The sequence below is a fragment of the Podarcis erhardii genome, assembly GCF_964252035.2.
Source record: "Podarcis erhardii genome assembly, chromosome: 1".
In the NCBI taxonomy this organism is placed as follows: domain Eukaryota; kingdom Metazoa; phylum Chordata; class Lepidosauria; order Squamata; family Lacertidae; genus Podarcis; species Podarcis erhardii.
Genome location: NC_138497.1, coordinates 7,722,210 through 7,999,354, shown reverse-complemented (window position 1 = coordinate 7,999,354; position 277,145 = coordinate 7,722,210). Strand labels below are relative to the sequence as shown.

At 44.8% G+C, this 277,145-nt stretch overlaps 6 protein-coding genes and 2 long non-coding RNA genes across 18 annotated transcripts; 3 read left to right on the top strand and 5 right to left on the bottom strand.

The window, feature by feature from the left end:
• Positions 1-26,676: 26,676 nt before the first annotated feature.
• Positions 26,677-53,876, bottom strand: DACT1 (dishevelled binding antagonist of beta catenin 1). The gene is made up of 4 exons (XM_081859978.1): positions 53,328-53,876; positions 39,101-39,233; positions 36,692-36,847; positions 26,677-35,462 (listed from the first exon to the last, which is right to left on the bottom strand). The coding sequence occupies exons 1-4, from the start codon at positions 53,688-53,690 to the stop codon at positions 33,631-33,633; spliced, it is 2,484 nt and encodes an 827-aa protein (XP_081716104.1). The 5' UTR covers positions 53,691-53,876; the 3' UTR covers positions 26,677-33,630.
• A 45,236-nt stretch (positions 53,877-99,112) lies between these two features.
• Positions 99,113-172,550, bottom strand: KIAA0586. Of its 4 annotated transcripts, none has more exons than XM_081858400.1 (33): positions 172,377-172,550; positions 169,948-170,303; positions 167,511-167,593; positions 166,697-166,766; positions 165,751-165,817; positions 164,191-164,356; positions 163,561-163,797; positions 161,224-161,389; positions 159,722-159,898; positions 158,349-158,469; positions 156,952-157,099; positions 154,619-154,660; positions 153,723-153,839; positions 152,590-152,813; positions 152,343-152,415; positions 152,004-152,159; positions 150,632-150,806; positions 148,214-148,393; positions 142,973-143,160; positions 142,082-142,165; positions 141,315-141,398; positions 137,086-137,270; positions 136,512-136,630; positions 134,516-134,706; positions 132,720-132,876; positions 131,039-131,270; positions 128,721-128,962; positions 126,011-126,087; positions 124,037-124,171; positions 123,706-123,877; positions 120,577-120,701; positions 118,816-118,903; positions 99,113-99,357 (listed from the first exon to the last, which is right to left on the bottom strand). In XM_081858400.1, exons 2-33 carry the CDS (start codon positions 170,273-170,275, stop codon positions 99,218-99,220), a joined length of 4,749 nt encoding a protein of 1,582 aa, XP_081714526.1. In that variant the 5' UTR covers positions 170,276-170,303; positions 172,377-172,550; the 3' UTR covers positions 99,113-99,217. The 4 variants fall into 4 exon arrangements, with proteins under 4 accessions (XP_081714526.1, XP_081714529.1, XP_081714528.1 ...); XM_081858403.1 differs by having other exon boundaries at positions 153,750-153,839; XM_081858402.1 differs by having other exon boundaries at positions 156,952-157,096.
• Positions 172,551-172,638: 88 nt separating this feature from the next.
• TIMM9 (translocase of inner mitochondrial membrane 9) lies at positions 172,639-177,354 on the top strand. Of its 3 annotated transcripts, none has more exons than XM_081867309.1 (4): positions 172,639-172,783; positions 174,280-174,343; positions 175,759-175,854; positions 176,794-177,354. In XM_081867309.1, the coding sequence occupies exons 2-4, from the start codon at positions 174,305-174,307 to the stop codon at positions 176,926-176,928; spliced, it is 270 nt and encodes an 89-aa protein (XP_081723435.1). In that variant the 5' UTR covers positions 172,639-172,783; positions 174,280-174,304; the 3' UTR covers positions 176,929-177,354. The 3 variants fall into 3 exon arrangements, with proteins under 3 accessions (XP_081723435.1, XP_081723434.1, XP_081723433.1); XM_081867308.1 differs by lacking the exon at positions 172,639-172,783 and adding an exon at positions 172,956-173,005; XM_081867307.1 differs by lacking the exon at positions 172,639-172,783 and adding an exon at positions 173,154-173,268.
• Positions 177,294-183,471, bottom strand: TOMM20L (translocase of outer mitochondrial membrane 20 like). The gene is made up of 5 exons (XM_081866966.1): positions 183,118-183,471; positions 181,382-181,425; positions 180,036-180,117; positions 178,533-178,675; positions 177,294-177,480 (listed from the first exon to the last, which is right to left on the bottom strand). The coding sequence occupies exons 1-5, from the start codon at positions 183,248-183,250 to the stop codon at positions 177,436-177,438; spliced, it is 447 nt and encodes a 148-aa protein (XP_081723092.1). The 5' UTR covers positions 183,251-183,471; the 3' UTR covers positions 177,294-177,435.
• Positions 183,472-187,120: 3,649 nt separating this feature from the next.
• ARID4A (AT-rich interaction domain 4A) lies at positions 187,121-247,666 on the bottom strand. 5 transcript variants are annotated; one of them, XM_081858797.1, is made up of 26 exons: positions 247,418-247,666; positions 246,228-246,305; positions 245,905-245,974; positions 244,018-244,128; positions 242,500-242,565; positions 241,321-241,411; positions 232,567-232,646; positions 232,372-232,466; positions 230,559-230,691; positions 227,616-227,695; positions 225,611-225,687; positions 222,806-222,972; positions 207,135-207,207; positions 203,122-203,216; positions 202,924-203,021; positions 201,277-201,505; positions 200,457-200,701; positions 198,466-198,663; positions 197,365-197,449; positions 197,009-197,210; positions 196,707-196,769; positions 194,830-195,960; positions 192,620-192,724; positions 190,735-190,947; positions 190,431-190,613; positions 187,121-189,011 (listed from the first exon to the last, which is right to left on the bottom strand). In XM_081858797.1, exons 3-26 carry the CDS (start codon positions 245,908-245,910, stop codon positions 188,908-188,910), a joined length of 3,930 nt encoding a protein of 1,309 aa, XP_081714923.1. In that variant the 5' UTR covers positions 245,911-245,974; positions 246,228-246,305; positions 247,418-247,666; the 3' UTR covers positions 187,121-188,907. The 5 variants fall into 5 exon arrangements, with proteins under 5 accessions (XP_081714923.1, XP_081714921.1, XP_081714925.1 ...); XM_081858795.1 differs by lacking the exon at positions 246,228-246,305; XM_081858799.1 differs by lacking the exon at positions 246,228-246,305 and having other exon boundaries at positions 190,467-190,613; positions 247,418-247,651.
• Positions 247,667-248,293: 627 nt separating this feature from the next.
• On the top strand, positions 248,294-255,911 carry LOC309344799. Of its 2 annotated transcripts, none has more exons than XR_014157881.1 (4): positions 248,294-248,567; positions 251,419-251,695; positions 254,300-254,382; positions 255,652-255,911. It is a non-coding gene; the product is annotated as an uncharacterized lncRNA (long non-coding RNA). The 2 variants fall into 2 exon arrangements; XR_014157882.1 differs by having other exon boundaries at positions 248,297-248,567; positions 251,416-251,695.
• On the top strand, positions 253,137-254,245 carry LOC309345381. Its single transcript, XR_014158215.1, has 2 exons — positions 253,137-253,461; positions 253,640-254,245. It is a non-coding gene; the product is annotated as an uncharacterized lncRNA (long non-coding RNA).
• Positions 255,912-260,227: 4,316 nt separating the features above from the next.
• Positions 260,228-272,060, bottom strand: PSMA3 (proteasome 20S subunit alpha 3). The gene is made up of 11 exons (XM_081866138.1): positions 271,896-272,060; positions 267,944-268,026; positions 265,400-265,523; positions 264,995-265,096; positions 264,780-264,853; positions 263,124-263,199; positions 262,700-262,765; positions 262,255-262,301; positions 261,448-261,515; positions 260,866-260,930; positions 260,228-260,402 (listed from the first exon to the last, which is right to left on the bottom strand). Exons 1-11 carry the CDS (start codon positions 271,914-271,916, stop codon positions 260,358-260,360), a joined length of 771 nt encoding a protein of 256 aa, XP_081722264.1. The 5' UTR covers positions 271,917-272,060; the 3' UTR covers positions 260,228-260,357.
• Positions 272,061-277,145: the final 5,085 nt, after the last annotated feature.

The following is a 277,145-nucleotide window of genomic DNA, read 5'->3' as shown; positions in this document are numbered from 1 at the left end:
AGAGGGTTCTGGAAGCATCTGGAAGCTTCTCTGTGTGAAAGAAGCAAGAAGAAGGCTCATGATGATTGGATTATTCCTTCAGAGAAGCTGAGGACAGCTGGCTCTTACCTCTTTTCTGTCAAGGTCATGCTGACTATAAAAGTCAGGCCAGAAGGAGGCTGGGTTTCACTTTCTCTTTCTGTCTTCCTTCTGGTGTGGTGTTCTGTACATAGTATGTTAAGGTTTAGCCTTATTGTAAGTTTAAGTTAAGTCTGGATGCTCATTTGCCTTCAGTAGCAGCAAAGCTCTGCTGAATAAAATAAAATATTAGGGACGCGGGTGGCGCTGTGGGTAAAAGCCTCAGCGCCTAGGACTTGCCGATCGTCAGGTCGGTGGTTCGAATCCCCGCGGCGGGGTGCGCTCCCGTTGCTTGGTCCCAGCACCTGCCAACCTAGCAGTTTGAAAGCACCCCCGGGTGCAAGTAGATAAATAGGGACTGCTTACTAGCGGGAAGGTAAACAGCATTTCCGTGTGTTGCGCTGGCTCGCCAGATGCAGCTTGTCACGCTGGCCACATGACCCGGATGTGTCTGCGGACAGCGCTAGCCCCCGGCCTCTTAAGCGAGATGGGCGTGCAAACCCAGAGTCGGACACAACTGGCCCGTATGGGCAGGGGTACCTTTACCTTTACTGCTAACTATACATTGGAGTCTACTCTGGATCAATACTGAGTAGAATTTCATGACACACAAATCTGGAGTGGAGTCCCTAAGACAGTTGGGACGGTGGCACCTTGTACGATACGATACAATAATCTTTATTGTCATTGTCCCATACAGAACAACGAAATTGAAAATCTAAATCAGACATTCAGAAACCAACAAGCCTGCTATCCCAGCTATCCCAGCATGGTTAGCCCCCTAAAAACTCTGATACCCCATAATTAAATACACTATACTCCCATAGAGACTACCTTACACTGCATTTAAAACCAAAATCGCATTTGAATAGAAAATGTTTCTCAGGCGACTGGTCCTGGTCTTTATAACCCTGTACAGTGGTACCTCAGGATGCGAACAGGATCCGTTCCAGAGCCCCGTTCGCATCCCGAACAGAATGTAAGACGCAACAGCGCGTCTGCGCATGCACGGGTCACGTTTCGCCGTGCATGCGTGTGCCATCATTTTGACCATCTGCGCATGTGCGAGCAACGAAACCCGGAAGTAATGCGCTCCATTATTTCCAGGTCGCCGCAGAGCGCAACCCAAAAGTGCTCAACCTGAAGTGTATTTACCCCGAGGTATGACTGTACCTTCTTCCAGAAGGCAAAAGTTGAAAGAGATCATTTCTGGGGTGAGCACTATCCTGCACGATCTCTGCAGCCTTCTTATGGCACCTGGAAGCATAGATTTGATCCAAGGTAGGGAGAGTGCACCCAATTATTCTCTCCGCAGTCTTTACAACCCTTCCAGCAACTCCTGCAGCCCAGCCAGTGCCAAACATTTTGCTCTGCTTTCCCTTGGGCAGCCCAGGGCCTCCAGACATACTGCCCAGCAGTGGCGTAGCGTGGGTTGTCAGCACCCGGGGCAAGGCAAGTAATCTGCACCCCCTAACCCGTGGATTTGCGCCCCCTAACCCTAACCCCCAGATGTTGCGCCTGGTGCGGCCGGCCCCCCCCTGCACCCCCCACGCTACGCCACTGCTGCCCAGGCTGACGCCCCAGAGAGTTCTCTTCAGTGCTGCTAATGCAGCAGTTTGACTTCATTCCTGGAGGCGCACTCCACTGTCCCTCAAGACAGACAGATGCCAGCAACTTTTCTGCCCTGCATTTACTCTAAGGGCCTCAGGTGGTCTGCAGTATGTCTGTGAAGAACGCTTACAATCTGAGTTATGCAGAATTCTATGGGATTCAGAATGTAATACAGCAAAATAAATAACTGGAGTAATTAAAATGCAATGAAAATCATTGCAGCACCTAGCACAGCACGTTACAGTTGCTGCAGCAGGGAGAAAAAAACCACAAAGTGGCCAGCCAAGACTCTCAGCAATTTTCACGTGGTCTGTGGGGGGGGGGAGGGGGAAAGCTTGGGAACCACGGATGTGCAGGATTTGCTCTTTCCTGCCCCCTGACCTTTGCTCCTCACAACAACCCTGTAAGGTAGGCCTGGGTTAAGAAATAGTGACAGGTCCAGGTAATCATCCTGTGCCACTTTTGCATGTTCTGCAGGCCCCATCTACAACCTCTCAGTCATTTGCCATGCATCAGGTGTACAAATGTGTTGTGCCAATTACAAAGACACAAAATGTTTATAGAACTTTTTTTTTGCCAAGTTAGAGACAAAGACCTTCTTTTTTTTTTATTAACATATAAAACACATACATGCACATACACAACACACTACCTTATTTTCATAACATAAAACATACCTACATTAGTCTATATAATACCTACCTATACTGTACATATCAACATACCTACACACCTTCCCCACACGGACACCCACCAAGTGACTTGACTTCCAGCCGTTCATGTTACGCTACTTTATTTTTCCAACTAACTTAAACGCATTTCATTATTTCTTTAATATCTTCTTCTATCTTGACTTTACTCTCCTTTCAGTCTAATCATTTTCTGGATTCACTCAATAACTGTCAGTAATTCTACTTTTCCCACATAAATTTTGAGGTATTCCTTAAAGATAGCCTTATTCACTTTTTGTACCATATCTCCTCTTATCCTCCCTGTTAGTTTGGCAAGAGCCAAAGAATTTCTGATCCAGGAGCAATTGTAGGTGTGAGCTTCCATGCAAAAAGGAGACACAAATAAACCCCTGCTAGACCCACTCTGACCATTTTTATTTACCGTAAATTATTCCTCAAGAGCAAATCCATCCTCTCTAACACACACACACACACACACACACACACACACACACACACACCTCAAGCCAGGATGCAGCCTGAAGCCAGATACAGATCTGGTGTATCCTCAACAAGCTGGCGCTCGCCTCTTCCAAAAACTGCAACAGAAAAGAGCTTCCTTGCCAAGAATTTGTTTTTCTGGATCACTCGGATAAAACCTCAAGAAGCTGGTATATCCATCTCTCGGAAGCTAAGCACTGGGAAGGACGCCCACGCAATCTTCCCCCATAATCTTCAACCTTCTGTCAGAAGCAGGGGGACTAGCAAAGGGGGTCAGGTTTTTTTTCCTGGCTTAATTGCAGCACATTAACTCCTAGCCTGCAAGAGATGCTTTCGCAAAAGAGGTGGGGGAGAAGCTTCTGCAGCTTTCCAGGAAACAAACCTGACATTCTCAGGTGCGAATGTTGTTACACTCCACCCCCTCTGTGAGGTCACATCTGCTGCCTGTTCTGGTGGGGGGAGAATAGCAAAGGAAAATAATCCTTTTTACTTCCTCCCTCCTCAGAGTTCAGTCTCTTTTTCACCATGTAGCTGAAGAGGAAGGATGCCTGTTCGTGCTCTCCGGAGTTTCCACATTTTAGGCTGCAAAAGGGTAATTTTGAACCCTGCTAACTAGACATTGAACTCTCGCAAACGAGAAAAAGCAAGGATAAATAATATCCTAACCCCACCCCCCGAATCCATCCCCAAAGGCTGGCTGTGCTGGTCCCAAGGGTTAACCGTGCGGCGAGGTCCGAGTCCAGTCCAAGGTCGAGGGTGCAGTATGGAGGCTGTCCGTCAAGGCTGAAGCTGGGTCCAAGGCAGGGAGTCGGGTGAGGTCAGGAACTCTGGCAGGAGAGCAGGACAGGGTGCAGGCAGGAACAGGATACCAACAACGTTGCTCCCACAACCTGGGACTGGGGCTGGCTGGCTTTTATCTGCCCTGAGGCATAGGGCGGCCCCGGTCCACAGGTGACTCACCTCCCCTGGCCTGGAGGCGAGCACTCCTCCTGCGAGAACTTAGTTCCCTCCGCCTCTCTGCCCTGAGCCTCTGCAGATCAGGAGAGGCTGGAAGGTTACCGGACCCAGCGGCAACCTCAGCTTCCCCTGACAGGGCTGAGAGTGGAGCACCTGCAGGCAATGGGTCCTCCATCACCTCAGGAGCCAAAGCAGACTCAGCTGATGCCTGCACCTGAGGATCCCGCACAGGTGAGGACCCTTCAGGCTCATGCCCCAACCCCAGCTCAGCTGGTTCTGGAGGCGGGGACTCCTGTGCAGGCTTGGATTCCTCAGGTTCAGCCTCCGAGTCCGAATCCCAGGCCATCACATTGGCAATAACTATCCGGGGTTTCAATCAGAAGTCTTTCTCAGGCATACCTGGAGATGCTCAGAACTGAACCTGGGGTTTGTTTGTTTTTGCATGCAAACACTCAGCTATGTAGGGTTGCCACCTTTGTTCTGGCAAACTACAGGGCGGGTGGTTGGGGGGCATTTTTAAAATAAATAAATAAATATGGTGCTGAAGTGACTTCAAAGCAAGCCGCCTGCCAGATGATAGTGAATACTGGTTGGTGGCCATTAATGACTGGTAACTACTGCAAACCCCAAGAATCCATACGTCTCTCCGTCTTAACCACATAGGGGCTGATACAAATATTTTTGGGAGTTTGCGTTGGTGTGGGGACTACAAAATGCACACTACTATCTGAAACATCAAAAAGAAAATCAGCAAAGCCTCATTGCCCGTAATTCCCTCATTGTAGGTATATGAATGACTTTAGCACATTAGCAATAAATGTGAAGGTATTCTTTCAACAAAAAGATTCTTTGTTCCGGGAAGCAATTCGCAACTGCCAATGTTTTGAAGGCTAAGTCAGCCTTCTAGTACCCATCTGTGTCTATCTGAGCAATGAGAATCCATTTGCACATTAGCATATGTACCAAACTTTCTTTCAGCATTTCTCAACAGACAGGAGCTCAGATTTATTTTATTTATTTTATTTTATTCAAGTTTTGGCAATTGGCCATTTTGGCAGTTTCATTGCATGTGGAGGCACATCTCCCCTCTGAATTTTATGTGTTCCTTCTTTTTCTTCTTCTTTGGAGATCCCTCGTAGCCGAGTAAGATTGTCTTCCATAAACACAGTTTTAACAATGAGTCCGTAAGTGACTGTGGAGGCCAATTCTGGACCCACACATCCTTCCACAGTGGGGACACTGGTTTCCTGGCGGGAATTGATCACGGTTGATCACGGTGTGGATTTGCCAAGCGTGCCATCCTCTCAGCACGTTTCTCCCTTGCGTCCTGAGTTCGAGTGTCTTCAAAGCCCATGACACCTTTGGTAAAGGCTGTTCTCCAACTGGAGCACTCGCAGGCCAGTGTTTCCCAATTGTCGGTGTTTATACTACATTTTTAAAGATTTGCCTTGAGACATTCTTTAAACCTCTTTTGTTGACCACCAGCATTATGCTTTCCATTTTTAAGTTTGGAATAGAGTAATTGCTTTGGAAGACGATCATCCGGCATCTGCACAACATGACCAGTCCAACGAAGTTGATGTTGAAGAATCATTGCTTCAACACCGGTGATCTTTGCTCCTTCCAGTACACTGATATTAGTTCGCCTGTCTTCCCAAGTGATGTGTAAAAATTTTCAGAGACACGGTTGATGAAATCTTTTGAGGAAAAAATCCTTCCAGTTGCACCTTAAAGACCAACTAAGTTAGTTCTTGGTATGAGCTTTCGTGTGCATGCACACTTCTTCAGATACCCGAAAGCTCATACCAAGAACTAACTTAGTTGGTCTTTAAGGTGCTACTGGAAGGAATTTTTTTATTTTGTTTTGACTATGGCAGACCAATCTACCTATCTGTAACTGGATCTTTTGAGGAGTTGGAGATGGCATTTATAGGTGGTCCATGTTTCACAAGCATATAATAAGGTTGGTAGTACAATAGCTTTGTAAACAAGCATTTTGGTTTCCCTGCAAATGTCCTGGTCCTCAAACACTCTGCACTTCGGGAAAAAGCCACACTCACCAGAGCTCTGGCGATGCTGGATTTTGGCATCAATGTTTGCCCTTGTGGAAAGATAACTGCCTAGGTAGGAGAAGTGATCGACATTTTCCAACTTTACACCATTGAGTTGGATTTGTGGCACTGCAGAGGGGTTATTTTGTACTTGTGTGGTGTAGTGGTTAAGAGCAGTAGTCTCGTAATCTGGGGAACCGGGTTCGCTTCCCCGCTCCTCCACATGCAGCTGCTGGGTGACCTTGGGCCAGTCACACTTCTTTGAAGTATCTCAGCCCCACTCACCTCACAGAGTGTTTGTTGTGGGGGAGGAAGGGAAAGGAGATTGTTAGCCGCTTTGGGACTCCTTAAAGGGAGTGAAAGGCGGGATATCAAATCCAAACTCTTCTTCTTCTTCTTGTTGGTGCAGCACTTTGTTGTTGTTTTTTTGGATGTTGAGTGATAGGCCAAGCTTTTTGTAAGCTTCTGCAAAGATATTTAGGATGGTTTGGAGGTCATCCTCTGAGCGTGCGCACACTACGTTGTCATCAGCATACTGAAGCTCTATGACGGAAGTTACGGTAACCTTACTATTTGTTTTCAGCCTGCTCAGATTGAAGAGCTTTCCATCTGTTTGATATATGATTTCTACTCCGGTGGGGAGTTCCCCTTTGACAAAGTGTAGGATCATGGCAATGACAATAAGGAATAGAGTTGGGGCAATAACACAACCCTGTTTAACACCCACCCACTCGCTGGATCTTGTCGTGGTGGGAGGGCTTGCATGTTCCTATGACCCTTGTGAGCAAAGCCATTGGGAATTGTATGTGTTACAGTCGGACTTGAAAGGAATATGAAACAAGATTTGGATTACCCCATAGGCTTCACCTTTAAGTATGGAGGACTGGCTAGAAGAAATATGGATCTTGTTGGGCTGGAGCTTCTCCGAGATCTGGTGTCCAACATTAAGGACTATCAAAAAGACCGGCAGAGAGGAAGTGAGAGAGAATTAAGAACCTCGGATGTTAGATCTCCAGGCTGATTGCATATTGAGACTGATAGACATTTGTTGGGGACGGAAACCGGGAAGGGGGTGTGGGTGGAATAGAAACTGGGAACCTAAAGGGTATATAATTATATTTGTTTTCTTTTTTGTTTTGTTATTTGTATGAAAATTGGGAAACTCGTGGAAGGGAATTGTGGTCAATCTTAGAAAATGTTTTAAGAATAAGTATTGATGTATAAGTTTGGATGAGAGCTAAGATTAGATAAAGTAAAATTGGTTTTTAAAGTGAATTTAAATTAGGTGAGGACTTGCTGAGTTAACAACTTGAATTGGAATACAGAGAGGGGAGGTGCGAGGAGGTCTGAGAAACAAGATAAAAGAAAAGTAAGCAATTGAAATTCTATGTGTTGTTTTTTTAATTGTTTTTAAGTTTTGCATTTTTGTATTTTTTGTTATTTCTTGTTTTTCTTTTGTTTTTGTATTTTGTATTATTTTGGAAATGCCAATAAATATTTATTTTTTAAAAAAGGGAATTGTATGTGTTTGCCATGCAAGCAGTAGAAGAATCTCAGCCTGGTTGCTGGGTGTAAACAAAGAAGTGGCCCTTAGGATTGCCTCCCGCTTTAAGATGTGGTCACAATGGATCTCTCCGTAAGTCACACTCTTGCTCTGAAATGCTGTAATAAAGAATAAAGGAAGGAGCCATGGACCACTGTTCCATCTAGCTCATCATTCCCTACACGGGTAGTGACTCTCCAGGGCTCCAGGCAGGGGATATTCCCAGACCTACCCGGAGATGCTGAGGATTGAACCTGAGACCTCGTGCACACGGAGCCAATGCTCTACCACTGAGCCATAGAGATGAATGCCAGAAGAACAGCTGCTTTGGCCTGCTTTCTGCTGCAGGCTGAAAGTGGCAGCACAGTGCCTTGGAGATTAATTGCCTTAGCTGCTAAACCATCTTCTTTCTTGTTAGACCAGCTGCTTAGGAAGTACTCTTGCACTTCCTTGTTGTTTCTTACTTGATGCCAAAAGGGAGAGGCAAATTCTAATGCAATGTGCTCGAATCATCACAAGAAAGATGTCGGCAAGGGCCCTCGCAGCAACCCTGAGCATATTTTCTCCTCTGTGATGTTGCTAATAGCACCCAGCAATTCACATTTTAAGCCAGTCTTCTATTTCCTAGCACTGATTCCCCCTCCTCTCCCTGGAAAAACTTGAGCTGTTGAGCTTTAATCAAGGAACATAATGTAAACTAATCTCCCATGTCTACAAGAAAAAGGAGCAATCTTGGGCAATTAAGCGCTCCAGCTGATCCCTTAGACAATGAGAATCTCTTTTGAGATTCTAACCAAGGGAGCCACACCCCTTTGCTCAAACTCTTTGCAGGCAAGCCGCCCAATGCCATTGTGCGAGAAAGCACCCATTCCTGGTTGACAGGCGATAGCTTTGAAATCTGGATTCAAATCACCTTGGTTCACTGAGAAGAAGAAGAAGAAAAAGAAGAAGAAGAAGAAGAAGAAGAAGAAGAAGAAGAAGAAGAGGAGGAGGAGGAGGAGGAGGAGGAGGAGGAGGAGTAGTTTGGATTAGATATCCCGCTTTATCACTACCCGAAGGAGTCTCAAAGCGGCTAACATTCTCCTTTCCCTTCCTCCCCCACAACAAACACTCTGTGAGGTGAGTGGGGCTGAGAGACTTCAGAGAAGTGTGACTGGCCCAAGGTCACCCAGCAGCTGCAGGTGGAGGAGCGGGGAAGCGACACCACTACACCACACTGGCTCTCACTGGCTCTTTAACTGGCTCTTTAACTTAGATCAATTTTATGCCACAATCTGCATGCCGTAGGAGCAGAAATGGGCATGAATATTCCTGCTTGAGAAAAAAGCTGCTTTCTAAGGTGCTTTGAGACCCGTGTGTGTTGAAAGCAGGCCCAAAACATTTTGCTGCCTGAGTTCAGAGGGCAAGATGCTACGATTCTATGTCTCTTCTCGCAACTGGACCTTACTTCAACCCTGGCAATGGGACAGTGTTCGCCAGGGCACCTGAGGGCAGCAAGCTTGTGTGCATGCCACAGGCTCAGTTCTCCAGCAAAGGGGAGTGGCCAAGGAGGAATGGCTGGGAGGGCAGGGGCACTGCTGCCCCTCAGTATCTGTTGCCTGAAGCAATTGCCTCACTCTGCCTTGTGGTATCCCTGGAAGAGTGTCTCTCTCCGAAACCCTAGAGATCTGCTTCCAGTCATTGTGGACAATGCCAAGTTAGACGGACCAAATGATCTAACTGAGGCCACATTCCCTCCCACCCACCAACCCCCCCGAATTCCTGCTGGAAAGGGATTGATGTTAAACCACTCTGTGTCAAGGGTGCCCCCCGCAGCCCAAAGGAAGTGCACATGACAGAGGGTTAACTCCATATTGCCGAAAATAACACAGTCGTTTCTACAGATCTGGAGACCTATGCATACTGATTCAGTGTTGAGGCAGCTATTCCCAGGTCTGCGCTCTATGGAGCAGTTGTAGTGACTGCGGACCACTCTCCCTTCACCTACCCCCGACAGGCTGTGTGCATGTAGCTGGAGACTATGCCTGTGTGGAAATTTCCTTTGCTCTTCCCTCTTCAGTCCCCTCCTGGTTCTGAGAGACAGTAGTTCAGGGGAGGGTGGGGAACTACCTAGCTCTTCACTTGCCTGACCTGCCTCTTCCTCCTCTTCCTCTAGCTACAAAGCTTCCCCTGCCTCTGATTCTCACCTCCTGGCTGGTCCAGATCCCCACAAACCACTGCCCTTCTCTCCCAAATCAGACTCCAGCCCCACTTTTCCCAGGGCACACTTGTCAGCATCCTGCCAGTCCCTGATGCTCTGGCAGTTGTAGCTCTGGGAGGGGAATAGAGACGTCTCCTAACAACTCTGGGTGCCCATAACAAACTACATCTCCCAGAATTCTTTGAGGGAAGCCACAACTGTTTAAAGTGGTATCACAGTGCTTTAAATGTATTGTGTGAATGTGCCCTCAGTATAAGACAGCTTCCTATGTTTCCTAAATTAGGCCAGAAAAAATGGAAAGGTGGAAGATTCTTAATATATCGGTCCTGTGTCAGAAACAAAGGCTGCCAATTTGGAGCAAACTGCAGGAAGAAATTTGCATAGGAAGAGACTCTCAGCAACATCCCTATGGCAAAGGCAGAGAGCTAGCTGCAGTTTGACTCCCTGTCCGCCCAGAATGACAACTTTTTGAAGTTTTGTAAATGACTGCATTGAAATCCAGCTAACTGGAGTGATTGTCTCAGTGCCTCAACTTGCCAGCCCTTTCCGACGGAGCTGTAATTATCTTATTAAGCGGCATTTGAGATGTAATGAACCAAAGGTGCTTATTTTCTCTCTATTACGGCAGGCTCTGCTATCGTTTAATCAGCCTGCCATTTAGGTTGTGTTCAGACGTCGCTCACAGGGGAGGTCTACAGTCCTGTGCCCCAAAATCTGTAGTTTTCCACAAAAATGAAATTGGGAAAAGAAGAGGAAGGTGGAATAAGGACGGATCCTCATATCCACTACTCTCTGGGCACTTGAGAGTAACATCTGTCCAAACTACATGTTATGTCTCAGTTTATGAATGGCATCCTCAAACACACCCTTATTGATAACAACCCCCCCCTTAAATATATTTATTGATTGTGTGTGCTTTTTGCTGCTGCTTCTTTTTAGACCTGATTGCATCAATATTCTTTAGCTGCAATGATACATTTTTATCAAACAATCATGCAATGTTAATCAAAGCACAGGAGCCCATAGGTGTGGTAAGCACGTATTGGACATTGCCCGTAATATCATTGATGACAACAACCCTTCCCTTTGCCCCATAATTTTTGGTAATTTTCAGGTGAGAGCTTTTCTGTTGTCCTGCAGAAGATGTAAATTTTTGCAGGTGAAAAAAGTGGCAGGGGAAAACACCGATCCTGTCAATTTTCCCCCCTGTAGAAACAGTTTGCTACTTCCCATTTTATTTTCTGCCTGCCTATATTTTCCTTAAACATTTAAAGACGGAGACCTTCCCCATCCGGGAATGTCTGACTCCGTTAAAGAACATGCTGTTTGAGTTGCCTGTGAGGTGCTGTTTGAGTTCTCTCCGTGGTGACAGATCTCTGTGATGGCAAATTCACACAAGCAAATCTTCATCTGATGATCATTTCCGAGTGCCAGGCCGCCCTACGAATGGATTAGAGAGATGTCATTACTTGGAGAGAGGGAAAGTAGATGCATACACAAACTATTATTCTTCTCCTCACATCAGCCTCCTCTTCACAGACCACAGGCTGTGGCAAAGCACCAAATGGGCTGGTTTGCTTTGAAGCCGTCCCAGAAAGCTTACAGACTCCCCTGGTGTCAGAAGTATCTCCTCTGTTGGCTACGTCAGGGTCTCCAGCGACTACAAAGTGCTGATGTTGCCAAGTTTGGGAGCGGGTGCTCCTTCATCTACCACATCAAAGACCGGTACACCCCACTCTCATTTACAGACACTTATATTATGTGTCTATTTACCTTGCATGTGGTCCCAAAGGCATGCAACTTTATGTTGGCAATTTAAATGAATAGTCCATTTCGGACAGTTTAAAAGAAGAAGCACTTTTGCTTTTTTAACTGTTCCATTCATAGAATTATAGTGCAATGCAAAAATCTTAACTCTGCTGCTGCTGCTGCTGCTTCGGTGATCTCTTGTAGCCGAGTAAGATTGTCTTCCATGAACGGAATCTTAACAGGGAGTCCGTAAGTGACTGTGGAGGCCAGTTCTGGATCCACACGTCCTTCCACAGTGGGGACATTGGTTCCCGGGCAGGAGTTGATCATGGTGTGGATTTGCCAAGCATGCCTCCCTCTTAGCACATTTCTCCCTTTCATCCTGAGTTCAAGCATCTTCAAAGTCCATGACACCTTTGGTCAAGGCTGTTCTCCCATTGCAGCTCTCGCAGGCCAGTGTTTCCCAGTTGTCGGTGTTTATACTCAAGCATCCAGGACTGGTGGCCATCCAACCTCTGCTTGAAAACCTCCAAGGAAGGAGAGCCCACAACCTCCTAAGGGAGACTGTTCCACTGTCAAACAGCTCTCATTGTCAGAAGGTTCTTCCTGGTGTTGTGTCAGAATCTCCTTTCTTGTAACTTGAAGCCATGGGTTCGAGTCCTACCCTCCACATTTTGATGTGTCACTGAACAGTGTAGCAAATATTAAGCTGATGAAAAGCATAAGGACATAAGAAGAGCCTGCCTGCTAGATCAGGCCAGTGACCCACCTAGTCCAGCATCCTCTTCTCTCAGTGGCCAGGTGGACATCTATGGAGAAACCTTCAAGCAGGATCTGAGCAGAAGAGCTCTCTCCCCTCCTGCCGTTTCCAGCAAATTGGTGTTCAGAAGCGTTACTGCATCTGACTGAGCATAGCCAACATGGCTAGTAGCCATTTATTTGTTTTTGGTTTTTTAAAGGATACCTAAAAAGAGATGGTGAAATGGGAAAAAATTCACCAAATGATATGACATAAATCCTGGGAAATCTTTGGCCCAGATGTCTGCATTTGATTGCTTAGGAAAGAGCAGCACAAGTCAAGGGGTCTCCTGTCCAGAATAACTGGGAGCCCCTCCAGACTGAGTAGTTGGTTTTTTTGCAGGTTTATTCTGCAACTTGCCATTGACGCAATAACAGTGCATTTAATGGTACATTTGTACTGTGCCATCCACACCTTGTTCCCCTTTCTTAGTTGTTCAGCGATGTTTCCCCAACCATCACCACCTTGGAATATTGGTGCTATAAGGTAAAAGGTAAAGGACTCCTGGATGGTTAAGTCCAATCAAAGGCAACTATGGGGTTGCTGTGCTCATCTCGCTTTTAGGCTGAGGGAGCCAGCGTTTGTCTACAGAGAGCTTTCCGGGTCATGTGGCCAGCAGGACTAAACAGTGATGAAAAGGCTGTTCAACTTCCCGGCACAGCTCCACCTATTTATCTACTTGCACTGGTGTACTTTCGAACTGCTAGGTTGGCAGGAGCAGGGACAGAACAATGGGAGCTTACTCCGTCACAGGGATTCGAACCACCGACCTTCTGATCAGCAAGCCCAAGAGGCTCAGTGGTTTAGACTACAGCGCCAGCCAAGTCCCTGCAAAAGATGCATTGCAGGAGGGGGAAGCCACCAAGATGACAGAGGCGACACTTGCTGGCTGAGGGAGTTTGTGAGAAGCCAACGGAGCTGACCTTCGCCGTGTCTGGCCCCAATCCCAGTGCCACCAATGTGGGCGCCTCTGGCCGCTCAACAGCAAAGCCGTCGTCTCGCAGGCCCCAGGGTCCACTGTCAGGCAGAGGAAAAGTGCTAGCTGTGGAACAAGGAGTGCAGGCCGTACAACTTCTGCAGGCACTGGAGGGATGTGGAGATTTTATACAGAAAATTCCCCTGGCCTCAAAGTCGGTCCTGTTCCAGTTCTCGTTATGAGTCTCCTCTTTATTGCATCTGTATTCATGTTGCATATCTCGGTCATAGACTTCACTGTATCCCACCTGCCAACTTGAAAACTACAATTTGGACCAAAAGTGTGGTAGCTTTCGGAGTTTACTTGGAGTAAAGTCATTTGAGCTGTTTCTCTAGATACAGCTTGATTTTTTCCTTAACTGTTGAATGATCCCTTAAACTTTCTCTAAGAAGGGTTTTTGATTCCTTTCTGTCAAAGTTTATTGCTATTTCCTATGTATACTTTATTTCATTAAAATTTGTCTACATAAAAAAAAGGTGCATTGCAGTGGGTTGGAATAGATGACCCTTAGGAACCCTCCCAGCTCTCAAATTCTGTGGTTCTTGGGTTTCAGCTGGAAGTTCCAGGACATGCACTGATTGGGAGTGAAGCGGGAGGCCCATCCCAAAACCTTTGCAAGAGCAAGCAGTCCTGGAAGTGGGATACGTAACCACCATCATGAGCTCATATTATTCTGAGTAAAGTACAAATAAAAGGGCCACAATTCTGACATAAGAAGAGATCAGTAAGCCCTGTGGTTCCCACAGAGTCTTACACACACTCATAAAATGATATTATTTTTTAAAAAAACAACAACAACACTATTTTCAATCAAATGGCAGGTCATTTCCTCATCAGAACAGCTGTGTTTATTCTCCCTGAGTGTGCTGCAGATGTGCTACAGCTTCCCAACCTTAAGAACGCTCTCCCTTCCCTCAGAAAGCAAAAATCAGGTTGCAAAAAGGCAGGGGTGGGTGGCTTCTGTGCCCCCACCTGACGTTGCAGCAGCCATCGGGAAGATGTTGCCTTTATTTAACACTCCAGACAAGCAAGTCACGGTTCAAAGATGGAGAATGTGGTTATTTTCAATTCCAGGGCTGAACGCAACCTGCTTTCAGAGCCCAGAGAATCCACCCGTCAAATTGTAGCTGCTCAGGAGGGACAGATGAGTATCGCAGTATTAGCGACGGCAGGGAGAATTGCATACCGTTACTATTCTTTCATCTGTTGTGGAGAGAGCAATAGCAACCGAATGAAAAGATATTAGATAAAGATTCCACATTGCAAATAAAGATGTCTCACTGGGCAAGGTTTGCTATGGTAAGAAAGGGTTTAGAGACTGCAGAAGTTTGCAGCAAATGGTCCGTCCCCCCCAGTGAGAACCCATAGGTTAAACCATGAGTGTAACCATAGGTTTAAGCCATAGGTTTAACCACATGTTAAACCAGAAGGCGTGACCAAGATGTTAATTGTTGTCTCAGGATTTAAACAAAAAAGGAAACACTGGTTTTTCTCCCTCTACCAAACCCCTTAAATGCTCAGGACCACAATACCTCAAGAACTGCCTAGACAATTGTTAAGCATGTAAGGACAAAAGACGTAATTATAATTTAACAGTTTTCATGTTATTCTATTTTATTAAAGCAACTAGAAAAAAATATGATGGGAAGATCTCACACAGGGGAAAGGAAGCAGTGGGGAGGAGGGGAGGGTTAGGTTGAATTTGGGAAATAAAATAATATATGGGACAGCAAAGGATATAATACATTCTTATAGAATAGTAATATATTGGGGTGTGTTGTTGTTTTGTTTTAATTATTTACTAGCGTTTTTATCTTGTATTTTATTCTGTGAACTGCCCAGAGATCTTGTGTTGAAGGGCACTGCATAAATTCTAATAATAAGAATAAGAATAAAGATCACCCAACAAATCCAATTTATCCCCATCTGCATTGTGCATTTAAAGCAGTATTAAACCACTTTAAACAGTCACTGCTTCCCCCAAAGAATTCTGGGTGCTGCGGTTTGTTATGGGTGCTGAGGATTGTTAGCAAACCCCTCTAGCAAACCCACCCACCCCAGCTACAATTTCCAGAGTGGTTTAATCATCAGTTCCTCTTCACAAGGAACTCTGGGACCCCTGTACAGTCATACCTCTTGTTACGTTTGCTTCAGGTTAAATCTTTTCAAGTTGCATCCCGCGGTGACTCGGAAGTACCGGAAAGGGTTTTGCCGCTCACGCATGCGCAGACACTCAACATGACATCAGGCGCATGTGCAGGAGCGGCGAATCGCGACCAGCGCACGCACAGACACGAATTGCGTTCTGCTCATGTTGCAAATGGGGCTCTGGAACGGATCCTGTTCGCAACCAGAGGTACCACTGTAGTAAAAAACATAGCCCAACACAGCAATCTCTTATTCAAAACAACCTTACTCATCGCTCTGTTGTTTTTAAAAAATATTTATTGCATTTGGTTAGAATGTCCCGCAACACAAGACAGAATCCTGCATAGAGAAATGGCAATATACCGTATTTTTTGCACCATAACACTCACTTTTTTCCTCCTAGAAAGTAAGGGGAAGTGTCTGTGTGTGTTATGGAGGAAATGCCTACGGGTGGCATGCCTACGGATTTTCCTCCTCTAAAAACTACGTGTGTGTTATGGTCGGGTGCGTGTTATAGAGCGAAAAATACGGTGTGTGTGTATATATATATATTTACACACACACACACACACACACACACATATACACACAGTGGTACCTCGGGTTAAGTACTTAATTCATTCCGGAGGTCCGTTCTTTTTTATTATTATTATTATTAATTTTTTAGAAAAGTTTTTCTTTTACAAATTTAAATAACACATACTTTCCAATATAATACATAAATTCTTTTAGACTTCCCCCAGCTCCCTCCACAATCCTCATGATTTTAAAATTTAATTCACATTTCCTTTATAATTGTATTGCTAGTTAGTGAATCTTTACAGCTCTTTCCCCTCTTACAACACCCTTTCTCCTCACAAAGCCTCTTTAAAACCGACTAGCGTTGTCTGTTCATCACATATATTTTCCAGATAAATCGTAAACTTTCTCCAGTCCTGTATGAACTTGTGATCCTTTTGGTATCTGATTTTTCCTGTCAGTTTGTCTAATTCAGCAAAGTCCATCAATTTCCGTCTCCATTCTTCCAATGTTGGTAAATCTTCTTGTTTCCATTTTTGAGCCATTAAAATTCTTGCCGCAGTCACTGCATATTGAAAAAGTTTATAATCACTTCTATTGATCTCACTTCCTGTAATTCCTGTTTTGTTTGTTGTCCGGAGGTCCGTTCTTAACCTGAAACTGTTCTTAACCTGAAGCACCACTTTAGCTAATGGGGCCTCCTGCTGCCGCCACACCGCCGGAGCCCGATTTCTGTTCTCATCCTGAAGCAAAGTTCTTAACCCGAGGTAATATTTCTGGGTTAGCGGAGTCTGTAACCTGAAGCGTCTGTAACCTGAAGCGTATGTAACCTGAGGTACCACTGTATGTATGTGTGTGTGTGTGTGTGTGTGTGTGTGTGTGTGTGTGTATAGCAATCTCATCCACATCTTTGACACCCAATCCTTATTGAAGACTTGGCCTAGGAAAGGTTAGCAGGTCTGCATAATGCACCCAAGATGCTATCTCTGGTTTCTCTAAAATCCACAGCAAATGCCGGAGATTAAAAGTGCAGGCACCACATCTTTGAACAGCGGTGAACTCCTGAGCTGCATTTGCCCACAAAGAGCTTCTCGCCTGTCAATCACTTTTCCTCCAAGTGCCAGAGGCAGAACGATACAGATCTTTGTTGGGTTTCCACGAAGAGGAGCTTTGATGCTCCGTCTTCCATGGGGGGGGGGGCAAAAACCTCCTTTTCTAGGAAACAAAGCAAAGGTCTAGCCAGTTGTCCAGGTATTAGGTTTACTGTACCAGATTTGGGGCAACTTTATCCCCGTGACCTTTAAGCAGTGCCTTCTGTTGTCTTCCATCTGTGCAGCCTCCAACATTGGCAATTAGAATCCATTTTGGGTTTTTTGTATTGTGAAAACGTAGCTCTTCATGGCTCAGTAAAGCACGGGGGGGGGGGGAATACTGCTTCCAGGAGTATCAGGGCTTGGCATATATCACTAAGCTAATTTTTAAAACGTTCATCTCAAAATATATATTTGCTTACAACCCTCCGGAAAACATGGTTGCAAACAGAGATGCCACAACTAGCCTGCATAGTTTTTGTTCAGTGCTTCAGACAGAGTTCCCATAATAATAATAATAACAACAACAATAAATTTTATTTATACCCCACCATCCCCAGCCAGAGCCAGGTTGCTAACACCAGTAAAATTACAGTAAAAACATAATAGGGGGGAAATACAGGTTAAAATGCAATTTAAAATGCAGCCTCATTTTAAAAGTAGCCCATAGATCAAAACCATAAGGGGAGGGAAACATAAGGGTCAGACTGAGTCCAAACCAAAGGCCAGGCAGAACAGCTCTATCTTGCTGGCTCTGCGGAAAGATGTCAAGTCTCGCAGGGGGCTAATCTCTTGTGACAGAGCATTCCACCAATTTGGGGCCAGTACTGAAAAGGCCCTGGCCCTAGTTGAGACCAATCTAACCACCCTGCAACCTGGGACCTTCAAAATGTCATTTGTGGACCTTAAGGTCCTCCGCAGGGCGTCCTTTAGGTACGTGGGTCCTAGGCCGCTAGCAAAGTTGTTATATCACATGCTGAATGTGGAATAGAGAGGAATTATTACTTCTCGTGATCTGAGTACTGTGCTTTGGAGAAGGGCTATAGCATGGATTTGTTGTCATCCATCAGTCTCGGGAGACAATGCAAGAGTGCATCTTTAGGAAGCTACCGAAATTATTGAGCTTTTTTTTTACAAACATGCCAAAACACCGCAATTTTTCGATTGCCTAAGATTCAGGACAAAGCGCCGCCTTTCGAATGCTTCTCTCGCAGACGTCAATTACGCCTTTGAAATCCCAGTAAAATCTGGGAAAATCCAGACATGTGGCAGCCCAAAAAAGTTACAGTGCTTGCTGTGGCTGTGGCTGTAAAGACTGATATAGGAGAGACATGTTTTGTTGCAGCCTGGACAGATGGAGGAGGCCAGTTGCGCTACTGCAAGGTGTTTCTTATCTCTGCACTCCTGCCAGAAGACATCCCTTCTCTGGTCACTTCTTTTGAAATGTTTAAGGCTTTTTGTTAACTTTGCTGTGTTGAATGTGCATAGGTGCCAACACCCTGGGGCCCTGGGTGCCCGAGCACCCACAAAATACTCCATGAAGGGGCTGGGCACCCACACATTTCTGTGCCAGGGCCATGCACGCTGCATGACACCCATGGCCCCGGGCACCCACAGTTGCGTGTCCAAGCTGGCACTCCTGTAGTTGATCTTCTTTGCAATGTTTTATTTTGAAATCTTTAAGATATAATATTTTTGTTTCCTGTGAATTACGTTGCTTTGAATGTATATTTTATATTTGACTTTCTTTGGTAATGTTTCATTCGGGATGATTTAATTTTATGATAAAGAATAGTTAGTAATAAAGAAAAGTTAAAAGCAAAAAGAAATTAAAAACATGTGTCAAAAGAACATTGTTGGCGATGTACTCTTAACTGCCTACTAAAGCCTGGCAAAATAAAAGTTTTCAGCAGGCGTTTAGAAGTTGGCTGCTGAATCTCCAGTGGCAGGGTGTTCCACAGGACTGGGTTGATGAAATTAAGGCTCACTTTCTCATCCGTTTCAACTGAGCCTCACCAACCCTGTGGAACGATCCAAGACACTTTATCATTACAGTGGTACCTCAGGTTACAAACACCTGGGGTTACAAACACTTTGGGTTACAGACTCCGCTAACCCAGAAGTTAACCCTTGGGTTAAGAACTTTGCCCCAGGATGAGAACAGAAATCATGTGCCAGCAGTGCGGCAGCAGTTGGAGGCCCCATTAGCTAAAGTGGTACCTCAGGTTAAGAACGGTTTTGGGTTAAGAACAGACCTCCGGAACGAATTAAGTTCGTAACCAGAGGTACCACTGTATAATCATTGTTTCTCCACTTTTCTCTGTATGCTAATTGCATTACTAACCTGCACTGGATATTAGTGATTTACCTGCACACGGCATGTGGAAAATAAATAAAAAGTTGTTTTGTGTTTTAAACCTCATTAGCCACTCGGAGGATTAATCACTTGCAGAGCAGAATTTTTAAAAAAACCCACAAGAAAATTAAAATCACCAACAGCAAAAACCCAACAACAACAAAAATGCAAAGGACCCTGCCAATTAAATTTCTCTTGCAAAAATTTAATTGCCGGGAGGATAATTTAATGGGCACAGGATATTAGGATGAAAGTCAGATAAGGATGAGAGACAGGGATGGGGCAAAGGTGATGCTTCTCATTTCAAAGGGGGAAGGAAGGCCGCGGCGAAATTTGAGAGCTCTAAGCACTCACAGAGCAGACTGTTATAGATGAGACAGAAGAAGAGTCAGACAACTTTAATCTAAAATCTCTGGGGGGGAAACGACTAGGACTCACTCTCAGACACGAATTAGTGTTATAGGACTATCTGTCAAGTGGTGGGGGAGAGACAGCTAGGGAAAGTCAGGAGTCAGGGAGTGCAGCTTTAACACTCATTTTCGAGATCTAATTAATCTAATTAGTCTCTCATTCCTGAATTCCTGGGGCTGAATAGGTGCTTCAACAGATGTGCGCGCAACTCAAGGGCAAAAAAAATCCAGTGCTTTCCATCACCGCAAGGAAAGCTCTCCTAGGTGTACATATGAACATCGGAAGCAGACTCGGACAAGGCATGCGCACACCAAACATTTAAAGCACTACGATGCCACTTTAAATAATTCTATCTTCCCCCAAAGAAATCTGCTATTTGCAGCCTAGTTCTAGATGTCTCTACAGGTCTCCTGTTGCAAACCCCTTTGCCAAATTTATCCTGGCTTTTGTCCTCCTTTCTTTTTTAAACTCTACGGTTTCTTTCTCCCCTTCCTAGCCCATAGCTGTCAACCGTCCCTTATTTGGTGGGAAACTCCCTTATCCCAGCGCCGTGTCCCGCTGCTGTCCCTTATTGATGATGTCCCTTAAATTTCCCGGGTTTCAAAGGAAGGAGCTCCTCTCCCTCCCTCCCTCCCTGCCGGCCAGGGAGGAGGGAGGCTCCAACTGTGTTGCTTGGCTGCGTTGCTCACCCAATAAGGAGTCTAAGAACGATTGGGGGGTGGAGCTTGCATGCCTTGTGCTGATCAAATTGGCCACATTGCCTGGGGACTCGCCTTTGCTCAGCGCTTCCCAGCGGAGAGGTGACGGTGGTTTTCCTTGCTGCATCCCCTTTGCCGGGTTGCTGCGCTGTGGGAACCACCGCTTGAGGCTTCGTTTGGCTGCTGGCTGGGCTTTCTGCCTTTGGCTCGGAGGGGCTCAGAAGTTGAACATACCTGTGCTTGGAAAATCCCTTATTTTGGCTGCTGATCCCTTATTTTCGAGGCTGCTGGTCCCTTATTTTCAAATCTGTAAGTTGACAGCTATGTCCTAGCCCACTAATCCAGAGGATGAAATTCATTATTGGGGAAAGGGGATTTAATATTTTTTTTCTTTCCCTTATTGCTCTGATCTCCCACCCCTTCAGAAACCCCCAAAACGTAAAGTTATTTGTTGATGTATGCGCCAAAAAATGGAAACAACAAAAGAAGAGTGGCGGATGAAGTTGATGAACTTTGCAGAACCGGCAACGCTGACAGGAAAAATCCGAAACCAGCATGATCAAGTATTCCAAAAGGACTGGAGTAAATTTATACAATACCTGAAAGATTATTGTAAGCAATTAACATCACTAGCAGGGTTGTCCGAAGACTTGTAATCAGAAATTTTCTACCATTCTATGTTTATTTAAATTTTGAGTCATTTCATAATGAATGCAATTAGAATGGGGAAACGTACAAAATGCAATGATATAAAGGTTTGTTTTGATAGCCATGAGGCAGGAGGGAAGGAAGTCGATGACTCTGAAGAGCCAGTGCGGTAAAGTGGATAATAATGATGTGAACGTATATAATTAAATGGAAAATAAATGTTAAAAATGTACACACACACCAAAAAAAAAAAAAAATATTCTGGGAGTTGTTATTGCTGCTGGGGGTTGTTAGAAGACTGCCATTCTTCTCACAGAACTACAATTCACAGAGTTTGCAAGCTGTAGCTCTGTGAGGTGAATGGGGTTCCTAAATAATAATAATAATAATAATAATAATAATAATAATAATAATAATAATAATAATTAATTTATTTATTTATATCCCACCCTCCCCAGCCGAACCTGATTACCGAAGGAGGGGGTCAGACTGTGCCCTGGCCAAAGGCCTGGTGGAACAGCTCTGTCTTGCAGGCCCTGCGGAAAGATGTCAAGTCCCACAGGGCCCTGGTCTCTTGTGACAGAGCGTTCCACGAGATTGGGGCCACAGCCGAAAAGGCCCTGGCTCTGGTTGAGGCCAGCCTAACCTCCCTGTGGCCCGGGACCTCCAAGATGTTTTTGTTTGAAGACCTTAAGGTCCTCCATAAGACATACCAGGAGAGGCGGTCCTGTAGGTACGAGGGTCCTAGGCCGTATAGGGCTTTAAAGGTTAAAACCAGCACCTTATACCTGATCCTGTACTCCACCAGGAGCCAGTGGTCCTTGTATTCTCTTCCACATCACTTTGTACCAGAGATCCTTTTAGATTTGGATTCCAGGGATTACACCTGTGGCCCTCCAGATTTTTCCTGAACTTCAGCTCCCTTCATCCCCAACTGATTTAAGGGGGAGTTCCCGTGCATTCAGTTCTTTCCTTCTCACGTGCAATCATTATATATGCATCAAGGTAGTACTACACAGATTGTGTGTTTACAAAGCCTTGTACGCTGTTGGAGGGCACCATGGATAAATAATCCCCTATATTTTCAGTGTTCAGGATGCAAGTGCCGATCATTACAGATATCAGCAGCCCTGGAAGCACCAGCAGATTTGCAGAAGTGCAGAAATCTTTAGGGAAGAGCTCTACAAAGGGGACGCTCCTTAAAACATCCAGATGAAGATAATCGATCACACATTGCTGATTGACTTGGTCAGGGTTTGGGGAGGGCATATCCTGAGCAGAAGCAAACTACACTGCAACATGGCCTGGAAACGATGCCTTATGAGGAACGGCTAAGGGAGCTGGGCATGTTTAGCCTGGAGAAGAGGAGGTTAAGGGGTGATATGATAGCCATGTTCAAATATATAAAGGGATGTCACATAGAGGAGGGAGAAAGGTTGTTTTCTGCTGCTCCAGAGAAGCGGACACGGAGCAATGGTTCCAAACTACAAGAAAGAAGATTCCACCTAAACATTAGAAAGAACTTCCTGACAGTAAGAGCTGTTCGACAGTGGAATTTGCTGCCAAGGAGTGTGGTGGAGTCTCCTTCTTTGGAGGTCTTTAAGCAGAGGCTTGACAACCATATGTCAGGAGTGCTCTGATGGTGTTTCCTGCTTGGCAGGGGGTTGGACTCGATGGCCCTTGTGGTCTCTTCCAACTCTATGATTCTATCATTCTATGATTGAGTTGCAGCTCCCACTGATAAAACAAGGCAGCTTCAGTGTCACTTGCAAAAAAAACCCTTAGCAATGTGTGAATTTATGATCCTGTAAATATTATGTGAATTATGTACGTAGAAAGCTTCTGACCTGTCTGAATTTGCTTGTTCTCCAAACCCTGCTTCCCGCCACTTTCTAAATTTGTAATCCTGTTCAATTGCAAGCCTTTTGGCAAGGACTAGCACCTTTTCCGGTCCTCATACAGTGCCCAGAAAACTTTAGGCACCTGATTAATAATAATTTCCACGATACTCCCAAATTTCAGTATTTCTATGAAAATCCAGCCTCACCAAATATCTGCTGAAGCCGATTTTGGGCCACAATTCTGAAGACAATTCTTTTTGTCTTTCTTTAAAAGAACGTTCCACCTTGAAAAGCCTCAGAAACTCATTACTAAGTGGAAGATAAGATCAACAAATTTCACCAACTACCCTTAAAGGACCTAGCGGGGATGTTGCTACTGCTGTCGGCCAATCATTCACTTTTTAAATATATGATGGGGAGATTTGGTTCCTCTTGTCTCCTTATCGAAAAGGCCATTCCTTAAGCTGTTCGGCTTAAGTTGTCTTTAAAGGAGGGCTCAGCCACTTGACAAGGGGGATAAGATGCAATCGCACTGCAATTAGTAGGAATCATTGGAAAATTCCTGATTTATAATTCTTCTTTCCAGTTACAAGGGCAGTAGTTCTTTGTGGCAACGCCTGACACTCCTCTTTGCAGGAGATAAAACTGGGGAATTCCTTGTCCATTGCCGACAGATTTGGTGGTGCAATTAGAAATATCTGGAGGGGTGTGCGAACTAGATTACAGAACAAAAGGAAGTCTCCTTCACAGAACAAAATAAATAAAAAAAATCCTTCCAGTAGCACCTTAAAGACCAACTGAGTTAGTTCCAGGTATGAGCTTTCGTGTGCATGCACACTTCTTCAGATACCTTTTTCGGTGGTAGTTGGTGGTCAGTCTTCTGTTGGGAGGGTGGTTGTTGTTCTGCAGTGGGTTGTGAAGTTGTTGCTTGTTCTGCTTTGTCTTGTTGTTGTGTGTGTTGAAAATACTCCTTCAGGCGTAAACGGCGGAAAAATGCTTCCAAGTCCCCACAGAACTGAATCATGTGTGGGGATTTGGCAGGGCAGAATGACAGTCCACGTGAAAGGACTGAAAGGTATCTGAAAGGTATCTTCAGAAAGGTATCTGAAGAAGTGTGCATGCACACGAAAGCTCATACCTGGAACTAACTCAGTTGGTCTTTAAGGTGCTACTGGAAGGATTTTTTTTATTTTGTTTTGACCATGGCAGACCAACACGGCTACCTATCTGTAACTGATCCTTCACAGAACACATAGTTAAACTGGGGGATTTGCTCCCAGAAGATTTAAACCAGCTTGGATGGCTTTGAGAGACAAATTCATGGAGGATCAGGCTTATCAGCTACAAGCCATGACGGCCAGGTTCTCCCTTCACTGTCAGAGGCAGTATGTTTCCAACCAGAGACGGAGGTTATGTGCTTCTTATTACAGGGCAGAGACCTGGAGCTCACCAAGACAGTAGCTAAGTTCCTCTATTTGATTTTTTTGTCCTGTATGCTACAGGATCCTGCCCTTGCTGAAAGCCACAGCGATGAGGCAGATTGCTTGCCTCTTCTGCCCTTTGGCGGGTCACTGTGCGGTTGGGGCGGTGGCGAGATCGCACTGGCCTATCTATTCTGAATGTATTCTGAATGTTCTTATGTGATGCCAATAAAGGTTACTTGAACTTGAACCTGAGTATGTTTCCAATAACCTGTTTCTGGGAACCATAGGTGGGAACTGTTCATTTAATTTGAAACTGCCCATGGTTTCCCTGTTATGGTTTTCCCAGTAGTGATGTATGGAAGTGAGAGCTGGACCATAAAGAAGGCTGATCGCTGAAGAATGGATGCTTTTGAATTCTGGTGCTGGAGGAGACTCTTGAGAGTCCCATGGACTGCAAGAAGATCCAACCTATCCTTTCTGAATGAAATCAGCCCTGAGTGCTCACTGGAAGGACAGATCCTGAAGCTGAGGCTCCAAGACTTTGGCCACCTCATGAGAAGAGAAGACTCCCTGGAAAAGACCCTGATGTTGGGAAAGATGGAGGGCACAAGGAGAAGGGGACGACAGAGGAAGAGATGGTTGGACAGTGTTCTCAAAGCTACCAGCATGAGTCTGACCAAACTGTGGGAGGAAGTGGAAGACAGGAGTGCTCTGGCCCATGGGGTCACAAAGAGTCGGACACAACTAAACAACAACAACAATGGTTTCCCTGCTCCACAACAACCCTGTGAGGTAGGTAGGCAGTGGCCGTATCACCCAATGAACTTCATAGCTACAAAACCCGGTGGCTATGTTCTAGCTCCACTATCTGAGGCAGGAAGAGTCCGAATGCCCATTGCAGGAGGGCAGAGGGCTCTTGCGCTCAGGTGAGGCTTGCGAGCTTCCCATTAGGGCATCTGGTTGGCCAGTATGAGAACAGGATGCTGGACTAGGTAGGCCACTGGCCTGATCCAGGTGCCAGGCTCTTTTTACATTCTAACAAATCTTGGCCACAACATGCTTGAGACGACCCTAAGGAGTTGGGTAGTTTACTTAAGAGGAAGGAAAGGAAGGAAGGAAGCCTAAGAGTTTTAATCTTCTTCCTCGGAGGTTTATAAGCAGAGGTTAGATGGCCATCTGCCATGGATGCTTGAGCTGAGAATTCTGCATTGCAGGGGGCTGGAGTAGGTCAGTATTTCCCAAACTGGGGTCTCCAACTGTTTTTGGACTACAGTTCCCTTCATCCCTGACCACTGGTCCTGCTAGCTAGGGATGATGGGAGTTGTGGTTCAAAAATTTAATTTGTGGGTTTCACTTCATGCGTTCAAACGTTTCATTCCCCATTTGTGGGGTTTAAATAACAAATTCCTGAAAGTTATTGGGAAACAGGGTAGACTGGATTTTGAATGACACGTGTTCTCTTTATGTCTTGTCGTCAATGTCCTGTGTTTTATTGTATGTTTTATTTTAAAAAACAGCTTTAAAAATGGAATGGAAATGGACTCACTCATCCCTAGTCCATCCCTAGTATTTACTAATCTTAAAACCAAAAGGAAGGGTCCATAGCATAACATTCCACCAAGGCAGGTCTGGAGAACCTGTAGTCCTCTAGAGGTTGTTGGGACTTCAGCTCCCATCAGTTTCTAACAGCATGGCAGCCAGGAAACAGGTGCCAGCAGGTCAGCAATAACTCACATGGAGTATGTTAAGTTTTTATTAGAAGAAACAGGATCTGCTATGGGGAACCTGGTCCAAAGAGCACAGCAACTCTTCTCAGTAGATCTTGCCTCTATGAGGCAGTTGTGGAGACTGAAGGTCTTCGCTTTCCCACAGTTGCCCGAGTCTCCTTTTGTCCTGGCTCCTTCCCAAGCAATCTGAGACTACACTGACATGCATGGCTCTGCTCCTCCCTCTTCATACCTCTTCTGGTTCTGGAAGACCAGGTGGGAGGGGAGCTTGTCACAGCAGGAGCGGGAGACCCCCTGGCTTCTTTGCAGCCTGACTCATTTCTCCTGACCCCTTTCCTCTCCTGCCTCTGATTCTGGACTGCTCTCTGCCACAGCCTCTTCCTGCTCACTAAACCCTGTTGCCTCTTCAGCTTCCACCACCTCCTGCTCCAGTCTTCTCCCTCTTATCACTCATTGTTGTCCCACACCAGTCCCCAGGCTTTGAATCGCGATCCCTTGGGGGTTCCCTAGCTGGGGCCTCCCATCGATCCTCTGCATCCAACCAGTCCATCTGTCTATAGCAAAGGACAACAGGAGTTGTAGTTCAGCACTTTTTGAAAGTGGAGTTGTAGATCAAAAGCATCACGTGCAACACAGGCTTAAAAGACAACTGTTTATTACAGCATATTGATGCATTATATTAATTTACAAAGCGATATGATTTTTATATAGCTGTAAAACACAGCTGCTTATTGGACAATGACTTAAGTATCAACATCACAGACGCTCATGCTCACAACATGCATATTTGTGTGTGTTTTAAGAAAGTGAATATTGTACAATATACTAATTTTTTTTAAAAAAAAAAAAAACACAACCAAACCTTTCTTGGTTTTCCCCAGAGTTCACAGGGTGGGAAATCAAGAATACTGAATACTGGGTATAGTTCTGGCTGCCGCATCTCAAAAAGGATACTGCGGAACTGGAAGAAGGTTCAGAAATGTTCAAGGAGATGCAGCGAAAAGTTGCACTGTGTGTGTGTGTGTGTGAGAGAGAGAGAGAGAGAGAGAGAGAGAGAGAGAGAAAGAAAGAGAGAGGGGGGAGAGAGAGAGAGAGAGAGAGAGAGAGAGAAAATGAATAAGGAAAAATAAGGCCAGGAAGGAGGTGGGCACGTTAAGAGGATTATAAAATCACAGATAGCATGAAGTAGAAATAAAGTTTTTCTCCCTTTACCGAACCCAAAGTCATCCAATAAAGCCAATTTATCCCCATCTGTACTATGCATTTAAAGCACTATCATACCACTTTAAACAGTCATGGCTTGTTGAAAGTTGCTAGAGGCCCCGTTCCCCTCACAGAGCTACAATTTCTAGAGCAATTCAACATCCAATCCCTCTTCCAAGGGAACTTCCCAGTGCATCTGCAGGATCACACCTAACTGTCCTGACAGCATCATGAGCACAAACCATGATGACTAAAAGCACCATAAAAAAAGGTCTGGCTAGTGGGAGCATCTGGGAACTGTAGTTCTCCAAAGAGCACAGGGGCCCTATAGCAATTCTCGGCCATCCTTAACCAACTACAGTTCCCAAGATGCTTAGGTGACTATCTAAAGAGGTATGAGACTGCTTTATAAGTTGACAGCGCCTAATCAGAGTCCAGGATAGAAGACTTCTTCACGCAGCACAGAATAAATAATGGAATTTGCAATCAAACGACAGCCAACTTGTGGCCACTTTAAAAGGGGATTAGACAAATTCACGGAGGGCAAGGCTATTTATGGTTACCTACTCAGGGTGCCAGAATACTACCTCAAGAACCAGAGACACCACATCACCGAATGTCACGTCTCAGGGGAAGAAACGCAAGAGCTTTGAGCTCATGTCCTTCTCGTTGGCTTTCCAAAAGAGGCCTCTGGTTTGTCACTGTGAGAAAGAGGATGCTTGGCTAGAAGATGGCGCGTTGGTCTGAACATGCACACAACTCTTTACGCGTCCTTAAGACGTGAAGTAGACAGGCCCTGCACAGCATAATCTGAGCCGCAAACGTGGCATGGAAAGAAACGGCAAAACCCTAACTGCACCACATTTTATGCTACGGGATAGTTCCATACAAAGCCCAGGAACATATGAACCAGAGAAGCGCAAGGCTGGGTGAAGCACCATGCGACAGAACACAAAGCTCATAATCCCTACTCAAACCGAAGTTCGGACTGGACTGTAAACACCAGGTCTTTTCGTTGGGACACAGACTGAACTCGTTCCTCCTCAGCGTCCATTCAGTGTTCCTCAGAGATAGCAAATCTGTGTTTCACAGCCGCCTAATGCCCTTATCTGAAGCACCATCACATAATATTGCCAAGGTTGTTCATTTCCACATGACACAAGAGCAAAGGCTGCTATTTCAACAGCAGGGGATTTTTGTTTATTCCCTAAAGTTAGCCAGACCCGGTGAGCAGAAAGGGTGGAAGGTGTTCAGCGAATGTGGCCCTTCAAGTTTTTCTGTCTGGCCCCTGGAACTCAGCCCCACTAACCTCAGCCTGCCCACTTCACAGAATCACAGACTTGTTGAGTTGGGAGGGACCCAAGGGTCATCTAGTCCAACCCCCTGCAATGCAGGAATCTCAGCTAAATCGTCCGCTTCCTCCTCCTTACTCTGCCCTTGCAAAACTCAGCAGGGAGGACAAAGATAGAATTAGCGGTCTCAGCCTATCACACATTATAGATCTGCCGTCTGCTGGGCTCCCCACTTTCTGCCCTACCTGCTGTCCCTGCCCCCCCCCCCACAGCACCAAGCTCCCTGCTGCCTCTCCTGGCAAGTGGCAGCAGCCCCACAGGAGGGAAGCCAGGTGGGCACCACAGTGAAAACCAACCTCTTGACTGAATGTAAGCTACCTTACAAAAGGTAAGAACCAACTCTCTGTTGCTCCACCCACTTCCCCTCTGGCTCCACCCACCACTTCCGCAAAGACTTCCGCAAGGCTGTCTAGGAGAGCTTACTTCTCACAGCACATCAGGGGTAAAAACGGCCTATGGAAGCGGTCTTTGGGGGCTATCAACTTTCACAGCCTTCCAAGACTTGGTTCAGGCCAAGGAGAAGGGACTGTCGCTTGGTGGTACAAGTCCATGCTTTGTGCACAGTAAGATCCCTGCTTCAATCCCTGTCATCTCCAGGTAGGGCTGGGAACATACTTGTGTTCCCCACAGAGCTACTGAGAAGTCCTTGTGGACCAGAGGAAACCCACATGGTCTCCTCCAACTATGATTCCCAACGTCTCCATGCTAGTTTTGGCTGGCAGTTCAGCAAGACCATTGGCCTTGGCGGAAGAGAGCTTCGCAAAAGGGCACAGGGAGCTGCCTTAAAACAAGACACAACATAGGCTCATCTAGCTCTATATTGTCTACTCGGACTGGCAGTGGCTCTCCAGGGTTTCAGAAATGGCTCTCTCCTCACCTTACCTGGCGATGCCAAGGGCTGGACCTGGGACCTTCAGCATGGAAGGCAGATGTTCTGCCAATTTCTCTTGAGTTGTTACAACTAAGCAATGCACATGGATCACGCTGAACAACTGCATCTAAAAGGCTTCTTCCCAACCTATTGGCTGAAACTACAAACGTTTAGGGGAAGAGGAGACCAGGGTGGTTGTTTTGTGCAAAAGGCCTGCAAGTACATCTTATTTATCTGCATGCCTGTCTCCTGCCACTACTTATCTCTGCTTGGGGTTCTAGTAAAAAACAAGGTAGATGTCAGTAGCCTGATCCCTGCCCACCTGTTCTCTAAAGCATCTCCTCCAATCTGGCAATTCTTATTTTTATGTCATTTTTTATTTAACCCCCCCCCAAAAAAAACCCTACTTATCCTTAACAATTAACCCACTTGGAGATTTTGACATTCCAAATTATCTGTTTACGTGGTTTTGGAATACAAATAAAATCTTCACGTATTAAAATCTTGCACGTTGATACTGAACATTGCAGAATCTAAGTTGCACGTATATTATTTTGTTTTTTAAGTATCCCCATAGTGTTGAAGTCCAAAACATGTGAAAATCGGTTTGCAATTGGAAACACTAGATTTCAGAATCCAGACCCTTTACTGAATTTCAAGATCTGCGCAATATTTTGTTTCAGTGCCTCATTTGGTGTTTGGAACACAACTTCCAGGTCTTGGTTCTCAGCTGTGAACACTAGAGTTTGTTCTTAAAACAAGGCAAATAATAATCAGCATTTAGAGGGCATGCTCTTGAGATTCCAGGTCATCCAGCAGATTCTGCTAGAGGAAACATTGGGCGCTGTGTCCAACCACAGCCAATGAGGTTTTCTGAACCAGGGATGGAAAACTGGGGTGGACCACCTATTTAATATCTGTAGCTCGCAGGGATTTTAAAACAAAAATACAAGGCTATGTGCACCTCGGTCTCTGCTATTAAGTAAGAAGACTTAACATGGGCAGTACTGATGCTGCAACTGGGAAGGGATGAGAAGAGACCAAGAGCTCAGAGGTAGAACATGTGCAGAAGGATCTCCGATTCAGCCCCCAGCATCTCAAGGACATCATTTAGCCATGTTCAGAAAGAGGTCCACCTTTGGACTCTGAAGAACTCCTGTTAGCCAGACACTGGGTTAGCTGGACCAGTCCCCCTAAGGCAAATTCATATTTCCACAGCTCATCAGCAGAACACCTGAAGGCCACAGGTTCAATCCCCGGGATCTCCAGGTAGATGGATGGCAGGTGGTGGCATGACCAACCTAGACAATGCTGGACCAGATTAACAAATGATCTGGGATAAGGCAGCCTCCTACGAGATCCTAAAAATGAATTCTAGTTTTATTTTAAAAGATTAAAAACCACATCCAGACAACTCTAGGGATTCTGTTTGGAAAAAAGGGAGGAAAAGGGAGGAAAAGGAAGACCGCAGGAGAGGGAAGTCACGTTGCCCCTGCTCAAAAAAAGCCACCAGTCTTTTTTACATTGTGTGTGTGTTGCATGCATGTCAATGGTGTGTTTCTGTCTCTGTAAGAAGAGGTAGAGGAGCAACTTTTCTGTATGAAACAAGGATGTTTAGAAGCCAAAGTAAGGTTCAGCATAGGGTCCAGATGTCCTTCAACCCATCCCCGACTAGGAGAGAAATCAACGCTCGCTGCAGACGTTTTTCCCACTCCACTATGCACTTGAAGCCATCACAGCTGAAAAAGTGGTGGTACTGTTCCTTTGTTAAAAACTAGCACAGTGGGTTTTGCCACTTAAAAGGCACTAGTATCCAACAAAAAAGTTGGGAGGTTCAAGTAACATCATTTAAGCAGTCCGTAAAGATTTAAATATGTGCATTTAAGGAACTCAAAACAACAGCATTCTGGGAAAATATTTACAAGAAGCACCTTGTTTCGTGTAAGTAGCAAGAGGAGCGCATAGACGCTGGGCACGTCTGCATGAGACCGTCGTTTTGGCATATTAGCACACATCCGGGAAGGAGGGAAGCAGCACCAGAAACCAGGGTGGGTAAAGTTTCTGCATAGAGAAAGGCTTTGCTCATTTTTCTGCTCTAGCAGGCTTGCAAATAGCCACTTGCCCAGTCGCCTAGGGCGAGTCACCATCACCATCAGGCGACCAAGCAAGAAAGCTTTTGTAAAGTGGACGAGAGCTTGCTCTGACCACAGTACTCCCTCCTGCAAGGCTTGTAACATGCATAAGTGACCGAAACAGGCGTGTGTGGTCTGGCGGGAGAGTAAATGTTTTGTGAGCTAGGCACCTGCCCTCTTTGCAAAGCTGTTATTTACTTTGTTTGTTTATTATATCTGTTTGCTGCCCTTCATCTGAAGGTCTCAGGGCAGTCTGTCTCAGGAAGGGCCTTGAGATGTACCGGAAGGGGCAGCACTGTAACAAGGCTGATTGCCATAGCCCAAGTTCCATGTTATGTTAAATGCATAATTTGCCATGGCCATTGTTACTGTTATTACTATTATTTAAATAAACAGCTCCTGCAGAGGAGGTACTAATCAGGATCAGGACCACAATGGAAAGATTAAAAACAAAACAAAAAACCTTTTCCCCCAGCGCCATGATCCCACTCAAATTAACTCTCTGAATCCCCCCCCCTTTTTTCCCCCCATGCCAAACAATAGCTTCTTAGAGGGAGTGGGAAGGGGAATTTTCAGCAACGCAGAAGAAGAGGGTTAACTGCTCGTCTCCCTGTCCATCACAGTCCCAATCCTGATTCTCCCCTGTCCCAATGGCTGGCTATTTAGCGTTAAAATAATAATAATCACACAGCACCACGCTTTGCATTTCACAGGATATATATTGCTTGCTCCTTCGGAATCTCAATAAAAAGCTACTAACTTCCCTTCAATGTTTTTCAAAGACTGGAGAGGCAGCCTTGGAAGCTTGAAGCACCTACCTGCAAGCGGATTTGGCAAGCAGCATCCTGGTTTGGTGTTCCGGGCAGGCAACAGGCATGCAAGCCCACAAGAACATCTACTGGCCGCAGCTTAGCATTTCAAAAAGAAGCCAAGAAGAGCTGCTCTCGCTTGCAAGTATTTCTGGGCTACTCTTAGTGCAAGTGGACAACCTTTGAGCGTAAGATGACCAAGGAGAGGTCAGCTTGACTGATGGGCACGTGGTCACAGGGGGGAGAGTCTACTGCAAGCCTCATGGGGCACCAGCTTTCCCACTTGGCTTGCAAAACCCTGCTGCTCAGGACCCTCGTGAGACAAAGGGGCTGCTCAAGTATTCTTGTCCTTGTAGGGAATGCTCTTTGCCTGCCAGAAACACCGATGTGCACAGGTTTTAATACTGCCGAAACATTTTGAATTTGCATCGTTCTCATTTGCTCCATGTTGCGCTTGCCTTATTGTCTTTGTATGCATCTGTTTGTTCTTGGGAGCACTTTTGGCTGGCAGGCGGCATGTATACAGAAACAATAACGTAACGCAACATGGCTGCCTCTCTGGAGGGTGGCGGGCTGAGCGCTTTGCTGCTCTCAGCAAAGGGTCCTGTGCCTTCCAGCAGTGAAGCCATGAGGTGACCGGATGAATTCTCTGCTGGGGCGCCTCGCCTCTTGCAAGGGAATCCCCCCCCCCCCCGAAAAGTGCCTTTTCTCTTGAAGCTGGCTTGTGTTGCTTCTGTGCCCTGAATAAGTGTGCCCAAGACACATCGAAAACTCCCAAATGCAGACATACCCTTACACCACGCCTCCCCTATCTGGTGACCTCCAAATGTTTTGGACTACAACTCCCATGAGCCTTGACCACTGCGGTCCCTATGCTCCCCAACCTCTGCAATTCCCATGATTCCCAACCACTGCAGTTTCCCCTGAACCCCGACCTCTGCAACTCCCGTGGACCTCCAAACTGCAGCAATATAAAACTGCTAGCACATTTGCAAAGCTAAGCAGGGTCCAGTATGGTTTGAAATTGGATGGGGGACCACATGCTGAGATTTCTGCATTGCAGTGGAGTTGGACTTGATGACCCTCAGGGGTCCCTTCCAACTCCACAAATGTCAAAGACATTTGGAGGTCACCAACTTCGGGAAGGCTGCCTTAACACACACACTCTTCCCCAGTAGGCATGTCAGTCACCACTGCCGCCATCTCCAGCTACTAGTTATGCGTTTCAGACAGTAGTCATCAGTTTGAGAGAGCCAGACCGAAAGCGGAGGATCTTCTTCTTGAGGTTGTGTGAGGCTTTAATCTTGACGAAGGCTTTGGCTGCATTTTCATGGAGCTCGGAAGCGGCAGCGACCGCCTGGATGGGGAGGGTCTGCACAAACTGGGACCAGATGAGCCCCCCGCTCTCATCCGAGTCGCTGGTCGTTGTGCTCTCGCCCACAAACTCCACCTCGCTCAGGCTGGACTCGCTGTCCCCAAAGCAGTTTGTGGTGTAGTTGCTCCTCTCGTCCTCGCTGGTGTCCACCACCGTCGAGTGGAAGAGCGACTCGCACTCCGCCGAATACTCCGAGTCGCTCGCGACGTAGGCGTAGGGGCTGGCGTACGGGTGGGGAGCCTGAGGGTAGGCCCCAAGGCCTTCCCTCCGGTTCCTCCTCGCCCTCCTCAGGGCTTCTTCATAGGAAACCTCGGCCGACAGCTTCCAGCGGCGATAGTCGGCCCTCTTGTGCTTCGGTTTCGCCACCACCGGCTCCCGGCTGTGGGGCCTAACCGCCGACTTGAGGACGCCAGGAGGCCGACTCAGGAGGGCGGCCTCCGGCAGCAAGTGGCCGCTTTTCTTCCCTCTCGCGGCGGCCTTCTTCGGCTTCTTATTTGTATCCAGGTCATCGGGGAAACGGCACTTCTTGCCGGAGGGTTTGGCCTTCTCCCTGCCGGCCTGCGGCCCGTTTTCCAGCACGGTGACGAGGTGGGATCTGTGCTTCACCAAGGAGCTTTTGAGTATCCTGACGCTCCGGCTGCCCTTGTGAAGCCTGACCGTCTGCGGCTGAGCCGGGATGTATTTGGCGTTCACCAGCAGGCCTTCCTCCAGGCCCTGAGAGGACGACCCGTCGCTCTTGAAATCCAGCGGAGGCCTGGTTTCCTGAGGCGGCAAAACACCGTGGACCGCTTGTGCCCCACTGTTTTTGAACAGGATCTTTCGAGGCAGCTGAAGGGTTTTGCTTTCCTTCGGGGGCGTTGTGTGTTGGGGAGGGCTCTCCGCAAAAATCTGGCCACTTTCCTTGGGGACGTTGCCCTTGCTTGCGACCGGACACCGCGGTGGCTCTGGCGGTTTGACGTTCCTCGCCGCCTGCTGGCTTTGAAGTTCGTGGTTAGCATTTTGTGGGAAGACCACGGGCACAGGAACCTTTTTGCTCTCCAGATGCTCGGTTTCTCTCGAATGCTGCTTCAGAGGGGAGAAGGCGCTGCTGTCAAGCGGTGTGCTGGCTCTGCTGGAATGGGGGAAGACCTGGTTTGGGTTCTTGAGAGCAGCGGCCGAACTGCCGCTTGCAACCCCAGGCACTTGCCGGACACACAGGCTCCCGTGCCTCAAAATCCCTTTGGCGGGGTCTGCATTCAGATTCGTCCTCAGTTTGTTAGTCCGCACCAAAGGGGTCTTTTTTTGCACAAGGCTCAAGATGTAGCCGTCTATTTTCTTGCTGGCTGGGGGACAGGACTCGGGAGGAGAGCTATGCGGGAGACAGGAGGCGCCCGCTTTCGCAGAGTCGTGTTCGGGTCCCACGCAAAGGTCCGCAACGTTGTGCTCTGCCTCTTCCTTCGGGGGGTTGTCTGTCACCGGCAAAAGGAACATGGGGCTCTGCACCGCGACAGCATGTAAAGGGCTGGGGTAGCGGTAAACGTCGTTCCCGTTTTTCGACACCAGGTCACACTGGTATTTTGGATGCACGTCTGCAACCACCTCAAGGGAATTAGAGTGCGGTGTGGACAACACTCGGCAGGCCATCCCCACCGATGGGTCTTCATGCTGGTTCCCTTTGTTATATTCCAGCCAGCCGATGAGATCTGAAAGGAAGAAATGGGGGAAAGTGAGGAAATACTCTACCGTCAAAGGAAACAACAATATCCGTGGATGGTAAATAGGCTGAGAAATTTTAACCTTCCAAAAACCAAAGTTCAAAATCCATATCCAGAAATGCTCAAGGGCACAGTTTCCTGTAGAATTCAGATTTCCCATAATGCTACAGAAACATGGATTTCTCCCGCAAAACAACAACCACCTTAACAAATACTAGATTTTAAATATTGCTCTTCTGGTCATGGCAGGGCTCCCCTGTCTGCAATTTCTTTAAATGTTTCTGGAGATAGGAATGTTCCCACCAAAACTCAAACCTTAAAAGATGGAAACTGAGTCAACTTTCAGAAAGGTTTCGCTTCATCCTTTCACTTTGAACAACAAGAGATCCTTGGCCTCAGCCCAGTAGACCTGAAGGAGCGTCTCCACCCCCCATCGTTCAGCTCGGACACTGAGGTCCAGATCCAAGGGCCTTCTGGCAGTTCCCTCCCTGTGAGAAGTAAGGTTACAGGGAACCAGGCAGAGGGCCTTCTTGGTAGTGGTGCCCGCCCTGTGGAACGCCCTCCCACCAGATGTCAAAGAGAACAACAACTACTAGACTTTTAGAAGAGATCTGAAGGCAGCCCTGTTTAGGGAAGTTTTAAATGTTTGATGTTTTATTCGTTCCGGAGGTCCGTTCTTAACCTGAAACCGTTCTTAACCTGAGGTACCACTTTAGCTAATGGGGCCTCCCGCTGCACTATTTCTGTTCTCATCCTGAGGTAAAGTTCTTAACCTGAGGTACTACTTCCAGGTTAGCGGAGTCTGTAACCCGAAGTGTTTGCAACCCAAGGTGTTTGTAATCCAAGGTACCACTGTATTCTGTTGGGAGCCGCCCAGTGTGGCTGGGGAGGCCTGGCCAGATGGGCGGGCTATAAGTAGTTGTTGTTGTTGTTATTATTATTATTATTATTATTATTATTATTAAGCACACCTGTATAGCTCTTATTTGGAGAAACAAGTCTTCTGTATCAGTAGGCTTGATCCCCAAAGTCCAGGTGTGACCCTGGTTGACCCAGCAGCCCCCATGGATGGAACCAAAAGTTGTGTCCCACAAGCAACCTCCAGTCCCACATGGCTCACTTCCTGCATTCACTTGAATAGGTGAATGGGGAAAGGTTCACAGGGCTCAAGCCATCCCTGAAGCCACTCCAGGGAATCCCCACCTCCTTTCCCATACCTGCAGACATGGGCCGTCCATCAGAGCCACTCAGGGATGTGTCCAAAGGGCTGCAGAAGCAGCTGCTGGAGTGGCAGCTGGACAAACACTCGCTGAAAACAGAGTTGGAAGAGTTGGAGAGTGATCCTGAGGCCCCGTCGCTCAGCTCGTAGAAGCCTGTTTTTTTAAAAAAAACAACGGGGAAAAACCCATTAATCACGTGACACCTAGTCGATAGAAAAAGCCAAGGCTGGAAAGTAAACACATAATACATGTTACATAATACACCTTACAGCCATGTGAATGAATGAATGGATCTTTATTTGCATCAGCCATCAGCCATAGCGATAAAACAACAATACGATATACAAAGAATAGAAATAAAAAGTCAATTATATAAAATACATTTTAAGGTTTTGAATCAATAGTCAAAGAGTGGGTCTTATTCTGATTGCCCCAGCTAAAAACCCTGCAACCTTTGCTGTCGCCTGCTCATCTTGAGCTACCAAGAGAAAGGACACTGTGGCAGTGGTTGGGCAACCCGGAACAGACAATAAAAGAGGGGTGATAATCTCATCCCTCAAGTCTTTATAAAGAGTGCAAGCCAGAAGGGAGTGCGCCACCAATTCAGTACTGCCATCTCCACAGGGACATAAACGTTTCTCGTGTGGAGTTACAGCCATGTGTTCTTCAAAGAATGCTTGATTCCTCCTGCCCTCTGCATTTCTCTTCCAGTTCCAGACTCTAGGTTCCTCCCCCCCCCCATAAAGTTTCTGAGCATCCTGATACCTTCCCTTTTGATTCTCAGTAAGGTGGGACGCGGGTGGCGCTGTGGTCTGAACCACTGAGCCTAGGGCTTGCCGATGAGAAAGTCAGCAGTTTGAATCCCCGCAACGGGGTGAGCTCCCATTGCTCCTGCCAACCTAGCAGTTCGAAAGCACGTCAAAGTGCAAGTAGATAAATAGGTACTGCTCTGGCGGGAAGATAAACGGCATTTCAGTGCGCTGCTCTGGTTTGCCAGAAGTGGCTTAGTCATGCTGGCCACATGACCCAGAAGCTGTACACCAGCTCCCTCGGCCAATAAAGCGAGATGAGCGCCGCAACCCCCGAGTCGGTCACGACTGGACCTAATGGTCAGGGGTCCCTTTACGTTTACCTTAAGGCTGCTTTGGGTATGCAGACTTCACAACTGAAGCCAGAGTTTGCTATTTGTTTCTGGAAGTGAGAATATACCACTGTACTTCAGCTTGGCAGCTGCAGCTATAAACCGAGGCTGAAATGAACACTGGCAAATATTTGAAACGGGCCAAAAAATTGCCGCATTTCCTCACAATGCAACGCTGTGAGAAGCCATGCCCACTTTATGTCTCCTTCGCAGTGTTGCTATCAGCGGCCTTCTCTGCACAAAGCCCTCTGCATGCACACGTGGAAAAGGAATTGACGCTTAGTGTGTAGCACGATTCAGCTTTGGAACTCCCTGCTTATTGAAATCAGACAGCCGCTTTCACTGTTCTCTTTTTGGTGTCTGCTTAAAACATTTTTTGCTGGAACTAGTCTATCGAGACCTGCAGGCCCTGACGTGTCTGCATCTTTTTGGCTGTTGATTTCAATCATGTGTAAATGTTTTCACTCATCTGGTTTTATTGATATTCTTGATATTTCTCGCAAACTGCTTAGATGCTTCCCTACAATCAAGCTGAGTACGAATTTTGTTAAATAAAACAATCATAATCATGACTACTAATAATAACATTCGAGAGCTGCAAAATCTACCGTTGGTATTTAACTCCCATTAAATTAGCAAAAATGCATAAAACTGTGTCAAATGTATGTAGGAAATGTAAGGAAAAAGAAGGCACCTTTTATCATATGTGGTGGACATGTAAGGTAGTAAAAGAATTTTTGGAAATGATTTATAATAAGTTGAAAAAAATATTTTAAATAACCTTTTCTAAAAAAAACCCCAAAGCTTTTCTTTTAGGAATCCTAGGTGCCAAAATCCCGAGAGCAGAAAAAATACTAGTTATGTTTGCGACCACGGCTGCGCAGATGTTATTGGCCCAGAGATGGAAAGAAGATAAAGTCCCTACCAGAGGAGATTGGCAGATTAAATTGACGGATTATGCCGAATTGGCAAAAATGACCAGAAGAATCAGAACAGTGAGCTTGGGTAGCTCAGTTGGTTAAAGAGCGGTGCTGATAACGCCAAGGTTGCAGGTTTGATTCTCCATATGGGACAGCTGCATATTCCTGCATTGCAGGGGGTTGGACTAGATGACCCTTAGGGTCCCGTCCAACTCTGCAATTCTCTGATTCCCATAAGAACAACCTTGCTGGGAAACATGCAAGCAAGACCTGACCACGAGAACACTCTCCTCTCCTGTGTTTTCAGAAACAATTCTTTCAATAATAGCCCTGGTTCATTCCTACCTGAGCTGGGGCGGCTGTCCGTCTCGAGCTGCTCGTCGGCCGTTTTCTCAACATCCAGCCTCAGGTCGCTAATCTGCTTGTCCAGTTCTTGCAACTGGTTTAACAAACCCGCGTCCCTCCGTCGCAGGCAATTCTAAAAAGCAAAGAAAAGACAAAGAGACTCCTGAGCAATGATGGGAGAGGAAGAGAAAAATGAGCTGAAATAGCAGAGATCCACAAACTTTGCTTCAAGGACCCAAGTATCAGGCTTTTGGGAACCGGGTTCTTCCCCCGTGGCAGTAAACAAAAGATCAACTGAAAGGAACTTCTTAACGAGTTAGAATCTTTAATAATCAAAGTGTGAGAACAAAGAACACGTCTCCTAGAAATGGCGGTGCTCACAATTAAGGTTTACACCCCCTCCATCCCTATTAATCTACGTCACTCTTACGCCTTGTAATCTGAGCTTGTACCCTCTGTGCTTTCTGTTCTGGCACTTTCCGAGCTCTCCGTGTCCTTGGAGAAGGGGGTTGGATGCTGTCCAGAGATTGTGAATCTTTTAACTCTCTCTCTTCCAGTGTTTCTTCTGCTAGCTGTTCCCCATCCAGTATTTCCCAGCTTCTGCCATCTGAATTATGCCCCTCTGCAAACCACTGTTCCAAATCTGTGCTGTCCTCCTGTTCCTGGGAAGATTCAGGCCTGGTCTCCTCAATCTTTCCCTTCTGCACTCATCACACACCTGGGATTTATTTGTTTACAGGTGCGGTGTGGCCATTGTTCAAGGCCTGTGGTACAGTCCTACCCATGATGCTGCCCTCTAAAATCCTGCACGCCTTACTGACCAGGAAGGGGAGTGTTTCCTCTTCCTCCCACCCATGTCGTCGTATCCCATCCAATGCCATTTTTAAAAGAAACACCTTCTTTCCCCCTTGATCCTGGAAGCTTTATTATAATTATTATTATGTTAAAGAATGTTATAACCCCACCTGTCAAAAGTGGCCCATGGAGGATGTGCCAGTTTTGGACCCAGTCAAACCCAGTTTCCTAACTGGATTCTCGTTGTACTCCCCACCCCCCACCCCCACCCCCGGGCACGTCAACAGAATCGGAGCCCTGTGTGTTTGATCCAATACAGTCTTCAGGAAAGTAAAGGACCCAGGGTGTGAACATGTCAGGCTACGAATGTGTTTTATAATGCAGGCATTGAGATATAACCTCTGTTGCAATCTATATATGCTTATAAGCATGCAAGCAAGAGAGCTGGATCAACGTTAAAAGGGGGGTAAAGGCACACAGTAATTCCCTTCACTATCCTCAGTTACACAAATGCATTACTTTCTCAAAATAACAACAGAGCTTAAGCAAATTTGCAAAGGTGTTCTTGATGCAAAATGCTATAAAGAATATATTTAGAATACGATCATTAACCTCCGGGTCAGAGCAATCAGTTTTCCTGCTGAATCTCATAATTATATCTCTCCATCATCTTGCCTGTCTACATTGCTTTGTACGCATCATTGTTTCGCTGCATTTCCTGTGAAGGAAAAAAAATGTTACAGGGAACGGTGGAAAATTCATTAAATTATCAGGTCTGATCTGATGACAAAAAAATGTCAACGCCTTTGCTTGCGGGATGTTGTCATTCAGGTTCCACACAACGAAAATCAGCTAGCAGTCTCAGGCTAATTCTATGACACTGTGAATATATCCAACATGTGGCTTAGTGGTTAGAATGTTGAACTAGGACCTAGGAGGCTGCGGGTTCGAATCCCCACTCAGTCACATGAAGCTCACTGGACAACACTGGGCCAGTTACTATCTCTCAGCCTAACCTAATAATTTAATAATAATAAGTTTATTATTTATATCCCACCCATCTGGATGGGTTGCCCTAGCCACTCCGGGCGGCTTCCAACACATATAAAAACACAACTAAACATCAAATATTAAAAGCTTTCTGATACAGGGTTGCTTTCAGATGTCTTCTAAAAGGTGTGTAGCTCTTTATTTCCTTGACATCTGATGGGAGGGCATTCCACAGGGCAGGTGCCACTACCGAGAAGGCCCTCTGCCTGGTTCTCTGTAACCTCACTTCTTACAGTGAGGGAACCACCAGAAGGCCCTTGGCGCTGGATCTCAGTGTCCGGGCTGAACGATGGGGGTGGAGATGCTCCTTCAGGTATACTGGGCTGAGGCCATTTAGGGCTTTAAAAGTCAGCACCAACACTTTGAATTGTGCTCGGAAACGTACTGGGAGCCAGTGAAGACCCTTAGCACTGGTGTTACATGGTCGCAGCGGCTGTTCCCAGTCACCAGCCTAGCTGCTGCATTCTGGATTACGACTTTTTGATTCCTGAAATTCATTCTGATTGTACAAATAAAATATCAGACAGAATTCTGAAGGCTATGTTGTTAGTGTGTGAAAACAGGTAAGGTCAAAGGATCCCCAGGTATGCGCCTCCAGATGCTGCAGAAACATAGCTGTCTACTTTTCCCTTTTTCTAAGGGAAAGTCCCTTATTCCGAATAGGATTCCTCGCAAGAAATGGGAAAAGTTGACAGCTATGTAGAAATCAGGTGCCATCATGGCGTCTTCACTTGGTAGCAAGTGGACGATAGCAAAGTGCAAAATGCGCCCAGCAGCTGGTGAATTTCGAACAATGATGTACGACACAAGATTATTATCCCTCCCTCCCTGTTTCTGATCTTCAGGCTGTGTATGCTGTTGCATTTGTGTCCAAAACGCACACCCCATGCTCAAGAAGGGGGCATCCGCATGCTTGGAAGAGCCGCAAAGGTTTCTAGAAGATAGAAAATCATCTTAAGAAAATTATTGCTGGCTGGCTGTTTGGGGACAGAGATGGAACAAGTGCGGGAGGAGGGAAAATGCAACGGGTGGAATCCTGAACAGCAGCATTCCATGCTGCAATATTTGGTTGCAGCTGCTATTTATATTATGCCAAATGATGCCTTCCAGCGTCAAATGCACAAAAGAGCTAAATTAAGACGGAAAGGGAACTTCGCGATACAAAGCATCTTGCAAAACGAAGACTTGAATATATTAGATTTCCCAGACTTGAGTTTCTTTTGTAGGCTATTGGCAAGGCAGGTCTATCGCCTCTCTAATGATGCCAGAATTTCCTTTCTAGTAGTGCCAGTGTCCACTCCAGCAGGCACAAGACCAGGATTACGTGACGGGCAGAGAACTTTGGCAAATCCCACACAGCATCGCTGACGCTTCGTCTAACTGGGACTAGGAAGGCGACCAAACTCTTGCTTACTCAAGTACCGCAAGTCCCAAGATTTGGTGCTTTCTCCGGGACTCCCCAGCTAATAGGATTACATGGTCATGTTCTCAAATCCGATCATGGTGGCCCTTTCTAAGTAAACAGACAACTGTCTGGGAATCTGAGGAACTGAAGCAGACAGCAGTGACAAGAGATGAAGTTCTAGGCCGAACAGACCAAATAAAAGCTGACGAAACGCTGGGTCCAGATAGCCTCTACTCAAAGAGTCCTCAAAGAACTCAGATGTGAAATTACTGCTCTTCTAACAAAATATGCAACTTGTCCCTCAGATCAGGCTCCACACCTGAGGACTGGAATGTAGCCAATGTAACACTAATTTTTTTAAAAAGGGATCCAGAGGGAAACGGCAGGCTTGCTAGCTTAATGTCCATCCTGGGAAAACTGATGGGATGGGGAGTATTGGCAAAGATAAAAAAAGCCAAGCATATGGAAGAACAAGCCTTGCTGAAGCAGAGCCAGCATGGCTTCTGCAAGGAGAAGTCCTGTCTCACAAAGCTATTAAGAGATCATTGAGAGTGTCAACAACCAAGTGAAGATTCCTGGATGGTGCCTGGCGTCTCCACCATCTGGAGTTGCGTGCCTGGGGATCACTGGGTCTTGACTGTTTTCACACACTAATACCCCTTCCTGTAGAATTCTATCAGTTATATTTTATCTGCACACTCAGAAGGAATGTGAGGAACCAAAATTGTGGTGGTGTTTTTTGGTGCAGCCTAAGCAAAAGCAGTGAACAATGTCATAGTTATTTTCTGTAGCTTGTCTTCACTTACCCCACCCCACTGCCCTGCTCACAGTCGTGAAGAATATTCTTATGTTGCGAATGCTTTAAGTTATCATCAAAGCTCTTAACCTAGCTCAGGGTTGTCATCTGAACTAGCCAGATGTTTAATTGATAATCAATCACAGCCAGTCCATCATTTGAAAAATAAGACTTTAGAGCAGTCTCGTCCAAAAACAGCAACTAGACATCCCATTGTAACCTTGGTTTAACGAGCCATTTGGCGCCTAGCTTGTATACCTGAGTTTCTACCACTGGCTCATCATGTGCTAGTCCTGGCCTTCAACAGAAACTACTGGAGAGAAAAAGGTTGAGGCTGTCAAGTATAGTGTGGTTAAAAGTGTCAGACAACTACAGTGGTACCTCGGGTTACATACGCTTCAGGTTACAGACTCCGCTAACTCAGAAATAGTGCTTCAGGTTAAGAACTTTGCTTCAGGATGAGAACAGAAATCATGCTCCGGCGGCGCGGCAGCAGCAGGAGGCCCCATTAGCTAAAGTGGTGCTTCAGGTTGAGAACAGTTTCAGTTTAAGTACGGACCTCCGGAACGAATTAAGTACTTAACCTGAGGTACCACTGTATCTGACTTTGAGAAGGCAACCCTGTTTAGGGAAGTTTTTAATGTTTGATGTTTTATCGTGTTTTCAACATTCTGTTGGGAGCTGCCCAGAGTGGCTGGGGAAACCCAGCCAGATGCGCGGGGTATAAATTATTATTATTATTATTATTATTATTATTATTATTATTATACTAAGACCTGGGTGACCATGAGCCTGCCACACCCTCTCAGTCTAAAGCACCTCACAGGGTTGTTGTGAGAATAAAATAGGAAGTATGGGGAACCAAGCGCACCACCCTTAAACTCCTTGGATATAAAGGCAAATAATAAATACATAAAGGCTCACTGGTCATGCTTGCTGGAGCTTGTAAGAGTCCAACAACATCTTGAGAGCCAGGAGTTGAGATAATGCACCTTGATTCACTACATGACAGAGGGTAGATGATCCTTTGGGTCCCTTCAAACTCTACGATTCTGTGAGGTGCATTAGCACAAAGCACATCCATGCGTTATTCCCCCCCTTCCCCTACATGCACACACCACGCTGAGCTGCTGCTCACGAGATTCATTTCCCGTGACTTCCAGATGGCTGGTCTGACTGTGAGCCATCCATCAGGCTCCTATCGATGTGACAGGGCTCTTCAGAGTCCTCTGGCATCTATCTGCCTGCTGTCATTTAAGCAGCACAGTCAACATATGAAGAGCTTTGCAGGATTCCTTAAGCAAAAGACACAGGTCTCTGCCTGCAAAGAGCTTACAATGCAACATTTGTCTGAGAAGACTACCCGGGGGGGGGGGGGTGCCAAAGATTGACGTCCTCTTTGTACAGTTTTCACCGCATGCTGAAGACACGACTCTTTACTCTGGCCTTTTGACAGTTGTTTTGCAGGACCCACCTCTTTTGTTCTAAATTCGCCAGGGACATTTTGCTCCTGGCTAGTGGCCACTTGCGACCAAGTGAACATTTCTGGGTGCCAGGATGGTGCCTGATGTCTCCACCATCTGGGGATCATTGGATCTGGACTGTTTTCACACACTAATAGCCCATCCTGTAGAACTGTATCTATTATCTTTTATCTGCATAATCGGAATGAATGTCAGGAACCAAAATGCCTTCTTTTTTCTGTGCAGGAACAGTGAACAATGTTCTAGTTAATTGCTCTTGCTTGTCTTCACTCACCCCCCCCCACCCCACTGCCCTGCTCACAGTTGTGAAGAATATTCTTACATTATGAATGGTCCGTGTCAACATTAAGAAAAAGAGGCAGAAATTGGCCAAATATATTTCATAGAATCATAGAATCATAGAGTTGGAAGAGACCACAAGGGCCATCGAGTCCAACCCCCTGCCAAGCAGGAAACACCATCAGAGCACTCCTGACATATGGTTGTCAAGCCTCTGCTTAAAGACCTCCAAAGAAGGAGACTCCACCACACTCCTTGGCAGCAAATTCCACTGTCAAACAGCTCTTACTGTCAGGAAGTTCTTCCTAATGTTTAGGTGGAATCTTCTTTCTTGTAGTTTGGAGCCATTGCTCCGTGTCCGCTTCTCTGGAGCAGCAGAAAACAACCTTTCTCCCTCCTCTATGTGACATCCTTTTATATATTTGAACATGGCTATCCTATCACCCCTTAACCTCCTCTTCTCCAGGCTAAACATGCCCAGCTCCCTTAGCCGTTCCTCATAAGGCATCGTTTCCAGGCCTTTGACCATTTTGGTTGCCCTCCTCTGGACACGTTCCAGTTTGTCAGTGTGCTTCTTGAACTGTGGTGCCCAGAACTGGACACAGTACTCCAGGTGAGGTCTGACCAGAGCAGAATACAGTGGCACTATTACTTCCCTTGATCTAGATGCTATACTCCTATTGATGCAGCCCAGAATTGCATTGGCTTTTTTAGCTGCCGCGTCACACTGTTGGCTCATGTCAAGTTTGTGGTCAACCAAGACTCCTAGATCCTTTTCACATGTACTGCTCTCAAGCCAGGTGTGGACTGTCCCTGGGTCAAGTGACTTTCCTTCTTAAAGTTCTCAAAGTTCTTAGCCTAGAGCTCAAGGTTGTCGTCTGAACTAGCCAGATGTCTAACCAAGTATCAAACACAGCCATTCCGTCATTTGAAAAATAAGACTTTAGAGGTGTCTTGCCCCCAAATGGCAAGTAGAAATTCTGTTTTGGCGACTGTAACCTTGGTTTAAGCAGCCATTTGGCGCCTCGCATATATACCTGAGTTTCTAACACTGGTTCTGTTCCAATATATATATATATATATATATTGTAAACTATGATACAGTCAAACCTTGGTTCCCAAACAACTCCATTACCGCACGTTTTGGCTCCTGAATGCTGAAAACCCAGAAGTAAATGCTCCGATTTTTGAACATTTTTTGGAACCCGAATGTCTGACGCAGATTCCGATTTATGGCACCCATGAGAGCTTCCTTGCCACTTCTGGGCAGGCAGAAGGGCAGCTCCTTTCTGTACAGAAAGCAGCTGACTGGAGCAGGTGCAAAACCAGAGGCCAAGCTGATCAGAGCAGCCTGGCAGGTAGGGCAAGGAGAAAAAGTAGGAGTGAATCACAGAATCAAAAGACGAAGCTAAACACCATCAGTTGAAGCTGTCTATCTACTGCCAGGCCAGATTCAAGGTGGGCAAGGCTCAAAGGTGTTTCTTATTTTAAAAGTCCAAGGAGATTCCAACTAAACACCAGGAAAAACTTTGGGACAGTAAGAGCTGTTTGACAGTGGAACAGTCTCCCTCGGGCGGTTGTGGACTCTCTCTCCTTCCTTGGAGGTTTGTAAGCAGAGGCTGGATGGCCATCTGTCACGGATGCTTAACTGAGATTCCTGCATTGCAGGGGGTTGGACTAGATGATCCTTGGAGGCCCTTCTAACTGTACAATTCTACGGTTTTATTAAACAACTTGGGAATGGGCTACTGGAGAGACTGACCTCCTGGTGGCATCAACAGTTTCCACTGTTCACTTTGTGTCCACCAGAAGCAGGGCCTTCTGTGTGGTGGCCCCTTTCATTCATTCATTAACATTAGTAATGAATCAACAATCCACTCATTTAGATGCACACTGAAGACATCTATCTATCATCTACCTACCTACCTACCTACCTACCTATCTATCTATCATCTATCTATCTATCATCTATATCATCTACCTATCTATCTATCTATCTATCTACCTATCTATCTATCATCTATCATCAACTATCTATCTATCTAACCATCCATCCAAGCCTTTTCAGAATGAAATTTCAATCCTGTAGTGTTGAATTGATCCTGTAGTATCAAATTGAATATTTTCAAGCAAGCGCCTTCACTGTCCTCTTTTTGGCACCTCCTAAAAATATTCCTGTTCAGACAAGCATACCCAGATGCTCGGAAAATTGAGGCAACTTTATTCTGTTTCAGTATTTCTAGCTAAAAGGCTGCTCCAACAACGGAGGAAGTCAAAGAGAGAGGAGGTGCGCTGCGTGACTTGCCCTTTTGTTACCTGGACAGCTAACGTCACACCCACCTCCAGTCCCATGCAAAAGGAAGGATGCTCCAGCTCAGGAGGAAACAGGAAGTTTCGACTGGCTGGACCAAACAAAATTTTGGGGTCGCACACTTACAAAGCTAGTGAGTTCCATGGTTTCGCCATGCGCTGTGTGAAAAAGTCTTCCTGCCATGAATCTTCCAAGAATCTGCTTCAAAGGACATCCATGAGTTTTAATATTACAAGAGAGAGGTGGGAAGTTTTCACTCTCTTTCTGAATTATTTTAGAAACGTTCATTGTGTCACTTCTTATTCACCTTCCCTCTAAGAGAAAAAGTCTCAAGTGCTGCAATCTTCCTTCCTAGGGGAGCTGCTCTACCCCTTGATAATGTTGTCTGCCCTTTTCCCCCAATTCTACGCCATTTGCATGACATTGCAGTATTTGCACTTATTGTAGAGTTGTTGTTGTTGTTATTTTATTTATACCCCGCCCATCTGACTGGGTTTCCCCAGCCACTCTGGGCGGCTTCCAACGCAATATTAAAATATTAAAATACAGTAATGCCTCAAATATTAAAATACAGTAATGCCTCAAAAAAACGAAGATCATGGCCACTGGGCCCATCACCTCCTGGCAAATAGAAGGGGAAGAAATGGAGGCAGTGAGAGATTTTACTTTCTTGGGCTCCATGATCATTCCAGATGGTGACAGCAGTCACGAAATTAAAAAACGCCTGCTCCTTGGGAGAAAGGCAATGGCAAACCTAGACAGCGTCTTAAAAAGCAGAGACATCACCTTGCCAACAAAGGTCCGTATAGTTAAAGCCATGGTTTTCCCAGTAGTGATGTATGGAAGTGAGAGCTAGACCATCAAGAAGGCTGATCGCCGAAGAATTGATGCTTTTGAATTATGATGCTGGAGGAGACTCTTGAGAGTCCCATGGACTGCAAGAAGATCAAACGTATCCATTCTTAAGGAAATCAGCCCTGAGTGCTCACTGGAAGGACAGATCCTGAAGCTGAGGCTCCAAGACTTTGGCCACCTCATGAGAAGAGAAGACTCCCTGGAAAAGACCCTGATGTTGGGAAAGATGGAGGGCACAAGGAGAAGGGGACGACAGAGGATGAGATGGTTGGAGAGTGTTCTCGAAGCTACCAGCATGAGTTTGACCAAACTGCGGGAGGCAGTGGAAGACAGGAGTGCCTGGCGTGCTCTGGTCCATGGGGTCACGAAGAGTCGGACACGACTAAACGACTAAACAACAACAACAATGCCTCAAGCATTAAAAGCTTCCCTAAACAGGGCTGCCTTCAGATGTCGTCTAAAATGTCTGGTAGTTGTTTGTTCTCTTTGACATCTGGTGGGAGGGCGTTCCACAGGGCGGGTGCCACTACCGAGAAGGCCCTCTGCCTGCCATGGGGTCACGAAGAGTCGGACACGACTAAACGACTATACAACAACAATTGCTTATGGGCTTCTTACAGTGGTCAATCGGATGCTCGAGTTGGAAGCCCGGACGTTGGAGCTGAGCACAGCAGCCCTCTCCCATCCTGTGGTTTCCAAAACACTATCTGCAACATACTGTCAACAAACACTTCTTTCCCCAGTTACTTGGTTGAAACTATGGGCAAGTCTGTGGTCCGAATTACTGCCCCCCCCCCCGAATTACTGCCCCCTCTTTCCTGGCTGAACTATCCAATGGCAGTGGTTGCAATGACAGCTGCTAAAAATGTCCATGAGTTTTCTGTATTCCTTCATCGCCCATTTCCCAGCTCACACCTGCAAAACAGATGTTCATCACACACCTGTACCTTGTTGTCTTTATGGTAATAAAGCCCTGTTCAGGGAAGTTTTTAATGTGTGACATCTTAGTGTATTTTTGGTCTCTGTGGAAGCCGCCCAGAGTGGCTGGGGAAACCCAGCCAGATGGGCGGGGTACAAATAATAAATTATTATTATTATTATTATGGACACAGGGTTTGAAACTAGCAGGGCGCCAGGCGCATTTTGCACCTAAAAATTCTCCATTTGCGAGCACCTCCAAAAGTCTGGGCACCATTTTTTGCGCTTGGCTGACACTCAAGGATTACTGAAATGTATGTGCTTTGAAGTACAGTGGTACCTCGGGTTACAAACTTAATTCATTCCGGAGGTCCGTTCTTAACCTGAAACTGTTCTTAACCTGAAGCACCACTTTAGCTAATGCCCCCCCCCCGCTGCCACAGCGCCACCACCGCACAATTTCTGTTCTCATCCTGAAGCAAAGTTCTTAACCCGAGGTACTATTTCTGGGTTAGCGGAGTCTGTAACCTGAAGCGTATGTAACCCGAGGTACCACTGTATACGTTAAGGATAGACAATACGTTAAGGAATTTAACAATAAAGAGTAGAATGTTTTGAAAACTGAAGTATGGTACCAATATTTTTATTGTAAACACCAAATTAAACATGTATTAACCATTTCTGCTAAAAATGTGATATGAACAATGTGTCACTTATGTGAATTGCGTATTAGTCCATACTTATCAGAATACTAAATAAAAAGTGTTGCCAACCCACCCCCTTCAGTAGCAACTAGACATTCTGTTTTGGCACCCACAACCCAGGTCCCACAAGCTATTTGGCTCCTAGCTTTTCTATCCCAGTTTCTAACGCTGTATGGCACAGAATGTCCACAAACTTTCCAACTGATCCGGGAACAGAGCTGCTGGAACATGTGCAGTCCAACTCCTGTGAGGGAAGCGAAAGCTGTCCCTTTGGCTGGGACTGAAAACTTCGCACAGGATTTGTAGAACGGAATGAGCATTGTGGCATTCAGGTTCTAGATCCTGAAAGAGCTGCTGTATGAAAGATGGGGAATCTTGCCTGCTACTTCTACTGTCGGTGCAACAGTGACCTGGCAAGCTGGGAAAGGGGGACACCAGGACTGATAAAATGAGGAGTAGAAGCTATTTGAACTGACCATTCTGCTTCCTGGCTGCAGGCTTCTTGTTTGTTCTAGCAAGTGACCGCTACTTGTGGGTCCTTCACCGTCACCCATCACCCAGCCCCTTTTCGGTCCAGTATACCTGAAGGAGCATCTCCACCCCCATCATTCTGCCCAGACACTGAGGTCCAGCGCCGAGGGCCTTCTGGCGGTTCCCTCACTGCGAGAAGCCAAGTTACAGGGAACCAGGCAGAGGGCCTTCTCAGTAGTGGCACCCACCCTGTGGAATGCCCTCTCACCAGATATCAAAGAGAAGAACAACTACCAGACTTTTAGAAGACATCTGAAGGCAGCCCTCTTTAGGGAAGCTTTTAATGTTTAACAGACTACTGTATTTTAATACTTTGTTGGAAGCTGCCCAGAGTGGCTGGGGAAATAATAATAAATAATAATAATAATATAATAATAATAATCATTATCATTATCATTATCAGTATTATTATTATTATTACTTCGTGACCCCCTGTAATGTTTCCCACTGCGGCACTCCTAGTCCACTCCAATGCTCCTTGCACTCTTGCATGCGCAACACACTGCCTTTTAATATCATGTTCAAAATCAAACATACCAATCAAGCACATTGTTGGGCCATAAGCAACATTTCCATCCATTTTTACTGAGGTGGGGTGATTCTTGGCTTCACTGACTTTGACTGCAGAAGCTGAGTTGCTTTCGTCCCCCACCCCCAAGCCCTGGCGCACAGACCTCGCCTTCCTTGGCAGAGAAAGTCGTGGCACAGAAGACATGAACAGCCTCCCTTAACAAGCTGCCAAGGGCAAGAGACTCGGGTCTGACAATCCTTTCTTTTTTCATTGTGGCAAAAGTAACAGCTCCCCTGAAACTTCCCTTGCACAAACCTCCGCTGGAACGGAGCACCCAGAAAGGCCTTGGGTGCCAGCAGTCGCAAGCCAGCTGGAACCTCTTGCCTTGCAAGCTGCGCACGGGAAAGGAAGGAAGGAAAAGCCTCCTTCGCTGCAGTGGGCAAAGATCCCTTGCTCCTGCGCCATCCCCACTAGAATGCAGCAGCAGGATCCAGTCTAGGGGAGCACCAGCCAATTCCCATGCCTTTTCTGCCAGTGTATTTCTTAGCGGCGCTGCAGAAGGTGTTCCCGCTGGCTTTGCAGAGTGGAAAGCATGCAAGAGCAGCGCCGTTCCCACTCATTTCAGTGAGGCTTGTGCAGGAGAATTTCCCTGGCACCCATTGTTCTCTGCAGGCTCTCCTCCTCCCAGGACAGGCAGGGCTGTAAGCTCAGAGGCAGAGTGCCCGCCTTGCACGCAGAAAAGTCCCAGGTTCAATCCCCGGCCTCTCCACGAACACCCTTCATCTGAAACCCTGGAGAGCTGCTGCCAGCCAGTGCAAGCTGTACTGAGCTACATGGGCCAATGGTCTGCCTCAATTTAAGGCAAGCTTCCTTTGAGCCATGCTTAATCCAGGTACCTCGAACCGTGTTCTTGGACGCCTAAGAGTTGACTACAGAAATAGACTACGGTGATCAGGAGATGCTCTAATCATTTCGCCCAGTTCTTCCTAATTCCCCTTTTACGATTCAACAAAAGCAATCTCCGAAAGGCCCCAGCAAGGACAGAAACTCAATAAGAGAAATGCTTCCTCCCTGGCCCTCATGTCCGCTCTTGCCAACACGGACACACAGTCCCTTAACAGCATCTGCAGGAGGCAAATTAATTCCAAGCAGCAGGCAATCTAATACTGGAGTCCGTGCCCAAGGAATACAGCGAGCTGGCGATACACTTCTTCGCCAAGTGCCCTCCCCAAATCTCCCACGAAAAGACGAAAGGAAAAACCACTGAATTTAGGAAGGAAAAAAAGGAAAAGCCATTCCCTAAGGTCACTTTCAGTGCAGTGCGGTGGCAAACACACCCACCCACAGCTCCCTCCCCTCCACCTCATTTGGAAGCTGCAGTAATTAATCACTACATACTAGCAGCGATGGCTGCTATTGTTAGACCCCAAAGAGGATGAGCAAAGGGGAGGCCGGAGAACAAGAGCAGGAGGCTGGCTGTCCTGCCTAGGATAGAGCAGATTTTAAAAATTATTATTATTCCGATTTCTGCACTAGGATACTACCCGCAGATTGCCTCAGCCAGAACCATTCGATTCTTTGAGACAGACTGGTGTCTATTCTTCTGCATCCTGCAGCTCTGATGTTTTGGAGCACTGGGAGACGCCAAATCACACAGTGCCCCTGCGTCTCCCACAAACTCATACAAGAAAGGGGGTGTCCCCACATTTTGTATGGCCACGGGTGAGTGCCCAGATCCACTCTCTGCTCCCTCATTTGGAGCGGAGCCTCAAATCCCCTGCAATGGGGCTGCCTGCCACTGACTTGTAACCGACTGAGACAGACAGCTCGGTTTTATTCTGCATGCACACTCGATCTCACACCCCCCTCACCGATGAGTTGACGCTTGCCCTTTCTTTCTTTCTTTCCTTCTTCCCCCCACCCATCTACAGTCACCCCATAAGCTTTTGGGGGGTGGTCACTTCTGTATGGAAGTGACCGGTCATTCCGCTCCCAATGGAGCAGCTCTAAAAAAATATCTCTCCAAGTGTATTTCCAGCAGGGAAGCTGTCTCAGGCGCCCCAGACAAACCTCTTTTTATCCCCTGCAAACCGCCTCTCTCTGAGGCGCTCCTGATCTGCAACCCAACGAATCCGGCGCTCAGGACTCTTAATAAAGAGCAGCCGTAACCCGAGGGAAGGCTCAGACAAGGGGGGGGGGTCTCCCAAAGGAGACGAAAACAGACACCCGATTGCCAAGTCCCACGTGCGCCCGGATGGAGACGAGGAGCTTTCTGCACGCGCTCAGAAGTCCCCTCGCCGCGCGCCCCGTGCGCTGCAAACAGTGGCGTAGCGTGGGGGGTGCAGGGGGGGGGCGGCCGCACCGGGCGCAACATCTGGGGGTTAGGCTTAGGGGGCGCAAATCCACGGGTTAGGGGGCGCAAATTACTTGCCTTGCCCCGGGTGCTGACAACCCACGCTACGCCACTGGCTGCAAAGAGGTGCGGGGGCTGGAGGACGGCTGTGCCCGCACCGACTCCTTCCGCCGCAAGGGGGGTCTCCGCGACCCTCCGCCCCACCCGCCAGGCTGCGCGGCGCCCCGGGGCTCACCAGCTGCCTCCGCAGGAGCAGGATGTTCTCCTCTAGGAACTTCTCTTCCAGGCTGCGCGGGGCGGCGGCGGCGGCGACCCCCGGCGCGGCTGCCTCTCCCGCCGCCGTCTCCCCGGAGCCGCTGCCCCCCGGCCGGGCATCGGCGGCCAGCAGCCGCTTGACGCGCAGTTCGTGGCGCTGGCGCAGCAGCTCCAGCTCGGCCAGCCCGGCCAGGGTGGCCTCCAGGCGCTCGCGGGTGCGCAGCCGCTCCGCCTCGCTCGCCTCGCTCTTGGCGCCGTCGCGCGGCCCCCGGGCCTCGGGCTCCCGCCCCGACGACGCCGGGGGGCCCTGCAGCTGCCCGGGCTCGGCGATCGCCTGCTTCATCCCCGAGCCGGCACGCCCCCGATCAGAGCATGGAGATCCGGGCGCGGAAGATGCGCTCCGCAGACCCCCGAGGCGCTCAGCGCGCGGAGCCCCGTGGCACCGGGATCTGGCAGCCCGCCGGCAAGCGCATCCCGGAGCCACCGCCGCCTCTCCCCGCAGCGCCCGGGCTGCCTCCTTCCTCGGCGGCGTCTCGGCTCGCTCTCCTCCCCAGCCCCCTTTTCCCTTCCCGGCTCCTCCCCTCGCCCTCTCCCGGCTGCTCGGGCGCGGCGCCTCCCCGGCTCCCTCCTGCTCTCCCTCCCACCCTCCGATTCTCCCGCCCCCCCCCCGGCGGCGGAGGAAGCCCCCCCGGAGGTCACGCGCGCCAAGCGGCCGCGGCCCAGAGCCAGCCGGCCAGACGCCGCCGCCGCGGGGAGGGGCGCGCGGACGGAGGGGCGGGGAAAGAGAGTCGGCAGAGCAGCTTGGACGTCGGTTAGAATCATGGAATCGCAAAGTTGCAAGGAAGGGACCACGAGGGTCATCTAGTCCGACCCGCTGCGAGGCAGGGAATCTTTTGCCCAGTGTAGGACTCGAACCCACGACCTTGAAATGGAGAGTCTCTTGTTGCACCAACTTCTTCTCTCACTTGCTCATGTGAGCCTCGTTTTAAACCCTAGGCCACAATTAGCTGACATGCCATGGCAAGGAAACATATATAATATGACATGATATACCATATAACATATAGTAGAATTGGAAGGGACCACGAGGGTCATCTAGTCCAACCCCCTGCAATAAAGGAATCTTTCGCCAGCAATCTTTCCCTGCCCAAGTGTGGCAGCGCTCAAGTCTGTATAGCATCATGAGACTCCTAATCTCAGGGTTGTGGGTTTGAATCCCACATCGGGCAAAAGATTCCCACTTCACAGTGGGCTGGACTAGATGAGCAAACCCCCTGCAATAGGGCGGTATATAAATTCAATAAATAATCATCATCATCCTCATGGTCCCTTCCAACTCCACGATTCCCTGAAATCAAGGCACTGAAGGGGGAACGCTGGAAGCCAAATTACGATAACGGAGGTTCCCACTAAATATTTGGAAGACCTTTCTGACAGTAAGAGGAGTTCAACAGCAGAATAGACTTGGAAGGTGGTGGCCCCTCCTTCAGTGGAGGATTTTAAACAGAAGTTGGTGGGTGCATGGATTGGGCAGACCATCAATTCATCTACCTCAAACAAACCATTGTATGCAATCCTTCCTCAGCTTCTGGTCCACGATTCCTCTGAGGCTGTCTACAAATTGCTTATCAACTGGTCCCAAGCATTTAAAATAGATCCATTGTTTTGATCAGGCCAAGGGTCTATTTGTTCCAGCATCTTGTCTCACAGTGGCCACATAGATGCTTGTGCGAAACCTACACACTCTGCCTACAGGGATGCGGGTGGCGCTGTGGTCTAAACCACTGAGCCTCTTGGGCTTGCCAATCAGCTTCTGCCAACCGCATGCCAGTGCGTGCATTCTGGTTTCCGTCACGGTGTCCTGTTGCCACCTTTGACTGGACTTAACCGTCCAGGGGTCCTTTACCTTTTACACTCTCAGCCCACCTGCAATTCCCAACAACTGATATTCAGAGCCATCCTGCTTTCGAGATCCCCTCCCCACAAACTGAATTTCAAAAATCAAAATCTGAAAATGTCCAGAATCCAAAAGAGCTCTCACATTCTGCCAATATTGATAGGAATAAACATAATAAGAAGCTGTCTTGAATTTATCTGTTTGGTTTGGAACACAAAAAAACTTTAATAAAAACCTTTTTTTTTTTTTTAAGGAAGCTGTCCTTTTGAAATTATTTACAGTGGTTCCTCGGGTTACAGACGCTTCAGGTTACAGACTCTGCTAACCCAGAAATATTATCTCGGGTTAAGAGCTTCATGATGAGAACAGAAACCGTGTGGCAGCAGCGGGAGGCCTCATTAGCTAAAGTGGTACCTCAGGTTAAGAACAGTTTGAGGTTAAGAACGGACCTCCAGAACAAATTAAGTTCTTAACCCGAGATACCACTGTATTACATTTGTATACCACCCTTCATCCGTAGATCTCAGGGCGGTTCATAACATAAAAATACATAATAAAAACACAAAATACATCATAAAAACAAGAACAACAACAAAAATCACATGCCAATAGCCCCCCCCAAAAAAAACACATTTAAAAGGGGTATAATATGTTAATCAGCCAAATTAATCAGTTAATATAGCTGGTTTATGTCAATCAGTTAATTTATCAGTTCTACCATCCAATATGAATGACCCCTGGGCTCCCAGACCAGGACCTGGGAGACCAGGGTTCGAATCCCCACTCTGCCATGAAACTCGCTGGGTGACCTTGGGGGCCAGTCACTGCTTCTCAGCCTAACCTACCTTACAGGACTGTTGTGGGGATTAAATGAGGCGGGGAGTACCATATACTTGAGCCTTGAGCTCCTGGCAGGGGTAGAGGGGAAAAGGTGGGATATAAATGCAGAAAATAATAAATGAATGAATGAGTCGTACAGTCTACTGGCTCCAGTTGTGATATTGCTGCGTCCTCCCTTCCCTGCAATTTCCCCCAGAAACGCACCTAATGGGCTGACGCTTCGAAAAGATAACTCGTGAGCACATGGAATGTTCATAAACATTCCCTTGCGCCTCAGCTGCGCAGCCAATGGCTGGGAACGTCTGGTTTCAAGAAAGTGCAGCCAGAAGTTTCAAAAAGTGCCATCCATGTTTGTTTTGTGGCCCTGCTTTTTCTCTCTTCAATTTTTATCTGGTTTGGGGAGTCAATTACCCAAATCATTTGCGTCCTTTGCTTTAATGTGATCCGTATCCCTGTAACCAGAGGAAAGTTCCTAGCAGACTATTATTATCCCAAATCCGGCTTTGACTTTGCTAATAGGTATATAGGTTAATAGATTGGTTTTTTAATAATGGATTTGCCCTTTAGGCTGAGTTTCTCAAGTTACTGTTCTTTGGTGTCTGCTTTAAACCCGCAGTGCTTTCTTAAAGGATGGGTTCAGATTGCCTAAAATGTGTGTTGCCGCCCCCACCCCCGCCTGCAATCCTTTCTAGTAATGCGAACCATCTTTCCTGTTAGCCCAGCTGTGCAGAGACGGGGAGGTTGCAGGGGAAAGGAATTTCAAGAGCAGAGAACTCCTCATTTGCCCAACCCCATTCCTTTCTGATGGTCAGCATTTTATGGATGATTCTGCATAATCACCAGCTCCGAGACTCTCTTTAAATCTGCATAACAGATGAGTTTTGTATCCAGATTGCACCTGCCAGCCCCCCCCCCCCCCAAGTTCTGTGCATTCAAGCTCCCGCGCTGCAGAATACCACATTGCATCCCATTTGGTAGAAGACAGAAAGGGCAACCAGAGCATTGGAGTGTATGTTGATGGGCTCCTCTGCAAGCAGGACCCTCAATGGCACACAGCTTGCTAGTGGTGCTGTGGTCTAAACCACCGAGCCTCTTGGGCTTGTGGACTGGAAGGTCAGCGGTTTGAATCCCCGCGACAGAGTGAGCTCCCATTGCTCTGTTCTAGCTCCTGCCAACCTAACAGTTTGAAAGCATGCCAGTGCAAGTAGATAAACAGGTACCACTGTGGTAGGAAGGTAAGCAGCGTTTCCATGCACTCTGGTTTCTGTCACGATGTCCCGTTGCACCAGAAGTGGTTTAGTCATGCTGGCCACATGACCTGAAACTGTTCTTAATCTGAAGACCACTTTAGCTAATGGGGCCTCCTGCTGCCGCCGCGCCACCAAAACACGATTTCTGTTCTCATCCTGAAGCAAAGTTCCTAACCTAAAGCACTATTTCTGGGTTAGTGGAGTCTGTAACCTGAAGCATATGTAACCTGAAGCGTATGTAACCCGAGGTACCACTGTAGTCGCCTTTTGTGGGAATGTTCAGGGAGGCAGGAGAGGATATATCGTTTATTAATATCCTTCCTAACTTGTGCTAGCAAGTTCTATAACTTAGCAGAGTTTTGCATTCCCCTTTTAGACACACAGCAGATAGCTAGTTGCAGGCTTGTTTAAGCCTCTCAATATTGGATTCCTGGTAAGTTCCCTTATATCCCTCTTAAAATAATAAACACACCACAATCTTGTGTAAAGTATATAAAAGAGGTTTACTCACATCATCAGTTCACAGTTGGATCCCTGAAGGCAGACTTAGTTACAAAGTATATACATGTGGATCTGTCCCATATGGGGATAATCCCAGTGTCCTCTGTTGGCTGAGAGCCAACAGAGTAGTTCTAGCTAAAAGGCTGCTCCAACAACGGAGGAAGTCAAAGAGAGAGGAGGTGCGCTGCGTGACTTGCCCTTTTGTTACCTGGACAGCTAACGTCACACCCACCTCCAGTCCCATGCAAAAGGAAGGATGCTCCAGCTCAGGAGGAAACAGGAAGTTTCGACTGGCTGGACCAAACAAAATTTTGGGGTCGCACACTTACAAAGCTAGTGAGTTCCATGGTTTCGCCATGCGCTGTGTGAAAAAAGTCTTCCTGCCATGAATCTTCCAAGAATCTGCTTCAATGGACATCCATGAGTTTTAATGTTGAGAGAGAGAGGTGGGACGTTTTCACTCTCTTTCTGAATTATTTTAGAAACGTTCATTGTGTCACTTCTTATTCACCTTCCCTCTAAGAGAAAATGTCTCAAGTGCTGCAATCTTCCTTCCTAGGGGAGCTGCTCTACCCCTTGATAATGTTGTCTGCCCTTTTCTGAGCCTTTCCCCCCAATTCTACACCATTTGCATGACATTGCAGTATTTGCACTTATCGTAGAGTAATTTATTATTATTATTATTATTATTATTATTATTATTATTATTATTATTATTTTATTTATACCCCGACCATCTGGCTGGGTTTCCCCAACCACTCTGGACGACTTCGAACACAATATTAAAATACAGTAATGCCTCAAGCATTAAAAGCTTCCCTAAAGAGGGCTGCCTTCAGATGTCATCTAAAAGTCTGGTAGTTGTTTGTTCTCTTTGACATCTGGTGGGAGGGCGTTCCACAGGGCGGGTGCCACTACCGAGAAGGCCCTCTGCCTGGTTCCCTGTAACTTGGCTTCTCATAGTGAGGGAACCGCCAGAAGGCCCTCAGCACTGGACCTCAGTGTCTGGGCAGAACGATGGGGGTGGAGACGCTCCTTCAGACCCTTAGAGCCATTTAGTCCAACCCCCTGCAATGCAGGAACACCCCTCTCCTAGGCACCTCTCCTATCCTCCCCACTGAAGTTTCTCTTCACCTACATCAGAGAGCCAGTGTGGTGTAGTGGTTAAGAGTGGTGGACTCGTAATCTGGGGAACCGGGTTCGTGTCTCCGCTCCTCCACCTGCAGCTGCTGGGTGACCTTGGGCCAGTCACACTTCTCTGAAGTCTCTCAGCCCCACTCACCTCACAGAGTGTTTGTTGTGGGGGAGGAAGGGAAAGGAGAATGTTAGCCGCTTTGAGACTCCTTCGGGTAGTGATAAAACGGGATATCAAATCCAAACTCTTCTTCTTCTTCTTCTTCTTCAAGGAAGACCGTGACAATGAAAGAGGAATGAAGACAAAGGCATTAGAGGAAAAGTCATCTCACTGCACACACACAGAGAGAGAGCCAGTTTGACTCTTTCCCAAAGAGAACAGGCTCTATTGGAATCTCATGACCAAGCAGCTGATTGAGGAAATCGGATCTTCAGCATTTTGCTTGTTGCTGTTTTATGAGGACCAGATGTGGAACAAGGGGGGGGGGGAATGCTCTACAGGAAAAGAAAAAAAAGAAAAACACCCGCTCTCCCCCAGTCGTCACTCAGCACTCTGGAATGCATTTCATTTTGCTTCAAAGCTCAGGAATGGCCTTCCAGACATTGCTAAACCAATTAATCCCTATCTATTGTCATGAAACATCACATACTGCCCACCTCAAGAAGGGTTTTTTCCACTGTGCATCCACTTTTGTGGCAGAGGGATGCAAAGGGATGGCTGAGACAGGCCTGCTGGACACAATTGCATGTGTGAATCAGCATCAAGCAGATCAAACCAGACAGAGAGAGAGAGAGAAAATCTCCATATTTAAATGCTTTTCGACTTGCACCTTCCGAAGTGACTGAATCATCGAGATCTGTCATTCAGTGTGAGCAACACCTTCCAGGATCCAGCATTTGGGGGGTGGTCTTGCACTATTGTTCTGAGATTTCCCCCAAACCAAAAGCTGCCATCTTACTAAAATTATATAAATGAAGTGAACTTGTGTGCAGAACTGTGTAAGTGAGTCTCCTCCTTTGTTTGTTTTGCTCAAGCCCAGGAAAGCACCAGCAATTACAATCAGCAAACTTGTTTTTTCTACTTATGAAGTCTAAACTGGCCTCTCTCTTTTTTGAGAAAAATGTCTTGCTTCTCCCTCAACATCCTGCTTTTGCTCCTGGTCTCTGATGAGGACTGAACTCTCTGCAATGCTGAGATTCTAAATGTTATTGCCATGCATTACACATGCCTTCATTTAGTGTCTTTTACCTGCGCATGAGCCTTCGCTGCATTTCTATGAGGCTTTCCATAGCTCCATCCATGTTCAAGGCAGCTTGCAACATGAAAAACTTTACATCATTGCAAACACAGCAGCAGTAGTCATTGGGTTGAATCAAAAAGTATGCAACCCAACTGAAACAATTTCTACACAAATCATATTAAGATACAATAGGTAAAGGTAAAGGGACCCCTGACCATTAGGTCCAGTCGCAGATGACTCTGTGGCTGCGGCACTCATCTCGCTTTATTGGCCGAGGGAGCCGGCGTACAGCTTCCGGGTCATGTGGCCAGTGTGACTAAGCCACTTCTGGCGAACCAGAGCAGCGCACAGAAACACCGTTTACCTTCCCACCGGAGTGGTACCTATTTATCTACTTGCACTAGCGTGCTTTTGGACTGCTAGGTTGGCAGGAGCAGGGACCGAGCAATGGAAGCTCACCCCGTTGTGGGGATTTGAACTGCCGACCTTCTATTGGAAAACACAAGATCTACCCACCCTGGAAGAATGGCAGATGAAGGTGATGGAATACATGGAACTGGCTGAGATGACTGGCAGAATCCGGGACCAAGGAGAAGAGTCGGTGGAAGAAGATTGGAAAAAATTTAGTTTATCTTCAAAAATATTGCAAAATTAAGGATTGCTAGAAAGATGTTGGGAAAAGAAAATTATGTGGTTTTAGCAGAAATGACATAAAGGATTAAGTAAAAATGAATTGGTGAAAGAGATAATGTAAAATTATAGTATATTAAGACAAATTATTAAGATAAAAATAAGGTTGGAAGGATTTGCTGAAATAACAAATTGAATTAGAATACAAAAATGGGAGGTGTGAGGAGGTCAAGGAAATAAGTGAATTTAAGCAAGTGATGTATAGGTTTGACTTGTTCTTTATCCTTTTTTCTTTTTTCTGTTTTTTGATGGTGTATTGTTTTTTCTTTTCTCTTTATTTTGATTGTTATTTAATCTTTAAAACTTTAATAAAAATTTATTTTTTTAAAAAATGAACTGCCGACCTTCTGATTGGCAAGTCCTAGGTTCTGTGGTTTAACCCACAGCGCCACCGATGTCCCACAATACAATATAAAGATACAATAGATATATACAATACAATATAAGATACAATATAAAGATACAAATAATTAATAGCAACAATAGCAACAACCCCCCACCGCCACTCCAACAAAAAACTTTGAGCAATCCCCCAGCCCAAAAGTCTGCCCAAGAGGCTCAGCTTTTGCAGCTGGAGTCAGTCCGAGCTCCGCCCTCCCAGGGCAGCTGGGAAAAGTCCTGCAAGGCAGGGGGCAGGTCTTCCATAGCTGAGATTGCCCAAGATGGTGAAATAATGGGCACACACCCCTTTTACTACTGAAAGCCACATTTGGCCACCTGGTTTGTGAATGCGCTTTGTGATGATGATTTCGATGTGGGCTCATAGCTTCAGTATTGCCATAGTATTGACAAAGGTGTATTGCCAGAGCTTGGTGACTTTTTATTTCTCGTTTCATAGAACTGGAGAGTTGGAAGGGACACTGAGGATCATCTAGTCCAACCCCCTGAAATGCAGGAATATGCAGTTGTCCCATACAAGGATCGAACCTGCAACCTTGGCGTTATCAGCACCATGCAGCTAGAAAGTCCAGAAAATGCCTTCATCATAGCAGTATTCATACAGTAGGCATGGCTTTTTGTTAGCCTTTCTTGAATTACTGGCCCTGCGTGCCCTTTGTGCATTTTTTCTTTGCTTTGCTTTCCTTTTTCGTGGGGGAATAAACCCACTATGAAACTCACCGGTCGACCTCAGGCTAGTCACTCCCTCTCTGCTGAACCTAGGGGTGTTGTGGGGAAAGGAATATATATATATATATATATATATATATATATATATATATATACACGCCCTAATAGAAATGCAATAAGTAAATAAACCCCAGAGGAAAAATCCAGGAAGGGAATTCTTATGCATAGGGAGAAAATGCAGAAATGGTGCTGGCTATTTGTCATCCTTTCCACTTACTAACCTTAAAGGGGGGGGGAATCCTGTGAAGTGTTAATTGCTGTATCCTTTTGTATTGGTGTAATCAAAGGGGTGGGGGGATTATGAAGACTGCAAACAGTAATTAGCATGCAGATTTTCGAGACAGAAGCACATCTGTTTGTGCTCGGGTTACTTCTGTGTTTACTTAGGCTGATTCGTCTGTGGCTAAACTGCAGATTCACTTAGCCCTGCAATTAGCAGCATAAATATGAATTTGGGATGACACTAATTATTGGATGGAATGGCTTTTTCTTTTCTTTTTTCTCTTCCCCCTCCTTAAAAGGCTGTGACACTCCGGTGCCCCCCAGAGGGGCCGTGAGCTCTGTGGGTGGCTTCATTGAGGAACTTCTCCCAATAAGAAAGAAAGAAAGAAAGAAAGAAAGAAAGAAAGAAAGAAAGAAAGAAAGAAAATGAAATGAAATCCCCGTTTTAATTAAAAGGCAGAGACAGGCTTTTCTAAGAAAGGGGGGGGGCTGCCACCTAGCAAGCTGTCATCTCTAATGCATACATTACTGTAAAATGCATGGAAATTAATTGGGCTCATTTCAAGGCGAAGCCACAGAGGTAGCTGGGTTCTGATAATTGCTTTTGTTTTACGAACGCCTTTCAGAAGAGGGAAGAGGGATATGTTAAACAGGCAGCATAGCAGAAGCCTGAGGCGAACACTTTCAGGAGAGATGAGCTGGGGCCTACAATACAATTCTGCGGGTGGCCTCCAAGCCTCCCTTTCCTCACGCCAGTTGTGTGGAGTTTGGATGCGCAGTCCAAGAAAAAGAGTTCTGAAAGTAGCGCTGGAGAAAGGCACTTCAGCTGCGGCAGGCAGGGGAGGAGTGGGCAGTTCCAGTTCCATCACCAACCCCGCTTGCCAAATGTGGCCCCCAAACTGCATTTTGTGGCTGCCTGATCTCATCCTTCTTTCTGCAGGAACAGTCTGACCGGCCAAATGAATTGCATGCAGGTAGTTGTCTCATTCCTCAGATAGAAAAGCAATACACTCCATGTAGTAGGTCTCTGTTCTGCCCATCAAAAGTACTTAGCGGAGCTAATTTCAGGGTACAAAGAACTGACTGTGGAGTAATTGTGCTAATGTCCCAAAAGATGTTTATTGCTTCCCATAACCATTCCATGTGATAGAAGGTTCTAGTCTTCCTACATTTCCCCATGTCCTTTCAAACTTAAATTCTGTTTTCACTTTTAATTTCTTTGAAATCACGTTATCTCCACTTGCTGGATTTATCCTGGATTTAACTTCATGGGAACCTAAAAAGCTGCCTTAAACTGAGCAGGCCATGTTTCTCACTATTGTCTAGTCCAATGGTTCCCAAACTTTTTCAGGCTACTGCCCCCTCGGTTCCATAAACTCATCCCCAGTGACCCCTACCCTAGCCTGTAAAAAGCATTTTTCAGAAGAGTGGTTTGCACAGCCCACTAAGATAGATAATAGCACAATCAAATTCAAAGCAGTAACAATGAATTGCACATTTATTCAAAATCCAATTAAAAAGGGTTACTTCAAAATGGATGAACTTGAATCAGTGACATCAGCTTCTGACAACTATGGCTTCACCCTTTGCATACTTACCCATGAGTAAGTCTCACGGAACTCAGTGGGGACTTACTTCTGAGTAGACACACACAGGATTGCACTGAACAACAATTTCATTACCATTACCACTTAGCGGCTCCAAAGGGAGATTTCCCCCTAGTGCTTCTCTGGGAAGACGGTATGGCTGCTGTACGTCCAAGATTTCCCAGACATATCCTGGATTTGTCTGACGGAAATGGCGTCCGGGTGCAATATCAGTAAAATGGTGAAATGCCCTGGGAAACCCGGGCCGATGTCAGAAGTGTTGATATTTTGGCCAGTTTCCTTAAAAATCCATTTATCTCTTCTTTAGATTTGCTCAACAATTTTTTTGTCCGGATTTCCATTTTTTGGCAGCCCTAGAGAGGAAGGGGTATCTTCTACCAAAATCAAGGCTTAAACGTGGTCCCAGCTGTGGGGCTGGATGGTTTTCCTTCCCCTCCGAACCCAGCCTGCTATTAAAAAAAAAAAGGCAAACCAATTATAAGGTTGCTAATCAGGAGGTCATTAACAGAAGTGCAATCAGGCCTTAAGGCAGCCTCTAACTCTTGCCTGCACTTGAGGTAAGGTTACTGGGATATATTCATGCCAAAATATTAAAGCCCATCTTTAGGCTTGGTAGCACTCCTGGGTCTATAAACTGCAGTGCCGAAACTCTCCCCAATTAAATGCTTCTCATCCAGGGAAATATGAATATGCATCCAAATCAGGGTACCATGGACAGGGACTGCGGAACCTATTAGTGGTTTAATTGCTCATTTGTACACCCTGAGCAGGCTCTCAGTCCTGTGCCGTCCCCTCTAGGAATTAAGACCTGAGTGAGCACAAATGATTCTTATTTATCTATCAATTGCATTTATAGCCCACTTCCCCAAACCAGGAGATCAAGGTGGTACATGGGGTTCCGCTCCCACCTCATTTAATCCCCCACAACAACCCTGTGAGGTAGGTTAGGCTGAGAGGCAATGACTGGCCCAAGGTCACCCAGTGAACTTCATGGCCAAGTGGGGATTTGAACCCTAGTCTCCCAGGTCCTAGTTTGACACTCCAACCATGACCCCACACTGGCTTCCACCCTAACATTTTGAATATTTATTAGTTTCTAAGTATTGCCTGTTGTCTTTGTCCATGGAGTTTTCTTGGCAGGGATACTGGAGTGGCTTGCCGGTTTCTGCTCCAGGTGGATCACTTTTGGTCAAAACTCTTCACTATGACCTGTCCATCTTGGGTGACCCTGCACGGCATAGCTCATAACTTCTCTGAATTATTCAAGCCCCTTCGCCACGGCAAGGCAGTGATCCATGAAGGGGAGACATTGCTGGAGGAGACTCTTGAGAGTCCCATGGACTGCAAGAAGATCCAACCTCTCCATTCTTAAGGAAATCAGCCCTGAGTGCTCACTGGAAGGACAGATCCTGAAGATGAGGCTCCAGTACTTTGGCCACCTCATGAGAAGAGAAGACTCCCTGGAAAAGACCCTGATGTTGGGAAAGATGGAGGGCACAAGGAGAAGGGGACGACAGAGGACGAGGTGGTTGGACAGTGTTCTCGAAGCCACAAACATGAGTTTGACCAAACTGCGGGAGGCAGTGGAAGACAGGAGTGCCTGGCATGCTCTGGTCCAGGGGGGTCACGAAGAGTCGGACACGACTAAACAACAACAAAAAAGTATTGTCTTTACCCTGATGTAAATTTATAGAAATTTCATCAGTACATTAGTTGACTAAGGGGGCAATAATGTGGCAAAATCCACTAGGAGGAGAAGCTTAGGGTGCAGAGGAACTTCAGCTCAGCCAGATGATTCCCTGCTCAGCTAGATTCAGCCACCGCTAACTTCCCAATCCCAACCTTGGCTGAGCTGAACATACGCCACCAGAATTTGCTCATCCTGACTCTGTGTCATGGACTGGTTGGACGCAGAGGAATGGTGAGAGGAACCAGCTGGGGAACAGGGCTGTCTTAAGCATATGCGGCACCAGGGTGCAAAGATCAGCCTGGTGACAACCCCCCCCCCCAGGTTTCACAGTCCCAGGTGCACAGGAGGGCGGAGCCAGACAGCTGCCTCAGCGTCTCACTGGCTCGGTCACCCCCAAACTCGAGGCGCAGAGCCGCCCACAGCAGAAGAGCCCACCACGGCGCTCCTACCGATGAACAGGCTCTTCCCTGGACTCAACTCTCGGGCTCTGGATTCTCAGCCTGGCGCCCCTGAGAGCCCAGTGCCTGGGTGCCCCACACTCCTAGTGCCTATGGGTAAGATGGCCCTGCTAGGGAACTCCCGAGGGAGAAGGCTCAGAGCCCGGGGATTGGTGAGTGGTCAGAAGGAGAAGATTGGGAAGAGGAGGTGTCAGAAGCTGAATAGGTAACAGGACTTAGTGAGCAGGGAGAGTCTGTGGCAGAGAGCAGTCCAGAATCAGAGGCAGAAAGTGATAGCCTGGGATTCGGACTCAGAGGCTGTACCTGAGGAATCCCAGCCTGCAAAGGAGTCCCACCCTCCAGAACCAGATGAGCCGGGGCTGGGGCCTGAGCCTGAAGGGTCCTCACCTGTGCTGGATCCTCAGGTGCAGGCATCAGCTGAGTCTGCTCTGGCCCCTGAGGTGATGGAGGGCCCACTGCCTGCAGGTGCTCCACTCTCAGCCCTGTCAGAGGAAGCTGAGGTTGCCTCTGGGTCCGGTAACCCTCCAGCCTCTCCTGAGTTGCAGAGGCTCAGGGCAGAGAGGCAGAGGGAACTAAGTTCCCGCAGGAGGAGTGCTCACCTCCAGGCCAGGAGAGGCGAGTCACCTGTGGACCGGGGCCGCCCTATGCCTCAGGGCAGATAAAAACCAGCCAGCCTCAGTCCCAAATTGTGGGAGCAACATTGTTGGTAGCCTTTTCCTGCCTGCACCCTGTCCTGCTCTGTGTGGTGTAGTGGTTAAGAGCAGTAGTCTTGTAATCTGGGGAACCGGGTTCGCGTCTCCGCTCCTCCACATGCAGCTGCTGGGTGACCTTGGGCTAGTCACACTTCTTTGAAGTCTCTCAGCCCCACTCACCTCACAGAGTGTTTGTTGTGGGGGAGGAAGGGAAAGGAGAATGTTAGCTGCTTTGAGACTCTTGAAGGGGAGTGAAAGGCGGGATATCAAATCCAAACTCTTCTTCTTCTCTTCTTCTGCTCTTCTGCCAGAGTTCCTGACCCCACCCGACTCCCTGCCTTGGACCCAGCTTCAGCTTTGACGGACAGCCTCCATACTGCACCCTCGACCTCGGACTGGACTCGGACCTCACCGCACGGTTAACCCTCGGGACCAGCACAGAAACTGAAGCAGGAGAGGAAGGAGGCCAAGAGGCCGAGATGGGTCAGGCTGGTGAAGAGTCACAGGTGTCTCCCCCTCCTGCTGTGACAAGCTCCCCTCCTGATGGTCTCCTAGAACCAGAAGGGGTATGAAAAGGGCAAAGGAGAGCTTGGCTTCATGTAGGCATAGTCTCCAACTGCTTGGGTAAATTCCTGGGGAGATGGAGCCTTTTGGTTTCAGCAACTAATCCATGGGGCAAGAACTACCGGGGATGAGCTACTGTGTTCCTTAGCCCAGACACTCAGTCAAGTCTGTGCAGAGAGTGTTCTTGCTAATGAAGAGTTATGGATGCTTGAGCTGAGATTCCTGCATTGCAGGGGGGTTGGACTAGATGACCCTCGGGCCCCTTCCAACTCTACGATTCTATGCTCCTATGGTGTGATTTGCTGCTGGCTTGCTCCTGTCACTCAGTCAGGTCTAAGCTGGCTGAGCTGAAGGGGTTAAGCAGAGGCCAGTGTAAGCCCCCCGAAAAAGGGGTATTTCAAGGCTGTCGCAGGAGCAGAGGCAGGAGACATAGGTTGGATCCTAAACCTGTTCAGTCACATGACTTGGCAATGTGACAGAGAGCACTATTTTAAAAGCTAGTTTTTCCTCTGTTAGGCTTAAGCCAGGCCTCAGGAACAGCACCCTGATGCTAAACGAGGTTTGGGTCTGGTGTAACTTTACGGCAGCCTGACTTATATCTCCTGGCTTTATGGCAGCTTCTTGCATACTGGATTCTTCACAGTCCATCTTAGTTCAGTATGGGCTTCACAGGCTAGTAGTGACTCTTTGCAGGGGTCAGCAAACTTTTTCAGCAGGGGGCCGGTCCACTGTCCCTCAGACCTTGTGGAGGACCGGTCTATATTTTTTGTGGGGGGGGGGAATGAACGAATTCCTATGCCCCACAAATAATCCAGAGATGCATTTTAAATAAAAGGACACATTCTATTCCTGTAAAAACACCAGGCAAGCCCCACAAATAACCCAGAGATGCATTTGAAATAAAAGGAAACATTCTACTTATGTAAAAACACGCTGATTCCCGGACCATCCACGGGCTGAATTTAGAAGGCGATTGAACCGGATCTGGCCCCTGGGCCTTAGTTTGCTTACCCATGCTCTAGGGTTTCAGGTATGGGGCATTCCCTCCTGTATGTAATGCAGATCCTCCGCTGTGAAGCTCAGCCCTACTTTATTATACAGAAAGCCCCACTGAATACACCGAGACATGCCTCTGGGTAAGCGTGTATAAGATTGTGCTGTGAAACTCTTATGATGAACCAGCTACAATTTCCTTAATTAGATTGCATCCCTGATTATGTCATGATTTCAGGTGCCCATTTCCCTCCTGATTGCACCCAAGGCGATTGCACCTCACCCACAATTGCTACTATACCTGTGGTTTCAAGGTGACATCGACTAGCAGATCAGAGAGTGCTGATGATGTGAAACTTGCTAGATGCCACAGCAATCAGGCAACCTCACCTTTCTGGAGGCGGGTGCTTTTGTGAGTATCACTTTCTTATCAGCACAGCTCATAGCAGCCCTTTGGACGCTAGACTCCAGGGAGTTTGCAACTCCCAGCACAAACTTCGCTTGTGCACCTGATCAGATTGAGTTGCGGCAGTGTCTTAAACACACCGCAGCAAAAACGCTGCGCCATCCAGATGAGAATTATATTGCAGCGTGAAGAAGGAAACTGCACACAAGAGCGTCATCTAAACACAGCTGTGAGGGACGGAACACGCTGTCCTTAACGCCAATTCATACATCCTCCCATCGTTGCAAAACTCATCCATCCCTTTGTCCCTTGTGGTTCAGGGTGGTGCATCAGGGCTTTATTAAATCATCACTACAGGCCTGTGAGGCAGGCTGTTTTATTTGTTGGTTGCATACATTTATCTTCTTCTTTGGCGATCCCTTGCAGCCGAGTAAGATTGTCTTCCATAAACACGGTTTTAACAATGAGTCCGTAAGTGACTGTGGAGGCCAGTTCTAGATCCACACATCCTTCCACAGTGGGGGGACATGGGTTCCCGGGCAGGAGTTGATCATGGTGTGGATTTGCCAAGCATGCCTTCCTCTTAGCACGCTTCTCCCTTGCGTCCTGAGTTTGAGTGTCTTCAAAACTCATGACACCTTTGGCAAAGGCTGTTCTCCAATCGGAGCGCTCACAGGCCACTGTTTCCCAATCGTTGGTGCTTATTCTACATTTTTTTCCATTTATATCCCACGTTGGATCCTGTGGATGGTCTGAAAGTACATTTGCTAATAAAGCTGAGCAGGATTGGGTTGGATCAGTGCTTGGATGCGAGACTGTTTCAGAATCATGGGTATGATACCTTGGGTTCCATGATGCCAGAAAGGAGGACTGTTTTTCTTTATGTGCTCACAACATCCCTTTGAGGTAGGCTATTTATTCGTTGATTACACTGGCATTCCACATTTCTTCCAGATGTCTTCTAAATGTCAGGTAGTTGTTTATCTCTTTGACATCTGATGGGAAAGTGTTTCACAGGGCGGGCACTACTACCGAGAAGTCCCTCTGCCTGGTTTCCTGTAGCTTTGCTTCTCGCAGTGGGGGAACTGCCAGAAGGCCCTCGGCACTGGACCTCAGGGTCCGGGCAGAATGCTGTGGGTGGAGACACTTCTTCAGGTATTCTGGGCCAAGGCTGTTTAGGGATTTAAAGGTCAGCACCAACACTTTGAATTGTGCTCGGAAACATACTGGGATCCAATGCAGATCTCTCAGAACTGGTGTTATGTGGTCCTGGCAGCCACTTCCAGTCACCAGTCTAGCTGCCGCATTCTGGATTAATTGCAGTTTCTGGGTCGCCTTCTAAGGTAGCCCCACGTAGAGCGCGTTGCAGTAGTCCAAGCGGGAGATAACTAGAGCATGCACCACTCTGGCAAGACAGCCTGTGGGCAGGTAGGGTCTCAGCTTGCGTACCAGATGGAGCTGATAAACAGCTGCCCTGGACACAGAATTGACCTGTGCCTCCATGGACAGCTGTGAGTCCAAAATGACTCCCAGGCTGCACACCTGGTCTTTCAGGGGCACAGTTACCCCATTCAGGACCAGGGAGTCCTCCACACCAGCCCGCCCACTGTCCCCCCAAAACAGTACTTCTGTCTTGTCAGGATTCAACCTCAGTCCATTAGCTGCCATCCATCCTCCAACCGCCTCGCAGCAATTCCAGGAAGTGACCAGATGCAGAGCCTCATCGCTTCAGCAAGATTACTGCAGTGTGTGCCTTGAGAAAGATGGGAAAGCCCAGCACCACCCAAGCAATGGTGGTCATTTGGATCCTGGTTCTTCTAATGCCGGGCTCTATACGCACCAAACCTTGAAGGCATATTCAAAGTACATTCTTTCCCTCGAAGGATTCTGGGCACTTTAGTTTACCCCTTGCAGATTTGCAATTCCCAGCAACTCTTAACAAACTACAGCGCCCAGAATTCTTTGCGGTTGGGGAACGTGCTTTGAATGAGCTGTCAAGGCATAGCCTCTGACCATGGCCAAACTGTACTAACCATCCATCATAATGAGTGGTTTGAAAGAGAATTGCCTTGGAAACATTTCTGTGCCACTGTGGACAGCTCAAGGAGCCCTGCAAAAGAAAAAAAGCTTAAAAATAAAATAAAAATTAATAACAGCATCTTCAACACAAACATTTCCAGTAACATTTTTTTTTTTTTTTTGGCCAACTAAGGCTTCAGTCTTTGCATACTTACCCATGAGTTAGTCTCACTGAATTCAATGGGGACTTAATTCTGAGTAGACATGCACAGGATTCCACTGCAGAGAAATCTACTACTACTTTATAGAATCATAGAATTGTAGAGTTGGAAAGACCCTGAGGTCATCAAGTCCAACCCTCCTGCAATGCAGGGTTCAAACCGGCAACCTTGGAGTTATCTGCACCACGCTCTCACCAACTGAGCTGATTTCTCCCCCCACCCTTCCACAGGAGCCCAAGAGGGTATCAATCATGAGAAGCTGCTTTATTATTATTTTTAATCCATTTGTTTAGAAGATTTATAAAGAGCTTGGTCAAGTGGTATGCAAATAAAAGTGTACCTAAACACAGAGCTAAAACCCACAAACCAATTAAAAAGCAAATCTTCAGAAATTATCATCCTTAAAGTGCAGATAAAATCTTTTTTTTTTTTTTTAAAGCAACTATAGGTAACTATGGTTGGGCTGGCACCAACTGAAAAACTAAAACAGGCAAGTTTGGGGCAGTTGTCTAGAACAATATAGGCAGGGAGTTCTAAAGCACCCCCAGAGTTTGTGTGGTTTTCCTTTTTTCAGGTTAAGTCTGAACATGTTTCTCATATCCTGAATCTACCATGACACACTCCTGAACCCCTCCTCTCTTTTCCTATAAGTGTCGCCAGATCCCATACATCTTTACTTGAGAGCCACTCCTGTTGGACAGAATGGTACTCACCCCTTCTGCCTGGACCAAGTTGGTACCCAACTGCCGCCCCAGTGTGAAATATCATCTTGACATTGTCCAGGCTTGCCGAAACAATGGGACCCCGAGACAAGAAAACCAACAAAGCCAAGCGCCTCAAGACTGCTGGGAAATTTATGGCTCCCTGGGGTGCCCTGTGGAGAACGTATTATGAAGACGGCCTGTTCTTTCGCACGGGAGCCGAGTCAATGGAATCATGTGCTACGGAATCATTAGTGTCAGCACCCTTGGGAGTGATGTGTATTAATGGCCCCGGCGGTTCAGTGTGCATGTGTGTGTGTGTGTGTGTGTGTACACCACTGAGCGACAGGGAGCCCAGAAATGTTCCTTTCCCTGTTTGACACCCATGAATAATGGAAGACGTTGCTTAGCATCTGGTACACATGACTAACCTTTCATCCCAAAGCACCCACCGAGCAGAGGCTGAAAGCAGCGACGCCGCCGGGTGTCACATTCTTCAACCTCCGCCATCATTAAGCCACTTGAAAGCCTGGGATGATACGCCGGCTAATTGAAGCCCTTGCCCGACATGGTTTTATTAGCTGGGCGCAGCGAGCATTAAATGGAATTTAAATCTCAGGGCGCCCTGGTGCACTTGTTGGTCTGCGGCGAAAAGGATCGTCAATAATTAGACGTGTATTTAAGATGCCCGGAGGGGAGAGGGGAGGGGGCCGCAATGGCACCGTGGCAAAAGACAATGGGGAGGGGGGCAGTGATAACATGTATACATCCAGGAAGGTGATGGGAGGCTCTCAGCATTAATTCATTACACAGAACCCACCCAGAGCCAGGCAGTCTGAGATCACAGAATCATAGAATCTTAAGAGTTGGAAGGGAGCCATTAGCATCAGAATCCAAGGTGTAAAGAAGACAGATTTCATGCTGGGTTCCTTCGGAAAGCAACCGATAATAAAACAGGCAATATCATCATGCCGCTATTCAAATCTATGGTATGACCACATTTGGGTACTGTGTTCAGCTCTGGCCATCCCAGCTCAAAAAGGAGATTTGCGAAAGGGGCAGGAGAAAGAGCAAACCAGGTGATCAAGGTAATGGAGAGACTCCTCTTCGAAGGAAAAGGGACACCATTTGCAGCTTTGCAATTAAAAAGAAAAAAAGGCAGGTAAGTGGGGGCTCAGCCTGGATAGCTCAGTTGGTTACAGCATGGTGCTGATAATGCAAAGGTTGCGAATTCAGTCCCTGATTATTCCTGCATTGCAGAGGGTCAGACTAGATCACACTCTGTGCTACTATGATTTCACAATTTTCTAAGGTGGCTTTTTCTTCCATACATCAACCAGTAGTGATGTATGGAAGTGAGAACTGGACCATCAAGAGGCTGATCGCTGAATAATTGATTCTTTTGAATTATGGTGCTGGAGGAGACTCTTGAGAGTCCCATGGACTGCAAGAAGATCAAACCTATCCATTCTTAAGGAAATCAGCCCTGAGTGCTCACTGGAAGGACAAATCGTGAAGCTGAGGCTCCAAGACTTTGGCCACCTCATGAGAAGAGAAGACTCCCTAGAAAAGACCCTGATGTTGGGAAAGATGGAGGGCACAAGGAGAAGGGGACGACAGAGGATGAGATGGTTGGATGGTGTTCTTGAAGCTACCAACATGACTTTGACCAAACTGCGGGAGGCAGTGGAAGACAGGAGTGCCTGGCGTGCTCTGGTCCAGGGGGTCACGAAGAGTCGGACACGACTAAACAACAACAACAACAAGGAAATGCAGGGGCAAGGGAAGTAAGTGCTGCATTTGAGCAAATGTCATGAAGTCTGAGGAAGGACAGTGGTTAAAAGACTGAGAAATGAATCAGGAAGGACCTAGTGGGAATCTCACGTCTGCCGTGATTTCATTAGGCAGTCTTTAGCAAGGCACTCTCAGACTCAGCTACCTGAGATATGGGGGTGATAAATGCTCGCCCACCTTCTGAAGGTGTTGCAAGGATGGTTGTAAGCGTACGGACACTGGATCAGACCATTGGTCCATCTAGCTCACTACTGCTGGCACTGACTGGCAGCAGCTCTCCAGGCGAGGGTCTTCCTCGGTGCAACCTGGATTTGAACCCTGGGCCTTTTGCATTCCGAATACCTGCCCTGCTATTGCATTCCCCAAAGGAAGTGCTTTGAACACCTGAACTACGGTCAGTAGTTGGACTTCATTTCCAGGTTCACCGGATCTCATTTAGGAGTGGAGACATTGTTCATTCACAATACCCTGAGTCGAAGCAGACAGGTGGATTGACTGATGAGAAAGAGGGATGCGGAGGATTCCAAAAGCAGGCACCAATGTTCCCAAAGGAAATCTCCCTCTTTAAAAACCGACAGTGGAATCCTATGCATGCCATGCAGGCAGATCTTCTGCATATTTCAGAATTCCAGAGATCTTGTCCCGGGGCTATTCCTTCTACTTAACTCAAACAGTTGCTTTTGAGGGGGCTATTCTGTCTATTGTAAGATTTGCCTATAGTGATTTATTTTGAATGATGGATCTATCATCATACCACTTCCGTCATTTGATATTGTCAATTTCAAAGCTGTTCACTAATGCTGCATTTTATTGCAAAAAAAGAAAGAGAAAAAAAGACTAGTTTTAGATGTGCCTATAGAAATGCTCCTTAATTGGAAATGTAAAGAAATTGAAGGTACATTCTTCCACCTTTGGTGGACGTGCCCAAGGATTAAGGCTTTCTGGGAGATGATTTATAACGAAATGAAAAAGGTATTTACATATACTTTCTTGAAAAAACCAGAGGCCTTTCTCCTGGGCATGGTCGGCCAATTGGTGCCAAAGAAGGATAGAACTTTTTTTATGTATGCAACAACAGCAGCAAGAATACTCATCGCGAAGTATTGGAAGACACAAGATTTACCCACCCGGGAAGAATGGCAGATGAAGGTGATGGAGTACATGGAACTGGCGGAAATGACTGGCAGAATCCGAGACCAGGGAGAAGAGTCGGTAGAAGAAGATTGGAAGAAATTTAAAGTCTATTTACAGAAACATTGTAAAATTAAGGAATGTTAGAGGGAGGTTGGAATGAAGCGAAGTGGTTTTAGCAATAATGTTATTAAGAGATATGTAAAAACGGATTGTTAGCATGTAAAAAATGTAAAGTTATAATACATTATGATAAAGCGTTAAGATAAATGCAAAAAGGGTAAGGACTTGCTGAAACAACTATTGAACTAGAATACAAAAGAGGGAGGTGTGAGGAGGTCAGGGAAATAAGTAAATGAAAGATAAGACACGGAAAGAATGAAATGTTTTTAATTGTTGTTTTATTTTATTTTTTTGTATTTTGTATTTTTTTGCTTTTTTTCTTCCTTTTTTCATTTTTGTAATTTTCTTGAAACTTTAATAAAATATCATTTAAAAAGAAAAGAAAAGAAAGAAATGCTCCTTAATTGCTCCTTGGGTGGTTTTCAAACGGCAGGCTTGGCTTTAACAATGAATCACAGCCTTGAGACAAAACTGTTACTGCTGAGAGAAATCACTTCTCTCCCCTTGGAGAGAAGGAGAGACTCGGGCGAGGCTACGCTTGGCAATGTCAAATATTGACAAGAACAGAGAATATCCCTTGACAAGGCTGGCCGTGTTGAAACCCAGCGCTGAACCCTGGGGGCTGGGGAATTGTTATCCAGTTGCACCGGGAGGGCACCAGCTTCGAGAAGGCTGCTGCAGAGCCTGTGTAAGATGCTGAGAGTGGAGCCTTGAAGCAGGGTCTCCAGCAGCCTTTCTTCGGTGCCTTTCCAGAGCACCTGCTTTTCATGGAGAAAGTTCCAGGTTCAATCCCAGGTGTCTCCAGAAAAGGCAGCGAGAGGCCCTGAAGCCTTTCAGAGCAGCTGCCAGTCAGTGCTGGCAAGTACAGTGGTACCTCAGGTTACAGACGCTTCAGGTTACAGACTCTGCTTACCCAGAAATAGTACCTTGGGTTAAGAACTATGCTTCAGGATAAGAACAAAAATTATGCAGCAGCGGCGCAGCAGCAGCGGGAGGCCCCATTAGCTAAAGTGGTACCTCAGGTTAAGAACAGTTTCAGGTTAAGAACGGACCTCCAGAACGAATTAAGTTCTTAACCCGAGGTACCACTGTACTGGGCAAAATGGACCAATGTTCTGACTCATTTTAGGGAGTGAAACCTAATTTTTGCCAGTTTCTTCAGTCTATTAAAAATATGAATTTGGGTGTGAGCAATTCAAATCTGCTATTATTATTTTTAAAGTGTCCCCCCCCCCTCCCACCAGACGCAATGAACTAACTTTAGTCTGTCCCCTTAGGCAGAACTCAGCCTCCAGTTTCATTCCCTACCTTCCCTTGGAATAGGAGAAAAAACTGCAGGCCTGTATACTGGTTGACATGTGTCTGTCTCAGGAGACAATGGAAGAGTGTGCCTTCGGGGTGAGGTCAAACAATTTAAGAGTTACAGCACCTGCTGTGACTGCAAAGACTGATATGGGAGAGACATGTTTTGCAGCAGCCGGGGCAGATGAAGGCATCCGGCTGGGCTGCTGCAGATGCACCAAGGCATTTCTTCCCTCGGCGCTCCTCCCAGCGGTCATTCCTCCTGTGGTCACTGCTGTGGATACATGATACTGGCAGGTATATAACCCTGTTACACAAACCATGGTGTTAACAACGCCCTGGAAGAACCCGAACGCTAGGAAGGTTCAGTGGCCAACATTGTCCATTACAAGTTGTTTGAGCCTGTTCCAAGAAACGGTATTATATTCCACAGCTGGAAGATTGTCCTGGAGAAAGTGAGCGAGAGGAGAAGACAGACGATTGCTTAAGATCCAGACATCTGGTGAGCTTGGCTCCATGGCATGCATGTGTGTGTTTTTAAAAACGAGAGGGAAACCAAGTTGGTTGAGAGATCAAAAAAATGTTCATAGAAGAGCCATTGTCAATTCGTTCCGCGGCCCCACCAGCCTATGAAGCAGGCAAAAAGCAAAAAAAAAGCCTTAAAACCTTTTTGGGTCAGGATCTAAGGAAGATGAAAAAGAGGGAAGACTGAGCTCTTGAAAGCCTGGGCTGTTCTAAAGGGTCCTATTCATAATGCCTTGTCGCTGGAGAAGGTGCGCAAAGATTTTTATTGCTTTGTAAAAAAAAAAAAAAAGAAGAAGCAGCAATAATCACATGCCAATATATAAAGTTATCCAGACCAACACAGGAAATGATCAAGGTAGGATTCTTCTAGCTGCTGGCCCACCAGACACACATTGTTCTCTTCCCTTGAGTTCAGCTCTCAAGCTGATGGTTAAAACTAAACAACCACAGTCACACGCATGCTCAAAACAAGTCGTTGCCGCAAGGATGTTCATGCTGTGAAAGGAGACAGGCTTATATTATGAGCAACAGCGCGAAGGCCACAGACCGACCATGCTTTTAAAGCGCTGAGATGCCACTTCAAATAGGCATGGCTTCCCACAATGAATTCTGGGAGCTGTAGTTTGTTAAGAGAGCTGAGGAGACTCCCTATTCTCCACACAGAGCTATAATTCCCAGTGTTCCCCAAGAGGAGGGATTTGGTTGTTAAGCCGCTCTGGAAATCGTAGCTCTGTGAGGGGCATGGGAAAGATGGCAGAGCCTCCAAGAGTCCCAAATTGACAGAAGCCATCCCGGTTCCTGATTTGACCCCATCTTGCTTTTTGTTTGGATGTCTCTATTTTCATCGGACAAATGTTGGAGGGTATGGGGCGGTCTCTTAACAACTCTCAGTGCCCTTTGCAAACTAAAGCTCCCAGAACTCTTTGGAGGAAGCCATGACTGTTTAAAGACTTACGTTTTGGGGTAGGGCGAGCAACTGGAGGAAGGACCAGGAAGCCTTGGGCAGGAAACCAAGGAAAAAACTCAATATGGAGGCCAAATGGCCGAAATATTGGGAAATTCTGGAACAAGATGGAGACAGAATAAAATTGCAGAGCTTTGAAAAATTGAAAAATAAAGTGCAAGATTGGCTCCATTATTACCAAATAATGGAGGCATACAATTTGGACAAAAAAGTTGGCTTCCAGGTGGAAAAATCAAACTTGGAAACAGAATTGTTAGATCCAAAAATCAAGAATTTGTCAAGAATGTATAACTTGCTGTTGAAATGGAACACTCAGGATGAAATGGTGAAATCAGCTATGATTAAATGGGCACAAGATGTTGGACATAACATAATGATGGCTGACTGGGAACAGTTATGGACCACAGGTATGAAATTTACGGCATGTAATGCCCTAAGAGAAAACTTAATGAAAATGATTTACAGGTGATACATGACACCAGTCAAGCTTGCAAAAATTTACCATTCGCCCGACAATAAATGTTGGAAATGTAATGAGATTGAAGGTACATTCTTTCACCTTTGGTGGACATGCCCAAGGATTAAGACATTCTGGGAGATGATCTATAATGAAATGAAAAAGGTATTTAAATATACCTTTCTGAATAAACCAGAGGCCTTTCTCCTGGGCATGGTCGGCCAATTGGTGCCAAAGAAGAATAGAACTTTTTTCATGTATGCAACAACAGCAGCAAGAATACTCATCGCGAAGTATTGGAAGACACAAGATTTACCCACCTGGGAAGAATGGCAGATGAAGTTGATGCACTATATGGAACTGGCGGAAATGACTGGCAGAATCCGAGACCAGGGAGAAGAGTCGGTGGAAGAAGACTGGAAAAAGTTTAAAGATTATTTACGGAAATACTGTAAAATTAATGAATGTTAGAAAAATGTTGGAATGAAGTTATATGGCTTTAGTAGAAACGTTATAAGGAATTAAGTATAAATAGATTAATAGAGTATTAAAGGAAAAAATAAGGTTAGAATGTGTTAAGATAATTATAGGATAGAAAACAGAGGAAGATGGAAAGGAATTGAAACAATTAACAGAAGTGGAAAAAGGGAGGTGTGAGGAGGTCGTTGAAATAAGTGAATGAAAGATAAGATATTGAAATTGTTTGATGTGTTTTAAATTGTTTTTGTTTTGTTTTGTTAGTTTAATGTGTTTGTGTTAGGTAGTGTTTTTGTATTGTATTGTATTGTTCTTTTTTCTGTTCTTTTTTTTCTTTTTGTTGTTTGTAGTGTTTAAATTGTTGGAAAACTAATAATTTTTTTTTAATTTTTTTTTTAAAAAGGAAACCAAGGAAGCCAACTGTTAAGTTGTGGGTGAACATATCAGACGACACAGCGATTCTTCAAAACAACTCTTGTTTATTCACAGGCCAGAACAGAACTGAGCTGAAGGGCTCAGCCAGCCTGCTTATATAGAGATCCACTACAATGCTACAGTAGCAACTTTCTGTAACTACCCAATTACTGAATGTCACTTTCAATCCCCTATTTGCATATGTGGACCTGAGTGAAAACTATCTACAGTATCCCCCTGCTGGCCCAGGGTGAGAATTTCAGTACAGTGGTGCCCCGCAAGACGAACGCCTCGCAAGACGGAAAACCCGCTAGACGAAAGGGTTTTCCGTTTGGGAGGCGCTTCACTAAACGAATTTCTCTATGGGAATGCTTCGCAAGACGAAAAAATCTTGCGAGTTCCCGCGGGTTTTTTCCACTCCCCCCCCTTTCCTAAGCCGCTAAGCCGCTTATCAGCTGTTCCGCTGATAAGCCGCTAGACCGCTAATAGCGCTAATCCGCTAAGCTGTCAATGGGCTTGCTTCGCAAGACGAAAAAACCGCTAGACGAAGACAATCGCGGAACAGATTCTTTTCGTCTTGCGAGGCACCACTGTACATAACACCAACCTCCAGCTTGAGGAAGGCAGAATTGCTGCACTCCCTACTCGCAAATGCTTTGTGCCAATGAAACATGGCAGTGTGGCAGCGATGGCCATAGGTGAGCTTTTATGTGTTGGGATACTGCCGGGGAGATGGGGGCATCAGACAGGCCCCCAGCTGGCTCTAGTCACCGTCCGGCAGCCGGGTGATCACCAGTCTCCCTTGGAACAGCATCAAACTGTCCAAATTTGCCAGATCCACCTCCATTTTCAGGTTCCTGATGAGAAAATGACTCTTATTTGGCTGGGGCAACCCAGTCAGATGGGCGGGGTACAGTTGTTGTTGGGTTTTTTAAAAAGAATATGCCCCAGAGTCCCAGGAACTGCTGTAGTTTTTAAAAGGATGTTGGGAATTGTAGCTCTGATAAGATGAAAACTACAGTTCCCCAGTTTCTTTGCAGCGAAGCCATGTACTTTAAATGTATGGCGCATATACACGCTTTGGGATCAACCTGGCTGCGAGCTTGCATTCCATTAAGCGCCCCTGATTTTATTATTTAAATGTGAGTTTATTATCCCAGTTTACTAGCGCAGTCTGCTTCCGAAGCACTGCAGAGCAAATAAACACATACAGTGTAGAGACAGCAAGCTGAGAACAGCCTGCAGCAATGTGTGGTGAAGAAGGCAGGGGAGTCTCACTCAGTCAGGCTAGGAATGCTGTGAATACACAAGCGTTGCTATTTTCATCTGAGAAGCTTTGGGGGTTGTGAAGCCGCACACCAAGCAAGACACACCCTGTACCCCTCAAAAATAATGCACACCCTAATTTCTTCAGCAGGAAGGCCAGACTCTACGCTCAGCTGACAGTCTGCCTCCACACATTAATTTGTTTATTATTTGTTGAATTTCTATCCCCCTAGGAACTGATAGCTTTCTCCTCCATTAACCTTTTTTAAAGCTGTGCAAGCTCTGACTGCAAACTCCAAGGTTCACTATGTGCTCTCTGAATAAATCCTGCCCTTTTGCCAGTCCTGAATCTCCTCAGCTTCACTGAATGGTCCTGGGTTCCAGTTTGTGGAGGGAGAATTTTTCTAACCACTTTCTCCACACTATGGGTAATTTTACATCTCCATCATGCGTCTAAAGGGAATCGCTCACCTCCCCCCCCCCCATTGTTGTTGTTTAATCGTGTCCGACTCTTTGTGACCCCATGGATCAGAGCACGCCAGACACTCCTGTCTTCCACTGCCTCCCACAGTTTAGTCAAACTCATGTTCGTAGCTTTGAGAACACTGTCCCACCATCTCGTCCTCTGTCGTCCCCTTCTCCTTGTGCCCTCAGTCTTTCCCAACATCAGGGTCTTTTCCAGGGAGTCTTCTCTTCTCATGAGGTGGCCAAAGTATTGGAGCCTCAGCTTCAGGATCTGTCCTTCCAGTGAGCACTCAGGGCTGATTTCCTTCAGAATGGAGAGGTTGGATCTTCTTGCAGTCCATGGGACTCTCAATAGTCTCCTCCAGCACCAGAATTCAAAAGCATCCATTCTTCGGAGACCAGCCTTCTTTATGGTCCAGCTCTCACTTCCATACATCACTACTGGTTCCCGCCTACTAAAAACCCCCAAATGCAACCTTTCCTCCTAAGAGAGTTGCTCCACCCCCGTGCCATTTTTAGAACCCTTTTCAGCACCACAATCGCCTTTTTGAGGGGCAGCAACCAGAATGAGACACAGTTGTAGAATCATAGAATTGCAGAGTTGGAAGGGACCCCCAGGGGTCATCCAGCCCAACCCACTACCATGCAGGAATCTCAACCAAAGCACTTGTGACAGATGGCCAACAATGTATTCCAAGTGTGGCAGCGCCATAGACTTGTATAAAGCCATTATGGCATTTGCAGTCTAAAACATGGAAGTCACCCACCCATCCACACAAAGGGGTGGAATCTACACACATATAAAAAACGCTGTAAAATTGCTTTTAAAAAAAGTTTTGGAAAATACATTGAATTTTGCATAGCTCACAGTCGCCATCTAGTGTCACATTTGCATATTCACCTTAAAATGTTTTATTTGCAGCTGTGTATCTGAGTCCAGTGGAAAACAGAAGTGCCTGGCGTGCTCTGGTCCATGGGGTCATGAAGAGTCAGACACGACTAAACGACTAAACAACAACAATCTGAGTCCAGGGTCAACTTCTTCTATGAGCACCTGTAAGACTGTAAACCTCATCTTCAGAAAGATTGCAACCTGTATGGAATGAATTGAGCATCACCTTAAACACACAGCATCTCTGACCCATCAGAATTGGGCTTGGGTATATTTGCCCTCACTCGGTGGCAGAGTAGTGTAGTGGTTAGAGTGCCGGATGAGGACCTGGGAGACCAGGGTTCAAATCCCTGCTCAGCCATGAAGCTGACTGGGCAACTTTGGGCCAGTCACTGCCTCTCAGCACAACCTACCTCACAGGGTTGTTGTGGAGGTTAAATGTGGAGGGATGAGCCTTGTACTCCACCTTAAGCTCCATGGAGGAAAAGGTGAGATATAAATGCAACATATAATATAAATCTATGGCATGCAGAAGGTCCAAGGTTCAGTCCCAGGGCATCTCCAGGCAGGACTAGGAGAAACGCCCGTCTGAAACCCTGGAGAGCTGCTGCCTGCCAGTGTAGGCAGTACTAAACTAGATGGGTCAATAGTCCGGCTTGGTATAAGACAGCTGCCAGCATTCCTGCTCCTGCTCCCAGACACACTGGCTCAGGATCTGCACCCCCTCAGATGACTCAGATACAAAAGAGGCTCTGCCTGTCTGCTCTTTAATAAAGGAACTGGGTTTGGGTAGAAGGCGCTCAGATCTCGAAGCCATCCGCACATTAGGAAATAATTACAATGTGCGGCTCACTGTTGGAGTTGGCTTTACAAGTTCCAGTGTAGGCCGTTGGCTCTAATAGGAGGCAGGAGCAAAGAAAGGCTTTAACCAATTTATTTTTTCAGATGTGGAATTTAAAAGCAGATCTTGCGGCTGCATTTTTGGCCTCTCTACAATCTTTGCGAAGGAAAGTCAAATCCAGTTTGAGGCTACCTCTGTGCTGTACATTTAAAGCATGTGTCAAGAATCGTGGGAACTGTAGTTCACCCCACAGGGGTACCATTTTGAGCGCCCTCAACAAATTATGGTTCCTGGGATACTTTTGGGGAAAGTCGTGTGCTTTAAATGAATGGTGGGAATGTGACCTTAACACAGGCTCAACCCAGCCCAGAAAAGGCAGGGACCCCCATTTACAGATCATAGAATTACAGAGCTGAAAGGGACCACAAGGGTCATCTAGTCCAACCCCCTGCAATGCAGGAGGTCTTTTGCCCAACGTGGAACTCGAACTCACAACCCTGAAATTAAGAGTCGTAAGCTCTACTGACTGAGCTATCTCTCTACACAGGCTCATTCAAAGGCATGTAGGATGAAGGAGCCAGGACAGAGGACCGGGTTCTGCTATGTATAGTCAGCGTAAAATGTGAAGAGGGCTAGAGCATGGAGACTGTGGTGCATAAAGTGAATAATCGTAGCAATTTTCGATTTCTAAAGCAATTTGAAAAGCTACGCAGAAGACTGTCCCGAAAACCAGTCCTCTGCTTGCTCCCTTTTAAAGAAAAAAACCCAACTGCTTCCTCGCCCAACTCCTGAAACCGCTTCCCTAAGTGTCAAAGAGGAAACAAATCTGAAGGAGGACAACTAAGGGCTAAATTGTTGCTGAGTTAGGAATAATATGAAACGGGCTTGACTTGCGTTGAGGAGGGCAGCAGAACTCTTTTTATTAGGCTCTGCTGGCTCGTTCCAGGGGCTCATTCCTTTCTAACACATGGCCGGGGTTAAGATCTTCCATCTCACATCTCCTCTCGAAGGCCAAAGCATGATTCATTTTAAACCAGACGGTTCTGTTTCCCCCTCTGTGCACCCATCTCCTGGCAGCCAGCGGGAGAGTTGAAACATGCACCATCCAGAACACAACATAATAGCCAGGAAGGTCGCCTTCTATTTGCAAATGAACAGGGGCTGGAAAACAGGCAAGATTTGGCTTGTGGCAGCCCTGCATGGATCCCTGGGGTTCATTCTCAGCAAATGCTTCCAACCCGAAAACGCAGGGCAGGAGCATGTGAAGTTACGATATAGGGGAGGGTTGACGAAGCATAGGAAGAATGGAGTATTCACAGCCAGCTCCCATCTAATACAATATATTCTGTAATTCCTGTTGCGATATGACAGACACTTCTTCACACTATAAGGGAACTATGGAACTCCCTGCCACACTGATGGCCACCAACTTGGATGGCTTTGAAAGAAGACCGGACAAATTCATGGAGGAGAGAGGCGTTGCTGACTGCTAGTCCTGATGGCTATGCTCCACCTCAAAATTTGGAAGCAGCAAATGCTTAGAATCATAGAATCATAGAGTTGGAAGAGACCACAAGGGCCATCGAGTCCAACCCCCTGCCAAGCAGGAAACACCATCAGAGCACTCCTGACATATGGTTGTCAAGCCTCTGCTTAAAGACCTCCAAAGAAGGAGACTCCACCACATTCCTTGGCAGCAAATTCCACTGTCGAACAGCTCTTACTGTCAGGAAGTTCTTCCTAATGTTTAGGTGGAATTTTCTTTCTTGTAGTTTGGAACCATTGCTCCGTGTCCGCTTCTCTGGAGCAGCAGAAAACAACCTTTCTCCCTCCTCTATGTGACATCCTTTTATATATTTGAACATGGCTATCATATCACCCCTTAACCTCCTCTTCTCCAGGCTAAACATGCCCAGCTCCCTTAGCCGTTCCTCATAAGGCATCATTTCCAGGCCTTTGACCATTTTGGTTGCCCTCCTCTGGACACGTTCCAGTTTGTCAGTGTCCTTCTTGAACTGTGGTGCCCAGAACTGGACACAGTACTCCAGGTGAGGTCTGACCAAAGCAGAATACAGTGGCACTATTACTTCCCTTGATCTAGATGCAATACTCCTATTGATGCAGCCCAGAATTGCATTGGCTTTTTTAGCTGCCGCGTCACACTGTTGGCTCATGTCAAGTTTGTGGTCAACCAAGACTCCTAGATCCTTTTCCCATGTACTGCTCTCAAGCCAGGTGTCACCCATCTTGTATTTGTGCCTCTCATTTTTTTTGCCCAAGTGCAATACTTTACATTTCTCCCTATTAAAATTCATCTTGTTTGTTTTGGCCCAGTTCTCTAATCTGTCAAGGTCGTTTTGAAGTGTGATCCTGTCCTCTGGGGTGTTAGCCACCCCTCCCAGTTTGGTGTCATCTGCAAATTTGATCAGGATGCCCTTGAGTCCATCATCCAAGTCGTTGATAAAGATGTTGAATAAGACCGGGCCCAAGACAGAACCCTGTGGCACCTTCTGTGTACCATTTTCTGGAAACCAAAGGAAGAGGAGAATGGGATGCTGCTTGTGGTTTCCTACAGACATCTTCTTCTGTTCTTATTTGTTGTTGTTGTTTAGTCGTTTAGTCGTGTCCGGCACTTCATGACCCCCTGGACCAGAGCACGCCAGGCACTTCTGTCTTCCACTGCCTCCCGCAGTTTGGTCAAACTCATGTTTGTAGCTTCGAGAACACTGTCCAGCCATCTCGTCCTCTGTCGTCCCCTTCTCCTTGTGCCCTCAGTCTTTCCCAACATCAGGGTCTTTTCCAGGGAGTCTTCTCTTCTGATGAGGTGGCCAAAGTCTTGGAGCCTCAGCTTCAGGATCTGTCCTTCCAGTGAGCACTCAGGGCTGGTTTCCTTCAGAATGGAGAGGTTTGATCTTCTTGCAGTCCATGGGACTCTCCAGAGTCTCCTCCAGCACCAGAATTCCAAAGCATCAATTCTTCGGCGATCAGCCTTCTTTATGGTCCAGCTCTCACTTCCATACATCACTAGTGGGAAAACCACAGCTTTAACTATACAGATCTTTCTTGACCTTTGTTGGTACCTCGGGTTACAGACGCTTCAGGTTACAGACGCTTCAGGTTACAGACTCCGCTAACCCAGAAATAGTACCTCAGGTTAAGAACTTTACCTCAGGATGAGAACAGAAACCGTGCGGCAGCAGCAGGAGACCTCATTAGCTAAAGGGGTACCTCAGGTTAAGAACAGTTTCAGGTTAAGAACAGACCTCCGGAACGAATTAAGTTCTTAACCAGAGGTACCACTGTACTTGTACTTTTTGGACACAACTGAAGACATTTTTGTTTCGAAGAGCTTTTCCATTGGAGGGGGATAAGTCTCTACCCGCGGTGTTTATTTTTTGTGTCACACCCACCCACTGGTGTGAATGAAACTTAGTGCAACTGTTGGTGTATCAGTCCACAAGCCACTTCCATAACACAAGAGGTTCGTGCAGTGTGAAAGGAACGTGAGAAAGCAGGACAGAAACACTACCATTATAATGAGGAAAAGTGATGCAATATTCTGGACTTCTAAATGCACCCTCCGCTGAGATGTAAGCAATGCGCTTCCTCCCTTCCTTGGCATGGGATGTCGCCACTCCTGGGCTTCTTCCCATAGCTCTGAGCTGGCGCATGCAACCTCTGCCTGTGTTGCTTGGGCTGAGTGGGAAAGGAAGCAATTGCACAACAATTGCACACAGAGGACAATTGCGTCCCAAGTACAAAATCAGGGATGACCTGAGATAAGTTGGGAGACATATTTAGAGAAGGCAGGAGGTCAGATAGAGGAGATAAATAATGAGACAATGACAATCCTTTTTTCTTTTGGTAGCACTGTACCAAACTGGTAGGAAAATGGTTTCTTGCAAACAATTTTTACTTGTGAGCAAAAATCCACTGCTGCACCATGGGGACATAGGAAGTTGCTTTCTACAGTCGTCCCTTCGTTCTCGAATTTAATCCATTCTGGGGGGTCTGTTCGACTCCCGAAATGGTTAAAAAACCAAGGCGCAGCTTCCGATTGGCTGCAGGAGCTTCCTGCAGCCAATCGAAAGCTGTGGAAGCTGCATCGGATGTTCAGCTTCCCAAAAACATTCGCAAACCAGAACGCTCACTTCCGGGTTTGCAATGTTGAGGAGCCTATTTGTTTGACAACTAAGGCGTTGATCAACTACCAAGATCTGACTGTACTGGGATACATTCAACTATTTTTTTTGCATCTGTTCTGGAGGACTGTGGACAGATTTAGGGAATGTGTGCTTGGAAGAGGGGAGGAGAATGTTTCATTGCACAAGGCAGACCCCTGAGTCCGACCATTGGTCCATCAAGCTCAATATTGTCTACTCTGACTGGTAGCAGCTCTCCAGGGGTCCAGGCAGTAGTTTCTCCCAGTCCTATTGAAATATACTCAGAGTCGCAAAGTGATTTCATGCTCTTTATTCAGCTCATAGTGGTGAGGAGGAATGAATGAATGTGCCCTCAAAGTATCTGCTTTTTATACATTATTTACACAATGGGCTGCACATGATTGGCTAATTCCGGAATTCTACTGTAAGCCAATCAGGTTGTGGATTCACTTCTATCTGGAGCATGATTGGGTGGTTCCTGCCAACCAATCATACTGCTGCATTGTTCTAGGACCAATCAGACTGCTGCATTCTGAATCCTATTGTTCTAGGACCAATCAGACTGCTGCAATTTGGATCCTATTGTTCTAGGACCAATCAGACTGCTGCAGTTTGGATCCTATTCAACTCAGTACATAACACCCCTCCCCTTTAAGTTCCAGTCCTGCCCGGGAGGTCGCATTCATAGTCCTTGAGGTACGCCGGCGGCCCACGTGTGCGTTGTGGCCTGTGGTGTTCCCTGGTCCGGGGTTCAGGTTCTGGCTCGTGTTCCAAGGATGCTGGCTGTGCTGGGGCTGTTTGGTCTGGCACAACCGGCTCGCTCAGTCGTGGTTCTGGTTCCGGTGTCCTTTCAGCCTCGCGGGTCCTCTCTGTATTTACTGATTCTGCCTCTCCTGCTGGCCCCTCCTGCTCTATGGGCCTCACTGCCCCTCTGTTCCCTTGGGACTCCTCTGACCTTTCCTCCTCCTGGTTTTCTCCCGGGAATCATCGCCGTATCTGGTTGCAGTGGCGGCGCCAGCATTGCCCCCCATCCGTTAGCACCTCGTACGACACGGGGCCAGTGACCCTGGTGACTGTGGCGGGTACCCATGCTGGGCCTGCCCCAAAATTCTTTGCATACACTGGGTCCTGGGCCTCGAAGGTCCGGGGGTTCCTGCCTTCCCCCACCACTACCTCATCCTGAGCTCTATCGGGATGAAGGCGATCCAATCTGATTGCAAGGCGCCGACCCATTAGTAGTTCAGCGGGGCTCCGGCCAGTCGTTGAGCTGGGGGTGCTGTGCTGTGCTAGGAGGAATGTGGCAAGGCAGTACTCCCAATCCCCTTGCGTCATGCGGCGAAGGGTGTCCTTGGTGGTCCGCACCATGCGTTCTGCTTGGCCATTGGTGGCAGGGTGGAATGGCGCCGAACGGATGTGGCGGATGGCGTTCTGCGCTGTGAAGGTTTGGAATTCTCCTGACGTAAATGCAGTCCCGTTGTCTGAGACGAGAGTGTCAGGGAGTCCGTGGGTTGCAAACAGCCTGCGTAGGACCCGGATGGCTGCGGATGTAGAAGTGGACGGTACCAGTGTGACTTCCAGCCATTTGGTGTAGGAGTCCACCACTATGAAGAATGTTTTCCCCTGAAAGGGGCCAGCGAAGTCCACATGCAGGCATGACCATGGTGCTCGGGCGGACTCCCAGGACTGGACTGGGGCTCTTGGGGGATCTGGGCGGGATTCTTGGCAGGCCTGGCAGTGTTTGACCCAGGCCTCGATCTCTCCGTCGATCCCTGGCCACCACACATAACTCCTGGCAAGGGCCTTCATTCTTACTACCCCTGGGTGTGTCTCGTGTAGGGCTGTGAGGACCCTTTTGCGGAGGGGCTGGGGAACAACGACCCTGCTTCCCCATAACAGGCACCCCTTGTGGGCCGACAGTTCATGTTTGCGGGTTGTGTAGGGGCGAATTCTGGCCTGGGGCTGCTGCTGGGCCATCCCCTCCACACCCAGTCCAGGACCCGGGAGATGACCCTATCTTTCTTGGAATGGTGTGCAACTTCTTGTGCCTGAATGGGGTGGTCGGGAAGCAGCTCCAGGCTCATAACCTCTTGTGCAGGTGCTGGGTCGGGGCCTGTTTCCGGTAGCGGTAGCCTGCTGAGGGCGTCCGCATGGCCCATCGCCTTCCCCGGACGGTGAATCAGTGCATACTGGTAGCTGGCAAGGAAAATTGACCACCTGAGGACGTGAGGAGACAGCACTTGGGGGGTCTGCTTTTCGGGGGCAAACAAGCCAAGCAACGGCTTGTGGTCAGTCACCACGGTGAAGGGCCGCCCGTACAAGAAATCATGGAATTTTTTTACTCCCTTCACGATTGCCAGACCCTCCTTGTCTATTTGCGAGTAATTCCGCTCGGTTGCGTTGAGTGTCTGGGAAAAGTATGCCACCGGTACCTCTCTTCCATCCGGGAGTTGGTGTCCCAGGACAGCACCAATGCCAACTGCCTTTTTATCAACACAGCTTCCTCTGACTCCATTCCGATCCAGGATGTTGTCCAAATGTGTTATCTGAAGTTGAATGGCGCAGCAACTCCCAATCATTAATTATCCAAATCTTCCTTTTGAGCTTTATTCAACCAGTACCTTCCAAGTTAATTGTTAGTCAAAACTGTTTACAATATTGCAATGTAGATAAACTGTATCCCACAAATATCAGTCATTTGGCGATCGATCAGCCTTTGGAGACCACATTCTCCCCCCCTCCAGGCCTGAAATATACTCGGAGTCGAGTGTGGATTTCATGCTCTTTATTCAGCTCATAGTAGTGAGGAATGCCAGTTCCCCCAAAATGTCTGCTTTATATACATTATTTACACAATGGGCCCCACGTGATTGGCTAATTCCGGGATTCTCCTATAGGCCAATCAGGTTGTGGATTCACTTCCGCTTGGAGCTGGATTGGGTGGTTCCTGTGGACCAATCAGACTGCTGCATTCTGGTTTCTATTGTTCTAGGACCAATCAGGCTGCTGCATTTCGGATCCTATTGTTCTAGGACCAATCAGGCTGCTGCATTTTGGATCCTATTCAACTCAGCACATAACAGGGCCCTTTTTCGAACACCCTCCCTTGTGGGTTGTTCTCTCATCCTCCTCTCCTGCCCTCTGGGCAGTCCACAGGGGCCTGGGACTTGTCTGTCCATTCCCAACAGCAAGGGCTGGCGGACTAGCTGGCTGGGCTCCCTCGCCCACTTGCTGGCTGGGCATATGCCGACGACACGTCCTGCCCAGCGCAAACCAAGCTAGAGAACATCTTCTCAGCCTCTCCTGCCCCCCCCCCCCGTCATGGCCACCTGCCTTCCATAAGCAGCAAAAGGCCCTTGCAAGGTTCGCAGCCAGACGCCTCATTTGCCACTTCTTGCTTCCTGGACTGGGGTGGCCACCAATGGCCAGAGACACACCCCACCCATAGTGTTGAAGTCAGGGAGGGGGCAGCAAGGAATATTTTTGCCCCCTCCAGCAAAATCTGTCGATCTGGCGCCGACTCTTAACATTGCTTTCCAAAACAAAACGAAAAGAAAGCTTCTTTTAAATGGAATGCCTTTCCTTTCAACACTGTTGTCGGATCCCTCTAGGAAAGGATCTCTGCCTTGTTTTGTTCCCTAGGAACAATTTTTAAATTAAATTCTGCGGCTGTGCAGAGCCTTTCAAGTACTTTGTGTTCAATTATACTTGTTAGCACCGTGCCGTGGGAAAACCCGGTTCACTTTAAAATGGAGAGTCAACAGACTTGGAGGGAAGTGATATTCTCCCGGGGTCTCTTGACTGATAAGCAGCGGGCAGATATAAAACTACGTGAGGAGAAGCGCCGAGAGCTTAATCTCGCTCGCCGATTCCAAGAGGACACCCAGAGTCGACTTTGCAAAGGCACGAATTCCAGCACTCAGCAGGGGAAATCGTCTTTCACACAACCGTTTCGGCCTTGATTTGCAGTGGGGGGGGGGAGCCTTCTTCCTTCAAGAATGTTCTCTCCCCATACAAATGTTTCAAGTCTCAAATCTGAAGGAATCCCGCCTCCATAAGAGCAAAAGAAGAGACTGCTGGAACAGGCCAGTGGTGGCGCTGTGGTCTAAACCACTAAGCCTCTTGGGCTTGCCGATCAGAAGGTCAGCGGTTTGAATCCCTGCGATGGGTTGACCTCCTGTTGCTCAGTCCCAGCTCCTGCCAATCTAGCAGTTTGAAAGCATACCAGTGCAAGTAGATAAATAGGTACCGCTGCGGCGGGAAGGTAAACGGCATTTCCATGCGCTCTGATTTCCATCACCGTGTTCCTTTGCGCCAGAAGTGGTTTAGTCCCGCTGGCCACATGACCTGGAAAGTTGTCTGTGGACAAACGCTGGCTCCCTCGGCCTGAAAGCGAGATGAGCGCTGCAACCCCAGAGTCGCCTTTGACTGGACTTAACCGTCCATGGGTCCTTTGCCTTTACCTTTTACCTTTTCAGTGTGGCCAACCAGCTGCCTTTACTGGGAAACCCGTAAACAGGATCCGACCACAAGAGCCCTCTCCCCTCCTGTGGTATCCAGCAACTGGGATTCAGAAGCATGATTACTGGCTCCGACCATATGTGCGTACAGTTGCATACACTTCATTGACTCTGCTGCAAATCTTCTCAGGATCTGACAGCGGATCCACCCATCCCTGTTCTTACACTGCACTGGAACTAAAACATCCTCAGTAACATCTAACTGTTTAAGAAAATATGCCTGGGATTGCTCCGGAGTGTCATCACTCAACACAGAAGAAGAAAAGCTTTGCAGGGTGGGAAGGCACAGGCACAAGAAGACCACATATCTCATAATACAGTGAAGTCGAATATTTCAAGATTCATGCTGTCCCTCTATCCAAATGCTCATTCTATGAAAATTAACCTATCCAAACATGAGATTTGAGTACCAAACCCCTTGTAAACAATAAGCAGCCTATGCAAGCCTTACTTCTTTTGCAGCTATTTTGACAGAAGCCATGATTGCTGGGAGGGGAAGGAGGGGGGGGAATTGGAGAAATAAGACAGCATCTTTTCCTTCTTTGTTTGCCCTTTGCAATGTTTCTGAGGATTTTCCTGGGTTTTCACAGTCCCGCCCCCCCCCCCGGTCATTTTGTGCTCAAAATTAGAAATTTCCAGGGTTCGAAATTAGCAGGGCGCCAGTCGCATTTTGCACCTAAAGATTCTCCATTTGTGAGCACCTCCAAAAGTCTGGGCGCCATTTTTTTGCACCTGGCTGACACTCAAGGATGACTGAAAAGTATGTGCTTTGAAGCCTCGAAGTATATGTTAAGGATAGACAATACGTTAAGGAATTTAACAACAAAGAGTAGAATGTTTTGAAGACTGAAGTATGGTACCAATATTTTTATTGGAAACACCAAATTAAACATGTATGCACAATTTCTGCTAAAAATGTGATATTAACAGCGTGTCACTTATGTGAATTGCGTATTAGTTCATGCTTATCAAAATAATAAATAAAAAGTGTTGATGTCCCATCCCCCTGCTGCCCGTGGCAACTAGACATTCTGTTTTGGAGCCTACAACCCAAGTCTCAGAAGCCATTTGGCTCCCACCTTTCCTATCCCAGTTTCTAACACTGGAAATTTCCCCATAGGACTCAATGGAAATCGTCAGCTTGTTATGCAAACCACCTAACAAACCATTTATTGAGGATGCATTGTGTTCGGATAGCAGGATCTGCACACACTTCTTCATATAGTGCAGAACTAAACTGTGGAACCACAGGAGAGAGCTTTAAATTCATGCTGGTAGCAGCTGTTGAGAATTCCGTTCCATCTTAAGGAACAGACATGGGATTCTTGCGTCTCACGTGTCTGTTTACATTCCAGCACAGCTTGCTGGGAACTTCTGTTTGTGTATAGCTTTTGTTTTCCCCCGTTCTCTTTGAGACGACATGAGAGAGAGACGACATGTTTCTTTGTCCCGATTTATGATTAATAAATCTGTAGTTGTAGTATGCTTCCACAAGCCTCACGCCTATTCTGTGTGCGCAGTTCGATCTGCTGACAGTGTGCCCTGACTTTGAAGCCTGGGTCGCTGATTGACGTCGGAGCAGAAGTGATGGTCTTTGCACCGGGCTGCTGGAAGGGAATGGCCCAGCCGGGGCTAGCCAGCTGGCCTCCCAGCCCTCTGCATGCCGACAACAGCAATGGCTACCAACCCTAATGGGCTGGGCTCTACTTCTTACAGTTGGTGGAAGCCTTAGGGGAGAAGAGTTCTCTTGTGCTCAAATTCTGCTTCTGGGTTTCCTAGTGCTTGACCACTGTGAGAACAGGATATTGGACACGTTGGGCCATTGTTCCGATCCAGAAGGACTCTTCTAACATCCTTATGGTGAAAACAAAACAAATTCCTTCCAGTAGCACCTTAAAGACCAACTAAGTCAGTTCTTGGTATGAGCTTTCGTGTGCATGCACACTTCTTCAGATACACTGAAACAGAAGTTTCTAGACCCTTCTATATAGTGAGAAGGTGGGGAGGGGTATTACTCAGAAGGGTGGTGGGAATGGGTGATTGGCAGATAGCTGTGATGAGCCTGTTGACGACTCTTAACGACTGCAATAGGTCTTACAGGAAAAAGCAAGGGGTGAAAAGGTGAAAAATGGCTTTGTCATGTATAATGAGATAAGAATCCAAGGTCTTTGTTCAGACCAGGTTTCTCCATGGTTTTAAGTTTGGTGATAAGTTGTAATTCAGCAGCTTCTCTTTCCAGTCTATTTCTGAAATTCCTTTGTAGTAAAACAGCTACTTTGAGATCTTGTATAGAATGTCCTGGGAGATTGAAGTGTTCTCCTACTGGTTTCTCTGTCTTGTGATTCCTGATGTCCGATTTATGTCCGTTTATTCTTTGGCGTAAGGTCTGGCCTGTTTGTCCAATATAGAGAGCTGAAGGACACTGTTGGCATTTGATGGCATACACAATGTTAGACGATGAGCAATTAAATAGTCCCGAGATGGTATGTGTGATGTTGTTGGGGCCAGTAATGGTGTTGTCCGGGTGTATGTGGCAGCAAAGTTGGCATCTGGGTTTATTGCAGGCTCTGGTGCCAGTGTCCGTGTTAGGTCTGGTTGTAGTATTATTGTGGGTTAGGAGTGGTTTGGTTTCTACCATCATCTTTGGTGTTTCCTCAAACTGTCTCAGGTGCCGCATTCTCAGGCTAAGCCATTTCCAGTTATATATTTGGATTTTTCCCCCTTGGCAAATCAGGAGCAGATGATTCTACTTTCCCAAGGAGACAGGAGTTGGGCTTAATCAACTTGGCATCCTGTTAAACATGGAGTTTCTTTATTTATTTTAAAAAACTCAGATAATACTGAGCTTGTGGAGCTGTTTCATAATTGAGCAGCTTTCTCTCTCCCCGTGGTCGGATGTCCCCTCATCTTAAACGAGCCGTTTCTCCTGTGAGCACATTTTTAGTGAACAGATATTATTATCCACAGTAGGGAAGGGAACCATGCCTCGCGATTTTCTGGCCGCATTTTAAAGTCGAAAAACAGCAGCGCACATCAAAGGAAGCGACGGCTTCGTAGCCTTCAACCAGGCCAAGATTTCATGAGTGCAGAGTTCCTGATCTGGACTTTTTCTTCCTCTCCCAAGCTGAAATGGTTCTCCACCCCTCCTTTTTATTGTTGTTATAGCTGAGCCAAGTTGGGGAAGCAGAAGAGAAAGTGGCTGGGAGGCGATGAGGTGTTCATGTAGCCGTTTTACGCTGAACACCTCCTGAGTTAGCCAAGAAGAAGAAAATAAAGATAGCGCACCACACTGTTTAGGAATGCGGGTGGCGCTGTGGGTGAAAACCACAGAGCCTAGGGCTTGCCAATCAGAAGGTCAGTGGTTCGAATCCCTGCGACAGGGTGAGCTCCCGTTGCTCAGTGCCTGCTCCTGCCAACCTAGCAGTTCAAAAGCATGCCAAAGTGCAAGTAGATAAATAGGTACCACTCCGGCGGGAAGTTAACAGTGTTTCCGTGCGCTGCTCTGATTTGCCAGAAGCAGCTTAGTCATGCTGGCCACATGACCCGGAAGCTGTCTGCCGGCTCCCTTGGCCTGTAAAGCGAGATGAGCGCTGCAACCCCTGAGTCGGCCATGACTGGACCTAATGGTCAGGGGTCCCTTTACCTTTATATTTGACCCAGCGAAATTAGGTCCCTTCCTGCCCTGTATATGTCGCCAGAATCAAGTCCAAACCTATGCAGCCAAGCTTTCCCTTTTGAGAATGCATTGCTGGCCATCATTCCATGTTGCTCAGATGTGGGACGGGGGTGGGGTGGGGTGGTCAGGGATGGTGGCTGGGGGAGCAAGTGTCAAGCTGGAAGTGCAGCGGTGTGGTGGTCTACAATTCCCATCATCCCTGACCACCGGTTCTGCTAGCTGGGGATGATGGGAGTTGTGGTCCAAAAACAGCTGGAGACCCAAAGGTTCCCCACTCTCGAAGAACCTTCTTCTCCCCTACTGGAACATTAACAACATGTCTTGTGAAATGAAAAAAAATATGAATAGTTTAAAAAGATAAAAAGCAAACTAAGTAAGAAACATAAACACCCCCACCCCCATTAAATTACAGCCTTAATTTTTTAATTTAAAAAAAAAATCCCTTTTGGCTCTTTGATTCCTGCTAACACACACACACACATGAATTGAGCTAAAGGTTTTTCAAGAACATGGTTTTCTCATTATCCAACCGAAATCCCTTCCCTTTCAGGAATGCTGTGGGGACTTCATATTTTTATTTATTTACTTTTGTGTGTGTGAGATGATGATGGATGCTCTCTACCACGTTCGTTTCATGGGAGTTGCTTTTATTCCTTGCCCCCTTTTGTCTTTTTTTGCAGCAGGCGGAGCAGAGCAGCGAAAACATTGTACATCAACAATAACAAAAAGGATACACCATAGCAGGGAGAGTTGTTCCCTTCAAGGCCAACTATGCAAATTTAGCATCTGGAGAGCAGATGTCGATGATTGTTGTATATTTTCTGTAGTATCCGTCTACCAGCCAGTTTCCATTTGGGCAAGTATTTACCTTGCGGTAAATGGAATGTAGCGGATGCACTGGCCACTGCCAACCTGGTGCCCAAACATCTGGAGGGCACAAAGTTGGTGAAGCCTGCAGTACACAACTGGCCCCACAGCTGTTCTGTGTCTTACAGATCTAGAAACCAGTTTTGGTCATAGGCGATAGATTGCCAGGTCAGCAGTCTCCTAGACCCAAACCACAACAATGGGGCTGATGCTCTCCTATGCCTGCGGCCCACACTTCCCTGAGATCAGTGCTTTTTTTCTTTAAAAAATGTTTGGGGATACTCTCATTTTGACTCAAGAAAATCACCATTTTATAGTTCAAATTGGGAAAAATACAGTAAATGGACAAAAGTACAAAGATTCACAAAAATTTAAGGGGTGTACGTGCCCCTGTTCCCCCCAGAAAAAAGCACTGTCTAAGATTATGGTGCTGTGGGTTAAACCACAGAGCCTAGGACTTGCCGATCAGAAGGTCGGTGGTTCAAATCCCCACGACGGGGTGAGCTCCCGTTGCTCGGTCCCTGCTCCTGCCAACCTAGCAGTTCAAAAGCATGTAAAAGTGCAAGTAGATAAATAGGTACCGCTCCAGCGGGAAGGCAAACGGCGTTTCTGTGTGCTGCTCTGGTTCGCCAGAAGCAGCTTAGTCCTGCTGGCCACATGACCCGGAAGCTGTACGCCGGCTCCCTCGGCCAATAAAGCGAGGTGAGAACCGCAACTCCAGAGTCGGTCACGACTGGACCTAATGGTCAGGGGTCCCTTTACCTTTTAAGATTATGTGAAATAGTGAAATCATGTGGTTGGATCACATGGGCTGTCTTCACACCATTGCCCTCAACTGGCCCCATGTGATGTTGCTAACCCAGTGGTTTCCAACCTACATTCTGGGCAATTCTGGAAGTTCTGTAGGAAGATTAATGATGGGGAAATAGCTTGTCCAAGACGACTATTCCCCCCCACCCCTGCAATACACCATTACAGGAATGTAATATATATTATAGATATATGATAAAGTAAGATTCTCTCCAGTTTATTCTCTCTCTTTACGTATTTGGGTGTCCTTTTTTAAAGACAAAGACTCTTTTGTTCTCCGTGTTGGAGTCAACCAGAAAAGTGAAACCCAGATATTGGAAAACTGGTAGAGGGCCATCCCTGAATGGCTAACAAAATGATTTGATTTCACTGTCATTCATTCGTATCCTGCTTCCTTCCCAAAATGGCTTCTGCCTTCCATAAAATGAGCAGCTCACTTTTAAAAGGAGCTAGTTGAGCTTTGTTCAACTGAATGAAATCATTCCAAGCCCTGATGGTAATTTAACAAACCATAGGCATGTTAGAACTAAGGGCGTCACAAAACCAATTATTGTAATATTAAGGGAAAGTCCCTTTTTATAATAATTTCATGGTAGCACCAGTTCCTTATTCATTTTTAGTTATGGAATGTTGTCTTTTGGTCTGTGTTATTGTTCAGCACTTTGTCGACATCCAGTTGCTTCAGAAAGAGAATTATTCCAATTCTTAAGGAGCAGCCTGCTCCATAACTCACTCGCTGACTCCTCTCTCCATCGTTTCTCGTTTCTTACTCCTGCCTTAATTGTCTCCCCCGCCTCTTGCCAGCAGCGTTTATGTTGTCCTTTTGTAATTACTGTGCTGAGAGAGCAGGGTTTTTGACATTGAGGGTTGATTTACTATGTTTGTGTTAAGAGTGTAATATCACCCAAGCCCTAAGGTTATTCTAAGTGTACATACATAACATTGGAAACTGCTACCAGAGAGCTGTGCATTTTTAGATATATTACTTTTTCATGTTTGATTTATTTGATGGTGTTTAAATATGTACAAAGTTGCTGTCACTGCGACTAGGTATTTAGTTTGATGTGTTAAGGATATTAAACCAATAAAATATGATAATTGTATGTGTGTGTATTTTACATGTTTGTTTATATATTCACACACACGTAAAATACACAAATAAATTTTAAATCCAGAAATTACAGCAGCTTTGTTTCAAAAGTTTCTCATTTTTAAATTCACTTATTTAATAAATTTCTTGCCCATGCTTCAGCATTGCCAATCCCAAAGTGGGAATGATTTTAGCAGCTTTCTGATCACGGTGCTGTCAGGGAAAGATGTTAATATATCACCTCGTTTTTTTCTGTTCTCTGTACTCTGCTCTTTGAAAATTCTAGACATGCTTGCTTGGGAAATTCTGGGCATCCTTCTGACGTTTCACAGCTTACTATCCTCGGGGCAATGACAAACCTAGACAGCATCTTAAAAAGCAGAGACATCACCTTGCCAACAAAGGTCTGTATAGTTAAAGCTATGGTTTTCCCAGTAGTGATGTATGGAAGTGAGAACTGGATCATAAAGAAGGCTGATCGCTGAAGAATGGATGCTTTTGAACTATGGTGCTGGAGGAGACTCTTGAGAGTCCCATGGACTGCAAGAAGATCAAACCTATCCATTCTGAAGGAAATCAGCCCTGAGTGCTCACTGGAAGGACAGATCGTGAAGCTGAGGCTCCAAGACTTTGGCCACTTCATGAGAAGAGAAGACTCCCTGGAAAAGACCCTGATGTTGGGAAAGATGGAGGGCACAAGGAGAAGGGGACAACAGAGGACGAGATGGTTGGACAGTGTTCTCGAAGCTACCAACATGAGTTTGACCAAACTGCGGGAGGTAGTAGAAGACAGGAGTGCCTGGCGTGTTCTGGTCCAAGGGGTCATGAAGAGTCGGACACGACTAAACGATTAAACAATACGGACAGACTCCAGTCTTCAAATCCTCCAGTGCTGCTCCAGCACGAGTCGGCAGGTGCTCCCCACAGCTTCAATACACCTGCTGCTGTGTGTACTACTCCCTTTGGAAGATTAATGAGCAAAGACATTTTTTTTAAAAAAAAACCTGCATTGTTTTTGGAGGCAATAAGAAAGAACTCATGGGATTTACACATCCTGCCCCTTCCAGGTTAGGGAGACCCAACGTGGACTCCTTGTGCAAAGGCTTCCAAACTGTGGAACTGGTGCTTACCTACCGCCTTGGCAGAACAAAGAAACCTTTCTGGTGCCAACTGCAGGGAAGGGTCATAACTCAGTGGCAGATGACATGATTTGCATGCTGAAGGTCCCAGGTTCAAATTCAGGTTTCTCCAGATATGGCTGGAGAAGGCCTATGTGTCAAATCCTGAATAACTGCTACCAATCAGTGTAGGTTATACTGAGCTAGAGGAACGAATGGCCTGCTTTGGTCCTACATTCTCCCAAATGGTCTAATCCCCCTTGCCCTTCCAAACAGCCCCATATAGTGAATTTTTAAAGGTTTTATTGGTTTGTTTGTTTTTTAATTTTATTGTCTTCTATCGCTGGAAGCCACCCGGAGCAGCCAGGGCAACCTAGTCAGATGGGTGGCATATAAATATTAAAATTATTATTATTATAAACGTGCAACAACAAGTCAAAAAAAGGAAAGGAAAGAAAACACAGGGCTTGTAAGATAGCCAGCATGGCTGAAATTCATTTTTTAAAAATAAAATATTTAATTTGTTAAAAAATAGTGTACATATTCACATGTAAGAAACACACACGTATAAAAAGTTTCTAGTGATGAAAGGCAAGCCAATTAATTCGATGTCAAAACATGTGGTTGATGCCATTTCTGCACCATATATTGTTTCCGCACAAACAGCTGTCAACGCTCCCCTTTCCCAGCTCATGCCTCTGCGTCACAAATACACATGCACACTTCAAAACGTATCTGCCCCTGACGAATCTGCACTGCCGTGGACAGAACTGAAGCTTTGGTCGTCTATACTGGCAGATGGTACAATCGTAGACATCTTTGCTGGCGCAGGCAGGAAACTCAAATCAGGTGCCGTTTCTCCCCCTGAAACAGAGAGAAGATTTAGTCGTTTCCAAGCTGAGCCATGCGAACAAATGCAAGATGTGCTAAAGCTGCCGTCTGATTTCATCATCTTCGTATGTAAAAACGCCATGAGGCCCTGCACATGCTGTTTGGATCATGCAGCACCGGCACATGGGAAGACATCGCCAGAAGATTTTATGCAGGCAGCTGCATTGTTGACTCAGATTTTCCTGGGTGTGTTCTCTGACATCTGTTAGCCACCCACACTGCTAGTAACCCGGACAAACACTAAACAGGAGAGGGGCTAGTTTCTTTCCAAATCCAAAAACAGGAGAAGAAATGTTAAGTTATTCAAACCGGACTGTATGAGGATTACAAGCATCCACGACTATAATCACTAAAGACCACTCGATCCCCTTAACTCTGCCCATCTCTCTAGTGGGGCCACTTCAAATTGCAGTTTGCAAGTTTGTTTGGGAGGGTAAGTGAAAACCATTGTTTGCCTAGTCGGATGTACTCAGAGAACTTGCGATTTCCATGAACATAGAAGAGGCAGAGAATGCACAAGTGAGTCTTGGGCACACATGTGTGAGCTGGCCCAGGATATGGCAGCTTCTCATGTTTCTATGATATGATTTCTGCTCTCTGCACACCAGTGTGGCAACAATCAATTGACACCAATGTGCTCTGGAACTCTCTGCCTGTTGATGTGAAAAGAGCACAGCGATGATGTCTGGTTACAATCCGGTTACATCTGTTTTAAAAATTGTTTTAAAAATTTCATTGTGCATCTTTTAAGATGTTATAAAGAGCTTCTAAGCATTTTTTATTGTACATTTTAAAATCATGAATGTGTTTGCTGCCCTGGGCCCCTTTGGGAGGAAGGACAGGATATGAATTTAGTAAACATTTTAGAGAATCATATATAGTCTTTGGACTTCTTTTCCGACTGCTAATTTGCACAAAGCATAGACTCTCGTCATTTTACTGGATCGATGTGCACAGCAGCTTGAATGTCCACCACATCTGACTTTCATAAGGCAGCCCCCTCAGCCACAAGCTCAACTAACCTCACCTGAAACTGAAATCCACAGCAGGCAGCTATTGTTAAATGAAGAAACCAGGAGTGGCTGTGCATCTTGCCCACCCAAGGTGCAACAAACCAAAAGGAAGTATCAGTTGAGAGCGCCGGGGCCCTGAGTCATTAGAAGTACGAAACCCAAGTCTCTAGCGCAGTTTGCATTACTACTGAGGCATGCTACATTAATAATCTTGCTTCTTTCACTGACACGCATAGCAACTAACATTTTCCCCTCAACCCTAGAGGGATAATATTTACCAACTCTTCCCCTGCTTAATTATCTACTGTGGCTATGCAACGGCAGCTCAGATTCATATAGTCTGTTCTGTATTGCGCTTCGGAGACTACTAATTAGCAGATCAGCCCTGGCATTGAAGCCACAGACAAGCAACGGGTATGAGTTTCTAAAGCAGGGGTAGGCAACCTACGGCCCGGGGGCTGGATGCGGCCCAATCGCCTTCTAAATCCAGCCTGCGGAAGGTCCAGGAATCAGCTTGTTTTTACATGAGTAGAATGTGTGTTTTTATTTAAAATGCATCTCTGGATTATTTGTGGGGCACATGAATTTGTTCATATTTTTTTTCCAAAATATAGTCCAGCCCACCACATGGTCTGAGGGACAGTGGACTGGCCCACGGCTGAAAAAGGTTGCTGACCCGTTCTAAAGTGACCAGCAAGAGGCCACTTGGCTCTTCCTGACAGTGAGGTCAACTATCGAAGCTGCTCTTGCTCAAGATGCTAAGAAGCCTGACATTTCAGGTGCTCAGCACAGCCATGGATAAGAATATGGGCTTCTGCGGTCTCTTGGAAAACAGCAGAGGCATGGAGGCAGAGCGTGCCTGTCTCTCCATGGCAATGATATAACATCCTATAAATATAGCAAACGAGAGTCACATGCCATGAAAGGCCGGACTCAATTAAAAGCTTCTTACACTTCCTCTGAAAGATGCTGGGGTGCACACCCTGGCAGGCCACGCAACTCCCAGGAGAAAAGGAACAGACACTCAAACGTTATTAAAAAGAAAAGTCAATGGGCTCTTCTTGGACCAACCATGTGGAAAGTCACAGATCTCAAGGAAAACAGCAATTCACAAGGAGAGTATTTAGAGATCTTGCTGCAAAGCTCCTTTCCAGCTGGCCTGCTTCCTCCTTTCTCAGTTGCGTCTTTCCAGAATGAGAGGGTCTCCAACCCTTTAGAGCCTTTCTTTGCAGAGAAGTGGTTTGGTGTCCTGCTTCTTTCGAGCTGTGCTGTTCCTTTTATTTTAAGGTTGAATGAGAACTGCGGGCTGCCGTTGCAAAGGAAAGGAAAATCCGGGCCTCGTGATGCACAAGCAGCTGCCTGACTTGCGAAAACTGTTTTCAAAAGCAATGCTTCCAGAAGCACTAATGCGCTACATGTATGCCTAACAGCATTTTCCCAGCGGACCTAAAAGCTGTGGATCTAATGGCTGTTCACAAAAGATAAAGACTGAAGACTGCTGAAAATGCTCACTTGGCTGCAAGTGAAAACAACATAGAATGAAAGGGATCTAACAACAGTCTTAAAATGCTACAAACCACCATGTATTAAACCAGGGGTCAGCAAACTTTTTCAGCAGGGGGCCGGTCCACTGTCCCTCAGACCTTGTGGGGGGGGCAGACTATATTGGGGGGGGGACGAATTCCTATGCCCCACAAATAACCCAGAGATGCATCTTAAAATAAAAGCACACATTCCACTCATGTAAAAACACGCTGATTCCTGGACCGTCCGCGGGCCAGATTGAGAAGGCGATTGGGCCGGATCCGGCCCCCGGGCCTTAGTTTGCCTACCTATGTATTAAACTTATTAATTTCACCATGTTTCACACAAGCATTTTTTGGGTTATATTCTGGAGAACCTTGGGCTTCTTCTGAAGTTTATAAGAAGAGAGACCTCAGGGCCATAGTGCATTTCAGCTCAATATCCTTTCATTGTGTGACAGCAGTGGAAGGGGACTGAAACAAAAGAGCCCATGCCACATTGCCATTATATCAGGAAATGCAGAATCTTATGCTCTCAGCTCACACAGATCAACAGAGAGAGCGGCTCAACAGGCCTGGCTAGCATGAAGCAAATTTGCCCCAGAATCTTCTGTGGTGAGTAGACAGGAATGTCTTCGTGGCAGACAGAAAAGTGGAATTTGAAAGGGTCCCCTGTCACAGATTGGCCGAATGCAGAGGAATGGTGGGCGGCACCAGCTGAGGAACCCCCAGGGGAAGAAGGCTCAGAGCTCATTGCTGGTGGGATGACACTGAGTGGGCAGAGGGAGAGGAGGGAGAAGCCTGGGAGGAGGTGTTGGAAGCTGAAAAGAGGTAACAGGGTTTAGTGAGTAGGAAGAGACTGTGGCAGAGAAAAGTCAAGAGACTGGAGGCTGGAGAGGAGGGGGCCACGAGACAGAGATGAGGCAGGTGGCTGAAGAAGCCAGGGGGGTCTCCCTCTCTTGCTGTGACCAGCTACTCCTCCATCGGGGTTATTAGTCACAGAAAGCCTTATCTTCCAGGTTTCTTCCCCGTTTCTTCCCTGTTTAGGGAAGTTTTTAGTATTTAATGCTGTATTGTTTTTAACACTTGATTGGGAGCCGCCCAGAGTGGCTGGGGAAACTCAGCCAGGTGGGCGGGGTATAAATAACAAATGATTATTATTATTATTCTGAAGGCTGCTACAGTAGTTTTCTGGGCAGAATAAGCAAGGTAAAGTAGGAAGCAAATAGGAGTGCTTCCTCTGAGGGATGGAGAATCAGCACACGGGTTAGAAACGTGTGGGGTCCAAGAAATATAGATCTGAACCAACGCCATGACTGGTAATTCCACATTTGCAATAGGAGTTTGTATTCATGAGAGGCAGCTTGGCTTCCAGTTTAAATTACTGCTGCATGATCCTGTAATTGCTTCAAACATCCCGGTTCAACACACACACACAGCAAATGCACGGGGAATATAGGCAACTCCAAGGTTCAAACTGCCTACTTCTGACTTCTCTAAGAGAAACTGCCACCATATTTGCAGTCAGGGAATGAATGATCCCCCAAGGTCACCGTTAATCTTTATAACAACAACTTTCCCCTGTAGTCACAGTGCCAAAGCGCAGCCGAAATGTGAAGGTTCGTCAAGAGATGCACTCAAGGGACATTCAGGCTCTCTAGGAATCTCCATGGAAGTTGAGATGCCACAGTCGCAAGGCAGCCAGCCACACATGCCCGTGTGCCCACAACTGCAGAACCAGGAAAGGCAGCTTGGCAAAAATAATAATACCCTGGGCATGGGGAAAGGAACAGCTCCCCAAGGAAGTTAGTAAACCTGCTGGAGCAATTGGCACTTCTGTTTTACATTTTCTTAAGATTAAAAAACAAAACAAAATTCAACCAGCATTATTAGCAACATGGCATCAGTGCACACGGCTTTGCTAAACAGAAGAGGATGGCTCCCTGACCTCAGCAGCTTGCAGTCTCAGAAGAGGCACTGGGAAGGCAACAGGGGAGGTGGAGGAAGAACATTTGATTGTCCCATGGTTTGCTTACTGCAGGGCATTTGAATGAGGGGCCTGTGCCAAAGCAAACAGTATTTTTTGAGGAGGAGCTTGAAGTAAGAGAAGGGGCACCTTGCAAGTGTTGGGTAAGGTGGCGCTGTGGTCTAAACCACCGAGCCTCTTGGGCTTGCCAATCGGAAGGTCGGCAGTTTGAATCCCCGTGATGCGGTGAGCTCCCGTTGTTCTGTCCCAGCTCCTGCCAAACTAGCAGTCTGAAAGCATGCCAGTGCAAGTAGATAAATAGGTACCGCTGCAGCAGGAAGGTAAATAGCAGTCACAGTGTCCCGTTGTTTCAGAAGCAGTTTAGTCCTGCTGGCCACATGACCTGGAAAGCTGTCTGTGGACAAATGCTGGCTCCCTCGGCCTGAAAGCGAGATGAGCACCACATCCCATAGTCCTCTTTGACTGGACTTAACCGTCCAAGGGCCCTTTACCTTTACCTTTTTACCTTAAGGCAGTTTGAATCATAAGGGGCAGCAAGGGAGAAAAAATCTCTGGGTGGTGGTTGAACTGGAGCAGCCAAAGATGTTAACGGGACAAATAAAGGGGAGGGGCCAAGCAACAGAGGTTAAGGTCCAGGCTGGGTGCGGCGTGTGGCCCTCAGAAGGCTGCCCATTTGGGAATTTGACCCTTGGACTGACAAAAGTCCCCCCCACCCCGGCATAGTTGAACACTCTAACCAATGCAGCACACAGCTTCTTGAAATTAACTCACGTATTCCTGCCAGACCAAACCATGTTTTGCCGCAGGAGATACCTTTTCATTACTCATTTTTGCTTGAAGACTATGGCCTGGGCTAACGTAAAACGGAGAAACTGGTTGACCTTCAGGTCTCATCCAGCCCTTTATATCTAATGCTTAATGGAAATTATCCCTGCGTCCAACACTGCCTCTCCCTTGAAGGTCACTGGACCAGTGACTCCAGTTCTCCCAGAGTGGGTACAAGATGGTTCTCTAAAACCACGGCAGAATTTACATGCAGGACCGAGACACGTTCATGATAATGTGAAGAGTTTAATGGTGTGAAAAGGTCCGCACCTCAGCTGCTTTTGCAGCAGTCTGTGGAGAGGCAGTCTACTGGGCTGAGTGCCAGCACTTCCAAAATTACTCGCAAGCATCTGGGACAGTGCTGGAGAGAGGGAGCCGTCAATAAGCAAAAGGTTTCCCATTCTCCTTCACGGATCATGCCACACTGTGCTGCAGCGGAGGAGGAGGAGATTTCCTGCAAACAGAAATGGGCTGAGAGGGATGGGCCTTTGTACAGATTGAATAGTTCCAAAGGAACAGGAGGCAGAAGGTAGGAATATAGACCTGATTCTTACAGTACACAGAAGAAGCAAAAAGCTGGCTGCTGTCATTTCCCCTACCCCAATTTTTTGGGGGAAACCCAGAACCTAGAGCTTTGCAGAATCCAGAGTTTTTAAAACCTAGAGTGAACCCACGGAGCCATTAAAATCGTAAGGGAGCTGTTTCCAGAAGAACAGTGAAGGGATAGAGACTTCGACCATCATCATGGGGTGGTTGGGCTCACCTGCGCTGCCCCATCTCCAGCCCAAGGAGCCTTCCGAATGGCATTCCTGCCACTGGCATCGTGGATATGGGTCTCTTAATGAACTGAATAGAGTGAAAGATTATGAGTCATGGGACAGAGACAGACAGTGTGTGCATGAACTCGGTTGGGTTTGGTTTATTTTCTGGTTGCTATTTTGTTAATGTTGTTGCTACTGTTTTACAGATGATAAAACACTGATCTGTTAACCATATAATATGGCTTTTGTTGTAACAGTTCCGTTCAGCTTATTTTTTAGTTGTTTTGTTGATGGTGTTTTTTGGATTGTTTTCCTGGTGATTTGTTCATTGCCCCTATATGATTTGTGCTGTATCTGTGCTGTAACTTATTGTTATTTGTTTCTTTGTAAGCCTCTTTGGGATTCATTTGAATTAAAAGCGGCACAGAAATATAACAAATCAAATCAGTCAAAATTAACCTGTTTTCCTGCTGCAGTGCTTTTCAAGATTTCTGCCTTTGGCGTGCCTTTCCATATTGACAAGCTGGCTGAAGGATCTCTGCTTGATAACCACGGGACATCTGTTCTGGACAGACTTGTTGGGTTTTAGTCTCACTCTGTGACCCGTGAGAAAGCTCCAAAGCAGAAGATCAGGAGTGGTGGACAAATTTGCCTTCTGGTGCCAGGTTCACTGAGGAAGTCTTGAGAGCTACCATGGGTCTCTGAGTCCCTTTCAAATACAGGCCATAACCAACTGATGTGCATCATGCCGATCCTGAAAGTACTTTAAAAATGTCAAAAACAACCCTCAAAGAGCCCAGGCACGAAAACAGCACCTAGCAATCCCACAAGCCTTTGCAAGTGCAATCCCAGGAGCCCTTGCACAGACCGCTGTGGCTCTGTGGAGAGTTGGTGTTTGAGCAAGGTGGTTTGGAGGGAGCGATTGTGGTGGAGTTTGGCAGCTGGTAAATGCTGCTGTTTTTTTCAAGGCTTTCCAGAGGTTGGGGGGGGGGGGTTTGAAGGCTTTTCACTGACGTGGGCATTGCCTCGGAACGTAACCCCTGCCTAAGTGGGGAGTTGACTGTACAATCTGGAAGCCGCTGCCAACGTCGTTTCACTGCTAAGCACAAGTTAATGGAGACAACAAAAATGACTTCAATGTCTTCTTTCAGGACACTTTCCAAAGATGCTTCCTTTCTGTTTGCTTTTTAAAATAACAATAGTGATGTGTTTGCATTGTTTCCCTATCCAGTTTTTCTTGTTGTTGTTTGGGGGGGGGGAGAGAAACACTGACCCCCCCAAGTTCCGGGAAAATCCATTTTCAGTAATTGTTTATTCTGCACTTCTCACACCCCTCCCCGGCTTTAGATATGAAGCTTTAATCTTTTGTTACAAATATTTGTAGCTTATATTCAACTTAACGTTTTATACAAAAATGCTATATAAGGGAAGGCTATGAAGAGGGGAAGAAACCGAAACATAAGCAGATGATTACACTGGGATAAACTGTTTTTATTTTAGTGAAAGGAGATAGCACTGTTGCTATCACTTATTGCCTGGGCTTGGGTCAAAACTATGCAAACAAGGAAAAGTGTTTTCGCTTTAATCTCATCTCTTTCATCTGCAGCCCAACCCAGGCTGACTAGGAAAGTGGCCCAGATTTTTAACAGAAACTTCTGGGACTGGAAGAAGTGCAGCCAAGTTAAGCATTAAGTCTGCTTCCTTCTCGCTCACACACCCTAATATCTGCACTGAGCTAATACGCAGATTAAGAGCATCCCTCGAATTACTGTTTTGTTCTGTTTTATAAATGTATCTACCACCCTAAAGCCAGGGCCTCTGAGGGTGGCTTACAAAATATTAATACCGAACCAGCAAGTTAAACACAAAATAAAAAAATGCAATACTACAGAGTGTACAGGGAAACACACATTAGAAAACAAGAAAGAAAAACAGAACAAAAACCAGCTAGCTGGTACTCTTGCAGTCCTGCATTTGATGGGATTTGACCCAGTATTGGAAAGATATCAAAGGCTATGGCAGGTGAACCTTCTTGGGAAGAAACAAAACAAATTCCTTCCAGTAGCACCTTAAAGACCAACTAAGTCAGTTCTTGGTATGAGCTTTCGTGTGTGCATGCACACTTCTTCAGATACACGCTGAAGAAGTGTGCATGCACACACGAAAGCTCATACCAAGAACTGACTTAGTTGGTCTTTAAGGTGCTACTGGAAGGAATTTGTTTTGTTTTGACTATGGCAGACCAACACGGCTACCTATCTGTAACTTCCTGGGAAGCACATTCCACATTTGCTGAAATGTCCTAAGTCATTTAGGAGTGTTTTCTTTTAAAAGGTTTTCTTTTTAAAGGGTTTTTTTCCCAAGCAATCTGAGACTGTGCCTGCTTGACACTAACCTCTCCTCCGCCCTCTTCATGCCTCTTCTGATTCAGGGAGACAGGGGGAAGGGAGCTTGTCACAGTAGGAGGGGGAGACACCCATGACTCTTCACCAGCCACTTCTGCCTCTTAGTCTCCCTCCTCTCCTGCTTCTGCTTTTGATTCTGGACTTGTCTCTGCCACAGACTGCCCCCGCTCACTAAGCCCTGTTACCTCTTCAGATTCCGTCACCTCCCCTCCCTCCCAATCTTCTCTCTCTGACCACTTGTTGTCCCACCGCCAATCCCTGGGTTCTGAGCCTTCTTTCCTTGCTGGTTTGCCAGCTGGTTCCTCCCATTATTCCTCTGTGTCCAACCAGTCCATGACATTAATTGCACTGAGAAACAGACCGTCAGCCAATGTAGATGCCCAAGGAGAGGACAGCTGAATGTAAACCCAAAATACACAATGTAGGCAATGGCTCTGGGCAGTCAGGCAGAGGGAGTGAGTGCTGTGCTTCTCATCGGCAAACACATTCCCTAGTAGAAGCCGAAGAACAGCAGTGCACATTCCTGCTGTTCCACAGAGGCTTTTAGGTCCAGTTGTCTCATAAACCGTAAAGCATGTTGATGGCCCAGCACAATTCTGTTTCCTCTCTCCAGAGCTCTGGCAAGGCCAACAGATCAGGTGTCTTTATTACCATTTGAGCTACTAGAAAAATATGTCCGTAGCTAGAAAAGCATCCTAGCATCAAGGCAGTAAACACGTGAATTTCAAGGCTCCTGCTGGGGCCAAGTGCACCAGATGGCAGAGGTACACAACATAACCATAACCTGAGTAATTATTGTTATTTACTAAACTTATTTGTCGCTTTTTCTTACAGAAACTCAAGACGACTTACAACACAAGCCTTTTAACATTCCAGTTCGGTTCCAGCTGATTTTTTAAAAAAAAATTAAAGTGTTTCTAGACATGTGAGGATAAGCTTAAAAGGATGTGCACGATGGCTGGGAAAAACCACATTCAGGAGGGAAACAACTGGGGCTGCTTGGCTGTCCTGCTTGCGAGTATCAGCAGACGGATTTACTTGCAAGCTTTGTGTTATACTGGAGCAGAGGAAGCCCGCAAGAGAGAAGCTATTTTAGACAATCAGATCTGTTTCTGAAAGTGACAGCGATAAGAATCCTACACGCAACGGGTGCCAGGAGCAAACAAAATTAATGCAGCGTTGAGGAAACCGCCCCCCCCCCCCATTTTCACATCAGATGGCGTGCTGGCAACTGTAGCGCTGTGGCCTCACGCTGCTCTTCCAGCATTCCTCAAAGCTGTGCAAGAAAATGTGTGTGTGAGAGACAGAGATCGCATCGCCATGTGCGCACACACACACACTCAAGAGCAATGTCAGAGCCTTTGCCTTCTCAATCTGTCTCTATAGTGAGCACACACACATGCAATTATATTACACACACGCGCACACACATATACATAAGGCACATCTCCTCTATGTTAAAAAGTACAGTAGGAGTAGTGGTAACTAACCACTGTTCACTAGAAAGCACATCGACTTCGTAATAATATCTGAATAATTGCCAGTGGCAATACCTACTTTTCCACATGTAGATGATGCCCCGGGGGAAAAGAGGATTGTCATATCACAGACCAGGGATCAGAGAGCCACACTAAGGCCAGCTGTGATTTCCAGGGCTTTAATAGGCCCAGCCCAGCCATTCAGAGAAGGCCTATGAACCTTGAGGACCAGATAGCCCTTTTACAATCTGGGAGCAGGGGCTGCCAGGGGTCCCAACTGTGCTGCATGTTAGAAGAAGAAAAATCCTCATGCAGAAAATGCATGAAGCAGCATAAAGTCAGGGTCTGCAAACAGCCCTTGAAGTTTCCTGAATACAAAAGCAACCTTGTGTCCATTGGCAATCCTAAAAGATAAATAAATCACAGTTTGAACAAGCAAATCCTCCTTGTATTGTTGAACGCCAACTATTATCTTGAACAACGCCACTGGAAGCTGTTCTAAGCAACATTAAAGGAGGTGCCTCTGGTTAATGTGTTTGTGTGTGTTTTAGAAATTGCAGTTCTCTCAGATGCTTGCAAATTAAAAAGCAAAAACACAACCCTAGAAAGTTTTAGAAAGAAGAGATGGAACTGGGGGCTCCCAATGCTGAATTGTGGGGTTCAGCAGTACGGTATTCTGTTCAGTGTACACACACACCCACACACCACCAATGGGAATAAGAGCCGGTTCAAGTTCTAAGTTGCCATTATTTGGCTAATAGCTTCAAGCTGCCAGGGCACAGCTGCATGGGTCCAGCCAGACAGGCTCTCACAGCAATGCTTTGATAGCGTGGGGGCCCTTAAGTGTCAGGATATAGAAAAGGCAGCAGTTGTTGGCTGTGAAAACAGTCTGATGCAAACCAGATGGGGGCTCGCTTGACGGGCAACACAAAAGGAAAACAATCGGTTCATTCAACAAAAGTCAAGCTACTGCCCAAGAGAGTTAGCAGAACACAACAACAGTCAACCAGAGTGGAAGCAAACAAGAAACGGTTGTGTGGCTCTGGTTAAGAGGGGAAATTGCTCCTCTTTTGTTTAGGCTGAGGAGTTTTTATTTCTAATTCTTACATTCATTAATTTCAGTCCAGATTAGCCCCCCGATTCCCCTTTCCTCCAAAGTGCTTCAAGTGTGTGTGTGTGTGTGTGTGTGTGTGTGTGTGTGTGTGTGTTGCTCATTCTGTTTCTGCCTTAAGGCACCTTAAGAAAACTGTAAAGCATATATTTATTTTACTTGGAATTTCCTCTTGGAAATTTCTAAATAAGGCGGACCTTCTTTTCCTCAAACACCTCCCAGAAGGTGTGGCCATCACTGCTTTGACAGTAAAAGAATGAGTTATCCACATAGCGACAACATTGGTGAACCCATTTTTATCTAACTGGGCTTTGTTGTGCTGGAAGTATTCCCTCTTTCAAGAAATGCTCTTCACACCAACTTGCCTACTGAGGAACTCCTGCAGGTGTGTGCCATGGCAACCCAGTGTGGTCCAGAGGATTCTGGGACATATTTTTAGAAGGTGCACACACAGCACATAGTCAGGTCTGCTGGACCTCACTGTGGCCCCTGCATCATCTGAGAGTGCGAACTACAGCAGACACCCTTGTGTCTCCTGATCGGCAGTACGGAGGCAAGGGAAGATTTCAGGGAGTCATCTTCATCATTACTGACCATCCAACTGAGAACCATGCATAAGATATCACTCCCTATGCCAGATACACAATGCAAACGTTTCAGGCAGAACACCTTTAATGGTCCCTTCCCTTTGACTGATTAACATCCTGTACCCTTTAAAATGCATTTGTGGGAGAGGGGTTATTGCTTTATTTTTGTTCTTGTTTTTATTATGCATTTTGTGTTTTTATCTTGTATTTTCATGCTGTGAACCACCCTGAGTTCTATGGATGAAGGGCAGTATACTTTTTTTGATTGTCCCATATTTGCCTGTCCCATCTCTCTGGTTCTTACCTTTTCAAATTATCATCACAGGATTAGCATGTCACACTAAACTGTGGTCTAGTGCAAGGGTGGGGAACCTTTGGTCCTCCGGATGTGGCTGATATAATTCTCTTCAATCCCAGCAAGCATGGCTAACCGCCAGGGATTATGGGAATCCAGCAACATTTGAGCAGCACCCTGCACCTGGCTTAGTGCAACATGCACGAGCCGCAGAAAGCCCAACACTGTGCGCTTCTCTGTTCCCTTTTCTCCTCCTGCGCAGCCGGGAGGAGGAGGAGCTCAGAAGCTTTTGCTCTTATGACAAGCAGAGAACTAGAGAGTCAACACCTGAACCAGAGAGCCAGTGGTGGTTTAGTGGTTAAGAGCCTTGGACTAGGACCTGGGACAGCAGGGTTCGAATCCCCACTCAGCCATGAAGCTCGCTAGGTGACCTTGAAGACAGCCATCATCTCTTAGGTCTAACTACCCTCACAGGGTTGTTGTTGTGAGGATGAAATGGGGAGGAGGAGGAGAGCCACATCAACCACCTTGAGATCCTTGCGAGATAAAGGTGGTATATAAATGTGAAAAACAAATAAATTCAAAAGCCAGGCAGCCACGTACATGTGTGGGACACAACAGTGGGAATAAGAAGCATGTTTTCTAAGTAGCATATCACTGTGCTCAAGCAACGGGGAATAGTATTAAATATTCCCTATTTATAATTTTTTCATAAAAATAATAATTCACGACTGCAATCTGCTAAAAGAAACCTTCATTAAGGCCTGCCAACTATGCACAGCAATCACTTGAAGAACTACAATTATGCTCTTAAGAGAGGGAGAGGGAAAGGGTGAACACGCAGCACCCTGAAACACTGGCAATTAGGGAGCTACCCAAATAGGCCTGGCTTTTACTTAAAATCTTAAACGGCTTTTCTGAGTTAAGTGCTGTGTTTCATTGAACTAATGTAAACCTATTTGATGTCAGATTATGTACAGAACAACACATGCGCGCAGCCTGGCAACGCTGGAGTGTCACACAAGCAACTAGCCAACATGGTTGGAATTAAATATATAGTACCGGAACATCCCTCTGCTGCAATCCTAGACATGAGAACCAGGAGATAAGTTACAGTAAGTTCAGGGGTCGGAGGAAGTTCACTGCACCCAGTTCTCATTGAAATCAGTGGGATCCCCTAAGCTATCATTGCCATTAGCTTTGAACCTGCTTGGGTTGTGCACCAGAGTGGTAGCCATGACTCCCCGTGACGTTTTCCTCCCTCTGGAACCCTGGGACTGAGTCCAATGGAGGTAGTGCTAAGGTGGGGAACCTCAAACCTGGCCCCCAAGTCTCCACCACCACCTCAGCCACATTCATCACCGACCCTTTAGGGTGGATTGTTTTGCGGCAGACGCCAACAGCCTCTCCTCCCCCCCCCCCCGCCATGTCCCTCTGCCTCCACATAATTTTTATCACGAATCCCCGTCGCACCGTCTCAACAATTACTCCTAGAAACGAAACAACTGAAATTCCGTGCATACAGACGCACGCAGCACCAGCTATAACCTGCTCAACCTTTTCAGCCTCTAATTTAGCCCCCAGCTTTCTGCATCATATAGGGCAGGGGCAGTTAAGGACAGCTTTATATTTTCTGCTTGGCGCAACTCGGAAGTGACAGGCACCATGCTGCTGCGGCCCTAATTTGCAGGAAGCGTAGGGAAGGGTAACTAAGCGGCTCCTGGGCTAATACAGTCATTAGCATCCCAGCGTGCCCCTTCCTTTAAGTGTCCATTCATTCTGCTTTTCGGTTCCCTGTTTATGCAAAGGGACGTATGCTGGATGGGGTGAAAGCAGGTCAGCCTTGCCAGCGCAGCTTCACCCTCATCTGCTTTTATTCAGGGCCACTCAAGGCGGGTGCCAGCGGGATCCTTGCCCATCTCGCTGTTTCGCTTTTCTCAATGAAGGCCGTGGCAATTACTAGTTTCATGAAGTGCACAATGCAGGGCGCTCAGAGCTGTTCCAGCTATATCCTAGAGTAAGTGTCCGGGTCCTGCGAGGGACTGTGAGAAAGAATTGTTTCTGGCAAGAAGCCTTTCGGAGGGGAAAGGAGGAGAGAATAACAATTGTTTTTAAAAGCGTATTTGGCACAGATGACAAAGCAAAGGCTCTACAGGATGAAGTTTCACCAGTAGCATAGGAGTCCAAGGTAGCACCAAGAAGAAAACAATATTAATGTTGATTTCTATCGCAACAGCTGGTAGCACCTCTCCTTCTCTTTCCCACTTTCCCCCTTTATATTGAAAGGCCTCACCAGGCTCCACATTACCTGTCATTTACTTTACGTTACTTCTTTAGAAAAAAATATCGATATAATGCTATATCACAAAAAAATACCAGAGTGGTTTACAATAATATTTTTATGTACCAATGCCGCATAGCAATTTAAAACCAGAGATCAGCAATTCATTATTACTGAAAAGCGTGCTTTAAATTGTCTATGTAAAGCCTGGTGGAATACAAAACTTTTCAGCAAGCCTTTAGAGGTTCAAACAGAAGGTGCCTGCTGAATCTCTGTTCGTAGAGGATCCTACAAGACTGGGCCGATGACACTATTTCGTTCTCCTTCGTGCTGAGGTCAGCTGCTCCTTGTCAACTGGGGGATGTTGTCACCACCAACACTCCTGCAGATGATCTCAGTGACTGAGATGGGACCAGAGTTTAGACAGTCGCCAAGGTATTGCTGGACCTAAGTTGTTCAGAGCTTTGTAAATTGGCAAGGACCTTCATCCTGGTTGGCAGCAAATAGGCAGCCCGTGCAGATGTTCTAACAAGGGGGTCATATATTGTTGGCCACGTGTCACCATCAGCAGTCTGGCTGCTGCATTCTGCTCCAGCTGGAGCTTCCAAGCCAGGCCCAAGGGCACCCCCACATAGGGTGCATTACAGTAATCCAGACTCAAGGTTACAGAAACATTTCTGGCCTTTACAGAAGAGACAGAGATATGAAATCCTGCAGTAAGACCTACTGTCATACAGTGGTGCCTCGCAAGACGAAATTAATCCGTTCCGTGAGGCTCTTCGTATAGCGGTTTTTTCATCTTGCGAAGCAAGCCCATTGACAGCTTAGTGGATTAGCGCTATTAGCGGTTTAGCGGCTTTTAGCGGATTAGCTGATAAGCGGCTTAGCGGCTTAGGAAAAGGGGGGAAAGGGGGAAAAAACCGCAGGAACTCGCAAGACATTTTGTCTTGTGAAGCAAGCCCATAGGGAAATTCATTTTGCGAAGCGCCTCCAAAACGGAAAACCCTTTCGTCTAGCGGGTTTTCCGTCTTGCGAGGCGTTCGTCCTGTGGGGCACCACTGTAATTGTTTCAGCCCAACGCTTTGACTCAAATTCCTAAAGGTTTTTACTCAAGCAAGCAACAAACCAGAACTGGAAGACCAGGCATTATAACCTTACCAAACCTTTTAACTCAGGTAGCAAAATGTGCTTTGTCAGCCACTCATTTTTCTGAACAGCGGACCAGCAACTTAGTACTGTAACCAACTCTACTCTGTTGTGACCTGGCCCTAAAGCCTCATTGGTGTCAGAAGGTCTTATGGCTCCGAAATCTACTAGAAGTAGTCTGGCATGAACCCCTCCAGTGATATCTCAAAGGGGGGGGGGAAGTACCTGTAATTACTAAACTATGAACCCAGGATTGTTCAGACCTTTCAGATGGAAGTCTGTCCCTGAAAGCTGTCCCAGGATCTGATTCTGGCCAGCTCTATAATGCCACTTCCTAAAGCCACTTCTGGAACACCAGCAAAAAGACCCCAGAAACCAAGCCAAACCAAACAACCCCCATAGCCTTATCATTTTCTTGTCCTGATTTGAGCTCCACAGTTGGCTCCAACATCATCCCTTCCAGCTGAAGCATCTGGTAGGGATTTGCTATACCACAGTAAGTACTGTAATTCATTAGAGTAATTTCTGGCTAATGAAGAGACGACAGCAAACTATCTTGCAAAGCCAAGTAATGAATCTATTAACCGAGGAAATGAATTCTGTGACACATAATAGCTTCCAAATCTAAGGAAGGAAGATGTTTTGAGCACAGAACACGAACCCCCCTGGAAGCTTTCACAATTGCTCTCCAGACCACCCATTTCCCCATGGAAGCTGCAGCACTTGCTAGATTGGTTGCGTAAGGGATGATAAGCATTTTGGTTTCTCCTGCGTATCGCGCACGCACACAAAAGATCCAGATTACTCATTTTCAATGCCATGTATTCACTATTATGCATTTCTTGCTTGGTAGGAACTGGACTGGTTCCAATACTTAATTGGCTCCATGACCACAAAGTTTTCAGCGAGTGAGATTTCTGCACGACCCGATAGATGATAGATAGATAGATGATAGATAGATAGATAGATAGATAGATAGATGATAGATAGATACATAGATACATAGATAGATAGATAGATAGATGATAGATAGATAGATGATAGATAGATAGATAGATAGATAGATAGATAGATAGATAGATATAGAGACAGATAGATGTGATGGGGAAGTGTTTATAAGTCAAATCCCCTTCTGTGACCCAGAAGAGTGCACATCCCACTGCATAAGGAACACAAATCCTGAGCATTGCGTGGAAAAGACAATGATCACTCAAACTCACCCTTTGGTCTATGGGTCAGAAAATACTGGTACTTGTGCCTAGTCTTTACCCTCCAGTTTTGGGGACTACCAACACTTAGGACTGGGATCACAGGTGATTGCATAGTAAGTCATATTAAGCAGCTCACTGTTCAGCTCGTTGGGAAGAGGAAGACTAGTATCATATATATTAAATGGATTACGCTCTATTAGATCTTATCTTTAAGCAACAAGAACAAACAACAAACTTTGCCCTGTACACCCCTAAAAATGGTACATCCCTGAAAAAAGCTCAACAACTGTGACCTGAACCCTATAAAATCGGGGCTTTCCTCCTCCCTTAAAAAAGCGCAACAACTTTTGACATGAACCCCTAAAATTGGGGCTTTTCTTCCCAAAACGGCGGTAGATCACTGCCAGTTTTTAATTCTGTAAGTAGATCGCAGTCTCTTGGGAGTTGCCCACCCCTGTTCTATGTGAAACCCACCCTGCCATTCTTCCTTTAAAAAAGAACAAAAGCTGCCACCTTGTGGTCAGGAGCTCATATTTAACAGATTGACTCATTCATACATGATGCAGCGGTAACATGTTCTGTAATGCACATGCAGATACATGTTAGCCACATTCACCACATATGTAAGTACACACTTCTAAAAAAGATCGTATATTTACAGACCCATAGATTTATTGACATTAGGATGGCTTACTTTACTCTTTTCGGCTCCTGCTGAAAACATCTTTTGTTTACATACATAGATAATTTTATTTATATGCTGCCTTTCCAAACCATGCTCAAGGTTACTTTGAAAAACTGGTAAAAACACACAACTACAACATAACAAAAGTAGTCATAATCAATAAATGAAATATTAAAAAATACACAACTAAACTGAACCACTTCCACAGAAATCACAAGATCGAAAATAAAACCAATATCAAGAACAGCAACAATGCCCCCCAAACAAGACCCCATGCCAAGAACCTATAAACCTATCCAGACCTACAGATCATTGACATATGTTTTAAGCTGGTCTTTATCTTATTGTTCATTTTTTTTCTTTAGGTTTTAGACCGTTACTTTAAATTGATAATACTGCTTTGTTTTTAAACAATTAAGCAGTATATAAATTTTATGAAAAACAACAATAATAGATTTCAACTTGTTTTTTTTATTATACAAATAAAAGTATTTCACAGAATCATAGTATTTATATCCTTTTTCTCTAGATCAAATGCCACTACATGAGGCTGCTTCTCACATCTATGCTAAGGTTCCCGAGGAAGTATATAAAAGTTTACCTTGAAACCTGCAATATGCTTTTAGCAAAGCACATTTCTGAAATTCAGCCTCAGCTTCTATAACATGCTATTTCCAATAAGCTGCCAAGCTCAACTAAATTTCAACATACAAATAGATATGAAAGATGGTACAGTATTATTATAAGATAGAATTATAGCTTATTAATTCCAGATCTGAACAAATTGCTATTATTTTACTTCATTGAAGATTCTTCATTGAGGTTGAATCCTGACAACAGAAGTACTGTTTTGTTGGGACAGGGGACGGGCTGGTGTGGAGGACTCCGTGGTCCTGAATGGGGTAACTGTGCCCCTGAAGGACCAGGTACACAGCCTGGGAATCATTTTGGACTCACAACTGTCCATGGAGGTGCAGGTCAATTCTGTGTCCAGGGCAGTTGTTTAACAACTCCATCTGGTACGCAGGCTGAGACCCTATCTGCCCGCAGACTGCCTCGGCAGAGTGGTGCATGCTCTGGTTATCTCTTGCTTGGACTACTGCAATGCGCTCTATGTGGGGCTACCTTTGAAGGTGACCCGGAAACTGCAATTCATCCAGAATGTGGCAGCTAGACTGGTGACTGGGAGCAGCCGCTGAGACTACATAACACCGGTCTTGAAAGACCTACACTGGCTCTCAATACGTTTCCGAGAACAATTCAAAGTGTTGGTGCTGACCTTTAAAGCCTTAAACGGCCTCAGTCCAGTATATCTGAAAGAGCGTCTCCACCCCCAGCGTTCTGCCCGGACACTGAGGTCCAGCGCCGAGGGCCTTCTGGCGGTTCCCTCCCTGCGAGAAGCCAAGTTACAGGAAACCAGGCAGAGGGCCTTCTCGGTAGTGGCACCCGCCCTGTGAAACACCCTCCCACCAGATGTCAAAGAGAAAAATAACTACCAGACTTTTAGAAGACATCTGAAGGCAGCCCTGTTTAGGGAAGCTTTTAATGTTTGATGGATGACTGTATTTCAATATTTTGTTGGAAGCAGCCCAGAGTGGCTGGGGAAGCCCAGCCAGATGGGCAGGGTAATAATAATAATAATAATAATAATAATAATAATAATAATTCTTCTTCTTCTTCTTCTTCTTCTTCTGGCCCTGTTGCTTAGACAGCCTGACCGCCCTGCTCAGAGAGGGTGAACCGGGCACTTGCTGCTCCCCCCCCCAAATTACCTTCATCCTTTTGCCCATTTGCTACCTTGAGCACCTGCACTTCGCCATATATGCAATGCCATGCTGCCGAGTGGCACTGCAGTGCAATGGGGATGGCGGAAATGAACAGAAGGATATCGCGCCAGTTGGTTTAAAGCAGGCATCCTCCTACTTGGCCCTCCAGATGTTTTGAGACTACAACTCCCATCATCCCTAGCTAACAGGACCAGTGGTCAGGGATGATGGGAATTGTAGTCCCAAAACATCTGGAGGGCTGGATTTGGGGGTGCCTGGTTTAAAGTAACTCTCTGCTATCATAAAAAATGTGGACCAGCACATCAGGTCTAAGACAACATAAAAGAAATAATTTACCTGGCTCTTGTGCGACTTCGGATTTCGGTTTCACACAGATGATTCTAGATTTCATGGGTGCTGTCTGCTGTGGCTCCTGGCGCTCTTTCTGTATGTCAGTTATTAAATGTCATGTTAGACCATCAACTAGATGTTGGAATGTTAAGAACAAACAAAAAAAGGCTTAATAGGAACAAAAGAAGCTGCCTTATACCAAGTCTGGCCACTGTTCCCCCTAGCTCCCATCAGATGTCAAAGAGATAAACAACTACCTAACATTTAGAAGACATCTGAAGGCAGCCCTATTCAGGGAAGTTTTTAATGTGTGACATTTTAATGTATTTTTCAGCTTTGTTGGAAGCCGCCCAGAATGGCTGGGGAAACCCAGCCAGACGGGCAGGGTACAAATAATAAATTATTATTATTATTACTAGCTCAGTATTGTCTACACGGACTGGCAGCAACCTTCCAGGGTTTCAGCAAGGGAATCTTTCTCAGCCCTTCTTGTAGATGCCGCTGGAAACTGAACCAGAGACTTTCTGATTGCAGATGCTCTACCACTGAGCTACAGCTGCCCCCCCTTTTAAAAGCTCATTTAAGAAAAAAAGGTGCATTAACTATGCATTTATCTTTTCTTAGAAAATTGTGGATTGTAATGCATGTCCAACTTTTCAACTAAGACTACAACTAAGAAGTAAAATTGAGCTGATTAAATGTGATTGTCCATGGTTGTCAGATGTGATAGCTGGCACAGAGGAAGGCACTGATGCTGTGGACTTAATTCAACAAGAAGGCAGGCACTGTTCCATACCCTCCAACATTTCTCCGATGAAAATAGGGACCTCCTAAGGAAAAGTGGGAGGGACGCAGGTGGCACTGTGGGTTAAACCACAGAGACTAGGATTTGCTGATCAGAAGGTCGGTGGTTTGAATCCCTGCGACGGGGTGAGCTCCCGTTGCTCGGTCCCTGCTCCTGCCAACCTAGCAGTTCGAAAGCACATCAAAGTGCAAGTAGATAAATAGGTACCACTCGGGCGGGAAGGTAAATGGTGTTTCCATGCGCTGCTCTGGTTCGCCAGAAGCAGCTTAGTCATGCTGGCCACAAGACCTGGAAGCTGTAGTACGCCGGCTCCCTCGGCCAGCTGCACAGCCCTCCGTCTCGCTGTTCTAGCTTTGGGATGGCTGCACAAAGCCTCTGCAGGGCGGTGGGGTGAAGGCACCCCGCCGCCCTGCGGAGGCTTGAAGGGATGTCCCCGAAGCCTCAAGCCTTTGGAGTGCAGCTGCGCTCCAAAGGCTTCAGGGATCTTTGAGGTTGGCGGTGGGGGAAAACAGCGCTTCCCCCACCGCCAGCCCCACAAGCTCCTGCTCTTGAACGCACCTTGTTCTCCCCCTCCTATGGTCCGGTGCGTCCTATAGAGCGAAAAATATGGTAAATAGGAAAACTAATAAAGAACAAGTGAAGGTAGCCCCACCTTACGTTGGGTGACATTAACACAATCAAAACAGTCTAGGTCTTTTGTTTGCAAAAATGCACACACAAACCCACAACTTATTTAGGTACAGTAAGCCTGCAACTTACATGGGGGTTCTGTTCTGGGGATTGTGCATAAAGACAAATTAATGTATAGTCAAAACTATACAAGGTTCAAGGGTGGGTGGGATTGCCCCAATTTTTCCCTCCAACCCCACAACCTTTCTGCCCCTTTTAACTTTTTTTGTCCATGCCATTTAGATGCGTGCAAGTTGCAGGTTTACTGTGCTGGTCTACTACAGATGCATTACCTGGGATGTGCCATCCAAGCCCGGTGCCAAATTGCTATCTCCCTGCACTGTTGGAGAAACTGGTCGGTCCAGTTCAGCCATGGTCATTGGCCCACAAGTAGCAGCAGCGCTTCCAATAACTTCTCCTGAGAGATTTAAACCAGATTTAAAGCACATACCAAAGCTAAAATCAAAAACAAAATAATACACAGTATACTTACTCCAAAAACAACCCTAATGAATCAAAGAGAAAGGGACCGACATCCTCCCAAGCACCTGGGATTCTCTTGGCTGCGAAGGTGCTATTTAGACTCATTTGTAGGCTACCCTCAAAAGAAAAAAAGCAATTCTCTTGCCTACTCATCATACTCTGAGCACAACTCTCATGTCAAAAAGTAGGGGGCTCTTTGTACTTCTCTGCGTGCGTACTGGTGATTTTTTTTCTGGAACAACTGCAGCGTGGACTCTGCCAAGAGCCTGAGAAAGCTTTGAAACTGAGAAATCCTCAGCTTGTTCTCATTGGCACCACAAAAAGGTTTTAGCCATAAATCTCTTTAATATCACCCTTTTGAAATTTTTGCACATTGGAAAAAAGAAAACCACAGTGAATGTTTGTTGAAGAGGGTTGGCACAGACAAAATGAGGCCAATCTATTAACTGGAGATGGGAGTTTGCTATAACTGTGGTTAACGCTGGTACCAACCAGGTCCCCTGCTTGACTAAAGATTTTGAACTAGTGGCTTTAATCCAGTTAGCTTAAGAGTCCTGCTTAAGTAAGGAATCCATCTAGCTCAAAACTCTGGTTGATGCTGGTGCTGATATATTGCTGAATCACAGCTTAGGGGGAATTTGTGTCGGAGACAGGGGAACGCAGCATTCAATCACATGGTTAAGAGACTAGCCCTGTTGCATCAGCACTGGCCCAGACTGACTTTGTGGAATAATTTATTTTTAAGCAGAGCAGACATTAATGCACAACTTCAGAGCTCCCAAGAATCCAAGCGCATGCCTTTATGAGCTTTCCAAGCAGATAGGTACATTATAAAGGTTTGCAGCACAGAGAGAAAGTCATTTCATTATGTGAATGAACAAAATAACCCAGCACACTCTAATTAAAAACAGAGTAATTTGCTGCAAGATCCACAACACATTTGCAGACTCTCTGAAAGGAACAGTATAACCTGTTGCAACGTCAACAGCACTGAGCCGACTGCACTTCAACTCAGAGCTGAATTTTTTATAGCTAAGCCATTAGCTACAGAAAACACTGATTTATACTGGAAATGTTGATAGCGCCACAATTATCACTTGGCAGCTCAAGCAGACATGACCAGCTCATAAACTCTTGGAACCACTCACTGAATTTATGACATACAAAGCGAAGGCAGCTCACAAGACTGAAGACATGCTATAGGCCATGATCCCTGGAATGCTCTACTGTATCAGTTGCCACATGTTTATTCCCCCCCACACACAATATCCAAACCAAACCCCCACTTTTAAGCAGAAAGATTAGCATAATATGTATTTCTTCAATACATACACAAGGTCAGACTCTGGAAATATGTAATATTTTATAAGAAGGTGATGTAATGGGCTATTTGATTGTTAAACTTCTAAATTATAACACATGAACAAGACTGAAATAAAAAACAGCACTTAACCATAACTGTTGATGGATTGATGCATAGTCTCATGCTGCACTTTATACATATAATTTTTTAAAAAGGAATTAGCCTCAAAAGTGGCAGCCATTCAAAAAATAATTACCAAGAATTTTAGTTTTTCCTGGAAAAGACTCTTGTCTATTGAATGCGCCATTCTAACTGAGCTGTGTTTTTTTCCGCTTTTGCAAAATAAAAACGCTACTCATGGAGAAGTTAGAGGTTTTCCTACCAGGTTGTTTTCTGGAAGTGGTTAACAAAGAGATCAACATAGGAAGGTGCTTTATATATAGCCAGACAATCAGCTATCCTGGAAAAACGTGAAAAGTGGGGTGCCACAGGGTTCTGTCCTGGGCCCATTGTTGTTCAACGTCTTTATAAATGATATGGACAAAGGAATTAAGGGGATGCTCATCAAATTTGCAGATGACACCAAACTCGGAGGGGTAGTTAATACCACAGAAGAAAGAATTGGGATTCAAAACAGATTGAAGAACTGGGCACAAACTAACAAAATGCATTTCAATAGGGACAAATGTAAGGTTCTGCACTTAGGAAGAATCAGATGCATAAATACAGTGGTACCTCAGGTTAAGTACTTAATTCGTTCCAGAGGTCCGTTCTTAACCTGAAACTGTTCTTAACCTGAAGCACCACTTTAGCTAATGGGGCCTCCTGCTGCTGCTGTGCCGCTGGAGCACGATTTCTGTTCTCATCCTGAAGCAAAGCTCTTAACCTGAAGCACGGAGTCTGTAACCTGAAGCATCTGTAACATGAAGCCTATGTAAGCCAAGGTACCACTGTATAAGATGGGAGACACCAGTACATGCGAAAAGGATCTAGGGGTCTTGGTGGACCACAAGCTGAACATGAGTCAACAGTTTGATGCAGCAGCAAAAAATGCTAGCGCTATTCTAGGCTGCATCAACAGAAGTACAGCGGTACCTCAGGTTAAGTACTTAATTCGTTCCGGAGGTCCGTACTTAACCTGAAACTGTTCTTAACCTGAAGTACCACTTTAGCTAATGGGGCCTCCCGCTGCCGGAGCACGATTTCTGTTCTCATCCTGAAGCAAAGTTCTTAACCTGAAGCACTATTTCTGGGTTAGCGGAGTCTGTAACCTGAAGCGTATGTAACCCGAGGTACCACTGTATAGTGTCCAGATCAAGGGAAGTAATAGCACCACTCTATTCTGCCTTAGTCAGGCCACACTTGGAATACAGTGCCCAGTTTGCGGCACAACAATTTAAGAAAGATGTTGACAAGCTGGAACATGTGCTGAGGAGGGAAACCAAGATGATCCAAGGGTCTGGAAACCAAGCCTTATGAGGAGTGGTTGAAGGAGCTGGGCATATTTAGCTTGGAAAAGAAGGGACTGAGAGGAGATATGCATTACACTGCTAACCAGTAGCGGGGGACATTTTCAAGCAAATTCTGTACTCTATTTAGGAAACCCCCAGAAAAAAATATATTTTAAAACTTGCACCTGCAACCCTGTCATATTGTCCCAGAGATGTTGCGCGCTGAGGTGGCTTTTTAGAAACCCGGCTGCTAGGCTGGTTCATGTAAACGCCACGTCCCATCAAGATGCTTTCTGCAGCTTCCGTGAGCTTCGGCCGCTGCCCCTCGCTCAGTTCCCCAGCACTGTCACTTGTGTTCTGGAGTAAAAGGGAGAGAAACAGAGGGGAGAGAAGGGAGGGGCAATATTCAATCCTTCTTGCAATCATCCAGACTACTATGAGGCAGATTTCCTCCCCACACAGAGTGGAGCATGGGATCACAGGTGTGATCTGTTCTATTTTGAGAAATGAACATACCTCACTCCGACAGATCTCTTCCTGGGAAGCAAGTGGTGCTTGGTTTACTCTTGAGAAAAGGGAGAGGACTGGGTCCTTGTGGTATCCTCTGTGAGGTCTGTGTAACACTTGTCCTTCGCTTGGAGGATCAAAATCCTGAAAGATGAACAATATAAATGCATAAAACACAGTCAAACCTCGGCTCCCAAACACCGAAAACCCGTAAGTAAATGCTGCGGTTTTCGAATGTTTTTGGGAACCCAAACGTCCAATGCGACTTCCACTTGAGTGCAGGAAGCTCTTGCAACCGATTGGAAGCTGCGCCTTGGTTGTCAAACGTTTCGGAAGCCGAATGGGCTTCCGGAATGGATGACGTTTGACAACCAAGGTTTGACTGTAAAAGCATTCGTTACTGAGGTCAGTCACTCTTCTGAGGCCTTGGGAGACTCTTTAAGTGACACAGCAGCTTAGTGCATAGGGGCACCAACACACTCTGTGCTGCTGCAATTATCATCCTCATCATCATTATTAGTGTTCCACATATGGTCCAAGTTGATGTACAAAATATCCTGAAGGAGCGTCTCCACCCCCATTGTTCAGCCCGGACACTGAGGTCCAGCACTGAGGGCCTACTGGCAGTTCCCTAATTTTGAAAAGTGAAGCTACAAGGAACCAGGTAGAGGGCCTTCTCGGTAGTGGTGCCACCCTGTGGAACGCCCTCCCATCAGATGTTAAGGAGATGAGTAACTATATAACATTTAGGAAACATCTGAATGCAGCCCTGTATAGGGAAGCTTGTTAAGGTTTAATGTTTTACTACGTTTTTATATATGCTGGAAGCTGCCCAGATTGGCTGGAGCAACTCAGTAAGATGGGAGGGGAACAAACAAACCATTATTTTTTTCACTGTTTTGTAATAGCTTTTATAAAAGCTTTTACAAAACAGTTATAATAATAATAGTAATAATAATAATAGTAATAGTAATAATAATAATAATAATAATAATAATAATAATAATAATAACAGGTGAGTTTTTTAAAAAATAGTTACTAGCTGTTAGCCAGGATCGTTATGTTCTACCTCCACAGATGAAGGCAGTATTCTTCTAAGCACCAGTTTTGGCAGAGCAGAAACGGGGAGAGTCGTGTTGCACTCATGCATTGTTTGTGGGCTTCCCATAAGCATCTGGTTGGCCAGTGTGAACAGGAATAATAATAATAATAATAATAATAATAATAATAATAATAATAATAATAATAATTATAATTATAATTATAATTATACCCTACCCTTTATACCCTGGCCTTAGCCTGATCCAGCAGCCAGGCTCTTCTTATATGATATGGGTACTAAAGCAATGACCACAAAAAAAGAAGTTCTTCTGTGGTGCCCCCTTGTCTGCAAAACTCCCCGCTCCAAGATGTTGATCGCCTCTATCTTTGTTTCGTGTTTCACCAGCAATTCACCTTTCTAAGCAAGTTTTTGACCCTGTTGATTCATTGTGTTGCTCTTTGTGCCATTGTTTTTAATTGTGGAAGTTTGTGTTTCAATGATCACTGTTTGCTCCTCTATTTCTAATCCACTTTGAGTGGCGGCTGTGTGAATGCAGTGACTCTGCCTCCCCAGCCCCTGTCTTGCTGCTGCTGAAATACTTAGAAGAGAGAATTATGTTTGAACCTGAGTTCATGGTTGGTCTCCCATCAACCCACGAGCAGCAAGCCAGAACAAGACACTGGGAGGAGCAGGGCAGCTGCGTTTTTTATTATTATTATTATTTGATGGGAGTACCAACAAACTCACTCATCTATTCACTCTTAGCTTTGGTTTGGGCTTAGACATATGTGCAAAACTCAGCCACTGCCTCTGACCAAACCGGCCCATTTGTCTATCTGGACCAGTTAGAGGTGGCTACCAGTGCGGCACCCAGTTTTCCACCGCTGCCACCCTAAAGACCCCATAAATTTTGGCAGTGTCTAGTTAAATGATTTCATTACCATCTCATGGGCATCATGAAGAGTGCTGGTCATACTGTCACTTAGATTTGGAAGAGACAGTCCTCCTTCTGCAAAAGCTGGAAGGGAAAACATAACAAACATGCACTTACGCACGGTAGGCGAACACACAAATCCATTCCACTTGCAAAATAACGAAATAGGAGGTTAAAAACAAGGACTGAAACAAGTTTTGGCATAGAGGGTTCTAAGCTTTCAGGTGGTAGTGGGGGAGGTTCTCCCTACCCTTTCCCCCTCCTGCATTTATTTTCAGGCCACTGTGCAGTTCTTCCACCCCACAACTTCTCTGCTTTCCTTCAGGTGAGGTCACACCGTAAATGCAATGACACCTCAGCATTACACAGCCAATCAGATCTGGTGGCATGTAGGGCTGGGCAACATCAGTTTTCAACATCGTGGTGTATCACCAGCCAAACATCGCGGTTTGGCAATATATTGCAATTTTGAAAAAACAAGATGCATTGGTCTCTGCCTGCAAGACACCGGGTGAAACTGCCCCAGCTCTCACCTCGAGAGGTGAGACAGCTTCACGCAGGCTCATGGGCTGGGACAATGCACCTTGTTTGTGCCACTCAGCTGGAGGAAGGGAATGAAAGCTTATATCAAGAACAAACTTAGTTGGTGTCTAAGGTGCTGCTGGACAATTTTATTATATATTCCTCCCAGCTGAGACAGCCCGAGTGCTCTTGCCACTCGCGTACAAGCGGGAAGAGCATCAGGGATCCTTTAACTGCTCACTATGGGGAATGGCAGGGACCTGGGTGGCGCTGTGGGTTAAACCACAGACTCTAGGACTTGCCAATCAGACTGTCGGCGGTTCGAATCCCCGCGACGGGGTGAGCTCCCATTGCTCGGTCCCTGCTCCTGCCAACCTATCAGTTCAAAAGCACGTCAAAGTGCAAGTAGATAAATAGGTACCACTCCGGCGGGAAGGTAAACGGCATTTCCGTGCGCTGCTCTGGTTCACCAGAAGTGGCTTTGTCATGCTGGCCACATGACCCGGAAGCTGTACGCTGGCTCCCTCGGCCAATAAAGCGAGTTGAGCGCCGCAACCCCAGAGTCGGCCACGACTGGACCTAATGGTCAGGGGTCCCTTTACCTTTACCTATGGGGAATGGCAATCACGCTCCCTTCACCTGGGCAGTTTCACGGAGCCCCCACACTGCCACCGGCTCACGGGAGCCAGCGCTGGGCTGGGGGCTCCTTTAACTGCTTGACTGAGGCAAGAGCAGCTGCACACTCCTCAGTCGAGCAGTTTAAAGAGGGAGGAACATGCTGCTATCGGCTTTCTCTCTGTGTGTCGTATGAGGGCAGAGTGGGATGGTGGTTCTACACTAGCAATATATCGCTGAGTGGAACCGCTACCGCTCTTGACTCCCTCCAGCAGACGCTGCTAGGAGAGGGACCCAGGAGCACTGACGGTTTCACCAGCAATATACCACTGAGTGAAGCTAACATCGCGGTCAGCTCCTCATACCGGTCCTGGGCGATAAATTGATATATTGCCCAGGCCTAGTGGCATGAGAGTGTCACTGAAGGCAAACTGTTTTGCTCCAGCTCTGAAATAGTCATTGGAGTGGTATAAGAGAAGAAATAATGCGTCCCCATTGCAAAAAGAAAATGCTTTGTTTTGCCAAGCTGCAAGAGTTTAATTAATTTAAAGCAGGGGAACGTTTAAAAAAGATAGGCTTCCTCTCCCTTGTAGTATCCTTACCTCTCTCGCCCTGACCTAGCCACTGTGATCCATGCGACGGTCACCTCCAGACTGTATTATTGTAACTCGCTCTTCGTGGGGCTGCCTTTGAGACTGACCCAGAAACTCCAGCGGGTGCAGAATGCCGCGGCGAGACTCCTTGCGGGGTCCTCGCTGCAGGATCACATTCATCCGGTGCTATACCAGCTGCACTGGAGGACCTTAAGGTCTGCAAATAATAACACCCTGAAGATCCCAGGCCCCAGGGAGATTAGATTGGCCTCGACCAGAGCCAGGGCCTTTTCGTCCGTGGCCCCGGCCTGGTGGAATGCTCTCTCACAAGAGACTACGGCCCTGCAGGATTTGACATCTTTCCGCAGGGTCTGCAAGACAGAGCTGTTCCACCAGGCCTTTGGCCAGGGCACAGCCTGACTCCCTCTTTCGACAATCTGGCCCAATTGGCTCTGGCCCAATTGGTTGCCATGAATCTGATTTGAATTAATTTTATAATGAAATGATTTTAGAATGTTGTATTATTTTACTGTATTTTACTGTTGATAGCTGCACTGAGCCCGGCTTTGGCTGGGAGGGCGGGATATAAATTAATTAAATAAATAAATAAATAAAAATAATAATAATTGTATGTAGTGACCAAATCCAGAATTCTACCACCTCCACCACCGCTTGATGGGACCTCCAGAAAAAAAAGAGTTGCTGATTATAGGAACAAAGGAAACTGCTGGCTTCCAAATCAGACCAATGATGCGCCTAACTCAGTATTGTTTGAACTCACTGGCAGAGGATGGAACTTGGGACATTTCTGCATGCAAATCAGATTCCCTACCACTGAGCTATGGGCCCTTCCACATGTTCCATAAATCTTGCAAGGTCACCCTCGGAGCTCTCACACTAGTAAGAGGGGATGTGTTCGGTCTTGGAACAATTAGAAAATCAAAATCAAAATACTAAAGAAAGACAAGGAGCTGGAAATAGCCTCACCTTTTGCAGCCAGCAGCTGTCCGTAACTGTACAGAATTTCTCCTTCTGAGATTGGCCTTCCCGTAGTCTCAGTTTCTGTGGCGGTCAGACTGCTCTCCTCTGTGGAAAGGCCAGAACTGGGGGTGTGCACAGAAGGGGATGGAGCCCTGGGCTCCTGCAGGGGCGGTTCGTGGGGCTCAGCTGGCTCAGGAGCTGGCAAGACCAAAGTGTCCGGCTCTTCGTGTCTGGCCACAGACATTATGCTAAAAATGACAACAATAATAATAATAATAATAATAATAATAATAATAATAATAATAATAATAGAGCACCGTCAAAAACTGATGCCACACATTACTAACATTGCTTAAACCTTCACCAGTTTGTCAAAAATGTCTTTTCTGTCTTTAATTTTACTTGTCCACAAAATGGGTTTTTTTTATGATCACACTTGTTTGGGCGACAGTAGAGGGTAATCTGTTAGGATATTGATGTTCCGTTCCACCTAAACAGATGTGTGGAGCTGTTGTATGTCACATGTCTGTTTACATTCCAGCACAGCTTGCTGGGAACTTCTGTTTGTGTATAGCTTTTGCCTTATGCCTCTTGCTCTTAGACATGAAGGAGAGCTGACATGTTTTCTTTGTCTTGATCTATGCTGAATAAACTGCTTGTAAATATGCTTTACATGTGCCTCTGTCCGCCCTTCCGTCGCGAAGAGTTAATTACTCTGCTGATTAGAGCGTGCTCCAGCTTCTGAAGAGTTCTGAAGCTGCGGGTCGCTGTTTGATGCTGTTCCGAGGACCAGAGACTGCCTGGCTACCGGCCGGTGGGCCGGAGCCAGCTAGGGGCCTACAAATTGCCCCCATTTCCTTGGATGCATCTCAACATAATCAACAAAAATGAAAAACGGTTTGCTATAAAATAATGCACAACCCACAGACACTCTGGCTGGATCAGGACAATTCATCTCAGCTCTCTCCCTTCTGCTTCCTTGCCAACCGTACCTGTTCCCTCTAAATAACAACTACTCATCACACCCACTACAGGTAATTGTGCCAAGAGGAAAACTCCTTCCTTGGCAAAAAACCTAGCTAACTAGCCTCACAGTGCATTGCTTTATGGGTGAATCACTGTTAAAATGACCCGGAAACTGCAATTAATCCAGAATGTGGCAGCTAGACTGGTAACTGGGAGTGGCCACCGGGGGGCACATAACACCGTTTCTGAGAGATCTGCATTGGCTCCCAGTACATTTCCGAGCACAATTCAAAGTGTTGGTGCTGACCTTTAAAGCCTTTAAAGCGGCCTTGGTCCTGTATACCTGAAGGAGCGTCTCCACCCACATGGTTCAGCCTGGACACTGAGATCCAGCGCCAAGGGCCTTCTGGCGGTTCCCTCACTGTGAGAAGTGAGGTTACAGGAAACCAGGTTACAGAGGGCCTTCTCGGTAGTGGCGCCCGTCCTGTGGAAGGCCCTGCCTTCAGATGTGAAGGAAATAAGCAGCTATCCTATCTTTAAAAGACACCTGAAGGCAGCCCTGTTTAGGGAAGTTTTTAATGTTTAATGCTGTATTGTGTTTTTAATATTCGATTGGGAGCCGCCAGAGTGGCGGGGGAAACTCCGCCAGATGGGTGGGGTATAAATAAATATATTATTATTATTATTATTATTATTATTATTATTATTATTATTATTATTACATACCAATATTTCACTGAATGTTTCTTGATAGACTCTCTTTTTTACTGATACGTATCATTTTTATATAAGAATTTAATATTAATAATAGTAACATTTGTTCATCAACTTTCCGCAAAAAGGCGACTCAAAATAGGACTTCTAGAGCCATAAAATGCACAAGGCTGACAAACATTTATAAGCAAATACAATGGTAAAAAGGATGGAATCTAAACTGCCCAGGTGTGCACCACAAAAAGGCCTCTGAATGCGAGTTGCTGGGTATCACTAGCAGATCAGGTCCTGTTTGCGAGTTCCCAGCTGGGATATGGCTGGACACTGGACACAGGATGCTGGTCGAGATGGGCCATTGGTCTGATCCAGCAAACTCTTATGTTGTTAATCAACCCAAAGCCAGGGGAAACAAGAGTGTCTGAAAGTTGGCAGTGATGGCTCCAGGAGTGTTAAAATGTTGTAATTATAGATTTTTCTTTTTTAGCAATCTTATTGTGTTTTATGTAAACCACTACAGGATTTTGCATATTAAGTTGAATATAAATATTAGTAATAAATCAGTACTTCTCTTTATTGCTGCAGCTAAGAAGATTGCAAGAGGAAGATTAGAAGGTGATTGTTTTGTCGAGTGTTACACGACTCACAGAGCTGCGGGGCGATAGCTCCCTTCTTCTTCACTCTGCAGGCTGGGCTTCTCTTCTTCCAGAGGAAGCTCTGCATCTCCCCAGGGGTTCGGAGGCGTCTGCCTTTCCACCACTCCTCTGCCTGGGACATGCTCGGATACAGGAGGGCTCGGCGTGGCTACTCTGGGCGGTGAAGCCACAGGGGTGACCACAGGGGTAGCCACTGGGCTGATGGCGGCTCCAGCCTTGGATCCTACAAAAAGAAGAGATAAAGAAACGCCAAGCCAAGCTATGTTGCAGTAGCAAAGGAATGTATGACTCTTCCCTGAAAACATTCCGCTTGCTGCATGGAGCAAATATATACTTGACAGTCCAGACTGGTCAAGAACAAACTATAATAATAATAATTTATCATTTATACCCAGCCCATCTGGCTTGGTTTCCCAGCCACTTTGGGCGGCTTCCAATTGAATATTAAAAACAACACAGCATCAGACATTAAAAACTTCCCTAAACAGGGCCGCCTTCAGTTGTATTTTAAAAGTAAAATAGTTGTTTATTTCCTTGACGTCTGGTGGGAGGGCATTCTACAGGGCAGGCGCTACAACCAAGAAGGCCTTCTGCCTGGTTCCCTGTAACCTCACTTCTCGCAGCAAGGGAACCGCCAGAAGGCCCTCGGTGCTGGACCTCAGTGTCCAGGCTAAACCATGGGGTTGGAGAGGCTCCTTCAGGTATAGAGGACTGAGGCCATTTAGGGCTTTAAAGGTCAGCACCAACACTTTGAATTGTGCTTGGAAACGTACTGGGAGCCAATGAAGATCTTTCAGGACTGGTGTTATATGGTCTCGGCAGCCGCTCCCAGTCACCAGTCTAGCTGCCGCATTCTGGATTAACTGCAGTTTCCGAGTCACCTTTCAAAGGTAGCCCCACGTAGAGCGCATAGCAGTAGTCCAAACTAATTGCTTTCTGTTTCTATTCCCGATTGCTTTGAAGTTCTGAAAGTTCCCAGAGTATAGTTCCAAAGTATGCCAAATCTGATTTCTGTTTTTGATGGAATTACAAACTTGGTGGATCAGGGAAATGGTGTGGACATGATGTATCTCGATTTCAGTAAGGCTTTTGACAATGTCCCCCATGATATTCTCAAGAGCAGGCTGGTAAAATGCGGGCTGAACATTTTCTGACTCCAAGATTCAATGATTCTACAATTCTATTAGAGTGGTACCTCGCAAGACGAAATTAATTCGTTCTGCGAGTTTTTTCGTCTTGCGAATTTTTCGTCTTGCGAAGCACGGATGCACCCTGGTATTAACGGTTTTAAGAAAAAGGAAACAAACTTGCAAGACGTTTCCGTCTTGCGAAGCAAGCCCATAGGGAAATTCGTCTTGCGAAGCAACTCAAAAAACAAAAAACTCTTTCGTCTTACGAGGCATTCGTCTTGCGAGGTACCACTGTATTCTATGATTGATCCCTTCCCCAAACCTAGATACACAGAAGAATTACTAGAATAATTTTGATAGTTCACAGCAGAAGAGGCTTGGGTTGTTGTTTTGGAGGGTGGGGTGATGACAACACAACTCCCAATATGCCAATCAATCAAGAAAGCTCTTTCTGGAAAATTAACATACACCATGCTTGAAAACAAAGCTGATGAGTGTAATTAATTTAGCAACTTTTCTACTCTGATAACCTGTTTTGATACCTGCTGCTGTTAGCTGCCTCAGATCAGTATTTCCATCAATTTCAGTTACAGACAGAGAGGACTCTGGGGTTTTTACTGGAGACGGTTCTTTTGGAGGAGGAGGGGATGGAGGAGGCGTGGCTTCAGGTGTGGCGAGTGGAGTAGACAGTATTGTTTCCTGGAAAAATCACACAAAGGCAATTGAAAGAAAGTAGTAAAGCTGTTAGAAAATATTCCCTCCACCTTATTTTAAATAATCAAATCTGACTGGGAGAGAAAGAGGCAAGAATTCAAAGCTTACAGGATGTAGGATTTCTGCGACAATGAGAGCATAGTTCAAGGGGAAGTGAGATGGAATATTGATTGGACTTAGTCTAGCTTGCAAATGTTTCTGAATCTCAAGAAAACCCACAAGCAATAAAGAAAGGACACGTGCTTATTCTTATGGTTAATAAAAGCTTACCCTTTAGAATCAAAACATAAATGGAGCATAAATGGTATTGGGCTCCATTTACAATTTGCAGCAGCTACATGCAGAATGTGTATGGGTTAGCCTCAAGAAATGCCAAGTATTTTCAGTCTGGGCTGATTTGGGGTGAATGCTATTTATTTTTTTCAGGAGAAGGAGCAGTTTCAGGACAAACTGCAAGAAGTCTGAAATTCTGGGTTTTTAATTTTTTTAAAAAATAATTTTTATTAATTTTACAACATAAACAAAAAACAAACAGACATAACACGACTTCCCCATACCTCCCCTTCACTGCATTCTTGTTTTAAAATTTTTTAGCAATCCTTCATCCATTTTTATATTTAATTCTCTTTAAAATTTTCTTAAGCTTAAATTTTAACAGCTGTAATTCTTTATATCAGATCCCTTGACATCTTAACATTCCTAAATTTTACAACAATTTTTAAGATAGATTTTGAATTTTTTCCAGTCTTCTTCCACTGTCTCTCTCCTCTGGTCACGAATTCTGCCGGTCATCTCTGCCAGTCCCATAAATTCAGTCACCTTGGTCTGCCATTCTTCCAGAGTAGGTAGTTCTTTAGTCTTCCAATACTTTGCCAAAAGAATTCTTGCTGCTGTTGTTGCGTACATAAAAAATGTTCTATCTTTCTTTGGAACCATTTGGCCTACCATGCCCAAGAGAAAAGCCTCCGGTTTCTTTACAAATGTCCACTTAAGGATTTTCTTGAAATTCTGGGTTTTTAAACAACAGTGGACCGAGGGCCCTATATTTAGCAATTTAGTTGTCCACCAGTTGCCTATAGACCCACCTTGCAGCAAGTCCACTTGCCCAGACAACAATTTCTTCTGGTCAAACAAATGGCCAAACTTGTTGCTGAAGTCACTGTCTGACACAGGGAGTGTGCACCTTGGCCCTGGAGCACACACCAGTAATGAAAAGAACGACTCTGGGAATGTGCAGCGTATATTTCTGCCTCGCTTAGTTCCCAGCCAAAAGAAAATTGTAGTGTCCAGGTCAGGAGATGTAACTTCCAGGCTCGTTTCAGTGCTGGCAACAGATTCAGAAGTTGCACACCATCTTTGCCAAATAGGGGCAGGAAGACCAGAAAGCCTCTTATTTCAAACTTTTTGTCATTGTTGCTTACATGCTGCAAGAAGCAAAATGCCAAGGGTGGTATTCAGCTAAGTTTTACTCAAGAGTAGACCCACTGAAATGAACTTGACTTGGGTCCATTAATTTTAATCGGTCCACTCTGAATAAAACTTAGTTGAATACTATCCAATTACTACAAAATAAATAAATTCCCAATTCTTAATCACAAATCCCAAACAAAAAGAAACAAGTCACCTTTTCTGGCAAGGGTGTTGTGGTTTGAGGAACAACAGCAGCAGAGGCTGCCTGCTGGCTTTCGCTGTCACCCAGCATGACGGCAACTGTCTCGGCAAGAGCTTCATTCACAAAATGTCTAATAATGTCCGAATCCACTGGGAGACCGGCATCGACAAACAGCTGAAACCCCCCGGTACCTGCTGCTTCAACTAAAGATAAACCAGAACACAGGCAAGAACCAAATATTAAGGCTTGCATACTATTTTTTTTACAAAGTAATAATCATAAATAAGAAAGAATAAAAATGGGCACCCCACCAGCAAGACCATTCCATTGTAGCTATCCAACCTCCCAAAATTTCAACACATCTTGTGATGGCTTGACCCCTTTCCGTTTTAACAGTACAAATTCTACAAACACCTTCCATAGCTCCTCAGAATCGTTTCTCCTGCATATTCCCCATCTTACCTTAAAGGAACATGTTAATTTATCATTAATAGCTATATCCCACACCTCTTTATACCATTCTTCCATTTTATATTCTGCTTGAAAAATGGATCCAGAGGATCAGGGGGAGGAGTAGACAGAAATCAAGACCCTCTGCATAAATTTTAAGAGGATTTTTCTGTTTGTGCTAGAGCGATATTTGGATCCAAGGTGACATGCTTGTGTGGCAAAAGCAGTCCTTGATTTTCAGATTTCTGGCATGCAGAAAAACTTCCTTTAAAAAGTATGCTACTTCAGCATAAGGCAAAATCATCTATGATATGGATAGAGAGAAGGAAGTTATTCTTCCTCTTCTAGAATATTTGAACGTGGTGGTCACCCACTGAAACTGATTGGAAGTGCGTTCTTTTCTAAAATCAGGAAGTACTTCTTTACACAATGCCTAACTCATTCACAGAGTTCACTACCAAGAGATGTGCTGGTGCCTGATGGCTTAAGTCAGCCTATCCACAACCTGGTGCACTCCAGATACAGTGGTGCCTCACAAAACGAAAAGAATCCGTTCTGCGAGTCTCTTCGTCTAGCGGTTTTTTCGTCTTGCGAAGCAAGCCCTTTAGCGGCTTAGCGCTATTAGCGGCTTAGTGGCTTTTAGCGGCTTAGCGGCTTAGAAAAAGGGGGGGAAAGGGGGAAAAAGTCGGAAAAACTCGCAAGAAAAACTTGCGAAGCAAGCCCATAGGGAAATTCGTCTTGCGAAGCACCTCCAAAATGGAAAACCCTTTCATCTAGTGGGTTTTTCGTCTTGCGAGGCATTCGTCTTGCGGGGCACCGCTGTACTTTGAACTTAAAGGTGGCTTTAGGAGGGGGCTCAGACAAACTCACAAAGAAGAGGTCTCTCTAACAATGGCTCTCACCCATTTTAGCTAAATGGAGACTCCAGGTTCAGGAGCAATATGCTTTAGAATACCAGTTGTTGGGTGATAACGTCAGTGCCAATCTAGCTTCTGACTATCTCAACACCACATGGGAGGACACAGTCCCAAAGATATGCTGGTCTACCTAGCCCAAAGATGGCCTTTGGAGGTCACCAGCAGCATTCTGAATCTGACCAAGAAACTAACTATATGTCAGCCAGTGGAGTTCTCTTAGCACTGGAGCAATATGAACCAACACCATGCTGCTGTGTTCTTGAAGGAGAACTCCAAGCACAGAACACACGTTTAGTGGACCCTACAATTCCCGCTGGTATTCTTACATTATTATACATAATAAAAATACTTTGCTGCATTGAGTTTATCTGAGGGGTAGGGTAGGGTAATTACTTGAAACCTAAAAAAGGGCAGGGAGTGTTAAGGTTGAGAACTGTATGGGTTATTTTTTTTGACCTGGCTTGAGAAAGTGTCTTTAAACACCTTTCTCGGTTGAGCTAAACCAAAGCAAGGCTCTAATCTCAAATCAGGCTATTAAGAACATTCGTTTTCCTTGGATCATTTCACTTTCTGTAAATTCTTCCCTTCATCGGGGGTTGGGGAAGCGACAAAGAGAGAAAAATATTGCAGCTTTTGCTTACCGATGTCTGAGGATATATCTTGGTTGTCCTCGCTCTCTGATGAGCTTATGTTGGGCACTGCTTCTTTCTGGGGTGGAAACATCCCACTGATGATTCGTGCCATTACTTCCTGCTCCACCCTGGTGGAATAATGATTTCTATATTTAATTCACCTGCATTTATGCTGTTTATGCCAAATACAGAAGAGCAGAGTTAGAAGCCTTGGCCTCCAGGCTCCCAGCATCCAAATGAGGCAGCCACCTCCCTTTGCCTAATGGTAGGGCTGGCCCTGCTGCAGCCGATGTGAGTTGCAGGTCAACAACATCTGAATGGATTGTGGCAGACACCAGCTTAATCCCTTACGTTGTGTGGCTAACAAAAACCAAGGCCAAGTACGTGTTAACGGGGTTTACCCATTCCTCCCTCCCTCCATCACGGCCTTCACAGCCCAAATGCAAGACCGTGAATTTCTAAGAGCAAGGATCTGTTTTGCACAGGTTACTCTGTAAAATGCCACATACATGGATGGTCCTAGAGAGCTAATGACATTTCATCAGCGCATCGCCATTGTACAGCGCCTGCTCTGGGAACTCACCAGCCAACCAACTTGTTTTCCAGGGTCTCCCGTTTTTCTATGATCTCATCCAGAATGTCTGCTGTGGGCTGAGGAACAGCAGGCGGAAAAGGAGGACCACTGTATTTTGGAGAAGAGGTTTCTCCTTGTCTGTCGAAATGTAGGACCGGCTCGGAGAATTCCGGAACATCATCGTCTCCTTCGTCCTAATGACAACAAAGGCTAATTTAACACTGTGCAGCCAAGCAGTATTTCAGTACACCTCCATTAGCAATAAATTTCATTGAGTTCAGGGTCCAGCACGCTTCACATTCAGAAATGTTGGCATCAACGCTGTGCTGCACAAGAAGTTGTGCAAATTTCAAAAAATGGCATACGGACTTATTCTGTGTAGCAAGGCACAACCACAACATTGTAGGCAGCTGAGTGGGTCTGGGGACTCTCTAAGTAGCACTGATGGCAATTTTTTAGAACCGGATCCCCCCCCCCCCGTAAGCTCCATTACATTTCTTAATCCAATTTCCTATTCCCATCAGCCATAAGGTCTTTGCTAATGTCGGTAGCTAAGTGCTTTGCCAATCCCATCAGCTACGTTGACACGGGTCCCTCATGAGCAGGGAAGACCATACTTTGAAAACAGTTATAGCAAAAACAACTTGGAACAGCATGAACCTGATTCAAGAGGGTATTACAAAAGTAGAATATCCATTTACTTATTTATAGTCCAAGATCCATAAAGGTTCTTTAGGCATGGCTAGAAGAATTTTTGACTTCAACCTTTGACCAGAATCGTAGAATCATAGAGTTGGAAGAGACCACAAGGGCCATCGAGTCCAACTCCCTGCCAAGCAGGAAACACCATCAGAGCACTCGTGACATATGGTTGTCAAGCCTCTGCTTAAAGACCTCCAAAGAAGGAGACTCCACCACACTCCTTGGCAGCAAATTCCACTGTCGAACAGCTCTTACTGTCAGGAAGTTCTTCCTAATGTTTAGGTGGAATCTTCTTTCTTGTAGTTTGGATCCATTGAGAAGCCCCTTGAAAGCTAAGATCACCTTTAAAACTCTTTGAAAATACTCATTTCAAAAAAAGGGGTTACCACCTGGCTTTTAATACTCCTGTTCACCAAACCCAACCACCACCACAAGCAAAATCAAGGAACAAAGTCCTCCTGGGCACAGAAAACCAGGCATGTGGTTCTCTGAATCACTGGCAAATATTTCTATCCAAATTTTCTGTTCTAACTATGCTTCATTTACTTTTATTCTTTTTCCCCGTCCTTTATCTTGATGCAGAGCCTGCCCTATCCCTCAAGCTCACAACAGGTAATGCTTTTATACTACCTCTGCATTCACAAGTCCTGCAAGGTAGGGCTTATTAGCATTCCCATTTTGCAGATGAAAAATTGGGCAACTTGCTCCAGGTCACAAATTACTCCATGTCAGAAGCAGAACTCAAATGCCGGTCTCCCACTAGCTTTGACCAAGTTCTGCCATCTCAAGTGTTGCTTCTAGAGAAAGCATCTGTTCATATGCTGTGTTGGTGCACACTTTACAACTCACCTGAATTTCTGCAACAAATTGTATTATGAACATTAAAATTTATGTTGCATGCGAATGTTAAAGTTCAAAAAAAGTGTGTGTGTGTGTGTGTGTGTGTGTGTGTTCACAGACATGAGTACTGGCAAACATTTTCTCCCCACTGGAACAACGGTATTCATAGTTATCTTTCATTTTGACAGCATATTCCCCCCAGTATCTAATTACTGGACAGCATTTCTCCCCAAAGGTTTTGTTTGTGTTTCTATTTCAATGAAACCGTCACTGAAGAATTGAAAAATATAACACAGAAGGCTACTACCCTTAGTTTATATATTTTTCATAAAGAAAAAGTGAGTATTCTGCCAAACACTTTGTGGGCATTTCTTCTGATGTCTCAAGTATTTATATGCTTCCAGATTAAAGTTAATCCTTCCACATCTTCAGGCTCATCGTTTAGGCAGACCCAAGCCAAACATGTGCTAGAGTTGGAATGTTTATGTGGTCGAACACTAGGCCAAGACTGCCAAGGATGCAGGATGAAAGCAACGCCTGAGAAAATGGGGAAAAGGATCAGGGGCAGGAGAAAAACCCTCTTGCTCACATCTAAAATTGGGGGAAAAAGGATGATCCTGGCATCTTTTATTGCTGCTTCATAAGCACAAGCTGGAAATAAATGACCAGGAGGTTTCACTTTACTTATTAAAAAAGAAAGGAAGCATCTCAAAAGAGAAGCATTCTGGCTTCTGATACAGCTACAGCTTAGGTAAAAGAGTAGGAAATATTACGACTCCTTCCCAATTAAGAAAATAAATGGGGGGAAAAGCAAACTGCAAGAATTCAACACTGCAGTTATACAGTGGTGCCCCGCAAGACGAATGGCTCGCAAGATGGAAAACCCGCTAGACGAAAGGGTTTTCCGTTTTGGAGGCGCTTCGCAAAACAAATTTCCCTATGGGCTTGCTTCGCAAGACGAAAATGTCTTGCGAGTTCCTGCGGGTTTTTCCCCCTCCCCCCCTTTTCTAAGCCGCTAAGCCGCTTATCAGCTGATCCGTTAAGCCGATAAGCCGCTAAAAGCCGCTAATAGCGCTAATCCGCTAATCCAACAATGGGCTTGCTTCGCAAGACGAAAAAACCGCTAGACGAAGAGACTCACGGAACAGATTAATTTCGTCTTGCGAGGCACCACTGTACAAAGCTAATCTCCAATTGTGCATTGCTGAAACTGTTGTCACGACAATGATGATACAAAGTGAAACTGGACGGCCAATTGGATGATACACAATGAGTTTGGATGGCGATCCGTCATGGATGCTGTAGCTGAGATTCCTGAATTGCAGGGGGTTGGACTAGATGATCCTTGTGGTCCCTTCCAACTCTATGATTCTATGAAATACAATTAAGATAGCCTTTTGCATTTATGAATACCAGGATTACAGAAACAGTTTCATTAATAGGTGGCCCAGAATCTCCCTAGCCAATGTACTTCTCTAAATCTTAACTCAGGGAACATATTTTGGGGAAAGGAACATGGAAATTCAATGGTACACAGAAGTTAGGACATTCACTGGATTGTGATTAGTGATGCTTACATCACCTTGCCGACAAAGGTCCGTATAGTTCAAGATATGGTTTTCCCAGTAGTGATGTATGGAAGTGAGAGCTGGACCATAAAGAAGGCTAATTGCTGAAGAATTGATGCTTTTGAATTATGGTGCTGGAGGAGACTCCTGAGAGTCCCATGGACTGCAAGAAGATCAAACCTCTCCATTCTGAAGGAAATCAGCCCTGAGTGCTCACTGGAAGGACAGATCGTGAAGCTGAGGCTCCAAGACTTTGGCCACTTCATGAGAAGAGAAGACTCCCTGGAAAAGACCCTGATGTTGGGAAAGATGGATGGCACAAGGAGAAGGGGACGGCAGAGGACGAGATGGTTGGACAGTGTTCTCAAAGCTACCAGCATGAGTTTGACCAAACTGCGGGAGGCAGTGGAAGACTGCCTGGCGTGCTCTGGTCCATGGGGTCACGAAGAGTCGGACATGACTAAACAACAACAACAAGGGGCTGTGAAAAAGCAGCCAAGAGAGAAGGAAAAACGAGGGACTTGATTGTGCTCAGCATTGGTCGCCTTCTTTACTCTATCTTTTCACCCTTGATAGCAAACAGAAAGTGGAGGAGCCTATGCCATGCTTGGGGGCTTCCTCTTCCATTCCAGCCCCTCAGAAAGATCTCCAGATGCACGAATTGCTGAATTTCCAACTACTCTGTGGTTTTCTGCGATGCTTTTAAGCTCCATGTGGTGCAAAATTAAGTATGGTGGTTGCAAGCTGCCTGGTACAAGCAGATCCTGTGGATTTGGTCGCACAATACCTTTTGTCAAAGTCTCCTTGGCCTCTAATTTCCTTGTTCCCATCTCAGCCTTAGCATCAGTTTACACGGAGCGGCAGGCTTTTACAATAAGAGGGAAGCTATACAAAGAAGATTTAAGGTGAAACTTCAAAGAAGCAGTGAAGATATCAATAGGAGAATTGCCACCGGCTGCTATAAATGAGGGCTGATTGTTTCTTTAGAAGTAATTTTCACGTTAGTGAATTAAACATTCATCAAATCAGTTTACTAAGAAGAATGTCCAGCGGGTAACAATGGTGACCCTTAAAAAATAAATATCACATTTTATCCCCTGCAAAGTGAGAAGCTATTGGAAAACCCACCTGACTGACACCAGTAACATCGATGAAGTCAGCACCAGGAAGTTTCAGTTCTTCGTCCTGGGACAGACTGCTTTCTGCAGTAGCCTAAAAAAATACAGATTAAATGAACCTTGAGATTTAGTAGAGGAAAAGAATGCAAAAAGCCACAACAACCTTCTTGCGACACTGAAAGAGAGCAGGAAAGTAGAGTGGGGAGGCTTATAACTTGGGACCAATTTCCACCCACCAATATAAATATGAATGGGTGCAAGAGACCCCAACCACTAAGAATCAAGCCTTTCTTGGTCATGCAGGAAAGAATGTTGGGAACAAGACATGGCAATCAAGTTTGCATCCTGCCCTTCCTCTACAGAGTTCTCCCATCCCAACAGCCAATGGGACTTAACATTGACTTTAGAGACTTCCAATCAAGCCTTCATCAAAGTGTGTTCTGAGGGACTGGCAGTGAGAGGAGTGTCGGTGTACAAAAGAGAACCAAATGACAAAGTGCCCTGCAAAGGTGCCCACAAAATATAAACCAAGTTCTTCAAGTTTAGCCAGTTACAACATTTACTGTGCTATCCTTATTCCTGATTTCTCAGCTTCCAAGCAAAGCAGCCGTGTGAGGAACTGTCTCAGAGCAGTGCTTGCTTCGCAAGAAATTTGACACATGTGAAGCGGCCATTCGATGCTAAATGTTCTCAACAACAGCCATTCCAGACCTGTTTCCTGTGATAATAAACTGGTATATTTATGTATCAGAAAGTAGCAAGGGTGAATTCAAATACCTGTATCACCTCCTTTGGAAAGGAAATCTGGTTGACGCTGGTGCTGTCGCTTGAAATACTGTCAATGTCAACATTAGGCAGCACCTGGAAAGTAAAAGCCCACAGATTCAATCTAGTTTCCCATCTTCTGAAGTATCAAGAGGACATGAACCAAGCTTCCGATGCAGTCTTTGTCCTCTATATGCCATTAAATGCTCAGCCTGTGGCATTCACCTGATTTATTATTTACTCAGTTTCTGGACTGCCCTTCATCAGATTCTGGGGAAACCCAGCCAGATGGACAGGGTATTATTATTATTATTATTATTATTATTATTATTATTATTATTATCATCATCATCATCATCATCACTAATTTAACCTAATTTTTTAAAGAAAAGGATGGAGCCAAACTACTGGGTGTGTGGAAGTAGTACATATTCCAATATTCTTATTTACCGTAAGTTGCTGACCCCCTAGCACAAGGCTGGGGAACCTGAATTCCCCACGTTGTTGTGGGACTTCCAACTCTCATCAGTCCCAACCAACCACCATGGTGAATGGTTGGGAAAGATGGGAACTGTGTAGCCTATGCCTGCTGTACCAGTTTCAGTTTGCAGTCATGAGGACTAGAGCCTTCGATTTGCAAACTGGATTGTCAGGAAACCAACAAGCTCCCAGCAGTTACTTTAAAAGGTGCAGCTGAAGTTCTGCTTGGACCCCTGAACCTCCTAAGTCGCTGACTTTTAAGCTCTGATTTAAACAAAAGCAAAAACCCACAATCCATACAAACACACATTTTTCTGACCACGAAACAAAACAGATCTCAAAGCTGAAGTAACCAAACACAGAAGATGGAGGAGGATCAGGGTTAAATTCACAGAGGCAGCTCTTGCCCTTCTGGTTCCATACCTGGACAGTCAGTTTGGGAGGGTCTTTTTTCTCCGATTTCATCTCTATTATGCCAATGTTGGGCTTCTTTGCCTTTGGCTGTGGTTTCAGGGGAGCAGGAGGAACAGAGGATGTCACAGTAAGAGGGTGAAATTCGCCTATGCTTATTCCTGTAGGCTGAGAAGAGATGCTGTTGATTTGTTTTTGACCTAATGTAAGTGCAAAACAAAAGGAAGCAGGAGAGAATCACCTTTAACAAATCCTGAGCCAGAACGCAAATTATAAACAAAAGAGAAAACTGAACATTTGTGATAATCTATAAATCCAGCCAGCCAGACATAGACATCCAAATACACACCCTTCTAGTAACTGCAATGCTGTATTTCATACCAGACCAACAGGAAACTGCCTACCCAACCTGTTACTTTCCTCATTTCTGTCATAAAGATCATACACACACACATGTATGTCGCCTTGGAAAAAATGTGTGAAGTTTTACGGGCCGCCTGCTCATTTACTACAAAGCCGAGCTCAATATCCTTGTATTTATTTGCAAAGCCCTGAACCACGATCTGAATCCTTACGTTCCAGCTTGATCTCTGATATCATCTGTAGGAGCACTGCGGTCATCCCGAGTTGGTGGGGCTCATTTAACAATGACACAAAAACGAGATAGTAGCGTTGTCAGCCCTGTCCTGTGAAATGCCTTGCCAACAGGGATTCGGCAGGCACTTTCTGTCTTAACCTTTCAACATTTGCTGAAAACATTTCTGTGCTGCCAGACATTTCCTGTAACAGTTAGATGATGATCTGTAATCTTAAATATTCATGTGGTTTTTTATTGTGCACTGTATATATGTAATTGCTATAAACTGCTTTGATTTTTCAAAAATGAAGTTTCAGAATACAGTGGACCCTTGGGTTACATTACCTTCAGGTAACGTAACTTTCGGGTTGCGAGTGCGGCAAACCCGGAAGTGTATACTTCCAGGTTTTGCCATGTGTACATGTGCAGAAGTGCTCCATTGCGCTGCGCATGCAGAAGTGGTGCCTCTAGATGTGGACTTTTCGGGGTACGTACAGACCGCTGGAACAAATTAAGTTCATATCCGGAGGGTCCACTGGACAACCATTTTTTATAAATAAAAATATAGGCTCAGGATGTGGGGGGAAGCATACAAAAGGAATCAAAGACTCCCTCTCTCAGGCTACTGCATATACAGTCATACCTCTTGTTATGTTCAGTTCAGGTTACGTCTTTTCAGGTTGCGTCCCGCGGCAACCCGGAAGTACCGGAAAGGGTTGCTTCCAGGTATCGCCGCTCGCGCATACGCTCAAAATGACGTCACATGCATGCGCAGAAACGGCAAATCGCGACCCGCACAGTCGCAGGTTGCGTTCTGCTCATGTTGTGAACGGGGCTCCGGAACAGATCCTGTTCACAACCAGAGGTACCACTGCAGAATCATAGAATTGTAGAGCTGGAAGGGATCTAACTCTCTGCAATGAAGGAATATGCAGCTCTCCCATACGGGGATCAAACCTGCAACCTTTGCATTGTCAGCACCACACTCTAAGCAACTGAGCTATCCAAGCATGCCTATACACTAGGAAAAAGGATGAACCAGCTACAGTTTGACTTAATAACCTAAGAAGAGCCCTGCCGGATCAGACTAAAGGCTCATTTCCCCGAGCAACTTTGTAGGAAGCCAAAAATCAGGACCTGAGTGTAACAGCACTCTCTCACCCATGTTGCCCTGCAACTGTCTCTGAACCCTGGAGGTACTATATAACATCCTGGTACTGTGCCTTAAGCGTGATTTACCAAACCAAGCATGTTCAGGACTGTGTCTACTATTCTTTCACAAACAGTTTAACAGGCTTCAAATCTGCGGCAGTTTTCCTAGAACTGATTTCTCCTAAAAACACGAGACTGAATAGCAAACTTCCCCACTGTTTTGTGAGAATTTCGTTTACTACAGTGACATCTAGGGATGGTAAAAATAACTACAGTGAAAATAATAAAAGAGAGCGGTTGCTGAACAGCTTGGTAGGTTTCTGGATGAAACATCTGCTCTGGATCCATTCCAGTCCGGCTTCCGTGCTGGTCATGGGACCGAGACGGCTCTGGTCGCCCTAACAGATGATCTCCGTAGGCAGCTGGATCGAGGCGGGTCGGGGCTGCTGATTCTTCTAGATCTGTCAGCAGCCTTCGACATGGTCGATCACGAACTCCTGGACCACCGCCTTGCCGACGTGGGAATCCAGGGCACAGTCCTTCAATGGCTGCGCTCGTTTCTCTCTGGTCGGGGACAGAGGGTGGCGCTCGGGGGGGAATTGTCATCGCGCCACTCCTTGGTGTGTGGAGTGCCTCAGGGTGCGATTCTCTCCCCGATGCTTTTTAACATCTTTATGCGCCCCCTCGCCCAGCTTGTCCGGAGTTTTGGGCTGGGTTGCCATCAGTATGCCGATGACACCCAACTCTATCTGTTGATGGATGGCCATCCTGACTCGGCCCCCGATACACTGGCGAGATGCCTGGAAGCTGTGGCTGGATGGTTACGTGGGAGCCGGTTGAAGTTAAATCCTTCGAAGACAGAGGTCCTCTGGCTGGGGCGGGATGATATGGGATTGAGGGGGCAACTCCCATCTCTTGCGGGGGTGCAATTAGTGCCAGCACCGTCCGTTAAGAGTTTGGGTGTAATCTTCGATACCTCCCTCTCTATGGAGGCGCAGATTACAGCTATAACAAAGGCGGCATTTTTTCATCTCCGCCAAGCTAAGCAGTTGGCCCCTTATCTCTCTCGCCCTGACCTAGCCACTGTGATCCATGCGACGGTCACCTCCAGACTGGATTATTGTAACTCGCTCTACGTGGGGCTGCCCTTAAGACTGACCCAGAAACTCCAGCGGGTGCAGAATGCCGCGGCGAGACTCCTTATGGGGTCTTCGCTGCGAGATCACATTCAACCGGTACTATACCAGCTGCACTGGCTCCCGGTGGAGTACAGGATCAGGTTTAAGGTGCTGGTTTTAACCTTTAAAGCCCTATATGGCCTAGGACCCTCGTACCTACGGGACCGCCTCTCCTGGTATGCCCCACAGAGAAACCTACGGTCTGCAAATAATAACATCCTCAAGGTCCCAGGCCTCAGAGAGGTTAGGCTGGCCTCAACTAGAGCCAGGGCCTTCTCGGCTGCGGCTCCAATCTGGTGGAACGCTCTGTCACAAGAGACTAGGGCCCTGCGGGACCTGACATCCTTCCGCAGGGCCTGCAAGACAGAGTTGTTCCACCAGGCCTTTGGTCAGGGCGCAGCCTGACTCCCTCCTCTGGCAACCTGCTTAGAATCTTGCTTAATTAGTTGCCATTAATTTGATTTTAATTGATTTTTATAATGTAATATTTTTAGAATGTGTGAATATCTGATGGTTTGATTGTTGATTGTTGTTAGCCGCCCTGAGCCCGGCTTCGGCTGGGGAGGGCGGGATATAAATAAAATTTATTATTATTATTATTATTATTATTATTATTATTATTATTATTATTACATAGGGGGCGGGGACTCCATATCTGTATGTACACACATCCCAGTGAAACAGCCTCAAATGAAGGTAACAAGTTCATATACAGTGGTGCCTCGCAAGACGAAATTAATCCGTTCTGCGAGTCTCTTCGTCTTGTGGTTTTTTCGTCTTGCGAAGCACGGCTATTAGCGGCTTAGCGGATTAGTGCTATTAGCGGTTTAGCGGCTATTAGCAGCTTAGAAAAAAAGGGGGGAGTGGGAAAACTCGCAAGAACTCGCCCGACGTTTCGTCTTGCAAAGCAAGCCCATAGGGAAATTTGTCTTGCGAAGCACCTCAAAAGACAGAAAACTCTTTCGTCTAGTGAGTTTTTCATCTTGCGGGGCACCACTGTATACCCTGATGAAATCTGAATTGGAAGCAACTGCCCAGGGAAGAGATCTTAAGATTAAGATGGAAAGTTTGGAGATAACATCTGTTTTTACAGCATTACGCCCCCGCCTCCCAAAGGTGGTGAGGAGGAAAAATCCATGATAGAAATTATGAGGAAAAGGAGTTGAAAATAGTAATAGTACTGCAATAGCCTCAGACAAACCTATGATGCAGTTACATTTGGAATATGGTCTCTGCATCTCAAAAAGAGAGAGAGAAGACACTGGAGTTGAAAAAGGTGCAGAAAGGGTTTAACCAAAATTATCAGAGTGATGGAGCAAGACTCCTAACTAGGAATGGCTGCAACAGTCTTCACCAAAGCTGGTGCTTTGGGCTACAACTCCCATCAGCCCCAGTCCCCATGGCCATGCTTGCGGAAGCTGGTGAGAGCTGTAGTCTGAAACATCTGGAAGGCATCGGCTTGGGGGAGGCTAAGACACAAGATCTGGAGTAAAAAGAACCCACTGATGTATCATAACCAAGTAATCATACGCAGAACACACACGCAAATGACTGGCCTCTTTAATTTACGAAAAGGGTGAGGAAGGCAGCACACTAGGCACAGCATAAGGGGGGGAAATGTTTTCTGTCTCCTATTAATGCTAGAATGTGGGGTGCTCTGGTGAAGCCCAAAAGCAGGAGATTCAGGAAAGACTGAAGTAAGTACCTCTGTGCAACACACATCAATCACACACACACACACCTGTATAGAATTCATAGGTGGCGGAACTCAAAAGGGATTAGACAAGTTCATGGCAGAGAAAGCCATCAATGGCTTTTGATATGGTATCAGGACCAGTATCAGCTGCTGGAGAAACAGCAAGGGAGGGCTACTCCCTTCTGTCCTGCTTATGGGCTTCCAAGGGGCATCTGACTGGCTGCCATGGGAAACGAGATGCTCCACTCAACAGGCTTTGGTTTGATAAATAGGCTTTCATCTGATAAATTCAGAAGAGCAGCGGCCCTGCTGTACTTTAACCTAGCCTAACCAATAATTTACTAAGAAAGGGTTCCGATTCCTTGGACTTCATTTTTCTAACAGATCCTCTGCACCTCTCATTTGCAGTATTGTTTTCCTCATTAGGATAATCAGACACAAACATGAATACATTCTGGGGCTAAGAATATAATTAGGGACATGAAGCCTCCCCAAAATCATGATCTGCCTTGCTCCTGCATCCAGAAAAATCCCATGTGAACCTCTACACGAACAAACGAGGAAGAACAATTTGCAGTGTAGGAGCAGACTTTTTTCCCCGAGTGAAAGTGGATCACGTAAGTTGAGCCTCTCTTTTTTCTTTTCCATACCTAATGGAATCGCCATTGGGATGAGATGCCCTTCAAGAGCGCCTGAGAGTTCAGAGGTCTCTCTGGTGGGGCTGAAGAGATACTGGAGCTCCTGATGAGAAGCAGATCCTGGAGGTGGCTTCCTAGGACTGCTGCGCATGTAGGGACCAGTCTGCGTCCTTGCCGATTTCACTTTCGTACCTGGAAAGAACGTCAGATAAATCGTGAGTCTCCGGCAGCTCAGTGCAAGAGCATCTGATGCCAGCTTCAGTCCTTGACATCTTCAGGGAGGAAGAGAAAAATCTCCTGCCGGAAATCCCGGACAGCCACTGCCATTCAGTGTAGAAATGGTCTGACTCGATATAAGACGGGTTATTTATTTACAGCATTTATGCTTCACCCTTGAATCAAACAAGTCTCTTGGAGCAGCTTATGAAAATTAACTCTAAACCTGTCTCCTAGGCCAGTGTTTCCCAACCTTTTTTGGGCAAAGGCACACTTGTTTCATGAAAAAAATCTCGAGGCACACCACCATTACAGCCCCGTGACGTCAGCGCGCAGCGTCACGCCGGGAGGGACGCACGAAAGTGTAAGTTTCAATTTTTCCCCCTCCCCCTTGCCTTCCTTCTGTGCCAACCGCCAAAAAGCCAAGAAAAAAGCCAAGACTTTAGGGCAGCAGGTCGACACGGAAGAAGCTCCTACCTAAGGACAGGTGCGACGGCCGTGTCCTCTTCTGCCACACTTGGCAGCCCTGCCTCACGGTCGTGACTCCCACCCTGATTTCTCCCCGCAGGTCGAGCGGCACAGGCAGCCCAATGTGTCCAGCCCAGACACAAGCCCCGCTTCCCCACTCTAGATCCTGAATGCGACCAAGTGCTCTGGACTCCCGAGCAGGGTGGGAAAGAGGACTCGCATCTGGTAGCCTCCGGGCTCCTCGCCTGCTCGAGGGATGGCATTGCAGGCAAGCTGCCGGCCGTCGCCATCGCTGCCCCCTCATGCGAGTGGACCTGCCCGGAGTGGTGGGCCGGGGGAGGCTCGCTCTCTGTGGGGATGTGGCCCGCACGCGCGGCCCCGCTTCCTCCTGCCCAGGGCTGAGCTCCTTACCCGCGATCTCGGTCTCGCGCACGCGGATCCCACTTATTCCGAAGCTCGCGCCACTAGCCAGGGCTCTCACACCGTGCCAGGGCGAGGCGGCGCGGCCCACTGACGTCATCGCAGCTCGCCGCTGCCCTCGACTTCCCTGTTCCCTCCCCTCCCTCGGGTCTCCGTGGTTACCGAGGACTGCAAGCTGCTCAGGCGAGCGTGGGGCATTAAGTGGGAGAAGGAAAATTAAAATTAAAACTCGCCCGAAGGCCGCCTCTCCGGATATCTTTCGAATTTTTTAATTTTTCCCGTGGCACACCAGGCCGGTTGGGAAACACTGTCCTAGGCTATGAGAAGAGCATGAATCTTTAGAGCTGTGTTTCCCAAAGTGGGTGAAACTGTCCCCTGGGGGCGCTGGAACGATCCAAGGGGGCAGCAGGGGGATGCAATTGGGAGAGCACTGAATAAAAATAAGGGGGTGGCGGAAGAATAAAGAAGATGTTTCATCTGTTGTGTAATGACGCTTAATGCCAGGTTGGGCGCTGTTGCAGGATGGTGGTGAGGGGTTTTTTTCTGGACTTGGGTGAATCCTCTTTGGCTTCACCCAGGCCTGAGAAGTGGATTGCAGCTTGCCTGCCTATTTGGCCAATGACAGGCAGGCTGCAGCGCCAGCCCCGCCACTGGGGCAGATTGGACTGAGCTGGCAGGATGTAGGTGGAAATAGAGATACATGAAAGCACCCAAATTTGTCAATGCATCTTTCTCTTTGTTTGCTTAAAGAAGGTAGATTTCCAGGGAGGTGGCAAATATTTTTTTCTGAAAAGGAGGTGCTAGGCCAAATAAGTTTCGGAACCTCTGCTTCAGAGCAAGCTTCAGAGGTCTAAAGCATGGAACCTAAAAATGTAATTACTCTCGTTGTCACACTGTGATTTTCTTTGCATCTGAGCTTAAAGCATGGAGGGCAGTCAGCTTCCCATTCATCCAGCTGGGAGGGGGGAGCATGCACAGGGCACAAGCACCATTGGCCCCTGGGCTCAGACCCTACCTGTTAGGAACTGGTTCAGTGCCATGACCTGCCTAAGTGGAGCTGCCCTTTCATGGAGCCAAAGGAAGCTTGCTCTTCTCAAATTCTGGGAGAATGGAAGGCTCAACAGAGTCTCTCAGTCCCATAAACATCCACAAAATGGATAGCAGGGCCCACGCTAATGAGCCCCACCAACCTGCCACTTACCCTAAGCAATGCCAATGAAACTGCCATAAAGACTTCTTAAAAGATCAAGGAGAAAGAAAGTTTAAACAGGAAATGAAGGCAGACCATTTGAAACATTGGTTTTTAGGAGAAGGCGTTTTACCTACCCTTAACACTCTCTATCAGTTTAGGTCTTGGAGGCTTTGATTTGGGAGAAGGCGAGTTGAACCTCAGGTACGGGGATTTCTTAAGTGTGCTCCTGTGACCCTGGTAAATCGGCCGGCCGTATATCTGAGAGAGATAATCTTCATTTCGTGCCCCCATCCATCTTTTCGGAGGCCCCTGCAAAAAACCAGAAAATGATTCTGAAACTTTTTAATAAAAAAGGCAACATGCTGGTGGGGGGGGGGGGGGAGAGAGAGAGAGAGAGAGAGAGAGAGAGAGAGAGAGAGAGAGAGAGAGAGATGGATCTGGATGGCAGAGATTTGGGCTGAAATACCTGATGGGATGGCCTTGGTCAACTTACTCTCTCAACCTAACCACCTCTCAGTGCTGTTGCTAGAATAAAACGGGATGAACTGTTCCAAGCATTTTGGGGAAAAAGGTGGGGTGCAAATGTAGGATACAATTACTGCTATTGATTTGTGCAGCACCGTTGGCAGACATGGTGCTTGAGCAAAAGGGCACCAGCAAATGATACAAGCGATGCCGCATTTGTTTTATACCTAGATCTTCAACAAAGCTCTCAGGGTATCTTACACCACCAGAGGCTTTGTACTTGGCATTGCTTGGGAATTCAAAAAAACAAAAAACTAAAAACCACCAGTGCATTTCTGAAATCGGTGATTAAAATCAGTGCAGTTTCAAAAGGTTCAGCCTGCCACCTTGATCCAAAAAGGAACCATCATGCAAATTGGGTTACAACAACTTAAGAGGTATCCAAATGCATAACCAAAAAAGAAAAGCTCGGCTATATGAGAATCCAGACCTGAAGAATGTGTTCCTCAACCCAAGGTCCCTGAAATCGGTTGCCCTGAAGTACAGCAGGGAAAATACAGTGGTGACTCACAAGACGAAATTAATCCGTTCCGTGAGGCTCTTCGTCTAGCGGTTTTTTCGTCTTGCGAAGCAAGCCCAGTGACAGCTTAGCGGATTAGCGCTATTAGCGGTTTAGCGGCTCTTAGCGGCTTATCAGCTTAGCGGATCAGCTGATAAGCAGCTTAGCTGCTTAGAAAAAGGGGGGGGAGGGGAAAAAACCCGCAGGAACTCGCAAGACATTTTCGTCTTGTGAAGCAAGCCCATAGGGAAATTCATTTTGTGAAGCGCCTCCAAAACGGAAAACCCTTTCGTCTAGCGGGTTTTCCGTCTTGCGAGGTGTTCGTCTTGCGCGGCACCACTGTGTGCTATTTATTTATTTTTTAGAGAGAGAGGAGAGCATAATTTCTAGCATTTATACTATGGTTGGTCCAAACCTTAGTCCATGGAGGTTGCTGGGCAGAGCTAAGAATCCCTGACTGTTCCCAAGCTCTGCAGTCTCACCTTATCTGCTAGCACTGGAGTGGGCTTTGCTGCAGGCAAATGCCTTTTAGTTGGGATTCCCGTGGGGTACTGAGATTTTACATGTGTTTCTCTGCTGGCTTTCATTGTCTTGACAGCCCGTTGTGCCTCGAGGACATCATTCCTTGCCATTTCATCCTAAAGGCAAAATGTGAAAGCAGCTGGTAAGGTTAGAGCACAGCAAGGGTGCAGCTTTCGACCAAAATCACTGATGGGACTTTTTCAACTACATGCACTTTCTCTTTTGTATAAGTTTCCCTTTAATAAAGCTTTTAAAAAATGAAGACTTAAGTATCAATAGGTGGGTCTTAAAATCCATACCTGGATTTCCATGCTGATTGTCTTAATCCATTCATCTACAGACTTTCTGATTCGTATCTCCTCTAGGACATCTCTAGATGAGAGAAGGAAGTGATCTAATTTAGGATGGTTTTTTGTTTTTTTTTTACTTGCATCTAGTGAACAAAACTAAAAACTTTGAAACCACCAAGCTTTCCTAATACAGTATTTGCTGCCGGCATTTAGGTACATCAACACAGGATTAAAAACAACTGCCACAGAGCTCTACCTGTCTGCTGTCAACTCATCAATGAAGGCGTGCAGAGCATTCCCATCCTTGGCACGAATAATGGCTTCCAGGTTTTCTTCAAGGAGCTTCTTGTTCTTGCGCACTGCTCTCAGGATCTTTTCAGCATCCCTCAGTATGGATTTGGAAGCCATGGTTGACTGAAGAATGGCTGACTTCGAAAGCTCCTGAAGTTCTGGAAGGCTTGGGCCAACAGGGTATTTTTGCTAAAATCCAAACAAAATGGGACCAGAGGTTCAAATATTCAGGACTGTCCTCAGTGCTGATCAGCCAGATACCCTGATAAGGTCAGCAGTGCTTAATGGAAGCAACTGCCCTCCGTTTGACACCAGTATTGTCAGCTCCAGTTAAAACCAAAACAAAGCCTTGGGTATTATTTTGGGGAGTCCGGAGGGACATCGCTATGCCTGACAACAAATCCTAATTATTGGATTCTTTTCCTCCATCTTTTTGTGCCTGCCAAACAGCCATGTCATGCTTATAATATTTTATTCTCTTTATAAGTATGCTGTTTTAAATGTGCATTTTATATTTTGCTTCACTTAGTAATGTTTTCTTTTGAAATGTTTAAGATTTTGTTTTTGTTAACTTTGTTTGTGTTAAACATGTATTCTGTAATTAACCTCCTTTGTAATGTTTTATTTTCAAATCTTTGGCATGGTATTTTGGTTTCTTGTTAATTGTGTTAATTTGACTGTGTACTTTATATTTGACTTTTTTCGGAAATGTTTGATTCTGCATTGTTTTATTGACATATAATATGCTGTGAACCGCTTTGATATTTTTCTTAAAAATATAAAGCAGTGTAGAAATAATAATAATAACAATAATATTTTGCTTTTTCATTTATTGCCGATTTGAACATCCTGGAAAGTGGCCACAAACACAGAAATTTTAGCTAGGCTAAATCTGGTTACTAAAATAATCATAAGCATGAAATATAATAACCACCCACTATAAAGACAACATGACAGAAATTTAGAAGCAGCACAAAAAGCCCTCAGCCCAGGGTGACAAAGTTTGGGGAGATGAGGTCTTTGCCTGGTGCCAGGGACACAGCCCTTGTGGGTATCAGGAAAGCATTCCGCAGACAGGGCACCCCAATCACCACCCACCGCAGTTGCGGGAGCCTGTAGAAGCACCTCAGATGATGACGGCCACAGCGAACAGGCAGACTGATATGGAGGCAGGCGATCCTTCTGTCGGGCGATGTCTCTGAAGTGCGAGGTTGCCTACAAATTAAAAGGAGAAAGTGCGGCCCTTTGACTCCCAAGGCAAGCTACATAAGTAAATAAGACTACTCAACCATGCAATACGTGTCTGCAACAGGCAAACGCTAGAGGCCATTTGCGGTAAGGGAAACCCACCCACACCATCCCCAGCTTCCAAGCCCTTTTGGAGAATCTTAGTTCTCATGGTATAGGGAACTGGTACACAAGTTTCTTCAATAGAGGTGGTGGGAGCGTCATAGCACTGCATTGCTGCCAGGCCCTATACAAACTACAGAACAGGGACATTTAAATGCCTGTTGTTTTACTGAAGGTGCACCCAGGCTGTTGCAGTCTGGCGACCGGCTAGCTTGACGCTAGTGCATGAAGCCACAGACCAGGAGTGCTGATGGCTTCGAAAAGGGAATGAACTACATGGCAAAAAATGCCTGGCAGATGCAAGCATCAGGTCTGCCTTTCTAGTTGTACATGGGTCCAGCCCTGCTTTAAAAACCCCATTTTTAAGGTTATGGCAGAATCAAGGCAGGCAGCTGGGCGCTATGGTTTTTAGTGATTTCATTGCTCACATGTCCTGCAGTGGAATGTTTAAAGGAGTCTTTCGCCAACCCTCCAGAAATTATGGACTACAACCTCCATCAGCCCCAGTGTCATATGCAGACCAAAACCTCTGGGGCCAGCAGGTTGCCGTAAACTGGATTAGAGGTGTTTGGTTTCAGGGTATTTTATTGCTCAAAGGCACTGTCTCCATAATTTAAAAACAAACAAACAAATTGACACAGAACCTTCATAATACTATTCATGTCCGACTTCCACTCCTTTGCATCCTGTAAGGCAAGCGGGGAGAAAGAATCTGTTACACTTAAGATCATAGAATCATAGAATCCTAGAGTTGGAAGAGACCACAAGGGCCATCGAGTCCAACCCCCTGCCAAGCAGGAAACACCATCAGAGCACTCCTGACATATGGTTGTCAAGCCTCTGCTTAAAGACCTCCAAAGAAGGAGACTCCACCACACTCCTTGGCAGCAAATTCCACTGTCGAACAGCTCTTACTGTCAGGAAGTTCTTCCTAATGTTTAGGTGGAATCTTCTTTCTTGTAGTTTGGAACCACTGCTCCGTGTCCGCTTCTCTGGAGCAGCAGAAAACAACCTTTCTCCCTCCTCTATGTGACATCCTTTTATATATTTGAACATGGCTATCATATCACCCCTTAACCTCCTCTTCTCCAGGCTAAACATGCCCAGCTCCCTTAGCCGTTCCTCATAAGGCATCGTTTCCAGGCCTTTGACCATTTTGGTTGCCCTCCTCTGGACACGTTCCAGTTTGTCAGTGTCCTTCTTGAACTGTGGTGCCCAGAACTGGACACAGTACTCCAGGTGAGGTCTGACCAGAGCAGAATACAGTGGCACTATTACTTCCCTTGATCTAGATGCTATATTCCTATTGATGCAGCCCAGAATTGCATTGGCTTTTTTAGCTGCCGCGTCACACTGTTGGCTCATGTCAAGTTTGTGGTCAACCAAGACTCCTAGATCCTTTTCACATGTACTGCTCTCAAGCCAGGTGTCACCCATCTTGTATTTGTGCCTCTCATTTTTTTTGCCCAAGTGCAATACTTTACATTTCTCCCAGTTAAGATAAAGTTCCCTACACAGATATAAAGTACAGTATACCAGAATCACAAGGCATCTTAAAGGCTAACAGATTTATTATGACATGAGCATGTACGGACTCAAGCCCACTTTGTCAGATGCTTGACGTGAAGATGTGCTAAGCTGTTTTTGCTGCAAGAGACGAGCGCAGCAACTTGTCTGGAAGGATAGTATGCTAGAACTCTCAGTTAAAATCTCACCAAGACTATCTGTATGGAGTTCTAATATACACTTGTGTCTTCCTACTGTAGGCCAAAACATCACCACCACCTCTGTGACCCTCAAGTAACGCCCTTATTCATCATGCTAGAAGGCCTAATTTTATCATGCGTTGGGACAGAGAAAATGTTCTCCTCTTGATTCCGTCCTTTAGATTACCCTCCATGCCTACCAAAGTTCAACTCGACAGGAAAGCTGAACAGTTACAAAAGCATACTGTACTGCAATAAAATGTGGATCCAACTTTTAATAATTAACAATGCCTCCGCAACCCAGGAAAGAAGCAAAAGGAGCTTGGGGCAGGAGTGCAATCAGGCTATTCCACATTGCTCCCTCACAACAGTGCTGTATGGCTCCAAGGAACTACATAGGCTAGCAGAGTGCTGACACCAGGTGCCCCTGGCCCAAATTCAACGCTACACTGTATGTGCAGTGAAACATCCACTTTCCTCCAGAAGGCAAGCCCTCTCCCCTAAACCCCAAGTAACAAAGGCTGCTTTTAAGCCAACATGCATCAGGAATTGTAAGGTGCTCACTGAATTACAGCCATTGCATGCCATTTGCGTGATTTATTCTGCTTACAGCTGAGGAGAGTCTGAAAACTGGATTTCCTGGCTGCTACATTTTCATTTGCAGAAACCACCTCTGCAAGTTCAAATTTCAGGCTCCTGCTTGCAAGTATTTCAACTTCTCCCACTATTAAGTTGTTAAGTTGTTGTTAAGCAGCTGGAGGAGAGGACAGAGGGTGAAGAAAGAGCTGTGAGTGGAGAAGGGCCCTCTTCCCATCCTTTGGACCCCCTGGGAAACTCAGCAAACCTGCTGCACCTGGAACTGGGTGGAGAGAGGGCAGCTGAATGGGACACAGGTGTGGGCAGCTGGAGGAAGGACCATGCATCTTGGGACTGCCCAGAACAAGAAAGTCTAGAATGAGAGACTAGGGCAATATCCGCTGTTTGCAGGATCTCTTCTCATTGTGGGACTTTTGTGGGTGAGCTGAGAGTTTGTTTGGACCCGGGGTTAGAACCCGGAGGCTGAGAGGGAGGTAGTGTCAGAAGGAAAGTGAATTGATTTATATATATTAGTAACTTTGTATTAATGTAACATTTTCACATGTGACTGTGTATTTTTTGTAGTATTTAAGATGGCTGATGTTGCTTCAGTTTTTTGTACACCGCATAGAGATATTTTAAAATATATTAAGCAGCACAGAAATTAACTAGTCAATCAATCAATTTTGATTTACCTGCAAGATGTCATGCATGTCCCGTTTCAGTTGCCCAAGATCGTGAAGCACAGCATCTGCTTTCTTAACTGTTCTCTCAACCGGATTGTGATCTTGCGTGCTTTTAGATGCAGGAAAGGGCTCAGCCTGCTGAATGTTCGATCTGCTACTAAGAAATATTTCAAAGTTCTCATTACTCCTGCATTTCTTCTTATGGGACTGCCTAGACCACAGGCAAGTGCTGAATCAAGGATGAATGAACCAGCAGTTGGCCTTCACCACCTACTATTGAGAACAGGGGGAAATCCCCGCCAAATTGTGGGCATTTATGAATCAAGTTACACAACTCTGGAGAGGGACACATATTCCTACAAGAACAAAAAGGTCTAGAAAGGCAGGGAAACAGATGCTTAAGCAAAGCCAAGTTATTGGCCACCAAAGCTGCCATATGTTGGCAGAGCTGGTGTGGGTAAAAACTATTTTTTTTTTTACCCAATTTGCTACTTAGCCCATTTATACCATGAGATTTCAGGGTGGTTCACAAGATAAAAGTTCACAAGATAAAAGTTTTGCCCAATTTGAGAATTTCACACTTCTCCATCACTTAAAATAAACACGACAATAAAATATCCATTATCCAAGAGGCATAAATAAAGCAAAACACCTGACCATTGGATGGGAACTGAGAACAAATGTTTACCCCAGGTTTTGCCTGTATGCACTGGTTAACGGATGCAGACACAGCATCACACCTTGTAACGGGAAACTCAGGTGGTGAGTGGATTGTGGCCAAGATTTGCAGAAGTAGGTTTTTTTAAAAAAACAACCCTAAGGGGGCAGGGCAGCCCTCTCAACAGTCGAATGAGGACTGAGACTGCTCAGAAGCCATGGACTGTTGACTGTCACCTGGAAAAGGAAAATAGAAGGAGGTGCAAGGGGATGGAATGAGGACAAAAATGCCCTGCTAGGATCAAATGGTGGTGGAAATCATACAAGTGCTCCTTTTAGGAGGGAATATACACAGCCACTTTTTCCTGCAGGTTCCACTTGTCTGATTCTAATTCAGTAGTTCAGGCTAGGTACAAAAGAGGTGGACAAAGTTCAAGGGTCAGTTTGCCCTGTTTAGCACAGTTAAGCTTAAACACAGTATGCAAGTGTACTTTTCAACCTCATGCCTATGCAAACAAAGCTTTTAAAGAAAACAGTCTCTTCCATGAAACACACGTCTCAAGCATGTACAGAGTTCAGCTAGGAATTATGGGAGCAGTGTTATATAAATCACAAAAAATGGAAACCTCTTAATTTTCTATTATTTCCGTTATTTGAACTGAGATTAGGATGTCGCTGCAGGTCAAATTTAGTTTCTAGGATTTCAAATATCTACAAGCTGTTTGCTTTTTAACAAGGGAGGTGCTTACTGCTCTCTTCCAAAACACCACGGCATCACATTGTCACTTCTGGGGTCGTTCCAAGAAGATGCACTCTGGCTTAATGGGGTTTCTTGAGAATTCAAGATGTGCTCTAGAAGTCTCCCTCCACCTAGATGAGAAAAAAGAGCATGCCATATTATAGCAGAATAGGGCAGAGTATAGTGTGTGTGTGCACGTTCAAATGTGTATGTGTGTGCCCTCACAGAGACACATATATGGGATAGTTACATTCCTGGTTTCCTTCCCAGAATGAATAGCATTTATGTATTTATAAATTATATCTATGCATATGTGTGAGCAGACATCATATGCTACCCACTGATTTTTAAAGATAGGCGTGTAGCAAATTGGCTGTAATAATGTTACTTATCTGAGCATTAGTAAAATACTGAAGCAACATGATGAATACTAGAGAATTGTAAAATTCACATATGGGATTGTAAATAATAATAATAATAATAATAACAATAATAATAATTGTTATTATTTATACCCCGCCCTTCCCTGTTCAGAAAACTGGGCTCAGGGTGGCTAACAACAAATGTAAAACACTTAATTGATGCAACAAAAAACAGCATAAAATACAGTATAAAACATGAATAACAATAAATTTAAAATTTAAAATCAATTTAGGGTGGAAATCCATCCAATAAACATTAGATGATCACCAGGGCTAGCTGGCTAAATTAGTGCTATTTGGGCCAGCGAGGAGACCAGGGGAAAATTAGCTGTGGGATCCCAGAGCGGGTAATCTTCATAAAAAGGGGAGAGGGAGGGAAGGAAGGGGAATAAAAGGTCATGATAAGTTCAAATTAAAGGCCAGGTGGAATAGCTCTGTCTTACAGGCCCTGCGGAAGGAAGTTAAATCCTGAAGGGCTCTGGTCTCATGGGACAGAGCGTTCCACCAGGTCGGAGCCATCACTGAGAAGGCCCTGGCCCTGGTGGAGGATAATCTGACTTCCTTAGGGCCCAGGACCTCTAAACTATGATTATTCATGGACCTTAAGGTCCTCTGCAGTGCAGACCAGGAGAGGCGGTCCTGTAAATACGAGGGCCCTAAGCCACAAAGGGCTTTAAAGGTCAAAACCAACACCTTAAACCTGACCCAATACTCTTTTTGAGCTGTAATGGACAAGCTGGAAGGCTTATTTAGAATAAAAGCCTAATACACATTCAAAGAGTGTGAAATGCTTGAAAACTGTGACTTCTCGAGTGGTGCTGATAAAAAACAACAATACATCTAATGCCAGCCAGAGCACTGTTGATGTAGGCAAGAATAGTCATGGTTGTGGGAAAACAGCAAGTGGGCAGATCCACATCAATAATGAGAAAGAGAAGCTTTGAAGCTTCCTGGAGCTCACCCAAAGTTCTTCCACAAGTTGACTGTTGCACATTTTCTTTTTCTCCAACCGGTTGTTCTCTCTTTGCCAGTTTCTGTGAGATTTTAGTATCTTTGGATACCGGCACAGGAGCGTATCTGCGTGGTGCTGGTGTCTTCTGCGAACTAATACCGCGGCTTTCATGTTTCCGGGAACATGCTGGAATGTGGGAAGACAGGTTTGCCCAATTAGAAAAAAGCATATTAAAGAGAATGAGCAGTGAAAAGCAAATCACCCGAATTATGCCAGCGGTTAAAATGACCTCCTCAAGATAGAACAGCCTCAACTTGTCAGATAAAGAGAACACACATTTTGCAAAACAGAGCTGGATATCTGGAAGGAAGCAAGTGGCAGATTATAGTCATGCCCATCTGTTTCATAAGCACTTTTTAAAATTTTTTATTAAATTTGCTTAGTAACATAACATTATTATATTCTATAAAACAAGGAATACAAAACAGCATTCATTCATACTACAATGCATAACTACATAACATTAAAATATATGGTTTCTGAAAAAAAGGCTTACATAACAAAATCAATTCAAAATACCATCCGGTTTACTTTTTTTAAAAAAAAATTCCCCCTCCAACCCTCCCCCCCCCCCGGTTGTTTTATAAGTACTTAAAACACATGTCATGAGCTACAATACTTGCTTGGTGACCGCTCCAGAGTTATGGACTTGTGGAGATCTGCCCAAAACTGAACATGTTTCAGAAGCGATCTGACAATTTAAGAAACCTTTCAGTAGTCAGTAGAAACCAACAGAGGGAAGTGGGGATGAAAGAAAGAGGAGATTGCTGAAGTTATGCCCTTTTGTCTCTCCTGTCTTCCAGCTGGGACATTTAACCTATTCACAGGCAGAATATTCACAATTCACTATTCTGTTCGTACTAGAACCCAGCTACTATTCAGTAGCTAAAGTTACACAAACTTCTCCATTACTTTTTTCACTACTATGCATTTCAACACAGGGACTCGGATCCAGAAGTCACAGCAACCCTTGGTTACGCAGGCATAAGTATTGAGATGTCTCAACTGAAAACCGTCATTTATAATTGCTGGCAAACCACAAACTGCGATCTGAAGTGGGTTTGGTGTTAGGATCGTGGCCATTGCTCTGCCACCATAGGCTACTACACCATGACGTGAATTTAGGAATCTGAGAAGACTGAAGATGAGAGGAGACAATCATGGTTTAGCCATTCCATGGCTGGAAGCTCACATCATAGTTTGAGTTCTGAACTATGATTAATTTTAACCATGATTTGGTGTGGTCTTAACTGAGCTGAACAGGCCTCTAAAGGCAAGAATTAGTTTTGCCATTATTGCTTTGGGGCATTAAGCAATCCTAATCTCATGCCTGGTCTACTTTTTATGGAGTCTTAAATTGAAGATGACAAGAGCTAGAAAACACACAATTTTAACTGAATTTTAACTGCTTTGCAGTTCTATGCGAATCAGAGCAACCCAATGCCTCTCACCTTGTGGAGGTATGGCGTTGGAAGGGAAAAAACCATGCTGATGAGCAGAGATAGGGTCAGTAAGAGGCTTCCCTGCATTCATGGCATGTGTTGCCGTTCTTTTGGAAGCTGCTGTGTTGACATCTTGAAAGCCACCCGAGTTCAGTGCAGAGCTAATCAAACGGGACTAGGAGAAAGAGGTTTCAGTTCAAACACAGGAATAGCTTGGCAAGAACTTCCGTGCACAAAAAGACTGTATCAGTTGCAGAGAAAATATCATAAATACTTGCCTGTAGCTCAGGGGCTTTGCCCACCTCTATGGGCTGCCCACATGGCCTCCAGCTTAGCCCTAGACTCCAAAGACCTCCCTCCCTTTAATCAAGGGTCTTCTTGGAAACAGTTCCCCATTTGCGGAATGTCTTCCCTGATGAGGTGCCTCTGTTTACCACGCTGACATTCAAGCGGAATTTTTAAACATGCGTGTTCATCCAGCTATTTGATGGGGTAAAGGTACCGTTCCTGGCAATCTTGAGAATATTAGTTGCGAGGAAATTCGACCATTTCCAAGTGTTTTAGTTATTTATTTATAATGTGCTGTTAGCCTGTTATTCTGCTTGGCACCCCAGACTCCTTTGGGTGGAAGGTCAAGAAGCTTATTTATTAAAGGTTGCAGTCAATGTACAGTGGTACCTCGGGTTACATACGCTTCAAGTTACAGACTCCACTAACCCAGAAATAGTACCTCAGGTTAAGAACTTTGCTTCAGGATGAGAACAGAAATCGTGTTCTGGCGGCACGGCGGCACCAGGTGGCCCCATTAGCTAAAGTGGTGTTTCAGGTTAAGAACAGTTTCAGGTTAAGAATGGACCTCCGGAACGAATTAAGTACTTAACCCAAGGTACCACTGCACTGCTAAGCCTAAGGTTCTGTCAGTGCAAGGATTTCTCTTTGCGTAAAGGTTCGCAGAAGCGGCTTAGTCAGGCTGGCCACATGACCCGGAAGCTGTCTGCGGACAAACACCGGCTCCCTCGGCCTATAGAGCGAGATGAGCGCGCAACCCCAGAGTCGGTCACGACTGGACCTAATGGTCAGGGGTCCCTTTACCTTTCTCCCCCTCTGCTTCCTCACCCCATATCTGTTCTGGGGGTACCCTCCCCCAACCCTATGGAGCATATACAGGAACAGTATATCTCCTCCTAAGGGTGCCATTCTGTGTGTTTTTGTGGGTTGGATCTTGAGAAAAGCGTGCAGAGGTGGGCTTGCAAAAGCTGCTTCCCCCCTTCCCCACCAGAGCCTGCTGAATCGGGTGGGACCAGCTAAGTTGGCCTCCACCAGCCCTCTTTCCTTGGGATCCAACCATGGGTTGTTAATATGCATAGGTTATAACGACAGCAGCATAAGGTGAGCAACATAAAGGCACAGTAAACCAAAATAAGTTCCCTTAATGCAGTTACATTTAAAAATTTTAGCCACGGGTGATGTACAGAATATTCTCATGAAATGAAACAGCAGGGTTCTACATTTTGACCTCACCATGGTGATCCATGCGATGGTCACTTGACTTGACTACTGTAACCAGCTCTACATGGGGCTGCCCTTGAAACTGACCCCAAAACTCCAGCGGGTGCAGAATGCTACGGCGGGGAAGCTCATTCATCCAGTGCTATACCAGCTGCACTGGCTCCCGGTGGAGTACAGGATCAGGTTTAAGGTTTTAACCTTTAAAGCCCTATATGGCCTAGGACCCTCGTACCTATGGGACCTCCTCTTCTGGTATTCCCCACGGAGGACCTTAAGGTCTGCAAATAGTAACACCCTGAAGATCCCAGGCCCCAGGGAGATTAGACTGGCCTCGACCAGAGCCAGGGCCTTTTGGGTCGTGGCTGGCCCTGGCCTGGTGGAATGCTCTCTCACAAGAGACTAGGGCCCTGCGGGACGTGACATCTTTTTGCAGGGCCTGCAAGATGGAGCTGTTCTGCCAGGCCTTTGGTCGGGGTTCAATCTGATTATTTTCTTTCTGTATAAGAACAAGCATTAAAGAGGCCTCCTAGCCCGCTCACAGGTCCTTTATATTATAAGACCAGTGTTAACAGCTGGCTCTGGAGAATATTAACCACTCTCAATTTTACCCATGGATCATCATCTGTCCAGATTTTGCTCTGAACTAATTTCAAGATGTATTTTAACTAATTGATTGCCTGATTTTATGTTCTTATGCTCTTTGTATACTGTCTTAGTTTCATGATGTTAGCCATCCTAGGCCCGGCTCCGGCTGGGGTACAAATAATAAAATAATAATAATAATAATAATAATAATAATAATAACAACAACAACAACAATAACAATAATGCCAGTACCTGAATATTCATTTGCTGCTGCTGCAAATTTTCCAGATGCTGAATTCGCTGTTCCATGAACTGATTCATCTGCTTTTCAAGTTCGCCGACTCTCTGATGGCAAGCGGGCCCCTCAAGCTGTTGAGCCTTCAAGATGGCTTGCTGGTCTGCAACACGCTGCAGCTGTTTGTCGGTCTCCTGCAACTTGGTAAGCATTTCGGACACAGAGCTCACTTTTGCTTCCAAGTCGCTCTGGACCTGGAGGGAAAGACGCAAGCCAAAAGTTGTGAAGGCCAGAACTTCTCCCCCTCAAGCCTAGATGGTTGTCCTTGGGTTGCAAGAAAAGCTGCCCTTTAACATGGCTGAGCCTGGTCCAAGGAACTGGAGGGCTACCCACCAATTTCTAAGCGATCTGTTTGTTAAAAAGGGAATTCAGGCTTTCAGAAAACAGGATCTAAATTCCATTTCCAGCACACACACATGCATGCACCTTTCAACACCCCCCCAAGAAAAAATCTTGGAGGGTTTAGTTTTCACAGGGAGCTTACGAAGGTTTGTTTACATTTTTTAAAATATTTGCAAGTTGTTTAATGGAGGGGAAAGGCAGGGAATATTTTTTTTAACAAATAAATAATGATGCCAGTTACTTACTTTGAAAAGTGGGGCTGTAGAAGCTATAGCTGCTGCTGTGGCAGCTGCGATGGTTGTAGCCGACTCTATCTCGCTTTGTGTTGACTTGGTACTGTCCTTTTTGTCAGAGCATACATCATCCAGCAGTTGGACCTTCACTTCTTTAAATACAGGAACAGTCTGAATTCTAAATATACAAAACAGGCATGGAAAAGTGTTTTTATTATTTTCTTTTGTAAGAGCCATTCCGCCCCCCCAAAAGTATTTTCAGTGAACTAATGTCACTTCAAACCTGGTACATGAAGTAAGATGTTTTACACCAGGACATAGTACTTGTTGGGATTCCTGCATTCCAGTGGTTGGACTAGATGATCCTCTTCGAACTCTACAATCGGTCTACTTCTTGAAGCCTCAAAGTACACCCCCTGCCTTTTTTTAAATTTTGAGTCTGTAGATCGCCTGCTCTTTTTGGCTGTGTTTTATTTTGCGTTTGGGCTTCTGTTTGGGGGATAGTTCCTAATATCACAAATTTGACTTCAGTAAAATGGGTATTTTGTAGTGCTCATGCAGTAACCCGCTGCCTTGCAGGACAACTTTGGGAGAAGAAAAAGAGCTTGGGAGTAAACCACGCACAAATACAGAATGGAGCCCATAAGGCAGTTAGGTGACGCCTTGTACACCGCCTTCTGGCAACTCCTGCAACCAAGCTGGCACCAAACATCTTGCTTTCCTTTCCTTTGGACCACATCAGCAAGGCTGAGAAGGGGGGTCTGTCATCAGGGCAGCTCAGGACCTCCAGACACACTGCCCAGGCTTGCACCCTGGAGAGGCCACTTCATTTTTTTTTAATACAGTGGTACCTCTAGTTGCAGACACGATCCATTCCGGGGTGCCGTTTGCACCCCAAAAAGTCCGCAACTAGAGTGGTGCTTCTGCGCAAGCACGGAGCGAAATAGACTGCTTCTGCACATGTGTGAAGCGCACAGAACGCCGGAAGTATACACTTCTGGGTTTCCCGTGTTCGCAAGCCAAAAAGACGCAACATGTACCTAACGCAACACGAGGTATGACTGTATTTCCAAATGTGCCCCTGGGCTGCTGCAACTGGCAGGAGCTCTCCAGGGTTCTAGGCAGAAAGGCACCTGCATACAAAGCTCAGTGGTGCAGCACATAAGAGGATCCCTACATAAGAAGAGCCAGTGTGGTGTAGTGGTTAAGAGCTGTAGTCTCATAATCTGGGGAACCGGGTTCGTGTCTCCGCTCCTTCACATGCAGCTGCTGGGTGACCTTGGGCTAGTCACACTTCTCTGAAGTCTCCCAGCCCCACTCACCTCACAGAGTGTTTGTTGTGGGGGAGGAAGGGAAAGGAGAATGTTAGCCGCTTTGAGACTCCTTAAAGGGAGTGAAAGGCGGGATATCAAATCCAAATCCAAGAAGCTTGCAATGCTGCCAGTTTTCTCCAGCGATTCCACCCACTGTGTCCCCAACATATTAGTAGACAGCAGTAACACTTTTGAGCCATTAAAGAGGGAAGGAATTCGTAGATGGAATCAAGTATACAGTAAACATTTGCTTCCTTACCTCTGCTTGAACACAGCTCTTACAGCCTCCTTCTGCCCAGTATCATACTGGGAAATAAACATGTCAGCTAATGTGGAACAAAAAAAGAAGAAGAAACTGTACTCATTGGAATCTAAGATGCTCACAAAGCACAACCTTACGAAAAGAAAACAAAGGCCTGTTCAGATACCACTTATCATCAGAATCTCTACACAGAGGGAGATCAGATCTTGGGCTCACACGTCACCTCATCCCAACCTCACACAGAACATAACATTTTGCTATACGCTGCCGTAGGCAATTTTGGGAGGAAGGGCAGGATTTGAAATTTCTATCATCATCTTAATACGAGAACTTATGGAGATCAGGCTTTATTTTGAATCTGGAATTTCTCTAATTCTGTAACCGAAACCCTGCTTTCAAGGGGATTCCGGACAACTACTGTTGGGCACACATTGCAGCAAAATTAGAACACTAAGATTTTAACTGGTTACAGCTCAAGTCATACCTAAAAGTTATGGACAAAAATATCACATGAAGCCACTGAATTTTTGCTGCATTGATCAATTATGAAACTTAATTTACATTGTGCCTGAGCGACTGTGGTGTCCATTATGCTGTCCCTCTACCCCCCAAATGACATCTGCCCTCCCTCTCTGCCAGCTTCTATAGTAGGGAAAGATGGAAAGAACCCAGACGTTGCCTCAAAAGAACCCGGAAGTGTTGACTTCTTCCTTTCCCGCATTCACGTCCCCAACACTGTTACCGCTGTATGCCTTTTGTGTACTTGACTACTTCGATAAATGCTCGTTTTCATCTTCAGTATTTAAAAAATACCCAGAAATATGGGGGAAATTGTCCCCAAAATACAAATAAAAGCAGGAACAAAAGTTGCACTCCTATGCACATTTACCTAGTAATAAACACCATTGCTAGTTTCAGAGTGCAAAGGAGTGAGTTGCATTACCTTTTTGTCTGCTGCCATCCTCTTTTACTTGCGAAGGAATGTGTACTCCAGTGTCGTGTGAATAAGCCTGCTGGGGGGCGGGGAGGGAGGGACGGGAAGGTAAGAGATATATATAAAATAATCTTTCATGTATTTTATATTTCTCAACGAAAATCACACTTATTTAATTCCAGAGGGTAGCATTGTGAATTTATTGCAGCAAATAAGGTATTGTGACATCTTAACAACTCAGAAATTTATTATGCCATATGCTTAAATCACAATAAATTTGTTCATTTTTAAGGTCCTAAGGACTCTGGTTTTATTGCTATTTAACTGTCCCTTATGTGCCAAATATATAGAATATATAGCTGATATGCTGAATGGGTATATTTAATCGACAATATTTGACCCGCAAAGCCTCCAGTACAACTGCCAGGCTGCGAACATCTTAACAGCTCAGTTGTTGCTGTTTTTAAATGCTTCTAAACATGGTTTGCAGAGAAGTTTAAGAAAATGAAACACTAAGGTTGTAAAAGGAGAGGGAAACAATGAAGTTAAAAAAAAAAGGCAGAACAATTTTGTCTCAGCTACCACAAATTACAAGTCCTTAAAAGCACCCAGAAACATTTTCAAAATATTTCGTTTGACAGCAGTAACTTCAGAATTACAATACTGTGAAGCTGATAAAACTCATCTTGGGGGGTGGTTGCAATACAGACACAAAAGAGAAATACAAATGGACAGTCTTCTGATATTTGGTAAGCAAGGTGTATGGGAACAAGCATATGAAATATCCTCTATAGACCGAAGAACAGAATACCACTGTGCTTACCTCTGAAGATAACTCTGAGGGCTTGCTATCTTTTTTAGTTGACAGTAGTTCTGAATGTCTACCGCTATACCTGCTTGCAATACCTAGAAGAAATATCAATTCACTGGGTTATATATCGATTAACTGCTATCTTGCTTATAGCGCTCATACTTGCAAGCAATGATCAATCAATCAAACCTTTATTATGGTCATAGAGCAGCATAAGTAGGGTGGGGTACAATCATTTAAAATCTGTAAAACATTTTGGAAAGCTAAAATTATTAAAAGAAAAGGTATATATAAAAGACGGTAAGAATCTAAAAGAAGCTAAAAGAAGGGTTAGGAGCATTAAATGGATGTGGAAGCGCTTAAAAGGTTAGTATATAAAAGGCTATGACTATCAATTTACAAAGCACTCTAATATGGGCGTTCGTTAAATCTAGTTTGTGGCGCAGGTCATCAACCAACGAATTTTGAACGCTACTGTGCAGAACCTGGCAACACTGTATGTTGTAGCAGGGTTGGTATCTGAAAGCAGCAGGGAGGTATAGAATTGTCTTGTGTGCACTGGGTACTTGTGGAGTAGTGGGGAGATGAGGCTAATACAGTGGTACCTCGCAAGACGAAAAATGCGCAAGACGAAAGAGTTTTCCGTTTTTTGAGTCGTTCCGCAAGACGAATTTCCCTATGGGCTTGCTTCGCAAGACGAAATGTCTTGCGAGTTCTTGCGAGTTTGTTTCATTTTTCTTAAAGCCGCTAAGCCGTTAATAGCCGTGCTTCGCAAGACGAAAAAACCGCAAGACGAAGAGACTCGCGGAACAGATTAATTTCGTCTTGCGAGGCACCACTGTACGGATGTCTCTATAATATAAGCACTGGAGAGGCACATGCTCTATTGTTTCTATCTGTCCAGAATCACAGGGGCATTGTCTCTCCGAGGAAGCAATCTTCCTATAAGCAGAGTACTAAAGAAAACTACAGAGCCTGTACATGCCATCAACACATACCATTGTAATGTAGGTTAATGTAGGTTATCTGTTAAGATAAACAGGAAACATTGTCCTGTCTTCACTGAAATCCTCCAGAATCACTCAACCAATCTACACCCACTTGGAGCAACTGAAAAGCCACAGCACGCCTGGCAATACAACTGCAGTTTAACTTAACAATGTTTGCCCACGGACCTAGAAACTCATGGAGGCTATGCTCTGCCTCACAGTATTGCTCCTGAATATGAGTTGCTGGAAACCACGGGGGAGTGCTGTTCTTATGTTCAAGTGTTCTAAGGACATAGCTACATTGGCTCCCAGTACGTTTCCGAGCACAATTCTAAGTGCTGGTGTTGACCTTTAAAGCCCTAAACGGCCTCGGCCCAGTATACCTGAAGGAGCGTCTCCACCCCCATCGTTCTGCCTGGACGCTGAGGTCCAGCGCCGAGGTCCTTCTGGCGGTTCCCTCATTGCGAGAAGCAAAGCTACAGGGAACCAGGCAGAGGGCCATCTCGGTAGTGGCGCCTGCCCTGTGGAACGCCCTCCCATCAGATGTCAAAGCGATAAATAACTACCTGACATTCAGAAGACATCTTAAGGCAGCCCTGTTCAGGGAAGTTTTTAATCTGTGATATTTTAGTGTATTTTTGGTTTCTATGGAAGCCGCCCAGAGTGGCTGGGGAAACCCAGCCAGATGGGCAGGGTACAAATATATTATTATTATTATTATTATTATTATTATTATTATTATTATAGCTGCCTCATACTAGGAAGTCTCTCTTACCTCAGATAAACCACAGTACAGTGGTACCTTGGGTTAAGAACTTAATTCGTTCTGGAGGTGTGTTCTTAACCTGAAACTGTTCTTAACCTGAGGTACCACTTTAGCTAATGGGGCCTCCAGCTGCCACTGCGCCACCAAAGCACAATTTCTGTTCTCATCCTGAAGCAAAGTTCTTAACCCAAGGTACTATTTCTGGGTTAGCAAAGTCTGTAACCTGAAGCGTCTGTAACCTGAAGCGTATGTAACCCGAGGTACCACTGTAAAGGTGGTTAGAATGGCTGTGAATCTGTCACCAAAAGGACTGAATGCAGAGATAATGCAAAGCCAAAGTAAGAGAAGACAAAACCAGATGTGATCAAATAGATATAGATAGATTTGTTTGTTCATATGTAAGCCCACGGTTAGGGACACCTTGTTCTGATTTCACGTAAGCCACTCTGGAAGCCTTTTTGGCTCTAGAGAGGGTTACAAATGCTCTGAATAAATAAATGTGATGGGGAGTTGAGGACCTCCATTCATAATTTACTGGACATTTTCCTCGTCAGCTAAGTGAACTTATTTGACAGAGTCTGTACTAGTTATGGCCTACAGAGAGACAACAGCCTCAGACAAACCACAACCGATAACAAATGAAGTTTTTGATTAACTTCAAAGAAATAAAAACTGCACAGGGCTACAGACATACCCTCCATTACATCTCCAGAAGTTGCTGCTGTTGGCTTATGAGATGCAGGTTTGTTGGCCAACAATGCTGGTGGAATATCAGCTGCACCATCAACCGTCAACACAGCACATTCTGGACGACGGGGTGGAGGCACTTCCCGAAGCTTCTTCACAGAAATGCGTATTCTTTTCTTGGTGCAAGCAGCAGGCTTGCTGTCAGCGGACACAGCTGTCCGAGGGTCAATGGGCTTCTTTTTCATGGGGAAGCTGGTGGAGCGGATGAGAATGTCACCAGCAGTGAGGCTATCAGAATAACTTTTGCTCACACCAGACGTCTCTTCCACTTCCATTAAGAGCTCACGGCACAGGCGTCAGTTTCTATGAAACAAAACACAAGATGACCCACAATTTCACACATAGCAAATGGAGGAAAGGGGAACACAGGTGCAAGGATTAGGATATCAATCACTTATTGCTGTGACTATGACAAAATTGAAGGTAAAGGTAAAGGAGCCCTGGAAGGTTAAGTCCAATCAAAAGGGACTACGGGCCCGGCGCTCATCTCGCTTCAGGCCAAGAGAGCCAGGATTTGTCCAGCATGACTAAACTGCTTCTGGCGCAACGGAACACCATGATATTTATGTACATTTTATGACAAAACGTACAAGATGCTCAAAAGACAACCCCCTTCACCCATATAAACAAAGGGGTACTGCATGTCATCCTCGTATGACAAGGGATGTTTTGTTTACAGAAGAAAAACATGCACAGTAGGCAACTGTTAAGTCTATCTGAAATGACATTCTACAGAGAAGAAACTAAACTGTGATCCAACCAACTTGTATGGAGGGATCGCAAGGCTGTTGTTCACAGAGACACAATTCCCCCTCTGCCATATCCCTATACGGCAAAGGTTGCAGAGTTAACAGAGATCCTGAAATGGGATGTGGATAAAGGTGCAAGAGTCTTATGCTCCTCTACTTCTACATGGGTTATGACAATTTCAGATGGCTTCACAGAAGGCAATAATTACCTCCAAGTTCCTTGGGGAAGGAAGACATGGTATTCGTCTATAAAGGCACTCAATCCCTTGAACCACAAGGAAAATGTCATCTCCCCAAGATGAACACAAGGGGTCCAAAGCATGCAAACACTTTAGAATTAAAGAACTGTTCTAGGCTTCACCGGACCTAGGGCTGTCAAATGCAAAATTCTGTTTGCCTGCCCACACTGCCGTAAATCCAGTGCTGCCTGTATCCAGAGGTATGCCATCTGAAAGTTCCCTTATTTTGTTTGTTTCACTGTCAAATGTACACTTGAAGGAGCATCTCCACCCCCATCGTCCAGCTCAGACACTGAGGTCCAGCTTCGAGGGCCTTCTGGCAGTTCCTTTACTGCAAGAAGTGAAGCTACCCAGAACCAGGTCCCATTCTGTGGAACACTCTCCCATCAGATGTCAAGGAAATAAGTAACTATCTGATTTTTAGAAGATATCTGAAGGCAGCCCTGTTTAGGGAAGTTTATAATGTTTGATGCTTTATTATGCTTTGATATTTGTCCAAAGCTGCCCAAGGTGGCTGGGTACAAATAATAATATGATGATGATGATGATGATGATGATGATGTTGATTCAGGGCTTTTTCCCCCCAGCCAGAACTTGCTGGAACTCAGTTCCGGACAGCCTGTCAGGTGCGTGCTGATGCCTTTCTAAGAGAAAAAGGAGGTGTTCATGAAGAGTTCTGGCACCTCTTTTTCTAGAAAAAATAGATTATAGATTTGCACACTGCCCCTTCATCCGAAGATCACAGGGCAGTCAGTAGTGATGTATGGATGTGAGAGCTGGACCATAAAGAAGGCTGATCGCCGAAGAGTTGATGCTTTTGAATTATGGAGGAGACTCTAGAGAGTCCCATGGACTGCAAGAAGATCAAACGCATCCATTCTTAAGGAAATCAGCCCTGAGGGCTCACTGGAAGGACAGATCCTGAAGCTGAGGCTCCAATACTTTGGCCACTTCATGAGAAGAGAAGACTCCCTGGAAAAGACCCTGATGTTGGGAAAGATGGAGGGCACAAGGAGAAGGGGACGACAGAGGACGAGATGGTGGGACAGTGTTCTCGAAGATACCAGCATGAGTTTGACCAAACTGCGGGAGGCAGTGGAAGACAGGAGTGCCGGGCGTGCTCTGGTCCATGGGGTCACGAAGAGTCGGACACGACTAAAGGACTAGAAAACAACAACAAATAAAAGCACATAGAACACAAAACAATAACCTCCCCCCCCCCGGTGCCCCATTTATATTACATGTATATAAAAGCGGGTGCAGGGAAAGAGGTGGCGAAGGGGGGTCCCCCCCCTCAAAGCTCTGCCTCTCTGGAGCTCACCTTCCATCCTTCCCCCCCCCCGAAGACCCCCCTCCCTTTCCCTTCCTCCCCCCTCACAGCCACCCACCGGGAAGCACCGCCTGTTGCCATGGTAACAGCAGCCCCGCCAACCGGGGCTCCCGCCGCTCCCAAACGGACACATTGAGCCCAGCCCCTTCCTGCGCCTTCCAAACAAATCAGAGAGCCGGACGCTAAGCGCGCGTGCGCCGCTTATTTTAAAAGGAGAAGGGAAAGCACGCATGCGCACAACCCACGCCCATCATCCGCACGCGGCCGCCTCCCTCTCGCGCCTCTTTCCCCGCCCGACCGCGCTTGGTCTGTGCCACTGGAAGGAGAGTCCGGGTAGAAACTAACCCCACTGCGCAAGCGGCCCCACCCTCCTAAGCTCTCTCTCTCTCTCGTTATCGCGCCTAACCTGCCGAAGCCCTCAGGCCCCGCCCGCTCTCTCGAGTTTGTCAGGCTCGCGTCGCTGGGGTAGGACCAGAAACGACTCGGGTGTGCGCAGAGGGCGGGGGAGGGAGGCTGTTTCTAAAGGGGAGGGCGCGGGGGACCCTTTAGGGCGACGCACCCCGCGCGGCAGATGGAAGGTAAAGCTATCCTAGAGTCCGCCGGCGCTGATTCGTCTCCGGCACGAGGTTAATGTAAGATGGGGCGAAGGAGCATTGGGGAGCCCGGGGAGGGGAGACGGTGCTTGCGGTAAGCGCAGGCTGCGGGGGGAGATGAGTTTGTGGGGAAAGGAAGGGCGTGGGAGACCCTAGGGCCCTAGGCGCTGAACAGGGTTGCCATCTTCTTCAATCAGGACTGCGCCTGTGCCTTTAATAGCGGGTTCCCCATGGTAAATCTGCCAGGTGGAGCCTCTCTTAACAGGGAGAGGAAATCCCGCTGTAGAGTTCTGGTTGCATGGATTCCCAAAGCAACCCGGGGCAGGGTTCTTCTCAGGGGCGTAGGTGGACCCAGGGGTAGGTGGCAACCCTGGGGTGAAAGGGAGAGGGAGAAAGAAGCCAGGAGGGGGCGCCTCTGGGTTCCCTGCTTACGAGTTCCCTGCTGATTTCCCTCTAAGGAGGAGGAAAGGTTGGAAGCATGACCTTGGCTGGCTCAAAACTAACACTACATGCCCTTCACTTTGGGGTGGGACCTAAGCAGCCGTGGGGCTTGCATCTGGGAAGCCTGAACTCAAATCCCACCTTGGGCACGCTGCATATCTCTGTATTTCAAAGCCTCTGCCTTAAAAATAAAGTCAAACATGAGATCACTGATTCAGACAATTATGGGTGGAAAATGTGTACCTGCTGCCATATTGTAGCTGTGGTTAGGAAGTGTGTGGTGCTGCACATGTGTATTACATTTTTTACATGTAAAGGCAACCCCCCCCCAACTTGTGAAAGAACCCGTACAGGGCTGCCGGAAGATAAACTTGATAAACATGATAAGCATTCCCACTTATTTGTATCAATATTTATTTGATATCTCACCTATTTTCATCATGGAACCCAAGGCAGTATGCATGTGGATCCCAGGTAGTTACTCATCCAAGCCCCAACCTGCTTTGCTTCAAGAAGGTGGTGGCCACACATGCCTTGAGGCCACACCCTGAGACCTGACTGACAATTGCTGCCCCACAATTGCACATACTTTTCTTTCTGTGCATAGCCATATATTGCAGCAGAGTTCTCCCACATTGTATTTCTTAGTTCACTGGGGGTGTTTATATTCAATATTTGTATACTGCCTTCCATATATAATAACCAAGTTGTGCACGAGAATACAAGAAGATTACAAAATTTGGAATAAAACAGCAGTTGCTAGGTGGGTAGTTAAAATAATACAAATGGTATTAGTAGCCAGCAAAGGCTTCCAAGAACATATATTCCCCCCCAAAAAATGAACAAGATTTCGGCTGCTATGTATTACATTTCAGGCATAAACGTTTCAGAATGATTGTTGATGTATACGTCTTGTGTTCACTTTAGGTGGCAGTTATCGGAGCGCTAAAATATGGCTGGACAAATATCAGAATCTGATCAGATCAAGCAGGTAAATGCTGTAGCTCCAAATGATGCTTTTAAAATGTCGGTGTACCTAACACTTTGGCAATTTGCATGGTTCTAATAGCTGTATGTAATAATGTATTTATCAGCACAGAGCTGATGCTCATTATATGCTATGTTAAGTTCCTTTCCCTCGGATGCATGTGGCCGCTGCCTACCCCTTGTGGGCTAATTCTTCAAATAAAGCAGGAGTGGGGAGCCTTTTGGGCTCCACAGGCCAGATCTTTATCAGGATCGGCCTGTCAGACCAAATTTGACAGGTGGTTATGACTACCCAAATGTCAGTCACATGATATCATTATGCCAGCAAATTATTGACAGGTAGACAGCCCTTGTACACCTGTCAGAATCCCTTGCACCTACTGCTGCTGTGGGGAAAGTGGGAATAAAGTTCTGGTGCTTTGCCAAGTAGCAGAAGGTGCTTGGGAACCCTGCTGGCTTCCTTTTCTACCTTATAAAGTGGGGACAAGACCAGACACTTTCTCTCTACCCTTAACCCCTGTTGGGAGACGAGAGAGGTAGCTCCACCCTGTGGAGGAAGGGAAAGAAAGGCTTTTCCAAGTCTTGCTCCTTCCTCCATTAATAATAATAATAATAAAAATAAATTTTATTATATCCCGCCCTCCCCAGCCGAAGTTCCCCAATACAGTGGTACCTCGGGTTAAGTACTTAATTAGTTCCGGAGGTCTGTTCTTAACCTGAAACTGTTCTTAACCTGAAGCACCACTTTAGCTAATGGGGCCTCCTGCTGCTGCCGCGCCGCCGGAGCACGATTTCTGTTCTCATCCTGAAGCAAAGTTCTTAACCTGAGGTACTATTTCTGGGTTAGCGGAGTCTGGTAACCTGAATCGTATGTAACCCGAGATACCACTGTATCAGAGACTTGAAGCGGGAGGGGGTAGATGGGGAAAAGGCTTTGCGAGCCTCCCCCTCTTCCCACTTTTAAGTTTCCAGCATTGGGGACTTGAAGGAGAAGATGAGAGACTTGTGAAGGCTTTTCTAAATCTCCCCCTTCCTTGTTTGTGTCCAGTTTGTGTTATGAGCTGTGTTAATGCCTCTGCAAAAGCCTTTTTGAAGTATCTCTCATGCATGAGCTGCTACAAAAGGTGCTTTTGCAGAGGGCTTGAATCACCATTCAGCTGATGAGTAGGGATTAAATCCTCCTGCCTTGGCTGTGCAAACCTGTTCCTTGCCAGAAATACTATCGAGCAGCCAATGCAGGATTAAACCTGGTTCTCACGCTCATCTGCTGATGTCACCCGTGATGTCAGCTAAAGGGCAAATGTATATGGTGTAAAGAAAATGGCATCCCAGGCCACAATTGGCCCACAGAAAGAGCTTCCCCACCCGTAAAATAAAGGATCTGCCTAGTTCTGAAGATCTCTCTTGATTTATTAACAGTTCAAGGAATTTCTTGGGACATATAACAAATTGACAGAAACCTGCTTCCTGGATTGTGTGAAAGATTTCACCAGCCGAGAAGTCAAGCCAGAAGAGGTATGCAGCTATTCTATGCCCTTTGGGCTTGTACCTGGTAGAACTTCAGTGTAAATTTGCACGTTAATCAAGAAAGCTAGCTAAACCAAACATTTCAAAAGAGATGCAGCTCTTCTGTTCGTGTGGCTCTCAGGTTAGATATTAATTGGATTGAATAACATTAAAAGGGCCCTGCTGGATCAGTCCAAGAGTCCATGATAGTCACTCATACAGCTCCCTTATTTGTTATGTGCTAGAGTGAATGACATTGTCATCAAACACTGGAAGGCAAAGAAAGCATTGAATGACAGAGACAGATAAACGTTATCTATTTCCCTAATGTGGGTTGTCTGCTTCAAAACCGAGTTAATGTTGTGTTAAAATTCCAGCTCAGTGGTAAACTAAAAAGGGGAGCTTTGCCAAAGTGGTAAATACAGTGGTGCCTCGCAAGACGAAAAGAATCCGTTCCGCGAGTCTCTTCGTCTAGCGGTTTTTTCGTCTTGCGAAGCAAGCCCATTGACGGCTTAGCGGATTAGCGCTATTAGCGGCTAAGCGGCTTAGAAAAAGGGGGGGGAGGAAAAAAACCCCACAGGAACTCGCAAGACATTTTCGTCTTGCGAAGCAAGCCCATAGGAAATTCATTTTGCGAAGCACCTCCAAAACGGAAAACCCTTTCATCTAGCGGGTTTTCCGTCTTGCGAGGCATTTGTCTTGCGGGGCACCACTGTATATGTGTTCAGTTTTCCCATTTTCCATTTCCCCAGAGAAGCAGTGTATTTAACCCTCAAAGTTTATTATACGTTTTCATTATATTATTAGTATGTTTTTAAATTGCCATAACTTCATAGAGGGTAATGTTCAAATGTGAAAACGCAAATGATTTCCATGTTCAAATTACTGATTTTTTTAAAAAATGTGAGTGACTACAGGGTTCTTCCCATCTCTCTCTCCTTGATATAGATGACTTGCTCAGAGCACTGCTTACAGAAGTATTTAAAAATGACCCAGAGGATATCTATGAGGTTTCAGGAGTACCACATTCAGCAGAATGAAGCGCTGGCTGCCAAAGCAGGACTTCTTGGCCAGCCTCGCTAAAAGGCAGGGGCTGCCTTTGTGAAGGAGTGCCAACGTTGATTGCATTGCACACGAAGGTGCATTGGTCCCCACCGCTGCTGCGGCAACATCCACCAGCTCGGAACAGAAGAGCTCAGGAAACAACTGAACTGTGGAAACCACCAGGAGCTGCAGAGCTGATGGAGTCTGTTCCGAGATTGTCTTCTATTGTGCATTGAAATAATGTTGATAACCACCTTTTTTCTGGAGGCTTACAGATTTGCTTCTGACCGTCACTAGGTTAAAGATGGGGAGGGAACGACCACATTTTAGTTTTTGTTGTTTCTTATACAATGACTTAATTTTTAATACACAAGCGTGTCGCCCAAAAATTATATCCCAAAGTATCTAAAGCAAGGTTTATTTTTTATTTAATCAAAGTAAAATAAATTGAAATTACTGTTTTCACTGAGAGTCTTTGGAAATGAAGTCTCATAGGCTGTCATAAGGTCCTGCCTTAAGAGTTGCCCCTTGTGCGACGCCACATTCTCATTCAACAGTAGGATCCTGGTCACTCAGGGCTGTCTCAAGCCGCTAGCAGAGGGGGAAAAACATGTCAATGGCATGGGTACTTATGTGCTTAAACTTTTGAGTTCCGAAACTTTAAAAAAGTTCTCATTTCCCTCCCATGGACAGATTTATGTCCTTCAGTTATTATCTTTCTTCTCACCTTTGCAACCCCAAGGTGCTGGTACCCTTTGTCTTTTAGCTTATGGGTGATGGTGGACCACTCACAGTAGACTAATGGAAGCAATCTACTTGGATTTAAGCAAGAAGTTCAACATGGACAACATTCTAATTTATTTAAAGTCGTGGCAGTGTGGGCCCAGTGAATGACTTGGGAACACTGGAAGCTGCAACACGGCTGAAGCTAAGCAAGTGTGCACCTGCTTAACACCTCAAAAGAGTAGGATTTTAATATTAAAAAACAAGTAAATTGCAGCGCAAAGTATGGGGCAAAGTTCAGTTCTGAATCGCACAATACAGTGGTACCTCGGTTTACGAACTTAATCCATTCTGGAAGTCTGTTCTTAAACCGAATCCGTTCTTAAACCAAGGCGCGCTTTCCCTAATGAGGCCTCCTGCCACCGGTGTCCTTCCACCGTTCGGATTCCATTCTTAGACTGAGATAAAAGTTCACAAACCGGGCCGCTACTTTCGGTTTTGTGGAGTTCATATACCAAATAGTTCATAAACAGGGCTGTTCTTAAACCGAGGTACCACTGTACTAGTTTTAGCGCACAATGCACTAAAACAGCATTTTTAAACACTTTTGCCACAAGTGCAGAGAATGGTAAGTCGCATTGCATTTCTCCACAAGCTGAGCCAAGGCCTTGCTACTGGGTATGAGTCCCTTCCTGCCAAATTCTTTTTTTTTAAATAAAAAATAATAAAGCTGAGCCTTTAATTAGCTGCCTGCCTGTGGTAATAATTAAACACGTCGCAGCATGGCAACGTACAGAAATCTCAAGGTTCTGTACAAACCACGAATGGCAAATTCTCTTATGTCTGAACACCATTCTGGTTAGACAGTGCCTCCTGTACAACATTCACCTGCGTTTCAAAAGTTAACAAAGTCTACCTACTTGCACTGCGTATGGAATGTTGTGCAGAAGCATCTCAAATATATGGGGGGGTAGAGTGTGCTTCAAGACGTGCATTAGCTGGTTTGGATGTGTGCACACGGCAATGGCATTGGCTAGGTGTTCGATGCTCTTGTTGTGTTCTCCTGTAATTGATTCAGACTCCTAAAACTCAGGTATTTGTGATCCTTGGAACTACAGTAAGCATTTGCGCTCCATGTACCATCAACCTCTTAGTGCTCCCACAAGCTCAGCTACTAATTGTAGCTGCCTGAACCTCTCAAATACTCTGAGGCACAAGATGCTGCTGCCTACCCTCCTCTTCTCCCTTCATCCACCCCATCTACTTTGGGACAAAAACATATTCCCTCATAGGGTTGCCATGTTTCAAAAAGTGAAGATCCGGACACAAAAGTTGTTGAGCTTTGAGATTTTCGTTCGGATGCTGTTTGTGGGGGCCAAATCCCGGCTATGTCCGGGAAATTCCGGAGGTATGGCTGCCCTATTCCTACATATTGTAGCAGGTGAAAGGATCAGTGGAAGGAAAAAGCCCTCTTTTTGCTCAGGGTTTTTAAAAATTGCACCAATTTCAGTAAAGGCTTTGGTATCAGTAACACTGGATGCAACAAGTGGCAGAGGTCATCGGAAATCAAGATCGTCCCAAACTATGTATTATATGCAATTGGAGTCTGCCCTTCACCAAGCAGTCCCAGGATGGATTACATAAATGCAACAAATAAAGGCATTGTCTTTTCCGTAATTCGAAGCTACTTCTGAAGGAAAAGGTCAATTCTCTTGGTTGTGATTTCATGTACATTTAAATTCTTTATTCTGTACTGTCAAGCCTTGAGGGGAAACCAGTGACATCGTAGCAGATCTATTTTGCTCAGTATTCAGGAACAGAAACTTTCAATTCAGCTTTGTATGGGTAATATATTCCACAAGATGCCTTTCACAAACAGCAACAGCAGACAGCTATGAATTTGCCTGAAGTGCGTTAAAATGATCATCAGGCTCATCTGTGTTAATGGTCTAAACCATTGAGCCTCTTGGGCTTGCTGATTAGAAGGTCGGCAGTTCAAATCCCTGCGACGGGGTGAGCTCCCGTTGCTCTGTCCCAGCTTTTGCCAACCTAGCAGTTTGAAAGCACACCAGTGCAAGTAGATAAATAGGTACCGCTGTGGCGGGAACAGTGTTTCCGTGTACTCTGGCACCTGTCACGGTGTTCCATTGTGCCAGAAGCAGTTTTAGTCAAGCTGGCCACATGACCTGGAAAGCTTTCTGCGGACAAGCGCCGGCTCCCTCGGCCTGAAGCAAGATGCACAGCACCCCACAGTCGCCTTTGACTGGACCTAACCATCCAGGAGTCCTTTACCTTTACCTTTTTTTTTACTACTGCCCACCTAAGTGGCAATAGAAATGGATAATTTTCAAGCAATTTATAGTCTCACTGTGTGTCTACACATATATGCATATTCCACAAAAGCCAGTTCCTCTTGTCCTTACCTCTTGCCAGCCACTCCTGTCCCAACTGTATCTCTTCCAGAAAGAACTCTTGTAGCTTTGCAGTATCTTTCATCTCACGTAACTAAGGGTGTCACAAACATATTTTCAGCTTAACAAAATGGAGCATTGGCTAATCAGTTTGAAGGCTAATGAGAACGAAGGCTGTAATGTAAAACAAAACAAAAATGTATTTTTCTAAGATTAAGCGTTGAGTGCTGGGAATCATTTCTGCAGAAGCCCCTATTTTTCTAAGTACGTAAACCCACTGAGTGTAACAAGGCTTCAGTCTTGGAAGACACCGTGTGCACTGGCATGTAAACAGCCTATGTAGTTGCAGAACTATTTCCAGATTATTCAACCAATATTTCAACATTCAGCAAAATTAATATCATCGTCTGAAACTCTGTCATATGAAACTGAAATATCTACAGGACCAGCCACCATTACAGAAGCACTGCTGCTAGAAGCGCTTGCCATGTATTTGTGACGTGGCCTTCGGAGATGCATACAATTCCCACCCCTGCCTTAGAGAATGGGTCAGAATTGGAATTTTTAAAAGCTGTGTAAGACTTTCATTCTTAGCTGAAGGATCACAACTAATCTGCATGTTCATTACTTGAATGTCATTGTCAACTAAAGCTACAGTGCAAGCCTATGCAAGTCTAATCAGAAGTAAAACCCTCCCTTAATTCAGGGAGACTTATTCCTAGGTGTGCAGCCTTAATGTATTTCATAGACCTAAGGGGAATAGATTCCAACCGCCTGCAGTGCAGAAATTTTTGCCCAACCTGGGACTTGAACCCATAACCTTGAGATCACAAGTCTCATGCTTTACTGGCTGAACTATCTTTACCCAGGACGTTCTATTACATTTCTATTCCAACACTGCTCCCCAAAATCTGGATGTTTCTGAAAAACTGCTATAGAAATTACGAAAATTGACAAAATGATTCAGACTTCAAATTATCTGCAGTCAAATATACAGTGTCTAAAAATCCTCTACCCCAATTTTCCATACCCTATCCTATTATCGAACCACAAAGGCTATCACTTTATTAAAAAAATTAAATGCAAAAAGATTCCCAAGGATCTGCTAAGATTCTGCAAAATAAATCCTGTAGCTACTGGGTGCTTTTGTCATATTGAAAATAAAAATGACAGTATACTTTTTATAAAATGGGTTCCCATCCTGTGGGGGGTGGAATTATTTTGATCATACTGTACTAGAGTCCAATTTTCACAACCAATTTTTTTCCCCAAAAATTAAAGTTTTTGAGAGACAAGTGTCTGAGGGTGCCATGGTGCCTACAGGTGCCATGTTGGGGAAACCAAACATAATTTTTCACCTCTGCATCATGCTTTTTTGCCTTTTCACATTCTTTTCTTCTTTCTGTAAGAGTAACATGGAATAGTCAGTATCCACAATTAACAGCCCAGAGCTGTGACATGTTTAAACTCAACTAGCATCATTGCGGTTGCCTGCCTGCCAGCCACTGCAAACGTTAAAGCTGATGGGTGCAATTCTGCAGTGCTGATAACCTTCTATGACAATTACGTGTGCCTTCACTGTAGCATACTGACCAACAAAGCAAAGCAAACACTCCCCTTACTTTACAACCACTGAAAGGCGAACATGCTGATTAGATTAATAGAATGCACCCTTGCATACAGAATATCCTGGGATCTCCAGGTATATCGTGAAAAGACTCTTGCCTGAAACCCTAGAACAGTGGTTCTCAAAGTGCGTGGCAGGAAAGACACAAGAATTACCCACCCGGGAAGAATGGCAGATAAAGGTGATGGACTATATGGAACTGGCGGAAATAACTGGCAGAATCCGAGACCAGGGAGAAGAGTCGGTGGAGGAAGATTGGAGGAAATTTAAAGACTATTTACAGAAACATTGTAAAATTAATATCTGTTAGAAGGATGTTGGAATAATATTATATGATTTTAGCAGGAATGATATAAAGGATTTGGGAATAACTGACTGTTAATTGGTGAAAGGAGGAAAAGTAAAGTTACATTATATTAAGACAATTTACAGGACAAAAATTTTAAAAGAGGGAAAGGATTTGCTGAAATGGATAATTGACCTAGAATACAAAAAAGGGAGGTGTGAGGAGGTCAAGGAAATAAGCTAATGAAAGATTAGTAATGAGGCGATCTGATGTATTTTTTTTCTGCGTTTTTGTTTTTGTTTAAGGGGTCTTATTTCTCTGTTTTTCCCCCCTGTAATTTTTAAAACTTTAATAAATATTATTATTTTTTTAAAAAAAGTGCGTGGCAGGAAAGGGTGGCCAGTGTGGCAGGAAGATTCAAGGACACTCGAAGAAACCTTTAAACATTTCAGTGTATAGTATAGCATCAAAATATACTATATTTTTATTTGCAGAATATAGATAGATACCTTTTCAAAATAAAAGCAAGAGCATCAAGTCATACTCTTATTAAAAAACCCAGTGTGGTGTAAGGGTGGTCCAGTGGAAAAAGTTTGAAACCCACTGCCCTAGAGAGCCAGTCAAGTGACTTGGTATCAGGCAGTTTCGTATGCAATAATAGTGTGTGCCCACCACCCATATTAAACAGGGAGGGATGGGGAAAGGAGTACGCCTTCCACCTCAAATTCCTTGGAGGAAAAGATGTGCTAGGAAATGGAGCTGTAGGACTACCTCACAGGGAGGGGTTGTTTTTTTTCAAATTGTTGATTAAGACCAGGCATAGGCAACCTCAGCCCTCCAGATATTTTTTTGGCCTACAACTCCCATGATCCCTAGCTATCAGGACCAGTGACCAGGAATGATGGGAATTGTAGTTCCAAAAACACCTGGAGGGCAGAGGTTGCCTATACCTGATTAAGACGGGCCAGGAAGGGTATCTGCGTAAGGCCCAACGCCTTCGCAAGCCCAATTCTCTCCCGAGGCCTCTGGACTACAACTCCCACCCTCCTCCTCCGCTGGCAACGCCGGCTGGGGCTGATGGGAGTTGTAGTCGGGGAGCCTCCTCGCCGGGGATGGGCCTAGTCGCGGCTCCTCCTCTTTCCCCTCAGGCGAAGGCGAGGCCTCCCCCGCCACTCACTCACTCTCCCTCAGCCTCCGCTTGAAGTCGGGCGCGCTGCGGCGCCGGTGGTCGAAGTAGAGGCAGTAGCCCAGCACGGCCAGGCCGCAGGCGCCCGCCACCAGCCACGGCAGCGCCCGCCACGCCCAGCGCTCCATGGCCGCCCGGGCGCCCGTTGCCGACCGCAGGGGAGAGAGGCGGGAAGGAGGGAGGCCAGGCGGCGGCGGCGGCGCGTCTCTCTCTTCTTCTCTCACACAGTTAGGTCTCCTCAGTGGCTTCAAGGCGCTGCGAACCGCTTCGAGGTTTCTCCTTGAATATAGAAAGCGGTTGGTATAGAAAGGAAAGATGAATAATGGTAATAGCCTTGGGTGATTGATTGATTGATTGGCATTTATGTCCCACCTTCCCTCCAGTCCTGCCCCATTTTACCTTCACAACAACCCTGTGAGGTAGGTCAGGTGGAGAAACTGACGAGCCCAAGGTGGCTGAGGGGGGATTTTTAAACTGCACAGGCTTCTCGTTGTGGAAAATACACTCTTGTTTTCCCTTTCAGGAGTTTATTAATTATGGCATTTATAACCTACCTCCCCCCCCCCCATCTGGGGTCAAGGTACTTCACTTAATTTCCCACAACAACCCTGTGAGGCATGGCAGGATTTAGGGCTGATGAGGCCCTAAGCTACTGAAGGTAATGGGGGGCCTTTATATGTTTGGCTGTTCTTTGTCAACAACAAACTGTCCCTGTTTTTTGTGTTGAATATATGCTATATGGTCATTTATGGACCTAATACAGTGATGGCCAAACTCGGCCCTCCAGCTGTTTGGGGACTACAACTCCCATCATTCCTAGCTAACAGGACCAGTGGTCAGGGATGATGGGAATTGTAGTCCCAAAACAGCTGGAGGGCCAAGTTTGGCCGTCACTGACCTAATAGGTATGTATCTCAAGCCATTTGCACTTGTTGCCATGCGAACAGTCCATGCAGAATGTAGGCACCCTATATATAAAAATGAGCAAACCAGTGATATTTGAGGGAGCAGGCTAGCAGGTGGGGCCCATGACTTACATCATAGGAATCTACACAACTCAAAACACTGTTGCTGTATGTAGGTTTTATTTTACAGTCATACCTCATGTTATGTTTGCTTCATGTTACGTTTTTTCAGGTTGCGTTCCGTGGCGACCCGGAAGTACCAGAAAGGGCTACTTCCGGGTTTCGCCGCTCGCGCATGCGCAGAAGCACTAAAGCATGCTTTGTGCATGCACACAAGTGTCAAATCGCACTGTGCACCTGCACAGATACAAAGCTTCAGGTTGCGGGATTTTCATGTTGTGAACGGGCCTCCGGAACCAATACCGTTTGCAGCCAGAGGTACCACTGTATTTGTTTTTTACTTTATATTTTGGAAATGTACATCCAGTTTATTTTCCCTTTAATTTTTTGGGGGGCCCCCAAGAGAGTAGGGCCCTGAGCTATGGCTTGTTTAGCTTATATGTAAATCCGGCATGAGGTAGGTTAGGCTGTGACTGGCCCCTGTTGCCAGTGAGCTTTGTGGGGTAGCATTTGAACCCTGGACTCTTCCCAGGTCCCAGTTCGGCACTCTAGAACTGCTGCACAACACCACTGGCTCTCAACATGTGGGGCACAACTTTCCCCCTTTTGCACCCCACAAACTATTCGTCTTCTGGAGCCACCACTGATTTGACAAACTTTTGGAAGCGGTACCTGGATTTCTGGCTTGGGGGACAGAGAGGGAGGAGAGGGAAGTGTCAGAACAGGAAGGGAAGCAAGCGTATCAAATAGATTAAACATTTCAATTTGCTTTGTGCTTCTGGAAGATGGGGGCTTCTGATGGGCTGGTAGGCCCCTGCACCCTTGCCAAAGTAAATGGCAAGGGGCAGAGGCGGTATACCACTGACTACCAGGGGTTGGGTGGAGAGAAGGCAGCACCCACAACACAGGGCTCTCTGGAGACAATCCAGCGCACGGATGCTTGGACGGACAAATTCTCCAGGTGCACGAGCCTTTTAGTCCCAATATAGAATTTTAAGTGCTTTATGAGTGACAAGATGGTATTTAGGCACTGCTGCAGAACCAAACCACCACCTTGCAGAGATGGGGTTGCCAAGAGGGACACTTTTGCTCCATGATGTTCAAAGTGGCTTCGTCTTCATCCCTTACGAACCCGGCGAAGTCAAAAGAGCAAGCATTTCACTCTCTTTTGCCTTCATGTTCGCCCTCTCTGGGCTTCCTGGAAGCTTCCAGCTGGAATTAAACACTTGGAGCCACTCTCCACATTGTGTTTGATGGATGCAGGCTGCTCTCTGGTCTGTGCTTCCCTCTCCAATTGCTTATCAGTGACTAAACTGAAGTGGGGATCCTGACCAGATGGGTGCTGTAACCTGCTGGTTCCTGGATCTGGTTATTTGTTGCACAGTCTGTTCCGAGTTGCATTGCACACTCCCCCTAAAGTATCCAAAGTACCCAGTTCTGGATCCCACCTTGTCAAAGGAGTCTCAGGTGGCCTCTGTGACACACATGCCTCTTGCCAGCTCTTGCTGCTACACCAGCTGCAGCTGTTCCTGGACAGGGAAAGCTTGACCAGTTATTCAAGCCCAGGTCGCTTCTCAATTTGACAGCTGTCATGTGTTCTACCTGAATGTGAAAGCAGGGTGCTAACAGGCCGGCAGCCCAGGTATGTTCAACACTAATTCTGAATCATCTGCCATGTCACAGAGACCAATTTAAGGTACAGTGGTACCTCAGGTTACATACGCTTCAGGTTACAGACTCCGATAACCCAGAAATAGTGCTTCAGGTTAAGAACTTTGCTTCAGATTGAGAACAGAAATCGTGCTCCAGCGGTGTGGCAGCAGGAGGAGGCCCCATTAGCTAAAGTGGTGCTTCAGGTTAAGAACATTTTCAGGTTAAGTACGGACCTCCGGAACGAATTAAGTACTTAACCAGAGGTACCAGTGTACTGACTTTAATGCAACTTGGGACCCAGCTATGAGCTGTGCATAGTAGTTTTTGTCTGTGCTGAATATTCTGAATTTTAAACCATGTTTTAGTGCGGGTATACTGAGTTTTACTCTTTTATATTTTACTTGGCTTGCTATAACCCACCTGAGATGAAGGGCAGGATAAAAATCTTTTAAACAAGGTTTCTGCCCAACACCTTCTCACTCCAACTTAAGACTTTTAACTGCAGACTTGGAGGCCTTAATATTATATCCAGTGTTTTTCCCCTTCTCCATTTTATTTAACACTGATCCTGAAGAGTAGTTTTAAATGATTTTGTAGCTTACTATGGTTTTGGGCTATTCAGCTAGTTTTTCTTAAAAAGCCAGTTTCAGAAGCACAGAAATACAGCATTTTAAAAATATATCTATATAGCTACCCTGCTTTATCTAGTCCCACAACCGGAGCTTTGTTCAACGTCTAATTGTTTTGAGAAGCAAATTTTTGTAGAGTAGTACCATCCTATTAAAGCTGTTTACCCAGCTTTGGATAAACTACACACATTAGTAGCGATTCCCAGAGAGGATAAACTTTTTCAGCCTTTTTAGTTGGACTACAACTGTTCAGTTTTACCCAACTTCATTTTCATAATATTTTCACAACAGCTAAGGTCAATCTCTTGTTGAGTGTGCTAATGAAGTGCTATAAGCCAGTGTTCGTCAGGACTTTAAAGCATTTTGCAATTTAAATGCATCTAGCTTGCTCAAGGTATCCGATAAAGGATAAATATTTGAGAACGTGTCTATGTTTCTTGGCCACTGAAGAACAGGGTATTAATTTTACAACAAAGTAAAATGGTTTTAGGCTCAGATTAATAGTTGCTGACAGCAATATTAAGCATGATTACATCTGACCAAGTTTTTATCATAATGATAACTTATTTTATTATTAAAATATATGATCCAAGTTTGCTTTGAAGAATCTTTACAGCACATTATGAAGCCATTATCTATTGTTTGGACATGATGGCAGTTTTACAAAATCAGTTAAAAATAAAATAAAGCCTATGTTTAAAAACATAACCTTTATTAATGCTCTTCATCGAGCTTCATTTGTATCATACATTGAAATAGCTCTGCTTAAGAAAAAGACAGAAAAAGTGCATTTTTACAAGAGTACTTTTTCCTTTAGATCTCTGTGAAAATGGAAGGAACTGGAATCATAAGTTGAGAAACTGATAAAATGGAACTGCAAGAGACACCAGGCTTTAGCTACATGACCATTTCACTGGAGTCTCTCACTCAAGACCTTCAGGTTTTGTGAACCTTTAATATCCTGACAGTCTAGAGAATCTGAGTTATAACTCTACAGTATATTAACATGGAAAAGGCAGAAAACCCCTTTTCAATGTACAAAGGTGAATTTAAAAAATTGATTAAAAAATCACTTTATACACAATGTATATGCAAACTGTCTTAAATACATGATTTTGGGAAAGTTATTTACAAACTGTTTTCAGTCTGTGGGATAATCCACAGCCGAAGCAGTCATTTTAACTCTTCTCAATTATGCTTATCAACTTTGGCAGATAGAAAACTGATTTCAACAGTACAGCAAATAAGAAAGTGTGACAAAAGCATTGTAAGGGTAACCAAAGATTTGTTCCTCAAAAGCAACAGAAGTACTAGGATTGCCAAAGTTTTCAAGACAGGATAGAGTTTAATCCAGATGCCAGATTATAGTTTTACACTGTGGAAGATTGAACAGACAAAACCACTTCACATACAGGTATGGTACATGAAGCCACCTGTATATGATTTTAAGTGACAGGTATATTTTATTGAAAGAGTGAACCTAACTTAGACTTTTTCTCCCCAATTTTATTAATATTTTTTTAAAAATACATAAAAATACAACATCCAATGTCTGAATAAATATATTTAACAAGTTGCAAGATACCTTATTTTACACAAAAAAATTCAGCTTTAGAAATCTTGTTAAATAACTTCATTGTTATATATTTTATTTTTTGCCTTTTTGTAACAAAATAAAAACTCTGAAATTACATAGAAAAAAAGACAAAATACTTTTGTCAAGGGATAAGATAGTCCACTGAAAACCTATTCACGATTCCACTGTAAACATTAAACATTAAAATATTTGCATAATCGTGTGCTCAAAAATCCTATAAAAAGTGGAAGACTCATTACAACGGTAGTTTCCAGTCAACTACGCTTCCTTTCACAATTTATTTTGTCCAATTTACACCATTAAAATTGGGAACATTGCTGAATACACACTTTGGCAGGTCTGTACAGCAAGTGCTTCTCCAAAAAGAAAAGAAGGGGGGGGGGGGAGAGAGGGACTCTCACTCAGGATTAAGATACAGCTTGGTGAAAAAAGTGCAGCAATAATTCCATTTTCTGATTAACCTATTTTGATGACTGTTTGGTGCACTTGCTCCTTTAAAAAAAAAAAAAAAAAGAATTTCCTAATAGCACTCAAATGCTTCATTGGCTATTTAAGTTTCCAAATTTGATTAAGTGCCCTTTTCTGTTTTAACCAAAACAAAAAACAAAAAATAAGCACAAAGACAGGTGTCCAAGTGCACCCACAAACCTTCAGTTGCCAATTAGCTTAATTAATATCCACAATAAAGTAAAAAATAAAAATAAAAATCCACAATGACAAGATGGAGGGAGGGGTATGAGGAGAAGAGACAGACACAGTCCAGCAGTGGAAGAGTATACAGAATATACTTGGCAATGTCAAACCAGTTGAGTGCTTTCTATGGTATTTCGGGATTTCTGTCCATGACAGCGACTTGCTGCACAAGGCAGAGGAGACCAGTATCACCTGCATTCAACAGCAAGCACGTTCTGTGGAGGAGAGGAGGACGAAGGGCTCATTCCAGTGTCCGAAGAGGCAGAGGACATGGAAGCTCCTGTGTGAGACACTGTTAAAAAAAAAAATACAAAAAGCATTAACGCACCCTTTTACCAATATATGTAGGTGATCACTGCGCCTTTGGTGAACTATTAAGATCATAGAACCGTCAAGTTGGAAGAGATCCCCAGGGTCATCCAGCCCAACCCGCTGCACTGCAGGAATCTCAGCTAAAGCATCCATGACAGGTGGCCATCCAACCTCTGCTTAAAAACCTCCAAGGAAGGGGAGTTCAACACCTTCCAAGGGAGACCATTCCACTGTCAAACAGCTTGGACTGTCAGAGAGTTCTTCCTGATGTTTAGTCGGAATCTCCTTTTGTGTAACCTGAAGCCATTAGTTCAAGTCCTACTTTCCAGAGCAGGAGAAAACAAGCTATCCCCCCGCCAAAGTCACTCATTTGAATACTGCCAGGTACTGCCAACTCTTGAACCAGCTTTTCCCACTGTTAATTGGAATCTGGGCCTGTTAATGCCTAACGGAGATGTGGGGACCTGCTTGGCCTTCCAGCTGTGTACTCCAAACTCCCATCAGCCCCAACCAGTATCGCCAACGGACAGCAGCGGATGTTGTTTTCCAGCAACATCTGGAAGACTGCAGGACCCTCTGCTCTAAAGCAAGCCCTCAAACTATGACAAACTATGTTGTGCCAAATGGGGCACACATGCAGAGCAGGGGCTGGAAAGAACCTTGTGGGCAAAAAAGTAAAAAAATATCCAAAACTGAAGAAGAAAGATGGAAGAAAAAGTTGAGAGGGTACAAATATGCTGTGCTACAAGAGGTGGTGGGTGCCACCTGCACATTTTGGCTTTTTAGCCCCAACTTTCCCAGAGCAGCCACCAATATCACCCAAAAAGCAGCTCCCGTGAGGTGCTGCCAGTCTCTTTGTGCTCAGATTTTAAGAGCACATCCAGTTCAGCCCCTTCACACATTTCAGTTTCATGCCTCCTTGTTGCAGATGGTACAGTGGTGCCCCGCAAGACGAACGCCTCGCAAGACGGAAAACCCGCTAGACAAAAGGGTTTTCCGTTTTGGAGGCGCTTCGCCAAACGAATTTCCCTATGGGCTTGCTTCGCAAGGTGAAAATGTCTTGCGAGTTCCTGCGGTCCCCCCCCCTTTTTCTAAGCAGCTAAGCCGCTTATCAGCTGATCCGCTAAGCTGATAAGCCGCTAAAACGCCAATAGCGCTAATCCGCTAAGGTGTCAATGGGCTTGTTTCGCAAGACGATAAAACCACTATACGAAGAGACTCACGGAACGGATTAATTTCGTCTTGCGAGGCACCACTGTATGCCCTTTGTAAAAAACTGACAATGGCCTTGGTCACAATTCCACAATTAAAATGTTATATAAACACTCCAAACATGGAGAGCACGCATGGCAATGCCTGGAAAGAGAAACTGCACAGGCCTTCTGACACCACCACTCACCCAAAAGCTTGTATGTCTGACAAAGACTGAACTTGCCTTCTCGGTCTTTCTTTTTTAATCGTTTTCTTCTCCTGTCTATGGTTGCTACTTCAGACTTCAGAGACATGTAGTATTTTCTGATTTCCTGCAGTTTTTCTTGTAGGAAAGAGATTCTCTCTGCACTGCTCATGTTGTCCAATTCATCTTTGGGGGGAAAATAATTGAAAAGGCTTTGACGATCCAGAAGGAACATCCATGTACTGCTGTAACCCTATTTCCCACCCAAATTATCTACTGTACAAAAGGGGGGGGGAGGAGCACTTACTGAGTTGGACACTCCACTTATACACCCTTGGAGAAATGTTTTGATGGTTCTTGTCCCTCTGCTTGTCCTTATCCCCATCTTTGATATTTGGGGATAATACTCTAGCAGGCGACCTAGTGAGCTTCTGCGGCTTGGAGAGACCAATGTGTTTTACTGGAGTACATTTGCTTGAGCTATCCAGTGCAGGAAGATCTTCGCTATCACTACTTTGTCCTGCAACAACATGACACAGTATTTTGGATTGTCCCATTACTACACAGTACTCTTTTAGACAACAGTATGCATTCAATATAAAAAAGTATGCATTCAATAGCATCTATATACCACATTTTAATAGTTCAAAAGTGCTTCAATACATTATTTCAATAATTTTACAATGGCTCTGCAGAAAGGGGGTGGGGAGGCGAACACAAGAGAGGTCTACCTATGACACACAAGCAACACAGCCAGATAGGCAGGGTATAAATAATAAAACTATTATTATTTATTATTATTATTAAGTAGGGCAAACATGGTTGTGCCCAAGTCTTTTACAGGCTTTTCACAGGTATCTGGTTGCCCACTGTGAGAACATGATGTTGGACTAAGTGGGCTTTTGGCTTGATCCAGCAGAGCTCTTGTGATGTTCTTAGAATGCAGCAATGTGGGACGCCCTTCTCTGCACGTCTAAGCAACCTCAGTTTTCCCCTCCCTGCCCGGCTTTTTTTGCAGACACTCAACATATGCATGACTGCAAAAGGCAAGCTGTCTTTAAGGACATAAAGTTACTACACAATTCAGTTGAGCAGAGAACATTTCCATCTGATTATTAAAACTCATACGGCACACAAATGCTACCATTTTAACCATATTTCCAAGTTGGAATTCTTACGTTTCCTTCTCTAGAGGGAAAATAGCCCTCCACAGGATGTCTTACAAAGTGATGACATGTTTAAGATTAAAATTCTGAAGCCTATGTTAGCAAAACAACAGGCCTTTGTATTTCTAGCTCTCATTCTACTGGAAGGTAATCAAGTGAAAAAGGTATTTCATAGAATCAGCGTGTTGGCAGGGACCACGGGGGTCATCTAGTCCAACCCCCGCAATGCAGGAATCTCAACTAAAGCATCCCTAACAGGTGGCCATCCAACCACTGCTTTAAAACCTCCACGGAAGGAGAGTCCACCACCTCTTGAGGGAGACCGTTCCACTGCAGAAAAGCTTTTACCACCCGAAAGTTCTTCTTAATGTTTAGTTAGAATCTCCTTCCTTGTAATTTGAATCCATTGGTTCAGGTCCTGCCCTCTGGAGCAGCAGAAAACAAGCATGCTCCATCTTCCATGTGACAACCCTTCAGGTATTTAAAGTTCACCTTTACAATTAGATGAGCTGCTTTGAATTTTATTAAGTCTTTTGCCAGCATGTCTAGCCATACTGTGGAAGAGCAGCCACATCAAGACTCTCTACTTAGTACACTGGAAACCAATGCAGGGAATGCATTCTGTGCTGACAACATTTCCACTACTGCTAGGGAAAGGTTTCCACTCCACTTTCTGAGTGGAGATCTTTACCCTGGGCGTGCATATATATTAGAACCGTTTTAACTAATTTGAATATGTGGGACTGTATTTAATATTTTTTACACTTCACTTGTTTTCTGGCTGTAAATTTCATTTGTTTTGTAACTATGTATTTTATCATTCTAACCCATCCTGGTAAGGGACAGTAAGAAATCTAATAAACAAAGGTTGCAACTTATCATGTTCTGGGTTCAAAAGTAGTTCCTTCTTGGGAAAATCGGCAGCCCAGCCCTCCCCAAATCATCTCCCTAACCACAGCATAAACGAGAAGGCTGGACTAAGGAAACAGAGCAAAATCCCTTCCAGAGAAAGATTATGAAACGTACCTGTCCCATTCTTCTCATTTTTGGCTACAGTGCTTGCTCGTTTTGGAGTACGCTTTTGCTTTTTGGCCAGTGAGCTGCTGCTGTTGTCACCAGGCCTTTTTTGACCTGAAAATAAAATGAAAGGTGCATTTTCATTTTATAGTCTTTAATGGTACAACTGAACTGCCACCAAGCTCTTTAAAGTCACAGGACTGGAAGGATCGACCATCCCCACACCACCCATAATGACAAGCCAGACCATCAGGGATGACAAAACACAGTGTGCCGCAAACAGAAACAAAACACGCCCAGTATATTCTTGGGAAGGAATGGAAGTGAGAATGGTATGGAGAGAAAACAACCAGGAAGAGACCAGAAACAATAAGCAGCCAATGAGAATATTAACGCTACTGCTAATTTATATCCTGCCCTTCCTCTCAAAGAAGCCCAGGGTGCCAAACATATCACTGGTAAAATACAATTAAAACATACAATTGCAGTAAAAGAAGCAGAATTCTAGTTCTTTCTTTGTGGCCTTCCTGCCTGAGGAGGTTTAATGTCTCTTCACTACACTAGTAACCTCCAAGGATGCTTTTCTGTAAAAAACGGTAGATTTCTATAGATCTTTTTGGGCACTCCAGGTCCAACCACCTTTAAATAAATAACAACAACAACAAATAGCAATAAATTATTCTGACTTGCAACTCATCAGGCTAAACGAGAGGGAGCAGCAACTGTCATTTTGGCAATCGTGGTGCTACAGAAGTCATGATTTGGCTAGCTCCTCTCCCTGATACATTTCACCCCTCAAATACAGAATTCTGGCCCTCTGATGTGCATGCCTTAGCAGCCTTTTTAATAACCTCCAGCTGCATGCTTCACAGACTGTGGCTGCACTACTCCCACAAGGGAGTGAGGCTGCAGTTCTAAAGAAGCACGTCCACACAACTCTGGAAATGTACTTGCGTCATATGCGAATTCAGGGGCAAACAAGCTTGGCAACGAAGCCTCAGCTTCATCTATGTGAACCAGCTTAGCATAATCTGCTTATTTTTCACAAACATAACAGATTGAGACCCACACATTTTGGCCAGCCTTTGTGGCTGCCCAGGAAGCCACTCCTCCCCCCACCCAGAAGGTCTTGTCCCTGACCTTGAACCCGGGGCTCCAAAATTTGGTGCAAGGACACCCCCCTGCTTCCCCTCTCTGGCTTCTGGGGACTGGCACAGGGACAGAGATGAGTGCTGCCACAATAGCACTATGGAGATGACACAGGCCTGGTGCAACTGGGGTGATGATCCCCGTGGGCTAGGGATAGATTTTATTTATTATTATTATTTTTTGCAATGCACCTCTAAGGAACTGCATGAAAAGGACAGGCCCTTGCTCCCTTCTCCGGCTTGGAATTGGGGAGTCATCTCCTCAAGTTGCGTTGAACTTCCAGTTGCTCTGAGCATCACTGAAAAGCAGGCTGGGCAAAGGGGAACACTTGCCATGGCTAGCAGAATTGGGGGCTCCAGATGATGGATATCGACGTGCTGCTAGTTTACAAGCAGCAGCCAATTTCAATACTTCTGCTCCCAAACCCCTATTTTATTGTTAGCTGCCTCGATGGGATAAAAATAAACGACTAAACAACAAAAACGGAATGGCAGGATAAATTACTAAATTATATCGAATTGGCTAGATTAATAAGAGGTAATTAGGGGACTCCCCAGACAAGAATTCCAAAAAGAATGTAAAGAATACTTGTAAATGTAAAGAATACTTTACAAAACAGTGCCCTAAAATACACACCTGCACTTGTTTCCAAAGTCATAATTTGAAAAAATCATAATAATAATTCATAAAGGAAACAGTTTATAAGAAGTAAATAAGGAGGCCATGTACAGGATAAAGGAAGATTTTTATTTTGTCATTTGTTTTATTTTATTTTATGTTTATTTTATGTTATGTTCATGTCTAATGTTGGTGGATTTGTTTATTTGAGTTGTGGATTTGTGTTGTAAATAAAATTAGAATAATGAATGAATGACTAAGCAAAATGTGACTCCTTGCTTCTAATCCTTCAGTGTTTTTGCAAGTCATGCTTTCCCTCTCTTCGTAGAGAGGGAATTTTACTTTAACAAAATTTATATTCTGCTTGATTGTAAGCAAACCTCCATGTGGATTACAAAAACCACTTTATGGAAGCATCAAAATGAAGTTTCCAGTTAGAAGCTGGCACTTACCCCTCTCCCCAATCTCCCTTTCTGGGATGGCGATGCTACAATTGCTTGAAGTAGTAGTGAAAGCCTCAAACCCATTGGCAGACTCGCTCTCACAGAGACCTTCCTGAGACTCTTCAGCCACGCTGTCCACTTCAATGGTGATGTCACTTTCACTCTTGATGCTCCGTGATTCATCCTGACTTAAGGTGAGAGGAGAGGCCACAGAGAAGTTCGGCTGGACCACGGGAGGTAAGGCAGGCGGGTTTGAAGTGGGGTGGCCAGAGTCGGGTTTCTCTGTTATGAACTTTTCAGGCCCGATCTTGTCCTTTTCGTCCACGTCGTCCAAGTCCACTTCGTGGCAGAGGAGTGTTTCGGGCCCGATCTGAGGCATGGAATCGTCCTCGTCTTTCAGCGTGGGGTTGCGGTTTTCCTCGGAACAATTGAAGTGTTCACCTCCCCGACCCTGAAGACGCTGATCGGATTCTGCCACCAGTGATGGCATTTCTTCGTTCTCGTTTCTGAGCGAGTCATCTGCACCAAAGTCCTTACATTCTTCTGTCCCAGAACATTCATTTGTCCTCCCCTCGGACACAATATTTGGCACTTCCATCTCGCCCACCAGCCGGACCCGTTTGTCGGGGGATGGCTGTTCCGTAGTCTTCCTTTTCGAAAGCTTCTTATCTTTTGCACAAGGATCTGTTTCATTCTCAGAAGGGGTGCTCAATCCTTTACTGTCCAATAACGACGTGTCTAATCTTTCAGAATCCGAGAGATGTTCGCTTGCTGCCTCTTCCTGGTTTAGTGGCGTGCTCTTTACATTCTCCAGGGAGGAGTCTCTTGTTCTGTTCCGCCGTCCTTTCGCTCTAGGTGATTTTTCCATCTCTCTCTTGATATCTTCTACTTGGTCACTTTTGTTTCCAAAAATCTGAACCACTTGTTCGTTTTCTTCAACTTCGAGTTTCAAAGGTTCCAAAGGGTAGATCTGATTCCTGTCATTCTCTTTCAGCACAAGTGAGATCTTTGGGACTTCTTCATCAGGTTTTTCAACTGTTCGTTTCTCATCTTTTTCTGGGTCAGAATTGGCTGGAGAAAACTCTTCATTCGCATTCTTTTCAGAAGCTTCATCCGCATCACTGTCAGATGAAATCGAGTCTACAAAAAAATACATGCACAGAACAAGTAGTCAAGGCACAACTTCATATGAAAGTTAGTATCAGCACTTAAGTCATTCAAAGCCCATTGATTTCAATCATTCTCTTCTTGAGTATGACTAAGGCCAATTCCCAGAGTAGTTTAGCAATCCCTCTTTCACAGGGAACTCTGGAAAATGTAGCTCTGTGAAGGGAATATGTCTCCACTCAGAACTCTTAACGAACTATGGCTCCCAGAATGGCTGCTTAAATTGGTATCATAGTGCTTTAAACATATTGTGTGAATGTCACCTTAGTTGGATACCCCCCATACGGTAAAGAGAAATATTATTTTAATAAAGCTACAAAGAAAGTAGGTTAGAACAAAGGTATAGTTTGAAAGTGTCTATAAATAAAGTACAGCTCCTCTCTCATTGCTAATGATGACTGGGGAGATGGGAGCATTCAGAAGGTTAAACTTCTGTAAAGTTTAAGTATTTCATACCTAATGACGCAACTGCATTTCACCCTCCGCTCTCTGTCTCAAGAGTACAATAGATCTCATTAGAAGCATGAAGAATCTGTTTATGAGATTCACATTGTTTTACACCATGAAAGGCTGTAATCAAGAGCCAATGGAACCAATAGATATTGCTCCTCTCCCCAACTGCAGGTGGAGTCTTGTCTCAGTCCTCTTGCTGTACATCCCCCCTCCCCAGATTTCAAAATAAATCTTCCCACAACATATGAAAAAAAAAACCTACTCACCATTTGACCCTCTGTCAGAATCCAACATTCCTGAGCTACGTCTTGTTTGCCTGCGAGACATTCCTAAAAATTAAAGGAAGAGGGTGTATCAGTGATTGGAAGCAATAACACTACAAAGAAAATGTTTTATTTATTCTCCAAGAGTGTGTGTGTGCCCATTACTTAGCACATTATGCTTTACACCTCATGCCTTTTAAATCAGAAGAAAAGATTTGCCATCCTAAAGAGCATCATTAGCTGCTTGTTCAAGAGCCTTTGTAAAAAACCATGCACCAAAAATCCCAGTCCTGAACTGGAAATACCTTCAGTCCCATTAGGCAAGGGTGAGCAATCCGGCAGGCTGCCGCGCGAGTTTCGGGCTCCTGGTTTACTTTCGCTATTAGGAGTTTTGGGCAGACCACACGACAGGTTTGAAAGAAGAGTCGATTTCAGAGGAGGGCGCCCCCGTTTCACCTTTTGCTTCTCCTCTTCTCTCTTTTCATCTTTTTCACTCTCTTCTTTACTCTGAACACAGATACATACAAATGGTCATTTTACTACTGTGCAACATATCTTAGAGGATTTACAGAAAGAAAGGGTAATCAGAAAGGGGAAAATCCCATTTTTAAAAATAAAAAGGTTGTTTGAAAAAATAAGGTTTATGAATAATGCTACATACTTTTGCTTTTTTCTTTTGCTTCTTCTTTGAGCCTCCCTTCTCCACAGGCCAAATAATCCTATCAGCTTTCACCCATTCATCGTATCTACGGAAAACATACCATGCAGAATTATTACTCCTGTTAAAAATGGCTTTAGAGCAAAGGCTAATTGTAAAAAGAACCTCACGCGAAAAAGCATCCCCACCCCTAGATTTCAAGCCTACAAAGGAAGTCTTGCACCATATCCCCCCAAATGTTTTTAATTTTAAAAGGTTAGTAGGTGAACTATAAACAGCACATCCCAACATTTCCAGTAAGTCAGTAGTCATTTCAGATATTGAATCCTTCTAGGTGTAAAATACATTTCTTTTTTTCCAAAATGAAGAAACTGTCCAATGACTTATTTGTTGTTGTTTTTTAAATGTATCTCAACTTATTTCTTGCTTTACAGTTTTTCCCTTTCTCTGTGCCTCATACCTCCCCAAATCCGCTCCAGAGGGTTGGAGAACACTCCAGAACAGTGGGTGTGTGGCAGAAAGAGAGGGGGAGTTCCACTGTGCAAGCAGAAACCCTTGCACTGATAAAAGAATAATAGAATTGTACAGTATAGATAACCCCAAGGGTTATCTAGTCCAACCCCCTGCAATGCAGGAAATTCTGCCACAGCTATTCCTAGGTGGGCTCAAACCACCAACCTTCTGGTTAACAACCAGACACACTGACCCACTGTGTCACCTGCTCCTGGATATTGAAAAGGGAAACCATCAAAGGTTTGCCATATCTTCATTTAACATTGCTGAGTAAACAAGAGGCTGTCAATCAAATCTTACCATGTGGGGGCACTCCTGACAGTATCATTTTCCTAAGCGAACCTTTTGGTGGCACATTGACTCATCCCAAGTTGACTTAAAAATGGCTGCATGAAGCAGCTCCTAATACAGCCCGGGCAAAACACTTGACAATGCTCACGCCTGATCAAAGCACACCAGGATAAAAGAGGAGGAGGGACAGGACTGAAGGCACCTGTCTGCAGGGCCTCAGGTAGCCCACCTGAACGTTTATTTGCCACTACAATATGACTGCAAAGCAAGATTACAAGGTTGACTTTCTTCTCTCCTCACCTTACATTCCAGCCATAATAATGCACCAAATACAAAACCTCTCCGTCATCATTCTCTGTACTTTTAATACTGGCTTCGTAAATTTTCTGAGTTTTGCCACGACCGTATTTTACTTTCACTTTGGTTCCCGTTAGGCAAGGCTCTGTGTCTTCGTCGCCCTCCTCTCCTTCCGATTCTCCTCGGTTTTCAAGTTCTTCCCTGCAGCAAGACAGGTAACAGGATGCAAACTAATTAGAGACCAGACGTGGGCAGCAGCTGTGATCCTCCTCACTTACATTATGCTTGCATGGCGGCAATGCAGCACTGCCAACCTCTGCCTTGAATGAAAGTGACTCAGCAACTGAATCCAGGCAAAAGTGCACTTTTCCAAGTAATGAATCTTGTGCAAGCACCTAATCAATCCCACAGAGCCACAGTGGAGCTGATGGAAAGCGCTCAAGTCAATCCCAATGCAAGTCGCCATTAGCCTTTCATGACATTCATTTTAATTTGTTACTGCTGAGTACTTTTCTCAAGTGACTGCCTAATAGTTAAAGAAAGGCCTTTCACAAACAAGTGCACAACTGCATGGTGTTCTAATGCCACCTTGAATTTGTACCCAAACAATTATCTGAGAAGCCAAAGGATGCATAGGAATTAGAGCAGCAGCCCCCTTAAATCAAATCGTCATGAGTTTTAGTCACTCAATTAAAACCTGAATATAGGTAAAACAGTGTTTCTGAAGCAAGAAGTATAAATGGCTCATTAGGTGGTGCTTGCTACCTTCAGTTTTTATTACGTATTTTGTAAATAAATAAATCCCAATAAAGCCAGGCGTATCTTTTTATCAACTCAAAGTTTTAAAAATAAAATAAATCTAACAGGATTAAACAGGGCAATCCTAATAGCTACATCAACTTGAATATTACATCTTACAGAACCCTGCACACAAACATATTACTGTTATACAAGAAGCTCTTTGAAAGTGCCTTGTGAAAATGCCTAGTACAGCCCAGCACCACAACAGCACTTCTTATCCATATTCTTAAAAAAGTTCCCTTCTGATGGAACTCATGAATAAGCTGTGCTCAAGCACAGATTATGCTGTCGGAAGTCACCTTAGATAGGGATTTTTTTTTTTGCTAAAGCTGAACACCCCAGGATTTTGCTTTAAGGCAGCCTAGATTCATGCTTTTGAATCATGGTGCTGGAGGAGACTATTGAGAGTCCCATGGACTGCAAGAAGATCCAAGCTATCCATTCTGAAGGAAATCAGCCCTGAGTGCTCACTGGAAGGACAGATCCTGAAGCTGAGGCTCCAAGACTTTGGCCACCTCATGAGAAGAGAAGACTTCCTAGAAAAGACCCTGATGTTGGGAAAGATGGAGGGCACAAGGAGAAGGGGACGATAGAGGACAAGATGGTGGGACAGTGTTCTCGAAGCTACTAACATGAATTTGACCAAGCTGCAGGAGGCAGTAGAAGACAGGAGTGCCTGGCATGCTCTAGTCCATGGGGTCATGAAGAGTCGGACATGACTATACAACAACAAGGATTCATAGGCTACGGGTAATGGGAAACTATGGAAATTGGCATATATTTATTTCGCCAAAGAAAAGGCAGGAATTTTGTGTAGAGCTACTGCAGGAACTTGTGGCCCCTTCAGGTATTGCTGGAATCCAACTCCCACTGGTCCCAGTTGGCATGGCCAATATTCAGGGAGGATGGGAGTTGTAGTCCAACATCTTAAGGTGCACAGATTCCCCAACCCTGGCACTGAAGCCTCCTATAACCTTCTTCCTCTTGGAGCCATCATACTACCAAGCTCTTTGTTAGCCTCAAGCTTTTTAAAAAGGATGAAGACTTTGTCCATTTACGTTCTTATACTGAGCCTGCCCTATAGAACGACACTTTTTGAGATGCAATTTAACATGGAGTAAGGGTCATTTTCACTGGGTGTCCCATTTCAAGCATCAGACAAAAAGTAGAAGAAGTAAAGACATATTTCTTGCCTCCTGTCCTCCTCTTCATCTGACTCCTTGTCAGATTCCTCTTCCTTTTTTGCTTTCTTTTCCTTTTGCTTTGGTGTGGTCTTTCTGCTTCCAACTGGCAGCTCATTTTCCCTTTTTTCTGCATTACTGGACATGTCTTCTACATCTTTGTTCTCCTTGTTGCTGTCTCTTAGTTTGTCCGGCATTTTATCATCTTCCCCTTCCTTTTTAGCGACAGTGACATCACGAACAAGTCTCCTTCGTCCCTATAATAGTTAGGTTTTGGGGGGTGGGGGAGAAGAAAGCATGCTGTTTAAACTGCATTGCTGCCTTCAAGGTAGGTTAGGATTACACAATACATTGCTGCAGTATTAAGTTAAAGCTTTTTTCCTTGACTAGCGGTGCATCAGGGAATTCACGGACGAGCAAAATATATAACTGAAAGCCACCATCACAGCTTTATGAATAGGTATCTAAAAACATGGATTCTGTTACCACGTAAGCAGTGTGAGCAGCAACAGATACAACCATGAGGAAAACAGGACTGAGAAAACGCAGGAGGAAATGAGCTGCCAGCTTTTTCCAGAATAAACATTAGCTTACTCTCATTGGCCTATAGCTGGTTAATTAAACCCCTGCTGGGAAAGCAAGAGTAGGAACCTCCTTTTTTACTGCACTTTTTCTTTCTTTGCATTTATTTATAACCAAGCAAGGTATAACAGATGTCAGATAAAATAAAAGTAGAAAGAGATATCTAGAACTAATCATATAGGAATACATTTCCATTCCAAAGTCGAACATAACAAATTAATATCACAAGGTTGTAAGTGATGGAGCTTACCCTAGGAGACCTCTGCTCAATTTCTTCTTTTTCACTTTCACTGCTGCAATTGTTTTCATCCTCCTCATTGCGAACCTCTATGGGGAACATCTCTGGCTCTTCTTTTACACTTTCCTCCATTGGCTCTTCTGGTTTCTGTACTGTTTCTATTATTTTTGGTTCATTGTGGTGGATGGTTCTAAACTGAATGTTCGCAGACCGGCAGTACTCTTCGAAACCATAAAGATACCTACAGGTTTCGGAAAAGGAATTTATTGGCAATGTAAAAATAAAATAAAATAAGGCTTTTTCCATCACCTAGGCAGCACTCCTTTAACACCCTCAAGTTCTGCTCCAACTCAAGAGGAGGTTCTGATCTACAGAATAATTCTCCCAACAATAGCAACGCTATCGTTCCCCCACGCCACCCTCTTCTTTTAATCCTCAGTCATAGTGGGAAGGAGGTTTCTCTCTGTCTTCCTGGTGTCCTGACATATGGCTGCTCAGTGCATAGAGGACTCTTGGAAATGTGATTTTTATTAGGCTGGCTCGGGTGGCCGTATCTTAGGGTAATAAGCAGAGATATGAATGAACCTTGTGGTCGCGCATGCAGCTCCTTCGCTTGAGATGACAAATAAGGACTGCCTCTCCCAGTACGAACCGACCCAGACCCTGTGCTTGTCACCTGAGGCCTTTCTGTGTCTGTCCCCCCTTTCTGAGAGGTACAGAGGGTGACAACAAGAAAAAGGGCTTTTTCTGAGGTGGCTCCCAGACTGTGGGATGCTCTCTCCAGAGAGGTCAGCCTGGCACCATCCTTACATGACTTTAGGTGCTAGGCAAAAACATTCCTCTTTACACAATCTATGGCATTTTAAATGAGGGGAGAATTGTTGATACACTTTTTTCTGCAATTGTTTTAAAGGTTTTTTAATTGTTATTAAGCTACGTATATTTTTTTAATGTACACTGCCCTGGGATCGGATAAAGGGCGGTTTATGAATAAATAAGTCAAGAGGAAGTCTTCAGTTAGCTATAATTTCCCCATGTCATTCGTACTGACTTCCTTATTTCAACAATCTATATACCACTTAATTACAATAGTTTCTAAGCAGGGTACAAGAATCTCAACACTTAAAAAAAGAAAAAAAAAGGTCAAACTATAAAATTTTAAACCATGGCTTAATATCCTGTTTTGTCCTGAAGCCATTTAATCACCATTTCCCAGTATGGACAAAATGCAAAACTCTAAGTTAACTTGAAGTCTTTCTCCTAGTTTGCTTGCTCACTTCTGTAAAGGGAGGAGCAAAGGGATTATAGGAGGAGATGCAAGGCTTGTTTGTACTTAGGGCTTAACTAAGCAGAAATATGATTGCCCAAATGAGGCCAAAAATTCTAGCTGCCGCCGACTTACCATTTTGCTTTTAAATGTAATATTACATTTGGAAGTTTAAGTTGTTAGCCACAGCAGACGGCAGTTGGGACTGCTGAGTTAGCAAGACAGAAAAATGTACCGTAGCTAAAAACCTGTACAGGACCGTGAAGTTATTGTTAGTCCTATTCCCCCCTGCTATTGTCTATATTGCCTCCTCCCCCTGCCAAATCCTGCTTATGATTTCCTTCGGGTCTAAGTAAGTATCTTAAATAAAAATAAAAAGAGAGACTACTTACTTTCTATAAGCAGTTTTTACATTGTATGAAGCAGCGGAGTTCAAAATAGGAATGCCAAGGTCCATATAAATTTGCTTCCATACGGCTCCACTATCAATCTGTGCGGGAGGTAGAGAATTGCACATATTTAATTAAATAGAAAACTAAAACAATGTTAGCTTGAAATTAAAGGCTAGCTTTAAGAAATGCCATACTTACACTGTCACACCCACCCTGCTGATATACCAGTCTGAAAAGTTTGAAGAGGTTAAGATCCTTATAGCCCAGAACAGGTGGCTTATTGATAGGAGTTCCTAATTAATATAAAAGAGATACCAAAAGAAGCATTTATTATACAGGCTTTGTACTTTTACTCTAAAGCACGTATCTACACTTTACAGCTTATAAATAGCCACTTGCCTGATGTCATCTCTAGGCACCCAGGCTGGTCCCATTATTACCCTCCAGCCTATTAGACCACAATCAATCAACAAATATTGGCAAGCGAATTCTTATTTGACTGGTAAGTTATTTGCATGGCTACATTATAGGCTTCTTCTTCTAACTGTTTGGCTGCGAGCATCTCAAAGCAGAAGTTGATACCTGGTGCCTGCTTTGGTAAAACAGATTCTTCTAAATAGGATACAGACTGGCTTTAAGATAATGATGTGTCAAGTTAAATGTCACCTTTAAAGGTAATGGAAATTCCACCCTCTTCTCCCTTCCAGAGTGGGGCATAAATAGACTCAACAATCAATTAGTACTTTGACAGAGTCATTTTTTGCAAATGAGGAATATTTTTTTTTAAGAGTTGAGGATACAAGCAGCAAAAAATGGAGGATGAATTGACCATTAAGAGCTTAAAAGCACAATCTTAACAGTCTACTCAGAACCAAATCCTCCTGAACTCAATGGGGCTTACTTCTAGGAAAGTGGAATCAGGATTGCAGCCTAGTATTTTATTAGGTTCAATTAGGACCAAGGCTCAACTATAGAAAACCACTCAAATTGGTGGAAAACACTGTGGATGGTAGATTGGGACAGGCAATCCCCAGGACTCAGAAGGTCACACTGGTTGCCCATTTGATCCTGGGCCAGGTTCAAAGTCTTGTAATAATTTACAAGGCCCTAAATAAGGCCCTTGTATCTCTGCTTGATCACCAAAGTCTTCAGTGGAGTCACTGTTGGTGTCAGAGAATCGTACAGTAAGGTGGGACCCAAAGGGTCATCTAGGAATCTCAGCATGGTCCCCCCCCCATGGCTCATATCCATAAGGATCTGCACGCCCAGTATTTTGTGGAACTCTCTATTAGCTGGTGTCAGACAGGCCTTCTTCCTAATGAACTTCCAGAACTTCTTCTAAAAAAGAATTTTAGAAGGCATTTTCATTCAATTCTTATTTTATGTTTTAACTCATTTTTAGTCTCATTGCATTGGGTCTCCTGTATGCTGCTTAGAGACAACTGCAATTAGCAGTATACAAACTGAAAAAATAAATACAGTCCCCCCCCACTGCAAAAATATAATCTGCAATCCAGGATTTATTATAGAAAATGAAAATATGCAGTGGCCCCATGAAGTCGACCACCCTTAAATATGTGCATGCTGTTATTATGGATGGTTACTGGTAATTGAGATTTTCAGATTTTCAGAGCATAATGCCAGGAAATTAAATGTCAAATCCAAATGAGAAATCTCCAGAAGTTATTTTCATTTCCATCATTTACCAGCAGAGAGCATCCAAAGCAAGCATTCCTAGACATATCCTGTTCTGTAGCAGGGATCTCTCTAGGCAGTTGATCTATATGCTACCCACAGCAAGACATTAATAGGAAGTAGCCTTATACACAGAGCACAGATTCATCTAGTCCAGCACTGTGTTACCAGAAATCTTTTTAACAGAAACTGCTACAGATTGAACCAGGAACCTCCCACAAACCAAAATGAACTGGGGCTTCTCCTCCCATGAGGTACAGTGGTACCTCGCAAGACAAAATTCATTCGTTCTGCGAGTTTTTTCGTCTTGCGAAGCACGGACTTTGGAAAAGCTTCAAAAATCACCAAAGTCTCCAAAAACCTCAAAAAAGGCGTGCTATGAGTTGCTCCTCGAAGTCAAGTTGCAACTGCACCCCCCTGAATGCACGGTTTTAAGAAAAAGGAAACAAACTTGCAAGACAAAGGAAACAAACTTGCGAGACGTTTTTGTCTTGCGAAGCAACTCAAAAAACGAAAAACTCTTTCGTCTTGCGAGTTTTTCGTCTTACGAGGCATTCGTCTTGCGAGGTACCACTGTATTAGATTAGTTCAGCAACAGTAATTAGTTGCCCTGTATTTTACACTGTATTGGAGAGATATGTTACATGAGACAGCAACATCAGCCAAGCACTGTTGCCAAGGATTAAAAATGATCAATTTTATGCATTTCAGAATTTGTAGCTGTGCAAGGCAAGAGATTTTTGAAGCCTTGGTTAACGCTAATAAGCTAACTTCTACCAGCCTGGAAATACAAGCAAGCTTCTCTTCATCATCCTGGTGATGAACAGACAACAATTTGCACTGAGGAAGGCAATTCAATGTCTTGCCTGTCCTTTTCAACCAACCTTAAGATGGTTTAGTTGCAAACCAACCAACCAACCTCAGAATCCCAGGCAAACTGAAACACTAATATTGTAAACCGCCCAGTGATCCTCAGATGAAGGGCAGTAGAAATTTAAATAAAAACAATTTTAATAATAATAAAAAAATGATAATATCCCTTTTTCAATGTGGGAACATTCATGCGAATTAAACCCCTTGACCTTGGATCAGCTCAACGCAAACATATGACAGCAGGTTTAAATTGGCTAACAACATGATTGAAAACAATCATGCTCACTTGCTGCTTTCACAGCATATAGCGCTTCAGTTTGCTATCACTCTGCCGGGCACTTCAAGTTGAGTGAATATACAGTGGTGCCCCGCAAGACGAACGCCTTGCAAGACGGAAAACCCGCTAGACGAAAGGGTTTTCCGTTTTGGAGGCGCTTCGCAAAACGAATTTCCCCATGGGCTTGCTTCGCAAGACGAAAATGTCTTGCGAGCTCCTGCGGGGTTTTTTCCCTCCCCCCCCCTTTTCCTAAGCCCTAAGCCGCTTATCAGCTGATCCGCTGATAAGCCGCTTATCAGCAGATCCGCTAAAAGCCGCTAAACCGCTAATAGCGCTAATCCGCTAAGCTGTCAATGGGCTTGCTTCGCAAGACGAAAAAACCGCTATACGAAGAGCCTCACAGAACGGATTAATTTCGTCTTGCGAGGCACCACTGTAAGGAGTATTGCATTGATACTGTAATGGATTTGGACCTGACAAGCCAGCTTTTAATCTTTTGTATTCTTGAACCTAGACTACCCACAGCAAACATGATGGAAGCCTGGCCCTTGAAAAGGTGCAGGCCACAACATGCACCAAGCACAGTGGATCAAGTTTTGAAAAATTGGTCACTGGGAGCACATTGCAGCGTGTGTGCTTTTTTTGTTTTAATCCAAATCCAAATAATTTGTATTGGTTTTCATGTAAATACAAGAACAACATATAACTACAGTATCAACACGTTTCTATACTTGGCTTTCTATAACCTTCTGGGTATACTTCAAGATGTTGGTGCACACATATAGGGGGTTTTCAGATGCTTGCTATTATCAGGTGGGACTCGTGTCAGATACCGGCAAATTCAGGTTGTGCAACTATAGTTGGTTGAGAGAACCTGCACAACAAACCCACTTCCCCCCAAAGATTGAAATTTTGCAGTAAGGAAAGACACGGGAAAATGTGGGATAACACTTGCTTTGATGCAATGTCTTGTAACCTCCCCGCAAACAAGTCAGGATGAATGCTCAATAAATTGGTCATCTGGCAGTGCCCATATTCCACCCAAAAAAGGGTCCCACATACCTGCAGATCCCTATGCCTCGCTTCTCTCGCATGCTGCTGCAAACTCATTACTGCAGTAAGATTGCTTAAGAGGATTCGTTTTAGGTGATGGTGATGCTTAATGTTTGTAAACACCAGCCCAAATGCCTTGCACATTTACTCCAAGTTCAATGGGACTTCCCCTTGAATGCACAGGAATGTGGTCTCAATAGCATTCAGAGCACATCACAAGCATTCGGCACAATCAGCAAATATAGCACTGTTAAAATGCACTTCCACACTAGGTTCAGAGCTTCCATCATTCTAAAAGGCAGTCAAGTCTTACCTCTGTCTTCCATAAACTTGTAAAGCTGTTGGAGGAAATTGTCCCTCTCTTCAGGATCAAGCTCTTCCTCAGGCTGCCAAAAGAAAAGAAAAAAGGAGACACATTTATTTTTTTAAAAAGTACATGCTTTTGCCTTAATTGCAGCATCATAAGCATTTGCATACGGAGAGCCGAGTTCGACAAATTTCAGATCTGCAAAAAAACAGTATTATAAAATTGGCAAGAGGGAACTATTCACCAAAATACGTTATATGGTATCCAAGCAACTTGATAGAAAGTGTCTTGCATGTTGACGTCTGATGGAGATTTGACAGGATCTGGAGCTGCCGTTAAATGCAAGTGGTCAGTCTTCATTTTGAAGGGACCCTGATGCCTGGCCTCATCCCCAAGAGACCACTGCCCCTGAAAATATACAGTGATTGGCTTATTAACCTGAAAAGCAGCTGAAGGTAGGTGCTCTATTAGAATCACTAATCTCTGTTCAGTTTCAGCTGGAAAGTCGTGGAACCACAAGCAGCATTACTTCAAATCTGAATTCACAAAGTATACCCTTCTCTCTTAGTGGAAGCGCTCTGGGTTCAGGGTTCTTTCCAGCCAACTATGTACTTCTGCAGGATTCTGTGAGCTGTCAGGCAGCAGCAGGGAGCCTTTTGCACAACAAGGGCCACATTTCTTTCCAGACAATCTTCTGAGGGCCACAGGCCAGCGGATGGAGGGGCCAGAATAAAAGCAAACAGAGCAAAGAATGTGAATTTTACCTTTGCACAGCAGACTGGTTTCTTCACACACACCCATCTCTCCTCTATCCAGACATGGAAGAGGAACGATCAAAGTTCAAGTGAAACAGGGCCAATAAGGGATGTGGCCTGGGAAGTGTTCCAAGGGCCAGATAAGAGGCCTGGAGGGCCACTTCCTCGCCCCTGCTTTAAGAGGCCCCAGCAGGACCACTGCCTCCTTCTCCCACCCCCAGGTTTCAACTGACAAGACATTCTCTGGCTACTGAACATGCTCAGTCCCCGCTGGGCTCTCAGCCTCTGCATAGTTTAAGGTGCTTGTACTCCTGAAAACCTTGGGGTTCCCCCAAGAATGCCAATACCTCTCTCATGTTTCCCCTCAATTTCTGGTGGATGAGTTCCCTATTAAATGATCTATGCCAAGAATGAAGCTTTCACTCCTGCAGCACGTTTGCCGACGGATTTTTAAATCTCATCCAAGCACGGGAGACACATGACTCTGCTGCAGCATCACACCTCTTGCGGGACAGCTACCAATCCCAGTCTCCCTCCAAAGAACACAGGGCCAGAATACACCGTTCCCACCCCGCTGTGTCCTTATAGCTACCCTGCGGTAGCAGGCGACGCTGGAAGAGGGCTGTTGGCCCAAGGTCACCAAGCAGGCTTCTAGGCTGAATGGGAACTTAGTCTGGTCTCCCTGTTCCCAGCTCGGGATTCCAACAACTACAACACACTCTCAAGCAGGTGGCTGCATTCAGCAGAATGCAACCACTAGTCTGAAGTGGACATTGTGATCAGCTACCACATCCTGGGACAGCTGCATCTGAGATACATAGGTAACTCCTCTCCATAAGTGACTTTTTCATCTATCTACATACCAATGGGGAGGGGGGGAGAGAATAGACGGCAGAGAATCCCAGATCACATCATTAGTGACAGAAATATTCCTGGAAAGGAGATTATTTCCATGAGGGAGTTATTCTCCCCTCTAGACACCCTACAAACCATGATCTTGCAAACAAACATTTCTACTGACAATCATAATTATTCTTGAGTATTTATTGTGGTACTCTTTCACTAAAGGAACTTTTCGTTCTGAACAAAAAATTAAGTTGCTTATTTGGGGGCTGACATTATTAGAGTCAGTTAGTGTTCATATTCTTTCACTCTTTGTGGTAGGAGAGAGAAGGAAAGCCAAATATATCTATTCCACAGTGCTGCAGGGGCCATTCTGTTCAATGTTTATTTCTCAGACAGGCTCCAGTAGCATCACATGAATCCTTAAGACTTTGCAATTTCTTGTTTTCTGACAGACTGTGTGCACCAGCCTTTATGTTAAATTTTACAGCATCACAATAAAATGCTTCAGAAGTACTTCAGGAGTTTAACGCATGTGTGTCAGGTGTAACTGAGCAAAATGTTAAATATTACACCAAGGTGATCCTGTAACAGCAAAACGGTTAAAAGTAATCTTAAGGGTTTCTTTTGTGCACACTTACTTTTACTGGGAGCAAAGTGCTGAATGGAGTTCTGAATATGTACCATTTGATTTAACCTGCTTCACATAAATGGGGATTGGACTGGAAAGGGTGGATGATGCTTGGTGTCAAATCATATGCTTTATACATACAGGGACAGAAGTTCAATCCCAAAATCCCTCAGGAGCACTGGGAAAACACCTCAGCCTTAAACCTACTAATCTGTAAACAAAGCTATAAGCCCCTATAAGAGTTCTCTTTGGAAGCAGGACTCTTATTTTTTCATATTTGATGATTGCCAAATTCATTCAGTGATGCTATGGGATATTGTTTTAAATAAAATGTAAATAAAACTGTACTGTGTCTAGTTCTGGGCACCACAGTTCAAGAAGGACACTGACAAACTGGAACGTGTCCAGAGGAGGGCAACCAAAATGGTCAAAGGCCTGGAAACGATGCCTTATGAGGAACGGCTAAGGGAGCTGGGCATGTTTAGCCTGGAGAAGAGGAGGTTAAGGGGTGATATGATAGCCATGTTCAAATATATAAAAGGATGTCACATAGAGGAGGGAGAAAGGTTGTTTTCTGCTGCTCCAGAGAAGCGGACACGGAGCAATGCATCCAAACTACAAGAAAGAAGATTCCACCTAAACATTAGGAAGCACTTCCTGACAGTAAGAGCTGTTCGACAGTGGAATTTGCTGCCAAGGAGTGTGGTGGAGTCTCCTTCTTTGGAGGTCTTTAAGCAGAGGCTTGACAACCATATGTCAGGAGTGCTCTGATGGTGTTTCCTGCTTGGCAGGGGGGTTGGACTCGATGGCCCTTGTAGTCTCTTCCAACTCTAAATCATAATTTTAAAATGGGAGAGTTGTTTTCCCCAAACTCATGCACTTTTGTGCTTCTTACATCAGCTTGGAAAAAGAAATAAAATGAAAGTTCATCGCAGTTTTAATTTAATCATTTAGTATTGTGGGCCATGCTTTGCATAGAATAAAAGATTGAAACCTCAAATGCATAAGGCAGTCTTATGCATGTCTACTCAAGGTTTAAGCCCCACTGTGTAGATTGGGTGTTACTTCCAAGTAACTTGAACTAAACTGAAGGCACTGTGTGCTGCTAAGGAACTTGTGGAATATTAAGGGCTCTCTTGAGTAACTACAATCTTTTAAAATGGTGTTATCAGTGATAAAGGAAGTACAGCAAGTGACCCAAGTTTGATTTGTTGCCAGAGAAGTAAACAGGAGCCCTTGTTCAGGCTGGTGAGGAGTAATTCCTGCTCCACACATATAGCTGGCACCTGCAGAAATCAACAGCCAAAACAACAGTGTTGGTTGGTGCTGACCTTTAAAGCCCTAAATGGCCTCGGTCCAGTATACCTGAAGGAGTGTCTCCACCCCCATCGTTCTGCCCGGACACTGAGATCCAGCACCGAGGGCCTTCTGGTGGTTCCCTCACTGCAAGAAGTCAAGTTACAGGGAACCAGGCAGAGGGCCTTCTCGGTAGTGGCTTCTGCCCTGTGGAACGCCCTCCCACCTGATGTCAAGGAGAAAAACAACTACTAAACTTTTAGAAGACATCTGAAGGCAGCCCTCTTTAGGGACGCTTTTGATGTTTAATAGACTACTGTATTTTAATATTTTGTTGGAAGCCGCCCAGAGTGGCTAGGGAAACTCAGCCAGATGGGCTGGGTATAAATAACAAATTATTATTATTATTATTATTATTACTACTACTACTACTACTAAGGAAATGTTAATGGCACTGGGGAAGACCTCTCATTCCTAGTTCTGCCTTAAGTATTAAAAAGGTTTTAAATTGCAAGAAAATTTAATAGAGTTTGTTATTCTTCAAAAGAAGATAAACAGAATTTGCCTCTGATGTGCAGTTTCTAGAACCTCCCAACCATCTTTTTTATAGCCTCAGAGAAATGTCTATATATAGTGAGAATTCTAAATATGAGTATAGAGCATTTATGCAAAACGTTTATAATGGTAGCTGGTTATCACACTGTGTCAGTATCAAGGTGTTGAAACATGCTGCAAAGGTTTTAATTAGGTTTTTGCATTCCAAATAAACAAGAGCGCCACAAATGTCTATTTTCTTTTACTGCATTATTTTATCAAAGTACTACGAAATTGCTGGAAAGAGAGTCAAGTCCATTCTGCGCAGGAAACGTTATGCACCTTCCAACAAGGACACAGGAGTCAAATGGCTATTGTAATTATTATGCTGCAGTAGGTATAGATGTTGTCAGTCACACGGGCGCTGAATACGTTCAGCCGAAAGGAAATTTATGTTTACAAGGTTAAGGAATTTCAGAACATGAAAGTCCTGCACACTTTTGAAAGTTATCATTAAACAAACGTGTATTTTTTTGCAGAAGCAGCTGTCTCCAAGCTTTGGGGAACAATTTGATCTCTCAATAAAATTCTGTAATAATATGAATAAAGAACAGCTACCAATCGTCTACAGGAACCCTGGTTTCAATCTTAATCTAGGGGTTTCATCAGATTCTATGATCACCTCCACCCCACTTTCCAAACTCTTCGAACCGAATGCATGTAGAGTGTGTAAGCCCAGCTTCAGAACTGAATTTAGCATGGAGACCGGGGTAATCCATATGGTGCCCCCTCTGGGTGTTGGGACTCCCAACTCACACCAGATCATGGTCAATGGTCAGGGATTCTGGGAGCTGGTCCAACAACACTTGGAGAACCAAAGGTTAGCCAACCCTGTTCTAGACTCTTGACTAAGGCAGATCTCCAATAACTATAAAAAGCAACAAAAAGAGGAATCTGAAGTCAAAATGGCTGCTTTTGGTGTTTCTGCCTCCTCTGAGATAAACCCTCTGAACCTCTGTAGAGGTCCTTCAAGATCACAAAGGCCAGAGGACATGGTCCCCATTTTTGGACACACCAGAGGATCCAAAGGGTACGATGTCTGAGGAAAGAAAGTGCCTTCTGCTATTTTACTGAGTTGCATACGGATTTGGCCTTTTTGGCCAAATCTGAAATCAGCTCCTCAACTGCTGGGGAATGGGATAGGTATGGATCTGAGCTAAGGGAAAAAGAGCAAGAGAATAATAACTGGAATAGCTTTCAACCTGATAAAATCTCAATACTAAAGCTTTCAATTGTAACTCAAGAGCAACTCATTAAAGCTCAGGATTAACAAGCAGTATTTGGGGACAACTGCAAAAAAGAAAAGAAGAACCTGATCACCTGGATAATGGTACCTTGATGCACCATTGCACATGGCGGTAATAACAAAGCCAGAAACTAGGCTTTGGGAAGAAGAATGACAAAGCCACATCACACCCACCATTTCTACAAGTCGCTTCAGATAAATTGCCAACTTGCTACAAGGGCTAGGAAGACATTTCCTGGGTCGAAACCCAGTACTTGAATGGTTCAAGGGACTTATAGTACTGTCAGGAAAAAAATCAGAGCATAAATAAATATATAAGATTAAGAATAGTTGACCTATTGACATATCCATGTGGGAAAGGGGTAGTACAGGGGTAAGCAACCTAAGGCCCATGGGCCACAAGCAGCCCACGGGGGTTGTTTAACCAACCCATGAGCCGTCCCCAAACAGAGCTGCCCGCTCGGCGAGTCCCCGCGTGCTGTGCTAAACCAGCGCAGCGCGGTGCAGGGACTCGCTTCCCTGATGTCGGAAATCGCGTCTGCGCATGCTCAGATGCAGAAAATCGCATCTGTGCAGGTGCAGGAAATCCGACCCACAGAGGGATCTCCGCTGGAGTTACCCAGCCCAGGCGAGGTAAACCTTGCTGACCCCTTGGGTAGTATGTTGCAATGGGGGAACTGGTTTCTTTTCACTGACCCGAGTTCTGGGTTCAAATTCCTACACAGGTACAGTGAAAACTGCATGTAGAAAAGGGGAGGCACAACAATAAGCAGCACACCAAGTACTGCTGTGGTTACACAGGCACCATACATTTCAATAGGACATGGGTTTGAGCCTCAAACGATCTCCACTGGAGCAAGTGAAGCCGTGATTGGTGGATTGGACCCAGCGTGTCCTTTATCCAGAGGTGGCTTACCAGTCCCGAGGCCCATTCCACTGCCAGAACTGCAAGAAAAACCACCAGGTGACAAAATCTCAGCACAAAAGCAGGTTTATAAAAAACCGCAGCCCGTTTCGAACAAAACTCCACCCCAGTTATTTTAAATATTACATTATTTTAAATGTAAAAGATTTTACATAGCAGGAAGAGAAGCCAGATGAAGTGCCCCTTCTTAGGACTGCATTTTACTTCTGAATCAAACCACTAAAGAAAAGAAAAAACCTGACATAATAACATCAATATGCTTGAATATTTCCTTGTGGGGGGACTGGGGGGGGGAGGAGGAGGAGGAAAGGACTGGACTAGGTTTTAAGGAGATACGTATATAACACTTTGACTTAATGATCCAGTAAGAATGATTTCTGCTGACAATATAAAAAGCAAATGCCAGTGTTCCACCAGCCAGACTGATCTCCATATCTTCACTTTTATATAAAGGTTCTCTCCTGCCACATGAAACAATAGATTCTGCATTTCCCCCCTATGCTAATCTCTCTTTCTGGTGTACTTTACCTTCCAGTCTCTACCAACATTTTAATTCCAAGTTAGGTCTAAAAAGAAATGCACAGGAATGCAGTTTTTATTTAAAAAAAGAAAAAAACAAAGCTCCCCCTCCCTCCTCTTTTGTTTGAAAGGCAGAAGCTCTTTAGAAGCCAAGTATCAGTTGTAAGCAACCACATATAAAAATATTACCCAGGGGTTAAAAGAAGAGGGATCGCCCTTCATTCACTTACCTGCGACAACGGGTGTATTTACAAATGCTAACACAGAGACACACACACAAAAAAACCCCTAGCGCAGATTGCAACAGTTCACACCCTGCAAAATGTGGCCTATTCACTCTGTATAACAACATGAGGGAGGGGGAGGGGGGAGGAGGAGAGGGAATCCACATTCCACAAACGATCAAGCCCTTACACTTTGCTCAGTATTAAAGCATGTTTGCATGGAAAGTGACTCCATTTTGTTTAAAAAGCCATTCTTTTTTCTGGCACAGGAACAAAAAATATCTATACATGCATTTTTTAATTTATTTTATTTTGCAAGGGGGGAGAGGGGGAAAAAAGAGAGAGGATTACATGCATTGCCACATGCATTGCTGGAAAGATCAGAAAACTTAAAAAAAAAAAAGTAAACCCCACCCCTCACCCAAAAAAAAAGAAAAGAAAAAGAAAAAGCCACCCCCACCCACAGGGGTCGAAATGGATTAATGCTACACCTACTGAACGCGCGAGGAGTCCTTACCCGGGTGCTGCGTTTTCCTCCCAAGTGCAAACTGGTGTTTTTTTTTTAATATATATATATTTATTTGCTTTTTCTACCTAATCTGCTCGCGGTGCCTCGCTGTACTTCAGCCTAACTTGCAAATATTTGCGTCCCTTTCTCTCGCTGCACCGCCGCCGCTCTGCAGCATTGCTCCTCACATCCTCTCCCCCCGGTCCGTTCAAATAAATAGGTAAATAAATAGATAAATAGGTAAATGCAAGGAAAGGGAGGAATCGGACATTACACGAGAGGAGGAGGAGGAGGAGAAGAAAGGAGACAGCCCATTTCAAAGCATCTGGTAAGCCTCCCCGGGCAGCCTGCCAAAAGCCTCGGCTCAATCGTCCCCTCGCCCCCGAGCATGCGCACTCGCCGCCAACAGTGCGTCGCCATGGCAACCCCGCAGGCAGCCTCGAAGCATGAACAGCCATTCTGTTGGCAGCCTCGCCAGGCCGCAGACGGCGAGGGGGAAGCGAAAGGGAAACACGGCCGCGCCGCCGCGCTTGCAGCCCGGCCAAGTTTCCTCCTCGTCCAACAGGCTCAAGAGCCGACCCCCCCCCCTCCGTGTTAGGGAGGGAGCAAGGGGGGGGATTCGCAAAGTCCACATTGTCTATCCTAAATAACCCCCCCCCCTCACAAAGAACGAGCCATTAAAAAGCACAGAAACCACCACCACCCTGTGCTTGGATTTAAAACAAACGCACACCCAAAAGCATGTAACTGCAGGATTTTGGCCAGGCGAAGTAAAACAAGCTCTTCCTCAAAACGATGCACTGAGGGCTCTGGATGTTTCCTAACTTTTTTTAAAGAAAAGAACTTAAATCCAGAAATTAAGAAGCACCTGCGAGTTTTCTTAAGCACACCCAATGAACCTCTGGGGCTCCTCTTGCGGTAAACAAAGACAAATGGGGTTAGGCCCCTAAAGGGCGCGACAATGCTTGCCTGCCATGTGCTTTTCAAAAGGCCCACCGAGAATGGGGTATGGAAGAACGCCGTGAATAACGGGTCTCACAAACCATTGTTTCCTCCGAAATACAGTGGTACCTCGGGTTACTGACGCCGCTAACCCAGAAATAGTACCTTGGGTTAAGAACTTTGCTTCAGGATGAGAACAGAAATCGCGCAGCGGCAGTGGGAAGCCCCATTAGCTAAAGTGGTGCTTCAGGTTAAGAACAGTTTCAGGTTAAGAACAGACCTACGAAACGAATTAAGTACTTAACCCGCGGTACCCGAGGTACCACTGTTGTCCCCACTCCCCCATCCAAAAAAGGCAGTCAGGCCAGGGATTCGGGCTGCTAACCTTCTGTGTTTATAAACTGGGTCCACTCCTATGCCAGATGTGCCCATTTGTAGCAGGTGAAGCCACCCAGGCTGCTCACTCTCCAAACTGCCTTCTCAGAAATCCTGCTTCAGGCTTGAAGCCCTAAAAGCAGGACCCTGAAGCTACAGAAAAAGACTGGAGAATGAATAGGTTGCTCTCCAGATGCAGCTGGACCTCCATCTCCCATCAACCTCAATAAGCATGGCCGACGGTTAGGGTCCAAGAATGTCTGGGGTCACAGGTTCCCCATCACTGTTAGAGGAGGAGACCCATGAGAGCAGCAGAACCGTCAAGAGAGACACTTGATTGGCAAGCTGAATGAAGCCTTCCAGTTGGTCTTCCAGTTTTTATTAAAATCACTTAATGCCCTTGAAGGGTGGACTTTGTGAAGGGAGGCCAAACATTGCTACTTATTTCTAAGGAAATAAAAAAATTCCTTCCAGTAGCACCTTAGAGACCAACTAAATTTGTTATTGGTATGAGCTTTTGTGTGTATGCACACTTCTTCAGATACCATGCACACGAAAGCTCATACCAAGAACAAACTTAGTTGGTCTCTAAGGTGCTACTGGAAGGAATTTTTTTATTTTGTTTCGACTACAGCAGACTAACACAGCTACCTATCTGTAACTATTTCTAAGGAGTGTGCAATGAGGTTGCAAGAGGAATAAAAGTTAAGATTAACCAAGGAGCCAGGAAAGCTTAAATAAAGAAATAATCGCTCATGGGGGGAGGAAGAAGAACAGGCCTGTTTGACTTCATCCAGGAGTGAATTTCACAGAAGGGGAAACCAGCTTGCTAAAGGCTCTCTTCATGAACTCACAGGTAACACTGAACCTGCTGAGATGCACGAAATTGGTCTTTTCAAAGTGAAAAACCAACATGGCTACATTAGTAGGCAGTCCCCTCTTTCAGTATTTACGTTCTCTGATAAAGTAGACGGTGCCCCACAAACCGAAGGCGTTAATACAGCAGAAGCATGAATGGTTCGTTTTCCCACAAGGCCTGGCCTCTGGCACCCTGCCAGAGAGATCCAATATGGCAAAGGGTGCTCCTGTTTTCAGATAAACTTCAGATCCTGTTGGATCCCAACCCTCGTTGACTTGAGTCATCATGGCCAACAGTTGGAGGTGATGGGAGTTGAGGTCCAGCAACATTTGGAGGGCCACAAAATCCCCATCCATTTGCATGCGTGCTACCTTTAAAGACACCCCAGAAACTGCAGTTGGTTCAGAACAGAGGCATTAGGGTTCTTGGCAGATAATTTGATCATTTTATGCCAGTGCTTTAGAAGTAACTTACATAGTCTTGGAACATTAAAAAAAATATTTTAAAAATTTGCATTTTACATTCCAGGAATGAAGCTTCTATTAAGCCTGAAAGTGTTGTTTTGTAAAGAAGGGAGAAGATGGCATAGCATTACAGGAATGTGAATAAGTTATGAGGTGTTTCATCTCTTGCTTTATCCTGCAAAAAACAAATAAGGCTCACCTCTCAATAAATTCATTTTCATGATTGTAATATATAGTGTTCCTTTTGTAAACTAATGTTATCATCAGGATGGTCTCCCAGGTTTTTCTCACACATTCTATCAGTGTTGGAAGATTTTTATTTTCCCCAGTTAAGTTATACAAAGCTTTGCTGCTATCAGAACAGTTATTTACCAATTATAGATTGCTGTTTATAACTTCAGACCAAGGCATGCATATGAGAGCAGTTTTTTAATTCCTTGAAAGTGTATAATCAATGCTTTCATGTATTATTTTCAAAATTGTTGCCCCCAGCATCTGTTTTTATGCAGTTCCAAAAAATTTCTGTCTTTGAACGAGTGTCTTGAAATAGTTTTCTTTCAGATTAACACTTAGTAGTGTTGTTGGGATATTTTAGACCATCCAGACCCATTCTGCTTGTGACTAAGTTAACAAGTCCATTGACCACTTTCTTTTATACATATAATGGGTGCAATTGTTCTCTCTTTTAAAAGTAATACTTATTAAAGATTTTCTTTGATTACAAAAGCACATGCATTGCCTTTATTTAATTGTTTTCTTTTAAACTGGGAAAGTGTTAAATATATTTTGTAATTTCCTTCTTTTTACCAGATTGTAATAGAATTCCATACATTATCCGTAAATGTCCCACTGTATATCTTAGCTGAAAGTGGTCACCTTTGAATTAAGGCTGTTGGCACCTGTTCATAGGAGAAAATATGCTCTTGTTCAAGGCAACAACTAAGGTTTAACAGGTTATTCCACATAGTCAGGTCAATAGTTTGCTATACTTGGTTACTGGTCATTTTTAAAAATTGTGCTTAACCGAGACGGAGTTTGAGTAACTTTTTGCAAACAATTGCTCTAAAACAAGATTGCAAATAAGCAAGGTGATAACGGGCAAACTTAATATACTCCTTGCTACACATAAATATTGATAAACACTTTGACAGTAGGTCTTTGGTATAATAAATCTATCCAAGTTTTGAACTTTCCTCCCATTTTAGTTTACTGTAAAACTCTTCGTAGGAAAGGCCAGTCTACCCTATCAAAAGCCTTTTTTGTGCCTAAAAAACCCTGGAATATTGTTTGTTGATGTTTGTGATTGCATGGTCAATTTGCTTTTTGACATTAGGCCGTAATTTCCTGTTTTATTAACCTGTTTGATCCTGTTTTACATATTTGTAGAGTATGTTGTTTATTCACTTTGCAATTAGGAAGGACCCTATTTTAACAACTTGATTTAGCAGAGAAATCAGTCTGTATGGCTGAGGTACCATAGGATCTTTGTCATGTTTTGGTATAACTTTCACTATTGCTTCAGACCATGATCTTGGTAGTAATTGTTAACTGCAAATATCATTTTTCTATAGTGCTATATGATTTAAACAAACAATTTGTATAAATATGTTTACATCTGTGTTCTTAATTTTGGCTGTGTGGTAATATTTGTTCTTGTTGTATTTATGCAGCTATTTTGTGTCTTTTATTGTATATTTACATTGTTTTTTGTTTACTGTAAACCACTGAGAGACCTTTGTTCTGGGACAGCATACAAATGACAGAAACCAGCAACTAATAAATCACCTGTTGCAAACAGGTGTATTGTTGCCCTCCACCCTCAAAGAAGAGTGAGACAATTCAACAGTTTAAACTTAATTTATACCCAAAGAACAGTGAGGGCCATAATTTCTGACAAGAATGGTTCCAGAAATATGAATGGTTATGGAGTATTCAGCTAATGTATGGTATAGCTTTCTGCTATGCTTGCTGAAAACTCCAACCAAATATGTTAAAACAATATGTCTTAATTTAAGAGGTCTGAGGGACTGGAAGGAAGCACTTGAAGTATTTTAGCAATGTCTATGCAGCACGAAAAAGAACACTTTGGTATCCTCCTGTTAACTGCATCCTTAACATTTTTTTCTTTCTGAAACAAAAATACGCCATCAAAATAATAAATAATAATAATAATAATAATAAGTCCGGTAGCACCTTACAGACCAACTAAGTTTGTTCTGGTATAAGCTTTGGTGTCTGTATGCTGCTACTAGACAATTTTTTATTTTTTTATTTTGACTGCGTCAGGCCAACACAGCTACCTACCTGAATCTAAAAATATGCCGGTCATTTAATTCCTGGTGTTCATACTAAATTTCATTTTAACCTAACCTCCGGGCATATTCCGGGCCCAGCCCTCCCATACTTTCCAACAGTGAGCACGGGGACTGTCTAGCACTATGCACCTGCTCTCAAATTCCCCATCTAGAAATATGGCTGCCCAAGTTAACAAAGGTTGACTACAGGGCTGCTGCTGCACAGGCCCTGCTTCAGGGCCCAATTCTGTAGCGCTGGATTTAATCTAAACAGCATGGGGCCAGGTTACCTGAAAAATCACCTCCTCTCACATATATCTCTCCAAACCTTAAGATCCTCCTCCATATGCCTCTGCCAAGTGAAGAGAGGGAGGTGGCTGCAAAGGAGCAGACCTTCTCAGTACTGGTACCGTTATGAAATCGCTTTCCAAGGGAAGCTCACCTGCCATCTTCTTATACCCACAGAGGCCTTCCTTGGCACCTGCAGAGTGTTCCCTCCCTGCTTAAATTAGACTTGAAAGAAGCATTTATTGTTGCCCATAGAAAAGGTTGTTGACCCCAGTGGTAACTATCCCATTTACTCCACCAGTCAGCTCCTCCACTGCACTTTTCAAAAAATCAGAGGGGGTGTGAGGAGAGATCTCTCAATGAAAACTTTTTTTTTTTTTTAGCTTGCATCTTTCTATCTAATTCATCCCGAATTGCTGTGTGCTGCTGTTTTGTTACTCTGATATTGGTTGTCTTGTAGTTTTATTTTAGGATCTAAACATTGTGCATTGTACTCCTTTTAATTGTAATATTTTTTGTAACCCACCCATCTGGAGAAGAGTGGGTTAAAAGTATGTACAAAAAATAAGCAAATCTTATTGGAGAGAAATAAACAAAATCTGTGAAAGGAGATCAGGAACACAGTGGTAGATTTAAGTTGCACAGACACAATAAATTTAAAGTATTCCCCTTCCATCTAAGAACCATCACTCTTAAAATATAGTTCCCATAATTCCTTTTTTTGGGGGGGGTGTCAGAGGAGAATGTGCTTTAAATGTATTATGTGGATGCAGCCTTAAAGAGCTCTTCTAAGCCATGGTATAAGAGCAACATTATGATTTCCTGGGGGGCGGGGGGAAACCCAAGCATCTTTATTTGAAGATCCACTCTGCATGGATTCAGAAAGAAAGAGTTAGAGGAACTCAAGTTTACCCTGAAGTTTATACCTTCAGTATACCCTGAAAATTGATTCCTTCACTGACGGAGAGAGTACTGAGAGAAACCACAATTGCTTGGAGTCCTGAGGCTTCATCACTGATGGCTGGGATAGGCGATAATGTAAATATAACCACATAAAATTAAGAGGAACAATAGCTATAACTGGTGAAGTGGGGGATAGCTGATTCTAGGGAGTAAGGTTGGAGAATGAACATGTGATCTGAACCTTGGGAACTTGAGTATGGAAATGCCTGCTTCCTTCTTGAAGCACAATGACTCTTGAGCATATCAGGATAGAAATTCTGCCTCAGTTGTCTGCAATATTTGTATTTTACCTCTTCAGACTACACGTATTTTACATTAATGTGAAAATAATCTGCATCTCATCTGCAGTAACTTCAGTGATGCGCAGCTGAGAGTTAGTTAAGTAGCCTTCAAGTGTTCTAATGCTGTCCCAAACTAAAATGAGGTTCAACTAAAAAGCCACAGACATCTCCTAGGACTCCACCCGGTTGAAAGATTCAGGAAAGACAAACAAAGCACATTGTACATTGAAAAACAAGATGTAGTGATGGCCAACTTTCATGGTTTTAAAAGATTAGACAAATTCATGGGTCAGGCTACCAAAGACTACTTGCCGCAATGGCTCTGTAGCTGGGGATCATGAGAGACTGCTGTATCACTCAGGTCCTGCTTTCAGACTTCACATGGGGATCAATGTGGCCACTGTGAGAAAAGGATGCTAGACTAGATGAACCATTGGCCTGATCCAGCAGGCTGTTCTTATGTACCATCATTATTACATGCAGAAGAAACATTTTAAAAAGTCTATCTCCACCCCACCCCCAATCCTGTTGCCATTGTCTACTACCTATAACACAGGGGTGACCAACTCCCAAGATCTACTGCGATCTACTCACAGAGTTAAAAACTGGGGATTGAGGTCAAAGTTGTTGAGCTCTTTTAGGGAGCCAAAGGGGGAGCCAGTGATCTACAGATGTCCAATGATCTACCAGTAGATCATGATCTACCTGTTGGAAGTGCCTGCTACTATAACACACACATGCATTTTCCACCTGGTTCTGCATCCGAGGAGCGCAAAATAATGCAACTATTAAGAAAATTATGTGCAGTATAATAATATGTCACAGGAAAAACCATGCTTCGGTGTTGCTCTCTCAAAATGGCCTTCAGTGTTTTTTAAAAGGATTTTTGATTTCCTGAAATAGTAACTCTCTGAAATTAAGATTTTCAAGCCTAGTGTTTATCAAAATGTGCCCTCATCTAGCCTACATTAATGTTCCTGTGGAAAGTAACCTGGAAGAAATTGCTCAAACAAATGGAATCCTCTTTCACAGGAACATGTGAAAAAGCTAAGAACATTCCTTTTGTGTTCAGTATCTGTTAGGTCAGTTTCTATAGTCTCCAGTTGCAGTGGGGACACCATCCAAAGATGGACTGAAATCTTCCCCTGCTACTCTCTATGCATCTCTCGCACATGATCAAATAGGGTATTTTTTGCTTTTTATTCCTGCTAGCTAGGCAGCACTTACTCCCCAAAACAATTTTGGGACAGGGAGAAGTCATACACCTCACAGCTCTTAAGACAGAAACAGCAACCACCAGAAGGAGACATGCTTCTTAGAGTGGGGGCATAGGAATGTGGAGCTTTCACTGTATCCTTCCACTGTGTCACCAGCCATCCTGTAGCTCCGTCTAGGAGCAAACGCAGCAGAAAATGTTGGTATTTGCTTCCATTTAAGTATCTATAGCTGGAATAGGAAACTTGTGGTCCTCCAGATGTTGCTAGACTGTAAATCCCTTATCCCTGACAACCGACCATGCTAGCTGTCACATCTGGAGGACCACAGGATCAATTTGTAGGATCAAGCTATTTTTTTTCTTGAAATTATTTTCAAACATGACATTTGAGGAGCTCTGTTATATGTGGAGCATATTAAGTTACACGTGTACAAAGGAAAGCCAACCCACTCACCACTACTTCTTCCTCCTTATGTTCTCTTTTGTCTTCCTCTTCATCACTCCCAGGCTCACCGCCATCTTCTTCATCACTGCTGGAGGATTCCAAGATTTCCCGCATATCCATCTTCCAATTCGAAGGTATAACTTTCAGACTGAAGAAGGAGCTCGCCTCTTGTAACCCTTCGGAGGAAAACGTCCCGTGCTTACTCATTCAAGGTACTAAGAATCAAAACTGCATTATTACCAATTGGCGCTATCCTTGCTCCTTTTTCAGCCATACGTTAAGGTCACAAATTCAATATTGGGTTATCAAGAGGAAGGTGAGAAACTAATGCCAAAATAAAATAATAAAATAAAGGGGCACTTCCAAGGGGCATATACCAAATTAATCTGAAGAAATGATTACCTTTCTAACATCTACTAGTAGCATAGAATGCACAACCTTCATTTATGTGTAAATTCTTCAGTTCCTACAATGTGGAATGCTTAACCCTCAGCATTCCTTTAAGCATCTTGATGTTTACAAGGCTTAGTGAAAACACAACCAAAGCTTTCACACCATAATGCGGGTTTATGCTTATTCCAGACTAGAAGAACATATTCCACACCATATAAAGATGCCTCAAATGAAGATCGACTATTGGTTCAGTAATGCCGATTTTGAATGGCAGCATTCTTTCCTTTTGGGGGGTACAGATCTTTTCAAGGCCCAAAATAAAGATTCTTTCAACTGGAGATACTAGAGACTGAAATTAGGACTTTCCACATGCAACAAGTGAGCTCTGCCACTAAGCTACAGTCTTCCTAATCAGATGGAATCAACTCTCCACTGACTTTCCCCCCCAAAGAGCAGGATTTGTCCTCCCCGCATCACACATCAACTAAAATGTAGGAATAGTTACACCAACATTTGACAAAGTAGCCCTGGACCTCAAAGCTAATACTAGAATAAATGTTTGTCCAAAAGCCTGTCATGTTCTCAAGAGCATCCTATTAATTGTGTCACTGTACAAACTTGGCTCACATGCATATAGATACATACATCTCTGCCCTATAAGCCCCTATAGTATTTTTACACTTCTATCTGATTTCACTCATAACTCGCCGCTTTCAATATATGACATCCAAGATGTCTATACACCCTAAACCTAGGCATTTGTTACCAGGGTATCTACTGGTAATACTAGCCTAACATCTTAAATAATGCTCACCTTCTGCAAAGAGTCAAACTATTAGTATCCCACTATAACATTCATTATCCTAGAAGTATAATGCTCTGAAATTGGAAATCAAGTACCTGTGATAACCAGAAAATTGTACAGTGGTACCTCGGTTCTCGAACACAATCCGTTCTGGAAGACCGTTCAAGTTCCGAAACGTTTGAAAACCGAGGTGCAAAGGGCTGTTTGCAAATTCAGCTGAGAAAATTGAAAAACAGACAGTGGAAGCTGTTCGACTTATGAGCCGAGTTCGAAAACGGAAGCATTTAATTCCATGTTCGGGTTCTGAAATGTTCGTCAACGGAGATGTTCAAGAACCAAGGTACCACTGTATATTGCTTGACAGGGAAGATTCCTTTAGAAAATCTACTGCAAGAACAGCCACATTCCTGCATTTTTCTTTCCAACTGTTTCAATGTGGGCTGGAAACAGAAATATATGCAGCCTAACCTTTGTGGTCTGATTTATGGGCTCTACTGCTCACACCCAGGTGTGCCACAAATCCTTGATTCTTGGGACACTTCTGCTGCACACTAACCACCAAATAGCCACATGGACATTTCCATTCTTTTAGGAATTCTACTCCTTGCAATCTATATGAACTACCTACAACACTTAGGTTCTATTCAGGATAATGAAGCACATAACTACAGATTAGATGCAAACACTTTTAATAAAACAGACATGGCCCATTATCAAGAAAAGCAGCTGTGAGTGGGGACAGATAAGTAGGGTCAGGTGGGAGGAGCTTTTCACTGGATATCATTTTTCAGCTGCAACTATCCTTTTTGTTCTCACAACACCCATGCTTCCTGACATCCGTTTCACCCTTGCCAACACACCAGAGAAAGACTGTTGGGCAAGGGGAATCAAAAGGGGAAAGTAGCAAATGGAGAAAGTATTAAGCACCTGCCCCTCACTGCTTCAACCCTTCAGATGTCTCCCTACCCAGGCTGCTTTTCATGTCAGAAATTGTCCGTTAGGGTACACACATTTGTATGTCATTAAACCCATAGGGACGTGGGTGGCACTGTGGTGTAAACCACTGAGCCTTGGGCTTGCCGATCGGAAGGTCGGCGGTTCAAATCCCCGCAATGGGGTGAGCTCCTGTTGCTCGGTCCCAGCTCCTGCCAACCTAACAGTTCGAAAGCGCAAGTAGATCAATAGGAAAGTAAGGCGTTTCCGTGCGCTGCTCTGGTTTCGCCAGAAGCGGCTTAGTCATGCTGGCCACATGACCCGGAAACTGTCTGCGGACAAACACCGGGTCCCTCGGCCTATAGAGCGAGATGAGCACTGCAACCCCAGAGTTGTTCGTGACTGGACTTAACTGTCAGGGGTCCTTTACCTTTACCTTTAAACCCATAATCAATAACCTGTACTTTGTGGACAGGCCTGCCTACTGGTCTCTGCCTCCCTTCTGCAAGTGCATTACCAGTTTATGTTCCATTTCTATGCTTGTACAAGACTACTGTCCATGTAACGTTGGATAGACCTGCCCGGAACCATGTGGATTCCGTCTCTATGACTAGTTGCATAACTATAATCGCATAACTAATTTGCTTTTGAAAACAGTTTATACAGTAACTTTTGAAATTTACCTTTTCTAGAAGACAACTCGGATTTTGTAACGTTTAGGATGTCTAATTCCTCAATGTCCTTTCTTGCTACTGAATAACTGCAAAAGAATTGTTTAATTGGATTAAATATGCCACATTCATTTTCCTGAAGCTTCTCATTTTAAAAAAGTATACCTCTGTGTATACTCTGTCTTTGATACCATGCATTTGCACCAATCTTCATTTTTAAACAGCTGAACAGGTTATCTCAATACTTAAATTTACTAAAGTTAACCTATGGGAAGGAACCATCCATCTACAGTGGTGCCTCGCAAGACGAAATTAATCCGTTCCGTGAGGCTCTTCGTATAGCGATTTTTTCGTCTTGCGAAGCAAGCCCATTGACAGCTTAGCGGATTAGCGCTATTAGCGGTTTAGCGGCTTTTAGCGGATCAGCTGATAAGCGGCTTATCAGCAGATCAGCTGATAAGCGGCTTAGGGCTTAGGAAAAGGGGGGGGGGAACCCCTCGCAGGAACTTGCAAGACATTTTCGTCTTGCGAAGCAAGCCCATAGGGAAATTCGTTTTGCGAAGCGCCTCCAAAACGGAAAACCCTTTCGTCTAGCGGGTTTTCCGTCTTGCGAGGCGTTCGTCTTGTGGGGCACCACTGTATATGAAGATGTTTCTGCATGAATTAATGCAGGTGATGCAGTGCTTCTGTCTGAATAATCTGAAATACATGCCATACTCCTGTATGGCTCTCCCGCACCACTAATTAATGAGTTATAGGGATGCATATTATAGTTGCAAGCCTTTATCAGTAAAGGAACTAGAACTAGGTGAACAGTCCATGAGGTTGCAAGTTAAGAACACTGTATTTTCCAATGCAATCTTGTATCTGGTATGCAATAATTAAATACAGAAAGTAAAATATTATTCATTTTGTTTTCATTTGTGCCCTTTTTCTGCCAAAAGGAAATCCAAAGCAGCAGACAGTAAGTGCAAAGCAATCACTGGAAAAACTTTGATACAGATACAAAAATGTCAATTATAATCTTTCATTCTAACAAGCAGTAGCTTTTATTGAACTGTAACTTATCTTCACTGATGAACTCAAAGGGCAGCTGTATTTAACTTTTGGTGACATGCATTTTTTCAAATTAAAAACAAAAAGAAATCTTTTGATAAAAAGCGAAATAAGTACTGAAACAAAATTTTTACATGTGCCTCTATAAAGGACAGCATCCTCCAATGTATTTCCTTTCTTTACTTGCAGTCTCACAGTACGGAAGAGTTCAGATGTTCAGGCCAGGGAAATAACTGTTTACCTGAAGGCAGCTTCACCCAGCTAAGTACCCAAATACCAACAAGGAAGGTGCTCTGAGCATGGAAGTCAGCATCAATGTAACTTAATCTGACATAGCTAATCATCATCATCTTCTGCATCAGCATAGTTCTTAAAATTTTCGTTGTTTTAAAAATAAGGCAAAAAGACAAATGTGAAATATCTTGTAACTGTCTTGGTAAGTCTGTACCCTTAATTGGTTCTTTTCCAATGGGAAGCCTTTCTGAACAAGGAGTTGGGGCAAGAAGTCTTGCGAAAATTCCATTGCATATTGTATGAAGTAGGAAAAATATAAGCAGGAAATGGATTGTGAGTTTTAAACACACTTCCAAAATTATTTTGGTAGCTCCACAGCTAATAGCTTACAGCTGAAAATTTGCATGCCACAAAGGCAAGATAGTGTTTTATTTTAAACTTCAACACAAAATTGATCATCCTAGTGAAGAATGAAAGTCTTCCACAAGATTCATGCTTACCTTTTGGAATACCCTAATTAAGAATATCCTGTTAAATTCCACAATCACTGGTGGAATGTAGTCTGCTACCTTAATTATGTCCTTCCTGCATTAACTCTTGACAATAGGATTATGTAGAAAAGGTTCTGACTTTGGAGGAGGGCTAAGTTAAACCATTGAACTTTATGTATTTATTTTGCAGCACACCATACCTGAGAGATAGAGAGATGTGTAGAAAAACTACTCACAATTTGGAATCTGCAAAAGATCTCACTAAACACTGGTCCTTTTTCACTGCAATGTCATCGCTGCAGCTGGGAGATAAGACCTGAAGTTTCAAAAAGAACACATGGCATTGAGGATTTTTAAAAATTCCTCCTACTAAGGGGGTGGGGGGAAAGGTTTCATACATCATGTTTCAGCTCTGTTATGGCAACTCCTAATAGCAGCATTTTATTTTCCAGAACAAATCCACTAGGTAATGACACTGTGGGGAGATAATTTTTTCTTCCATCTCTCATAATGCTGGAGATCTCCCAGTTAAAATAGCAGTACGCTCAGGACAGAAAAAGCATTTCACACCATGAGCCATAAAGATACAAGAGGAAATAACAGCCTCAATATTATTTCTTTAAAAATTAGCAAATCCCTGGAGGACAGATGCCACACTGGTTATAAGCTATGATGGCTAAATATAATCAGAGACCATATGCAATATATCAGATGCTGCCAACAAACTTGAGGAAAGGCCACCAGCTGTACAGTTTATGTGGCATTTCGTTAGTTACTGTCAGAAAGGCGGTGAGACCAAAAGGAGCTTGATCTGATCCCTAGAGGCAATTATTATGTTTTTAAAGTATTGCGAACTCCCCACAAAACAAGACAGACAATCCAGTAAGTTTCCATCATTAAAATCATGTGTATATAACAACTGCAGCCAAAATCTCTACCCTTCCACCCGCACAACAAGCTCAACTATGAGATTACATATGCGTATGTACTCCCAGGATTAAATTTGCTCAGGTTCACAGTTAAAAGAAGTATGATTGGGGAAGGGTCATAGCTCAGTGGCAGAGGACCTGCTCTGCATGCATCAGGTCTAATCCCAGCACTTCCAGGTAGAGCTCGGAAAGACTGGCTGCATTAAACCCTGATGAGTCACTGCCAGTCAGTGTTGACAATACAGGGCTAGATAGGACAGCGGTATAAAGCAACTTTCTATACTCTTGGTTATCCTGATCTACTTCTTCAGTGCCAAGCTCTTCATCAGAAATAATTGAGGAGATTCAAGCCTGTAAGTCTGAAAAGTGAAGCTTATCATAGAGTAAAATCTTCCTACTTTATTGAGGGTGTTGTCGTTTGCCAGTCATGCATCCTAAATGCACACCAGCACCACATGATCGGGCAGCTCATTCCCACTGTTTTGAGAGGCTGAAAGGACTGTACTAAGTAAACCCTCGTCTCAGAAGAGGGGATGCATGCATGTTAAACAACACCGGGGGCTATGGGAACTACTAAATATAGCTGCTTCCTGTGACAATGCCACAGAACCCTACTGCTTTTAAATCTTTAACTTCCTCCGATTTTGCACACATTATACATGCTCCTCCTCCTGCCCCCATCTTCAGGAACTCCATGCATTCCAGCGCATTTTCCCAATTAGGAATGTTATACCAATAAGAATAAGATCACTGCCATAAAGGCAGGAGCTCCAGGGATTAGCACTATTGACAGTGATCCCTAAATCCTCATGCTTGTCTATTAATATACATATTTATATACAAATCCAGATATTTAACTAAAAGAAGCCTGACTCCCATTTGGCTCCCCTTGTCCTCAAGTATCATCAGGCTGCAGCAGAAGGAGGGATAGAGAGTGGGTCCATTCCATCAGGCTGCTCTAGTTCCTGAACTATTTCTACTCAAACTGAGCACTTTAATAACAACTCTGTATATTTAAGAATTGGTGCCCAGGTTGGCTTGTTTTCCCTCCCCATCCCTTTCTTGCCTATTGTTTTGTGGCTTGCAAGCCTCCAGGTAGGACTTTTAATAAAGCATTTATATCCTGCTCTTCAGCTGAATAGGTTCTGTCCTGTTTTTAATCTGTCGCAAGTGACATAAATCAGGATGGTGATTAAAAAACCCAGTCCAAATGACTGCATAGTGAGCTCTGCAAATGCAAAAAAGGAAAATCCTAGTGCATGCACGCGTATTTTACATGTACCTAAAAGAGGAATCATAGTAAATCTAAATAAAAAGGCTGCTTTCACACACAAAAACCACCTATGAAAAGAATGACCATGGCAAATCAAATGAGTAACACAGTAAGATTTCATCTAAAGCTACATTTTCTCCAACTTAATCATGAGTCCGAAGTCTCAACCTAAACAGGTATATCTTCCTTCTGAAACATGCTAAGAAATGAAAGCGTTTAAGTGCCCACAATGCATGCTTGTTTTAGCTAAAAATAATTTATATGTCTAATTGCATTTGACGCGAACAGCATTCAAACCACATGGGCATGCACACACAGAAACCACAATTGAGTTTCATCAGGCTGAACTTTGTAGCAGGCAGGAGGAGCAATAGCTACAGAATTTTCCTTCAGAAGATGTATCTCCCACTGGGTTGAGTAGGGTCCCAGCCAGCCAAGTAGGATTTCAGAGACTTCTATTCAAAGTACTTAAATTATAATAATGGGCAAGGTGGGAACTAGAGGAGCCAGCCATGATGGGAACTAGAGGAAGCAGCCATGAACTTATAGCAGGATCTCAGTGAAGATGCAGATGTCATAGAAACAAGTTCCATAGGAAACAACGTTTTCCCCACCAAACGTATTTACAAGGAAGGTTTATATTCTATGTAGTCAGTTAGCAGAACCTGCCTTTGTGCAGGAACTGAGCAAGAGTTGCACTACCAAGAATGTAAAAAAACATTTTCAATATGGACAATGCATTAATTTTTCTCCCACCCCCCTCAAAAAAAGAAGCATTTCCTTAAACTTGGGAGACCCAGGAGCATTATTTATTTATTGCTTTATTTATTGTCACCTTTCTCAGAACAAGATCTCAAAGCCGTTTTACACTCAAATCTGGTTTCAAAAGGCGTTTTGCCCCGTTGAAGTTCCTCCCCTTTGAAAAGCACCTGACTTTTGTGCACTATTACAAAAGCCCCTAAAGATTTCTCACTCACCAAAGCTGGATACCACTCCGCCTCCTCAGAGCTGGGAGTCACGCTGACAACTTTACCAAGCAATTCATCGTTAAGACGCCTCTTATCATCATCATCCTCTTCACTACTTTCTTCCTCTTTTTCATCTTCATTACTAGAGGGTTAAACATACAGCGATTTTAGACAGCCCGAATGTGGAGATGAAGAGGAGCACATAACCTCATCGCAGCCTTGATACCTCAACAGCTCTTGCTTTGCAACCTTCTTCCTTTTTGAGGGAAATGGCTTAAGACAAAGCAGAATGCAGCAGGCTAAAGATTCGTCCTGTGCTGACATATGTGCATTGTGCTGTCGAGAGGCGCTGGGGCTAGAATCAAGGACTCTTGCATGTGTGGTGCTGCCATGGCTGCAAGCCAGAGGGCTCATGGGGCTGGGCTCTGCTGTTATTCTCAAAAGTGTCACAACCAACCCACGTAGCCTAGCAGTCCCCTTACACCCGGAAGGATTCCAAGTCAGCATGGGCTTTATTTGGTGACCCAGCAAAGACATCTTCTCTGTGTCCACAGTTAGTTCTGAAATTCAGCACTTCCAAGAATAAACCGCCAATATTTATTGTTGCCAGGGAAGCTTGAATCAAGGCTTGAATGGAGCTCCTTAAAACACTAGTCCTTCTTTTAAAGCACTTATGTGCTTCAACCTTATCTCCTCCTTGTCCCCTTATGCCCTAATTATTCTTTCCACTCCAGCTTATATTGCCAATTTTTGTCTTTTTCTACCACTCTCATATCCATGCCTTTTCTATTCTCGAAACAGCCTCCTCCCCTCTAACAAGCAAGCTAAAACAAGGAATGCATCTATCAAATTTTAATAAGGAAGATTTAAATGCAGCTTGGCTTCCATTGTCTATTACTTAAGGCATGTTTCTTCACATACATACTTCTATATACTTCAGAATATTTTTATGTTGTTATTTCAGGCTCTGTACTGAAATACAGTGTGTGTGTGTATACACATTTTAAAATTTAAAAACTGAAAGCCCTGTGTACCAAAAATAGTCCAAGTCCTACACCAAGACAAGCCAGCATGCATACAAATTATTAAAAAGTGTGAAATAGTTTTGTATAATTAATTCAGCTTCTGTTAGTCCCTAAATGGCAAGGAGTTTTTGCAGGGTCCTGTCCTCTGATAACTCCAGCACATTTTCAAATCTGACTTCACAGCAACAGAAGGAAGAAAGTTAAAGAAGAAAAGGTTTCCAGGATGCAGAATTCCATACAGCACCACACTTCTGCAGAATCCTAAAACCCAAGTTCCAGATGCTTCCTGTCACTGTGTTTCTCAGCCACTTCTGCAACTCCACCAAACAGCGAGGTCTCCAAGGATATTTCAATGGGAAGTGTGCTTTCCATTTCAGAAGGGACTTGACGCAAGAAGGGATTTCAGGAAGCCCAAGACACTTCTCCACCTCAGAAGCCATTTATGCACTTTGTCCAAAGGCTGTCACCTTCTGGACTGCATCAGAAGAAATGGGTAGCCTAGCCTTCTGAGGAAACGTTGTCCTCTGAGTGGGGCATTTTTTGTGATTTGTATGGTGAAAGGCAAATCTCTTGAAAATTAGGGGATTTCAGGAAACAGTGTGGTATGATTGTGGGTGGAAAGAAGGAAAGTAAACTGTAATTGCACAATATTATGCTCCTTGCAAAGGAGGCACACTTCTTCTAAGCTCATCACTGAAGACCAAACCTGCCTTCCTCGTTCCAATGCAAGGGAAAGATTAAGTCTGAGAAAAGCCCAGTAATACTATTAGAAGCAAGGCATCACAAAACACACTCACACAGGAAGAGAGGATCTCCTTCCTCTGTTGGATTTCTTCCCAATCACCGGCGTTCCAAAGTGCTCTGGGTTTGTTAGTGGCAGTTGGTCAAGCGTCTGGGAGAGGAAGGGGAAAATATGACAACTTGACAACTTGCTAATTTTCCAGTTAAAAGAAGAGTGTTAAGTTTACAGCTTCAGAGTGAAACAGCCTTACCTCACTTTCTGCAAAGTGCCTCTCTCCCTTCAGACACAACGATGTCCGTCTCAAAGTCCTTTCATCACCGTCATCAAAAACTAAACAAAGCCAAACCAATAAAATTACATAAAAGGAAAAACCACTTTATTTGCAAAGGCAAGTAAATGGAAACTGCAAATTATTCTTGTTATGTGAATATATTTAGTGCCCCCAATACTGTAGTGCCCCGCAAGACGAATGCCTCGCAAGACGAAAAACCCGCTAGACGAAAGGGTTTTCTATTTTTCGAGGCGCTTCGCAAGACGAATTTCCCTATGGGCTTGCTTCACAAGACGAAAACGTCTTGCGAGTTTTTTCCTCCCCCCCCCCTTTTCTAAGCCGCTAATAGCCGCTTAGCCGCTAATAGCGCTAAGCCGCTAATAGGGATGCTTCGCAAGACGAAAAAACCGCTAGACGAAGAGACTCGCGGAACGGATTATTTTCGTCTTGTGAGGCACCACTGTAGTCTCATTTTTGAGCTGCTGTTACACCATTGTTTGCATTCCATCATACACATTTTCTGCTCATTTTTTCTTATGGAATATTCCAACTAGTGATGAAAGCTTTCTTGCAGTGGAACAGCATGTGAAGGACATATGCTTAGATGTTGTAAAGCCAGAGAGAAAGCACTCATGTACAAACTGAAGATCAATATGCAACGATCACCTCAAGCAGCCTATTGGAAGCAATGCTTCACCATTCCAGCATAGCGCGACAGATCAATGCATTATAAATTTACAGCCAGCCAGTGTGGTATAGTGGTTAGAGTGTAGACTAGGACCTGGGAGACCAGGATTCAAACCCCCACTTCCCCATGACATTCACTGACTTTCAGCCTAACCTACCTCATAGGGTTGTTGTGGCATTAAATGAGGAGGTGGAGAACTGTGTATGAGGTTCTTGGCGGAAACAGTGAAATATAAAAACTATAAATAAATAAACATTAATTCTTCCAAGCATGCTGGGGTCAAAAATCATCTAAGCTGCAATGCATAATCATTCTTTTTTTTAATGTTGCCGGCATAAAATTGCTTGATGCATTTTTTATACAACCACTCAGGGTGGACCTACTGAAAATAACTGACATTACTAAATTAGGCCCATTAATTTCAATGGGCCTACTCTGAGGAGAACTTGTTTGGATAAACTGCGTATCTTGAGCTGAGCCAAGGGCTGCATCTCATACACAATTGTACATAGGGAATACAGGAGAGTGAATGTCAACTATCCAACTGTTGGAATCGCCTTTCCACTCCCTAACTGAGCCCCTAACCAAAGTCTACAACCTAAATGTTGCACTTTAAAACACACAGGCACCTTCTTTCAAAGCACAGGAATGCTCTTTACCAGAAAACCAGCAACATGAACAAATTTACCACAGCCTAGGCTGCAATCTCCAGCTGCCGGAGGTGGGGGAAGAGGAGAATGGGAACTGCAAGCAGCAAAGAATGCCCACAATAAGGACAGCAGGGAAAAAAAGAATGGGGTAGGTGCTGAGAGCAACTTGGTTATGATCCAGTGGAAGAAACAGTGAAAAAACTGAGCCCTCTGGGCATTTCCTCAGTATTGCTGCACATTTGTTCAGGACTGAACAGAAACCACTTCCAGTTTCTAAGTTGTAGCAGCCAAGGCAATTGGCTTAAAGGTTAAGCAAGGATGGAAAATCTCTCTTCAGCAGCCACATGGGATTTTTTTTTTCTGCCTAGGGGCAGAGGAAATACACCACTGATCTTGGAATTGCATGATCGCTTCATTTAATCAAAGTCCCGATTTTTGACACGTGAAGAGCTGCTGGGGTGAAGTGTTATGTCACTGATGTTCCAAGCTGGTGCAGGGCTAAGTCTTCAAATCAGAAAGATTAGTTAAATGAAAGATAAGCCAAACAATGTGTTAAATCTGCTTTGATCCTGCCTTGAAGGAGCTGCAGTCTACTTTGGGATCTCAAGGCTACTTCACACACTGAAATTGGAATCCGCACTATGAGTAAGCTGTGTGTTGCCAGGTAAATAACTTTCTCCCTGTGCAGGTGTGACTCTTGGGAATGCCTCATAAGATGGAAGTGTTTTGCTAGTGACCCTCCTGCAGCAGCACCCCAAACAAACAACTCCCTGCTGCCACAAACTAGCTTTCTAAGCAGAATTGGGTGTATCAAAAACCACTGATGTGTCTAAGGGCACAGGAAAGGATAATGGTACATTATGAACAAGTCATAGAATCACAGAACTGTATAGAGTTGGAAAGGGACACTGAGGGTCATAAAGTCTAACCCCCTCTAGACTAGAATGTTTCCTTACAAACAAGAAAGTATGTCACTGCAAATTCAACTTATTTAAAAAAAAGAATTAAAGTTGTTGCATCAACCTTGACCACTGGCTGTGCCGACTGCAGCCGACAGGACTTGGAGATCAACAACATCTGGAGAGCCACTGGATCCCCACCCCTGGTGCAGGTTATGAGGGCAAGGAGCCAAAAGGTAACCAAGCACCACCACTATATTCGAGCCAGCATTTATTCAGATACTGGCTCTCATTTCGCCTGAAAGCTTGTTCCCAGCCTGTTTCCCTCATCTCAGCTGACAGCACAACACACCATACTAAATAAAAATAAAAATAAAAATACAGAATTGGAACACTTAGTTCTTCGAATATATGACTTTTAGAATTTTTTAAAAAATTAAGGTTTGGTTCTTTTTATGAATTAGAATAATAAAGGATGAATTATGAGAAATACTGCCATTTCCTGAGTCAGACGTATAAGGAAAAAGCAACAGAAAGGAGTCACTTCACACTTGGTCCCTCTATGTGCAGTTTATGGGCAACAGTGTTCCATGCCACACACACAACACAACATGCAGGGCTTGTTCCCTTGATCTGCCCATTACTACTGGAGACAGGTCACATGCCTGGGCTATTTTCAAACGTTACGCTTGGAGGAGAGGCAAGGACCGCACATATACAACAGGGGTCATGTGTGTAGTAAAAACTGCTTCCGCACAGCCCTCCTGCTGCTGCAAGGAACTACAGGGTAGGAACCCATCACTCTTCTACTGCATCAGTTTTCCCTATTCCAGCCAGCACTCCAGAGACACTGCAGTAGAGAAAAGGAGTGCTTTCCAATGGTATTTAATCCACTTCTGTTTTAAAAAGGAAGTTCTACTTCTATCGGACATAGTGAAATCAAGCGACAGAAATTTAGTAATTTAGCATTATGTCACAGATATAGTATCTTCCATTCAATTAAATGTTCTCTTTCTACCAGTCTCACTGGTACTACGAAGAGGGTGTTCAAGCATCTGGTTCAAGCATTTTATTTTTAAAAAAACCACACTTCCATTGTATCACCACCCACTCTTTCCTCCCAGCTAAGTATTCCTTGCTGTTCTAAATCTCCTTTCTTTTTAATCTACTTCACATGCAGCCTACTTCAAATTAAAGCCTCCCTGAGCATGACCTTTTCAATACACTTAACTGTTCTTAAAAGAGTACATTGTCAAGGAGCCATGAAAATTAAAGATTCCTAGAAGAACAACTGACAAGAGCTCAGTGCCACTGTTTTGCTCTCTTATTAACTGCTCATGCAGATCCAGCAGAATCCGGCCATATTTTTCCCACCAAAACACACACATCAAAGATAGTAAATGCTACTCTGCTTCCAGGCTGCATCTTTACAATTTGCAAAGCACTTCATACCTATACACCTGAAAGTCAGCTCAGTAGCATCACCATTTCTACAACATTGTAGAATTTGCTGCCCAGGAGTGTGGTGGAGTCTCCTTCTTTGGAGGTCTTTAAGCAGAGGCTTGACAACCATATGTCAGGAGTGCTCTGATGGTGTTTCCTGCTTGGCAGGGGGTTGGACTCGATGGCCCTTGTGGTCTCTTCCAACTCTATGATTCTATGATTCTATTCTATGATTCTAACATTTCCCTTACTGAAACATACAAAATGCAAAGTGCAACAAAACACAGGAGAACAAGAAATGAGAGAACAGAATAAGCATTCTTATTAAACTTAGTTAGTCCCCTTGTTTAGAAGTTTTATGATTAGAGCAAGAGTGGACAACGTAGTCCTCAACTACAATTCCCATCATCCCTGACCACTGACCATGCTGGCTAGGGCTAATAATAATAATAATAATTTATACCCCAGCCACTCTGGGCGGCTTCCAACCGAATATTAAAAACAATACAGCGTCAGACATTAAAAACTTCCCTAAACAGAGCCGCCTTCAGTTGTCTTTTAAAAGTAAAATAGTTGTTTATTGTCTTGACATCTGCTGGGAGGGCGTTCCACGGGACAGGCGACACTACCAAGAATGCCCTCTGCCTGGTTCCCTGTAACCTCACTTCTCGCAGCGAGGGAACCGCCAGAAGGCCCTTGGCGCTGGACCTCAGTGATGGGAGCTAGTGCCCAAGGACACCTGGAGGGCACCAAGTTGGCGAGCCCTGAGATCTCAAAAGGACATTTTATTCTTATCACCATTTCTATACTGTACCACCAAGGCGCTCAAAGCTGTATAAAGCTGTATAAACTCCTGACTACAACTATCAGTCCCATATAACAGATGATGGGACTGAGAGACTGAGGGGACACCTTTCATGTTCATGGTTGAGGAAAGAACTGAACTCAGTCTCTTTGAGTCTGAATCTGTTGCCTTCCAGAGGTTGTTGGGCTCCAGCTCCCATCTTTCCTGACCGTTGGCCATTCTGGCTGGTGCTGATGCAAGTTGGGAGTCACCAACATCTGGGGAGGGACAACTCCCCCCCTCCTCTCCCATAGTGCTCACTTCAGATAAGCATCCAGCTGTAGCCAGTTATGCCTCCTAACAATCAGCAACGATTTCCCCCAAAAGGTAAAAAGTTGGATATGGCAAATTCATGCTGGAGAGAGAAGAGCTCCAAAATTGAAGCCCACTAACACAACTACCTCCTTAACAAGGAAGAAACAATCCAATTGCCACACAGAGTCTGAGGGCCAGTCTCTGGCAAAATTAAATTAATAGACATTTATCAGTTTATGATAACAATGGTGCCCTGCTAACAACAGCTGGCTTAAATGCTGGCTCCAGCTACCTGCAGTTAACAAATGAAGGTTTGTTCTTAGTAAGGAACAAGAATTGCCTTCGCACCGGTCCCGTGTGAGGCAGGCCCAGAGGAGTTAATAGGGAAGGCCTAAGATTTTCTTTTCCTTTAACACTGTTTGCAGACTGAGAAAAAAGCAATTGACACAAATCTACAACATTGAGTTAAAGGTGCTTAAGGTGTCAATAGCTCACTCCATATTTTGTAGCTTTCCCCCATCCCTAACCGTATGTAGTTTGACTGATTTATACTATGCAGCAGTTGCATCTGGGCAATACACTAACCCATGTTTTAAGGAAGGGTAAGCAAGATGGAGCCATGTGGGTGTTGTATGACTCCTAACTCCTCTCAGCCGCAGGCAGCGTGGCTAAAGGTTAGGGATTATGGGAGCTGTACCATCACATCTGGAAGGCACTATGTTGGTTACCCGTATTTTGAGAGATAGCAGCTTATATTTCCATTCAGTTACTGTATAGAACTGCTTTCTGTCTGTCAGCAATCAGGAGACCTGTCAAATCTTTGACCAGTGGTCCTTATGGCTTTTATTCTCTCTTTCAATAATAAAGAACTATGAACTGCTTGCCTCCCTATCTGTCTTCCATTTCGGAGATTTTGCCACCCAAGTGCTCACAAGCAGGGCATGAAGATGATCAATCACCCCTTATTTGGTATTTAAAGGTATATTGCTGCTGTCCATCTTGTGGTCATGAATTCCATTTGAACTATGTAAACGTTACTCCAAGTCAAGTGAGAGTGACCCAAATGTCAGCATCTCTTGCAGTGTGGAGGCTGGGCTGCGGCTAAAATAGAAAATTTAAGTTCCACAGATCTTGCAGCATTCATCTTTGGGCCACAGCCAATATTTTTTAGAACTTGCTTACCAGAAGGAATGATTCTGGCTTGGATCCTAAGTTAGCCTTTTCTCAACCTTCTGGGAAGGTTTTCGGAGAGTGCAAGAAATTGCAGGCAGAAATCGAGGAAGGTCTCCTCCCACTTCTGCCTGCAGAAGCATCACCTGAGCAGAACTCCACTCGGGGGAAGATCCCACCAGCCACAACAAACTCAGAGACACTGATTTCCCCTTACATACGTGTCACCACAAAAAGTGTGCATTCATTCCTCAATGCTTTCCTTAGCATTTTCTTACTCTCACCACAACCAAACCACCTTTGTTCAAGTGAAGACAATTATTCATTGAGGCTACAATTCTATCCACATGTATTCCAGTTTAGGACAAGAACCTAGGTATCCACCTGGAAACCAGAGACCAGCTGTTAAATAGAGAAAATGCTGGTCTATCCAAGAAGATGCTGGCCCTGCTCAATATGACAGTAAACATGGACCAGAGTGAAATTAACCAAACCAGAACCTTCATATTCCACATAAAGCAGTGTCAGCATCTGCTTAAAGGCACACACACAAGCTATTTCCAGCGGCAAGTAATATTTTAATGCATATCCCTGCAGCCAGGCAAAGTACAGATACACTTTCCTGGAGCTTTTGTAAAGGGGGTCAAAAGCCAAACAATTTAACACATGAAACCCTGTGAAGTTTAGTTAATACATTAAGGCTTACCAAAACACACTTTCCAGTTTTAAGTCAATTTTCAATTCTCAGTGCAGTGCAGGAAGCCAAAATTTGACTGCCAATACATTCTTGTCCTTGACACTTGCATGAAACAGTCCTAGAACACTTTTAAGCCATTCTTCCAGAGAATAATATTTACTCAAGAATTAAGTATGCAAAGACTTGCAGAACTTCTTGAAAGAAGCAACTTACAAATAAGCCTTTGTTCAAATGGGATAAAGTTTATTTAAAATCCATGCAGTTATCTCAACAACAATATGCTGGGCATTCTAAACTTGCAAATCCTCTTTATTAAAAATAACAGCATTACAACTTAATTTAAAGTCCAGTGACAAATATTTAAAATACTGTTATGTTTTATTTTACAAGACACTGTTAACAATTCTCAGGTGGCAGAGGGCAATATGAATAAGTGAAGTTATCCAATACCAGATCAGACCGCGAACCCATCTAACTCAAAATGATCTACCATAACTGGCAGCAGTTCTCCAAAATCCAGGTCTCTCCTTCATCTCCCCAAGAATAAGAAATGCTAGAAAAGGTATTTAGGGTCCCTGAAACAATTTCTAAGCTCCTGGGCCACAATTATCAGTCCAAAGGCACAGAAATGCAAAACATGCCAAAACCAATTCTGCAATTTCTTTAAACTTTAGGAGTGATGCTCAGGGCAGCCAAAGGAATTATGTTCTCCAATATTTTGTTGCTATGTAAACACAATTACACTTGAAAAACACTGTCATTCAGCAAACTGTTCTCAGCTTGTTAACTTATTTTAACACAGAAGTTAAATAAAATCCACTGCCTTGGCCTTTACCCCTTCCAGAAGCCTTGCTAGTGCCACACAAATTACTAGTCTCTCTGCTCATACATACGTATGTTTATTATTTGTGACCTACAAGGGGGAATCCCAAAAGCAATCCTTAGCTCCAATGACAAGAAGGCAAATGACTATTTATGAGGCTAAGTACAGCCATATCAGGAAAGACAAAACTTGCAACAATCCATTGCTTCTCTTGTCTCTCCTATTCAAACGTATTTCCTACAGTATGAAGGTACAGCCATTAAGCATGACACTAATGGAGGTGCTTAGTGTAGCTGGTAAAGATGAGCCCTAGGGAAGTAGTTTACACTTAACTTTTCTAAACTTGTGTGCTCACTTTATACACATAGCCTGGGTTTTCCTAAGAGGCTGAGCTCCTAACTCAAAGCCTGGCATCCTCAGACCAGGGGTGGGGAACCTGTAGCCCTCCAGATGTTGTTGGACAAACTCCCAACAATCCCAGCCAATTGTTGAGAATGATGGGAATAGTACTCTAGCAACATCTGGAGGCCCAGAGGTTCTCCATCCCTTACAAAACAGAGCAGCTCCACATGAAGCATCTGTTGCTTAACCACACCATTTCAGTCTGCAGGCAGGAGAAATCTAAAAGTTGATAGTCTGGTACGTTTTGGGGAGCTGTTTTTAGCATAATTGGGCATTTGTACAACGGACCCACAAGCCCTATCTGAAGTAGTACAGTCCATCAACTGATCATGGATTAACTCAACAACCCAGCAGACAAATTTGATGTATTGCTTTTTAATGCTGAAGAGACCACTATGTAAGCAGCCTGGACCTTTTCTAGCCCAAGGGTCACATTCCCCTCTGGGCAACCTTATGGGAGCCACACGGCAGTGACAGGCAGAGCAGAGGCAATACTAGGTGCAGAAATAAATGTGTTTTTTTTTTGCTACTGCAGAGTTGGTTAGTGTCTTCACACTCACACATCCCTCTCTATCCAAGAAAGCAAGTATTACTATCACCATTAGAGTTCAAGGACACATTACAGCCAGGCAAAAGGACTCATGCAGGTATTTTAGTTGGCTCCATGTCCTCCCCCCCACCCCAGTTCTAAGTCATTGTTAAACATTTGGCAATATTCCTTCTATACAGACTCCATATTTTATTGGGAAGTTTAAAAAGTCATAAGAGATCTGCTCAAAAACCGCTGTGCATCTGGGACAGAGAAGAAGTCATGTATATCTTAGTGCCTGTGAAATCTAGTTTGGCACAGAAATCTACTTACCTACAGTATACCAGCTTGCATCTGTCAGTTTACTGACAGTGGCCTCTTGAAATGATCCATCAGACATCTTGGTTTCAACAGTTGCACCAACCTATAATGTTAGAAATCACATTCAGTTCCTCATACAGATCAACACCCTAATTTTAAGCCCAACAGTGCCTAAGTGTTCCTCAACCTTTTGAGAACTAAGGCACTAGTTTTGCTCCCCTAGATTTGAATTTGGGGCATGCTTACATGTACTTCTTTTTTATTTGCTTTCAGAACGACAAGTCAGCATCCTGCATTTAAAGTGTGGGATAGCCGCCTGTATACTTGCCTTCCTTTGCCCATTCAGTCACAGTTAAGGGTTACAGATAGGTAGCCGTGTTGGTCTGCCATAGTCAAAACAAAAAAATTCCTTCCAGTAGCACCTTAAAGACCAACTAAGTCAGTTCTTGGTATGAGCTTTCGTGTGCATGCACACTTCTTCAGATACACACATCTTCAGATACATACAGTTAAGGGTGTGGCTCTTGCTGTGTGGGATTATCAGCTGCTGTGCAGTTTGTGCCTCCTTATGCCCTCCATCAGGATGATACCACTGCTCATTGAGCAGCAGAGGGAATAATAGTTGTTTGGGAACTTCCCACTTCACACAGAGCAATGCATGCATCCAACACACTTTTTTCTTAGCAGACATTGACTCTCCTCTCAGCAGTAAAGAAGCTAATGCCCTTGGATGTTGCACTTAAAGGCTTTTTATTTCAATGGCACTTAAGTGTGTAATGACTGTCCTCTGAAGTGGGACCTGGATGTGTTTCATTGTCAGCTGCATAGTCTGTACTATCATGGAACCAAGACTGAAAATTATCCCTGAAAATTATCCCATGGAAGGCCAAGCCTTTGGACCCAGAAACTTTGTATCAAGTTTCTGAAGTGAGGAATGGTTACATAAACATTGCACTGAAATATTCTACTTTATGCAGTTTTCCTTTCGTAGATAATTTCTTCCTCCGTTTTTTGACTGAACTATTTATAGATCTTCACTTTAATATTTCAGCGAAAAAATATATATGCATGAATGTGAGAACTAAAGTCAAACAGGAATGCTGCTGTCATTTGGCTTACTCTGAATCAGGCATTTAAATGCACAGTTTTTTGTATTTACTGATAACTTTTGAAGAAAACATGCATACATACCCTTAAAGGTCCTTTCACTTGGTCATCTTGCACCAACTGTGTTGAATTATCCTGTTTTAAGATCACCTGCATATTTTAAGAGGGATTTTAAAGAAAACAATTTTACTTGCAAAGAGGTTAAAAAATGCATGTCATTTACTGTGAGATTCAACATCAGCCCACTTGAGCAATGGACTTTCATGTGTGCACACAAGACTTTTATGCGCCAGTAGGTTGCTCCCTAAAGTATGCCCCAGCAGCTATGGGGACTTTCCAGATCCGACTGGGGGTGGGGACAGAAGAGGAGGAAATCCCAACATGCACATTGTTGTGACATCAGATCTCACCCTATATGCCAGCATGCAGAGTAGAACATTATTCTAAGTAAGATTTTTCAAACATGGAAGTTTGCTTTTATTAAAAGCATTCAAATAAAACGGCAGCACAACTATGGAAGAAATTGCAAGAAATTTAATTTCACGCTATCAATTGAGTATATGGTATTTGTCTGGTTGCCAAGTCAGGTCAATAAATGATCTGGGGACGGGGGACTCCAGTGATGTTTCCTTAGTAAATCCATTTTTTACATACAGTGCAGTACATTGAAACTCTTGACACGAATCAAAGAAGAACACGTTTTAGCTGACTGAGGTTTATGCCACAATAACAGGACAATCATACACAGGATGTCCCATTATTGTCACAGGGACTTGAAAGTGGGCACAAGACTGCAGTCTAAATCTGTGAGTCTTTTGAAAGGTGCCATGAGACTATTAATTGTGAGGCAAAATACCAACATGATCATGGCTTCACATGCAACTGATCCATTAACTCAGATCCATTAGAGATTTGCTTTCTCTTGATCAATGACTGAGCAAATCACAATTCCTGCTACACCAGCAACTTAGCCATAAGTCTGTCTCTTTGATAACACAGCAGATTACACCAATTAGAAAGCTCTCTTAACGATCCAGTGACTGTAGACCCGTGCACTCCATTGCTAGAAGATACCCTTAATGGAAACACTTCAGAAATGAATGTATTTTTAAAGCTGAATTTCTAGATACCATACAGGTGAAGCCTATGAAGGGCTTGCCTTAATCCTTACCCATTTCAGCACTTACAAAAAAAGCCCCATCAAATTTATAGCAAGCACAAATTGTTATTGATTTTTCTTTTTTAAAACAAAAGCAAAAACCCTGCTCTTCAGCAAAGATAGAATCCTAAAATGAAGCTGCACACATCCAAGAAGAAATACAGGGTTTTCCTGATTCTCTCCCCAACCCCAATGCCGTAACACTTATTTGGACCAGAAGAGAGAAAATAAGTGGGGTTTCTTACTGCTGGAAAATAAATGATGCTACCTTACATTTTGGCTTTTTATTTCCTCAGGGTGCCCTATTGGGCTGGACTTCCTTAGCAGCAGGATGCATGCACTTTCATGCAGAAGGTCCCCGGGTCTCTAGATAAAAGTATCTAATGAAATAGGTGATGTGAAAGACCTGTGGCTAATGCACTGGCATTAGTGCTCTCTCTTACCTTGACTTTCACCAGCCTTTTTACTGTCTTAATTTTTGCCTCGCAGAAGGCACCCCGGTATTTGGCACTGACATCAGTCCCAACTGTCAGGTAGGCAGGCTCATCTGCTGCCTGAAGAGAGAGAAAAAATGGTCAAAGGGTGGAACCATTCAAGCACACTTCTCAAGGTTCAGATCCCTTGGCACAATTTTAAAGTTAATCGTAACAAAACCACGATGAAAAACTTTTAAGCCTACAGGAAGTAATTGACAGACTTATACCTGCCACTGGCAATTAGTGGAGTTGCATATACACACAGGTTTACTCTGACCCAACAAGTCTTTAGAATCTATTGTGATTTATTTAGTTTATCCATTCAGAAAAAACTCTAGTCACCAAAAAGAGAAAGGACCTGGTTCTTGTGTTCTGCTTTTACTAAGATAGCATATAGATGAATCCAAATCTTTATACCATTTGTCATCTACTATTTGGGCAGCAGCTTACAATGACCAATACTTAACAGTGCACACTGGAAGCACTAAAAATAATCCTACAAGAATGTGTATTTCTGCAAGATGGATTGTACGCTCTGAAGTCTTTGAAGAAGTGCATGGTACTCAAACACTGCAGTTGTAAACAAAAAATTTGACAGCTGCTGCTTCAGCCAATGGATTTTAAGTCGTACTGGCCACAAGTGGTTTCTCAGGCAGACATACCAACAGTCAAACTTTTTGTTTTGGAATACCTTTCTCATATACAGTTGAAAGAAAAAGAAACAAGCCCAATTGTTGTTTAATGAGGATAGAATGCAACACTAATTTTCCTTAGTTTCTTGTTCACTTTTTCCAAAAGCTGCACCCCCCAAAAAACAAGCACCTGGATACAGAACAGCAGAGGTTAAAAAAGTTTTAACTGCTGATACAACACTGGATCATTTGCCAGCTTAACAGCCCATTTATTAGATAATACTTTAACAGCACATTTCAACAGGGTAGTTCCCAGGTAAGTGTGCATTAGATTGCAGCCTTAGTCCAACAATTAGGACTTAATTCATTAGAAAATAAGTATAAGGCAGTGTCTTATGTACTTTCACTTTGATCAACTTTGACCATACTTCTGTTCAATGAATTAGCATCATTGAATAGTGACCTTTTTAATGACAAGTAATAACTAACGAACAAGTAGCACTGAATAGTGATTTTTTAACAGCAAGTAATAACTAGCAAACAATCTTACAACCCAGTAAATGAGTGGGCAGGGATACAATTTCACTTCTCATTCCCAATACACCGTAGTGGAAAACAGCAGTTTCAACCTTTCAGAGAAACATTTGAAACACAATGTAAGCAAGAATTTTAGCACTGATGTTACGGATATATAAGTTCTTGAATGTAAAGAACCAGAAGAGGAATGCCTCATTTCTTTCCAGAGCTGGAAAGTAGCTTCCCAGTGAGTACACATAAAGTAAAACAAAATTCTTGCCACCATTTTGGAACTGCAAAGCCTATGTAAGTTATAAACATTTTCTTCCATGCTTTGCATGCAGAAAGTCCCAACTTCAATTTCCAGCATCAGGTAGCATGAAACAGAAATGACCTCTGCATGAGATAGTGGAGAGCCAGTACTAGCCTAGAGGAATCAATAATTTGACCTGGTGTGAGGCAGCATCCTATTTTATGCTATTGTATTTCTATACTGTAATATTAAATTGTTCACTGGGTTTGCAGACATATGTGGCTGTTTAGCAAAAGGCAAGCTTCCTTAGCAGTGGCATATGAACCATATTTCACTAAATATGTATTCAACAGGATGATGTACTTTTAACATTGAAGGAAAATAATACACAATCATTGACAGGATAGAGAACTGAAGAGAAGGGAAAACTGAGAAGTTGAGAAACAGATTTACCTTCATCTTTGAAGGTTATTTGAGGGATTCCAGCTCAAAAGTTTTCTTTTTACCACAGTTGAAGAAAAATCTAGAAAACAAGGAGAAAATGGTAATATTCATACATGTAATTATAAAAAGTGACAGAACTGAAGAGCAAGAAATTAAACTATGAAGTCAGTGGTCAATTATGAAAACACAATCCTCTTCTTAGTGTACACAACGCAGAACTTCTGCATCTGTAGAACACTCACTCCAGGCCTCATACTGGCAAGGAGAAGGAAAGTGCTGAAAAGTAGTAAGTGGGCAATTTGGAGTTCTGGTTGAGAAGTAGCTGATGCTACCTTCTCTTTATTTCAGCTCCCTCTTGCTCATCTCTGCGTCCCCCGTCAGTAACTGTCATCCAGCCTTTTCTCTTCAGCCTGTCAAGAAAAGAAACTCTAAGGCCACGGAGAAGACATTCACTTAAAGGAAGCAAGAGGATGATCAAGAAACACGAGCAATCCCAAGAAGCCAGGATCTTCAGCCCCCCTCTTAGCTTCCTCAAATCTGAAAAGACAGACAAGAATATATCTGAAGGTAAAAATGCTGCCTGGCAAAGGGGAGGCTGACAGGCCAGTCAAATGCAGACACACCCTCCATTTACGACTTCCAGCTTGATCCTCTGTATGTTTACTCAAAAGTATGTACTCAAGTGGGACTTGCACCCAAGGGTGCACAGGGCTGCGGCAAGTTGTCGGCAACATCCCCTCGACCCCTTAGCAAAAATCACTCTTTTGCCTTTCCTGGCGGAAAAAAAACCTTCTTTCCCCACCCCCTGCACTTAGTTCCCACTCCGATTCACATCCAGGCCGCGCTCGAAACGAGCCCCATTCCTTTTAAACGCACTTCCCCATATGCCCAAGCCCTCCTCCTTCCGCCCCCAAGAGTGAAAACAAAATTCGTGCTGTGTTTTGGGAAACCTTCTCTTTCCCCTAAAGACTCCGAAAGGCAACACATTCTCCCCCCCCCCTTTTCCCACCCACCCGATTAAAAAACTCACCCCTCTTCTAGGCCTTGGCCTCTGTGAACCCCCCCCCCCTCGCCTCCCGGCCCACCCCGACTGCCCCCCAAGACACAAGCCCCTCAGACCCCCAACCAAGGCGATGGCAAGGGGGGGGGGAAGAACCCCTCCAACCCCCCCCCCCGAGGAAGGCCGAGGCAACTGACGAAGGGCTTTCTTTCTGAGGGGGGAGAAGGGGAAAGAGAAGTCATGGGAAGGAGGAGCTGAGGGGGGCCTCGTCCAGATGTGGCGGGGAAAGAGAGCCTGCTCCAAGGAGGAGGACTTGGCCGGTGTCTCGCGGCTCCTCCGTGAGGGGAAGGAAGGAGGCAGGAGGCAGCGCTTCGCCGCCTCCCCGGCCAGGCGTTCGAGGAGGAGGAGGATCCCGCCCGGGCCTCCCGCAGCCTCCGGAGGGGATCCCGAGTGCCGGCGCAGAAGGTCCCCTGCCTCCCCTCCAAGCCCGGCCAGGCCCCCTCAGCCCCGCCACCAACTCACCGCCGACGAGGATCCGGCGGCGGCGGCGGCTGCCCCGTTTCCTTCCTCCGTGGGCGCGTCTCCGCCGTCCGACCCCCAGCAGGAAAGAAGCGGCGGCGGCTGAGGCGGCGAAGGACGACGACGACGACGACGACGGAGCGAGCGAGCGAGCGAGCGGCGGCAGCGGGGAGGGAGGGAGGGAGGGAGGTGGGGAAGGAGGACGGGCCTGGGGTCTGGCGCCTCAGCTCCGCCTCTTCCCCGCCCCCGGCAGCCCGGGCTGCCTCTGGCTCGCGCGCTCTGGCTCCCTGACGGGCGGGCGGGACTCCCTCGCCCAGCGCTGCTGCTGCTGCTGCTGCTGCCTTGCGCGGCTCAACACCCAAATAACAAGCTGTTGAGCAGGATCGGCGCGGCGCGGCCTCCCATTGGCTCCTCCCCCGGCGGGGCCCCCTCCCCGCCCGTGACGCTCGAGGGGGCGCTCGGCCCCGCCCTGATCGGGCGCCGCGCGCAGCTCCCGCCTTTCATTGGACTGCGGAAGGGCATTTCTCCGCGACGCGATTGGGCGGCCGCTTTCCTCCGCCCCCGCCCGCACCCGACTTCTTCTTCTTCTTCTTCTTCTTCGTTTCCCCGCCCCCACCCCCCACCATCATCAAAGACTTTTCATTGGTCCAAACCGAGGAAGGGCGAAGCGCCGTTGGACGGCCGGCGGCTTAAAAAAGGGAGTTAAGTCAAAGTTTCCACCCGCCCCGCCTCCCTAGGCTGAGAAGGGGAAGCGAGCGAGAGGCCTGCAGGGGCCGGATGTGAAGCGCCGCGAGGCGATTGGAGGAGGACTTGGCGGGGCGGGAATCTGAGGAGCGGGTGGGCGGGGCGGGGGAAAATGAGGAGGAGGATTGGCGAGAGGTGATTGGCTGCCCGCGCCTGTCTCATGGAAACGGAAAGGTGGAGGGCGGGGCCAACAGAAGCTTGCGGAGGCGGCGAAGGGAAAGCCGAGACCTAAGGCGCATGCGTCCTCCGGCCGTCAGGGTTTCATTATTTTTTTCCTCCCCATCGCCTTCGCCCGGCGCCATTTTGTGCGCTCTGCAGTCACGTCTCGGTCCCATTTCGTTGAGAGGGCTGGAGGTGAAGGGGTGCTGAGGAGCGGCTCCGGCGGAGGCCTGAGGTAAACGAAGCCGAGGTAGGTGTGGGTGCGGTGAGGCCTTTTAATGTGTGTGGCGGGGGAGAATGCGACCTCCGTCCGTTGGCTTCAAAACAGCCCTATTTTGTGTGGAGAACGTCGAGGGGCGAGGAAGGCCGCGAGCCCCGCGACCGTTACCGCGGAAAACTGCCTCAACGGGCCGAGGTAAACGTTGCGTAGTGGGGCGGGGCTGCGGACCGGAAGCCGAGTGTGACGTCAGGACTTGCGCAGCCGCCAATAAGGGGGCGGGGCTTCCTCTTCCGGGTTTCCCTCCTCGCTCTTCCTTTTGATAGAGCGGGGGAGTGAAGTTTAGCCCCGCGAGGATCTGGGACGTATTTCTTGAAAGTGCTTAGTGGCTGCCCCTTCCTCGTGAAAAGGGCCTTGTCGTAGCCCTTCTGTAACGTTTTCAGTTTTTTTGCTCCAGTAGCTACCCGCAAACGCCCGACCATCCTGCGGCGCCTCAGGGGCGCTTCTTATGGAGAGGGATATGCATTTGTGGATCAGGGGCGCCGTCGTGAGATCTGCCCAGAGATCTGCGCGTGGAGGCTGCCCATAAAGCAGCTGGGCCCTGCTCCATTGTGCTTAAACCCCCGCTGGCTGTTGGCTTACTCTCCACAATCCACGTATGCCTGCACCTTTCAACCTAGAATAGTACTTCTGTTGTCTGATGAAGAGGGGCTCTAGCCCACAAAAAGCTTCGGCTGCTGCCTTTCTTCAACTGTGCAGAATTAAAACATATTCTATTAAAGACTAGCTTGACTTCCTCTTCAGGATTAATGTTGTGTATTAGCTTTAATAGCACTCTCCTAGTCATGTTTACTCATAAGTATGTGTGGTTAGCCCTGCAGCCGAAAAATTGTCCCAAGCAAAGGACTACTCTCAAGTCTAAATTCTGTATGCTTCTCTCTCCCTGCTCTCCCATACAGATAGATATATAGGTATCCATATCTCATACCTTCAGTATGCCATGTGTGAGCCACTGCTCAGTGTGGATTAAGAGATGTTTGTGCTGCTAGGGGAAGCAAGCTGTGCTTTCTTGTAGTGCAGACTTTTTGTGCCTGTGTTCTATTTCTAGTAAATGCAAGTTGCTCAGACATCCTGGTTTTTTAAAAAAATGTTAAGTAGTTTCTGGTAGTCCAAACAGAAGATCTGCAAAGTCCTCCCACCTTGTCAAAAGGACCATTCTTTATAAACATGAAGAAGAATTAGGAATTTTGTACTCTCCATCAACTTGCCAAGTGATGAAAAGAAGGTAGCTTCATAAGAGAGTGCTTTTTTGTCATGAGTAGAGTGGAAACTTCTGCCATGATGTATGAGTAGAGCTTTTTACTGAGGATTATAAGAGAATAAAATAAAATTTCACGAGGGCCTTGCAAGTACTAACTCTTGTCTTAGGATTCATGCTTCTTAAATCACTTCAGCCCATCTTTTATGTGCTTGTACGCTTTGCACTCCAGATGTCCTTATGAATGCACTGGTTGTTCAGGATGGTAATTATGGAACTAGGGGCAGTGTTCAAAACTCCCATGTTCTAGGCACATTTTGCAACAGAGAATTTCATAATCGCAAGCAGGTTCTGAGCTCTGGGCACAGTATTGTGCCTTAAGATTTCAGATTAAACTTTGTACTTCCAGCAGTTTGAACTCCATCTTGTACCTCCCTTTCAAGAAGCACTTGTTTGATATTTGCAGGGGAAAGTATGCTGGCACCTCCTTCACAGTATTTAAATTATTTCAGTTAAGAAGGATTTGCATATTTGCAAGCAACATAATTTTACACCAGTTTTCAAATCAGCACAAAAAAACAGTTGTGACATTTACAGAGCATGAGGTAGATATTCATCATGTTTTAGGCCGCATAGTCATCTTGTCATCTGTGACACACAAGTTGGAATGGGGTGGGGAGAGGATGTCCTTCCTCCTTTGTAGTTTATCTTAATTTTGCCACCTGTGGCTAACTTGCTAGGTGTTTCTTTCTGTAGGTTGGATACAGAAAATACAGGACTGTTCATGAAAATTTTAGGCAGGGCTCCACAAATTATTGCTGGCCTTAGTAGTGAGCCATTTGTATTGGCCACTGGCTCCTCTCCTACACAGAATCCTATGGCACACATGGGGAGGAGCTGGGAAACAGCACACTAGGAAACAGCAAGAGAGATGTTTGGTATACCTTCTAAATGAGGTACTAAACGAGGCAGGCTCCTTCTTTGTGTGTGTCAGAAAACTTGGAGAGAGAGAGAGAGAGTAGTCTCTCTTTCCAACCGGTTATGAAGAAAGAGCCTTCCCCTCGGGTTGCCTGCAAATCATGCAATAATTTGGGAAATGAGGTACTGTATCTTGCTTTGTCCAGGACATCTAGGAATTGCCAGAAAGAGACCATTAGTAACTGTTGGTCACGCCTGACTGTATTTATGGATGCTTGCACTTAACTACCCAGGACAGTGGTTTTCAAACAGTAGGGCAGTCTCCCTTTAACACGTGGAAAGAGAATTCAAAGTCAAAAAGAGATAGAACCTTAAGCCATGTAGAACCTTCCTCCCTAGCAGGCTAAGACATGATGGACTGAACACCCCAGCAGAAAATCTTCATTGATTCATACTGAGTTTAAGTGGATGAGTGAGCTCCCACCAAATTTGGCAGGAGCGTCTCCCATTTTCTAAAACTGTTACCTTGTTGGAATAGTGTCCCACATGCAAAGACCTTTGCATGCCATGAGCAGACTGTTGGTTCTGATTTGACAAGGGGGATAATAGGACAGAATTGATTGAGAAGGGGGTGATAAGCTCATACTGAGCTGGGGCCTATAATCTCTTGCACAAAATGCTGACACTTTGTATCTCTTATTCCAGCAGCAAATTCTTTCTTTGAAACTTAACCCAATGAGGCATCAGAGGGACGCGTTCAGTATGGTGATGACAAATAAACTTGGAGCACCTTGCAAAGGAACCTGTGGTGCCAAAAGCCATGGGGTGGGAGGATGCTGCTGCTGTTGTTGTGAAGCTGGGCTATCCAACTAAAGAGGAAGATAATTCGCACGGAACATAGGATGAGTTGGACAGCTGATCCACAGCTGCTGCACTTCATATGTTGATGCCGGAGACAAGATGGCTGTAAACTACGACTGAGACGGTGGGTCTTAACACTGGCTCTGAATAGTTTATCCCGACGCACATAGTACAGTGTATTTTTTGCATTGTGATTGCAGTTGGGAGAGGAAACAGCTGAACTGTAGGTAGATCAAATACTCCAGCCATAGACGTTGCCTGCTAGTAGACGGCTATTATTAAAGTGATCCTGCTAGGGTGATGGGTGGGAATGGGGGTGTGAACTTCAATCCTTAAAGATATGTAAATAATAAAGACCAAAGTATCACAAGATCATTCTGTGTCTTTGTAAAATAAACTTGGCCATGTACGGGTATTGTGATGATGACCATTAACTATGTATCACATAGCAAATTAGTACTTTATATCGTAGCTCACCTGCTGTCCTTTATATGGTGAATCCTGTTTGATGTCTCTGTTGGAAGACTCAGTTCTGATGCTTTTGGTTTTGTTACGCATGAGCTGTTAAGCAATTAGGGCTTGACTTAGTGAGGTTATTTGTTCTAGCATATATCTGAATAGGTCTTCATAAACCTGGGAACCAAGAAGGGAAGGAAATGAATGTAGCTGCATTTTTATTTTCCTCTTCTGTTTTGCCTTTTGTTCCAGTTCTTAAATGAAACAAGGTGTGAGTGTCTGATTTTATTTTAGGGAGGGAGAAGCTAGCTGGGTTGTACACTTCAAAGGAAGTAATTATCCTTTAGAAGCTCAGATGTTCAGCTTGGGCAGTTGCCACTGTAGGTTTATTAGAAAGAAACCTTGGACATTGTACTAACTCACAGAGTTTGTGGTACAGAAAGTGGCTACAGCTGAATACACAAATCCTTGCTATTAACATATGTGTAAAGGTCTTTTTTTTTTTTTTTTTAAGAAACACAGTGAACACAATGGGAGGAATGAATGGCTTGGTTCACATGTTGGGTTGAATTTTTGTTTGATGTTATGTGAATGAGGCTTGAGCTTGTGTGCTGCCCCCTCACCTTGCAGGCTTTGAGTTCAACCTCCTTATGTCAAACCTTGATTTACTGTTACATTCAGATCAGCAAACTAGTACATGTGCTTTCCCTCGTATTCAAACCACAATGCCTGAGCCCAAGAATCTCTCACAATGCAAAAGCATTTACTTCTGTTGTGTTAGAGGTGAGCCAATTCAATGTGAATCAGCTCCCATGCTGCATTTCATCACAAGACTGCTTTTATTATCATACAGTGGTGCCCCGCAAGACGAATGCCTCGCAAGACGAAAAACTCGCTAGGCGAAAGGGTTTTCCGTTTTTCGAGGTGCTTCACAAGACGAATTTCCCTATGGGCTTGCTTTGCAAGACGAAAACGTCTTGCGGGTTTGCTTCCTTTTTCTTAAAGCCGTTAATACCCGGGGAATCCGTGCTCCGCAAGACGAAAAAATCGCAAGACGAAGCAACTCGCGGAACGAATTAATTCCGTCTTGCGAGGCACCACTGTAGATTGAAAGTAATATCCAAGAGTAAGCTACAGTTCTTGCTGCTTTGTGGCAACAATATATTGGGAAAGGCTGCTAAAACTTCATAGAGTAATACTTTTAATCTGCAAAACTTGAGTGTGTCCCACTGTGTGCTAAGCCCATAAGAACTACTAACAATGATGTTTCCAAAGAAAGGAAAAGCAGTTCAGCTTTATAGCAGCTGTTAAATATTTTTTGTCATGCCAGGCTCTCCATGGCTACTTGAGATGGAGATGAACAGTGATTAGAGAATCCTGGAAAAGCTATGGGTGTCCCTCCAGTTACTGATCTGGCTAAATTGGGCATTAACAGTTTTTAACTTAAAATTTTGTTTTTTATTTGTGAACTGAATAGATGTTTATTCCCGAGCCATCAGTTTCTGCTTCTTCAGTTTCTTTTGAGAGATCTTCTTCTTTTGAGCAACTTCCTCTTCTGGCTTAGGGACAATTTGCTCCTTCTCTGTGAGGATCATCTCACTGTGGCAAGGAGAACTCAGAAACTTGGAAGTGTAGTTTGATCAGATACCTACTTTTAAAATGCATTTTAAAATTAATACATCATAAATAATTTACATGCTGCTGTGAATGTTTGGATTATGATAATGTCAAAGGTAAAATTCTTGTTCTAGCCTTAGCATTCCCCCCCCACCCCCTGGCAAAACAATCTGTCTTGCAAACAGTGATTCAGGCACCTTCTTCCTGTCCCCCCCCCCCCCAAAAGGTTCTGGTCTCTCAATTGCTGCTGCCTCTCCAGAGCAGTATTCTAGCTCCATAAAGCCACAACTAGAAGGAAACTTTATATTACCAGTTGATGCCCTTTAATGCTGAAAGCAATAATGTGCACATTGATAATAGAATTGTAGAGAAGGGACCACGAGGATCATCTAACCGAACCCTGTAAGGCAGGGATCTAAGATTAAGAGCCTCACACTCTACTGACTGAGCTATGAGGGTCTAGACTGGTAATGACAGCAGTATAGAGAAGGAATAGGCACTGTCAGCTGGGGCATTTTACTATAATTTATTGAACCAGGCAACATAGAATACAGATATTGCCATTTGTGCAGAAGTGTTGGAGCAGAGGGAGTGCCTAGGGTGGGAAAAAAAGCCAGGCTTTCTAGAAATGTAACTTCTTTTTGCTATTTGCCAGGTGCCTTTCAAGTTGCTTACCACCCCGTTCCAGAGAGCATTTGGAAATCAGTACTTTGTTTAATCACCAAGCCATCTGGAAAGGTAAGACAGTTTCTCAATATTTGCTAGCTATGTAGTGTGAATGTTTTTCCCTCCTCTTAATTTTCATGTTGCCTTTTGTGCTTTGTTGTGTCAGAATTGCATAATCATATATGCTGATAGTGAACTCATTCTCCAGGTGCTAATCCTTATGGAGCTAGTCCAACTCACAAATAAAATCCAATCATAGGCATCCCAGTGTGTTTTCCTTTGTAAAGCTCTGCCTGTGTAGAATAAAGACACTTATTCTTCCATCTTTACCGCAAGTAGCCGCAAATGAAAATGCAGCTAGACTGATGTTCATTGCTAGTTTTTTGTTGTTGTTTTTTTTGCTTGTTGGCTGAAACTGGTCTGCTCACCTGGCTTCCTGCTTTCATTGTTGGAGTCTAAGGAAGCAGTTTCTACCTGTGGTAATAAGCTTTAGCAATGTGGAATGGTTTTTGTAAGGAGTTCCCTGGATGCCTGTCAGTGGAATCGATAGCTAAGAGCCTGGTCAGGCAAAGTTGCTAATATTTTTCTGCTTAAATGAGAAACCAGGCATTTTGCACAGAAAAACAATGTGATCGCAGAAGTAGCTCTGCAAAGGGTGATTTAAGTTTGGTTGACATCCTCCTGGAGGGATGTGGCTGCTTAATCCCATGCTGCTTGGGAAACACTTAAAAATACCGCATTTTATAGCTTTGTCTACTGCCTTGGTTCAGGCGATTCTTTCCTACACTCATAGCTATACAGGACAACCACCAATGGGATGGGGGGCATAAGGGCAGAGAAAAGTTATGACAGCTGGTTCTGTTCATACAACCCTTTAATCTGTAGATGTCTACTTGGGTATTAGTATGTAAAATATGCAATTTGCTAGTTTTCATCTCCCTGGATATAATGACTATTTTAGGATGACAGCTTATTTCACTTTGATGTTACAAGTCAATATAGCCTTTATTCTTTTTAACTCATGTTAAGATTACAAATAGTTATGGTGTATTGCAGAAGCAAATGTTTACTTTTGGCTCCCACCCAAGCTCAGTAACTCTTTTCTGTATTCTCAGCTTATGCATTCTGTTATGTGCAAATAATTCCTTTAATTGTATGGTGTTAGCTATGTACTCTTTGATTTCTCTCTCTCTCAAGGTGACAGGTTTTCTTATTTTATTTATCAGTTGGCCACAGTATCTTCAAAACACTTGTGTGATTTGCCTCTTCCCCTTGGATGAGAACATATAGCTTTCCCCAATATTTGTATGTTTGTGTCATTTTAATCTTTTCCTTCAACAGACTTGTGACCGTGAACGTAGAGATCCCTGCAGAAAATACTCCCCAAGGCACAGAATGGTGTGAGCGTGTGTGTGGCCGGAACCATGATGAAACATCAGCTATCTTGCTTGTGGGATTCAGTACATTTGTGTTGACTGCTTATAATCTGTTCCGAGTCATCTTCGTTAAGCAGAGAAATTTCATTGTATCTGACAAAATGTCTCAAGATGAACAGATACTTTAAACACTGATTTGTGGAATAAAAGCCTATTTTATGATTACATTTGGCATCTTTTGTTTACCTTGCACTAGCTAGGAGCCTGGACAAACATGCTTTGTGGATGTTTTAAGACACTCTTCTAAGGGTTGTGCATTTGGGTCCTAGTGTAAGCACCACAGCTTCTTCTGGTCTTGGTTGCGGCTAAGGAGCTGTTTATGGATAAACAAAAGAGTACCCATTGAAAGGAGACTAATTGTCTGCTGCGCATGTAGAAGACCCTTGGCTCCCAGTATAAGACCTGTGCATTGCATCTTAAGTCCTAATGAGAGTTCTGTCTTGCCTGTTTTACTCACTGAAGGGCCACTATTGGTAATACTTGCACCTCTTAATTTAGGAGAACTAGAGCTCCTTTTTAGAATGAGACCTTGGGTCTCCAGCTGTTTTTGGACTACAGTTCCCATCCCTGACCATTGGTCCTGCAAGCTAGGGATGATGGGAGTTGCAGTCTAAAAACAGTTGGGAGACCCAAGTTTGGGAAACGCTGGCCTAGACCATCATTCACTTGTCCTGCTCAGCTTTTGCCTGTTTGGAAGGTATCACTGAATTATGCTGATGCTTATTGTCTGGCTGTGTGTAAATCTGAAGAATATAGTCTACTCTACAAAATTAAGAGTCCCATCTATTGCTGTGACTATTTTACTGCTGATCTCTACTACCGGCATGTGACTCCTGCACTTGAGTGAATGTGGGCTCTTGGGGTGAAGGTTCCCCATTCACAGAGATAGGAGAAGCTTGCCCTACATTTGTAAAGAGGTTTCTCATACCTGCTGGATTGCACCTACTAACTCCTCTCCTTTACAACATATTACGTACAAATTATCTGTAGCACATATATTAAGTGCATTGTGCTGTGAATCACACAGTGCTGGTTTGCATGTGTTTGCTTCCTGCTTAGTCACACTAATTTATGACGTAAGCAGGGCTGTGGTTTGGGGATGCCGTGACTGACATGAGAAAGTGGAAACATGGTCTTGAGTACAGCACTGTAAATACACTGAGAGACTTTTTTTTTTTAAGGAACAGGAAGTAGTAGTAGTCAAGTGACACTGCCACTGGTCATCTGAACTATCATTAATAAATATTGTGGTTCAGCATCTTCCCAGTAGGAAGCTGCAATCATTATTCTACCATAAATTCATGGGTAGAAGTATGATAACTCTTAATCGGTGAAAATGTTTCCTTTCACCTTACTTTTTTATCAACAGATGTAGGAAAGTAGGCAAAAATATCCCACTACTGGCAGCTCTTTCAAAACTAGTGCTCATTCAAGAACTTCAGTACTAAATTATTCAACACAAAACAGGATCATTTAAGAAATGCTCCAGTTCATGTACTGATTTGTGTAAATGGTGGCAGAAAGCTGCTATGGGAGAGGAGAATGTTAAAATAATCCTGTTATTCACAGGGGCAGCTGAGTACACAAGTTGGCTTTGACTGTAGACAAAGTAGATGGAAGAACACGAGGAGATACTTAGCATCCCATACCCCACTTATGGCCTCAAAGGCATGTGGCTGGCTGCTGGACCACCTGCATCTATGGTCAGTGTAAGAAATTGGCCAAGTATCTGAAATATTCATGAATGCCAAGATTGTCACAAAATAGTGAGCAAGCTTTTGTATTTTGTGCAGATGTTAATCAAAAGTAGGTAAGTGGGTGAAATGGTGGCTTAGTGTGCTGACTATGGGCTGAAAACAACTTTCTGGACAGGAAATGCTAGGCTTCTCCCAAATTTGCCCTGGAGTGTTCTCAGGCAAAAAAATTATCTTTTTCATACAAGCATCCTTGTGTAAGCATTGCCATCTAAACAAGTGCAATAAATTGGAAAGTTAAGTAGTTTTTGAACAACAGCAATCTCATCGGAGCACAAAGTTCTGGTTTCTCTCTTAATCCGGTGTGAAAATCTCACTGTAAAATCATAGCATTTTCCAGCCACTGCAAAAATTAGTTGAAAGTGATCACCACACTAAAGCACAGCACTACACAAAATACTGCAATAATTTTCTTCTTCCAACTAGGGCTGAGATTATGTTTTCACAACCACCACTCTGTTACATGAAGCCACAAATCAATATCCAACAGCATTAGTCAGATCCCTTCTATTCAAGTATGACCAAGCTTCAGGCTCACTATTTGCCCTCAAGCCACCCCAGCTGCTGAACTGGAAGAGGAAAGATAAAGCTTGAGTGTGACACCTTACTATATATATTACTTTTCAGACAGATACATATTGTTCATGCTTTACCCAAGCTTTTTACAAACTGCATCTCAAAGCAGCAGTAATCATATTTACTATAATCCAATCCAGACAACAGAAGATTGGACTGCTGGGTAGGGAGGTTGAATCATAAACTTGTCCAATTGTAGGATACAGCCGATGTTCTTCGTATGACCAGGTATCTGGGCTGCTACCTTCTGACAGGAGGGAGCAGGTTTTTTACCATTTCTTTAAGGCCTGGATTCAACAGGGCTGGGGAGTGTAGTTCTCTTAGTAATGGGTGCAATCTAGCACGCTACATCAGGGTGCCCAATGTGATTTTAAACTTTTTTCCTTCAACAACATACTTTCTCCACACCACCACCTATGCAGCAACCAATTTGCTTTTGGAAATTTCAAAAGGGTTTGCTGATTCTTCTAGACCTGTCAGCAGCCTTCGACATGGTCGATCACGAACTCCTGGACCACCGCCTTGCCGACGTGGGGATCCAGGGCACAGTCCTTCAATGGCTGCGCTCGTTTCTCTCTGGTCGGGGACAGAGGGTGGCGCTTGGGGGGGAATTGTCATCCCGCCACTCCTTGGTGTGTGGTGTGCCCCAGGGTGCAATACTCTCCCCGATGCTTTTTAACATCTTTATGCACCCCCTCGCCCAGCTTGTCCGGAGTTTTGGGCTGGGCTGCCATCAGTATGCTGATGACACCCAACTCTATCTGTTGATGGACGGCCACCCGGACTCGGCCCCAGACACACTGATCAGATGCTTGGAGGCTGTGGCTGGATGGTTACGTGGGAGCCGGTTGAAGTTAAATCCTTCGAAGACAGAGGTCCTCTGGCTGGGACGGGACGACATGGGACTGAGGGGGCAACTCCCATCTCTTGCGGGGGTGCAATTAGTGCCAGCACCGTCCGTTAAGAGTTTGGGTGTAATCTTCAATACCTCCCTCTCCATGGAGGCGCAGATTGCAGCTATAACAAAGGCGGCATTTTTTCATCTCCGCCAAGCTAAGCAGTTGGCTCCTTACCTCTCTCGCCCTGACCTAGCCACTGTGATCCACGCGACGGTAACCTCCAGACTGGATTATTGTAACTCGCTCTACGTGGGGCTGCCCTTGAGACTGACCCAGAAACTCCAGCGGGTGCAAAATGCCGCAGCGAGACTCCTTACGGGGTCCTCGCTGCGGGATCACATTCACCCGGTGCTGTACCAGCTGCACTGGCTCCCGGTGGAGTACAGGATCAGGTTTAAGGTGCTGGTTTTAACCTTCAAAGCCCTATACGGCCTAGGGCCCTCGTACCTACGGGACCGCCTCTCCTGGTATGCCCCACAGAGGAACTTACGATCTTCAAATAAAAACACCTTGAAGGTCCCAAGCCACAGAGAGGTTAGGCTGGCCTCAACTAGAGCCAGGGCTTTTTCGGCTGCGGCTCCAACCTGGTGGAACGCTCTGTCACAAGAGACAAGGGCCCTGCAGGACTTGACATCTTTCCGCAGGGCCTGCAAGACAGAACTGTTCCACCTGGCCTTTGGTCAGGGCGCAGCCTGACTCCCTCCTTTGGCAATCTTTACAAAACTTTAGTTTATGGTTGCCATCAATTTTGATTTTAATTCATTTTATAATGTTTTATAATGTTGTACTGTTTTAGTGTTGTTAGCCGCCCTGAGCCCGGCTTCGGCTGGGGAGGGCGGGATATAAATAAAATTTATTATTATTTATTATTATTACTATGTAGCACCGAGGAAAAAGACAGTTATGGCATTTCAAGACAAGCTGCAAGTCCTCATCAGTGCACAAAGTTTCTTTGGCTCCTATCTTCCTGTGTTCATTATGTTTCTCCATCAAGCCCTTCCTCTCATTGTACAGTTACCCTGTCCTAGCCTTTGGAAAGATGGAGGGCACAAGGAGAAGGGGACGACAGAGGACGAGATGGTTGGACAGTGTTCTCGAAGCTGCAAACATGAGTCTGACCAAACTGTGGGAGACAGTGGAAGACAGGAGTGCCTGGCGTGCTCTGGTCCAGGGGGGTCACGAAGAGTCTGACACAACTAAATGACTCAGCAACAACAACAAAGCTTTTGGACAAATAATTGATACTCAAATATAAACAGTAATTGGAAAAAAATTTAGTGCAAGTTGGTCACTCAAAATAGTCTTCCAGCACATACATCATGTCAAATACATACACAGGCCTGTGGTACAGATTAAAACATTTGTTTTAAAGTAACAATGTGTTACATATTTTCATCATCTGATTCATCTTCTTCTTTCAGAGATTCCTGTAGAAATAAAGAGAAAAGATCAGGTCCTACTGCTTCCGTGCTAACAGACAGCATCCCACATGTTATACATACACCAGGAATCTAGCTGTGCGCACAATTTGTGAAATTAAATAGCTGACATTTTATACCTACTTTACATAAAAGCACACAAATTCTACAGCAGCCTGCATCATCACTTCTCCACTTAAAGGTAACTGGTATTTTAAGATTTATGGACCAGATTATCTTTTGTAAACCAAAATTACTTAAGAGGAATTGGAAGAGATGTTTTCCTCCCAGGAATGTAAGCAGAAGGTCCCCATTTCAATCCCTGGCACATCCAGGCAGGGCTGGGACAATTCCCCGCCTGAAATCTGGACAGCTACTGCCAGCTAGACTAGACTACTGAGCAAGATGTACCAATGTATGATGTCTAATGCAGCTTCCTATGTACCACAGAAAGTGAAGTTCCAGCACTTACCTTAGCATATTTCTCTGCTTCTTCCTTAATGTCTTTTGGGACAATTTCATGTTTTCCCTTGGTTACTATGAATTAAAGAGGAAATTTTAATTTTTTTAGAATGCAAACCTATCTTCTAAGTTTGAAGCAAAGGCAACGTCATATACAAATGTGTCACAAACTAATTTTGTCGTACTGTTTTCTGAAAAACAGTATGAGCTATAGTCATACAGTAGACTCATTAAAACCAGCAGACTTAAGTTACGGCTTCTGATTTCAATGGATCTACGCCTGAGCAGACTTGTTGTATACAGCCATGGTATTTAGATTATGTACCCCCATACAAGGGCACATGTTTTCAATTTTAAGTCAAGGGTGGGGAACCAGAGACCCGAAAGATGTTGTTGGCCTCCAACCTCCAACAACCCCTGCCAATAGTCAGGGATGATATGAGTTGGAGTCCGGCAGCATCTGGAGGGACACAGGTTCTTTGTTTTAGATATGCTGTTAATTAAGGATAAATCACAGCAAGTTACAAAATTAACTATTTTCATAAAGCAGCAAACAGTAATGAAGGAAGAGAAGATTTGAACGATACATTACTTTCTCCAACCCAACTGAGTTCAAGTTCAAAAGCTTTGTCTTTTACTTCATCATGGACTATGTAGATTCTAGAAAAAATAAACACAGAAAAAGTAGTTATTCCAAGCATCTATCAAGAAGTATAGTAGGAACCCACTTACAGCTTTGGGACGGGAGGAGCTCAATAGTAAACACTTTTTACATACATTTAGAAGAGAGCATATACTCAGAAACATGCACGTCACAATTTCAGGACTCCTAAAAATCACATGAAAACTCTGGCTCCTCTGTTACTTACTGGAGATAAAATGCTTCTAAAAGGGTCCTCTTTCAGAATTATTTGGCATGATTTAATTTGATGTTAGTGTTTAAAGAAAGCTGCGCACAATTCCATCATTTCCTGCCTCTTCATTCCTCCCTTTGTACAAGCAGTAAAATGAGCCAGGATTCAGCACTTGAAACATAGCTTCCCATGGCTTGTAAACAAGTCAGGATTAGATGGGAGCTTTCAGCAAGGGAGGACTGAAGCTGAATGCAAAACACTCACGCAATAAGCCAGGATTTTTGGTTTAGCATTACTCGTGAAATCGATCACCTATCAAAAGTTGAATCCACCCTCCAAATAGAAAGTTCACTCAAAATTTCAACATCTATGTAGACTTTCACACAAAAATATGAAATTATGAGTATCAAATAGGGCCATAATATGGATGTAAACAGAAAGTCCTTTTTATCTTAACTGCTAGATCCCAGCCTATCATCCAAAGACAATTCAATGTAAGAACTGCCCCAGTGAATCAACCCAAACCAACATTGTAAGAAACTTACATTTTTGCAACTTCTTTAACAACATCACGGCAAGTCATATCTTTCATCTGTGGATATACAAATACAGTGAGCATTTTAATCACATACTATTCTGTTTACTGTGTTCTCAAATAAAGCTCACAAACCCAATGCACTATAGTTAAGTGTGAAATAAATTCTATCTAGATTCTCAGGAAGCTCATTTCTGCACCAATATAATTCCTGAAGAACCAAGATTATATCTATACACATCCTTGTTATTCACAAAGCTCTTGGAAGGTCAAGTTTGAACTGGTGACAGCAGTCCAGTATTTTACTGAGAAGGCAACACTTCTAGATACCTGGATTAATAAACCCAGAAAATTCCTGCCCTGTGGAAAAAAGGTTTCAGAGACACCTGGGATGTTTGATTAGAAGCACTGTTTAGAAGCATTTGTTTGTTTAGAAGCACAAGGCAATGCCTTACCTGGAGCTTTTCAATCTCTGTCTTTGCAGCTTGTCTTGCTTTTCCAATGGCACATCCCCAATAACCCTGTAAATGCAACAGGAACAACTTTAAACCAAACAATATCTGTAATTATTACAAACGTTTTACATAGTGTTGGAATGTCACAAACAAATGCATGCATGTGCCTTATCAAACAGCAGTGCAGTCCTAACCTTAATTCAGATGAAGTTCATACTGTGTCAGTCCCATTCCAGACACCTGCACAAGTATACTGAACATCTGGTGATCTTCTGGACTAGGGATCAGTAAGCAGCCCAATACCAACCGCCAGCTGCTCCCCGCTGCCCCAATCACTTTAAACTAAAGGACTTCAGTGGATGAGCAAGAGTCATACAACTGCCTATCTAACTAACTGTTCCCCACCTATGAAGATTTAACTCACGTATGAAACGCCTGATGGGTCTATCATGTATAGCTGAGCACCTTCATCATCACCATCATAGGAGCCCAACATGAAGCTGGAAATGTAAAAGATTTTGTTGAAGAAGAACTGCCAGACAGAGAATAAATGACAAAAGGTCTGCAATCCTACAAACACAATGGAAAGTACCACTTTGCTCAATGAGGCCTACTTCCAAGTAAGCAATTTGGGAAAGATTCATTGAAATCAGCTGCACAAGCCACAGCCCATGACTAACACAGAGACGTTTCTATTGGGATGGGAAACTTCTGTACTTGCCACCCTATTTTGTAATGTACCATTGGGTTCATATTTAACTACTATAACTTGCCTACCATAGGCATCACCTTGCCAAATGGTAAATATAGTTCTGCCACACTTCTCTTCACTCAGATAACACTTACTGGAAAAGCTCTGTTCATGGCGGAACAGCGCAAATAAATATCTTCCCAAATTATTACATGTGGACTATGTCAAGTTGAGAATGGTTGCCTAAGAACGTGGGGTGTTCTTAAGGTATGTTTTGCTGACCTATAGATACTTGTTAAGATTCCCAATATTTTTTTAGCTTCTAGCATACCCATAATTTTAATAGAAAGGTTAGGATGCCCAATATTTGCTATTCCAAATCAGAAATTGTAAGGGCAACCCTTTTTATTCAGCTGATTTAAATAAGGTACGCATATACTTCTAGGTCACATACTGAGAAGAGAATAGGATTTAACCTATTCTTACTAGTGAACTGTGGGTATATTGGGTTGGACTTGGATCCAGAATTGCGTGGAGTGGAACTCTGCTAACTGGATGCTCCCTTGGGCAGAGGAAAGACAGGCATTTTCTGAAAATTCCTCTCACCATGCAGTCCCTCAATGCCTCTAAAAGTCCGCTCTGGAAGGTTGGCAAGCCCTCAAAAATAATGTGAGAGAAGAAACTGGGCAGAAATCATTTTTAAAGCCTTGGGAAAAAAACCCACTCTTCAGCCAAGAGACTTTCAGAGATGCTTCAAAAGAGGAGCAGTTTCAGTTGGATCCAATACACACAAACAGAAAGAGTGGAATAGCAGGTCTGGATCCAGGCCATTGAATATTCTTAGTAATGCTGATAGGAAAGAATTTGGATAAAACACACCGCGGTACATTTTGAATATAATCCAACAGAACCCAGAGGACGCACCTTTTTGAAAGCAGAACTTAATTATTTCCCCTTGAGGAAGGACTCTGTCAAAACATGCCTGGCTAAACTCTCCATCTAGCACCAGGTTGTGTTTTTCCTGCCTCCCTCCTTGCCCCTCCCCTTTTGGCTGATGCCTTCCTTTTCTTTTTCACTCTTAAGCAGTCTTGGTGGATTTTTTTAAGAGGTTGTGTTAAGTAAGCAATCCAGATTTCCAAGTTCAAGCAGCAAGAGTGCATTCCTTAGATCTGGAGATCATGCCTTCTGAAACTTGCAAGAATCCAGCAGAGCATCTTCACTTGATTATTACCCTTTGTGCATTTAGCGCTCAGAGATAAAGGCTTTTAAATTGTGTTTTACAAATGTATTTTTCTCATATACAAACACACATTTTAAGTTACTATCTGGTCTGAACTCTGGTTGGCAAGTGTGTTGTGAATTGCAGTATAAATGAATAAAAGCTCTTACCTGCAACCAAAAGGTCTGACAGCACTGTACAGAGTATAGGCGTGTACATACATAGCCACTCTGTCTGCAAGATGCTGTTGGGGAGGAGGGAAGAAAGAAGAATGGTAAGAGCACTGGAAATAGTTTTAAATAAGTTTCCTGCAAAGCATCTGAAGCATGCTGTGCTTTTCATAAGTTGCATACGGATAGAAGCAAAAAGAAACAAAGCTCCTTACTTTCAATGGAATATTATAACCATAGTTGGATCTGAAGTTAGAAGCTTCTTCCCTTGCTATGTCAGCCAAAGAACGGGCATCAGCCAGGAGTCCTGCGACTGCCTGAAATAAACATCAGCCATCTTACAACAAAAATCAAAACAGAAATTTGAGTCAACATACCACACTCCCCGTGTATCTCTCTGGCATTATCCTTTACAACAGACACATGATTGCCAGGCACATGTTTCCAGAACTGGTCAAACTAGCATTTCCACCCTTGCAAGTTGACGCCTCCAGCTTTCCTTCCTGGTTACAAGCTAAAAGTTACCAGTGGCTTATCCAAGAGGCCATTTGACAGGGGGAATAAGCCTCAGCACGTGCTAAACGGCAATGAATGCTCTAAGATACTGAGGACTAACTCACCATTCCAACATGTCGATCAACATTAAAGAGACGTTTATTGGATCCTTCTTCGTACAGTTTGGACAGAACTAATTTTTCGACTCCAAAGACTACACCATCTTTACACCGTATCCCAATTGCTGTACTGAAAAAAAAGTTACGATACAGTAATCAGTTAAAAGTACTTCTTGCTAGGATTTTTCAGTTGAATTTTCAATCAGAAGGTGCTCTAGGAAAAACAGGTTAACAGTTCTTTTAAAAACATCAATAAAAACCAACCTAATTAATTTAAAAAACAAACAACATTACTAATCTACAATAAACTCTATCTGCAAGTGATGAAAATGAGCCCAGTTCAGGAAAGGCCTGCACATGACGCTTATAAGAGAACCACAAGGTATATTATATGGCTTTGGAACTAAAGTATTACGGTTTTAGTCTTTATTCAAATTTTCATCTTTTTAGGACAGTACTGGATCAAGATAAAAAGCTACTACTATCCAATACAGTCGAGAAAACATACACATGTACTGTGGGAGGAATTCAACATCAAGCTAAGGCAATTGTTCTGTTAGGTCACACATGTTGACTTTCCAATCAGAACACACAACCCTCTCATTACCCCCCCCCCACTGTTCTGGGGGTTCCAACAACTCCCACAAAGCTAAAAGGGTGGGGGCACAAGCAGAGGAAAGAGGGGAAGCCTGGTTAAACAAGTTTAAGTCCTGGAGCAAGGCTTCCACTGATGGGACACATTACAGTGGTGCCTCGCAAGACGAAATTAATCCGTTCCGTGAGGCTCTTCGTACAGCGGTTTTTTCGTCTTGCGAAGCAAGCCCATTGACAGCTTAGCGGATTAGCGCTATTAGCGGTTTAGCCGCTTTTAGCGGATCAGCTGATAAGCGGCTTATCAGCGGATCAGCTGATAAGCGGCTTAGGGCTTAGGAAAAGGGGGGGGGGAGGGAAAAACCCCCGCAGGTACTTGCAAGACATTTTCGTCTTGCGAAGCAAGCCCATAGGGAAATTCGTTTTGCGAAGCGCCTCCAAAACGGAAAACCCTTTCGTCTAGCGGGTTTTCCCTCTTGCGAGGCGTTCGTCTTGCGGGGCACCACTGTACTTGAATGCTATCCATTTTGACAGAACTTCAACTTAGTACTGTATAGCACTAATATTTTGAACCACCAATGCAGCATGTGTTAGCTTGCCTACTATGTGCAACCTCACTGCACTGTTTTAAAAAAACTTCCTCCTTATGGCATGAAAATATTGCCTAAATGAAACAATACATTTCAAAGACATTGATTTTCTAAGAAAATCATGTGTATACACTGACTTCAACAATATCCAAACTTTTTAAAGCTAAAGTTTTACACCACCATGCAACTTTTTAAAAAATAATCGAACCAAAAGAATTTTATAGCTGTCAGCTGCAGTCCTGGGCACACTTCCATGGGAGTAAGTATCTCTGAGGAAACATGCACGGACTGGGCTTTGGATGAAAGTAGGTTCGACTGGAATTAGTTTGACTAGCTGCTATCACATCATGTATCTGCCAAGATGGAACAATGAAAAAGCAGCAATCCTGTTCCTACAGAGGTTCAGAGCAAGACATTGGTTGGTTTTAATGAAAACAGAGGCTTCACATTGTGACTTACCTCTGAGTAAAAATGCATGATGGCAGGCTGTAAGGCTAAAACCCAACTTCACTTATTGATGTCACTTGCAAATGGGACTTACTCCCAAGCAAGGTACAAGAAGGAGTTCACAGAATTCAAGAGGTAACGTAGGTAAAGGACCACTGGATGATGTAGTCCAGTTAAAGGAGACTATGGGGGACACAGGTGGCGCTGTGGTCAAAACCACTGAGCCTCTTGGGTAAATAAAAGGACCTGCAGTTCTGTGGAGAAACCCATGCTTTGCACGCAGGACCAGGTAGCAACATGTAATATCTTTGTCTGATGCTATACAACCAGGAGTGGTGAAGTGTACACGGCTAGTGGGCTGGATCCTTCAGTACTGCACGCCCTATAGATCAACTTTGACCTATCAATCACATGTCAGAATAATGTCAGATGACAACTTCAGATGCACTCAGTGTAATTGCCAATCAGCTGCTGCAGCAAGCCCTTCTGAAGTCCATTTGTGGGTGCAGTTAAGGTTCAAAATGTGTTGCGAACAAAGCAGGGCTTGCACAAATAGCACTCATTTTCAGCCAATTATTGCCTTGGATCTGTGTTCTTACCTGCTTATACCCATCACACATGATAGCAGAGGGTCACCATTTGTGGACGATTGTCTCAGGGACCACATGCCAACCCTAATTAGGTCTGTGAACTGGAAACTTCCCAACCCACTAAAGAGAATCCACTGCCAGTCAAAGGAGGCTATACTGGGGTATATTGTCTAGTGGTATGATGCAGTATAAAGCAATTTAATTTGTAAATTCTACTGTTTAGTCTCTGCAAAAGTGTTCTTTTTAACATTAAGTTTTATATCAGGGTTTTGGTCATTTAAAAAGGTTTTTTTAAAATAAATAAATAAATAAATAACAGGTCTTACTCTTACCTGCTATTCTCCACAGCTTTCATAGCATATTCTACTTGAAACACTCTGCCATCTGGAGAAAATGTAGATGCCGACAAGTCATACTGCAAAAGAGAAGCATACATTTGTAGCTTTTTTTCAAAGAACAGCAAGTGGCAGTGGAACTGGAATTCCTTAGTCAATTTCACTGCATACCCGCTGTATGCTGTATAAATAAGGTGTGTTGCTCTCCTACTATAAAAACAATCCCTAAATTTGCACATTTCTCAAACTATGAATATTTGTTTTATTTAATTTAAACAACATATATACCGCTTAACTACAAGAGATAGACTAAAAAATAAAAATCAGTTATAACTATGTATTTTATGATTTACACATGAAACAAATGCAATAATGGAAGAAATCATTCTGCCCAATAATTGAAAATCTGGGGGCAACGGCCTATAGAAAGCCAACTTCTAATTCCAAGCACATTTACTGAGCACTGAGTCCCACACAGTTCAAAATTAGAGTTGCAGCCTTAGAGAACTAAGCTCCTATGTAGCTAACAATTGCTGGGTCTGACCATCAGTTTAACATTTGTAGGCTCTCTTATATGGAAAGAGAAAGAAAAATATGTTTGAAATATATGCATACAGAACCAAATAAATATTCATGTTTGACATAAAAATAGAATATGTTTTGTGTAATTAATTTTTTGTTGTAACTTTCACATAAATTAAGAGCAAGCAATAATTATTAAATGCACATACCGTTCACTATTTTCTGAAACTGCAAAGCATCACACACACACACACACACACACACACACACCCTTAGAAGTGGCACAATATATAATTCAAGCAATTCATTACATACTTTGTATATTTAGGAAATATCTGAAAATGCCCATTCAAAAAAATGATTTAAGTTGTGTCTTCTCATGTTGTCATTTATAAACTACGTTGATTTTATTAAAACAATCCACACTGTACTATAACCAATAGCTTTCCAGAACAGCCAGGGAAGCACAACAAGCTGTTCCACAATAACATCTACTCACACTGGACAGTTTGCATGACCTCATGCTTCAAGAACCCCATCACCACAAAAGTGAGTTCCTGAAGCAAAGTGAAGGTAGGAAAACTTGCAGTGCAATAACACGGGTCTGCATCTGACATTACAGGGAAGAAAAACAGGCAGTATGGGGCTGCTGTTTTCTGCTGCAGCCCAAGTAACATGAAGGCCTAATTTAAGTCTTAAGAGAATCACTGAGGCAATGACCTCAGTTGTCATCTTAGACACTTCACAGTATAGTACAGAAATCAGGCATTTGTTTGGAGGGTGTTTATTCCTCCTTTGTTTGAGACCTATCAATTATTGGGTGACAAAATAAAAATACTGTCTGTTCACCCATCTTCAGCAAGCATGATGGCAGACCACCAACATTTTACCAACCAGCCTATGCTGTAGTTTATGCCACAATGTATACGAACACAGGGTTTTCAGGTGAATAAGGCTGCCTCCTGGGTTTTGGTATTTAGAAATAAATGCATTTTGTTTTAATTAATTATATTTATAATATGCAAGTATTGTTCCCTTGTGAGCTCCATTCTCTTTTTCTTCTGCGGAGCTAATTTGGTTCTTGGTAATAGGTGTAGAAACTTCATAGTGACTTGGACGAGTCAACAGCTACCTCTCCTGGCCAACCAAGAACTGCAGTGACTTTCTTCCATTTCAACTTTTCATCTTATATGACCATTTCACACATTATACAACGGAAAATCCAGCTCATTATTTCAGGTGTTGGGTGTGGATGTTAATTCATATATTTTTTCTTAAGTTCATAGGCCTCTGGCTGGCCCAGCCTAAAAGCTAATGTACAAGCTTCTCAGAAAGGACTGCAGTGCTAAACCTTGACGTTTGCAGCAGTAGACAAAGTCTGTTCTAATGAAAGCTTGCTTAAAGTTTGAGAAAGTGGCAGAGTTTGACTGCAGTGCTAAACCTTGACGTTTGCAGCAGTAGACAAAGTCTGTTCTAATGAAAGCTTGCTTAAAGTTTGAGAAAGTGGCAGAGTTTGACTGCAGTGCTAAACCTTGACGTTTGCAGCAGTAGACAAAGTCTGTTCTAATGAAAGCTTGCTTAAAGTTTGAGAAAGTGGCAGAGTTTGCACATCACACCATGACATAGATTGGTCCTAATGACTTTATAGCTCAATGGGGTGGGGAGGCCAAACAAATCTTAGTGCCAGAGCGCATGAAAACACTGTTTACCTTCCCACTGCAGCAGTACATATTTATCTACTTGCACAGGTATGCTTTCGAACTGCTAGGTTGGCATGAGCTGGGGCAGAGCAAAGGAGCTCACCAAGAAGCTCAATGGTTTAGACCACAGCGCCACCCACTCCCTCCAAACAACCCATGTGTAGACCACCCCACAGTTTGGTACGTTTCCACCCACTTCAAAAAACCAGACTCTTAATGATCCTTTAACTTTATATAAAAAACAAAAATATACTTAACAGGTTAGCCATCTACTTTCCTATTCTTAAAACAATTCCAGGTAAGGGTTGTGTCAGCACTGATCAGCACCAAAGGCAACCCCTGCTTTTGGCCAGGATAGACTGCAGTCCAGGACCCTTGATTAGGAAATCTTCTAATGCGACCAATCCCAGATGTTATAGTTGATGGTGCCATTTGCAACCTGCATTTTCTGCAGGGATCAGTTGTACTTTGAGGTGCCCAATCGGAACTTAAAAGGCATCCTGCTTGCCAGGCAACAATCAAATGAGCTCTTTAAGGCTCCTGGTTGATGTCAGACAGGCCCCATCCCTGTTGAACTTCCCAAATACTTAAATTAAAAAAATTAATAAATCCAGGGAAGTTTTACCTGACTTCTGATTTTTATGTTCGAGGGTTTTTTTTGGTACACCGTTTAGAGACATTTGTGATTAAGGGGTTTAAAAATTGATGATGACAATAGTAATTTTAATTACTCAACACAAGGTCTTGTGCATACAACTTTGATTATATTTCTGCGCCTCTTTCCGAAGACATGAATCCCAAAGCAGCTTACAAACAAGCCACAACAGCATAACAAAACATCACAAGAACAGCATAAATCATAATCAACGAAACATCAATAAAACAATTACAATCTATAAAACACTTAGCAAAGCAGCAACTAAGAAATAGGCTAAACATCTCAATTATAGCGTTAAGCCCTATGATATAAACATTTATAATCCATAAAACGATATGACATTTTGTATGGAGCAGGTTGGCATTTGGTGGGGGGGGGGTTGGACTTAGCAGGCCAAATTAGACCCTTGCCAGGGGAACACTGGCCCACAGACCAGAGTCTCCCTGCCACTAATTTAAAGCACGGGTAGGCAAACTAAGGCCTGGTGGCCAGATCCAGCCCAATCGCCTTCTCAATCTGGCCTGCGGTCCAGGAATCAGCGTGTTTTCACATGAGTAGAATGTGTCCTTTTATTTAAAATGCATCTCTGGGTTATTTGTGGGGCCTGCCTGGTGTTTTTACATGAGTACAATGTGTGTTTTTATTTAAAATGCATCTCTGGGTTGTTTGTGGGGTATAGGAATTGATAGTCTGGCCCCCCACAAGGTCTGAGGGACAGTGGACCGGCCCCCTGCTGAAAAAGTTTGCTGACCCTTGATTTAGGATCAATCACATCTTTTAATCAAGCTCCATGTTTCCCCTCTTCTCCCAGCTTCTCCCCAAAAGGCCTTTTGCTTTCGGTTTCCCCAAAGTGACTCAGCAGCAGTAGCACAGTCCTCCCCCCCCCCCGCGCGCGCGTGACGTCACACGCCTCTCCTCACAGACCCCCTTCCGCGACAGAGTCCTCCGCTGAGGAGAAAGAAGGCCGCCCTTTCTTCCTGCCTCGCCCGCATTCCGAGCCCCTCAGGGGCTTCGCCCCGGGACAGCGCTCGCCCGCCGCCGCTTCCCTTTCCCCTCAGGGCTCACTCACCCCGGTGCCGATGGAACTCATGGCGGCGGCGGAGAGCCCAAAGCCGAAACAACCGTTTCCTCCGCCTCCTCGCCAGCCGGCCTGCTTGCCTTTCCCCTTCGCCTCCCCAGAACCCCCTCAGGCAGCCACCCGCTCGCGCTTCTCACCCACCGCTCAACAACGCGCCCGCCCGTTGGACGGGCGCTCCGCGCTCCTGGCCAATAGCCTTTCACGCTGGTGTTTTGCGGCCGGAGGGCGGAGCCACAGACGCGTTGCGTGCGCGCTCGCGGAGAGACCGCCGAGTCACTGCAGGAAAGGGCGGAGCGCGCACGCTCCGTCAGAATCGGGGGAGAAACAGATGGAGCACGCACGCGTAGCTCAAGTAGACCAACAAAACTTCTGGGAAGCAGTTTTACGTAGTGCCCGGCTAGCTCAGTCGGTAGAGCATGGGACTCTTAATCCCAGGGTCGTGGGTTCGAGCCCCACGTTGGGCGCAGTTTTTTTTTTTTATCCTTTTGCGGTGCCTTGTTAGTTTATCTACAAAAAATGCATGCAAAATAAAACCCCTTGAGCAAAACGAATCGCTTCTTCTCTCAAGAGTTAAAAGAAGAGTCAAACTGTTGGAATCACTCTCTCTCTCTCTCTCTCTCTCTCTCACACACACAGACACACACACACACACACACACACACACACACACACACACACCCTACCTCCCTGGGGACTGCATCTATTCATTTCTACAGCTGGGATTCATCCATCCAAGGGTGTGCTGTAAATGTACTCGGCTCATTATACCCCGAAACTGATTGCACAGCACCTTAATCAGTTCACTAGTTATTTCTGCACAATTTTTCAGTTTAGCCTAAAAAATGAGAAAAAGCATGCTTCGTTTTTAAATGACAGGCATTGCAATAGGGTGTCCCCCCAAGAAAGCTGTTCTTGCTACTGAGAATCTCTCTGATAAAACAGAACTTGACGACTACTCCTACTCCCAGGTAAGCCTACATAGGATTGCCACCTTAAAAGAGAAGCACATGGGGTGAAAGAGATTAAGTAAAATGTGTTTTGAATCAATAACGATTTGAATTTATAGGAATTCATAGGGAGAGAAGGGAAAAGCAACATATATACTTCATGCACACCAAACTGTGCTATAAAGGATGGGTACTGTTCTTCGATATACCTTATTATTTGTATAATCAATGCAACCACACCAAATAGCATAAATGCTGTGTTTCTTCTAGCCCAGGCTTCCTCAACCTCGGCCCTCCAGATGTTTTTTGAGACTACAATTCCCATCATCCCTGACCACTGGTCCTGCTAGCTAGGGATCATGGGAGTTGTAGGCCAAAAACACCAGGAGGGCCAAGTTTGAGGAAGCCTGTTTTAGCCTCTTGCTACTTTTATTTTTTGTGTCAGTTTCCTCAATAATGCAGTTTGCCAAATTCACAGGGTGAAAAAGGTTCCCCACCCTGGTTTAAAATATTTTTGTGGCTGTTTTCCATAGCTCAGAGCATATTATGAATATGAAATTAATGTAATACCCATCGAAACACAGACAAAAATAAAACTAACAAAAACCAAAGCTACAAAACCACAGAACTAATGGTCCATGGAGTGATCTAGTGCCCAGCCTGCCACTCTAAAAAGCCAGTCAAAGCCATAAAGCAAAATATGCCTGGCAGCCCTTTAGAAAGGCAAGTAAGCAAATGGAACTGTATTCATTCCTGCCTGTTGCAAATTCACTTGACTGGACAAAGAGAAGCGGAGATGGGAATATTTAAAGTGTGACTCCAGCACATGGGAAGGATGAGCTTGAGGCTTCCCATCAATCCCACACCACGGATGCTTCCTTTCTGATCCTCCCTGTGGGAACTTTGCACATTCCAGTGGAAGAAAGGTAGAGTTACATTACATCATGGATTGTGATTTCCCAACACACAGAGACAAAATCTCATTCTTCCTGCAGATGCCAAGTTTCTCTGTACAGTGCATTGACAGAAGAGGGAGCTCTTTTCCTTTGAAAGTGGTCAAAACAAAGCAGAAATGTGTCGTCAGGGTTAAGGACCGATTGAAAGAGATGAAACAGGAGTGGACAGATAGGCAGAAGCAGCACATTCTTCTCACAGGGGTTGGTGAGTAAACCAAAGGAGCAGCCTTTGGATATGTGCTTTCTTATTAATCATCCAACGAAAAGTGTGACCACTGCAGTGGGAAAATGCAATAGTCATCTATTACACCCAAAACATGCTGTGATGAGCTGGAAGACTGGCGAGAACCAGGTTCAAATTTCCCTCTTAATCACAAAGCTCATTGGGTAACCTTGGGCCATTCATTTTTTCTCGGCCTAACCTACCTCACAGGATTCTTGTGAAGATAAAATGTGGAGAAAAAAACCACTGTGAGCCACTGGTCCTGAGACCCTTGCAGGAAAGCCAGGATAGAAAGGTGTTAACTATACATTTTCACTCATTTCACCTACATTATTTTCATAGATTTGTAGAGTTGGAAGGGATGACAAGGGCCATCTACTCCAACCCACTGCAATGCAGGAATCATACATGACAGGTGCCCATCCAATCTCTGCTTAAAAACCTCTGTAGATGACAGAACTTTATAAAACCATGTGTGGTACGGAGAAAGTGGATAAGAAAGATTTTCTTCCTACTTCATGTTAGAGCTCAGGGTCATCCATCCTGGGAGTGACAAGGTGGGGGTTATTGTTTTTGTTGGATACTACATTGTGTATTTTTGTGTTTTTATATTTTAAACTTCCCTGCAAACTTTGGATAACAGGCAATATAGAAATTAAATAAATCAATATCCGATGGAGCTGAAGGGTGGGAGGTTCAGGACAGACAAAAAGGAAATAAATTATCTGACAAGGGTGCAGTTAAAACTATGGCATTTGCTTTCACCTTTGGTGGACGTGCCCAAGGATTAAGGCTTTCTGGGAGATGATCTATAATGAAATGAAAAAGGTATTCAAATATACCTTCTTGAAGAAACCAGAGGCCTTTCTCCTGGGCATGGTCGGCCAATTGGTGCCAAAGAAGGATAGAACTTTATGTACGCTACAGCAGCAGCAAGAATACTCATTGCAAAGCATTGGAAGACACAAGACCTACCCACCCTGGAAGAATGGCAGATGCAAGTAATGGACTACATGGAATTGGCGGAAATGACCGGCAGAATCCGAGACCAGGGAGAAGAGTTGGTGGAAGAAGACTGGAAGAAATTTAAAATCTATCTACAGAAACACTGTAAAATTATTGAATGTTAATGACGTTGGAATGAAACGAAGTGGTTCTAGTAATTAGGCAAAATAAGAATATGCAAGAATGGATTGATATTAGATGAAAATTTGAGGTTATAATATGTGAGGATAAACAATCAAGGGTAAATCAAGAGGGTATGAATTTGCTGAACAAATTTTGAAATGGAATACAAAAAAGGGAGGTGTGAGGAAGTCATGAAAATAAGTAAATGAGTGGTAAGATATTAGAAAGAGGGATTTTTATTTTTTATTTTTTATTTTTACGTTAAATTTTGGTTTTAGTATTTTTTTGTATGTTCCTTGTTTACTGTTTTGTAACCTTTTTCTTGTTAAAAACTTAATAAATATTATTTTTTTAAAAAAAAACAAAAACAAAACTATGGCATTTGCAGCCACAGAGGATAAAGTTATCAGAATCAGCATGACTCTGAATACCAGTAGCTTGGAAACTTCCCAGAGGCAACTACAGCAGTTGCCCGCTGTGGGATCAGGGTGCTGGACCAGGTAGGCATCCATTAGTGCTCTCATGTTCTTACCATTGTACGTAATTCATTTATCAATCTTAAAGCATACTGGTGTGTGTGTGTGTGTGTGTGTGTGTGTGTGTGTGCTTTTAAGAATTATGTTTGTTTCATTCAATTTTCATTACTGTTTGCCAGCTGCCTCAAACCTCTTTGGAGAAATAGGTTAGGATAGAATTTAATAATAATAAAAAAATGTGGGGTGGGAGAGGGTAGCTGTTGTACACAGAACCATAGAACTGTAGATTTGGAATGGACCCCAAGAGTCATCTAGTCTAACCCTCTGCAATGAAGGAATCTTTGGCCCAACAACTCTGAGATGAAGACTCTCATGTTCTCATGCCTGAGCCCCACTGGAACTGATTTTACTGGGAAACATGGCATTTGAGGAGGCGACACGAAAGTGTTCTATCTATTCTCTGGACCATATCAACAAGACCAAGTGGAGGCGGGGAGGATCTTGTCATCTGGGTAGCCCAAGACCTCCATATGCAGCTGCTGGGTGACCTTGGGCCAGTCACACTTCTCTGAAGTCTCTCAGCCCCACTCACCTCACAGAGTGTTTGTTGTGGGGGAGGAAGGGAAAGGAGAATGTGAGCCGCTTTGAGACTCCTTAGGGTAGTGATAAAGCGGGATATCAAATCCAAACTCTTCTTCTTCTTCCCAGGGTTGCACCCTGGGGAGGCCACTCTGCAGTTTGACATCATCCCCAGAGACGCACTCCACTGTCTCTCAGGGACAGATGGATGCCAACAATAAAGGCATAGGAGTACATGTGCTAGTCACCTCATAGAATCATCGAATTGTACAGTTGGAAAGGATCCCAAGGGTCATCTAGTGTGGCACCAAGGTTGCAGGTTCGATTCCCCGTATGGGACAATGGCATATTCCTGCATTGCATGGGGCTGGACCAGATGGTCCTCAGGCCCTCTTCCAACTCTACAGTTCTTTGACAGGTAGTTCCAACCTCCAGTCATAGGACGCTGCCTTATCCTGAAACAGACTCAGGGCAAAGGAGGCCAGATAAGGCCACCATCTCAGGCAGCAGGCTCCACAGGGGCAGCAGATCCCCGATGCGGATCTCTATCCCCCTCACTCACCCCTTCTTCCCTGGTGGGAAGGCGGTGGCACCATTTTGTGGCTCGCCCTGGGGGCGGGGGGGGGGGCGGTTGGCCAAATCATTTAGCCCGTGTACCTCAGTGCTGCCTACACGGACGGGCAGCAGCATCTCTTCAGGGACGGAAGATGCACGTGGGAACCAGCCCCGGGCGGCCCGACCCCATCCACGGAGCCTGGATCCAGCAGAAAGAGGCGGGCAGCTGGGGGGGGGGGAGAGAGAGAGGCGGCGCGCTCTGCACGTCCTCAGAGGCACTCTTTCCCTCACGAAACAGGCGCCCCTGAGGATGCGCAGAGCGCCGTGAGGCCAACCCGAAACCATGAGGGACTAGGGGGGGTCAAAGTGCCGCCTCC

Bases quoted from the DNA above. Each gene is read 5' to 3' on its own strand.
- DACT1 (XM_081859978.1), bottom strand. From the start codon at position 53,690: ATGAAGCAGGCGATCGCCGAGCCCGGGCAGCTGCAGGGCCCCCCGGCG. The intron at 39,234-53,327 runs GTGAGCCCCGGG...TTTGCTTTTTAG, and splicing joins TGCTCCTGCGGAGGCAGCTG to AATTGCCTGCGACGGAGGGA. The intron at 35,463-36,691 runs GTATGGGAAAGG...TCTTCCTTTCAG, and splicing joins TGGACGGCCCATGTCTGCAG to ATCTCATCGGCTGGCTGGAA.
- KIAA0586 (XM_081858400.1), bottom strand. From the start codon at position 170,275: ATGGAAGTGGAAGAGACGTCTGGTGTGAGCAAAAGTTATTCTGATAGC. The intron at 158,470-159,721 runs GTGAGCTCCAGG...TTTCTCATCTAG, and splicing joins AACTTGTGGAAGAACTTTGG to GTGGAGGGAGACTTCTAGAG. The intron at 128,963-131,038 runs GTGAGTCGTGTA...TGTCATTTTTAG, and splicing joins AGCTATCGCCCCGCAGCTCT to CATAATGTCTGTGGCCAGAC.
- TIMM9 (XM_081867309.1), top strand. From the start codon at position 174,305: ATGGCTGGACAAATATCAGAATCTGATCAGATCAAGCAG. The intron at 174,344-175,758 runs GTAAATGCTGTA...ATTTATTAACAG, and splicing joins AATCTGATCAGATCAAGCAG to TTCAAGGAATTTCTTGGGAC. The intron at 175,855-176,793 runs GTATGCAGCTAT...TCCTTGATATAG, and splicing joins GAGAAGTCAAGCCAGAAGAG to ATGACTTGCTCAGAGCACTG.
- TOMM20L (XM_081866966.1), bottom strand. From the start codon at position 183,250: ATGGAGCGCTGGGCGTGGCGGGCGCTGCCGTGGCTGGTGGCGGGCGCC. The intron at 178,676-180,035 runs GTAAGGACAAGA...AATCAATTACAG, and splicing joins ACAGGAGTGGCTGGCAAGAG to GAGAACACAACAAGAGCATC. The intron at 177,481-178,532 runs GTAGGTAGACTT...CCCCTCTGCTAG, and splicing joins ACATTCCATACGCAGTGCAA to CGGCTTGAGACAGCCCTGAG.
- ARID4A (XM_081858797.1), bottom strand. The intron at 198,664-200,456 runs GCAAGAAATATG...GTCTTGCTGCAG, and splicing joins GATGAAGAGGAGGACAGGAG to GGAAGAACTTGAAAACCGAG. The intron at 197,450-198,465 runs GTGAGGAGAGAA...TGTTTTCCGTAG, and splicing joins TATTATGGCTGGAATGTAAG to ATACGATGAATGGGTGAAAG.
- PSMA3 (XM_081866138.1), bottom strand. From the start codon at position 271,916: ATGAGTTCCATCGGCACCGGG. The intron at 262,302-262,699 runs GTAAGGCATTGC...GTATATCCACAG, and splicing joins CAGAGATTGAAAAGCTCCAG to ATGAAAGATATGACTTGCCG. The intron at 260,403-260,865 runs GTAAGTGCTGGA...TTATTTCTACAG, and splicing joins AAGCAGAGAAATATGCTAAG to GAATCTCTGAAAGAAGAAGA.